General features: G+C 46.7%; 35 protein-coding genes across 51 annotated transcripts; 14 read left to right on the top strand and 21 right to left on the bottom strand.

The window, feature by feature from the left end:
- Positions 1 to 7,730: 7,730 nt before the first annotated feature.
- LOC6541193 (cocaine esterase) lies at positions 7,731 to 9,891 on the bottom strand. Its single transcript, XM_001968236.3, has 2 exons — positions 8,948 to 9,891; positions 7,731 to 8,887 (listed from the first exon to the last, which is right to left on the bottom strand). Exons 1-2 carry the CDS (start codon positions 9,848 to 9,850, stop codon positions 7,775 to 7,777), a joined length of 2,016 nt encoding a protein of 671 aa, XP_001968272.1. The 5' UTR covers positions 9,851 to 9,891; the 3' UTR covers positions 7,731 to 7,774.
- Positions 9,892 to 28,942: 19,051 nt separating this feature from the next.
- On the bottom strand, positions 28,943 to 31,770 carry LOC6541705 (nose resistant to fluoxetine protein 6). The gene is made up of 8 exons (XM_001968235.2): positions 31,479 to 31,770; positions 31,060 to 31,417; positions 30,762 to 30,823; positions 30,381 to 30,690; positions 30,110 to 30,326; positions 29,866 to 30,053; positions 29,331 to 29,802; positions 28,943 to 29,267 (listed from the first exon to the last, which is right to left on the bottom strand). The coding sequence occupies exons 1-8, from the start codon at positions 31,768 to 31,770 to the stop codon at positions 29,049 to 29,051; spliced, it is 2,118 nt and encodes a 705-aa protein (XP_001968271.1). The 3' UTR covers positions 28,943 to 29,048.
- Positions 31,771 to 45,493: 13,723 nt separating this feature from the next.
- On the bottom strand, positions 45,494 to 46,556 carry LOC6541250. Its single transcript, XM_001968234.3, has 4 exons — positions 46,273 to 46,556; positions 46,042 to 46,164; positions 45,907 to 45,985; positions 45,494 to 45,847 (listed from the first exon to the last, which is right to left on the bottom strand). The coding sequence occupies exons 1-4, from the start codon at positions 46,419 to 46,421 to the stop codon at positions 45,773 to 45,775; spliced, it is 426 nt and encodes a 141-aa protein (XP_001968270.1). The 5' UTR covers positions 46,422 to 46,556; the 3' UTR covers positions 45,494 to 45,772.
- Positions 46,557 to 50,743: 4,187 nt separating this feature from the next.
- LOC6542833 lies at positions 50,744 to 51,561 on the top strand. Its single transcript, XM_001968231.3, has one exon. The coding sequence runs from the start codon at positions 50,867 to 50,869 to the stop codon at positions 51,440 to 51,442; it is 576 nt and encodes a 191-aa protein (XP_001968267.1). The 5' UTR covers positions 50,744 to 50,866; the 3' UTR covers positions 51,443 to 51,561.
- A 1,730-nt stretch (positions 51,562 to 53,291) lies between these two features.
- LOC6543128 (dnaJ protein homolog 1) lies at positions 53,292 to 64,996 on the bottom strand. 3 transcript variants are annotated; one of them, XM_026978236.1, is made up of 6 exons: positions 64,584 to 64,996; positions 59,587 to 59,728; positions 59,226 to 59,524; positions 58,930 to 59,158; positions 58,501 to 58,870; positions 53,292 to 53,849 (listed from the first exon to the last, which is right to left on the bottom strand). In XM_026978236.1, exons 3-6 carry the CDS (start codon positions 59,449 to 59,451, stop codon positions 53,622 to 53,624), a joined length of 1,053 nt encoding a protein of 350 aa, XP_026834037.1. In that variant the 5' UTR covers positions 59,452 to 59,524; positions 59,587 to 59,728; positions 64,584 to 64,996; the 3' UTR covers positions 53,292 to 53,621. The 3 variants fall into 3 exon arrangements, with proteins under 3 accessions (XP_026834037.1, XP_026834039.1, XP_026834038.1); XM_026978238.1 differs by having other exon boundaries at positions 58,501 to 58,858; XM_026978237.1 differs by having other exon boundaries at positions 64,776 to 64,996.
- Positions 64,997 to 65,286: 290 nt separating this feature from the next.
- On the bottom strand, positions 65,287 to 66,962 carry LOC6541571 (queuine tRNA-ribosyltransferase catalytic subunit). Its single transcript, XM_001968229.3, has 2 exons — positions 66,746 to 66,962; positions 65,287 to 66,677 (listed from the first exon to the last, which is right to left on the bottom strand). Exons 1-2 carry the CDS (start codon positions 66,832 to 66,834, stop codon positions 65,480 to 65,482), a joined length of 1,287 nt encoding a protein of 428 aa, XP_001968265.1. The 5' UTR covers positions 66,835 to 66,962; the 3' UTR covers positions 65,287 to 65,479.
- A 14-nt stretch (positions 66,963 to 66,976) lies between these two features.
- On the top strand, positions 66,977 to 68,714 carry LOC6541865. Its single transcript, XM_001968228.3, has 2 exons — positions 66,977 to 67,465; positions 67,534 to 68,714. Exons 1-2 carry the CDS (start codon positions 67,075 to 67,077, stop codon positions 68,508 to 68,510), a joined length of 1,368 nt encoding a protein of 455 aa, XP_001968264.1. The 5' UTR covers positions 66,977 to 67,074; the 3' UTR covers positions 68,511 to 68,714.
- On the bottom strand, positions 68,548 to 73,357 carry LOC6543145 (RNA-binding protein 5-B). Of its 4 annotated transcripts, none has more exons than XM_026978234.1 (13): positions 73,175 to 73,357; positions 72,985 to 73,087; positions 72,521 to 72,919; positions 71,920 to 72,148; positions 71,793 to 71,862; positions 71,470 to 71,543; positions 71,050 to 71,127; positions 70,863 to 70,989; positions 70,536 to 70,772; positions 70,071 to 70,484; positions 69,212 to 70,007; positions 68,901 to 69,150; positions 68,548 to 68,834 (listed from the first exon to the last, which is right to left on the bottom strand). In XM_026978234.1, exons 2-13 carry the CDS (start codon positions 73,083 to 73,085, stop codon positions 68,718 to 68,720), a joined length of 2,892 nt encoding a protein of 963 aa, XP_026834035.1. In that variant the 5' UTR covers positions 73,086 to 73,087; positions 73,175 to 73,357; the 3' UTR covers positions 68,548 to 68,717. The 4 variants fall into 4 exon arrangements, with proteins under 4 accessions (XP_026834035.1, XP_026834034.1, XP_001968263.2 ...); XM_026978233.1 differs by having other exon boundaries at positions 73,183 to 73,357; XM_001968227.3 differs by having other exon boundaries at positions 72,985 to 73,357.
- Positions 73,358 to 73,417: 60 nt separating this feature from the next.
- Positions 73,418 to 78,013, bottom strand: LOC6542113 (RNA-binding protein 5-B). Its single transcript, XM_001968226.3, has 12 exons — positions 77,689 to 78,013; positions 77,184 to 77,627; positions 76,914 to 77,133; positions 76,784 to 76,853; positions 76,483 to 76,556; positions 76,079 to 76,156; positions 75,891 to 76,017; positions 75,541 to 75,777; positions 75,010 to 75,480; positions 74,163 to 74,952; positions 73,853 to 74,102; positions 73,418 to 73,791 (listed from the first exon to the last, which is right to left on the bottom strand). The coding sequence occupies exons 1-12, from the start codon at positions 77,805 to 77,807 to the stop codon at positions 73,675 to 73,677; spliced, it is 2,997 nt and encodes a 998-aa protein (XP_001968262.1). The 5' UTR covers positions 77,808 to 78,013; the 3' UTR covers positions 73,418 to 73,674.
- Positions 78,014 to 78,892: 879 nt separating this feature from the next.
- On the top strand, positions 78,893 to 81,155 carry LOC6542953. Its single transcript, XM_001968225.3, has 4 exons — positions 78,893 to 79,664; positions 79,875 to 80,128; positions 80,208 to 80,821; positions 80,962 to 81,155. The coding sequence occupies exons 1-4, from the start codon at positions 79,056 to 79,058 to the stop codon at positions 81,123 to 81,125; spliced, it is 1,641 nt and encodes a 546-aa protein (XP_001968261.2). The 5' UTR covers positions 78,893 to 79,055; the 3' UTR covers positions 81,126 to 81,155.
- Positions 81,119 to 81,766, bottom strand: LOC6541279 (zinc finger matrin-type protein 5). Its single transcript, XM_001968224.3, has 3 exons — positions 81,549 to 81,766; positions 81,357 to 81,491; positions 81,119 to 81,301 (listed from the first exon to the last, which is right to left on the bottom strand). The coding sequence occupies exons 1-3, from the start codon at positions 81,718 to 81,720 to the stop codon at positions 81,153 to 81,155; spliced, it is 456 nt and encodes a 151-aa protein (XP_001968260.2). The 5' UTR covers positions 81,721 to 81,766; the 3' UTR covers positions 81,119 to 81,152.
- A 228-nt stretch (positions 81,767 to 81,994) lies between these two features.
- Positions 81,995 to 84,795, top strand: LOC6541027 (phospholipase A-2-activating protein). The gene is made up of 4 exons (XM_001968223.3): positions 81,995 to 82,328; positions 82,387 to 83,253; positions 83,313 to 83,942; positions 84,001 to 84,795. The coding sequence occupies exons 1-4, from the start codon at positions 82,171 to 82,173 to the stop codon at positions 84,710 to 84,712; spliced, it is 2,367 nt and encodes a 788-aa protein (XP_001968259.1). The 5' UTR covers positions 81,995 to 82,170; the 3' UTR covers positions 84,713 to 84,795.
- Positions 84,729 to 85,489, bottom strand: LOC6540834. Its single transcript, XM_001968222.3, has 2 exons — positions 85,040 to 85,489; positions 84,729 to 84,975 (listed from the first exon to the last, which is right to left on the bottom strand). The coding sequence occupies exons 1-2, from the start codon at positions 85,400 to 85,402 to the stop codon at positions 84,796 to 84,798; spliced, it is 543 nt and encodes a 180-aa protein (XP_001968258.1). The 5' UTR covers positions 85,403 to 85,489; the 3' UTR covers positions 84,729 to 84,795.
- A 28-nt stretch (positions 85,490 to 85,517) lies between these two features.
- Positions 85,518 to 91,669, top strand: LOC6540852. 3 transcript variants are annotated; one of them, XM_026978245.1, is made up of 5 exons: positions 85,518 to 85,578; positions 88,777 to 88,905; positions 89,782 to 90,001; positions 90,096 to 90,675; positions 90,738 to 91,669. In XM_026978245.1, the coding sequence occupies exons 2-5, from the start codon at positions 88,814 to 88,816 to the stop codon at positions 91,511 to 91,513; spliced, it is 1,668 nt and encodes a 555-aa protein (XP_026834046.1). In that variant the 5' UTR covers positions 85,518 to 85,578; positions 88,777 to 88,813; the 3' UTR covers positions 91,514 to 91,669. The 3 variants fall into 3 exon arrangements, with proteins under 3 accessions (XP_026834046.1, XP_026834044.1, XP_001968256.1); XM_026978243.1 differs by lacking the exon at positions 85,518 to 85,578 and adding an exon at positions 87,918 to 88,161; XM_001968220.3 differs by lacking the exon at positions 85,518 to 85,578 and having other exon boundaries at positions 88,674 to 88,905.
- Positions 85,580 to 87,459, bottom strand: LOC6540942 (integrator complex subunit 14). The gene has a single exon (XM_001968221.3). The coding sequence runs from the start codon at positions 87,359 to 87,361 to the stop codon at positions 85,598 to 85,600; it is 1,764 nt and encodes a 587-aa protein (XP_001968257.1). The 5' UTR covers positions 87,362 to 87,459; the 3' UTR covers positions 85,580 to 85,597.
- A 54-nt stretch (positions 91,670 to 91,723) lies between the features above and the next one.
- LOC6543251 (dehydrodolichyl diphosphate synthase complex subunit NUS1) lies at positions 91,724 to 93,351 on the bottom strand. 2 transcript variants are annotated; one of them, XM_026978246.1, is made up of 3 exons: positions 93,196 to 93,351; positions 92,511 to 93,130; positions 91,724 to 92,189 (listed from the first exon to the last, which is right to left on the bottom strand). In XM_026978246.1, the coding sequence occupies exons 2-3, from the start codon at positions 93,000 to 93,002 to the stop codon at positions 91,845 to 91,847; spliced, it is 837 nt and encodes a 278-aa protein (XP_026834047.1). In that variant the 5' UTR covers positions 93,003 to 93,130; positions 93,196 to 93,351; the 3' UTR covers positions 91,724 to 91,844. The 2 variants fall into 2 exon arrangements, with proteins under 2 accessions (XP_026834047.1, XP_015015254.1); XM_015159768.2 differs by having other exon boundaries at positions 92,511 to 93,111.
- A 491-nt stretch (positions 93,352 to 93,842) lies between these two features.
- On the top strand, positions 93,843 to 100,438 carry LOC6541632 (adenylyl cyclase-associated protein 1). 3 transcript variants are annotated; one of them, XM_001968218.3, is made up of 7 exons: positions 95,465 to 96,257; positions 97,054 to 97,588; positions 97,742 to 97,866; positions 98,360 to 98,714; positions 98,783 to 99,330; positions 99,401 to 99,918; positions 99,979 to 100,438. In XM_001968218.3, exons 1-7 carry the CDS (start codon positions 96,029 to 96,031, stop codon positions 100,060 to 100,062), a joined length of 2,394 nt encoding a protein of 797 aa, XP_001968254.1. In that variant the 5' UTR covers positions 95,465 to 96,028; the 3' UTR covers positions 100,063 to 100,438. The 3 variants fall into 3 exon arrangements, with proteins under 3 accessions (XP_015015203.1, XP_001968254.1, XP_015015202.1); XM_015159717.2 differs by lacking the exons at positions 95,465 to 96,257; positions 97,054 to 97,588; positions 97,742 to 97,866 and adding an exon at positions 93,843 to 94,027; XM_015159716.2 differs by lacking the exons at positions 97,054 to 97,588; positions 97,742 to 97,866 and having other exon boundaries at positions 95,470 to 96,257.
- On the bottom strand, positions 100,439 to 101,379 carry LOC6542040 (vacuolar protein sorting-associated protein 29). The gene has a single exon (XM_001968217.3). The coding sequence runs from the start codon at positions 101,246 to 101,248 to the stop codon at positions 100,700 to 100,702; it is 549 nt and encodes a 182-aa protein (XP_001968253.1). The 5' UTR covers positions 101,249 to 101,379; the 3' UTR covers positions 100,439 to 100,699.
- An 18-nt stretch (positions 101,380 to 101,397) lies between these two features.
- On the top strand, positions 101,398 to 102,667 carry LOC6542510 (general transcription factor IIH subunit 3). The gene is made up of 5 exons (XM_001968216.3): positions 101,398 to 101,498; positions 101,556 to 101,736; positions 101,789 to 101,984; positions 102,048 to 102,466; positions 102,530 to 102,667. Exons 1-5 carry the CDS (start codon positions 101,468 to 101,470, stop codon positions 102,600 to 102,602), a joined length of 900 nt encoding a protein of 299 aa, XP_001968252.1. The 5' UTR covers positions 101,398 to 101,467; the 3' UTR covers positions 102,603 to 102,667.
- Positions 102,658 to 104,336, bottom strand: LOC6542999 (5-methylcytosine rRNA methyltransferase NSUN4). Its single transcript, XM_001968215.3, has one exon. The coding sequence runs from the start codon at positions 104,267 to 104,269 to the stop codon at positions 102,758 to 102,760; it is 1,512 nt and encodes a 503-aa protein (XP_001968251.1). The 5' UTR covers positions 104,270 to 104,336; the 3' UTR covers positions 102,658 to 102,757.
- A 431-nt stretch (positions 104,337 to 104,767) lies between these two features.
- LOC6543188 (sialin) lies at positions 104,768 to 109,220 on the bottom strand. Its single transcript, XM_001968214.3, has 4 exons — positions 108,737 to 109,220; positions 105,736 to 106,755; positions 105,383 to 105,669; positions 104,768 to 105,315 (listed from the first exon to the last, which is right to left on the bottom strand). Exons 1-4 carry the CDS (start codon positions 108,774 to 108,776, stop codon positions 105,133 to 105,135), a joined length of 1,530 nt encoding a protein of 509 aa, XP_001968250.1. The 5' UTR covers positions 108,777 to 109,220; the 3' UTR covers positions 104,768 to 105,132.
- Positions 109,221 to 111,195: 1,975 nt separating this feature from the next.
- On the bottom strand, positions 111,196 to 117,501 carry LOC6541533. Its single transcript, XM_026978383.1, has 6 exons — positions 117,409 to 117,501; positions 117,324 to 117,348; positions 113,317 to 113,772; positions 112,999 to 113,260; positions 112,629 to 112,909; positions 111,196 to 112,561 (listed from the first exon to the last, which is right to left on the bottom strand). Exons 1-6 carry the CDS (start codon positions 117,499 to 117,501, stop codon positions 112,437 to 112,439), a joined length of 1,242 nt encoding a protein of 413 aa, XP_026834184.1. The 3' UTR covers positions 111,196 to 112,436.
- A 777-nt stretch (positions 117,502 to 118,278) lies between these two features.
- Positions 118,279 to 119,820, top strand: LOC6541001. Its single transcript, XM_001968212.1, has one exon. It carries the CDS (start codon positions 118,279 to 118,281, stop codon positions 119,818 to 119,820), a length of 1,542 nt encoding a protein of 513 aa, XP_001968248.1.
- A 32-nt stretch (positions 119,821 to 119,852) lies between these two features.
- LOC6540964 (TBC1 domain family member 23) lies at positions 119,853 to 123,012 on the bottom strand. Its single transcript, XM_001968211.3, has 3 exons — positions 122,784 to 123,012; positions 121,074 to 122,436; positions 119,853 to 120,994 (listed from the first exon to the last, which is right to left on the bottom strand). The coding sequence occupies exons 1-3, from the start codon at positions 122,798 to 122,800 to the stop codon at positions 120,305 to 120,307; spliced, it is 2,070 nt and encodes a 689-aa protein (XP_001968247.1). The 5' UTR covers positions 122,801 to 123,012; the 3' UTR covers positions 119,853 to 120,304.
- A 382-nt stretch (positions 123,013 to 123,394) lies between these two features.
- LOC6541032 (protein pinocchio) lies at positions 123,395 to 136,693 on the top strand. 4 transcript variants are annotated; one of them, XM_026978567.1, is made up of 5 exons: positions 123,395 to 123,569; positions 124,044 to 124,260; positions 134,749 to 134,821; positions 135,592 to 135,841; positions 136,334 to 136,693. In XM_026978567.1, the coding sequence occupies exons 2-5, from the start codon at positions 124,044 to 124,046 to the stop codon at positions 136,541 to 136,543; spliced, it is 750 nt and encodes a 249-aa protein (XP_026834368.1). In that variant the 5' UTR covers positions 123,395 to 123,569; the 3' UTR covers positions 136,544 to 136,693. The 4 variants fall into 4 exon arrangements, with proteins under 4 accessions (XP_026834368.1, XP_026834370.1, XP_026834367.1 ...); XM_026978566.1 differs by lacking the exon at positions 123,395 to 123,569 and having other exon boundaries at positions 123,911 to 124,260; XM_026978568.1 differs by lacking the exons at positions 123,395 to 123,569; positions 124,044 to 124,260 and adding an exon at positions 133,252 to 133,744.
- A 1,659-nt stretch (positions 136,694 to 138,352) lies between these two features.
- On the bottom strand, positions 138,353 to 139,384 carry LOC6541028. Its single transcript, XM_001968209.3, has 4 exons — positions 139,179 to 139,384; positions 138,819 to 139,116; positions 138,555 to 138,761; positions 138,353 to 138,483 (listed from the first exon to the last, which is right to left on the bottom strand). The coding sequence occupies exons 1-4, from the start codon at positions 139,341 to 139,343 to the stop codon at positions 138,359 to 138,361; spliced, it is 795 nt and encodes a 264-aa protein (XP_001968245.2). The 5' UTR covers positions 139,344 to 139,384; the 3' UTR covers positions 138,353 to 138,358.
- Positions 139,385 to 139,624: 240 nt separating this feature from the next.
- LOC6542831 lies at positions 139,625 to 143,731 on the bottom strand. The gene is made up of 7 exons (XM_001968208.3): positions 142,377 to 143,731; positions 141,850 to 142,310; positions 141,596 to 141,790; positions 140,904 to 141,037; positions 140,336 to 140,849; positions 139,863 to 140,279; positions 139,625 to 139,813 (listed from the first exon to the last, which is right to left on the bottom strand). Exons 1-7 carry the CDS (start codon positions 143,722 to 143,724, stop codon positions 139,676 to 139,678), a joined length of 3,207 nt encoding a protein of 1,068 aa, XP_001968244.2. The 5' UTR covers positions 143,725 to 143,731; the 3' UTR covers positions 139,625 to 139,675.
- Positions 143,732 to 143,868: 137 nt separating this feature from the next.
- LOC6541025 (DNA-directed RNA polymerase, mitochondrial) lies at positions 143,869 to 148,761 on the top strand. Its single transcript, XM_026979178.1, has 8 exons — positions 143,869 to 144,255; positions 144,313 to 144,441; positions 144,499 to 144,883; positions 144,928 to 145,098; positions 145,156 to 145,906; positions 145,964 to 147,103; positions 147,161 to 148,383; positions 148,440 to 148,761. Exons 1-8 carry the CDS (start codon positions 144,072 to 144,074, stop codon positions 148,567 to 148,569), a joined length of 4,113 nt encoding a protein of 1,370 aa, XP_026834979.1. The 5' UTR covers positions 143,869 to 144,071; the 3' UTR covers positions 148,570 to 148,761.
- A 1,015-nt stretch (positions 148,762 to 149,776) lies between these two features.
- LOC6541024 (serine/threonine-protein kinase SIK3) lies at positions 149,777 to 174,161 on the top strand. The gene is made up of 8 exons (XM_001968206.3): positions 149,777 to 149,941; positions 169,905 to 170,326; positions 171,878 to 171,977; positions 172,042 to 172,159; positions 172,219 to 172,375; positions 172,574 to 172,682; positions 172,760 to 173,002; positions 173,056 to 174,161. The coding sequence occupies exons 4-8, from the start codon at positions 172,104 to 172,106 to the stop codon at positions 173,868 to 173,870; spliced, it is 1,380 nt and encodes a 459-aa protein (XP_001968242.2). The 5' UTR covers positions 149,777 to 149,941; positions 169,905 to 170,326; positions 171,878 to 171,977; positions 172,042 to 172,103; the 3' UTR covers positions 173,871 to 174,161.
- Positions 174,162 to 174,555: 394 nt separating this feature from the next.
- On the bottom strand, positions 174,556 to 177,019 carry LOC6541016 (cysteine protease ATG4B). Its single transcript, XM_001968205.3, has 5 exons — positions 176,502 to 177,019; positions 176,013 to 176,355; positions 175,871 to 175,950; positions 175,262 to 175,807; positions 174,556 to 175,148 (listed from the first exon to the last, which is right to left on the bottom strand). The coding sequence occupies exons 1-5, from the start codon at positions 176,683 to 176,685 to the stop codon at positions 175,066 to 175,068; spliced, it is 1,236 nt and encodes a 411-aa protein (XP_001968241.1). The 5' UTR covers positions 176,686 to 177,019; the 3' UTR covers positions 174,556 to 175,065.
- Positions 177,020 to 177,126: 107 nt separating this feature from the next.
- Positions 177,127 to 180,038, bottom strand: LOC6540976 (protein asteroid). The gene is made up of 3 exons (XM_001968204.3): positions 179,336 to 180,038; positions 178,839 to 179,279; positions 177,127 to 178,785 (listed from the first exon to the last, which is right to left on the bottom strand). The coding sequence occupies exons 1-3, from the start codon at positions 179,867 to 179,869 to the stop codon at positions 177,217 to 177,219; spliced, it is 2,544 nt and encodes an 847-aa protein (XP_001968240.1). The 5' UTR covers positions 179,870 to 180,038; the 3' UTR covers positions 177,127 to 177,216.
- A 36-nt stretch (positions 180,039 to 180,074) lies between these two features.
- Positions 180,075 to 207,941, top strand: LOC6542964 (protein Star). 2 transcript variants are annotated; one of them, XM_001968203.3, is made up of 5 exons: positions 180,075 to 181,070; positions 195,733 to 196,721; positions 204,933 to 205,420; positions 205,504 to 205,668; positions 205,737 to 207,941. In XM_001968203.3, the coding sequence occupies exons 2-5, from the start codon at positions 195,800 to 195,802 to the stop codon at positions 205,962 to 205,964; spliced, it is 1,803 nt and encodes a 600-aa protein (XP_001968239.1). In that variant the 5' UTR covers positions 180,075 to 181,070; positions 195,733 to 195,799; the 3' UTR covers positions 205,965 to 207,941. The 2 variants fall into 2 exon arrangements, with proteins under 2 accessions (XP_001968239.1, XP_026834033.1); XM_026978232.1 differs by lacking the exon at positions 180,075 to 181,070 and adding an exon at positions 195,395 to 195,603.
- A 1,796-nt stretch (positions 207,942 to 209,737) lies between these two features.
- LOC6541501 (receptor-type tyrosine-protein phosphatase N2) lies at positions 209,738 to 245,795 on the top strand. 3 transcript variants are annotated; one of them, XM_001968201.3, is made up of 12 exons: positions 209,738 to 210,009; positions 210,898 to 211,086; positions 223,314 to 223,811; positions 237,228 to 237,281; positions 238,503 to 238,560; positions 238,640 to 240,148; positions 240,215 to 240,298; positions 240,373 to 240,985; positions 241,043 to 241,264; positions 241,326 to 241,523; positions 241,581 to 241,747; positions 241,815 to 245,795. In XM_001968201.3, the coding sequence occupies exons 3-12, from the start codon at positions 223,328 to 223,330 to the stop codon at positions 242,335 to 242,337; spliced, it is 3,912 nt and encodes a 1,303-aa protein (XP_001968237.2). In that variant the 5' UTR covers positions 209,738 to 210,009; positions 210,898 to 211,086; positions 223,314 to 223,327; the 3' UTR covers positions 242,338 to 245,795. The 3 variants fall into 3 exon arrangements, with proteins under 3 accessions (XP_001968237.2, XP_026834131.1, XP_015015204.1); XM_026978330.1 differs by having other exon boundaries at positions 209,739 to 210,009; positions 210,892 to 211,086; XM_015159718.2 differs by lacking the exons at positions 209,738 to 210,009; positions 210,898 to 211,086 and adding an exon at positions 214,565 to 214,817.
- Positions 219,161 to 220,353, bottom strand: LOC6540972 (nascent polypeptide-associated complex subunit alpha). The gene has a single exon (XM_001968202.3). The coding sequence runs from the start codon at positions 220,218 to 220,220 to the stop codon at positions 219,198 to 219,200; it is 1,023 nt and encodes a 340-aa protein (XP_001968238.1). The 5' UTR covers positions 220,221 to 220,353; the 3' UTR covers positions 219,161 to 219,197.
- LOC26526545 (clumping factor B) lies at positions 230,193 to 230,990 on the top strand. Its single transcript, XM_015160040.2, has one exon. It carries the CDS (start codon positions 230,322 to 230,324, stop codon positions 230,853 to 230,855), a length of 534 nt encoding a protein of 177 aa, XP_015015526.1. The 5' UTR covers positions 230,193 to 230,321; the 3' UTR covers positions 230,856 to 230,990.
- Positions 245,796 to 267,601: the final 21,806 nt, after the last annotated feature.

Genomic DNA, 267,601 nt, shown 5'->3' with positions numbered 1-267,601 from the left:
TAAAATGTCGCTGCAAGTACTTAACTGCTTGATGTTGTCAATTTAAATTAAAACCACTGCCGCAAAGTTACGGATTCCGGGATGGGGGCCAGAGCATAGACAGCCCCAAACCGAATGCGCTCCACGAGGAGTTTGGGGCGCAAATGGATGTTGCACAGGGGCATGCGTGGCGTAGCAATAAGGCGGATGGCGGGGGCAGCAAAAGTTTTCTTTATGGCTGCACTCTCGCCGGGCCTCGAATCCAAGAATCCACTGTCTATATGCTAATGGTGGTCGGATGGGCAAACTGGGAAATTAAAAAGTTCCGTCTGAGTATCTGCGAACGTCTCGTCATTAAGGAAAGTGGCTTATTACGTACATTCGTCTAAAAGTGAGTTGGCTGACAATTTGCAGCACTTGCCGTAATTGTTTCCAAAAAGTTTGGAGTACTGCTGCATTGTGTAATTGAAAGGTTTTCCTGCGGGTGACAATACATTCCAAGCAAATTGCCGCTAATAAAATGGGTGCTTTGTATGGTTCATCATTTGTTCAGTGCCACTCTCGTGTCTGTTTATGCCCATCGATAAATATAAATTATCTGAGGATCCTAAATACAAAACGAATAATGTTGCATTCTAGATTATCTCTGCTGAAGCACAGATCGGAAACACGTGCTTTTCCAATTAACTAATCCAACAAATTGGCCGATAAAAATCGCAGGATACGCCCGAATAAAAATATATGTTTACGACCAGAAGCCGGGTTGGGAACACATAAAAATATGCCAGGCCGATCTGGAGCAGCTCCAGCTACCTTACCTTATAATACGAAAAGCAGCCTGTCAACAACTGGCTCGCGCCCCGTCCCGCTCCCACCAGCCTGCTATCTCTTTCGGCGGCGTAATAAGCGATTCGGCTCGAGGCATTTTAGTGCACACACACACCACACTCACACACACCACACACACACACGTAATCGCATAAAAGCAGAGCCAGGACGTGCTCTGATTTTGTAAATAATTGCAATGACGATGCCCCTCCCAGGAACAGGACCTCGTGCGAATTCCGCAAAAACAAGCTCCGGGCGCCAAGTCGAGCCCACGACCGAGCACATGATAATATTAATAATAGTGGTAATAATCATACGCACTGTGTGCCGAGTACACACACACACACACATAGTGCACACATAGGCGGAACAAAAGAAAATCCCGCCGTCGTCTGACGCCTGCCTCTGTTTAATATGATTAATGCCCATCCGAACAGACTTGGCAAAATATTTACACGTCCTCGCGGCGCTACAAGGATTCCTTGGTGAAGTTGGCTCTCCTTTCAGCGAGCTTAGCGGGTCTTAGTCCTGGCAGGATCCACCGTAAGTGGGCTTGAATGCATTTTCCCCAGCAATTCGGGAAAAGCTGCATTACGAAAGTGGAGTTGGCTTATCAGGGAAGGTAGAATATCAGTAATATCATTTCCAGTCAGTTGTATGTTTCATTTCCCCTTTTTGTGAGCCACCAAAAGTTTACTTTGCATTCAATGAACCAGGCGAAATTTGCCTGACAATTAAACAGCTTGAGATGCCAGAAAAAAGCCGGGAAAGTTGAGAGGAAAATATTCCATTCATTCCACGGCTGCAAAGCAGAAGTTTATGCATCAAAGTTAGTTGTGTGGCGCCCCAAACTTTGTGCCACGATTTCAGTAAGCGATGCGATCCGCAAAAATAGAGCGCAGAAAAGAAACGAGATGCAAAGGAGTAGAAAGCAATTGCAAAGTTTCTGGCCAGAAAGATGAGGAGAACTTTCAGAAGGTAAATCTGTCTCCATCCTTACCATTGTGAATTTATGCCTTTTGGCTGCCAGCGAGTCGGCTGCATCAAAGGTACCACCAAAAAGTGCAAAAACAGCAGAGGGAGGAATGCAATAGCGCAGAAATTAAAGAATAATATTTTCCCAGGGCGCCCACGAAATGCAAGCGACCGTTAACGGAAAAAACGAAAAGATAAACAAGATTTTCCAGGGGTTTCCACCCCGGCAGCAGGCTCTTTAAAAACGCATAAATTGTCATTGGTACACGGGGGTGGAATCCCAGAACCACCACCCACATCTTTAAGTGTTATTCTTTGGCAACTAACCCCTATGAAAATAGCTGTGGATGGGGTCGTAATACGATATGTTTACTTAAGATGGAAGTACGGTTGACCCGAAACAGGTAAAAGGCTCTTGTCAATCAAAACGCCGACTGACAGTTGACAGCGTTTTGTTTTTAAAGGCTGCATAAATAAGCCATAAATGGGCTGATCGCAGCATTAACGCCGAAAGAATGGCCAAAAGAACAAGTGTTCGGGGGCATAAAATAAGGGAATACTTAAATAAACTTGGCCGGGGCATAAATCTGCATGCAAACCGAATGACAACATGCGTGGCACAAACAACAATTGCATCATCAAGTCGTGACGTCTGACAAATGAGCCTTAACCTCCCCATTTGCAGAGTAAAATATTGCAGGCTCACACACACACACACACACATGCAGCACTCACACACAGGCAGCCACACAGACAGACACACACTCAGGCGAATTCAAGGTACCAAATGGGTGTAACAAGAGCAAAAATGCCAGCGGCGCAGTCAGACATAAATAGCATGGAACTTCGAGATGGGAATGATATGAAAACAGTTGACAATATATAAAAAATTGGGTTTAAGCATCAGTTTAAAAATTGGGAAAGAAGTAGAGGTGTAGTTCCCAAGTTCAAAGGGCAGTAAATCCAAACTCAAATCAGTGGATGTGATTACTTATCACTACAAATATATATATGTTTTGAGATGGAAAAGATATGAAAACAGTTGATAAGACAGATTGGGTTTAAGAATCAGTTAAATAATTTAGAAAGAAATATAGGTGTAGTTCCCAAGCTCAAAGGGCAGTAAATCCAAGCTCAAATCAGTGGATGTGATTACTTATCACTACAAATGGATATGTATATTTTTGTTCGATATTTTATTTCAATGTAAGCCCTCACGCAGCCATCTCTAGCCAGAATTTCCATTTGGAGTGCAAGTTTTTTGAGCGGAACGAGATGGGGAAAAGACGTATACGCCCCGTACTCCCACAAATAAGAGTCACTGTGGAGTCAGCAAAAATTCAGACAGCCTCGGCTGCCGTCGCTTTTTATGGCAAATTGTCAGCGCTGTCGTAATTTTTAAGTTAAAAAATTGTTAAAAATTTTCGTAGCATTCATTACCATGCCGCCTGCCAGTCACTCAGTTGCCAGGGTATGTACTTGGGCATTTGGGCACTTGTGCTTGTGTGCGGGTTTCGTTCGAGTTCAGTTCAGTTCAGCGGGAGTTGCCCCTCTGTGATGTCTGCGTGTTGCACAATAATTTATTGCCGCACAATTGCAGCTGCCACACATTCCAATGCACTTGGCGCCCGAGCAGCCGCACGGAGTACGGGTTGCGGGTTGCGGGTTGCGAGTTGGCATGGCACCGGATTGGGATTCCCAGCTGGGGAGGATGGGCAGGACGGGATGGCAGTGGCAGTGGAGGTGGAGGTGGCACCCGCGGCGCTTGTAAAAGCAACTCACATTTGGCGTTGATTTCCAGCGGAGGATGCCGGCTTGTCGTGCTGTCATGGCATCCTGGATCCAGGATCCCACTCCTGCGACCAGACGTAATGTAATTTTAAATTTATACTCCCGACTAGATTAAGGAATGCATACATAGGTTCTAATGAACTCCTTCGGGCAGATTCGCCAAGATAAACGCAGCCAGATGGCGTGAAAATGCAGGAACAGCATTTAAAAATTAACCAATGCATTATGTTTTAAGCCCATTTCACTGGTATACTTTCCATGTATTAAATATTAAGTATTCGCCTGATATGGCAAATTTATTTATCAGCTGCACATATCAAGTTGATAAATATTGCACGGCGTTCGCCGCAACGCAAACTATAATCAAATGCAAATGTAATTGGATATTTTGCAAACAGTATGCGCTCGTGCGCCTGCAACTAGAAACCCACTTGGCAGCCATTAGGGATGTCTTCGATGGGGCAGAATACGTTGATGGATCGCCGGATGGCAGGGGCTTCGAGAGATTGCGGTCTGACAGTGGCTTTTGCGGTCTGGTTGCGCCTCTGCGTCCATTAGAGAACCTTGCGAAAAGTGTCAATTACAACAGATGTCAGAAACACACATGTGACATCGAAGCCCCTGGCAGTCCCGGCAATCCACCACAACTCTCCTGGCCAGAAAACTTATGCCGAGGTAATCAATAAGCCTGGCCCCACCAATTGCGTGCGGCTAATTAATAGTTGGATGGGCGCCCCGGCAAAAGGTGTCGGATACAAAACAAAGACATCGCGGGTCAAAACTGTTAACAGCCGCCTGGGCGAGAGTGGCATGGTCATTGTGCGTGTTCGAGGCCAATCAATGGCCCAAATTATGGTAATCAATTTTAATTAGAGGCCCAAGAACGCGGCCCTTCAAGCAACTCACTCAATGCTGTCCAAGCGCATCTGAATGCGAGTGAGTCGAGCTTCTGAATTTGACTGGACTGCAAGTGACGTAGTCGCAGCGCTGCTCAAAATCCGAGCATTATGTTTAGGCTTGCACTGCGAGAAAAAACGGTAAGGAAATACTGCATGTGCGCCGCTTTTCCGCAGTATCGGTACCATCTCATTACGCCCATAAAAAAGCACATGCCTTGCAGTGCACATATCCAATGGGCGGAAAAGCTGGATGGGGGGATTTTTGCTTATGTCAAAATTCGAACAATGGCCAAGTGGCTGGCCCAAAATTGAGGCTGACAGCCCTCATGGTCGCCCCCACCCCCACCCTCATCCACATCCTCATCCTCATCCTGGTCCTCATTCAAATCGAAACTGATGGACAGCCAGCCGCATCCAGTGGAGGATGGCACTCGGAAATTGAAGCTGGCTCTGCCAGAAGCATCGGCTTCAAAATTCCATTATTTGGATTAGACCAATTGTTGCTCTGAATTCGGCCATTGGAGCTCATGCTGCTTACTGAAAGCCGAAATCGTAGTTTCAGCCCGCACATTCAGTCCACGTCAGCTGCGATCAATTAGGATTAACTGCATTGAACAGACAGATAGATAGATAGATAGGTAGACAACAAATAAATTCGAATTACCTGAACCTAAATATTTAATATCACTAGTAGCTTTAACCCATGACTCGAAATAGCCACTGAAAGGATAAGCCCAAATGGAAATTCTTTTCTTCTTAGCTGCGATCGATTAGGATTAACTGCATTGAATAGATGGATAGATAGATAGATAGATAGATAGATAGATAGATAGATAGATAGATAGATAGATAGATAGATAGATAGATAGATAGATAGATAGATAGATAGATAGATAGATAGATAGATAGATAGAAAATATTTCCTAATAAATTCGAATTACCTGAACTAAAATATTTAATATCACTAGTAGCTTGAACCCATGAGTCGAAATGGCCACTGAAAGGATAAGCCCAAATGGAAATTCTTTCCGTTTACAGCAAAGTGCCCAGCTAAAATGCTGGCTCAAAGCCGAAATCCGCAGAGCTGCCAATCCACTGGGGTCAAAGTTGGCAAACGCAAAGTAATTTGGAAAGTACACAACATTGGGCAACTGGAGCAGCTGCAACTGCTGCTGCCAACTGCTATTAACAGTAAATGACTGGCCTAATTTATGCACCTTCTCCGAGCCCCAAAACACACATGGTGGGGGGAATTACAATTGTATTGCAGTCAACATTTCCACTGCCATTTCCATTTTGGAGGAGGAAGAGCAGGAGCAGGAGCAGGAGCAGGAGGACAGAGAGGATGTGCCAGGACACGCCGCAATGCCGTAACTTGATGGAATAGCTAAGCCGAAAACCAGCCGCACAGACAGGACGAGAACTCACCGAAACTATGTATATGTATGTGGTGGGGAGTCCCCTGCTCACATACCACATCCAACATCCAACATCCATCTCGGCGACTTTTCGGGGGAAATTGCTTTACACAATCGAAACGCACGAAATGACAATATAAATCGAGGGGCGGAACTAATTTTGGCAAGAGACTCGAAATAGGCCGGCACGACCACAAAAACCGGGATGATGATCCTTGAAGGGGTGGCATTGTGCAGTTTCAGCTGGTGCTGCGTCTGAATTGGCCAAAATTAACGCAAGGAGTGGAAAACTTTTTGTATACGGAAATTGCGTAACTACGCATTAATGAAGAAAAATTGGCCCACCACCAACGCGCTGGTGGGGAAAACTAACGCACCGCCCCGCCCGGCAGTTTTCCAGTTTCCCAGGGCGAGCAGGGAAAACTTTCCGAAATTGGACGACACTTTAGCCATAAAAGGCCTCTGATTTATGCCAATTGACGCTCGTCCAGGTAAACTGGCTCGTAATGAAGTGAAGTCCTGAAATGAATCCGCTGCGGAGGGTGATTATGGCAGTTAAGCGGGTGGGAGACCCCAGCCACGGCTTTGATCTTCATCGTCGTCTAATCATTTGTTATTTGCAGAGCCGTGTGTTCTCCGGATTCCGGATGCCGCATCCGTAATGCCTTTATGGCCGCCATTAAATCCCTGACCAGACAAATGGAGACATCTTCCATTTACGACTGCCTCGCCAACTATAATCATCGCTCATCATCTGCTGCCTAATTAATTGTAAAGTTTTCCCGCTCCGCTGGAAGTCCAACGCGCCCATTAATATTGCCGCAGATGTCGTAATTGCCGGGACATCGGGTCGTATGATTAATATATCAAAGTTACGCAACTGCAACTGGCCAAGAAAATCGCTTTCTGGAACTCTCGGCCAAAACTCTCCCAGAAGTTGTGTGCTATTATTCTTATTCGCAGTCATTGAAACAGAATTTTACAAAATTCCTGAAGCGCTGCAGATTCATCATGTCTTTTATACCCATTGGCTTCAAAAGACAGCCAGCCCCAACTGCTCTTTCATCTGAGTGGGTAATGATTCAAATTCATGAAATTAGTTTTAATAATATTAATAATATCGTCACTTGGCAGCACAAAACCAACTTTGAAGTGGGGGGAGCACTGGAGCACTGGAGCACTGGAGAACCAGGCTGGAACTCCGACGCCATAAGCCGGCTTTGGTTTCGGCTTTCGACTTTGGCTCTGGCTTGGCTTTGGCATTTTTGGTCATAGTTCAACGCTTGCCGGGAATTTGCACAAAGGCGTCAAGGCAACCCGGCTCTCCTGCCCCACTCCTCATCATCGCCGGCTGGGGCTTATGCCCATTGTTTGCTCTGTTGCCAGTGCCAACCATCATCCACATTATGCAGAGGCTCCCGGGCTAAGATCTGGCCACAAGTTATAAAACTGCCTGCTGGCCCCAACTCCACCCAGCTCCTCCGCCCTCCACCCATCCATTCATCTAACAAATTTCTCTCTCTTTGTTTAAATTTTGCGCGCCGGAAATTTGCTTATCGCCGCTTTTCAGTTGTGGCTCTGGATGCCCTGGGTGGCGTTCCGGGGGCTCTGTGCCTCTGCCTTTGGAGCCCCCGCTCCCCACCAGAAGCCAAAGTCAATAGCCAGATTAGTGCGGCAGGCATTGAGCCGGCACAGAGCTCTGCTAATTGAGCGACCGGTCGTGGCCACGGCTTAAATCAATAGAACCAGCCCGGATTTGTCCAATATATTGTCCAGCCGAAATGAAAGGGAAACTTTCCGAGCGTTTATGCGGCAGTTAAATAAATGATTGGCCAAGTTGTCTGACTTATAGACTATGGATTATAATATTCCTGTTTATTATGCCTACAAAATGCCCAGACCAAGGCCACCGCCGGCAGGTTTTCCGCCGCGCTTGCCACCGCCCCCATTGCCAGCCAATCCCAAGGTGCTGCCCACTCCGCCCAGGGTGCCTCCCAAGCCGCCGCCCAGGCCACCGAGTTGTCCTAGTAAGCTGCCCAATCCCGCACAGCTGGTGGAGCTGAGCGGCGCCAGTGAAGCGCCCAGAACGGACAGTTCGCAGAAGCGGAAGTCGTTGGAGGTCTCCAGCTTTGTGTCTATCTTGATGAAAGGCGTGGCTTTGCCCGTGACACTCTGGAAGATGCTGCTCTTTCCGCCCTGCTCCTTGTCTCTGTTGGCAAACTTGACCAGCAGATCGATGAGGTTGTTGCGCACCTTGAGATCCTCGGCGCTGGTCAAACGAGTTTCCGCCATGGGATTGCCGAATATGTCGTTTGCATCGAACATGTAGCCAATCTCATCACCATGACTCACGGTTTCCGGCTTGTCGTGGGCTGTTTCCGAGACGATGGGCAGACCCTTCAGGAAGTTAATGCCCTTGGACTTGGTGCCATTGTACTCGAAGCTGTACATGAAGGCTGGAGCGAGCTTGGACCAAACCTGGGTGGTCAGAACAGCTGGCAGGTTGAAGAGCACGTCGGTCGTGGACTCCACCACCTTGGACAGCACTTGATCCACATTCAGGGCCTGCGGCACCTTCCAAACGTCCTGGAGCGTGGGGGTCAGGACGCTCGTGAGGCCCGGCAGTTCCGGCTTGGCGATCTGGCCAGTTAGCTTGTCGATCTTCAGGAAACCCGTCAGCTTGCTGAGGGAATCGCTGAGTGAGCCCAGGAACTGCTCCGCCGAACCGAACACCTTTTCTATAGTCTCCACAGTGACGGAGTTCGCGGTCTCGTGTTTGGTGACTCCAGTTAGCAGCGGAATCCCCGAGAAGTTACTGCTCCGCAGCTGCTGCTCCGGCTCGCCCACTATCAGGCTGGGCAGTGCCCTACCATCGTCCTCGCTTTCGATGTGCGGCTGGAAGCCCACATTGCCCGTCAGTCCTTTGACCAGGGCACGTCCTGCCAAGCGCTCCGTTTGGACTTTGTCGTCGTTCTTGATTATCTCCTCACCACTTTTCTAAACTCACAAGAAAGCCAATAATTAACATTCACATAGATTGTAATTTAATATACTTACACTCCTCAAGCAGTTGACGATTTCCAGCTCGTTGCCTGCGGGACAGCCATTGATCTTGGCCACTTCCTGGACGCTCTGAACGGGTTCCTTGTCCATGGCGTACTGAGAGAGCGCGGTGCCCGACATGGCCACCACTCCGTGAACATCGCCAGCGCTCCGCGACGTCGGGGACATCGACAGATACATCGCACTGGCTGCTCCGGATCCGTGGCCAATGGCCTGCACCTGCTTGGGATTGCCGCCGAAGTAGGAGATGTAATCGGTGACCCAGCGGAGAGCGGCGGCCAAGTCGAACATGGCCAGGTTTCCATCGAACTGCTTGGTGCCGTCGCCCATAATGCCGAGTGATCCCAGGCGGTACTGCGGAGCCACCACGATGGCGCCCCTCTGGGCCATGGGCGTGGCATCGTACTGGGCCGCCGATCCATACCGATAGCCACCCGGGTGGATCCAAACGAACACTGGCAGCCCCGTGCTCTCGTCCGGCATCTGCGGCGTGTAGATGTTCAGCAGCAGGCAATCCTCGTCGCCGATAATCCGCTTGGGAAACTGCGGATGCGGTTGTATGCAAGGGGAGCCATGTTTGGTGGCATTGAGGTCACCGCTTAACCTTTTGTACACCGGCCTGGAGTATCTCAGCGGCCCAACAGGTGGCTCCGCATAGTGCATACCCAGGAAGTTGTAGATGCCCGTGCTGGCACTCCGGAAGCCCTCCACTCGAACATCGCGGTCGAAGAGTCTCGCGAAGATCACGGGATCATCCACGGGCGGCGCCTTCGACTGCTTGCCACCCACTATGCGTTTCACCCGCACGTGCGCATCCCCGCCAGACTCGCCGCTGGCCAAGATCAGCAGCGATAGTAGCAGCAGCCACAAGGTGTTCCGCTTCAGCTGAGCTTGCATTTCGCTCCGCTCGATTGTCAACTGGGCACTGAGCTCTGGCTGGCACTAAAATCGGATCCCCTGCTCAACTGCGAGGCCGGCTACTTGCTCGGCTCGGCGATAAATAACAGCAGCCAGTGAAATAAAGCAGTCTCTGAAAAATAGCATCGCAAATGATAAAACACAATGCGAAAAAGCGCTGCTTGCGTGCCTCCAGTTGGATAACTTGGATAAGGCCATGTTTGGGGCAGCATTCTAATCACGTACTCCATGCCAGTTATAGTTCACTGAGTCACTTGGAATCTGGAATTAGCCGGGGGATTTGCACTTGAAAGCTGTGCGTATCCAGAAGTTCGGGTATTGAAGGTCTGCCCATGAAATTTAATCTTTGTTTAGCTACCTAGGCATCCGAAAAGATAGGATTTCTATCTTTTGCTCAACTGCACGTCAATCCGAAAACCAGTTTGCAACCAAGCTGTAACAATAATTCAACTTTGATTGATGCCTCTGCTCATTTCTCCATTTGCTTAGAGCCAATTAATCGGAGACAATTCGCTGAATTACTTTATTATTGTACTAGCAACGTGAGATTGCTTGACAGCATAGCCGCCCAGCTCCCCCCTCAAATTTCCCAATAACAAACTGGTCAGATTGGTTTTCCCATCGCATTGTTGATGCTTCCGATGTGCGCTGAAATTCCATTGCATGAGCGAAATAATAATGAGAGTTTAAAGCCGCCAGCGTTCACTGTCTGTAAATGCCACTTTTGGCAGATGGGCGAGCGGGGCTGTGGGGGCAGTTGGCCATATGAGTCCATAGTGCCGCATTATCTTTTGCCGGATGAATTATGTTCTTCGCCATATTTACAAGCAAACAGCGGAGAGTGGAAAGTGGGCCGGATGCCAACAAATATGGTGACGCAAACGCATGTTGAGACTTCTAGTTTCTGGACACAGTGCCAAGTGGGATTAGGCCGCAGAGCGGCGTTCCAAGGAGCGGCACGCACTGCCCCAACTGGAAGGACCTGCCACATGAATCTCAATGCTGCCGTCCAGCCAGGCGGCCACGTACGTCGCTTGATTTGTCCCAGTCTCGCTTCCAGACCGCTCTCCTGCTCCCCATTAGCTCCACTCATTTAGGCACTGAGAAAAATATCGAGCCATTTATCAACACTTTTAAAATAAGTCTTTTAATGAGTGGAGTAACTTTTTCTACGAAGAGCTAGCTAAACTCGCTGCACAAAGTGGGTGCTAGCCAAAAGCACTCCACTTTCTCGCAGTGCACTGCCAACGTGGCTCTTCATGTGTCGCAGACAATGGCCAAATGACATTTAAAGTTACGACAATATAATTAAGTATGCTTCTGGGAGTTGACGCCAGGCGAGGTCGAAGGAGCAGCAGAATAATTATATATGTATGAGGAGCGGCAGCTCCAGGACCTTCGGATCCCCGCCCGATTGCCTCGTGCGGCGTGCAACACTCTTGCAGCACGCAAACTTTGGCCAGATGCAAGAAGGGATGCCGGATGCAGAGATACTTTCCAGCACGCCTCAGCGTTTAACGAGATTAATCTTTTTGGCCGACTATCTAGGGCTATCGCAATCCCAGCTGTCCCTGGCAGATAGAAGTCCTTAAAAAGTTATTAATCTCCGGGCCATCGAGTAAATATTTTGCCTTTAATTGAGTTTGAATGCACCATCAAAGTGATTTGCATAAAAGCTGACGTTTTCGAGGGGCGAAGTGAAAGGGGTTTTGATTTACTGCTCACAATGTGAAGAGTAAACTTTTAGATTGCATTTCAGTTACTTCCAGATAGACACGCATAGTAATGGATTAGAAAAGACCATTTAGACTAGAAACTCAGCTTGGTGTTTCATATTTATTGCTATCAAGCATTTCATTTCATCATTACTCTTCAGCTCTCGAAGTATTAATTATGTTTCTTACCATTTACCCGGCCAACACGTTTCGCCAGCCTAATTTATCTTAATTTTTTTCGTTGCTTCACGTTGTGTGCCACACGCAACGCAACGAGGATTTTTCCAGATGCCCCGGTTTTTCCCAAGAACCTTTGCATGTGCGTGTGCCACGCCCATAAGTGCGTGGTGGGCGCTCGTGGAAATTAGCAGCAGCTTCCCAGCTGCTGCTGATGCGATTTTGATGTGCAAAATATTAATTATAAAACAATAATTGAATTGTGCTCTTGCTCTTGGCAGCTGAGTGCGCGTCGAAAGGTGAGCGATTTTCCTCGCCCCGGAAAATCCAACACACACAGACACACGCCAAAAGTTCATTATGATAGACCGATTTTTCTTTGGCAGCTGGCGGTGTTTGTCGGAGGAAAACAAATTAGTTTGCCCTGATTGCAGTTTAATAGGATACCACGGGCTTTCATAAGTGGAATTTATCAGGTGGCTAAGCTGGCTATTGTTCGCAGAAAAAGAAATTAATTGCTTTCATAATTATACCATAGCATTGGCCATAAAAAGCTGCCGAAGATTAATAGCTACACCTTCGTATCACGAGGAGTATGTAAACCAAATAGCTCGATCGAAAGTGTTCAGGCCTTTTAAAGAACCATTCCACTTAGCGCGCAGCGCTTTTCCCATTTGAATAAACATTTTTTGCCACTGCGTAAAATCTTTAAATTATTTCCCGAGCCGAACGCCGAGCGCCGCAACTCGCATGTTTCTGTCCCCAGTCAACTATAAAAAGGCACAGGAGCGTAAATAATACAACAAGAATATATGCACATAATAATAAATAAATATGAAAATATTGCATCAAATGGGCGACCCACTCTGCTGACAAAGAAAACAATGCGATGCGGAAGGCCATGGAAAAAAGGGAAGAATCGAAAACAAAACAAAGTTAAACCCAATACATTAATGGTATTTGCATTTGTACTGATTTTATTTGGTTTTTATTGAATTGATAAAATCACAACGGCCAGGCGAAGCCAGCGAGGACTCACTCCTGTTCTCGTCCTTGCGCTCGTCCTGTTTCCCCCCTCCAGCTGCCAATTTGATATTCCGATTGCAATTTATGTGCGCCCCCAGCACACACACACCCACACTCGCATACTCGCACAAGCGGCTTACATGTGGGAAGCTTCACTGTGATTCTTTCCCCCACCACGCTCCACATCAATTGAAGCTTTGTGTTTAAACATCTGCAATATGCTGCGTGTTCCGGGTAGCTGAAATCTCGGGATGGGTCGAAAATGTTCCGGGATCAGACTGCAGTCGGTGCTTGAATGGTTTGCTGGGGTTGTTTGGGGCTGGGGGCTGGAGGTCTGGGGATTCCTGGCTGGGATTGCTGGGGCGTTCGTGTGTGCTCAGCCTGACTTACAGTTGTGGGTCTCTGGGAGCTGCCATTCAAGCAGACCAACTTTAATGACATAATCGGAAATGTGCGGGGTAGTCTTTCCTAATTTTTTACTGCATAGTTAGGCACTTTAAATATCTTTGATACAATAAAACATTGTTGCCATATTCCAAAGGATTGCGCTCACGATTCCATCGCCAAGGACGCTTGTGCCACGCGCAACGCGTGTTTATTTGGCACCACAAATGCGTTTCCTCTGCTGCGGATGGGAGTGGGTCAGGGTGGTTGGCTTGGGTGGTGCAGCTCGGATCGGTTGGGTTTTTGGGTTGGTTTGGCTCGGTTTGGTTTGGTTTGGTTTGGACTGTGGCAGCAACGTCAGCAGCGCTGCGGTTGTCGCTTAATGGAATTCCGCTCTTGCATTAAATGTGACACACAGAGAAGCTGCCAATCGGAATGCCACCCACCCACAGGAGCAACCCAACCACCCACCCATCCACCCAATAGACAGTGACAGTTGCCGTTAGCAGTCGCAGTTAACTGTTGCGAGTTGTGCTGCGGTTTGGCTTGTTTAAGTGTTAAATTAACGTTTTAACAGTTTCGATTATTCCGCCAGTTAATTTTTAATGTTTTCCGCTCGCAACCGAACAAATTTGGCCTGCCGCCAGGCAATACATTTCCACTGATATCCCTGGGCCATGTACATTTTCATTAGTTTAATTAAAATTTTATTCATACTCGTGTGTGCGTGGCTGTGTGTCCTTGGAATTTCCTTTGCAGTTTCCTTTTCAAATTGAACCGCAAAACTTTTGGCCGAGCATCCGTGGCAGGACAAAGGATTATTCCATTGCTCGTGTCCTGCGAGCTGCACTCGAGTCTTGGCCGTCCTGCCCGCAAAACTTTTGCCGCACGCATTCATTTCAATTTGCCTTTGTTTTGTCCATCTTTGGCCAGCTTCCCTCTGCTCCTTGCCAGCATGTCCTTCCATGGCCATTGACAGGCTTCTAGCCACACATCACCCCCTTACATATCCTTTGTGGCTAGTTTTGTGAGGACGGCAGGGCCGGGGCAAAACTAAAAATAAATGTTGCTCGAACGCATGGCCACAGAAATTATTGTGGCTTCCATCGAACAGCCGAGGGCAAGTCCTTGCCAAAGGACATTAAACATTGATGCCAGCCTTGGCCAAATATGGCACTGAATGGGGAAAGCAAAGGGGAAATGGTGGACGGGGAGAGTTATCGCATTAGAACTTGTGTTTGCCGCCATTAAGCCGCTTAAAAGTTTTATAAATCAAAGGGGTGGGCTAAGTAACGCTGTTAAATACTAGAGAATTCAATTCGGAAATTACCAATTGCATTTATTTGTGTAACTCACGAATAATTTGATGTCAAGAAATATCCTGTCATAACGCTCGCATCACAATACCCATCTAACCTTATCCATCACCACAGGACATTATCGTTAAGGACACTGACCCTCGAGATAAATGGTGCCGATGATGGAACCCGAACGGACCCACCCTCCCGCATCACCAGCCTAATTTACTCATTAGACAATGTCAAAGAAAAGAAAAACCTCTGATCCTGAGGCAAAAAATCCGGGATTTGGGTGAAATGCTAAATGGGCGACACTTACACATTCGCTACCCAGGTCCGAGCCCAATTTGTTGACAAACAAATTACACGAAGGATTTGCAGCAAATTACGCGCAATTTTTCTAAACTTTCCATTCAAATCCGGACAAACAAAGCAGCCCTTCCAGTTGAACGTGTTTCGGGATGTGTACATATGTCCTGTGAAATCTAATTTAATCAAAGGCCAAACAAGGGCAGCCATCAAAGGGGTTCACGACCAGCACGAATCAATCTCTACGTTGCAGGCAAGAAATCCCCAAAAGGCAGATTCTTCTTCGGCCAGAAACCAAAAAAAAGGACTGAGGGCGTGCTCCAACAGGAATTGATTAAAGCGAAATGGGGGCTGCTGTGCGTTCGGCACAATGCAGGCCAGTGTCCTTCGTCCTTTTTTACGCTCCTGATTGTCTGACCGTAACTTGTTTGCTCGCCTTTAATTTCATTTGCGCGCGGCAACTCCCAAAGTCCTTTGCGTCTTCGATTCGCCGGCTTCATGCCCCTTTGTCCTGTGCCAGGACCTCCCCTTCGCTGTTCCAATCCTAGTCCGCCTTTCATTTACATGCTTGAATTGTCATTCTAGCGTTTAGCCATTTTATTGTCCTGCAGCGGGTGGCTTTCTGTCCGCTCCCCCTTTTGCCCAGTGATTTATGCGCATATGCTAAGCGTGGTCGGGGATTCTGCCGCCCCCACTGCCAGCGAACTTTGACCCTGGGAACCAAGGGTTGTCCCGCTAAGAAGGACTTTTCCTTTGATTTGGCAAGGGTTTGACGCGTTTGCCAAAAGAGAAATGGAACTTTAATTTGCCACAGCCGATTGAATTAGGCAGGGCTGGCACTCAACTTCGGGAAAGAAATCACAGAGTTAATGGCGAACCAGGGAATAGTAGCCCTACAACTTTAACTTTCCTTGAAAGTGTGTTTGGGCATCAGCAAATGCATCTACTTTGCACAAGTAATAAGTAAGATAGTTGTTCGGGTAGCATTTAAAAATATTTTTAAGAATTTATGGATTTAGGTAACGAGGGTCAAGAGGCCATGAATGTAATTGAACTCTATCATCGCCTTTTTATTGTGTGCCATACTTAAGGTCTCTGGATTGGGGGCTTCCACGCCAACTGCAGCAGATCCCCTGAATCTCGACTTTCTCAAACACTCCCCAGAGCAGGACAATCAAGCGGAACACGAAGAGGGCTCCCAATCGGAGTGGGAGTGGATTTGGGGCTGCGGATGCACATGCAGAGATAGCTTAGCTCCACACACATTAACCGTATCTATTAAAGTGGGAGGAGTGCGGCGTCTCCGGCGGCAGGCGACAATGGGCGACCCTTCAGACAGGGGATAATAAATGGCGTCGCGACAGTTTCCTTTCCGGGAAGCCACCAGAAAAAGTGTATGTATCGAGGAGTAGCTGTGGCCAAGAAAGGTTCGTGTCTGGAACTCGGGGGAGTGGCGGAAATAGCACCTGGGTCCACTCTCAGAAGGCGGGCACGCCACATAAATTCCAATGGTTCGCTTGCTTTCGGGCGCTTACAAGTTTGGCAAATTTGTGAAAATTACTTTTTGTTTATTGCGCTGAAAGCAGACGGGAAGGCGCTAAGCTGGGAGCTAAGGCCAAGGAAATGGAGAGTCCTGCTGGAGGACGACTGGCCCGGCCCCTTAATCTTGGCCATTAACATTGAGTTGTTCTCGCAGCTTTTTTGTGGCTACTTGCGTTGTTGTTTTAATAATTTGTTCCTTAAAGCTCCAGCTACACATGGCACGTAAGTATCGCTGTGCGTTGTCCTCGTCCTTTTTTTTTTGGAGCGGTGGTTGCGAACAATTGTTGTTTTCACACCATAATCATAAAAGGTACAAGCATAATTATTATTTTTATGTCCCTGCCACTTATTGTAAAGCAGCAAATTGCCTGACCACACATAAAACTCCGCCCGGAAGGGATCCTGCGTGGGAGTTGTCCTTTATGAAGAGCCAGACACTCGCAGGAAGGCATGGACTCCCGGTTTCCGTGGACTCCGAGTAGTACGTTGCTATAGGAATGGAGGGACTGGCAAGTTGACTGGCGAAAATTGTAATTTTGGCCCTGTCCTCACTGGCTAACTAATGTCCTCGCCCGGCGCTTCCTCCTCTCAGTTAGTGAATATTTATGATTGCCGGCCCGAGAGGAAGCGGAAGAACACAAGAGCATCCTCCGAACTCTTTCCTTTCCTTTGTTTCATAGTTCCCAGGCTTTATTTTCGGGCAGTTCTCGGTCCTCCTGAGAGGTTTATGGCTCAACTAAATCATACAAGATATGAATGAGGCAACTGTGCTGGGGAATTTATTTTTGCAAGAACGGCGAGGAAATTTTGAGGAAACTAATTTCGCCCATAATAAAGGCAGAGAAGGTGTATTGTAAAGGGGAATTAGTTTAAATATGTTTCGCATTTCACAATTTATTATACCTAAAACTAATATCCTTAAGAAGTGGAACGGTCTCATAAATTACTGCCCCAAGAAATGCCAATATCATTGCATCAAGTTGCTTTTCCACTCAAAGGATACACAAACTGCGCACTCCTTTCACCACCAAGGACATTTCTTCACCCCACTTGGGGCTTAGGAAATCATTCAATTGTGCAGGTAAATGGACTGCAAGCGACAGTCCAAGACCTCCGACCCCAGTCAGACCCATAAAAAAGGGTTAAGAGTCCTGAAATGTTTCACATACAATTGCACAAACATCGCAGCCAAAAAAATAAAGCCCCTCTATTGTAAGGAAAGAATAAAAAGTAGCAAAAAAAAGGCGAAAATATCGAGGGTACGCAAAAAGGGTGGCCACGTCGTGGTCAGACTTAATCACTTTTATCCGGACAGGCCTTCGATGAATCGTAATCCTTTTAAATGCCCCTCTCGGGCAGATTTATTAGCTGCACGTGATAGTGGTCGCCTTCGACAGAAAAAATGGCCACGAAAATCATCAAAATCCACGCCCCGAGCTCTTTTAATGCTAATTTATGGACGGGCTGAATTCGCATGAGGAGCACAACTTATTCATGAGCTGCCTGAAATATGGATCCATTTAAATCTGTGTATATAACTGTGTGTTTCCTTTGCTGCATTTTGGAAATCGTTGGGGAATCATATACTCCACTTTGCTGGCGTGTGCGGCCGCGTCAGCGGAAAAACCATTTTAATTAGTGAAAGCCCCCTGCCGCTAACGTTGCGTATACATAATATTTATTTTGAACTGGTCCTAATTTCGCTGCTAATTTGGACTAAATAAGTGTAGTTATGGAATTTAGAACTTTAGTCTTAATTTCTTAATTTTTTTTGGTTTCTACAACATCATACATCAGAAAAACGACAAAAAAAATTCAAAAAAAAAAATTTCTAAATTTGAATGCAGTTTTTTAGAGAATTGCGCCAGAAACATTTAGAGGTATGCCACTTTAAAATCCGATTCAGATAAGTTGAGTTATGGAGTTTTGAACTTCAGCCTTGGGGCATTTCTTAATAATCTTGGATTTCTACAACATCATACATCAGAAAAACAACAAAAAAATTTAAAAAAAAAAAATTTCTAAATTTGAATGCAGTTTTTTAGAGAATTGCGCCAGAAACATTTAGAGGTATGCCACTTTAAAATCCGATTCAGATAAGTTGAGTTATGGAGTTTTGAACTTCAGCCTTGGGGCATTTCTTAATAATCTTGGATTTCTACAACATCATACATCAGAAAAACGACAAAAAAATTAAAAAAAAAAAAAATTTCCAAATTTGAATGCAGTTTTTTAGAGAATTGCGCCAGAAACATTTAGAGGTATGCCACTTTAAAATCCGATTCAGATAAGTTGAGTTATGGAGTTTTGAACTTCAGCATTGGGGCATTTCTTAATAATCTTGGATTTCTACAACATCTTACATCAGAAAAACAACAAAAAAATTAAAAAAAAAAAAATTTCTAAATTTGAATGCAGTTTTTTAGAGAATTGCGCCAGAAACATTTAGAGGTATGCCACTTTAAAATCCGATTCAGATAAGTTGAGTTATGGAGTTTTGAACTTCAGCCTTGGGGCATTTCTTAATAATCTTGGATTTCTACAACATCTTACATCAGAAAAACCACAAAGAAATTCAAAAAAAAAAAATTTCTAAATTTGAATGCAGTTTGTTAGAGAATTGCGCCAGAAACATTTAGAGGTATGCCACTTTAAAATCGGATTCAGATAAGTTGAGTTATGGAGTTTTGAACTTCAGCCTTGGGGCATTTCTTAATAATCTTGGATTTCTACATCAGAAAAACGACAAAAAAAATTAAAAAAAAAAATTTCCAAATTTGAATGCAGTTTTTTAGAGAATTGCGCCAGAAACATTTAGAGGTATGCCACTTTAAAATCCGATTCAGATAAGTTGAGTTATGGAGTTTTGAACTTCAGCCTTGGGGCAATTCTTAATAATCTTGGATTTCTACATCAGAAAAACGACAAAAAAATTAAAAAAAAAAAATTTCCAAATTTGAATGCAGTTTTTTAGAGAATTGCGCCAGAAACATTTAGAGGTATGCCACTTTAAAATCCGATTCAGATAAGTTGAGTTATGGAGTTTTGAACTTCAGCCTTGGGGCATTTCTTAATAATCTTGGATTTCTACATCAGAAAAACAACAAAAGAATTAAAAAAAAAAAAATTTCTAAATTTGAATGCAGTTTTTTAGAGAATTGCGCAAGAAACATTTAGAGGTATGCCACTTTAAAATCGGATTCAGATAAGTTGAGTTATGGAGTTTTGAACTTCAGCCTTGGGGCATTTCTTAATAATCTTGGATTTCTACATCAGAAAAACGACAAAAAAATTAAAAAAAAAAAATTTCCAAATTTGAATGCAGTTTTTTAGAGAATTGCGCCAGAAACATTTAGAGGTATGCCACTTTAAAATCCGATTCAGATAAGTTGAGTTATGGAGTTTTGAACTTCAGCCTTGGGGCATTTCTTAATAATCTTGGATTTCTACAACATCATACATCAGAAAAACGACAAAAAAATTAAAAAAAAAAAATTTCTAAATTTGAATGCAGTTTTTTAGAGAATTGGGCCAGAAACATTTAGAGGTATGCCACTTTAAAATCCGATTCAGATAAGTTGAGTTATGGAGTTTTGAACTTCAGCCTTGGGGCATTTCTTAATAATCTTGGATTTCTACATCAGAAAAACGACAAAAAAATTAAAAAAAAAAATTTCCAAATTTGAATACAGTTTTTTAGAGAATTGCACCAGAAACATTTAGAGGTATGCCACTTTAAAATCCGATTCAGATAAGTTGAGTTATGGAGTTTTGAACTTCAGCCTTGGGGCATTTCTTAATAATCTTGGATTTCTACAACATCAGAAAAACGACAAAAAAATTAAAAAAAAAAAATTTCTAAATTTGAATGCAGTTTTTTAGAGAATTGCGCCAGAAACATTTAGAGGTATGCCACTTTAAAATCCGATTCAGATTAGTTGAGTTATGGAGTTTTGAACTTCAGCCTTGGGGCATTTCTTAATAATCTTGGATTTCTACATCAGAAAAACAACAAAAAAATTGAAAAAAAAAAATTTCTAAATTTGAATGCAGTTTTTTAGAGAATTGCGACAGAAACATTTAGAGGTACGCCACTTTAAAAACGGATTCAGATTAGTTGAGTTATGGAGTTTTGAACTTCAGCCTTGGGCCATTTCTTAATAATCTTGGATTTCTACAACATCATACATCAGAAAAACGACAAAAAAATTTAAAAAAAAAAATTTCTAAATTTGAATGCAGTTTTTTAGAGAATTGCGCCAGAAACATTTAGAGGTATGCCACTTTAAAATCCGATTCAGATTAGTTGAGTTATGGAGTTTTGAACTTCAGCCTTGGGGCATTTCTTAATAATATTGGATTTCTACATCAGAAAAACGACAAAAAAATTAAAAAAAAAAAAATTTCTAAATTTGAATGCAGTTTTTTAGAGAATTGCGCCAGAAACATTTAGAGGTATGCCACTTTAAAATCCGATTCAGATTAGTTGAGTTATGGAGTTTTGAACATCAGCCTTGGGGCATTTCTTAATAATCTTGGATTTCTACATCAGAAAAACAACAAAAAAATTTAAAAAAAAAAATTTCTAAATTTGAATGCAGTTTTTTAGAGAATTGCGCCAGAAACATTTAGAGGTACGCCACTTTAAAATCGGATTCAGATAAGTTGAGTTATGAAGTTTTGAACTTCAGCCTTGGGGCATTTCTTAATAATCTTGGATTTCTACATCAGAAAAACGACAAAAAAATTAAAAAAAAAAATTTCCAAATTTGAATGCAGTTTTTTAGAGAATTGCGCCAGAAACATTTAGAGGTATGCCACTTTAAAATCCGATTCAGATAAGTTGAGTTATGGAGTTTTGAACTTCAGCCTTGGGGCATTTCTTAATAATCTTGGATTTCTACAACATCATACATCAGAAAAACGACAAAAAAATTAAAAAAAAAAAAATTTCTAAATTTGAATGCAGTTTTTTAGAGAATTGCGCCAGAAACATTTAGAGGTATGCCACTTTAAAATCCGATTCAGATAAGTTGAGTTATGGAGTTTTGAACTTCAGCCTTGGGGCATTTCTTAATAATCTTGGATTTCTACAACATTATACATCAGAAAAACGACAAAAAAATTAAAAAAAAAAAAATTTCTAAATTTGAATGCAGTTTTTTAGAGAATTGCGCCAGAAACATTTAGAGGTATGCCACTTTAAAATCCGATTCAGATTAGTTGAGTTATGGAGTTTTGAACTTCAGCCTTGGGGCATTTCTTAATAATCTTGGATTTCTACATCAGAAAAACAACAAAAAAATTAAAAAAAAAAAAATTTCTAAATTTGAATGCAGTTTTTTAGAGAATTGCGCCAGAAACATTTAGAGGTACGCCACTTTAAAATCGGATTCAGATAAGTTGAGTTATGGAGTTTTGAACTTCAGCCTTGGGGCATTTCTTAATAATCTTGGATTTCTACAACATCATACATCAGAAAAACGACAAAAAAATTAAAAAAAAAAAAATTTCTAAATTTGAATGCAGTTTTTTAGAGAATTGCGCCAGAAACATTTAGAGGTATGCCACTTTAAAATCCGATTCAGATTAGTTGAGTTATGGAGTTTTGAACTTCAGCCTTGGGGCATTTCTTAATAATCTTGGATTTCTACATCAGAAAAACAACAAAAAAATTAAAAAAAAAATTTCTAAATTTGAATGCAGTTTTTTAGAGAATTGCGCCAGAAACATTTAGAGGTACGCCACTTTAAAATCGGATTCAGATAAGTTGAGTTATGGAGTTTTGAACTTCAGCCTTGGGCCATTTCTTAATAATCTTGGATTTCTACAACATCATACATCAGAAAAACGACAAAAAAATTAAAAAAAAAAAAATTTCTAAATTTGAATGCAGCTTGTTAGAGAATTGCGCCAGAAACATTTAGAGGTATGCCACTTTAAAATCGGATTCAGATAAGTTGAGTTATGGAGTTTTGAACTTCAGCCTTGGGGCATTTCTTAATAATCTTGGATTTCTACATCAGAAAAACGACAAAAAAATTAAAAAAAAAAAAATTTCTAAATTTGAATGCAGTTTTTTAGAGAATTGCGCCAGAAACATTTAGAGGTATGCCACTTTAAAATCCGATTCAGATAAGTTGAGTTATGGAGTTTTGAACTTCAGCCTTGGGGCATTTCTTAATAATCTTGGATTTCTACAACATCATACATCAGAAAAACAACAAAAAAATTAAAAAAAAAATTTCCAAATTTGAATGCAGTTTTTTAGAGAATTGCGCCAGAAGCATTTAGAGGTATGCCACTTTAAAATCCGATTCAGATAAGTTGAGTTATGGAGTTTTGAACTTCAGCCTTGGGGCATTTCTTAATAATCTTGGATTTCTACAACATCATACATCAGAAAAACGACAAAAAAATTAAAAAAAAAAAAATTTCTAAATTTGAATGCAGTTTTTCAGAGAATTGCGCCAGAAACATTTAGAGGTATGCCACTTTAAAATCCGATTCAGATTAGTTGAGTTATGGAGTTTTGAACTTCAGCCTTGGGGCATTTCTTAATAATCTTGGATTTCTACATCAGAAAAACAACAAAAAAATTAAAAAAAAAAAAATTTCTAAATTTGAATGCAGTTTTTTAGAGAATTGCGCCAGAAACATTTAGAGGTACGCCACTTTAAAATCGGATTCAGATAAGTTGAGTTATGGAGTTTTGAACTTCAGCCTTGGGGCATTTCTTAATAATCTTGGATTTCTACAACATCATACATCAGAAAAACGACAAAAAAATTAAAAAAAAAAAAATTTCTAAATTTGAATGCAGTTTTTCAGAGAATTGCGCCAGAAACATTTAGAGGTATGCCACTTTAAAATCCGATTCAGATTAGTTGAGTTATGGAGTTTTGAACTTCAGCCTTGGGGCATTTCTTAATAATCTTGGATTTCTACATCAGAAAAACAACAAAAAAATTTAAAAAAAAAAAATTTCTAAATTTGAATGCAGTTTTTTAGAGAATTGCGCCAGAAACATTTAGAGGTACGCCACTTTAAAATCGGATTCAGATAAGTTGAGTTATGGAGTTTTGAACTTCAGCCTTGGGGCATTTCTTAATAATCTTGGATTTCTACAACATCATACATCAGAAAAACGACAAAAAAATTAAAAAAAAAAAAATTTCTAAATTTGAATGCAGTTTTTCAGAGAATTGCGCCAGAAACATTTAGAGGTATGCCACTTTAAAATCCGATTCAGATTAGTTGAGTTATGGAGTTTTGAACTTCAGCCTTGGGGCATTTCTTAATAATCTTGGATTTCTACATCAGAAAAACAACAAAAAAATTAAAAAAAAAAAAAATTTCTAAATTTGAATGCAGTTTTTTAGAGAATTGCGCCAGAAACATTTAGAGGTACGCCACTTTAAAATCGGATTCAGATAAGTTGAGTTATGGAGTTTTGAACTTCAGCCTTGGGCCATTTCTTAATAATCTTGGATTTCTACAACATCATACATCAGAAAAACGACAAAAAAATTAAAAAAAAAAAAATTTCTAAATTTGAATGCAGTTTGTTAGAGAATTGCACCAGAAACATTTAGAGGTATGCCACTTTAAAATCGGATTCAGATAAGTTGATTTATGGAGTTTTGAACTTCAGCCTTGGGGCATTTCTTAATAATCTTGGATTTCTACATCAGAAAAACAACAAAAAAATTAAAAAAAAAAAAATTTCTAAATTTGAATGCAGTTTTTTAGAGAATTGCGACAGAAACATTTAGAGGTATGCCACTTTAAAATCGGATTCAGATTAGTTGAGTTATGGAGTTTCGAACTTCAGCCTTGGGGCATTTCTTAATAATCTTGGATTTCTACAACATCATACATCAGAAAAACGACAAAAAAATTAAAAAAAAAAAAATTCCAAATTTGAATGCAGTTTTTTAGAGAATTGCGCCAGAAACATTTAGAGGTATGCCACTTTAAAATCCGATTCAGATAAGTTGAGTTATGGAGTTTTGAACTTCAGCCTTGGGGCATTTCTTAATAATCTTGGATTTCTACATCAGAAAAACAACAAAAAAATTAAAAAAAAAAAAAATTTCTAAATTTGAATGCAGTTTTTTAGAGAATTGCGCCAGAAACATTTAGAGGTACGCCACTTTAAAATCGGATTCAGATAAGTTGAGTTATGGAGTTTTGAACTTCAGCCTTGGGCCATTTCTTAATAATCTTGGATTTCTACAACATCATACATCAGAAAAACGACAAAAAAATTAAAAAAAAAAAAATTTCTAAATTTGAATGCAGTTTGTTAGAGAATTGCACCAGAAACATTTAGAGGTATGCCACTTTAAAATCGGATTCAGATAAGTTGATTTATGGAGTTTTGAACTTCAGCCTTGGGGCATTTCTTAATAATCTTGGATTTCTACATCAGAAAAACAACAAAAAAATTAAAAAAAAAAAAATTTCTAAATTTGAATGCAGTTTTTTAGAGAATTGCGACAGAAACATTTAGAGGTATGCCACTTTAAAATCCGATTCAGATTAGTTGAGTTATAGAGTTTTGAACTTCAGCCTTGGGGCATTTCTTAATAATCTTGGATTTCTACATCAGAAAAACAACAAAGAAATTTAAAAAAAAAAATGTCTAAATTTGAATGCAGTTTTTTAGAGAATTGCGCCAGAAACATTTAGAGGTACGTCACTTTAAAATCGGATTCAGATAAGTTGAGTTATGGAGTATTGAACTTCAGCCTTGGGGCATTTCTTAATAATCTTGGATTTCTACAACATCATACATCAGAAAAACGACAAAAAAATTAAAAAAAAAAAAATTCCAAATTTGAATGCAGTTTTTTAGAGAATTGCGCCAGAAACATTTAGAGGTATGCCACTTTAAAATCCGATTCAGATTAGTTGAGTTATGGAGTTTTGAACTTCAGCCTTGGGGCATTTCTTAATAATCTTGGATTTCTACATCAGAAAAACAACAAAAAAATTAAAAAAAAAAAAATTTCTAAATTTGAATGCAGTTTTTTAGAGAATTGCGCCAGAAACATTTAGAGGTATGCCACTTTAAAATCCGATTCAGATAAGTTGAGTTATGGAGTTTTGAACTTCAGCCTTGGGGCATTTCTTAATAATCTTGGATTTCTACATCAGAAAAACGACAAAAAAATTAAAAAAAAAAAAATTTCTAAATTTGAATGCAGTTTTTTAGAGAAATGCGCCAGAAACATTTAGAGGCATGCCACTTTAAAATCCGATTCAGATAAGTTGAGTTATGGAGTTTTGAACTTCAGCCTTGGGGCATTTCTTAATAATCTTGGATTTCTACAACATCATACATCAGAAAAACGACAAAAAAATTAAAAAAAAAAAAATTTCTAAATTTGAATGCAGTTTTTTAGAGAATTGCGCCAGAAACATTTAGAGGTATGCCACTTTAAAATCCGATTCAGATTAGTTGAGTTATGGAGTTTTGAACTTCAGCCTTGGGGCATTTCTTAATCTTGGATTTCTACATCAGAAAAACAACAAAAAAATTAAAAAAAAAAAAATTTCTAAATTTGAATGCAGTTTTTTAGAGAATTGCGCCAGAAACATTTAGAGGTATGCCACTTTAAAATCCGATTCAGATAAGTTGAGTTATGGAGTTTTGAACTTCAGCCTTGGGGCATTTCTTAATAATCTTGGATTTCTACATCAGAAAACGACAAAAAAATTAAAAAAAAAAAAAATTTCCAAATTTGAATGCAGTTTTTTAGAGAATTGCGCCAGAAACATTTAGAGGTATGCCACTTTAAAATCCGATTCAGATAAGTTGAGTTATGGAGTTTTGAACTTCAGCCTTGGGGCATTTCTTAATAATCTTGGATTTCTACAACATCATACATCACAAAAACGACAAAAAAATTAAAAAAAAAAAAATTTCTAAATTTGAATGCAGTTTTTTAGAGAATTGCGCCAGAAACATTTAGAGGTATGCCACTTTAAAATCCGATTCAGATAAGTTGAGTTATGGAGTATAGAACTTCAGCCTTGGGGCATTTCTTAATAATCTTGGATTTCTACAACATCATACATCAGAAAAACAACAAAAAAACTAAAAAAAAAAAATTTCTAAATTTGAATGCAGTTTTTTAGAGAATTGCGCCAGAAACATTAAGAGGTATGCCACTTTAAAATCCGATTCAGATAAGTTGAGTTATGGAGTTTTGAACTTCAGCCTTGGGGCATTTCTTAATAATCTTGGATTTCTACATCATACATCAGAAAAACAACAAAAAAATTAAAAAAAAAAAATTTCCAAATTTGAATGCAGTTTTTTAGAGAATTGCGCCAGAAACATTTAGAGGTATGCCACTTTAAAATCCGATTCAGATAAGTTGAGTTATGGAGTTTTGAACTTCAGCCGTGGGACATTTTTTAATTGTTTTTAATTTCTACAACAGCATCAGAAAAATTAGAAAAAAAATACTTTTCCGAGTAACGGAAATATGATATTTTGAATAAAAAAATGTTTATTAATGATAAAACTCTACCCCAAAGCTTATATTATTACTAGAACCCTACGAATTTCGATAGATAAGAAGAGTATGATGCAAAAAATGTACCAAAATTATGGCAAAACTTTTCAACAGTTTTGGAACAATAAAAAGCAAATGGCGCAATGGATAGAACTTACCACCGATGTGCCACGCCCCCCGTTCCGTGCGCCCCCGATTGTGTGTGGCGGGAACCGCACATTAGTAGTTAGTGCAAGCAGGCGGTGTTCTAACTTTTGAATAAATACAATAAGAGGCGGGCTTCTCCCTGGGCGCCACTTTAGACAATGAAGCGTATAATGCTAAATATCGCTCTCCAACCGCATCCAGCTGTCGTCCTTCGTCCTTCGTCCTGCCCGCGTTTATGGTGTCTCTTGCTCGAACTATGCTGAATAATTTTGTGCGCTGCGCGGTTTGGCAACAATTGCTTTCATTACCGAGCATTTTTTGTTCGACTGGAGCTGGAGGAGATGGGCAATGGAACTGAATGGAGCTGGCGACTTGGGGGCAGGAGAGTGGTTGGCTCCACCTTGGGAAACCCCTTGATGTTGTTACATCTACTCCTGCTGCTGCGGTTTGCGCTGCGGCGTTGTTTGTGCTTGTGTACTTCGTATTTGGTATCCTGCGGCCGCAGATACATTATCCCAAATTTGCATAAAATAAATAAATTAAATATGCCAGACATGCGGTGCGCCGTTGGTCGCCTGGAACAGCCAGAGTTGCTGGCCGGATCGAGTGCACAGTGAGGAATTGGGGATTGATTCGTAACGCAATTAACTAATACTGCTTGCATTTAAGAAAGAAGTTGACAAACAAAGCTGTAAGAGAAATAAAATACATTTTGTATAACTTAATTTAGGCACAATTTTCTTTAGTGTAGTGGATACTGCTTCATTTCTTCACTTGGCCGTTCAAAGTTTTCATTTTATTATCACGCAGAACTAGAGAGCGGGTGGCAAAATGGGGAGTATTTTGAGTGGGAGGCGAGGCACTGGCCCATTGAGCAGCTGCAGCATTTTTGAAGTTGTCCAGGAGTCCGGGCCGCTGGAAACGCTGTGCCTGGGAAACGTGGCAAAAAGGCAGCCAGGATGCGCTACGTTGCGTTCGCTTGTCATGCTCCGTTGCGTGATTTTGCCCGCCCCTCGTCCTTGCGACAACCACCCACCCGCTGCTGTGTGCCCCACCCACTGGGGGGCTTCATGCACGAGTTGTTGTCCTGGCTGCTGCTTTTTGGCATCCGCTGTCTCGTGGAGCACATGGCCGTAGTCTGCGGCATTAACTTCATACCGCTTCATTTTGTTGGGCATCTTTTTTCGGACTTTTTTGGAGCTTTGGCTCCCTGAAATGGCCGCTTCAAAATTGGTTCGCTTGGTCGCCAGAGGCACTTAAATTTCCCTCCGGCGACATTTGTTTTTGCCGCTCATGTTGATGAGGATGGTGTTTTGGCGGTGGGTTTGTTGTAGTTCAATTTGTGCGCTGCGGTTTAATGAAATTTAGTTGTTAGTTGCTGCACGTTTAGCTTTGCATAGATGTCCGCCCCCAACACTTTTTTTTTGTGTGTAAATGCACGACGAGCGCCCGAAAAACCCAGCGGCCAATTTTCGAACGAATGGGCGGCCCACGGGGCGTATACGTGATGTGGAATTTGTGTATGTTAAAGGGTAATTGTTGTGGGAAATGGGTCTACTATGAAGATATGGCTTTGCCGGGGAAAATTGGTCAGAACTTGCTCTTTTTGGGCTGATTGAAAGGATTGTGATACATGAGTGGGGCACATTGCTCATACGTGCTGTGGGCCCAAAGTTAATAGCACAACATTTGCATTGCATTTACAAGGAACGTGAGCGGAAATATCTTGGCTCAGTTTTAAATGATATTTATTCATTTTAGTTAATTTTTGAGAGGTTTACAACGTTTACTCTTGCTCAGCCTGACATTTGCCGTTAATTTTGCATACTTTCGGGGGTTTTCTCTTCAGTTTTGTATATAAATATATAAGTACAAGTAGAGTGTATTCAATATGAATGTAAAAAATATTTTTGTAGAGACTTATATACTTTATGTTTTACTTAAATAGGTTAACAAAAACGGTAGGCTTATTGAAAAACACTGTTCACAGCTTAGACTTGCAATCTAACTTGCTTGACTTAAACCTAGATAACAATTGTAAAATCTGTGTTTACGGGTTGATTAAGTTCTGGCGCGAAATGCTAGTCGCTGGAATTTGGTCAGTAGGTTCAGTAGCTGTCTCTACCCTGGGACTTTCTGCATTGTCCGCTTTCCTTGGACGCCTTTGCAGCAGCTCCATCTCGAGGCGCCCCAATGGCACCTCAACAAAAAGGTGCATGAATAGGGATACGAACAAGGTGATGCCAAAGTCCGACCAAAAGCGGAGAAACTGGAAAGATATGCAGCATATAAATACTTCCAAAGTTTCTGCTAAAATGCAGGATGTACTTACAGCGTCGTAGTCAGAAAAGTGCAGACTCGTCTTGATTCGCGCTATGTGAACCGTTTCCACCAGAAGGTGCCATATATAGAGGCAGTAGGATAGCTTGGAAAGCGGCTGCCAAAAGGACCAGCTCAGGAACTCATTCACAATGGGTGCCAGTCCATTCTGGCACGCCCAGATGATCCAGCACAAGGCCAAAGGCCAGGCAATCCGACTGCAACACAGATAGAAGGCTCCAGCCAGCGCGGAAATGTCCCCTGTCCCACTCTGGGTATAAGGATATACGGCGAAGATCACAGTGGCCAGCATGGAAAGGCTCAGCATCCACAGCAGCAAAGCCAACCACTTGGGCAGGCGGCTCTTCCCTGCACTCTGGTGGTGCAGAAAGTAGCCAAAGAGCAGTCCAATCAACCAGGGAGTGGCTCTGGCATGGGTGGTGTAGTAGATGAGACGCATCTCGGTGCTGTCACCACCAAGGTTTCTATAACAGCAGTTATGTTTAGTACCCAGTATATCCGGAGTCCCCTTATCAGGCTTTACTTACCCGTATCGATCAAACACTTTCAGTTCCCGCAGCATAACTATACCAAAGACGCAGCCGGACAGCAGAAGGATTAGCAGGACAATACCCGCGACAGCCCTTCTTCTCCATTTGTAGAGGGCGATCAGAAGAAGCGGTGATACAATATACAGCTGCATATCCACCGCCAGATACCACGAATGACCCAAGCACTAAAATAAGTGGATAGCTTAACAGTCGCACAGGGAGTTTCCCGAGTAGTACGTACCATCCTACCAGGAGCTGCATAGTTTTGGACGTAGAGCAGCGTGGCCCACCAGGTATCGCGGCAGAGCTCCGAGGAGCTGGTAAACTGGTTCCACAGGGGACCACTGTCCAGTCGCGGGAAAAGAGTCATGAAGATGAGCACGGCCAGGGCCAGGACGGGAGTCAGGCGCACCAGACGGTGCAGATACATCAGTGGCACATGGAGATGCCCCTGCGATCTGAGTTCATTGGACATGAACATGAAACTCTCGATTACAGTGGTGGAAACTCACCGATCCATCTCCCGCAGGGCGCTCAGCACCAGGAGCAGTCCACTCAGCAGGAAGAAGGTGTCCACGGACGTAGAGCCGCTCTGGAGGACCATGGAGAAGGGCGTCTGGGCCCAGGCCACGATGTCGTAGGCATTAACGGTGGGCGCCAGTAGGAGGTACATGTAGCCGTGGCCAAGTATGATCCAGATGATGGTCAAGCAACGAATGCCATGCAGACATGGAATCACTCGGGGCGATGGTGCGTGCGAGGTCTTAAGCAACTGGGGTACATTTTTGCGCAGGGAAAAGGAACCCAGCAGATTGTTGGACACTTTTGGCAGAAACGCAGGAAAGAAAGTGAGAGTCTGAGTTAGGAGTAATATGAAAAGCATAGTTACTTACCTTCGCTGTAGTCCAAAACTGTAGCCAGCAGAACGACAGCGCACAATAAGACGAGAATCGCACTAAAAATAAGTTGAAAAACAATTGCATTAGTTGGAAAAACTCAACAAAGCAGTAAAAGTAGTCAGTTTTATAGTTTCATTCCAGCTGAGCTTTTGCTAAAACGCATTCTGACACTCAAAACAAGTCTAAGCGCACACAACCAGTATTTCCAGTGCTTATTGCATAAGATATGAGCAAACAAGGCTGGGAGATGCGATCTGTACTTGGAACACCCAAATTCCCGCCGTTTACTCACACGGCAGACCAGTCAAGTCCACTCATGGGCTCTCTGTGCGCCAAGCTGCAGTCCTTCTCCTGCACCGCAGTAGTGCCCGTCGAGTTCCGCCCAAACATATCCTTCAGATGGCCAGACATCCATCGACTGAGTTGGGCGGCACTGCAGGACGAGGGTATGCAGGTGCCTATGCTCAGGTTGATGGCATCTGCGCCGGCGGACTCCATGAGCAAGCTCTCGAACTGCAGACGACTCAGGCAATACTTGGCTCCGGCCAGACTCTGGCTGAGATCCAAGCTGAGGCAGGACTCGTAGTTGCCCATGTCCGTGAAGTGTCCGTAGAGCAGTCCTTGCGGAAACTTTCCCCAGGCGTCGAAAACTGCAAGATTTGGTTGGAATGGTCAGCATATAGGGCTCCACATATGTGACTTTCGACTAACCTCGAAGAGCTGGCAAGGATTTGGCCTCTGCTCCCTTGAGCAGGCGGCGCACCTCCGCCAGGCAAGACGCCTCAGAGGCACTGGAGGATTGGCTGTCTTGCAGGGCCTGCTGGAGCACCTGGTAGCCGAAGTTGCTGGACTGCATCCAAGTCAACAGCTCCTTGGAGCTGTACGCTTGGGCAGTGGCTAGGGCGGGTGCTCCCACCGCCATGATCCCGATCACGACCAGGATCTTGGGTGGGATGCGGATGAGGAGCGCCGAGCTCGCGCTGCTTAGTTGCCTGAATACCATTGCTGTGTGCGGCGGCCATGACGCTGCGACTGATATTTATACCGGGCTAGTAAGAGTCTTACTCCGGCCCACGATATGGCTCTGATATGGCTAGCACACCCACTTCTAATCACCTGGGCAGCTCTCTCGGCTGCAGTAGCTAGTCGGTCGTGCAGTGGGAACTTTCGATAGCCCCTCAGGCACCCTTTCGCAGGGTAGCAGCCAGCCCCAGCCATGCTTCTGCACCTCACTTTCGCGATATCTCAGCAGCGTGCAAAGCAACGATCATTGCGACGATCGCCGCAATCCGGTTCAATGACCGATATAGCAGCCGAATTAGATTCAATGCCACACATGGGGATGTCCGTTGCGCTCACGACGCTGATGACGCCGGGTTGAAACTACTGGCTCCAATGCAGCATCACGTAATCAGTGATGCCCCAGGTGTGCACCGGGTCACCAATGCCCATCGACGGGCCCCAATTACGTCAGTTTGTTATATATTCCAAATGGGTCAGCGACCGATAGTGATCACCTGGTGATACTCAGTAAATTCGTCACTAGCTCAATCGCTCGTGTGATTTGAAGTGGCTCACCTTGGCGAGCAGCAAGTATTTGCCACTTGTAATAGTTCGGCGGTTCACGGCTGGGTTATTGAACCCGCTGCCCTTGGAAAGGGCGATACTGCCAAGCTAACGCAGATTGTCGTTACTATTGCGCAACCATAGCCGCATTAATCAATATGCGATTCAAAACTTAATGTATTGCCAGTCAGAGCAAAAAGTGTGGGTATTCCCAAGCGTGAATTGTGAATCCGATAAATACACATATACGAGAAAAAACACCGGGAGTGGGGCGGAATACTTTCTCCGCTGGATCTCCGAATGCTCTTGTCACGCATTTTGCCAAAAATATGCTTCACCCAGCGTATGGAATGAGTGATACCCGTTAGGGCAATATAAAAAAAAAAAAAATCCTAAAATATAAAATATAAGTTTTAAAGTGTTTAAAAATATAAAATATATAATATATAAATATAAGTTCATATTGTCATGTAACCATACATTTTTGTTTTCAACTATTATCTGAGCTAACGAACCAGCTAGTTGATCAAATTTAGTGACTTCATCAAGTTTGCATTGGTTTCATTACTCATCAAATACAAACATAGAAAATAATCACTTTTTGTTGGTTTCTGAGATAATTAGAAGAGACTCTTGATAAGTATTTACAAACAATACTACAACTACAATACACCCGTTTGCTCAATGAGTTCCGTGTGTGAGCTACACAGCTGACATATTTATATAATTATTTCAAAAGTTGAGTGGAAGAGCTTTACTCATGCCGAAACATGTAGTACGTGAATTTTGACTGGTGTGTGAATGAAGATTAGGGTGGACCTTGTTCGTGCGAAAGTATTTAGGCCGCTTTCATCCAGGATACTAAGTACCTTGTTTCAATTTAACGTACCTATTTCGGATTTAAATACACTTTGTAACCTAATTCCAAAGCGCTCGCTCCATAAACTTTCGAATCATTTGAACTGGATTATCAGAACATTACGAATTTAATTAAATTTCCCTATCAGCGCGAGTAATCAAGGCAACTTCAGTTGTCAAAGTTGCGAGCTAAACCGCAAAACAGTTCTTCAACGGGCATAAACGTAATAGTAACTACGTTAATCCGACAGCTGAAAGCCCTGGAAATACATTTAACTCTTGCCTGCGCTAAGTACAATGTAAACCGTTTGCCACATTCCAAGCACACGGGAAAACCCAGAGACAAAACAGCAACTTTGGGGCGAAAGGGAGGTGAAAGTTGTTGGGGGTGGCAAGCCGAGTTTCGACACATGTTGCCGCAATAAAAATGTCAACACACACATAAAACATCTTCTAAAATGGCATTTGCAGCAGGCAGCGAATTGCGAAGGACCAACCGGGAAAATGCGAATATTTTTGAAGCATAATAAATGGAGCTCGGCGTGGGAAAGCGTCGTCTGAGAGGAAAACTGAGCCAGGGAAATCCCCAACCACACGTGCTTAAAGCCCAGACTCACTCACACACACTCGCACAATGCCGGCCATTAAGCACGCATTCTTTGGCCATAGAAATTTATAGACCAGAAAGGAAGGCGACGGAGAAAGTGAGAGAGCGAGTGGGGCAGGGAAAGTTGGGACGGGAAACGTGGGTAGTGCGAAATGTGTCGCGCACAGGGTCGCGCGCTTTACTTTCACTCTCGCCGGAACTTTCATTCAAGGACATGGAGCAGACAGGACCTCCTCGCAAACCGCTAATGGCGGAACCGAAAAGAAAAGGATACATGCATTTTATACTCTCCCAGCGGGCATTGTCGATATCTCAGATTTGGAAGCTATCATTTCCATATCTGAATATTATTATTTTCGCTATAGTACGGTGTAGTATTTTTGGGATAACTTTCCAAAAAAATTATCGGAAAAAATAATGGTATATCTGGTTGAACTCGTACTAAAATTTGCAATCAATCTGTATTTACACATAGTAATTTATTTTTTGACCATTTTACGCCCTTACCATAATTTGAAAAAAATTCAAAAAAAAATATTTTTCGGATTTTTTTAAAATAGTGATACCAGACCAGTCGTTAGTTCTGGTCATTAGCTGTTCAAAACAGTAGAACTTTTCAGTGTAGCAAACTATTTAGCCAAGCTTCGACAAAGGATTAAAAGGAGAAGTCGTACTGTTTCCAAAACTCCTTATCCGAGTTTTAAAATCAGTATTTTTTTCATAACTTCCCCAAAAATGGTCGAAAATAAAAATGTTATACCTCGTTGAAATCGTAATAAAATTCCCAACCGAACTGTATTCAAAGATAAATTTCCTAATTTTTTGTCAATTTTGGCAAAAAATCACGATGTAACCCCTTTCCAAAAATGGAAAAATGTACAAAAATTTTAATTTCTGAAAATCATCAGGAAAGTGGTTGGTGTGGTTAGTTCGGGCTATTTTCTGGCCAAAACAGTCGAAACGATGGCTGTGTGCCACATTACAGCCTTGTTTTGCGTTGTTACTTCAAAGAGCATCCGGATGGAATGACTTTATATTCTTGCCTTATCAATTCCCTGCTAGACTTGCCTGCCAGCTGAACAGATCTGTGACCCCAGCTCCTCCATCAATAAAACCCTGAGCTGAATTTAAAGAAGAGCCAAAAAAGCTAGGCTGCTGGGCGTGTCGCCTTTAATGAGATAATCTGCGCCACTCGTCGTAATTTTACGTAATTGAAGGTTCACTTGCAGACAGGCCCCCACTGCCGACTACCGAAAACGGGGGAGTCCGGAATTTTGGGCAGGAGATTGGGGGCGATGGCAACTGGCAACTGGCCGTAATGATAGTGGTGGGCCTGCAGCTGTACGTGCGTGTAACTTGGGGTATGTTCCTCTGATTCAGAGGCTTCCATCTTGTCTGCACTTTTGGCGGAGCTTCCTGGGATGGTAATCTGCAATAAATGAGGCATGTTGGAAGATTTATTTGATTGCTTTATTTAATATTTTAGAAAAGGCAGATGTTTCGCTGCCACTCAGCGGGATGGGGCTTCTTGGAGGGGTTGGCTCCGGCTTTACAGTCGGCGTTGAGTGGCTGACTATGAGTTATGACGGATATAATGAACAATATACGCATTTGGGGCCAGAATGGCAAAGGTAACCCGAGCAAAGTTGAAGAGCATTGCAGTGAAAGTGATATACGATGCATATGAAAATTGTAAAGACGATAAGTTATGCTGTGTGCATGTGAGCCATTGTGAAATGCTACAAGAAAATGGATGGAGTTGTTTAATTTATGGGTGACAACGGTGGCTGAATAAACAAATTAAAAGCTATCGCCTAGGATGGCAGATATTTAAAGGCATTTCACGAAATTCCTTTCAGCTTTAAACATTTCGAAGCGCACCTTGCATAAATTTCGCTTCATCAATTTCGATTAATCCCAAGTCCGGGCAGAAATCTCTGGTAGACCCAATTTGCAGGGCGGCCCCCGAAGGGCAATCCACAATTAAATGCTCCGCTCATTGCGACATCGTTTATCACTTCTGCCGGAGTCCTGGAGTCCTGGATTCTCCGATTCTCTAGGCTCTGCCCGCCATTATGGTTGCTTCATTACAAGCGATTAATTTTGATTGTTTCGACCAGAGCAGCAAGAAAAAGTGCCCAATGAAGCACTGCACAGTTCATCCTGAGAATATCCTTCTGCCTCGCCGAGAAAGCGCCATATTTCACCCAACAGGAGCCACAGTGCGGATATAAGGACTGGGAACTGTGACCGAAATTAAGCACACAGAGCACAACTACACGAAAACGTAATAAAATCATAATCGTCGGATCAACACAGTCATCAGCGGTGTCACAACAGGCTACCAGCGGATGATGAGGACGCAGACAGCCGAGGATGCCACTGGAGACCCAAGGAGCAGGCTGGAGCAGCCAGGAGCAGGCTGGAGCAGCCAGGAGCAGCGAAATTGCACAAGCAATTGCCAGGCGAAACTCAACGGTAATTACAGTAATAATTCAAAAGAGATTTGCCCCCACCTCGTCCAAAAAAAATAGAGCAAAAAACACACTCCAGCCAAGAGACAATGAAGGCGACGATGCAATCCGGGCCAAAAGTGGCAATTGCCACGGCCAGAGACAAAACTGCACAGTGGGGCAAGGTAAGTGGGAGAACGAAATAATTTTAAAGATTACTTTCGACCACATGGGGACTCCAGCACTCCTAGTTCTTGAAGTCACATAGGTATTTGACTTGAAATCCTGTTTTTAAATTGACATATAATGGATTTCGGAGCCAATCCCCTTCAAAATCTCCTAAAAATCCCTACTCGCTGATTTGGGTATTTAAGAGAATACATTTTAGCTGAAAACAAATGAAACGCAGCCCACTGTGCCGGGAAGACGGAACCAGGGTGGCTCTGCGTGCCACACGCCCACGCACACGGAGCGCTGATGTGCAGCTTCCGGTCCTAAGCGACGCACAGGTGCAGGCCAACGGCAAAAGCTATAGAAGCTATGGCCAAAGCCAGAAGCAGCGGCGGAGGACTGCGACTGGTGAAAAGCCGAGCCAGGAGCCGGGGAATCCCGGGGAATCCCAGGGAAGCCAGCCATAAAAACTTTGGCGGTAGTGCGGCTGGGGTGGCTGGAGGTGATGATGAAAAATGCGACAATGAAAGTAATGCCCGGCACACGCATCTCCAGCTCCAGCTCCGTCTCATGCAATCCGGAGTCCTCAGTCCGGATCCCAAATGAGGGCGTCCAGCGGAGCTATGGAAGCCATTCGAGGCACTTAAAGACTCGGCGGGTCGATGCCATTTTTGGTGTCTGGGTGTGAAAAAGTTTAAGTGGCAACAACGACGAAATCCCAGGATTTACTTTTATGCACTCCCATCCCATCCACACCCACTCGCCGTTTGGCATGAGTGCAATCTGAGAGGTGAATGCCGAACGGTGTAAGCCAAAAAGCAAGAAAAACTGGGAAAGCGGGAAAGTGGAAACTTTGACTTCAGCGCCACTCCCTTTATGACTTTTTGGCGGCGCTGAAAGTCGTTGAAAGTGTCAATATTGCGTTAAAGCATCACGTGGCGACCTCCTACACTGAAAACAATGTACACTGCAACACACAAGCCATCTCAGTTCTTCGAGGAATGAAGCGCCGCCTTGCTTACATTTCCACTTGACTGCATTTGGCATTAGCGAATTACAATTGCTTCCATGCCCTGAAGTACGTAGTTTTTGCCGCAGTGCACCTCCACCTGCAACACGTTAGCCAATCCCAGCTGGCTGCTGATGCCGCTGATGGCTGTTGGCTGTCTAGGATTAGCTATGCGTATGGCCCCACTTCCGAATGGAAGGGGCAGCCACTTTGGCTGCTTATGCCCGCCTTCTGCACTTTCCAAAAGCGCAACTCGAAACTTTTTTAGCCACGGCACCCGGGGGATGGCCCTCCCCCACCCCGCTGTTGCCAGAAAGTTTGGCCAAATGATACCAATAAACAAATCCCATTATACACGGTGTATCAGCTTTACGTTGCCTGCTCGTCCGCTACGTGAGATGACTTCCAACGAAAATGTAATACCAAGGATGCAACCCCCATTTTTCGAAAGCTTTTGTTTCGGTTTTGGGTTTGGTTTGGCTGCCAGGAGGCGTGAACATTTCAGGTTTCGGCAAGTGCAACTGGGATTCAGCTCAAGCATACACCCAAGTAAATGCCAAAAATCCATTTAACCATATTTAAATTTTGAGAAGAAATGCGTTTGCTTGCATTTCCCAATAAACTAAACCAAATAGTTTTCCTAATCTTCGCTTCTTGCCGTGAAAATCTGCAAGCCTTTGCTAAAAAAACTGGCCTGCGAAAACTACTTTGAGGAAAAGCAATTTTCGAGTCCATTATGGGCCAGCTTTCAGCTAATAACATAAGCCCCACACTTAAGCCACTTTGCATCTGGACTGCTCCGTAAATCTCCAGTTAAAAGCGATAAATGTTTTAAGATTCTGGCCGAAGCAAGCGAAAGTTGCCTTTTAATGAACTCGATGCATTAAAAATATGTGCACAACTAAGAGCATTCATTAAAAAGTTTTTGCTTTAAATAAAAAAAACTTAAGCCGAACTAGCAAAAGGAGGAGGCAGAGAAGTGGGCGTGGCTGCCACAGCCGGCACGGCAGTAAATCCCGAGAAAAGCTGCACAAACTTTGCGACTTTGGCCATTCATCTTACAACTAATTTCTGACTGGACTCACTGGACATCGGGAAGTCCATTCCTTCGGCACTTAAGTGCTTAAATATTTTTCTTTGTTCTTGGACCAGGAAAACGCTCCAGTTAGTGGTCATATCCGCTTTACGCTTGCCCAAATATTATTTAAGCTAAATATAAATTTGTGCCCTCTAATCACATTGCCATGAGGTCCAGGTTCTTGTTCTGGCCGACTTGGCCGACTTGGCCAACTCCGGCAACTTGGCCAACTTTCTGCTGATTAAATGTTGGCCAAAGTCCACTTCAAGCCGATAACACACACTTATTCCCACACACAAGTGGGAAAGACAGATTTTCTGGCCGAAACTTTAAACTCAGCCAAAGTCCTTATCTAATTGCTTTGAAAAAGTTTCCGATGCAAAAGTCACTTTTGGCTTGTGGCCTCAACTTTTCGGGGACCGAGTCAAGATGCCGGCCCAAAGTTAAGGCCACCTTCGCAGGTAAGATAATCCCGGAAAGTATCTTCGCACAACTCTGTGACGGAATGCATGAAATGATTCCCTGCATGTCATCATCCACCTGGAAGGCACCTTTACTTGGGCAAGTAAAGGGAAGGAAAGGAAAGGCTCGGAAAGGTTAAGGCTTAACCCGACCTCTGTCATGACAGACAAAATATAATTTCAATTAAAATGCTGGCCATGGAAACGAGAAGGCAGAAGTGTCAAAGGGCAGGCCAGTGCACTGCAAACATTTTCCCATCAATTTGGCAAGAATGGGGCAGATAAAGCTCAACGGGTGGCAGCCGAAAAATATACAACAATAATGCAGACACATGTGGTTGGCGAACTTGGGAAAAACATGGGAATCAGCTCCGGCCCTCCTGGCCCATCTTGGCCAAAAAGGGCTTCCCGCGGCTCTCATTGATTAAACTTGAAGTTCGGCCACCCGCCGTTGGCTCCTTGGTAACTTTCTTAATTTTGTTGTAATTTCGCCGACGCTGCTGGAATTTCTATCTGCGAATTTATGAGCAACAGCGTAAACTATTTTTATTAGATTAAAAACACACAATCCAAAGGGAAAGCGCAGAAAAATGCGCAGAATGGAGCTCTGCCCTTCCTGCGCCATAATTTGCTCTAACAATTTTAATCGCATTTGGGCGAGTTGAGAAGGGAAAATATTAACAACAATGTGGAAGCTTTTCATTACGGAATTGTTCGTGCGTAAGAATGTTGCAGGCGGCATTTTCAATTTTCCCCAGCCAGTGGTACATTTATTATGAATTTAGCAATTCGTGTGCAAAAATTACTTCATGCACAAAACAAACAAAAGAGCCACAAAAATTGGACACAAGGAAAACGTCAATTGAACCTTTGTTTTTGCTGCTCCTGGGGGTGAATGGAATTGAATGATTTATGTATCCATATTATGCAAATTTCGATAACTGCTGTTTGCAGGGTACTGCGGGGTACATGGCCCAGTTGGCTCATTCAGATTACTGCAGTGACATCTTACTATATTAACTATTGACCATTATTACTACCTAAAGTGTTCCGACTTGCAAATATACAAAAGTTTCCCCGCTTTATTCATAGGGTGTTTACTAAACTCCCTAACTTGTTTGCCAAGCATCCGTTTCCTGAGCTCCCCAAGTATATATATTTATTCGCGGAGGTGGGGAGCTATCAGTCATGGACAGATTTTGGGTTTGGGGCTGTCCGTGGCCGCCACTCGTGCTGAATTTTTATTGCTTGATTTAATTATTAATGCGACTTGCAGATGTCACGAACGCAAAAAGGACCCCAGTCCCATGCCACAGGTCCTTTCGAGTTTCTATTCCACCTCATGGCTAACCCTTTCGCGTCCCGACGCATTTTGATGCGTAAAACGAAAACAAAAAGTGAGCTGTATTCCTTCGGAAAAAGGTTTATTGGAGCGGCAGCGCATTGCATTTTTATTATTTATTTCGGCCAAAGTTCGCAGGCAGCTAGGCCAAATGACTTATAGATAGCATGTCCGTAGAAAAAATTCATAATGAAATATTTATGGCCATAAAGCAGTGCGGAAGGCAAATGGAACAGACTGCTCCAGCTCCAGCTCCAGCTCCAGCTCCATCATCATCATCGACAGAAAGGGTCGCTGGGATTGGACTGCCCATGGAGTGGGATTGGGATCTGACTGGCTACTCAGCCCCAACCAAATCACTGATGGACGATCTGAAGCGGAAGTCAACGCAGCTGCCTGGAAATGATTATGATAAGGACTCGTTGTCCTTTGTGGCCCGGGACTTTTGGCCCTGCACTTTTAGCCCTGGTTTATGGAGGTAGTTCTGCGGACGTTTTTATGGCAGATAAATTGCCTAGGTATCGGACTTTGGACAACTGGGATACCCATAAATGTTTATCGCTCGGAATATCACAAAAAATAATCACAAAATAGAATTGACAGTCATGGAATCTTTGAAAAATCGTTTTATAGCGCGTTTTAATGGCATAAATACAAGTTTTGAATATTGTGTTTGATCCATAACTTAATATTTATAATTCAAGGCTAACACCCAAGGCTCCTGGTCCTCAGCATACTAAGCCCCGCTGAACAATGAAAAGGAAAAGAACATAAATTAAGTACAGTTTACATAACGCATTAAAATGGCTGGCTGAAATGGCCGCAATAAATATGCAACTAAATCAAGCTTAAATGTGCTTAACAATTTTGAACAATAATGTCCAGACCACAAGTGCGAAGCCTGCCCCTAACGAGCACCTCAAAGAGTTCTCTCCCGGAACCGGAATGCGGACCCCATTCCTCACCATAACATCCCATACCATACCATCTATCCATACGTGTGCCGAGGGTCGAGAAATATTACGCAGCCGTAGAGCTCATTAGGCGGGGAGGACGGACGGATCCCAGGATGCTGGTTACGCAGTGGGCAAAGGAAAAGGTTTCCTGCAAATAAATTTGCACCTTAACGCCTTTAAATGCGCACACAGCACACAACACACAAAACACAACACACAAGTGAAAGCACCCACTGTTCTGGGGAACATGGTGTTGCCAATTACCCGGAAGTATGCGAAAAGCTTATGCGATAAATTCGGCAAAAGTGCCAAAAAGGTATGCAACGGCGAACTGAAAATAAACCGAGAGCATTTCCAGACGGAGGCAAAGCCAAAAAATGCCCAGGAACCCAGGATGCTCTCCGTCTGGTGCGGGTCTGGTTTTCTGATGGGTCTGGGTCGGAGTTTGCTTTTGTGGCTTCCAAGTCGGTTGGCGTCTTTGTTGCTTCACCTCGACCACGTAGCCAACACCTGCGTCCAGGCCAGCAGAGCTCCACCCGCCGGGGTCCGTGGCAGGAGCTGGAGTGGAGTGGGTGGCGCCACCGCATTGAAGGTTAAGTTGGGCTTTAATAAAATATCATGCGAACTCTCGCAGCTGTTCAAGGGGATTGGCCGAATCGCAGCGCACATGGGCGTACATATACATCACTATAAAGTTGTATTTACGAGCTGCCACTGCACTTCAAACATATTTCATTAAAATGTAGGCCCGATTCCGGTTGTTGGCTTTTTCGGCAGCGGGGCATTTTATATGTATGCCAGGTAATTCCCCGGGATTCGCGTTATGCTGGAGATATAAAATTTTATATGCCCGCGCTTTTTGCGTTGTCTTTTCGGATGAAGCAAAGCGTGAAATATGATTGTGCTGCGCTGCAAAAGTGGCGGTTGGGTGTTTTGGACTTAGTAGTCGGTTGGTAACATATTCGGGGAAAGGGAAATAACTAGGGAAACTTCATCTAACAAGTGAATGTAGCTCACCTGATTGCCTGTGCGAACCCACCAAATTCCCTGGCTTTATTGCGGCATCGTTTCACGCAACGTAAGCGCAAATTTTGTACCTAAGCCGCGGCCAGGATCCTCCCCCACAGAGGAAAGACTCCAGTTGGTAAACAAGTGAGCATCCAAAATGGGCAATCAACTTCAGAATGCGCCATCCACCCAGCGCCCCGGAAAAGTAGCATCTTCTCGTTACTTTTTAATACTTTTTATGATTATAACAATGTGTAAGTGTCTGCTTACTGGGGGCAGGTGAGCAGCCAGACTCTGTAAATACACAATAACTTCTGTTGCTCGGCAGGAACAACCCTGCTTAATGAAACCGAAATCCTTATCCCTTTTGCCACTTATGTTTTGCTGTTTTCTTAAGTTTACACTAAACAACCACCCAGCCAAAACAACCCACGCAAGGCAGCAGAAATCAACAGAAATCAACACAAACAAATATCACAACCACCCCTCGAAGGAAATTATTTATTTTATTAAGTATACGCAGCGTATTAACCCCACAAAGCCAGCAACTTGCTCTTTTCTGATAGTCTTTTCGTGTTACTTCGCTGTCGTTCCGCCGACTCCGTTTAATTGTTAACATTTCATTTAAGCCAGGCACACATAAGACCCAGGGGGTGGGGGGTGTGTTGGAGCTGGGGAAAATTCATTTATCAAAACGCTGCCCGCATTTCCGCGATGAAACCCCTCAGGATGAACTGACTGGCGCCAGCAGGAATGGCAGTCGAGGCTGAGCCCCAAATCTAAATCGTTGTATGCAGACGCACACATGCAAAGCGCGGGGGGTGGTGGGCGGCGAGGCGTGGGGCGTGGGGCGTGGCAAGGCCCCAAGGGCACAGTGGTGCCAGGGATGAGGGATAGTAAACTGCACCATACCTATTAAGCCAGCTCTGAATTTTACTACATTTTGATTGATTTTCAACATCAAAGCTTCAACTTTCGAGGCCAGTTTCATTGGTAATATTTGGAATGAGCATGGAATGCATACCACTGTGCAGCGCTGCTTCCTTTCCATGACGTTTGCGTATGTCAAAGTTATCTAAATGAAAAATTGACTTTCAGAGAGAGCATGGAAAGTGGGGAAATCATCAGCGCTCTCGTTGGCGCATCGCTTTCAGTTGGGTTTCCGTTCCGTAGGATTTCGCATTTACGCATTTCCTATTTTAGATGATATTTCATACTTTTTGCTGACAGCAGCAGCGCTTGTGGGGCGGAAAAGCGGCCAGGCTGAGGGAAAGCCTCTGCCGCCGTTGATGATGATGATGTGCGTTTATTATTGTTGCTTTATGGCTTTGCATAGATAGATGTCCGTGTGTTTGCATGTGTGTGCCACTGACATATCACTGCCCCGCCCCCCAACGAGTATTTGCCTTTGGGATTATCAACTCATTGTAGCAGGGCATGCATTCATTCATGTACTTATAGAGGCCCCCATTTGACCCTCCGATTGGATTCCGCTGGCTTCTGACATCTGCCCATTTGGCAGTTTTTCGGGCTATAATTGCGCTCCAATTGGGCTCAACGTGGAGAACTATATGCTGGCCAAAATGTTTTGCTTGAATTGCAGCATCTGCCAATCTTTGCCAGTACTGAATGTGTGCAAAATTTGTATTTGAATAACGCTCGAAAGTGATGGCCACCTTTTCCACCCCAACCATCTCAGATTCCATCGATAGGACATCCTTCTCATATCAATTGAGCACTCTGAGCCATTTAAACTTAACGGCTCCTACGTGTCTGCCTGCTATTGCATTATGTATTGGCCAGCCCGAAATTATGCTGCAAAATTGTTGCAACATCAATCATACCGCTCGGCTCTCATCTGGCCGTGGCCAAGACAAACAGCGAGGGAAAAGGGCCAAAAGCAGCCGAGCCACACGCAGGGCATGCCAATAAATTGCGGCGGAAAATAAAATAAATTGAAAAACACTTTGATGCCATCAATAAACGCTGACAAAGCCGAGCAGCCAAACAGCTGAGGCCAGGAAAAGTTCACGACATTACCGTGAACTAATGTTGATACTGGGCACGACCTCTCCAGTTCCACGACATCCTCGACATCCTCGACATCCTTGGCACAAGCAACTCAAACAGACATAGAGCATAAAAATCATTTTGGCCAACTGCAGTTTCAAACCGTACACTGAAATCTCCATTCTAAACTGAATGATTCATGGCGTATTTATATAAAATGCTATTCTGGAAAGAATTTTATTATAGCTAAGCAAACCTCCTAAATATTTTGAATTGTTAATTTTCCCAAGAGAGTACTTCTTTTTCTCGCAGTGTGGACATCCTCCTGCTTTGATTTCCTCCTGTTTCTTGGCAGCTGCTCCCTTTGTCTCTTCCATCAGTTGTTTTTCCGCCTCTGTTTGCTTTTCCATATATATGGCTTTAAATTAGAACACATTTCTGCGATTGCTATTATGGCAGGAGGCGGAGGAGCAGGAGGTCCTGGAAAAGGACGAAAAGGGCACTGCAGGCCCGTCATAAAGTGCGACAGGCGCCACTTTGTTCAATAGTTTCGTTGGCGATTTTTTGCTGTTTTTGCCGTCAAGTCGGCAATATGCCAAAGTGAAACAGCTGCGGCATTTCGAGCCTACGAGTCGAGTTTTCCTTCGGTTTTTCTGCTGGCCAAGCTTCTGCTTCTGCTGCTGTTTCCGTTGTTTGTTGTTTGCTGTTGGCAAGGATATTGGGTTGAGTCCTTTCTGCTGTTTGGCCTAGTATCGCAGGGATATGTGAGTGGGTTACGCTGGAAGCTGCCTTCGCTTTTGTCTCTCAGATTTTCGGGGATTTGGGAAAAGTTCACCGTACTCCCTCTACGCCGTTTTCCTCCCCCAACAAGTGTGTTTTATGGGGAATCCTTTCTCGGCACATGACACATTTACTTTGAAGAACTTGGCCCTAGGCAGCAGTTTTTAATAGGCTAAATCGATTGCCAACGAAAACATAATAAATCCAGAACCCTTGAAATATGGTGCACGTTCAAACTGGGTTAAAATAACAGATTTTTGTGATGCTAAGAAATAATAGTATTACTATACATTCAATTAAGTAGAATTGCCATTCAGGAAAGCTAGGTGAGTGTCAGCAATCATGGCAGCTGAAGTGCAGCAAGTTCTATAACCTTTTAATAATCCTGTAGTTCCCCTGCCAGAAAATTGATCTAGTCCCAACACAGTTTCGGTTTTAGCCAAAGTGAACTTTGCACTTTTACTGGTATTAAATATTTACGACAATGCTTGGGCCACTGACAGCGAAATTTCAAGAACAGAGCGAAGGAAATGTAAAAAACGAAGTCGGTGAAGGAAAATCAGGCTGCCTGAGAGAATGAAATCCAAGCTAAATGGAATTCACTTAGCCGTGGCAGCTGATGGTGATGCTGAGGATGTGTAGGGGATGAGCAAGGCTCGGAATCTGTATCTGAATCTGAATCCGAGTAGTGGCCTTGGATGTAGCTTTAGCGATGCGAGTGCCAGGACTCTCCCTGCTTGAGAATCTCCTGCAGGCGTCGTCTTTCCTTGGCGGTGAGCACCTGGATATGTACACCTTTCAGCGGTTTCGACTCTGAGATTTAACGGAAATGTAGCATACCTTTTCGAGGGTTTCCAGCGTGGAGTTGATTTCCCGCTTCGAATGCAAAGGCAGCCACAGTGTGGTGATGGCAAAGGTTCTGTCACCCAGTGAGTATTTGAAATGAGTACTTCAAGTGATTAGACCGTCCCTCACCTGTGGACCCGCATGGCGTCGATGGCGCATCGCTGCATCTCCTCGTGTTTGGCCATTTCCCGGCGGAAACACTCGTTGTATCGCCGGAACGATGCCGCATAGCGCTGGCGACAAATGTCGGCGCTTTTCCCGAGGCATGTGGAAATGGTGAAATGCATTAGCTCCGCGGGAAATTGCTATTTTCACACAATTTGATTTGAAACGGGGCCGCTGTGGCAGCGATTGACTTACTACGTTGGCTCCTTCTCATCGGGCGGAGGACGCTGCCCGAATCCCACACGGCGGGCCAGCAAAACGCGGTACCACTGCTTCTGGAGGGCATTCATCGGCCGCTTGAAGGGATTCTCGCCGGCCGCATTGTTGCCTCGCAGTTTATCCATCCTAACAAGTTTTCCGTTTTACGTCGGGCACTCAGCCAGATACCAGATACCAGATACCAGATCCAGATTCGCCCACTTGCTCACCGCCGGGCATTCGCCGTGGAACTGAACCCCATTGGAGCAGGAACTGGCTGCAGCTGGGATCCGGCTTGGGATTGGGAATGGGAGTGGTATTCTAAGTGGGCCTTGTTTGGTTGTTGGCAGGGAGTTTATCGAACCAACAAGCTAACAATTGCCAGAGAGCAGCAACTGTTGCACAGGGAAAAGTTTGCACTGCACTGCAAGAAATAGTTTGGGTAAGCATGTGGCCCTTAAAATATCAAATAAGTAATAGATATAACACAAATAACTCACTCAATACTCTATAGCATTACATTGCATTTCAAAGCACTTTTTGGCTTTAAATGATTTGCTTAAGTGTATTTTGTGTATCTATGCCTTCGCGTTTGGAATGAAGTCTGTCTTTGATTTGCCATCGAATGAGCTTCGAATGTGGGTTAAATAAGAGAAAAGATTGCTGGCAATCGCATTTGATGCGATTGTTTCCACTTACAACTCAATGGGGAAAGTGCCAGATGAAAGGTTCAGGAAGGAATGCCCATCGTATATGAGAAATTCGGGGCATCTACCATTAACCTTTAACAAATGAACCCATTACTCTGAAGAATGGAAACCAAGAAGTAATCATATGCAACAACGTGATGGCACAGCCAAGACAAATGTCTTGCGAATTTAAGCCCGTCTGCTGCTGTCTATGGCCTCATTATTAACCCACATTTTTGCACAACCACACCCACCAAATCCACCCAGGCCAAACCAGGCCATTTCTCATGCCCACCCAGATACGAAAATGTCTATACATCATAGAAGAACAGCCGCATCCGTGAAAATTCGACCCTCCCTGGGCGGCGGAAAGGGAAAACATCTTTCCGTGATGCGCGACGGCGCTGAGAAAGTAGTTTCCATTTCCCGACTCCGGGGAAGCAAAAAAATTGGATTATATTAATTTGAATTAATAACATATTTTCCGTTGCGAGCTTTCCTTTTTCCCCGCCGTGGAATGCTGTTGCCAGGATGAGTTTTCCCGGGGATGGTGGGCACCCAACCAAGGGTTTTGGCCACGGGCATTTGATCTTTAATGAGCTTTTAATATGGGCAAATTTGCAATGGAATTTTGTTTGCTTGTGAAGAGGCTCGCCGGCATTTCCAATCGGAATGCGGCTTTCAAATGCCTCTGGACATTATTTAATCAAGTGCGGCCCATCGAACGGAAATTGAGTTAACTTCGTGGAGGCGGGTCGCACTCAGCTCGCTGTGGGTCTGGGGTCAAAGTGCACTTGCAGTTTTCGTTGGAAGAAAACACTGCACAGCATCAATTCGATACTCCGTTACTCCCTCTTTTAGTTGACGAAAAGTGGGGGTCACATACTAGCAGCCGCGATATAAATCAAAGTTAAATATAGGTTAAGGTAAGAGGAAAGTGCTCTGTTTTCAAACCCTTTTTGAAACAACTATTTTGCCGCATACACACTACTGGTTTTGAGTCAATCAGCTGGAGCTAGTGATCGCACCGCCACTGTACCACCCGCTTACCCATTTTGGAGGCGGTCAAGTTGCCCGCTTCCAAGCAGCCGCAATTTATCGAGTGTATTGAGTCCGTCTACGTGCTGCACATAAACCGCACTTATCTGGCTGACTGACTAACTGACTGGCTGAAGGATGTGGGCTATGCACATCCCGTCCAGGATCCGCAAGCCACTCTCCTCCGGGCTGCGCTTCCTGCCATTGAAAGGCGATAGCCGGGGGAGCCACACAGCCAGCCAAGAAAAATTGCATGCGGTTAGGGAAGCGAGCAGCAAAATTAATGTGTCTGCCCCGGCCAAAGTTGCCTCCAGCTCCAGCTCCAGTTCCAGCTAAAGCTCCTGTTCCAGCTCTGGATGCTCCACATGGAAGCTCGGCCATGTCCATGTGCTGCCACCCGAAGGAGCCGCCATCCTTGAGCAAATAGACGGACGCAACGTGTCCGTGGCCATATCAAAATGATGTATGTGTGTTAGATTTGTTATAAATTTTATTTGCCGTTTGCTTGATTTTTCCCCGGCTCTATTCCACCGCCCACCCCGATTCGATGGGATTGAACCGCAGATGCAGTCAATTATTAAACGCCTGAGTGATTGCGGTCGCAAAGGGGCGGGTCTACTGCGAAACTCGGTAGTTATCCAGCCCAAAGGTCATAACCACACCAGCCAACACGGCGGATGAGTAATATTTATCTCTTAAAAAGCACTCCCCCTATGGGTTCTTAATATTTTGCACTACTAAAACACAAATTGGCGTGGCACAACTTGCCCTATTTAAGATACTTAATATATCATCCGCATTTGTATAAACCCCATTGTACTTTCCCTAAAAACCACCCTAATAATCTAAGTTGGTATGACTAATGTAAGCAAATGCGTATTTCCTATCGATAAGATTGCACTTATCTGCCGTTAGTCCAAACAACTCATTGATAAGGTTTACAACGGGCTTATAGGGGTAATTACTAATAGTTTGGCTTCAAAACAAAGACAAAAACATTTTTCTTGAGCAAATAGAATACTGGTTAATGTGACCTAGGGCCAATAAATCACGGATATGCTCAGTTAAGATTGCATGACATTCGACTGATACGATAAGCCCATTTATGAATAACCAGTGATGAATTGATTGCTTGCTTGGTGAAATATTATTAATGACGTGTTACCCTAAGAATTTTATAGTACCCGAAAATAGCTATTCCGGGGGATTGTCTTTATGGCGGTCTATTAGTTCCGATAAACCACCTTATCTTCTTAGCTGCATATACAGTCATGCCCGAAATGGTTTTGTTTATTGGCACAGAAGCTACAACCAATAGAATAAGTCCTTTCTGACCAAATTGGATTTGGGTAGTATCAAAACAATCACTTTTCGGGTGACTAACTGAAGTCAGTTGACATATTTAGTAAAAGTTTTGGTTTTAATCACATACAAGTGTACATTTATTGCTATCACATTATATTGACCGATCTCGATTACAGCTCAGTTCTCATCGCGGATGCATTGGAGGTCCTCGGGCCACGTAACCTGGCCCATGTGGATACGGACCATGCGGCGGCGGAGGATGGTAGCCGGAAATGTTTCCGTGAGGCGGCTCGTAATAAATCGGATGCACTGGCGTGTGGAACGGGGGATGTGGTGGACCATGGTGTGGAGGACCATGATGATGGTGGTGGTCGTGGTGCGGTGGTGGTGGCGGCATCTCGACTTTTCTCACTGCAGTTGAGTACTAAGCCAAACCCTATTCTGTCATTCCATTTATAGGAAAAAGATTCGAAAACGTTGAAATCTTATCTAAATGCCAGATAAGACAGTTCAGCTGATAAGTTCCTCAGACTTTCCCACAACAACACTACGCCCAGTAAAACAAATGTATGATATTTGAAATTAGTAACAACAAGAAAAGATTTGTTCAGTGATATGTCTATATAATTATTGAAGACTCCGCAGATAGTTTATGACTACAAGCACTGTGATATGGATATGCTCAAATTTGTCAAAAAAACATAAATTAATACAGGGATCAATAATTGTGTTAGAGAAGTATATTCACAAAGTATTTCGATTTTGCAGTGTTTAAAATCATACTTATTTAAGTCGACTATAGAGTTTCTCTTATTTAATAAGCAGTTGTTAGTGAAAAATATGGTAGCAAGCCATATCCGCATTTTCTTGAGGCAAGTCAAGGTAACAGAGTTAACTAAAATTTTCAAACGATATTTAACAATTTGATAGGTGACTTTAAAATAAATAAAAGCTAAGTAGGGTCATCATTATCGAAGACATAAAAAGTAGTAGCTATACGATTTACAACAGGCCTTTATTATTTTGATTTACATAGGTAAGAATCATTATTAGAAATGTCGCATCCATCAAGTTTGTTTTTTGTATAAAATTGAATCCAACTCATAGTCCTTGTCCACAGGCCTAGTGGTGTCCGTGGTGGTGCTTCGGATCTCCGTGGTGCGGAGGATGCGGTCCTGGATGGTGGTCGCCAGGATGCGCAGGACCCTTTGGTGGGTGTGGGTGGTGGGGCTGGTGAGGTGGTGGCGGCATGTTTCCAAAGCAAGGAGGGTTCAGAACTGAAGTAGTAACTTGATTTCCCCGCTATATATAGTGGCCAAAACCTGCTTGAGGTGCTGGTTTTCCCATCAAAACATTTTATCAGTCTGCTTTGCGATAAGCTAAGTTAGTAATTGCTGGTCATATCGGAATTTCCCAGTGACAACGCAGCGAGAAAAACAGACATCTAGCTGCCCTGATTTTTCAATCTGGCAGGGCTGTATATTCATGTGATTTTTTCGAAAGTGGAGTGTGCATTCTTATATTCAAATTATTGTATAAAATTTTCCCGTGCAGCAGTTATGAAAAACAATCTGTGGAATACGCTGCAGGAAGTCGAAGAAGTCAACGTTTCCTTTGAGCAGACCTTGAGAAACATAAACGATATCCAGAACCGCTACAACATGGTGTCGGCTTTGAAGAGCAAGGCCTCCAAGCGCCAGGAATCCTTCGAGGCGGAGATCCAAGCCGCTATAACAGCACCCAATCCTCCCAAGAAAAGTGGGCTCAAGAGGAGCAAGATCGGTATGGGAAAGAAGAGACGGCTCAGGAAGAACAAAGCGATTGTCAGGCTGAACCAGCGGACTCTGCTACCAATCCCAGCTCCCGTTCTCACGCTGGATGATTTCCTGCAGGTGGAGCAGGAGCCTTTTGTGTGTCTCGAAACCAATTGCGTCTACGAAATACACAAGACCACTACTCACCTGGTGACCCGGAAACCGTATGGAGCTCTCATCCGCAGACTGTATCGCTCGGCCAGGAGGAAGAGGATTTCCGATCAGGAACAGGATCAGGAACAGGATCAGGAACAGGAGATGTATCCAGACCTGGGAAGCTACCACTGCTCCTGCTCGGCGTGCTGCATAGAGTGCAGATAAATTATTTGCGTGTGATTGTGTCTAGCATATTTTTGGGCTTTCACAAGGCTTCAGTTTGTAGCCTGCATTTTGTGGGAACCCTTAAATTGGCGGTAATAAATTGTACTTGTCCAAATGAATTCGTTTAGGAGCAGCAACAGCTCTTTACTGGTTAGTAAAGCACCAAGTCGCAGGCACGCCTGGAATTTATTCGAGCTGTATCGCTTTTCTCGATAATTTTCCATAACTAGCCTGAGCATCGATTACCTCTGCCTCAACAATGAAAACAGGAGTGGCAGCCAAGACAAAGGAACGTTTGCTTATTTACGAGTCGCACTTTGTATGGGCAACTTAAACGCTAATGGCATAAACATCCGAGACGTGAGCGAAATGTTTAAAACCCGCCTTTGAAGCGCAGGATGCCAGGCTGCCAGGCTGCCAGGATGCCAGGACGACGGGACGGAAGCCGAGGTTTAGCGACTGTAATGTGGCCGCCGCCCAAATCAAATCTCAAATCATGCACGTTGCCATCCTGGCCAGCGGGTGAACCGGGGAAATGTGCCGCGCCGGGGAAAAGCGCCAGGAGCAGCAACCGAAACCAGGATAGCAATCCGATGACGAGCACTGCATTCTCCCTGCACGGGCCAAATTGTTTGAAAATTCAATTCACACATTTGCCAGTTGTCGATGATTTTCTGTGATTTCGACTCTCCTCCTGCTCCGCGTCCTGCCCTCCAATGCTAATGGCACAGCCGACTTCTTGCTGGCTCATCCGCAGCCTCGAATTCGGCCTACGAGGTTAGGGTTTATCCCAGAACTCTGTCAATTGGCACACTCAGCAAATATTCAGGTGCTTTCAAATGCTAAAACCCAAAAAAATAGGAAAATTCCAAAAGTGTAGGGTAATCATTTCACATCCATCTGCCTGCTTTATTTGTTGCATTTACCCATTTTCCTTGTGTATATATTGCTTTTCTCTCAGTGCTGGGCTCGTCCTTTTCTGGTTTTCCAGCAAATAAGTGGAAAATCGCAACGAATTGTTACAGAGTCAGCGGCAGAGGTCCTTGGAGTGGTCCTGGCACGTGCAGATCGAACACTCGGCCCTGCGTCCCATATCCATTGCACATCCTGGCCATCCTGCCCATCCTGCCCATCCTGATCCTTCCGCCCTGCTGCGGCGACTCCTCCTCGGTGGCATGTGTTTGAAATCTGAGCAAGCTCTCGAATCTTTTTGGCCAAGCTGAAGCGCCCTCCCCGGCGCTATTTTGTATGCAAAGAGTTGTTCAAAATTTAATTTATTTACTCTGCCCTCGAGTTGTTGTTGCTGCTGCTGCTGCTGCTGCTGCTGCTGCTGTTTATTGTCTGCAAATGAAATGCGTTCGTGGCGATGTGGATGTCTAAGTCCCGTCTGTCGCCGGCTTTCTTGCTAAACGAATTACCATTTGCCAGCTTTGAAGTTGCTTCTTCTGCCAACTTTCTAGCATTCTTTTATACCGTTTCATTTTTTCGGCTCGCCAGAATGTGCTCCTTTTTTTGGGCTAGTTGCTCGGCTTTGACGCAAACTTTGCAGACCATAAAGTTTTGACTTCATGCAATTTTAATGACTTAACGAGCAGCATTCCATTTGACATGGGCGTGTTTTTCTGTGGGGGGGCGACCGACTGGAAACGGCAGCTAATTAGCCAAACGCTTTGCGATTACCAAGAAGGCAACTCCACTTTTCCTTTCGCAGAAAACTTTACAATTGCAGAAACATGACTCCACCAAAGTGCAGTCTTGTCAAGAATTATATGTTTAAACAACTTGAAGACTGGCTCTGAAATATAAATACAACTACACCTTGAAACAGAAACTGGACTCGGGCATGTCGCTTGTTTTTTCTTCCACGTGTTTGTGTGTCATTTTATTAAATTTAGCTTTAATTTAGACAAATAAATTAAGAATTAATGATATAATAACTATGGTCAACATACATATTATGCAACACGTTCGTGGCGCAGATGAGCACAACCGATTGTTAAGAGGAGTTCCTGTAAAAAATGCGCAAATGTTTCACTGAACACAAAAACAAGCAAAATGGGAGCAAGATCTCGATGGGGTTGTGATTACGACGTATGAATGGGCCATTGATCGGCGATGGATCGGTTTGGTTTTAGTGCGTTAGAATGGATGACTAAGCGCCTGGACTCTCCCAAGGAGCTCATAACATGTCCCTGAGCACCTCCTTCTGGGCGGCGGTCAGCTTCTCCGGGAACTGGATGTCGAAGGCCACCAGGAGATCGCCCTTGCGCGTCGTGTCCTTGGGGAATGGCAGGCCGTATCCCTGGATGCGCTTCACCGTGTTCGGCTTGATGATCTCCTGCATGGTGCTGATGCGCAACTTATCGCCGGACATGGTAGGAACTTGGAAGACAACGCCGCACAGGGCCTGTAAGAATGAAATACAAGACACACTAGTTAGATGGTGTCTCCCACGAGGCGTAGCCCCACCTACTGTATTTACTTTCTATAATATTTACTTTGGTTCTCGGCTTATCAATCAATAAGGTCAGCAAATACCCCGGCCAATAACTCAATTCCCTGCTGCTTTCCCGCCCAAGCCCGAAATGGGCAAACACAACACATGGGTGCCGCTGTCGAGTGGAATCTATCAATCTTGCCCGGGTAATCCTGTTTAGGTGGCCGGCCATTGGAGCTCAAATGCTTGTTTGGCTTCGCATCGAACACAACATTTGTAAATCCTTTTCTATGTCGCCTAATTCGTGTTTAAACATCTTGTTGACACACTGCCATGTCCTTTTCCGACCACTTTCTCCTTCTTTTGGCCATGTTTTCCATTGATACTTCGGCTCGTTCGCTTGACAAGCGACTTGTTTAATTGGCCCACTAAAAGATGGGCATCAATCAGTTCTGCTTTCGGCCCAGACAGTTATGTGGCTTACTCAATTAATTGCCGTCCGAACTGGGAAACTGCCATTGATTGAACCTTTTCCCCGAGGAAATTCTGCGACGAACATCATTGAATTTAATACTTCGATATTTTCCGATTTAATTGGGATACTGATACTTAAGCGTGCGGCTTATCTTATCAATTCTGTGGGTTTTGGCCATGAACATTGCTTATTAAACAGGAAGTGTATGTCATGTGAGTCACTCAAGAAGACCAAGTTCTCGGAGCTATGATCATATATTCTGCCTCGTTAGTCTGCCATAAGGAACCCCAAGATGACACATTATCTATGGTAATCCTTTCGGGTCCGGACTGCTACATTTTACGTTTCAAACTTTGCGGCGCAACCCATAAACAACCCATAAATGGCATGTCAAACCCTACCTCAACTGTGATTTATGGTTAGCAGAACTGGAAAAAAGGTTTTTGATCTAAGCCCGCAATCGGAACAAGCCCTTTCGATGCCCATCGACAGATGATATAATATTTTGTGCCGTTCCATAACTTGTCACAAGTGATTTGTAACCAAAGAACTTGCCGGACACGTGTTAAATGGATGTCAATGTGCCCGAGCCTCACCCAATAAAGCACAAATAAGTTGTAAATTCAACAAGAAATCGCCTCGAATATAAATTCGATATAAATTGCGACAAAACCAAAGTGCACACCTTGTGAATATTTAAATATATACTCGTATGCGCGTACTTTTGTATCGCCGATCGGTATTGAGTATTCGCCGACTGGCGATTTTGAAGCGATGACAACATAAACTGATGACGACAGACCAGAAAACAGCAACAACAACCTGTTCCCGTGATGACGACGACCAGCATCAATATTTTTTAATGGAAATGTCGAAAATGTTGAAAATGTTGTCGCGGCCAAAAAGACAGAAAAACAGCTTAAATACTTTGCTGCCTTTTACGGCAGCTGGAGCATAAAAAGCAGAACAGCGCTATCCGAAAACAAAGGGCGTACAAATGATTTCGCGAGCACTTCCCATCGATAAAGATAAATCCGTATCTGAATCGGGAGTTTAGGAAAGGATATGGAAACCCGTTGCCCAGCCTGTGAGCTATAAGCTGAACTGCGAAAAAATCAGGTGATTTGCCAATTTCGCTGTGAGTTTCGCATACCAAGTGTGCAACTATCAACCCAAGTTCAGTAGTTACTTATAATACTTATGGGACCCACTTTTTCTCTGCGTGCATGGAGTCATCACTGGGCGATAAATCCGAATGTCAGGCTCAGCTTAACGGAGAGTGTCAGGCAGGGAACATAAATTCCGGCATATATTTTGCAGTTTATGGTCGCTTTTGGCCATTTTTTCCAAACTGCTCCAGACAATCACTCTCGCTGAACTGAGTGAAGGTTTAGCTGGAACTTTTCCGATTTTCGAGGGGAAAACGAATCAACAGCATTCAATCGCATGTCATAAGGCATTATTATTCCGCCTCTTTTTTTGCCCAAACTCTTTTCGCCCACCCAACCCAATTGACAACTGTCATCAAAATGCAAACGAAGTTCTCGACTACCAAAATGGTTTTGTATAGAACTTGGAATTTTTTCGTAAAAAGTGAAAAAAGAGGACACCAAATCATTTGGGCCACCAGTCGAATGACAATGCCATTGGGCAGACATCGAAAACAACAACGTCTGGCCATCAACTACACAGGACCAGGAGTTCTGGTTACACCCGCACATCCTTGAAATCCTTGAATTGTCCATCGGGTTAGTTTGGCGCAGGCACTCGAAAACAAAAGCATTGTTCAATTTGATTTCCATTTGGAAAGTGCGGAATCCAACCGGTGAGCAGAATTTAGAATTCAAACCGAAACTGCTCAGTCTATATATCATCAGCCATATGCATCCGAATGAAAACAACACAAGACCAAAAACGTAAAGCAAGAATTAATTCGAAACTCATTGACTTCAATATTATCGTAAACGATGATGTAATTTATGAGTCGCATTAAATTTACTGCCACAGAGAATATGACAGAAAAAATTGAAAACGCTGTTCGCAATTATGTGGATGGTCATATATGGAGCTCCAATTGCCTTATGGCTGCTTTATTGGGTCGAACGGAATCTTGAAGCGCAGATTTATTGGCTCTTGTTAACCAGATTGGCAAGTAAATCTAGATATGTTATAATTCATACACTTCTGGCCGAAATATATTTCAATTAGGCCCATTCACATTGTCCACTCATTGTCCACTCAGCGCCAAATAACCGTGTCAAATATTGCTATATAGAAGCAGCAACATGACACTTTTAGCTCAAAAGCACAGCCAAAACGGAATTCATAAATTCAATTCAAAACAGAGGCAGCGAAAATATTTGGCCAACTATGCCAAAAGTGGCTGGCAGCGAGCGAGCAGCCCAAAAATATTTACTAAATTTGTCGCACTAACAAGCAATAAAATGTTAAAAATCTGCGACGGAGCCAAGTCAACTATTTAATCTACTTAATGCAATTAACAATTTTAACATGACTGCCAACTCAGTGGCGTGTCACTTCAGCTTGTTCGCCGCTTGGTTTTGAGAATTTCAAAATTTTCGATATTTTTTTCCCAGCCTGACCATATTTTTGGCCCCAACTGCGAAGTTTTGCGCTTCGGCGACCGTGTAAAAATCTAACACCTCAGTGGGAGCCAATCTACGGAGCAGCCTGTTGGCCAAAACCCATTCTCCGGCTCCGTTAATTGAAACTTGACCATGTCGACCAATTTGGCGGCTGCTTTGCTGCTCGGCGCGTATATGGTAAATCTGGCCATAACCATTTTGTCTGCCCGATTTCATTACGATTTGATTTGGGCACTGGCTGCGCCTCTAATTGGGCGCCATTCTGTGAGAACCCAGCCGCAGCTCCCTCATGGAAACCGGGCTCTTAAGATGGCTGAGACTGAAGTGGAATTAGGCTAGGCGCCCTTGGAGAAACATGACGCGAATTCGCTGGCTGGGAGTGGCTCAGGACTATGAGCTATTGGTCAGTTCATTTCCCAATTGCCTTAGCATTCCTCTAGATACTTCTGATATACTTCTGAGATAGTTCTGAGATACTTCTGATAAACTTCTGATATACTTCTGAGATACTTCTGAGATACTTTTGAGATTCTTCTGATATACTTCTGAGATACTTCTGACATTCTTCTGATATACTTCTGAGATTCTTCTGATATACTTCTGAGATACTTCTGACATACTTCTAACATACTTCTGAGCTACTTCTGAGATTCAACTGATAAACTTCTGATATACTTCTGATATACTTTTGATATACTTCTGAGATACTTCTGACATACTTCTAATATACTTCTGAGATTCTTCTCATATACTTCTGAGATACTTCTGACATACTTCTGAGCTACTTCTGAGATTCTTCTGATATACTTCTGGCATTCTTCTGATATACTTCTGAGATTCTTCTGATATACTTCTGAGATACTTATGATATACTTCTGAGATACTATTGAGATTCTTCTGATATACTTCTGAGGTACTATTGAGATTCTTCTGATATACTTCTGAGATTCTTCTGAGATACTTCTGATATACTTCTGATATACTTCTGATAAACTTCTGATATACTTCTGATATACTTCTGAGATTCTTCTGAGATACTTCTGACATACTTCTGAGCTACTTCTGAGATTCTTCTGATATACTTCTGAGATACTTCTGATAAACTTCTGATATACTTCTGATATTCTTCTGAGATACTTCTGATATACTTCTGAGATACTTATGATATACTTCTGAGATACTATTGAGATTCTTCTGATATACTTCTGAGGTACTATTGAGATTCTTCTGATATACTTCTTATATACTTCTGAGATACTTCTGAGATACTTCTGAGATTCTTCTGATATACTTCTGAGATACTTCTGATAAACTTCTGATATACTTCTGATATTCTTCTGAGATACTTCTGATATACTTCTGAGCTACTTATGATATACTTCTGAGATACTTCTGAGATACTAATGATATACTTCTGAGATACTTCTGAGATACTTATGAGATACTTCGGATAAACTTCTGATATACTTCTGATATACTTCTGACATACTTCTGATATACTTCTGAGCTACTTCCGCATGCTATCCGATCAAGGACTCACCTGCTTGAGCGTCAGTCTCGCCGTGTAGCGCAGATCGCTGCCCTCGCGCTTGAACATGGCGTGCGGCTTGTCCCGGATGATGAACACAATGTCGGCGGGGATCTTGCCGGGCGCCTGGTCGCCCTCCTTCTGGAAGGTGACCTTGGTGCCGGACTTCCAGCCGGGCTTGATGGATATCGCGAGGAACTTCTCCTCCTTGCGGGAACTGCCGTCCGCCTGGACGATGCGCCGGGAGATTTTCATTTTCTTAACACAGCCGTGGTAGATCTCCTCCAGCGTCACATAGAGATCGTGTTCGACGGGCGGATCCTGCTTCTGCTCCTTCTTGAACGGCGTGTGCACGTTGAAGGAGTGTGATCTGAAAGAGGGCCTGCGAGAGATGAGCACGGAACTACAGGTAGCCGAAAACGGAACGGCGGTTGGACCCACCTGAAGCCACTGCCCAGACCATGCCGCGACCCAATGCCGCCGAAGGGCGAGGAGAAGAAGTCGGGCTCCGTGTCCAGGTCGAACACGTTCTTGTCGAACAGGTTGTCGCCCATGTCGAAGAACGAGGCGAACGGATTGCTGTTGCCAAAGAACTGGGCGAAGGTGGCCCGCGGATCCCCGTGGAACTGATATGTAAACGAGTTGCTCGATGGACCGCCATTGCGCGTGCCTGAAAGTAAGCAGTTCGAGTTTAGCAATAAGAAATCGAGTCCTGCAAGTCCTGCAAGCTGACATACCTCCGCTCTTCAGACCATCCTCGCCGTATTTGTCGTACACCTCCCGCTTGCTCTTGTCCGAAAGGACCTCGTAGGCCTCGGCGACCTCCTTGAATTTGTCCTCGGCGTTGGCGGCTTTGTTTTTGTCCGGATGATAGCGCAGGGCCAGTTTCCTGTAGGCCTTTTTGATCTCATCGTCGGTGGCAGTTTTGGGCAGCCCCAGTGTTTTGTAGTAGTCCTTACCCATTTCCGGTTACTTCTGTGTGGGCGAGCGGGTTCTATGTGCGGGTTCTCTCTTCAAGTTCGCTGTAGTCTAGTATCTGCAACCGAAGTGGGGTAGCATTAGAAGTAGATATATGGCTCAGCAGATTTAGCTACCTACAATAATATCAGTGGTCGGTTTCCATATATAACGAGGACCTCCTTAGTGGCTATGATCTGCTGTCCTTCCCTTCAACTTTATAATGGCACATGCATCTTGTCGTTCCCTCTGGCTGTTTCACTGCTCTGCTATCGGAGAGGATCTGCAAAAATCGGGCAATCGTATACATTTATTTAGCTGTGTATAGGTACTTCCATTCGGATCATAAGACGCGTCACAATTTTCAATGTTGAGCCGCCCACGCCTTTCACTAATTTTAGACCGGCCAGCTAGAAGTATTTGTTCTTCTTTCCGAAACATTGGAGCTTTTCCATGCGCACTTCTCACCCTTCCCAAATATACACACATCTTTTTGATGGACACTTCAGCCTGGGCAGACTTTGAGATGCAGGTTCAATTAATGCTCTATGTACCCAGCCATTTACTTAATATTCTTAAGCGTTCGCCAAACAGACATCTTTCTAATGCCCATACTTTTCACGAACACACTCGTGTGTTTCTAGTGATGAGAATTGCTCCCGAGCCAATTTGCATTGACCTTAACATCTTCGAGAATTTTGAGGCTCTGGGGTGTCCAATTGAGTTGAGCATGAGCCACTTGAATGGGAATTGACGATGACATTTATGAGTATTTCTGAGATCCCTGGGCTGGAATACCCCGTAGTACGACGGCTTGATTAGTTGACATGTCTATCAGGGGCGTGGAGACAGCTGTAACATAAAACTGTTCCTGCTTCGATCTGAACTGCGGTTTCCTAATAAGTCAATCTTCTGAAGATCACCATTACTTCTGACAGCGTTGTGTTTTCTCAACCACAACAATCAGGCCGCATATCTTATGAAAAGCAGAGGAAACTGTGTAAACACATGCTGATAAATGGGAATTAGATTTTTATTTGAACACTATTAGGAAAGCATATGTCTTTCCTCTAAAAATTGTCTATTTATCTCCTGCTTTTATGGCATCGCAGCATTCTATAATCCATGATAAGCCAGATGATCGTTGATACCTTAATTGCACTGAAGGCCTGTCATCGCTCAAGTTCAAGATCGCATCCCCAAAATTCATTAGCATGCGAAACGCTTTTCAGCCTTGTGCTTAACTGATTTCATCTTGGAATTTCGAATTTCATTGCGTAGATACAAAACTCGTTGCGTTGACAATTCTGACGCCACTTTGTGCGCCTTGAGTTGCGATTTCTTTGGGGGCACACAAGATTCGCTATTGGGGAGATTGACAGCGGACGATTGATGCGATCAGCGCCATTCCAATCCATTCCAATCCATTCCCATCCAGAAATTAGTCAGCTGCAGTCATTGTGCATAAAATTGCCAGCGGATCGCGGATCGTGAGATACATTCCGGATCGGTTCCAAATGTGTGCCATATTGAGCGAGCAGGGACAAGGTCGCACATATTTGCTATTTTTTCAGAACATTTTTCCCGACACATTGGCAACATTTTCTTTCATTCAAAGAACGTTTTTCTGTCACTTTTTGGCGATTCGGGCAAGTGAAATGTGTGAAATATATTACGCAACGCGATTATGTTATGCGTTTTATATGTTTTGCACACTCCAATGATTAAATTATATATTTTTCATCGCCAGAGATTTTTGCGCGCGCGTTTCAGTAATTCTCTTTATGGTTCTTTATTGAATTATAGGCATTGTTTCGTGCAAAATTACGGGCTTAAGGTGCAAATCAAATTCATGCCGGATCGAAATTACCGCCATGCCATATAAAGTCGCTTTTTATGGCAGTTACAACATGTTTCGGGTGGGCGGAACCTCCAGCCACCCACTTCCGCATGTATTATTCACCAGACTCTGGCGGCAGCTCAGCTCATTTATTGATTGCTGAATAACATTTGTTTAACAATTTATTGGCTGCTGCGTTATTAGCGAATTGCTTTTCCAACGTTTCCATTGTCATTTTGTTCGGATGCCGCGTTGTTTGTTGCAATCTGCAATCTGCATTTGCATTTGCATTTCTTTCCACTTCGCTGTGGCATTATAAATTGTCGTAGGTTATGAGAGCCCGCCGATGGGGGAAATGAAAACTGTTTGTGTCCCCGGATTGCACTAATTGAATTGAACTTGATTTATTAATGCCCAACTCGGCAGCTTTAATTCCCATTGGGTGCCTCGTATTTGCCAGTTTGCTCAACTAATGCTCACTTGTCCAAAGCCGGCAGAGAGGTGGAGAAATGGAATTAAAAGAAACTGAATTAAATAATAAACGAATTTCAAATTGGCAGAGTGATTTATGTGGGGCCATTCAGATCTGTTATTTATTGCCCCAAAGCGATCAGGCCAGAGATTTTTCAGATAAATCGCTCACTAATGCCACAGTCAACATTTGTCTCCTTGGATAAATAAGCCCGATACCAAGCATTTGAGCCAGAGCTAATTGATTGATAAACAAGTGCCAGCTTACTTCAACTATATATAGCAGTTATCTCTTATCGCCACTGATTAAATCAAGTTCAAAACGACGGGTAGCTGATTAAAAATGTATGTGTACCTGTGCGGAAAGTAGGTGCTGCCTATTTAAAAAGCCATCATCTTTGCCAGCTTGTAAGTAATCAGTAATTTTCCATGACCTAATGTCCAGTCATTTTGCACTCCATGCCTCAAATCTCAGCATTCAAGGTTGTCAAAACTCACATTCAAGTCCAGCCGTTTACTCTCGCTCTCAAAGATACGAAAACAACGCATGTTTTTTCCCTTTTTTTGTATTTCTCAAAGTCAGCAACAAAAGCCATTCATTGTCAACCAATGGCAATGTTTTTTGCCATCGAAACCATGAAGTTTATTCACCCACACTCGCCGAAATGTCGCAGAACAAAACTGGTGCGGCAAATCGTTTAGGCCAAGCAGCATTAGATGGCCAAAAAAGCGTCCAAAGACGTCGGCAACTAACAATTTCCAGGGTGGGTGTTTCCAAGCCGCAAATCCGATGCAAAAATAGGTCCAATGACTAAGCGGGTTTACCTCTGCACGCGGAGTGAGCCGCCCACGCAATCGGCAGCCAAACATTTTCGATTTTGGAGAAATGTTCGCCTGGACAAGTGAATCAGCACTCAGCCATTTGCATGGAATTGGTTACACTTTTTTCATCCTGCAGATGAACCGCTGTTTTCGCCGGAATTCTAGCTAATTGGCCAAGAGCATTGATTTCGGGGCGGCAGAACATGCAGGCAAGCATTCCATTTCTGTTTATTTATGCAAACAGCGATTTGCATAGAATAACTATTAGGCAAAGATTTTTGAATCCCATTTACTGCCGCACCAAATAAATGAAAAACTTGTTTCAGCTGTTTGGCATAAATGTTCCTTGTGCGGAAATTGGTGCTGACTTGGCGTGGCATTCTGATTAAAATGTAATCAGAGGGCTTTTAGTGAAATTGCAGAGTATTTGCTTATGGCACTAAAACTTAAGTCATTTGATGGCCTTAAGTTTGCTCGCCCCACTTGTGAATGTGCCTAATTGGCTGATAAGCTGTATTTTGATTTCCGCTCTTATAAACAGGGTTCATTAATTTATATAATTAAAGCGAGCTTTTTTTAGCCGGCGACTGCGGGCACGAAATTAATCAATTGCCACAAAAAAGCGGCGAAAGTGTATTTCCTTGTGTCTTTTCGCCATAATTACTTGCTTAATTGGCCAGCTCCTCCACATGTTCGCTCTCACTCTCGTTTTTTGTTTTTGAAGAAGAATTACGAACTTTGCATGTGGTCCGCGGCTCGAAGACCATCAAAACAATTCTCGACCACGCCCCCAGTCTTCCGCCCACGCAGCAGCTGTTCGAAGAGTGCCGCCCGAAGAATTCTTTTCTCTTCCACTCGCAAATGCAAATGCGAATGTGTCATAATTTATAAATACTGGGCAAAAACAAATGACCAGCGGTTCGAGCAGACAATTCTGGTGTGATTATGATTAGCGGCAATCATCATAGTTTTCCGTTTTCCCTTTATTTTTACCCGCTTCGCTGGTCATTTGTTGCCATTTGGTATTGGCCATTTGGCTGACTTTGAGCTTGGAGGCCGAAAGTCTCTTTGCCAAGTGCCTCAATCACAATCGGCTCCATTGGGTGTTTACTCTTTTCGATTACTTATGAATTGTGGCCAGCGAGTTTGGGTGCTTCAAAAATGAGGCAATAGTAGAGGCTTATAAGCAGTTTATCTATGGGATTACTCAGGAGGTAAACTCTATATACTTGGCATGTCCATGGTATGCGAATTTCATTGCCATTTCTCTATATTTTGCGTTTTGGAAGTGCGTTCTTCCCACGATTCTCTCTGATTTTTCCACAGTATTTCTGAGTATACTTGCATTCTCCGGTTTGTGGTCCACCCTATGGGCACCTTTAACTAAACCGAATTTCGAACACAAATCACTTCACACATCGTGTGCACACAGTAGAATTCAGAATGGAAGCCCCATACGAATATTCCAAAGAATCGGCGTGAAGATTTCGGAAAATAATCAGGCGAACTGGGCAGCAGCGAAATTGGTGAGAACAAATAAAAAAAAAAACATATACACAAAAATAACTAAAAGTGCTATAAATAAAACTTATTTAAAGAAATGAAACCATGAAATTCAAAAACACACAGGCCAAAGCCAAAAACGATGGCAAATACAAAAATATAAATAATAAAGCGAGCGGAAAAGTCGCTTTTGGATTTGGCAGACACACTTGGCGTATACTTTATATAAGGGTTTTCGGGCACTTTCCACTCCCGTGGATGCTCCAATCGAAATCCTGGGCTCAGTCGAAGGCGACAGCGCCATAAAAAGCACGATTGTTTGTCGACTCGAATGTGTTTTTTTATTTCATTCGCTTTTACCACATTTGGCAAACGAATCGAGGCAAAATCACACTCACACTCACACACACACTAGTCACTCCAGCACTCACACACACACACACGCACAGCAAGTCCGTGATTAATTGTCAGTGGAAAACCAATAAATTGGGGGGCTCCTTACAACTGATTGGCTGATGGGGCGTATGCTTGATATGGACTCGCAATCCTTTCGGCGGCTTTCAAAAAGTATTATTAGCGCGGGCTTCTCGCTGCCAATTTGCCGCCAGATGCGTGCAGCACTACCGTTAGTCAGTGGTTCGAATCCGCGACAGAAACCGCGACAAAGTGGACGCGACAACGCTTGGGGACTCACTGAACGATCCACCGCGCCAGAAGCAACAGCAGCACCAACAGCACCACTCCACTCCGCTCTCTGAGATCTCGAGTCTCGGTCTCGAGTCGCTGGGATCTCTTGTCCCCCAGAGAGTTCAGTCCACAGCAGATATGCGCCAGGCACAGAAGAGTGAGTGCTTCCCAGCGATCCGATCTTTGTTTTCCCTATTTACCGCACATCTGCTCTAGGAAGCCGTGGAAAAGGCGAAAATCAAGTAGAATATCACTAATTGGGCGGTCGTTCCGCGCGAGAACCACGATCGCCACCGATTTGCACTATGCGTCATACTATAGCTACAGGGAGCTTTTTCCCATAGGTAAAACCGAATCGAGAGCTTTACGCAAGAGCGGAAGATACGTGGGCAGAGCAGAACCGAAAACCAGTATTCTGCTACCCTGCGATGGGGTGTGATAGACTGCTAAGGCAACTTGAGGGAACCTTTAGTAAAATAAATAAAATAAATTCAATTAATTATAAGCACAAAGTGGGATATGAATTTATACCTCCGCACTATATTATTTCTTAAAATGTAGTTAATTTTTTCAATTTTTTGTATGTCTATTAGGTATTTGTGACGTATGTCACGTATAACATATAAAATGCCTTCAGGGTATTTAAATGTGCCAATGAACATTAAGCTTCTACATAAAAGTGTATCAAAACACAGAGCTTTCTCTGTGATGTTAGCTGGAGGCCACCTGGTCCTCTGCCAGGGTCGCAGTTTCGCGCCTCTTTTCGGTCTTTGCCTGGCTCTGTTTCTGGTCATCTGTCCGCTCCGGATCCGCCGGCAACTGGATGTTAACAGCTGACAGAGCTTCTCGTATCCAAGCCGGAACGGGCTCCGCCTCGAAGTGTCTGGCCATGAAGTCCGTGACGAACTGGGGGAACTCATCCCGCTGGATGGCCTCGCGCATGCTGCGCATCAGCCGGAGCTGATAGGCCAAATTGTGGATGCTCAACAGGGAGCAGGAGACACTCTCGTTGGTGGCGATGTGGTGCAGGTAGGAGCGGGTATAGCGCTTACACGTGCTGCACTCGCAGTCCTTGTCGATGGGCTCCATATCCATTTTGTACTTAGGCTGCTTGAGGTTCAGCTGCCCACTGTCCACCAGGGCGCAACCGAATCGAGCTGTCCGGGTGGGGAAGACGCAGTCGAACATGTCGATGCCCAGGGCCACGCAGACCACCAGATCCGCCGCAAAACCCACGCCCATCAGGTAGCGCGGCTTGTCCTTGGGCAGATAGCCAGTGCAGACATCCACCGTCCGCCAGAAGTCGTGCTTGCTCTCGCCACCACTTAGTCCGCCCACGGCGAAGCCTCGAACCTGGCGCTCCATCAGGGCGGAAACGCAACGTTGTCGCAGCGGCACGTCCAATCCTCCCTGGACGATGGGGAACAGCGACTGGTCATCGTCGCGGGCATGCGCCTCTATGCAGCGATCCACCCAGCGGATAGTTCTCTCCATGGCCTCCTCCACCCGGGGACCTGTGGTGGTGGTCTTGACCACATCATCCAGCTGCATCATAATATCCGCGCCAATGGCGTTCTGGATTTGGATGGAGTGCTCCGGCGTCAGCATGCACTGACTGTTGTCGAAGGGCGAGCGAAAGTTCACGCCGTGCTCATCGATCTCGGCCAGCTGCAGCAGGGAAACCATCTGGAAGCCACCGGAATCAGTCAGGATGGCCCTGGGCCAGCCCATGAACTTGTGCAGACCACCGGCCTTCTTGAGGGTCTCGATTCCAGGTCTCAAGCCCAGGTGATAGGTGTTTCCCAGCAGGATCTGGCAGTTCAGCTCGATGAGCTGGTCCGGCAGGATGCCCTTCAAGGTGCCCTGTGTGCCCACGGGCATGAAGACCGGCGTGTTTACCTCGCTGTGCCTGTTTGGAACAGTTGGTAATGCGGATTAGTCACAGTTTTCAGGAATCCATCATACGAAGAGGCTCACCTTAGGGTCATCAGTCCCGCCCGGGCCTTGGAGACGGAGCACTCCGCCACGACCTTGTAGGTCAGCGGAGGAATCTTGCTGGGACCCATTCAGGTGGCAATGACTAGATAAATCCCCGGGAAATGTGTTATGTTTACGCGCAATACGCCGGTGCACGTTTCAATCGCAGTTCTGTGTGACCACTTCGCAGAAACCGGGAATATACCAAATTCCCAAATTCCCTGCTCGTGGCTATCGATACCACTTTGATGATTTGCCCGGTCAAGTACACACGTACCTAGTACATTGCAAGTGAAGATTAGCCATTAAGATCCTGCGTGGAGGTCACGATGTCGACGCAACAGCAGCAGCTGGACTATATCGAGCGCCACCTGGTGTACGATATCTTCAAGGACTTTGGACCGAGTGCTTCGCTGGAATCGCACAGCGTAGAGTGCTCCAATGGACTGGACGGCTTCATGTCCGCCCTGTACACCGTTACGCTGGACGTGGTCATCGCCGAGCGCAAGCGAACGGAGGTCATCCTGGTGAAGTTCATGAAGGGAACGGAGGAGTTCCGGGAGAGCAGCAATTCGTACATCCAATTCTCCAACGAAATTTTCGCCTACGCCGAGATCCTGCCCGCCTATGAGAATGTCCTGCGGACGAGCCACCTGGAAAGCGATGTGGTGAAGAACTGGGTTCCTCGTTGCTACTTCGCCAGGTTTGGTCAGGTTGAAGGTGCGCTCCACGCTGAAATTGTTGCTTCCATGACCTCCCTTCTACCTTCACTGTTTACCTTTCTGCAGGTTTCGGGAATGGTAGGGAATCAGTGCTGGCTCTGAAACATCTCAAGGGCGATGGCTACCAGTTGGGTCCAAGGCTCACACTTCGTCGGGATCAACTGGAGGCCATGGTGGGGCTAGTGGGTCCGTTCCACGCCCTGGGCTATGCCACGAAAATCCTCCAGCCCAACGTTCATGCTCGCCTACGCGCGGGAGTGTTGGACATGCCCTTCGTTTCCGGCTCAGGAACGGGCATCTTTGATGTCCTGTATCGCGTGGCCTTCGACCGGTTCTACGAGTTCTACGACCGGCAGAAGGAGCAGCTCCTCCAGGGCGCAGATGCCGGATTCGAGGTCGCCATAGAGCGACTGCGGGAGAAGTACTTCCAGCAGCCGACACTCCTGCTGGAGAGAATTCGCACCAGCTCCTTTGGCGAAGATCAACCGGACAGCCACTTTGCCACCTTCCTGCACGGCGACTACAACAGGAACAATGTGCTGTTCCACTACGGAGACGGGGATAGGGTGGACGGTATCAAAGCCATCGATTTCCAGGAGCTCCGCTTCAGCACCACGGCCATTGACCTCAGCTTCTTCATGTACATGAACACGCCATCCGAAGGCAGGAACGAGATCTACGCAGACTTGTTGCGCAAGTACCATCGATACATGATCGAAATGCTGGAACTGGTTCTGCGCCGAAACCGGAACGAGTTGACCGATGATCGGGTGGATCAGTTGCTGCAGGACTACAGCTTTGAGCGCTTCAATGCCCACTTTAAACGATATGCCTTCTACGGACCAATGGTGTGCATGCACTTCCTGCCCTGGCTGCTCGGTGCTGAGAAGGATTGCGCCGAGTTGTCCCGCCTCTTCGAAACGGATATGCACGGCCCTGCCTTCCACCAGTTGTCCTTGGACATCGGAGGCGATGAGGCGAACCAGGAGATTTTCAAGACCGTGCGCCATGCCTATGAGCATGGCTACATGGACGAGATTTAGATGTCCCTGCAACATTCCACACTTGGAGCATTCAAAATTTAAGTCAAACCTAATTTGAGACTGTATTTACGAACTACTTATTTACAATGTTAACTTCGCAACTAATGCTAAATGAGCGCAATGTGGTGGGGAAGTGTAATCGAGGTAAACAATGCCTAAATGCCCCTATATTTAAGCGGAATAAAGTCATACACTTCAAGGAGAGTCTCATGCGTTCTCGTAACGCTGCTTCATCATCTTCTTGATGTAGGATTTGTAGTCGTTTCCAGGCGTCAAGTGGCCAGACTTGTTGCCCAGCCCCACATTGTTGGTACGACCATCAGCCTGTGGATAAAATTAACATTGCATTATGCATATTCCTTTATCCGTCCCCTCCTCTTCGACTCTTACCTCTATGATCTGGGTGCGTCCCTGGTTCTTCCTGCCCAATCCCTGGCCCTCCGACCAACCCATCTTCTGCATGAGGCGACTGCCCACGTTGCTCGAACTGATGGGCATGGCTGGAGTAGCCCCAGAAGAATCCTTCTGGCGCGACTGCAAAGTCTTTATCTCCTGCTCGAAACGCTCCCGACTCTTATTTGGGGGAGGAGGATCGCTTTCTCCGTACTTCAGCCTGCGTTCCTTAGCACGATCACGATAGCTAAACACGGGTAAATAAATCAGTTGGTTTATCAACTTTCTAGCAGCATATTGGCACTTACGATAGACCCTCATCCATCCCAGCCTCAACTGTGGAATTCTGCTTAAGCTTGGCCAGATTCTCCTTGTGTAGATTGGACATTTTTAAATGCTTCTGCAAGATTTCCAGCGATTGGAAAGCACGCTTGCAGAGCAGGCAAGTAAGCTTTTGGAAATCCACGTAGTCCGATTCATCGGCAACGCCTCGTCTAGACCCACCGCTTGCTTCAAGTGCTTTCTGATTGCCACCATTATCATCTTCCGAATCGGAAGGTCCTCCATACGCGCCCACCAATTTGCTGATCGCTGGAGGACCTGCCTGCGCCACATAGTCGTTGAGCTTGACGCGATCTTTTTTCTCAAGGATTGAGAAGCCCACATCAGCATATGCACCTTGAGAAGCACGCGAGGTGGTGGGCGCCTCAGTTTCCGACAGGATAGGCTGCGGTGTGGCCACTGCGGTGTAGTCTTTTCTCTGGTTCAGGTGCTTGGCCCACTTCTCCATGTCCTTGACGATCTTCTTGGCCACCTTCACTTTGTCGGGCTTGCCGGCTTCCTCCTTTTCTTTTTCCTTCTCCTTTGCCTTTTTTGCCTCCTCCTCCTTCTTCTCGGCATCAGCTAATACTTCCTGGAGGGCTGCCTGGGTGGAGGCGGGTGTGGCCAGCACATATGTGCTCCTCTTCTGGTCCCAGTACAGATACGCACCCGTCTCGTTGTTGTAGTAGTACTGCGAGTGAGCATCATAGTAGAGACCCGTGACGAGGTCGTAGTAGTAGCCAGAGGTCTCGTCGTACTGGTACTTGGAAACATCGGGAGTAGCTGACAATGAAGAATCGAATGTTTGACTTTACTGGACATTACTGTTCGACATCAGTCACTTACCGTATTTCTTTCCATCGTTACCCTTGGGAGCAGTTGCGCCCCTGGCAAGGAAGGCGGCCTTCGCCTCTGACACAGTGGTCATGGTCTCCATCTGGCTAACCTTCCTTTGCTTGCGCTGGATGGCCGAGAGAGCAACGGCAGCTCCGGAGTTGGCCTCCGTCACGTGAGGATCTCCGCTGTTCTTGCTTATTTCAGTCGTGTAATAATCCGTATAGTACTGCACGTAGTGAGCATGCTCCAGCGGATTCGAGGCATATACGGACGCACTGTACTCCGCTAGACGAGGCACATCCGCCAAAGTGTAGCCCACTGTAACGGCAGACGGAGGCATCACTGATTCAGCTGGTCTAAATAAGTTGCCATCGGCTGGCCCCATTTGACGAGTTTCGGAGTCAATGCAGTAGGTGACGATAACTGAAATAAATGGTTTTAACTATTTTTTAAAGGACTAATGATTTAATCTACCAGTTTTGTCGTCCAGAGTGAGTGGCGGATCCAACGCCGTCAGCCCATTAAACACGTTCATAGAATCAATGAGTGTGTCAAAATTGAGGTAGCAAATGCCCCGAGATGCCTGGGTTAAAGCGTCGCGACTGATCAGCACCTTGCTGACTGTTTTGGCCAGGTCGGGCAGGCTCTGCTGAAGGGCAGTGAGCACGCCCTCCTCGTTTGTCAGCGCGTCCAAGCCGCGAAGCATGATCTCTGCATGGGGAAAGCGTGGCAGGTTAGTGGAGTATTTAGCTGATTAGCTAGGGAAACGGCATTGAAAGATATTGCTCATGGTGGATATACTTTTTGTGAGGATGCGGCTGATCTCGTCGACGCCCTCGGCGTCTCCGGAAAGAGCATTCTCGCTCTCCGCCCGCGAGGAGCTGCACATGTAGCATAGAAAGCGGCGCTTAAAGTTGCTGGCACCACACTGATGAATAAAGAAAGCTAGTTATTGTTGCCAATCTGTAAATTTGCAGAACATATGTACCTTAATGCAAGTCCAATCCGAGATGCGAGTGTGACTGTACTGCATGGTGACACGATGATCGCCCAGCTGGAGGACACCCTGCGCGGAAAAATAGAAGAGGTAACAGTAGGATTAGTAACTGAAACTGCTGAGAAGCTAATCTTTCACAGACTACACAGTCACCAGGTTGCTTCTGTGTTTTTCGGCATCGCGCAGATGCCGCAGATGCTGATTGTTTCCTTTTCGCGAAATCCCGCCTTTGAGTTCAGTTCCCTGATATAAAGCAGAAGGAAAACAGGAAGGAAGGAAAACAGCCCACCAGCAGAATTGAACTCAAGGCATACATATCTCTACAGTGGGTGCCAAGCTTTTGGATCTTGCCGTCATTTATGTTTTGGCGGATTCGAGAATGTTCAAGATTCTTGTGGTTTGTAGGGATACCTGGGTTAACTCCATCCAATGTCTCGCCTCCTCAACGGTTTTAAACTCGACAAATGCAAAACAGCGTGAGGCACCTAAATTTTAGATAGAAGCAGATACGAAAATGTTTTTGTCAAAATATGTTGTTGGTTGTTTATAAGCATTGTATCATTTTTGGGGATTGTATTTTTGTTTGTGGAATTTTGCTGCTGATGTCGTAAGCCAAGTATAATTTAAATTGGTATAAGTCCTATATCGAACATATTGCTGGTCACGCAATACTCACGCTTTTTCTTTACTTTTTCACTTTTAAATCGAATATAACTCACAGAAATGTGACCCACCTGTTGGCTGTTTCCTCATTACGCGAATGGAACTGGGCTCCAGGTCCACCTTGATCAGCTCGCCCATGATCTGTGGGGGATTACTTTGTTAATTCTGAATTTTCTTAGCTTATTCTTGAAATATTACGTCTGCTTCCGTGGCGTGCTTCCTCAGACCAAAGATGATTATGTTGTTCAAGGGCTCCACGCTGTTACCACTGCTATGGCCACCTCTGTGCCTAAATTCGCTGGCCATGTCGCTGTCCTCATCCGAGGAATACTGTCTGTCGCGTTCGCGATCCCTCTCGCGATCTCTATTACTGCTGCTGGAGTTGCTATTTCCATTATTATTGAACTGCCGATGGTCATTGCTGCGGCTGAAAAGGAAGCGATTAGTTAAAGCTATACAAACTACGATTTGTTGAATATATTTCCCGTTCGGTTCGCTTGAAACAATGTATACAATCCAATGTAATTAAATACAGCGAGCATGAATGATTCATAAGATGATTTGAATGCATTTATGCCGACACTTATGTACAATACAAAGTGAATTCAAATTATTTTGACTTCCATTACAATTGGTTACCAGGTGAAAGACGATAGGTCTTAAGGCCTGATTGAAATTGAGACATTCCCTTCCTATAGAACCCTTGTAAATAAACAATTTAATCCAAACATACACAGACTATGAGCACTGAGAAAGCCGAGCATTATATGACTAACATGCAATCTAGATAAGTTCGTACCTGCTGCGCTCTGATCCCCGATCTAAGTCATCATGATTGGGCTCCTTCGAAACCCGATCGTAGTTTTTCCAGCGGTGCTCGCGGTCCTTATCGTATTTATCCTGGCCACGCTTATCGTAGTTGTTCTGTTCATGACGGTCGTGGTTGCTGTAGCTATCATGATCCCTGCGACCCTGACTATCAGAATCCCGACGATCGTAGTTATCCTCCTTGTGATGCTGGCGATGGTCAAAGCTGTGCCTCGACTTGTAGCTACCCTGATCCTCGTAATCCTCGTTGATCAGATCGCGGTAGAGATCGCGATCCGGACTGCGATCGTGTCTATAATGGGAGGAGCGCTCCCGACTGCGGGAACGGGAGTTGCGACGTCTGTACTCATTGCGGTCCCGACTTCGCTCCCTGAAATGGTATATTCGAGTAGTCCATTACACCTAGAGGTTCCAGCTGGACAAAGGACGACCTACCTGGATCGAGATCGGGAACGGGAGCGAGTGTAGCGCCTGTGTCCCGAGTCGCTACCGTTTCCATTGCCTCCCGAGAAGCTGCGACCATATCGAGAATCCATATCTAATGCGAATCGATGGTAATTATATTCAGAGTTTTCGATTTGGCCTTTTGCCATTTAGATGAACCGTCTTTGCAGGCACATCTTACTTGTTTACCACAATTCCAACAGGATGCGAAGCTGGTTTAACTTGTTCCCAGACTCGAAGTCTCTGTGCATTGAGACAGAAACAAATAGCTATCCGGTCCCAAAAAAAACACGAATAGAAAAAATTCTCGGCCTCCTTTGCCACCCCTAGTATTTGACAGCCAGTTATCGATAACTGTCTGTCGGGCAGTGCTGGGTAGCGCCGGCAAAGCGATGTTGCCCAACACGGAACCATTTAAACTTGCCAGCTTTAGATTTTATTTTGTACATTCGAATAAGGATTTGAATTCGCTTAATCATAACTCAAACAATAATATTACTAACTAGAAGGACAATTTCACATTTTCTCGTTGACTTCAAAAGAACGCCAAAGCCAATACTCAAGAAGCTTCATATATAATATGAATATAATTTCAGCTTTTCGCGCCACTGTTTCTCAAAAACCTGAATTAAAAGGCGATTTCAGTTCAAATGGAACGATTTCATGTGAAACGGCTTATTCTCAGGCATTCTCATAGCGCTGCTTCATCATCTTCTTTATGTAGGATTTGTAGTCGTTGCCCGGTATCATTTGCGCCGATTTGTTGCCCAAGCCCACATGGTTGGAGCGTCCGTCAGCCTGAGGGAACACACAAGTGTTTATTTGAATGCAATGCATAGCTAAAAGTCACCTCATTTACCTCTATGATCTGGGTGCGTCCCTGGTTCTTCCTGCCCAATCCCTGGCCCTCGGACCAACCCATCTTCTGCATGAGGCGACTGCCAACGTTGCTCGAACTGATGGGCATGGCTGGAGCAGCGCTAGTAGAATGCTTTTGCCGCGAGTGCAGTGTCTTTATCTCCTGCTCGAAACGCTCCCTGCTCTTGTTAGGTGGAGGAGGATCGCTCTCGCCGTACTTCAGCCTGCGCTCCTTGGCACGATCTCGATAGCTGAGAATGAAAATGAATTCAATGATAATATACCACACCACACAACGCGGTTTCACATACGCCAGTGCCTCTTCGATGCTGCTTCCAGTGCTGTGGTTGAGTTTGGCCAGGTTCTCCTTGTGCAGAGTGGACATCCTCAGGTGCTTCTGGAGAATTTCCAACGATTGGAAGGCACGTTTGCAGAGCAGGCACGTCAGCTTCTGGAAGTCCACGTAATCAGACTCTTCAGCGCCTGCTCGGCCGCTAACACCTGCTGAGGTCAGTGTGGTTTGCGAACTTGGAGCGCTGTCCTCTTCGGAGTCCGATGTTCCGCCATAGGCATTTACAAGCTTGTTCATTGGACCCACAGCCGGTGGTGCCGCATAGTCATTCAACTTGCTCCGCTCCTTCTTCTCGAGAATAGAGAATCCCACATCGGCATATCCGCCTTGATTGCCACGCGAAGTGGTGGGTACTTCGTTGGCCAATATTGGTTGCGGGGTGGCCACTGCGGTGTAGTCTTTTTTCTGGTTTAGCTGCTTGGCCCACTTCTCCATGTCTTTGACAATCTTCTTGGCCACCTTGACCTTGTCGTGCTTATTTCCGCCCTCCTTTTCCTTATCCTTCTCCTTTGCCTTTTTGGCCTCCTCCTCCTTTTGTTCGGCGTCGGCCAGGACTTCCTGGAGAGCCGCCTGAGTGGAGGCCGGCGTGGCCAGCACGTAGGTGCTCCTGCGCTGATCCCAATACAGATACGCACCCGTCTCGTTGTTGTAGTAGTACTGCGAGTGGGCATCGTAGTAGAGACCCGTGGTACTGTCGTAGTAGTAGCCCGATGTCTTATCAAACTGGTACTGCGTCACGTCGGGAGAGGCTGCAATATAATCAAATATAATGAAGTGCTAGCAAACAATAGTATGCCGTCACTTACGGTAGATCTTTCCATCGTTGCCCTTGGGCGCACTGACCACTTGAGCAGCCAATGTGGCCTTCACTTCCGCCGCTGCCTGTGCGGCAGCTGTGGCCGCCGCTGTGATTGTGGTCTCGATACTGTTCATCTTCTTCTGCTTGCGCTGGATGGCCGAGAGGGCAACCGCTGCTCCGGAATTGGCTTCAGTTAAGTGAGAATCCCTGTTCTTTTTGGTTATATCTGCCGTGTAATATTCCGTATAGTACTGGACATAATGAGCGTGCTCTGCGGGATTCGAAGCGTAAAGGGAAGCACTATATTCAGCGAGTCGTGGAACATCGGCCAGAGTATATTTTCCACCCACTCCTGAGGGAGGAACCGCTGATACGGCCCCGTTTTTATCAGTTGCATCGTTGGCCTTAACTGCTAATGCTTTAGAGTTCTTGGGCAATGCTTGGCGCTCCTCCATGTCGTTGCAATAGGTAATGGCCACTGGAAAAAGTATCAGTTATTTATAAGTTGTAAAAAGCATTTAGATGTAAAGCCGTTTACCAAGTCTGTCGTCTAGGGTAAGTGGAGGATCCAGCGAAGTCAATGCATTGTGCACATTCATCGAGTCGACGAGAGTGTCGAAGTGAAGGTAGCAAATTCCTCGAGAAGCCTGGGTCAGGGAATCCCGACTGATTAGCACCTTGCTCACCGTCTTGCTCAGATCCTTTAGGTGATTTTGGAGGGCGGTGAGCACAGCCTCTTCGTTGGTAAGGGCGTCCAGGTTGCGAAGCATGATCTCTGCGTGGATTGAGGAAGTGGTAGAGAAATCGTGGCGGTCAGTGGTCTGTTCGATTTCATTGCGATCAAATCTACAAAGCGAGATGGCAAGAGAGTGTATGTGGCTTGTATACTTTTGGTGAGGATGCTGCTGACTTCGTCCACGCCCTCGCTGCCGGAGGAGAAGGTGGTTTCGCTGTCCTCCCGGGATGTTTTGCACACAAAGCAATAGAACCTAAACTTGAAGTTGCAGACGCCGCACTGGAACAAGAAACACATTATTTATATATAGAACATGATCCTGGAACATCCTAGAACATACCTTGTTGCAATTCCAGTCCTGAATTCGCTTGTGGCTGTACCGCATGCTCACCCGCTCGTCATTTAACTTTAGAACGCCCTGGAGCGCCAGACATGGAAATAGGAGAAGGAAAGGTTGCGGATTAGTAACTCATCGAATGGATGCCTTCATTCACACTCTACACAGTCACCGGATTGCTCTGTGTTTCGTAACGCGAAGTTTAAGCTGATGACAATCTCCTCGAGTGGCTTTCTTGAGCAATTTTAATGAAACAATACTGTCGTGCTTAGTTTCCAAGTAACTTTTATCTTTGGTTGGACAAAGATAACTAAACAGAGAGGAATTCCTTATTATCATTGCCTGGGAAAGAACCTTGGCTGCTGATGATCAAAGATTCAAGGGGATCTGGTCGATTGCGCTGATACCTGTGTAATATCCATCCATTGCTTTGCCTCCTCAACGGTGTTAAACTCGACAAACGCTATACCGCGTGATGAATCTAAATTTTCGGATAGAAGCAGATACAAAATGGTTTCGTCAAAAAATGTTGAATGTTTCGATAGGTTTGTAACATTTTTGTGGAGTATTGTATTCTTTTCGATTCATGTGGCCGGGTAAATTCGATTGGTACTTGTACTTCGCCTCCATTAGCGCCAAGCCGCTCATACATTTAGAACCTACTTACGTCTGCGCTGTAAGAACAAACTTAGTGATTTCGTAACCCACCTGTTCCTTGTTTCCGGATAATGCGAATGCAGGCAGGCTCCATGTTCACCTTTATCAGCTCGCTCATAATCTAGAGAAGTTAATCTATAATTGGAGGATCTATCATTTGCTATTTTTCTTGGTAGCTTACATCTGCTCTGGTCATTTCCTTAGTTAGACCAAAGATTATAATAATATTTAGAGCTTCAGTGGTGGATCGGTATTTGCTCCTGCGCATGTGGCCTTCATCGCTGTCATAATCTGAAGAGCCCCTTCTCTCCCGATCACGATCCCGATCTTGCTCCCGATGCTCTCGATCGCGACTACGGGTTCTGCCACCTCCGTTGTACATGCGGTGTTCTCGGGGACGCCTGGATGATTAGGCTTATTATTAGGTATAGAACATAGCCTTTATACGCACGTGTTCCGCTCGTTGCTTCCGCTTCTTTCGTCGTGATTATGGTTTCTGTTCCATGGTCTGCTGTGTTCCCTGCTGCGACTTCTATTCTGAAACCTGTCCCTGTCCTTGGAGTTACGATCGCGGGAGTCCAAGTCGCGGGAGCGCTGTTCGTACTCATAGTCGTTTAGTTCTCGATCGCTCTCGCAATCTCTGTCCCGATTCCGACGGTCAAAGCTATCATGTCTCCGGAACTGGCGGTTATCGAAGTTGCTCCTGGAGTTGTAGTTGCGATCATCCTGATCCCTGTAGTCGTCGTTGATCAGCTTGTGGTACAGGTCGGGTTCACCGTTACTACCTCCTCCTCGACCACCGCGATGCTGATCGCTCCTAAACACGGGCGACCGATCCCGACTTCGGGAGCGAGAATTCCGGTGCCTGTATCCTCCATGGCCGCGGTTCCGCTCACTGAAAAGGTTTTTTCAGTTCTAATGCACACGAACGCATGAATCTAGTAAGTTTAACATACCGGGAACGCGACCTGGATCGACTGTAACGAGACCCCGGCCTAGACTTGTAGTAATCATTGCCCCGTCCTCCTTCGTTGCCACTTCCTCCAGAGTAACTGCGCCGACTACTTGAGTCCATTTCCGACTCTCAAAGGCTTTGACGATGGGCAGGCACGAGAGGAAAGAGAGCTCCGATGCGGAAGCTCTCCAATATCTGTTTGGCTACCGAGTTATAATCCTTTTATCCCGGTTTCCCTATGGAGGACTACCGGATCTTTTTTCTCAAGAATACTTCGATTTGCCATTCACAACGAAATATCGATAGGCTCGGTGAAGCTAGAGATGGCACTTGGGCCGCAAATGCGCGTATTTAGCGAATATGTTTGGCAACGAAATATGGGATTAAGAACTCTTGCTGCTATTTTGTAAAAAAAAAATATTTGTATTTTGTAAACTCAGTATTAAATGCTTCTTATCGATTAGCCTAAGTATGTATGTACGCTAATGTAAGCTATCACGCTGCATGCAGAATGTAGAAAATCACAGAATAGACGAAATATGTTCGTTGCTTGGGAATTTTAATATGTTTAATTTAAAAGTGTGTGCGTGAGAATTTTGTGCGGTTTTTCGGCGTTAGAGTGGGCAACATTTGAAAACGAACTTGCGCTGCGTCTATGTCTCTGGAAGCTGCATGCTTAATCTCAACATTCTAGCTTTCTTAGTTCCTGAGATCGAGATGTTCATGCGGACAGACGGACATGACCAGTTCCACTCGGCTATTGATCCTGATCAAGACTATATATACTCTACATGGTCGGAATCGCTTCTCTTTGCCTGTTACATACTTTTCAACGAATCTACTCTGCATTTTACTCTGCAAGTAACAGGTATATTGAAGTCGATTTCATTTATTTTTATTATATAAATTATTTATTTATTTATTTAAATTTATTTTATATAAATATACATTTTTTGCCATCAAAGTTATGCATTGAGTGTGTACGTATACTTTTTCTGGCAAGTGTATGTTCATAAATGTGTTGGTGCACGCAAAATAGATTCATGCGCTATTCGACGTTTAGGGATTTTTTTTATACTTTTTAAAGAAGTACGTATATTATTATTAAACGAAAACAACGCTCTCATTATAACGTACAATCATCACATTGGTTGTTCAAATTATTAGTAAGTTCAGAGTGCCCACCGAGCCTATCGCCCATCTCTAGGAAAAGTGTTGAGCAGCGGCCGAGTGCCAGCACTTGCCATCGTGCATCGTGGGGAAAAACCAAATTATTTTATTTCAGATCGTCCTAAACTTGGAAATCCCTCCAAATTCGATAACGAGCTGACGCTTATTATTTTATTAGTGTACCGAACAGCGCTCACGATGAAAAAAGTGCTATTGACGAAAACTCTGCACAACCGACCAGTCGTCGCAGGCGGATCGGATCTTTTGTTGGCCAAGCCAGTCGGTTCTCTGCGTTTAATATCAATACCAGCGCCACAGAACGCCAACACCTACATCCAGCGAAAGTCCTTCAAGTCTGTTTACGAGGAAATCTTCAAACTAGTCATGCGAATTCCCGATAAAGCCCTCACCCAACGCGTAATCGACGCGATAAACGGGGGCAATAATAGCGATACGATCACTATCTCGCATCAAGATAAACAATGTTCCTGTGGAGTACAAAAAGTCGACGCCTCCTCGCAAACAGAATGGGACACAGAAAACAGGACCTCGGGGTCGGATATCACGGTCATAAATGAGGAATCGTCCGAAGCCAATGGGAATACTAATAGCCACATGGCCAGTCCAAGTTCCACGCCTTTAGAACCAACTTTAGAACCGACCAAAGTTCCTAAAAAGCGCGGAAGAAAGCGAAACACCTGCGTGCCAAAGGTGGTCAAGCGATCAGCGGCTGAAATGGCGCTCCAGGAGCGCGAGGAGAAGCAGCTCACACCCGTCATCACAAAAAAGAAGAAAAAGGAGGTTAATGTAAGTACAATTACTATGATAAAATATAGAGGGTTAAAATCAAGTATGAAAGAGGAATAAAGTTATTACAGATATCTGTTCCTGGATAGAAGTATCTACAATTTCCAACAGTAAAGTTACTCAGAATTGTGACTGTTTAGCTCGAGCCCCTCGCATTCAAATCAGCCTTATCTAAATAACTAATGTGAATTATAAATAACCTTTTCACAGCATGCCCCAAATTATGAAGGAAATCGCTGCACAAAAGAAACCCCTCAGCGCAGAAACTCCAACATGTCGGATATATCGATCAGCTCGGTTCAGCTGAATCAGTACCTGGTAGAGGACTATATAAGCGGAAACTGCAACTCGGATCAGCTCAGCCTGGTGGATGACTATACAAACGAAGACAGCAAGAAGCGGATTCTACGCATAATGGCCAACGAATTCAAAAAGTCGAACATAATGTCCGCAGAAGGATTGCTGTAAGTATTCATTTACGCGAATGAGATCATCGTAGTGATATCATCTCTTTAATGCGTATGTATCTTGCACATATTTCAGACCCATCCACGAGAAATTACTGCACGGAGATATTTGCGGCGTAAAGCGTCAGATATTCGTGTGCTGCCACGCGAACTTGGACATCAATGACCTACTAACCACAGATGGCGAGGACTGTTTGGAACTTGCGCTGACGAACGACACGGACCCCGAAATTATATCGCTCATCCTGGACGCTCGCTTGTTGACACATCACATCTACGAGAACTCGAATACAGCTCTCCATCTGGCGGTGATAAACAATATAAATATCGAGTCCGTTAGACTACTGATGCGTAGAATCGATTTGAACAGTCTTCTGCTAACCAATGATGATGGTTACACTGTATTGCACCTGGCAGTGCGTAATAACCAGTTCCTCGTTGCCGAGGCTATCCTTGATGCTATAGACGACCGAGAGTTGGGGGAAACGGTGTACAGGCGAACCCAGGAGGCTGCTAATGCGAATGAGAGGGACGAAAAGGGCTTTGCCAAGTACTATGATCGTGCCTGTGAACGGCTGGAGCTGAGTAAGCAGTCGCTGAAGAACCGTACACATAAACGGAATGTTATCAATGCATCTGAGGCGAGGGGCGGAAACCCGCCGCTTTTCTACGCCGTGGAAGGGGAGCAGGGTAGGTTTATGTGAAAGCATTAGTCCAAGTACGCTCTAAAGGGAATACAATCAATCCATTGGAGAAGTCTGACTGAGGCCTAACCTTTCACGTTTGTACAGCTGCGTTATTAATGTGCAACGAATTCTCTTTTCTTGCAGAACACTTGTGCTATTTCCTGCTGGCGCATTTGGCCGATCCCGACGAAGAGAACTTAAGCGGGCATTCCCCGAAATCGTACCACTATGAGTACGCTCGCACATTGCGCATTAACCTGAAGGTGGCGCGCGTCATGGAGAAAGTAATTAGCATATTGAATTCTTGACATTAATTGTGTATTTTGTAAATATATTTAGCCCCAGCTGTGCTTAAAGTCCGTTTGTTTGAGCTTTGCTGGATTAATGGATTGTAAAGAAGGAGGTAAACCCTTTTGTAGATGCGTTTTCCATGGCCACTTCTTGCATTTATTTTTCTTTCGGGAATTCGTCCTCTTAGCGAGAACTGAAAGGTTCAAATTGAAAAATCTTTCGTTTTAGGTCGGCATTTTACCACGCACCTAACTTCTCCAGTTCCTGTAGCTCTTTTCCACTATAGTGGGTAAACTTGCAATACATTTCGAACTTGCAGTAGCCGCCGAAGTATCGTTTGCAAGGAGTTTTCTGGCGCTCTTCAGTCAAAATTTTTTTGGGACCTAAAATTTAAAAAAAAATTAAGGTTTTTGTAGCATATCTTGAACCAAATAGCTTACTCTCGTAACGCTTCATATAATTGGTCTTGGCGATTGTGTGTGAAATGCCATCATTGTGCAATTTCCTCACATTCAGATCGTTTTTCATAAAGCAGCAGCAGTAGTCGCAATAATAACTTTTTCCACCCATTACTTTTAAATGTAAACAAAACAATTCATTACTTTTAAGCATAGAGAAGGCAAATGGGATCAAGCCGTTCTCGATAGTTTTCTTGAATATCGATAAGTTTACCAACACTATCTGAATTATTATTTCTTGGTATATCGTAGATTAACAGAATATAAAAATATATTATAATGACTACATAATTTTCTTCATTTTACCTATTTAAAAAATGAATCTAAAATGAAGAAGAAAATTAAATATTCCGCATGCTGACATAAATAAATATACTTTTAAAACCCAGCAATACGTTGTATTTTTAAATGCAAGACAAAATATATAATAACATATTCAGAAACTATCGTTTATTGACCTCAAGCCGATAGGACCGGTTCACCACTATCTGAGTGTGCAGATTTTTTCGCACCGTATGGCAAAATCGCTGATAGCCGGCAAACAAAGTAACATTTTTGAGCAGAGCTGCTGGAACGCGATAACGGGAAGACCAGGACACCAAACATGGAGCCATCGTTGGACGACTACAAGCTGAGCTGCGAGCTCCTGGGCCACAGCATGGATGTGCGGGCGGTGGCTGTGGGACCTGCGACTCCGGAAGGTGGCCAGACTATTCTGTCCGGTTCGAGGGACAAGAGCACCAAAGTCTGGAAGCCCAGTGGGTGAGTTGGCTGGGCCTAGTCGCTATGAATACCCTAAAGCTGCCTTCGGTCCTCCTAGGAACGAGTACTTTGAGAGCCTTACTCTGCAGGACCACAAGAACTTCATCTCGTACATCTACTTCCTGGAGTCGGAGCAGTGGATCTGCACGGCCAGCAACGACGCCACCATCTGCATCTACAAGCAGGACGACTTTGTGCCCTTGCTTACCCTCAAGGGTCATGGGTCCACGGTGTGTGCTCTCTCGGAAGGATTGCAGCCACGGAGTCTCATCAGCGGCAGCTGGGACAAGACCGCTCGGGTATGGACCATCAGCGAGGCCGGTGATGTGTCCTTCATAGCTTTAGAGGGACACGAGGCGGCAGTTTGGGCGGTGGCCACCTTGAAGGAGCAGCACAAGTATGTGACCGGCGGTGCGGACAAGAACATCTACTACTGGAACGCTGAGGGCGAGAAGCTGCGCCTGCTCAAGGGGCACACGGATTGTGTGAGGGGTGTCATGGGACTAGATGCGAATACTCTGCTCTCCTGCGGAAATGACGCTGTTCTACGGTTTTGGAACGAGGATGGCGAGTGCGTCCGTGAAATGAGCGGGCACACCAACTACATCTACTCCATGGCCCAAAATCGGACTCTCGGCGACCAAGTGGTGGTTTCCTGCGGCGAAGACAGTACGTTGCGCATGTGGAATGTGATTACCGGCGACGAGCTTGGAGCACCCATCATACATCCCGGCATTTCAGTGTGGTCTGTAGCCTGCCTAAAAAACGGGGACATTGTCACCGGCTGTAGCGATGGTGTGGTGAGGGTATTCAGCCACGTTCCTGCTCGGCAAGCAAACGAAGGAATCCTTAAAGCCTTTGACTTGGGTGTGGCAACCAGGAAGTCCCAGATTAACGAGGAGATTGGAGGCGTCAAGAAAACTGAGTAAGCTACAAGTTAATCTTGGTAACAGAAATAACAAAAAAATGGTTATCCTTTTTCAGTCTTCCAGGTCCGGAGGCCCTCCTGTCCAATGGAACCCGCGAGGGTCAAACGAAGATGGTGCGTCATGCCGATGGTTCCGTAAAGTGCTACAGCTGGACGCTGGGTAACTGGAATCTTGTTGGCGATGTGATGGGCGCCTCTGGGGGCACGCAGTCGAGCTCCGGCAAGAAACTACACGAGGGCAAGGAGTACGACTTTGTGTTCAACGTGGATATCTCCGACACGGAGCCGCCCATCAAGTTGCCCTACAACCGCGGCGAGGATCCCTGGCAGGTGGCCCAGACCTTCATCCATCGCAATAACCTGCCACAGGCCTACCTCGACCAGGTGGCCAACTTTATTGTGAAGAACTCGAATAGTGGGTCTGTGCCTATGGAGCAGGCGCCAGCTGGCTATAGGGATCCATTTACTGGTGGCTCCCGCTACGTTCCTGGATCGAGCAACACCAATGTGAGGAGTGGCGGCAATGTGGATCCCTTCACTGGAGCGTCGAGTTACTCCACAGCAAGTAGCAATGCGCAGTCGCAGGTGGATGTGAACTTTGTGCGATCTGGAGACAAACACTTCCCCGTGAGAAGCTACCGCACCTTCGACACTTGTGATGCGAAGAAGGTGCTAGAGAAAATGATGTGCGTTGAGATATTCTCCTAAGCTTGAGGTGTACTAATCCCTCCTTCTTTTTGGCAGGGAGTTCAATAGCAAGCTAGGGCTCGTTGATGGTAGAGTGGGTGATGAAGTCCTGTTGGCCGTGATCAAATTCACTGATCAATCGCCAGAACTCGATCTGACTTCCCTTGAAGCCCTCAATCTGCTGCTGAAGTGGCCAGCGTCCTTTCAGTTCCCCGTGCTGGACATCCTTCGCCTGGCCGTGCGCAATGAACCTATTTTCGTTGTTCTGAACAACAGCCACAATTTCCTGGGGACCGTCATACCCCAATTGACCGGATCGGCAGCCAACCAGCTAATGGTGGTGCGCTGCCTGACAAACAGCCTGAGCCACGCGACCGGCCGGCAGCATGTGATGTCCCGTCTGCCGGAGATCATCGACCTCGTGGGAACCATCAAGGCGGGCACTGCCAATTTGCAAATTGCCGTGGCCACCTTCTATTTGAACCTCACGATCTCGCAGACATTGAATGTGGCGAAGTCTGAGGTGTGTCATATGGTTACCTCCGGTGTGGTGGAGCTGCTCAAGTGGGCCAAGGACTTGGAGGCGTGCTACCGTTCCATGCAGGCCATCGGCAACCTGACCACCACTTCGTGCGGCCAGGAGACCATTGCCCAGGTGGTGTCCGTGGACTATGTGATGGACAAGCTGAGGGAACTCACCAACACTCCGCAGGGCGAAAACTTCAGCAAGGTAAATTCTGTTGGCCAGGCCTTGCTGGCTGCGTTCTAGGATCTCCGTGAACCAATTTCTTATGATCATTCTAAATTATACATATATTGGAGAACTTTTTTTCTAAATATACACAACAAACGCTATTCTTTCTTGGAATGCTGATGGCTCTCGCGCGACGACGACGTTGAGGGTTCCGGAGGATGGTGTCGGTTGTTAATCCGCTCCAGCAGCTCGTGCTTCCAACGCTCCTCGGGCACTCCTCTCGCCCAATCCGGCACTGTGATGTTGGGCAACGTTATCGTGGACATGGCTTTGAGGATCTGGAGTGTCGGGATGGAAATTACAAGAATATCTCGGAATTGCAAATAGGAATGTGCGTCTTACCTGTTCTGTTCGTGCTTTATCAAGATCCATTTGGAGTTCCCTGGGTCTTGGCTCACTCCAGACTTGTCTTTCGATTTCCACGTCAGCGGGCTCAATGGGAGGCATGTTGGGGTCACCATGGGTGACTGGGGCAGTCATCAGGTCAATATCGTCGTCGTTATCCGCAGACGGGGTCTCCGGATCCCTGGAAACCTCCACAACATCCGCTGCGTCGTTCTCCTCGTCCAAGGCGAGTGGCTGGTAGCCATCGTAAGCATCCAAATCGTCGTCATCCTCGCTCTCCACTCCTCCTCGTGGATGCTCAACCGGTGGCGTTGGCAGCCCCTCTTGACCAGGATCTGAGGGTAATTCTGGACTTCCCATTGTTATTATTTTTACGGCCAAGAATATTTGGTTCTGTCATCGATAACGATAACGCAAAGCCGCTAGTGCTGTAAAGTGCAAAATCGTAGACACAGAAAACCGTTAGATTTAGTAGAAAACTGTATTTCCTAAAGATGTAAATGTAAATCTTAACACAAAACAAACACAGTCTTAAAGTAAGGTCATAATAAGTGTTTAATACATGTATGCAGGAGCAGGAGCCGTGCCAGCCGTGCTGCCCGCATCCGATGCACCCACTTTCTGCAGCGGCATAATCACGGACTTGATATCCCTGTTCGAGGTCTTTCGCAGCTCCGTGGCCGCGTGCTGCAGCTGCAGGGTGCACTCGTTGCTGGCTCCATTCAGGCTGAGATGGGCGCACTCCTTCTCCAGCAGCATGGCCAGTGCCTCGAGCAGCTCTACGAATCCCAGCGCCAAGGCAGCCCGGCGAATCCGATTGAGCTCCTTGTAGAAATGCTGCGTCTTGTCGGGCATCTTCTTGGCGTGCCGCAGCACCTTCTGGACATCGGACTGCAGGCTGGCCTGTCGTATCCACACCACACTGCTCTGGGAATAGGATCTCCGGTCGGCACGCACCGGAAAGCTGGCTGTCTCTCCGGGGGCCAGGTCCTCGGGGAATCCCAACAACTCCAGATCTCCCAGCCAGGGAATCACATTCGTGCCGGGTGGCAGTATGTTAAGCATCAGGTTTGACTTCTTCTTGCTGTCGGTGAATGCATATATGAATCCGTACCACTTATCGCCCACCCTAACCAGAGCGGCCATGTTCTCCATTTTGAGGGCACCGTGAAGGAGGACGCATAGGTTTTCTTTTTGCTGTTCAGTCTGTGGGCCTGGTTTCAAAACAATGGTCACATCGTCGTCGCCACTTTCTTCCGTGTCTTTTGAATCCTTGGCGTAAAACTCTTTGATATCGGCTTCCAGCTTCTCCAGCTCGTAGTTGGGATTGCTGGTATCCAGATTGAGTTTCGGTGGCTTGGCCGCTGCAATCAGACTTCCGGATCGTCGACTGCCGCCGCTCTTCTCCCGCTCCACTTTGGGAAGCACCCAGTGACGACTCAGGGTGGCTGGTGATCCAATGTCTGAAAGGCCCAGGAAGCCACACACGTCAATATGTTGGTCTGTGTGGCGAATTGTGGGTTCTCGGCCGAAGATGTGGGACTTTTGCTCATACGGAGCAGTCGGTGGCCAAAGCAAAACAGGTGCCTCCATGCGGAAGTAACTGCAGCACTTTAGGGTCACCTCTGAACTCTTGTAGCTGGCCTCGCAGAGACGTTCAATTAGTTCGAAGACCGTAGTGCGTCCCAGTTCGCTTTTGTGGCTGGGGTTCGGGTTGGGATTGGAATTTCCCTCGACTGCATCGCTGCTCTTGGCGGGCTTTGTCATGAAGAGCTGGCCCTTTAGGGAGACCTTGTCCAGCATCTGCTGGTACACCGCCAAACCCCTGGTGAAGTAGTGATCGCCGTGCAGGCCCAGGCAGATGAAGTTCAGGTTGTAGTTGGCCAGGGTCTTCAGGAAGCTGAACTCCGGCTCCGACTCCTTGCCAGTGTAGGCCTCCAGGAAGCCCGTGATCGAGGTGTTGCCAAAGCCGAGCCCGCAGTCCGTGAAGATCACCACCTGCAGGATGTTCTGGTTGCCCCACGGCGACATTATGGACACTGCCGCCTTGAGCATGCTCATCAGGCACGCCTTGTCCACGGGCTCCACCTTTTTAACCGCCTGCCGCACCTGGTCGTAGTCCCTGGTGAAGTCCACCTTCAGTTCCGCCGTTGTGGAGTAGGAAAGCAGAGCAACGTGCTCCATTTTGCCGGCCGCCGTGAAATTGTCCAGCAGATGCTGGATGCCCTTGGTGGCCAGCGACTGGTAGGTGTGCTCGTTTCTTCCCGGAACGGGACGCAGCATTGATAGCGATGCATCCAGCGCTATTAAAGTGGGCATTTTGTAGCTTAATTAAATTGATTTAGCGCGGTATTTATGTTTTCGCCAGTTTTAGTTATTTATGAATCTTCTTCTTCTGCTCCAGCTGAAATGCCATTCGCAGCGACGCGACTAACGGTTTCTTGTCCAGGTGAATGTTTTTGTCCATGATTTGGCGCCAAGCCGAAATTCAAATATTTAAAGGTTAAAGTCTGTCAAGTCTGTAACTGCCAACTCTTGATTAAAAACAATCTTGATGGTTATGAATCAAATTACTCATTGAGCGAACTTATACAACTGAATACTCTTCTGTGACCACAAGTAAACAAAATGCTCAATCGATTTATTTACTTTTTTAATAAAATTTCCCGGAATCGCCTCCCGCAGAATTAGATTATATTGGGACAAATAAGCATCTCAGCCAATCGATTTGGGATGCTATCTTTTAATTGCCTTGGATTTCGCCGCCCATATCATTTGTTTGCATTGTGCTCTATGCTTTTGTATTAGAATAAATTGAATTTTGATTCGTTGCCACCCCGACTTGACTCCATGCGGGAACTCATCTCATCATCTCCCAGTTTTAATTACTCATCGCAGTAGCAGCTGAGAGCAGAGAGAAGATCCACTATCGGGGAGCAGCACGGATCCACAGCTGCTCCGGAAAAGTCGGCAGACCCAGCATCATTCCTCGATCGCAACTCGAGCTGTTAGGACGTCCAGTGGTGGTGCTCCTCCAACTTCCGACCCAAGTGATCCAAGTGTGTGCACGACTGAGACTACTCTTCGAACTTGAGTTATTCGATTTGACCCAGCTTCTGGTGAGCTTCTGGTATTTCCTCGGCCTAATGTTTAATTTGCAAGCGAAATCACAATTCGTCAACCCCTAACCCAATCCTTATCGCCGCGAACATATTCAACCTACAACCTATTAATCTCGAGGGAAATTGCAATTCCTACCCATTCACGGTGGTCTTATTGTTATTTTAATTCGCCTCGTAAATTCACTCGCTTATAGCTGACCCCATTCCCTGAATGCACCACTTCCTCTCCCTTTGGAGGAGAATCTGGCACATGCAGTGTCCAGTGGTTATTTTCGCGTCATTTGTTTATCGCCACAAGAAGAATATCGCTCTATATGCATGCAAGTATGTACATATTTTTAGCGAGGTCTAGCCGGACAAGGAACCAATCCGCTTTGTTTGCCGTTGTTTCAGCTGCGAATCAGTGGCATTTCTTTATTATTTGTTTGCGCCCCCATAAATATTGCACATAAATTAGCCTACATTTGTTTACCCCATAGTCGCTAGCGATAAACATTCTCCGATGCAGTTCCACAGGAAGTATTCGCATCCACTATCCACAATGCACTTGTAGCGAACGGAGGCGCCATTGCGACCCATCCTCAATCTCCCATTTCCGTTCGATTTCCACAGGTCACGCAGTGGACTCGCATCCCAATCAACACCCACGATGGCCGCAGGAAGTCGCCCTCTCCAATTAGTGTTCCTAGCTCTAGTTGCGGTCACCCAATGGCAACCACCCATCGCCGCTGGACTGGTCTCGTGAGTAAATTGCAACTACTTTCTAATTAGAGCTTCTTATATACGCTTCCCGTGCAAAATCATAGTGGAACCCTTCCCCAAAACCACTTAATACCCATACTCCATCTGATCTTCATTACGGAAACTTCCACTGAAGCTCAGATCTCACTCAGATCTTCAGTTTATGGAATCCAATTATGCCACTTCAAGTGGTGAGCTCCTAAAAAGAATGCATCTGCGTTAGCATCTCTTAGCAGGGCGATCTGCATCCCCGCCCCCAAAACGGGGATTCAAGGAACCACAACTTCTGGCTCCCCGATTTTATGGTCTTGACACATGTCACACATTGCCTAGCACTTCGGTCCGGAGTGGTTCTGGTTCCCTAGCCATCCCATAATGCCCTCCACTGTGCCAGACTTCAAACTAAGAGCAGTTGTCGGCGCCTGGGGCCGCCGCATATGTGCATCGTAGTTGTGGGATGTGGGATGTGGAGTATGGGTGCAACCCCACTCCTTCAAAGGCTCCACTCTTCAAAGGGAGCCAAGATGTTGGCGCTGCGCCTATTTGTTTGTTTATTTTGGGACTCTGGCTGGCAAGTGCTGGGGGAGTGCTCAACGCAAATGGGCATGTGTTCCATGTTTGCCCTCCACTTGCGCACATAGCCATGCTATAACCATCGGCATCAATGCAGTTCAAGCAAACAGCTTGCGGAATGGAGGGTTCCTGACCCTGAGATCACTTATCCCACGCCCGAACGCAGCCCTCAATATTTATAGAAGCGCCATCATGGTGGTGGTCCCGCTTCCATCTGCTCTCCCCCACTCCGATGATCCGATGATTAATGGTCCGGAGCGAGGCTAATTTTAAGGCACTTCCCTAAACCCCACTCCTTTGCAGCAACGATATGCTGAGCGGAACCATACAGTCGCTGATCTACTCCTACAACCAGCTGGACAATAAGCTGGAGCGGCACGAGCATCGCGAGCGTGCCCTGGGCGAGCTGCTCAAGAAGGCGCTGCAGTCCATCCAGAAGGGCCAGAAGAGCCTGGAGCCCATCAATGGCATCTTCGGGCGCCTGGACGAGCGGGTCAGCCAGATAGAGACCATGCTGATCACGGTAAGCCAGCGATAAAGAGGGAATATACCATACATTACATATACTAGGATGCATGATCCATTGCACAATTCACTTAAACTGATCCGATCTCCAGCAAGAGGAGAAGTACAACACGCAGTCGGACCGCTTCAGCCAGGCCACGGAGCACATGTTCAAGTGGATGCGGGAGAACGACGAGTGCTTCAAGAGACCGCCGGTCAGTGCCAACCTGATCGCTCCTACGGCCGCGCCCGCCGCCCCCGCCATTCCCAAGGAGTTCCTAGAGGATCAGAAGCGCCTCAACGCAAAGCTGCTCGAAGAGATCCAGAAGCTGTCGGCCAGTGTGGCCTCCCTGAAGGAGAGCAGCCAGAAGGCAGCCGACCAGACCCAGAAGACCGTCGAGGCTCTGCCCAAGGCACCGGAGCTGCTGGCCCAGATCGACGCCAAGCTGCAGGAACACGCGGCCAGCGTGATCACCGCCGCTCCTCCAAAGAACGCTGAGTTCGAGGCCCAACTCTTGGAGCGTCTCACTGCGCTGGACGGCAAGGTGGCCGAGCTGGGCGAGACTGTGCAGCGTCCAGCTGCTCCGCTTGGCCTCAGCGAGAAGGATCGCGTCTACATCCAGGAACTGAACAACGATACCCTGAATGCCCTGGCGCAGCTGAAGAGCGAGTCCGCGGTCGTTCAGAAATCAGGTGGGTGCACAAGTCATCTTAATTGCGGGTCCACTTCCACTTGCTCTTTCCCTGTTCTATAGCTGCGACGGAGACCAAGGAGCGACTGCAGCAGGCGGAGGCCAGCATCCAGGCGGACGTTCGTCAGCTCTCCGCGGACGTGGGCATCCTCAACAAGCACTTCGCCGCGACGAACGAGAGCAATGCCAAGCTGAACGAGGGACTGGAGGCACTCGACAAGTTCAGCAACATAATGATGACCAACTCGGAACTCGTGCTGGACACACAGCGCAAGGTGGACTTCGGCACACTGAACGTGGTGCAGCGGGTGGGCAAGTTGCTGGCGGAGGAGATGGCCACGCTGAAGGAGCTGCTAAAGGAGCGCTTCTCATCGCTGGACGGAGCGGTGGTGGGCATCCAGCAGGAGGCGAACAAGAACATCAGCGGACTGCTGGAAACGGAACTGAACCAGGTGTGGCACCGCATTGAGATCATGGCCGGCGAGATCAGCCAGAGCAGGTTGATGCTCGGAGATATCCAGGTCGCCTCCGATGGATACAACAACAGCACGCTCATCACGATGATGGGACTCGGCAGCCGCGTGGAGGAGACCAAGAAGCACATGATCGACATGGACGAGAACCTCAACTTTTTGCTCGGCAAGCTGTCGCTCATGTCCACCGAGTTCGCCAACATCAAGAAGGGTCTGGCCGACTCCCTCGAGGATCTGCGCAACTCCTTCCACGGCCTCCACGAGCGGATGCCCACGGGTCCGGGGCCACACAACATCGACAAGAACAAGTATCTGACCGACGTCAATCTTCTGTCCAAGCGCCACGCTGAGCCCGGCAGGGAGTAGAGCGGGAGCGGCGGAGATGGAATTTGAACAGAAACCAATACAATACTTCTAACCTTAGCGCTTAAGTCTGCCCACTTACATATACTCATCTCGTTGCGCCTTACGCTGAAGCACTGCAAAACGTCGTTCAATAAAGATCGAATATTATGTACAAGATACGAAATGCTGTTTGCCCAAACGGCAAATCCTGCCCGAAAACACTGGCATGCGAACAATACACTTTGCGGTTTACTCTTACGAACTAAAAGGAATTCCTGGCGATAATTTACATAATGTTAAGGTAACTAGTTAATATAAGGGTGTCGTGGGTTTTCCCATTCGAATGATGCGCCTACGTGCCCCACCGCTGCTCGCATCGCGAGTACTTGCACAGGATGCTGGCGAACGTCTCCACGTCGAAGTGGCGTCCGCTGGGATGCGTGTGGAACTCGGTGAAGCGCGCGTGCCAGGGCAGCAGGCCGTAGGTGCACGTCTGCCGGGCGAACACGATGCCCAGCTCCGGCTCCGGGGCCTCGAACCCGAGTCGCTTGCTCAGCATGTCGCTGATCTGCTCCGTCAGCGCTTCGCGCTTTTGCTTGAGTAGACTCTGCACCAATTCCGTCTCCCTGCCTTCGTACAACTCCCGGCAGACGTCGGCGATCAGGGCATGTCCGTCGGAGGCGCTGATTTGATGTAGCTGAAAGACGGGGAAGCCGAAAAGTCAATTAGAACTTGATAAGACAACGACTAGTTCCGGGAATCGATTACGTTGATATACCCTTACAAAGTTGTCAATGGATACAAATGATGATTAAAAGTGGTTGTCAGCTCGAAAATGCTTTGTAATAAATGTTTGGCTTATGAAATATTCACGTCTATGATGAAACTAAAGTATATCTCGATGAAATATAACATTCAACAATTTACAATAAAAGCGTAGTAAGTAGTTTGTAAGGGTATATCGAACATAGTTCTAAAGTCCATTGATAATCACGGCTTATCAGACGCGGCCACTCACCTGCAGTTCAGGGGAATGTGAACCGTTCACATAACCATTTGACTTTTGTCCGTTTTTGGGCTGGTTCTCCAGTTTGCTGGGAATGGGACCGGGTGGCCACTTTAAGCAGCTGCGCGTGTCCCCGCTGGTGGACCGACAGAGATCGGCCATGTCCACATAGCCTCTGCCTTTCGTGCGCCTGTCGTACAGGCTGACGTGCTTGATGCCCACGTCCAGGGCAAAGTCGAAGATCCTGCTCAGGAGCACCGCATCCACGCCGGTATCCACGGGGGAGATAACCAGGACCAGATGCTGCGGCGTCTTGGTCAACTGGGAACGGCAGTCGGCGAGCACGCGCCTCTCGTGCACCTCACGTGCCGTTTTGCTGCGCCAAAGGTCATATGACCGGACGTACAGTGCATTCAGCCGCTCTCCGAGCCGCCACATCAGTTCGTAGCCGGTAACCAGGAGAAGCAGTATCCTGCCGAGCAGCAGGCACAGCACCTCGATCATGTTGCGCTTGTCAGGGCCGGTTCCTCGACCAGCGGTGGTGTCTTCTGTGAGGAATCCGCTCCTGTTGCTTCTTCGGTTCCCCGTCGCAGTGTACACAAGCGGACATAACCTGTAAATGGGTGGCGGACCTGCGATTAGGGCTTTCCAAAGGTGCCGGCTGCCCAGCCACGCTCATCCAGGGTCACTTCGCTACCTGTTCAGTCACTTGGGACGCTGGTGCATCTTGTTATCCAAGCGTAATCAAGTTTTAAGCGATGAACTTCGCAAGAATAATGCCAATACGTGTTCTTAAGTGTGACCAGGCGCCGGAGTCCGCCAAATACCAAGCGAACATGTGATAATTCTAAAGCAGCTATTAATTTATAAAATAAAAAATGCGCCTTAAATATCTGTAAACGAATTGGGAAGGAATCCACATTTAATTGGAAAACGTCTGCATCAAAGAATAAATATGAACAGTATTCAAAAAAATATTTTACAGAACTGGAAATAGCGCAAATTTCTTAAGATGCACTCTAGTAGATGTGAAGCCTTTGAAATCAAAATAAAATTTTTTGATATGCATATAAAAAATGCATAGTATATTATTTTGGATTTAGTTTTTTACTAAGCATATTATTTTATACACTCAAACAACAGCTTTTGTAAGTGTTAAGTTGTTCGTCCTAAATAAATAATAAATTGTAGTATTCTCGCCAGCGACAGGGCTAACTCTTCATGCATTGTAATTGTGGATTTTTTTTATATACTTAGCTCTGGCATTAACATATTATTTTACACATTCAAACAACAGCTCTTGTAAGTGTTAGGTTGCTTGTCTTAAATAGATAATAATTTTTAGTATTTTTGCCGGCGACATAAGGGTTAACTCGCTTGGCGTTTTCCGCGAATGCACGTCTGGTCACACCAAAAGCCACGCCAAGTTATTATTTTCGCCATTTCGCCGGTGTTCACCACTCAGCTTCTCATCAGTTCTACTTGGAATACAATTGCAGATCCTTGCGAATTAATCAGCCACATCAAAGGTGAGTAAGGCCTGCTTTTTGCTAAAAGCGTTCGTTTAAGAGGGGCTTTGTTTTTTATCGCAATTTATTTTCCCCCATTCGCCGGCTAAAAGTGTCTGTGGAATTAACGGTTAATGGGGAGGGGTGGGTGGTGCCAGCACGAATTTGCCTGTGTGTGTGTGTGTGAGTGTGTGCTTGCAGGCTGTGGGTGTTTGTACACACACACAACAACAACAATAGTAGTGAAGAGAGCCAAAAAGACAAGAGACAGCTGTGTGATGGCTATTTTTGTGTGATTCATGTTGTTTGTAAAATTATATCTACATGGTGTATTTATAACGATGATTTCACATCCGATTCCACGGCATAAAAACCAAACTAATTAATTGCCAGCAAGTGTATGCAAATTAACCCCTTGCAGCTGCCTTTGCGATTGTTAACCCCCGATAAGAAAAAGTAACTACTCAGCTGTTGTGGCCATTTTTTGTTTTTGTTTCGCTGACTCACAGACACATAGTTATTATATTTGTACATATGCATATGTATGTGCTTTACGCAAGAGCAAACCCGTTTGCTTGTGTTTGTGCGGGAATGAGTCAAAAAGTTGCCCAAAACGCTATTATCAGCGAATAGCGATTGAAAATCGCCAGAGATTACCACTCACCTCTTTTTCGGTGGAAAAAAATAAGACCTCGCCTTATAAGGTGGGCGATTTTCCTTTTACCATTTTCCCCCCACCGGTAACTCGAGCTCACACACACACACACTTGCAGTCGGAATAACGGTTCCTCAGCTGCAGACATTTAATCTTCTTGGTTTCTAGTTTTTTCCATTTCTCCTTTGCTTGCTGCACGCAACAAACGCATCTGCCGCAGAAAACGCATCAAGACCACAAGGAGAACTAGTATCGCCAGGCGAAAGTTGAATCTCGGCCTGCTTCCCCTCAGTTCCCCCAATCAACCGGCTGCTGATGCATTTCCCACTCTAATTGCCAGCCATTTGTTTTAAGCTACTTAAAGACAAAAACAACGTCGGTGTTGCCGGTGCAATAAACCCATTGCACTAAGGCCAAAACAAAAACTGGCAAGCAAACGATATGGGAGTCCGAGCAGAGTCGACGTTTTTATACCCTTTTTTCATTGCATCTCTCTACTGTCCAGCTCTCAAAGTTGTGTGCATGTTCAAATGGTATAATACTTCCATCATTTCCTTGGAAGCTTTTCAAATACTAGAGATGACTTGGGAACCCTGCCTTATAAGGCTGATAGAACTATGGGATCGGCTAGCTGTTCCCATTGCTAGGGTATCAAGAAATCAGAGTGCTGTCTGCGCAACTCTCTCAGAGAGTTTTCCATTTTCCGCCTCGACCGTAAGCTTTCTCTGCCGCAAAAGTGCAAGATATCGCCGCAGCTTGCAAGAAATCCTGCATGCCAGGCCAAAAGCGGTTATTAATGAAACACATTTTCATTGCCAGTCGGTGGCTGGCCCGAAATGGTCAAAAGCCAAGCAGCAACTCCACAGTTAACAGTTAACAGTCCGTGCTAACAGAGTCCTGTTGAGTCCTTCGAGTTCGAAAGGATACGAGACGAATCGAATCGAGACCGAACCCCAATCGAATCCGAGTGTGTGGGCGTGCGCTTCGTTTAGGGTGTGTTCTCCGTGTGTAATCGCATTTGTGTGTCATTTGGTTCTGTGCTCGGTCGGTAGTCACTTGACCCAGTTGGAGGTCCGGACAACTGTGAGGACCTTTTTAATGTGCCAATACATTTGGGCCATACACTGGATAGACACATCGCACACCCAACGAGCAAGGAGTGGCCACGTCCTTTGGAAACCCGTTGAGTGTCTTGTATGGCTGCTGCTTCTACTCACTTGATTTGGTTTGGTTTGGTGTGATGTCAGTGTTGTGACCGCCGCTTGAGCTTCACGGGCATCCGCAGACCAACACGGAACTTACATAATGTGCTTGATTCGTATCTAGAGTGTTGAGCACCGGAAAAGCCCAGCCAAACCGCCTGCAAAATGTTCTCCTGCTGCCGCTCGAACCCCAAGGCGGGCAAGAAGTTGAAGGATAAAGGGAACGCGGTGGAGGAGGAGGAGAACGGAGTACAGGCCACCGAAAAGGCGGAAGAAGCCCAGCTGAATGGCAAGCCAGGCACTCCGAAGGAGGAGCCACAACCTGTGAAACCAGAAAAGGAGCCCTTGGAAGCGGATAATCCCGAGGATGAAGCCAGCACCCAGCCAAACACTGGTACTGACGCTGCTGAACCCTAAGTATTTCCCCACCACCCCAACTACTCGTTCTCCGGCTTTCGAGCTCAACAGCTGTCTCGGCTTCTGTTTGCTCTCCGGAACGAAGGCCCGTATCCGGCCGATTCTCAGACAATGCTAATGCACTGCTAGTGCAGCTGACCACAACCTCTGATTCCTTTCATTTCAAGCCGAGTACTTCAAGCCGCCTCGAGTGGCCTTTTCTGTTTACTTTTGAGTTGTCTTCACTGTGCTTTCTCTTCGGTTTATTTCTGTGAATTTTATGTTTGTCGAATATCAAGGAATTGCGCCGATTCGCAGTTGATTAATGAGAAATAGCTAATGACATTGCATACATATTTTGTTTGATCGTGCTCATCCATCAAACTGAACTTGTTGTATGCAGTAGTGTTCTACAGCTTACGTGCCGAATATAGAAACTCAAATGAAGGTCACTTTTCTATCGATTTAGGAAATATTTAGAAAATATTTTCAATTAGGCAAAGCATATGTTATAGCCAAGAAAATCCGCGATTCTATAGATTTCTGTGCGCTTACGGTGATAAATCAAAGGTGAGCAATCAAAACTAACTACTTAATCTACCAGTGACCATGACATCATAGTAAATCATGGAAAATGCAGTCCTTTAAATGCGATAAATGAACGTAATGAACCCAGGAAGCAGGGTGAACAGAGAGTGAAGTAAAGTAATCAACTTAAGTATCGGCGCTTTCCTTGATGACCGTCTGTGTAATTCGAGCTTCATGTAGAGTAATCTTAAGCAACACTTCCACAGCCCAACCAACTCAGTCTGAAGCGGCTAGCAAATCACCACCAGCAAGTCCAGCACCAGCACCTGTACCAGTTGCAGACGCAAAAACAGTTCCCGCACCCAAAGAACCGGAGCCACTGGCCCGCTCCACGCACTCTTCCACATCCACGGCACCACCTGCTTCGATGACCAGCGGCGAGGCGGAGGAGGCGGATGAAGTGGTGGTGGCGGCAGTCACTCCAACCACACCGCCTCCACAGCCGCCGCCCACCAAGAGCTGCCTGTCCAGGCACAACTCCACACATCAGTCGATCAAGAAGAAGGTGAACATCAGCAACCGGGCGGAGATCATCGAGCCGGATCCACTGCCACTGCTCCTGCTGGCCAGCCAGAATCAGGGCTCCCTGCTGGACGACGACGAGGTGTTCTCCGACTCCCTGCCTCCGCCCAAACGGGAGAGCATGTGTGCGCCCTACATCGAGGGGGATGTCGTCTCGGAAACACTGTTCTTTGCCCACGGCTTGCCCTCCTGGTTCGACGACGAGCGCCTGAACGACATGTATGCTTACTCCAGACCCTGTTCTGGTTTCACTGCAACTGCGCCCAAGATATCCATCCAGTTTAGTTGAAACCAGAGCAGGCTGACCCTGCATTCCCTGCCACGCTTTGAACTGCTAGTATATCGTCTCCTCTGACCTCGTTCCATGTCCAGCGGCTGCATCGAGCCACCGGTCACGCCGGTGGGACGCGACGAGCTGGAGCTGAAGCGCCAGCGTCTCTACACGGAGCTCCTGCGGGCCGCCCATGCGGCTGTGGAGCATAGCGTGGCCGTGCGGGGTATGCGAGCTTCGATAGAGTCCGATTCTTTTGTATTTTTCGATCTCAGCAGTTCTTTAAACGGATGCTTGACTTTCACTTCATGTTTTCGCTGTAAAGAAGATTTTATGGCCAACAAGTTGGCAAGTCAAGTGTTTCTGTTTAAAGGTTCAACTTAGTCATTCTCTCTTTTGATTTTTCGTTGTCTTTTGCCGTTTTTGCATGTGGTTTGTTACTTTCACTCGTTGGAATTAGCTCTTTATAAGTATTAAGCGCACCAGTTCATCATCATCCACAAGCTCGCGATGAGAGATTCCTCTCGAGACGCCTTAGTTTATATCGCCTTTTTGTCAGATATTGTGAGTGCACGATTCACAGGGGTTTATCACGCTGACACATCATCTCACTAAATTACTTTCCTTATAAACTCAGTGTTTGAATAATTTGTATAATAGGAAATAATTGTCAAACGAACTCACCGTTTTCCGCTCTCTTTCGCGTCATTCTGGTTCAGATAACGAGCCGGAAGCCAAGCCCTCGGCCGCCGCAGACCACTTGGAGAGCATTTGCGAGCGACTGGAGACCCTCGTCGACCGATTGGAACGGACTCTAACAGCGCCACAGCCGATAGAACTGCCCACGCCCACACTCCCGCCCCCGCCAGCCGAAGAAGAAGAAGTTGAGGAAGCTCTTCCAGTTTTTGAGAAAGCAGAAACACCACCTCCACCGCTTTCGCCGCCCAGCAGCAACATGAGTGTCGCCGGATTCGAGGACATTGTGGCGGGTCCGCTGAGCCAATACCTAGCCCTCTCCGCCAAAATTGGCGGCGATGTGGCGCAGCATGCGGAGCTTGTAAAGAGCGCCTTTGGGTGAGTCAGCCTGAATGAGTCATCTATGGGAGAAGTGGAATAATGACATCGTTCAATCCCCCGAACAGTTCCCAACTGCAGTATGTGACGCTGGCCACTCAGATTGCCCAGCCGGCGCAGCCCAAGCAGGCGGAGCTCCTGAAGCCGACCTCGACGCAGATCAGCGCCATCCAGGACTTCCGCGAGAAGCACCGCTCCTCGCCCTTCTTCAACCACCTGTCGGCCATCAGCGAAAGCATTCCCGCCTTGGGCTGGGTGTGCGTGGAGAAGACCCCGGGTCCTTATGTCAAGGAGATGAACGACGCCGGCCAGTTCTACACGAACCGCGTGCTCAAGGAGTGGAAGGAGAAGGATGTCACGCATGTGGAGTGGGCCCGCAGCTGGGTACAGACGCTCACCGAACTGCAGGCCTACATCCGGCAGTACCACACCACGGGCTTGGTGTGGTCCGGCAAGGGAGCGGCCCCCGCCGGAGGTGCCCCGCCACCACCGCCACCCGGTGGTCTGCCCCCACCGCCACCCATGCTGGATCTGAGTGCCCTCAAGCTGGACAGCGCCGGAGATGATCGCAGCGCCCTATTCGCCCAGATCAACCAGGGTGCCGACATTACCAAGGGTGAGCAGCAGCTGCAAATATGGTTAAGTGCTCCCATGGTAACAAAATGTATATTTTGATAAACCCGCAGGCTTGAAGAAGGTCACTGGAGACATGCAGACCCACAAAAATCCATCTCTGCGCACTGGACCGGCTCCGTTCAAATCGCCAGCCCAATCGGGCGGCAGCAAGGCCGTTGCTGCTCCAGCGCAAGCCAAGGCGCCCGTTTTCGAGCGTGACGGAAAGAAGTGGATCATCGAGTACCAGAAGAACAACACCGGTCTGCTGGTGGAGAACGCCGAGATGAACAACGTGGTGTACGTGTTCAGGTGCGAGGGATCCACTCTGACCGTCAAGGGCAAGGTGAACAACATCGTCTTCGATTCCTGCAAGAAGTGCTCCCTGCTGTTCGACTCCGTGGTGGCCTCCGTGGAGTTCGTCAACTGCCAGAGCGTGCAGATGCAGGTGCTCGGCTCGGTGCCGACGGTTTCGATCGACAAGACCGACGGATGCCAGATGTATCTGTCCAAGGACTCGCTGGGCGTGGAGATCGTCAACTCCAAGTCCTCCGAGATGAACATCCTGTTGCCCGACGACAGCGGCGATTATGTGAGTTCACAAAGGCTTATCTTCTTTTCAGTTACCCATTTATATTCGTTTGGTTTCCAGACCGAGTTGGCTTTACCGGAGCAGTATAAGACCACGATTGCCGGCAAGACCCTCAAGACTGTGTGCGTGGACAGCCTCGGCTAATGCGGTTCGCCTCCTCGGGCATCCAATTCGTTGCTTTTCCAACTGTCATCTGCTGATGAGCAAGCATTAGCCAGTCAGCAATCATAATTGTATTTAATCTAAGTGCAAAGTTTTCGAAATTCAGAGATATTTAGATCGAACTCTTCGTATGATGATGTTGCCAAACTTTGCTGTCCACTGGCTTGTGGAAAGTATTTATATAATTTATTTCGATGGAAAAGCGATGGCCACAAAACCGAACCCAATGTATTTATATCGAGAGTGTGTAATGAGAAACTGAGCACGAAATTCGAACTTTTTGAGCGGACTCTACTCGATCATCAGATGTAACTCCTTTTTATATTCTATTTAATAAAATTTAAACTTTTTTATCAGATTACGGTGCGCGCAACCCATTGGGGATGTTACTAAAATGGGAATTACATTCTATTCGTTTATTCATACAATCTAAAACTTCACTTTCATTCGATCGTACTTTTATTCTCTATTTAAACAAGGTGCTAGCATTTTTTATCAGATAAAAAAATGAGAACTTGATTTATTGCTACGTACATTTACAATTTCTTTAATGAAGCCGAGCTCAGAATGAGGGGGTCAGGGATTGGTAGGGAATGGCTTGGTGGCTAATACTAGGACCCTAGATCTTCTTGTACTCGATGCGCTCCACCTTGACCTCGTCGCCGATCAGTTGGTACACGTACGTGACCACCGTGGTGCTCTGGATGTCCATCAGCACGAACGAGGGCACCACATTGGTGTCCAGTGGGTTGAAGGCGCCCGTGGCCGATCCCGGATTGATGTAGAACTTGTTCCCGTGCTCGTAGGCCTCGAACTTGTACGTGTGCCCCGTGATCAGGATGTCCACGTCCAGTTGCCGCTGGATGAGGGCCAGTGCCTCCGGGTCTCCCCGGGGAACCACCTGGTGGCCGTGGCACAGGCCGATCCGGAACTGGCCCACCGTGACCACCTTCTGCTCCGGATACGTCAGGTTCTCGTCGAAGTCGCCGCGCACTATGTGCACATCATTGGCCAGGGACTTCAGGTAGTCGTAGGACTCCTTGGTGCAGATGTTTCCGGTGGCCAGGATGTGATGGATGCGGCCCGGCACCAGCAGCTTCTTGAACTTGGCCGGTAGGCTGCTGCACCGGTGCGGAATGTGCAGGTCGCCGAGTACCAGAACGAGCATTGTGTCCTTTGTGGAGCTTTGTTGTGTTTCCCAAAAAAATTGTGAAACGCCCAGCGAATCAAACGATAGGTCGCAGCGATAACGATACCGCCTCTATCGAAGGCGGTTGGTGGTGACACCGTTTTGTTTTCACCGATCAAAAGGTTCGTATGCACTTGGAGGTACCCTAACGCGAATATCGATTGGCGCGCATCTCTAGCGATAACATTGCCGGCGAAAATGGAAGCGGATCAAGCAGCAAGCAAAGAAGGTATTTGTTTTGAGCTAGAATCGAAAGAAAACAGTGGTTTTTGAACGCACATTTCAGCCGAATCATGCATCGACCTCTTGGTGATCGTGCTGGACACTAACCCCTCGCAGCACATCGTGCGCCAGAACCCACAGAACCTCACCCAAATCCTGGAGGCGGTGATTGCCTTCGGGAATGCACACCTGATGCAGAAGGCCCAGAACAAACTGGCTGTGGTGTCCTGCTCCCATCATGCAACGTGAGTAGAGGCTGCCACGCATGACCGTCACCTAATGGCTCATCCATTACAGAAACTTCCTGTATCCGCTGCCCAGGCGGCAAGTGGAGCTGCGCCAAGTGGATGGACAGTACGAGGCCTTTAGTCTGGTGGAGAAGACTGTGAAACAGCAGCTGGGCAGCATACTGATGAACGCTCCACGGCTCAGTGCTCCTTGTGAGAGTCTCCTAGCGGGCAGCATGTCCATGGCGCTGTGCTACATATCCAGGGTAGAGAAAACTTAAGGAGTAACCTAGAAGCTAACAAATCTAACCCAAAATACTCGTGTACAGCTCCAGAGGAATGTGGCTCCTGGCGTTAAGATGCACTCCCGCATCCTGGTCCTCACCGGCAGCAACGAGTGCGCCTCCCAGTACATGACGTTCATGAACGTCTTCTTCACCGCCCAGAAACTGGGCATCACGATCGATACCTGCGCCCTGAACAAGACGCTCAGTTTGCTCCAGCAAGGCTGTGATATTACCTCCGGGCAGTTCCTCAAGGTCACCCAGTTGGACGGCCTGCTCCAGTACCTCTTGTGGGTCTTCCTGCCCGCCCCGCACATCCGACACAAGCTGGTCCTGCCGCCACCGCCCAAGGTGGACTACCGCGCCTCCTGCTTCTGCCATCGTGAGCTCATCGACATTGGCTACGTCTGCTCGGTTTGCCTGTCGGTCTTTTGCAAATACAGTCCAATATGCACCACTTGCCAGTGAGTATAATTTAAGGTTTAATCAACGAGATCTGTACTAACGGACGTTTTCTTTCTTTGCAGTACCATTTTCAAGAACCCCGGCCCTTTGCCCATTAAGGGTAAAAAGAAAAAGAAGACCGACAAGCAAATGTAATGGCAGCAGTAGCAAATACTGGTTACCAAAGGGAGCAGTATGTTAAATATAAAGGTACTTTTTAATTTACAACTCTATTTATTGGGGCAACAGGTGTATAGTCTCATTAATCCGACAAATCTCTAGACAACTTCCATGTTAAGTGTACCATTTAATCAGACATTTCTGGTTATTTTACTAAAGTACATGGGTCCAAAGTTGGCCGGCAAGTAGGGCACCACCATTTGTCCGTACTTGAGTCCCTTCGGGTGCTCGAACTTGAAGACATCGCTGAAGAGCGCCGTGTGCCGACTCAGATCCTTGATGGTGGCTGTGATGCCGTGTTCCGTGAAGACCTTTTGTAGGGCCATGTGCACAACGCCATCGTTCTGGATGGGCGACAGCGAGCAGGTGGAGTAAACCAAGCTGCCACCTGGTCGCAGGAGACGCAAGCAGTTGGCCAGGATGCCTGCCTGGAGCTCTGGGATCCGCAGGCGCTCCTTAACGCGCGTCGGCTTGAAGATATTGTTGTCCTGCTCGTTGAGCACATGGCGATCCGTGGTGCAGGGCACGTCGACCAGGATCTTGTCGAACTGCTCATACTGGTCCAGATTGCGGGCGTCACTCTGGCTGAAGATGAGGCGCTTGCCCGCCCAGCGCTCCTTGTAGTCGAACAGGTACTCCTGCATCACTTTGCGCAGCTTATTTAGGCGGGATTCTTGGATGTCATTGCAGACGAGGTGATCCAAGTGCAGCGTCTGCAGCATAAGCAGGGATTTGCCGCCTGGAGAGGCACAGGCATCGAGCACACGCTCGCCAGGCTTCACCTGCAGGAAAAGAGGCGGCAAAGTCGAGGCACCATCCATCATGAAGTGGGAGAGCACACCGGTTAAGCACTTCTTGGGTCCCTTGAAGTCCGAGCAGTTGCCCATTTCATATGTGTACAGTGCTAGATGCTCGGGATAGTGAAAGGAAGGCTCCGGCTCAATGGCGAGTGGGAAATCGGCGCTGGTTTGGTAGTACTTGTAGTGCTCCGACTCTGCCACCCAGTCCTCCATGCCCTTGATGCTGTGGGCAGGCATGTATTCGTACAGTCCGCCTGTGCCGAACTGGGGATCCACCAAGCGATGTTCGTCCAGCTTCACATCCTCCTCCAAAGCCTTCGTCAGGCTCTGTTTGAAGGGATTGGTCGCCTGCTCCGGCTGCGTTTCCTGTATGTTGTCAAACTTCAGCTCCAGCGGCAGTTGCGCGGATGCACCATCCTCCGGCGAGCTCGGGTATATAGAGGCCACCTCTCGTTCCTGCTGTTTCCGCAGCAGTGCATCCAGCTTGCCCTCGATTTCATGCCGGGATTCGCCCTGTTCCGGCAACGTCTCCGTGCTGTCCTTGAGGCGATCCTGTGCCAGGTTGATCAGGGACTTCATGTTGATGGCTCCATCTGACTCCAGCATGCCGCACGTCTGCTCCGTGTCCCCGAAATTGTTGACCATGGCGACGTACTTGTGCCTCGTGAGCAGCGCCGCTCGCATGTTCTTCCACCGGCTGCCGTACACACTCCCGTAGAAATCATCAAAGTTCTCCAGCGCCCGGTCGCAGTTGTTCTTCCTGTTCTGCAGCACATTCCATCGCTTCTTGGCGCCGCTCTTCCACCTCCTGGACAGCCAACAAATGCTCCGTACTTTCAACATTTTGCGCTATCCGCTGAAACCGGCAAAGGCGAACTGATTACATGAAATCATATGTTTCTGCGGGACTATCGATAGATGACTGTCTTTTGGCGCCTCAGGTAATCGAAGTTCGAATGGTGATAAGCGATAGCAAAGATAGGAATGTTGGTTCTTATATGTAATAATCACTTCACCTTGTCACCCAATCTCTGTAAAGTTTTTTCTACATAATCAGAATGAGATACGCCTAGAGCATACATTTTTCGCCTTTGACCTACATCATGTTCATCAGTGTTCATATATCCAGCAAATTCAGAACAGATCCCCTGTTTTTAGGTGTGTTATATACCTACGTGTCTGTAACTAAATGCTCTGAGATTCTGTGGAATGGCTTATTGCAAGCGCTAAAAATAAACAGTGGAAATTGGGTCATTCACCCAGTATTTCCATCGAAATCGAGGGTGAGCCCTCGACATTATTCTCCCTTCCCCGCCAGAATTTGTTTAAACACCAGCCATGCATCCACTAAGACGTCGCTTTATTTGTAGTAAACTTTTGAAATCAAGAGTGTTAAGTACATTAGGCGGGCTAAAGTGTTCATCCGTAATGGATACGGCTACTAACTATTGGTTACAGCGATCTAAAAACTACAGTGCACACCCCAAATAGAGAACGCATGTAAATAGCGCTCCAATCCGAACTTAAATCTTCTCGAAATTATCTTCCATAGCTTTCCCATTCCGGGTGGGCATTGTACAATTGTAATTGGTATTTACAGTCCAGCATTGACCATTCCACTTGGAACTGGCTACATCCAAAAGTTGTATGAATAAGCAGCAGTTCGTCGAGTAATTTAGGCAGAGAAATCGGGGCGAGATTGGGGCTTAGGGCTTAGTGGGGAGCTCCTTCAACGGAGTCTTTTCGTCCTTGGCCTCGGGATCCTTGGGGGTTCCGGCCTTGTTCCACGGCTGCTCGCTGCCGGAGCCCAAGAAGACGAATACCAGGAATTCCAGGGCGAACAGGACGATGGTCACTCCGAAGATGATGCGCCAGGCGCTAATGTTTTGCTGAAAATGTGAATCGAAGAAACCCATTGAAGATATTGGCGAGCACAACCAGATCCAGTTCGCTTACATTTCCCTTGGTGACGAATCCCACGAAGAGGGGCACAACAATACCTGGCAAAGTAGCCGCCGTGTTGGTCAGAGCCACCAGGGTGCCGGCGAAGTTCGGAGCGATGTCGATGTGGTTGGACAGGAAGCCGGAGAACATGGAGCCCATGGCCACTATTCCCACGGACATGACAGACACCGCCTCATAGTGACGGCAGCCGATGTAGCAGAGGACCAGCAGACAAACTCCGGGGATCAGGGTGCAAATGGAGGTGGCCGTCTTGCGGGCAAAGGTGGTGGTAATCTTGCCTAGAAAGCCAATGAAAGTACTTATAATATTTACCTTTAAGAGATTCAATAACGTCACCGACTTACCCTTGGCCTGCAGGCTGTCCAGGAGCTTTCCCAGGCAGATGCTGAAGATGATCATGGGGAAGTAGGGCAGAGCACTGAGGGCCGCATTGCTGGCCACGTTGAACTTGAGCACCTGCTTCATGTAGAAGGGAATCTCGATGAGGAACATGTACCAGCCGAAGTTGCTGCAGGTGTGGGCGATGAGGATGGCCCAGAAGGGCACGGAGGTGAACACCTTGCCCCATGGAACCGCTGGATGGTGCTCCGTCTTCTGTTCGTTGCCCAGCGAGCTGTTGATCATTTGCCGCTCCTCCAGGCTGATGAAGCGCTGCTTGTTGGGGTTGTCCTGGACCAGAATCACCCACAGCACTATCCAGATGCAGCTGAGGGCGCCCATTACATAGAACACCGACTCCCATTCCCATTGGGCGGAACACACTCCGGCAAGGAGGATGGAAAGAGCCGTACCCGCAGACGTGCCCACGTAGATGATGGTGGACATGACCATGCGCTCGCTGGGCGGGGCCCAGGAGGCGATCATCACGTGCATGGCCGGGAAGGAGGCTCCGCCGCCGACGCCCTCGAGCACTCGCATCAGAATCAGACCTCCGTAATGCAGTTTGGTAAACACGGGAGTTAGCAGTGTGCACACCACGTTGATGGCCACCGAGAAGAGCATCACCCACTTGGCGGAGAAGTTCTCGGCGACGTGGGCCAGCGGAATCTGCGAGACCAAGTAGCCCCAGAAGTAGCAGCTCAGCAGGGTTCCCTGCAGGGGCTCGCTCCATTCGAAGGGTCCGCCCTCCACCTTAGCCGTCACATTGGAGGCTCCGCCCGGCGGGCTGCACTCCTCCACCAGGGACACTTGGGAGGCGTTCGAGAGGGTAACGCTGCCATGTCCACCTCCGCCTCCGTGGGCCTTAATGGCTGTGTGGTTCAACATGGCCACCATGGCCACGCTGAGATTCACCTTCAGGCCGTAGACAATGGCCATGCCGATGGACCCCAGGAGGGCCAGCACATAGCGGGCGGGCACGAGTTCTGGAAAATAGATGGTGAGTTCCTTTTAAATCTTTTTTGCTACTTGATGCGGACATTTTGGTCGATGGATAGTGCAATGCAAAGTCATTCGGTTGGTTTGCTTGACAAGTCAATTTGATTAATGCCGATGATATTCATATCGTCCAATTTAATTCCTGCTCGACTAGTTTCCATTAGCAATGACATGGAACGCCAAATGACACCATTTGGCAAGTTAAGAAATTGGTTATACCCGTTACCTGCAGTGTTAAAGGGTATACCGGCTTAGCTGAAAAGTATCTGACGGGTAGAAGGAAGCAGTTTCGCTTGATCAGCACCACTAGCTGAGTCAAACTGACCATGTCCGTCCGTCCGCCTGTCCGTACCATTTGAGTAACGGGTATGTAATAGTCGCGACACTCGCGTTCGCTGTTGTTTATGCATTAAAAGGACGGAAGGGCACACATCTGAAGACAGTGGTGGTAATCCTGCCCCATAAAGGTATTTATAGGGGCATGACACCAACTGGCTGGTCAGACCCCCATCACCTGGTGACCCACGAGTTCCACATGGAGCAGTCGCTGATTGCCCGCAGTTGGGTAGGGTCAGTATAGGGAGCCGCCGCACGCGCATTGATATAAGCCACCCCCTTTGGAATCGGTGGGGGGGGGTCAATCACGTCCAGCAATTATGAGTGCGCGTTGCGATAACAAGGGGTATAAATTGGTCGCCAGTGTTTTCAATTTCACTTTCAGGGCCTTTCGAGCAACCGACAACTCGATTAGTTATATCTGCTAATTGTGCCATCGATACTGGGGAAATTCTCCCTCAATGTCTTAAGCTATACCCTTTCGTTTCGAGATTTTAAATTAATTTATGCATTTCATTAGCCGACGAGCTGGCTGGTAGAAGAAAGGCTGGGGTTTCTAAAGAAATATACCTCCTGATTGAGTTAGTTCTGTGAGAGTATCCTGTCTTCGTTGGCACTTTCTCTTCTAGGCTTTCTTAATCTTTATTTGTTTATAGTCAAATGCTGCATAAGTTCCCCCAGACTTCCAGACCCATTTGACTGTTTGATTAGGTGGTGCGTGGAGGTAAAGCTCAAGTGCTTGGAATAATCTATAGAGCGCTAAAATAAGATCGGTCCAAACAATGCTCCCATAAATGATTTCAATTCTGTGAAATATTGGTTGGAAAAACACATGTTAGAACCACATTTTAAATGTGTATGACTCCTAAGAGATTCTGGGTTTATCATACAATATTATTTTCAGAAGCACAATAAATAACTCATCAAATATCATATGTACAATATTTCACAAGTATGATGCAATATAACATTCTACAGTGAAAACATGTAGTTTGTAAATAGTTAACTTCGTGGAATTGTGTACTTTTTCTAACTTTAGATTGGAGCTTTGGGAATAAGATCAACTTTTAAAGTGAAACTTATTTTCAAACGCCGCATAAGATTTTCGCGTTCATTGCTTAAAGTAAACACTATTATTTACCCCATTCAAAAGCTTGGCGAACTTTCGCTTTTGTTGGGATAGGTAGACGAATTTCAAGAATGTCGCGTTTGTTTGGGATACGCATACAAATTGGCTATATATTCGACTGCCAATATTGTTTATATCTATGACTTCCATTTGACCTTGTCCGGACATTACTACACGGGCATAAAAACGCCAAAAACAAATCAAATATGCCGAGTGGCGTGGGCGGCAATCTAAAAAAAGCCACAGCAACCTAAAAACATAAAGGATGTGGCACACACACACACAGACACACAGAAACGCGGTGGGAACAAGGAAGATTTCTGGAACTCACGCACACGAACGACCTTTGGAGGTCAAATTTGTATCTTTTACCAGTGTCTTGGCCCAGAGAGGCTGCAGCCCACCCACTTGTTGCACAGCTGCACCAGCGCCGCATGATGCACGCTGCACTCCACTGGTGCAATCTCGAAACAGATGGTTCGGCTTTCCAAGCCACAACTTACTGCCCAGTATGCTGCCTTTGGCGGGCACTTCGTCCGTCATCTTGGGGCTTCCGGGGATATACAGGCCTTACTGCCGCTGGCGAATGCTAATATGTTCTTTAAACAGATTGAGATATATTCTCAGGCCTCGAAACCGAACCGAACCGTACCGAATCGAAGTCCACGTGCGATTGCCTCGAAAGTTGCTCACCAACTGAAGCGGCTAGCTGGAATACTCTTTGATTTTGTGCGTCGTCCCCAAAAAACGAAATTCTCGTTTCGAGGCGGTGTGCGTGTGTATCTGTGTTTCTGGGCTTCCGACCAAGTACTTGTGGTGGTGGGTCCCGAGTTTTGGGATCTTGTTCTCCGCCGCCGAGCCGCCGAGCAACTTGGCCTGCCTGTCGTTTGGCGCGTATCTTTGGGACTTCGTGTATTGGGGGTTCGGAAACGGTTTGTCATACCGAAACCCGATGACGATATTCCCCCTCCCAGACCCCAAACTCCACTGCCGCATTCAGAACGCGCCACACCCGTCGTTCAATTTCATGTGCCGCACATTCAATTGCATGGTTGCCATTAGATAGCCTGGGTTCGAGTCGCCGCTGGGTTGCTGTCCTGGGAAGTTGGCTTTTTCGAATGAGCCCACGCATTTAACTTGGCCAGCATGCCGCATACCAATGGTCCACAGCCGTGTTTGAGCCCATTTCGAAAGACTGCCGAATGAAGGGGAAATAACCATTCAAACGGCTTATTTATGCGCCATGTCGTCCGAATTTTAATTAAATGCTGATCAGCTTTTGGAGCTATTTGCTTTGAATTTATAAATGTATTAATAACAATCCCGCCATGAAGTTCTTTGGAAGTAAAGCTACTTTCTACCTGCAATTGATTTGAATGCATTGTATAATCTGACGGCCTTACTCAACAGAAAAACAAAACCGCCCAGATATAATTCTTCCACAGGTGGGCAAAATCCAGCCGTATATAAAGCGGTTATTAAGCATGCAAAACGCGTGCATGAAATTAGTATAAATTTGGGAGACGCTCCAGACCCAATGGCCCATGAAGATAGCCCCATCAAAAGCATCAATTATATTTTTATGAATAGTTCTTAGTATAGTTTCCATGAATCGAAGTGAATTTCCTATTTGGCTGGCTAATTAACGCCAATCTTAAGGCCTCTGCAGCAGATTAATCTCATGATAAGAGGTGCGAAATCGTGCTGCCCGTGGGGGCATCGCTAGAACAAGTGCTTCCCATTGGGGAAGAGTCGTGAGTAGTTAACTCTGGTTGTATTCATAGGGAAATTAACTTTAAGCGCATTTATTAAGGCTGCTGCTCGCCCCGTTGGCCAGCATGTTTTCCTTTCTGGTCATTTGCTGATGAGATATGCAAATGTCCCTCCACTTGCCATTCAAGCGCCCCAATCTTCAGGCTCCAATGCTCCTGCAATCGCTGGCCATCGCTTGCACACACTCCATACATATTAATGCCGCTTTTCGTGCCTATTTAGTTTGGCCCGCCATATGGTAACAATTGGGCATACAATCTGCTATACCAGTGAAACACTTTCCAACTAAGTTTGATTTGGTTGATGCTATAACTTGCATAAAGTACAATCTTGCATTTAGTGCAAGTTGGTGGAAGGGCATGCCGCAGTCATTGTGATAGTGAATCCCATAGATTCGCTCTTAAATAAATAAAAAGCAGAGCGCTCGTGTCAAACGCATTTGGGTATCTGCACCCCAGCTACGTAACTGCCCTGTTTTGTTTATTTGCTAGGTGTTTATGGCGGTTCCATTGTTTATGGCCATTTGGAGCGCTGTTTGCACAAAGTTGGACTCATCTGGCGTCCGGACCAGAGCTTTGTTTCCCATTCGCAGTGGCCACAATGGAGGCTTCACGGCCTTCTAGTTTTCTAGTTTTCCAGTTTTTTGCGGACATGCCGCACTTTAATGGGGACTCGCACGGAACATTGGAGAACCACAAAATACGGCGCGTTCCGATGATGAAACCCATCCGAATTGCGATGGATGTCAACGCGTGTGCGAAGGCCAATTGGTTTTTATTTAATTTTTGGCACACACTTCGTTTGAGAGAACCCAGAAGTCTAGTTGTTAATTGGTCTTCATTGAATTGCCTCCCAATTTCCCATTACTTAACTTTCCTTCCAAACTTTCGTCTTCGATTCGTTTGGTTGGCAACCAAACGTAGAAGTGGAAAATGATTTTTATGACTTTTTCATTGAGTGGCGGCTACTGCGCAGCTGAAAACACAAATTCCCCTAATTGTAACTGATGGCGATGGCTGTAAGCTTTGAATTGACACATTTCTTTGATTCGATATGGGTGGGAAAGTGCTCTAGCCGCCCAATTTGATTGAAATTTCTGGCATTGGGAATGGCCAATTGGTTTCCGGGTCAATGGACTGACGCCTCCCAACTCCCAACTCCAAACTGCAAACTCCAAACTGCCCATTCATCCCATTTCGGTTGGTTTTCAAACCAAAGACGTGTTTTATTTAATCGTAAATCAGTTGCTTGTAAATAAATGTATCTTCAAACTAAGCTCGCGCAAAGAACTTAAGGCGTAAATCAAAGGCCAAATATTCAGAGACCCAAAGGAGTGAGGAAAGTATATAATATTCAAGTTACTTGAGTGTTCATTATATTGGTGTATATATGTATTCTGGATTGTATTGGATTCTGTATTGTATACACACACACATATTCGCTATTTATGCATTTCAAGTACTCGTCGTCGAGTGTACCTCTGTATAATATAATTTATTTTACCATATTCATAGTACATATGTATGTATATTTGATTATTACCAAAAACAGTCAGACAATTTCGTTCAAATTAGAGATACGCCTCCTCCTACGTCGGCATAGAATATTTCAAATATTTATGCCCTGAGCCATTTTTTAATTTCGACAAATTGTTTAGCATATTGTATACGTATAGTTATATATATTTTACCAACATATTAGCTGCGGATATTCGCTATATACGATTAAAATTCTCATCAATTGTCAGATCGTTTGTCCCCAAGTCGGCGCGGGTTTATAAAAAGTGTAGTTCGAATGTGATGGCTTCAAACAACATCAAAAATATTTTGCTTGGCGTTGGCTTTATCTTCAGCTTGGATTAAATTAAAGCGGTTAGAGGAGCCTTGCAGCTTCTGAGCTCGATTAAGATTGATATATATATATATGTTCATATTTGACGTTCTCCTCTCGATTTTGTACTAGTCGGGAAGCCTCTAGTTCGATAAGTATTACACAAGTAGATACGGATAGTTGCGGTTCCGCTGGATTCCAGTAGTTGTACTTCAGTTGTACATTAGTTGCCATAGACACCGATTTCTTACAGGGATTAGGTGGCGTAGATATAGATTCGGTTTAGTTCGGTGCGGATTCCGCGGGACAAAATCCTAAGCACTGATTGATTATGTTCCTGACGCACCACTTTAGTGTCGACAATAGTTTAATTCTCGTTAGTTGGTTTAAAATTGAAGTTCTACACAAAAATTGCACACGAGTTGACCTTGACACTAGCTCATTACCATAATTGAATTACAAATTGAAATTTGGATTTTTTGTTTTGTTTTTGGTTTCTTGGATTATGCTCATATGTTGAATGCTCAAAAAAACGAGAAATACTCTTCGTGGGCCTGTGGCTATCGTTAAGTACAACTAGACTATCTGCGCGCGGTATCCTTAGAAGTACTTCTCGCCATTATAGCTGGATCCGCGGTCGGCCACCGGCTCGTTCATGAACTGGCTCTGGCTCACCGAGCGCTTCTTCTTGGCCACCATGTAGCGCTGCTTGGAGGAGCCGAATCCTGGGAAGATAATCGATCGTGTTAGCACACTACCAGCCATCCCGGTTCCCGCCCAATCCCAACTTACGGCTGTTGACTCCGCTGTACTTGTGCTGCCGCGGCACGTACTCGTACTTGGGCATCGCCTGGTTCTGGCTGTCCAGCGGCACTCCGGCGCCGTAGTAATCCGCCTGCACGGGCACATCGAACCAGCTGCCAGCGGGCACGTAGTCCAGGTCATCGGAGGCGATCATGGGCACTGGTCCGGCGCTCTCCACATCGCTCTCCTTGCGCGCCCGTTCTCCGGCCTCCACCAGGGCGACCAGGGCCAGCATGTCGGCGGGGTTCAGCTGGGTGTCGCGTTTCAGTCTGGGATTGCAGCAGAGAGCCAGGTTAAGGATAAGCAATAAGGTTGGATGTATACAATATTACGCATACGCCGCGTTGCCTTTACTCACCGCATGTCGTTAAATCGTCGGTATTTGCTGAGGCTCATGCCCTCGCCATTGTAGCCACTTGCGCTGCCCAGGCTGCTGGCGCCATTGCCGCCGGGAGTGGCCACGTCGTAGTAGACGCCGCGCTTGCTGCGGTCATCCAGGTTGTAGTTCCGGTTGGCATAGGTCAGCGGCACGGAGAGCGGAATGCTCTCCAGGTAGGCCTCGGCATTCAGGAGGTTCTGCAGATTGTCGTAGGCCTTGTTGCGCGCACTGGAGCCACCCACTGCGAATTCAGTTTCAAATAGTTAGTATTACTCGGTGGTAAAGGATGTGACGCACCTCTGCGCTCAGGCACGTAGTCGTCGATCTCCTGGAGATCCCGCTCGCCGTAGCTGACGGGCACGGCGGCCTCGTAGTCGTCGGACCAGACGCCACTGGGCACGTCGCTGCCGTAGTCGCTGGAGGCCACCGAGTACGGGTTGTACTCGTAGTTGATGCCCCGCTTGCGCATCGTGGAGCTGGCCACCGCCTCCTCCAGCGCGGAGGGCTCCTCCTGCAGCTGCTGCTGGCTGTTCTGGGCGGCGGCCGCCACGGCGGCCAGGATCTCCTCGTTGGAGGGCAGGGCGTAGACTCCGGACGGCGCCTGTTGCTGCTGCTGCTGTTGCTGCTGCTGGCTGGAGACCGGAACGGGGTTGTTCCGGGCCGACGGAGCGTTGCTGAAGGAAGCGGGCACAATTTCCGGACTCGACTTCTTGTCCGCCGTGGGCACGGCACTCGCCTCCTCGGAGCGTTTCGCTGTGCGGCGGAATAAGGAGCGCAGGGCATCGGGAGTGAGTAACGCAAATTGAAATTGAAATTGAAATTTTCCACGGCCCGCTGCCATTCTGGGCCACTCGAATTTTCCATTCCCATTTCCCACTGCCCATTTTCCCATTTGCCCGGGGGCTGATTCAATAAATTCGCATGCCGGTGGCCGCAGCCGAGAAGTGACCGCAAAACCAATTAGCCGCCGTCCGCAGAACGAGCACCATAATTGTTTTATACGCCCGAGCATATTTCTCGGTCTGGGCTAATTGCTTTTAGCGCCCTGACAGCCGGCTTTATGTGCGAGTATAGTTTATCCCCCGAGCTCTGACCTTATTAGTCCTAATCGTATTGCCGCCCCACTGCCATCCAATCCCATCCAATCCAAAATGGGGTTCTTTGCGCAACAGTTGGCCTGCTAATTGGCCGGGTTTTAATATCTCGGATCGCTTGATGGCCATAATCGAGCGCTGGCCGCCGCCCATTAGGATGCAGTTAGCACCTGACACGAGCCCTCCTCATGGCCGGCTACTCCAACTCCGATCGTGACAACAAACTCGTTAAACTCCCCTGCAGCGGATTTGGATGCGGCATATCTCTCGATTTCCCTATCTCTATCATTATGGGCAGTGAGATATCGCATATGTAGTGCAGTGGAGTGGAGCAGATACCCGAAAGCCATGATTTATACGACCCAGTGATTAATGTGTTATGGGATTGTGCCAATCGAAAGGGCAGGTGGTAAAGTATACGCCTATCTGGAAATGGATCCATAAAATGACTAGCGGTTTGGATAAAGTTACTCTGCAGATACCTGGAATATATTTTGGAAATTCAAAGCACTAGCCAACATTTTGTATCTGCTGCATACTTTTAGCCACCTGAATCGAAACTGAAAAGTAGCTCATGACGTATTTAACAGAAGCCCCGCATTTAGATACCCTTGAAAGCTATTTTGATACGCTTATTTTCAATGTGATGACTAATATATTGAGTTCCTTCCGGGAAACAGCGAAATTCTAGTCGAGCTCTTAAAATTCCACGTTCTTGAAGGCGACACACTTTATGGATTACGCGTAACCCAGTTCGCGAGAGTTCCCCAGAGTCCTTGGCCAGTGGACAATTCCTGAAACCCGCTGGCTAAACGCTTCCCAGTACTCGCAGTCATTTAATGCCCACAATGCTCGTGTTTCGCCTCCACGCCGCCCACGCCCGTGCCTCAAATATGTTTATGTGTGGCAAATGTCCTGCTCTCGGATGTCCATCACCCTGGGTGGTTGGGTGGTTCGGTGGTTCGGTGGTTGCATGGCAATGGGGCGCTGCTGGCCGGGTACTTGAATAAATAAATAAGTGAAAAGCTGGCAGCTCTGACGTTGGCTGACGTCGTCCTCGGTCTCCTGCCTCCGCTTCCAGGCTGTTCACTGAACTGCAAAAGTATCAACAAGTTGTTTGCTCCCCGCACACACACACATGCGCAGAGATTAGGGGGTGGTGGGTGGATAGCAGCTGTTGGAAAAGTCGAGCCACCACAGACAGCGCGACATGAACAAGAACATGAACATGAACATGGGCACAATTAACGCCACGGCCAAGTCCTTGGGCGTTTCTCTCAGCCCCGCACAGAAATAACTTAATAGCCACGGCATATGGACAAATTTGTCCAGCGCATGGAAATGCGCTGGGAGCCTGTGGCTTCGGGATGGGATTGGATGGGATTGGATGGGATTGGAGTGGGGTGCAGTGCCAACCGGGATGCCCCCACGAGTACAGCCACTGCTTTTATAAATATTTAATGCGCCCACTTGACTGCGCTGCGTGGATTAATCGCTGGGGTGGACCCTGTTTTCACTTTGCATTTTGAAGAGTGCCAGGAGTGCCGACAGCTGGACACTCGCAGGCAACAGCCTGTTTGCCCTGCTCATTAAGCTGCCATATGTGGCTCTGTAAACACGATTCCGCCCACATTGGGGCTTGATAAATCTATTTAGGGCGCACTGTGGTGGGGCGAAATCTGTTAGTGCTTTCCAGGAAGTGGGAAGTGCCTGCAAGTAGCTATGAAATAGCTCTCCATAAAGCTCCTTAAGAACTCGGAAGACTGAAGTCGTGTGTTTGAATCCCTAGAGATTTGCTTCACGCCCAAATTATATTTAGTAATTTATCTTATAGAAATCAGACCATAGCTGTGCAACTGTCTGAAAGTATGTCCGCTTTTAACCGACTTTCCTACATTTTAACTGGCTACCTTTTGAAGCCGGTAGAAGCTGTCCACCCCAATGGCTTCCCCCTTTCTGGGAAGCTGCCTTTTACATTTTGATGTGGCTGCCGTTGGCTTTTGGCGACTGACATCTGACCAAGCGCCGCTGCTTTTGGCCCTATGCTCTGCGGTTTGGGCCAACGAACGTGTTGCACACACGAACGCATATTCTACTCGGCATCGGAAAGGCTTAACAGCTTGAGCTGGCTGCCTACTTAAGGGCTCAGTGCTGCGGTGGCAGTGGGCGGCGATTGGGCGGAGTTGGGCGCCACTTTCTCCCAAGATGTGGTGAAAGGCGATGCTAGGCGAACGGCGCCAGGCGAGCAGAAGGAGCAGCAGCAGCAGAAGGGGCTGAAAACTTTCGCCTAACTCGCTTTCTAAAAATAGAAATGAAATCGCGCGCACGTACGCACACTTTAACAGCATGGAGGGCCCCCCCACCCACACACACACACACACACACACACACACGCACTCACTAACACACTCGCACAAAGGAGGCTGGCAGCCATTTTGTGTGGCGAACGCCTACGCGATGTTTAACTGCGCTGTAGGTTCCCATGTGCCTGTGTGGGTGAGCTCTGCGCTACATGTATGAACGATGTAATTGCACTGGGAGAAATCGGGGCACTGTATTCTGACTAGCATATGTTAGATGAGCATTTCCGCAGCAACGAAATCTTCTTTCAAGCTAACGAAAAGCAGGCAACATTACTTTTTGTAGATTATTTATGCAGCTGACTTTTTTAGGGCTTGTGTGAAAATTACAGGAGTTTATTTTTTACTCGTACCACTCATTTTATTTGGCTGTTTTCATTCTAGAGTGGGTCCAGCTAGCCACTTGCTCCAAGAAGGCAAACAATTAAGTAAGAATCGCTTCGCGCAGTGCAGGCACAGTAATGATTCACTAGCCAGTGCAAGAAAAACAACCGCAGGATGGAAATTTGTAAATCGCTCTAGAAGCGGGGCATTCAAAAGGACGACAGCTGTCGTCCTGGCGTAAAACACCTACGCAATTTCCTGGCAGAAACAGCGAACAGCGAACGACGAGCGGGAAATGGGAAATGGAAAATGGAAAATGCTAAATGAGATGAGCTCCAAGATGGAGCGGATCCACTCGAGCGGATGCCCGACCCCAGAAGCCAGCAGCCCACCCACGCAGACGACGAGCAGGTTGCGCCTCGGGCCGGGCATTTTTCAAAAACTCGCATTTTCCCAGTGACCTTTGGCATTAAGGGTGGGCGTGGGCGGAGCTGCTGCTCCACCTGGACTGAACTTTGGCACTCACCTGCGGCCGGCTGTTGCTGCTGCTGCTGCTGCTGGTGGAGCTTATGGCTGGCGCTGGTGGAGAGCTCCGTGTCCTGGGCGAGCACGGAGGCGGGCACCGCCCGGATTGAAGGACTGAGGCACAGGATCAGTGCCAGGAGTAGCAGCAGACTGCTGCCGGGCAACGAGATGCGTGGCATGTCGACGGCGAGCGGCACTTCACTTGCACCTGGTGGTGTCCCAAATAGGATACGGAATCGGATCTGGCTGGAGGTGGGAGGTCGACTTCGACTCCTGGCCTGGTTTCTCCCGGTGTTCTTTGGCTCCCAGTGGTCTGCGCACTTCGACTGTTCTGAATGAACTGACGTCCCAGCGACGCAGTGCAACAGTTTTTAACGTACTGCCCCGATTCCGTGCCGTCGGCCGTTGGCTTGCAGACCACATTCAAGTGCCACCCACCTCCGCCCGCCGACCGAATCCCTATCCGGTCTGCACACAACCTACGTCACTCTCATTGATAAAGACTGCGAGGCTCGGAGGAGCCTGCTTACGTAGTTCCCTGGCGCGGCAGCGAGCCAATCCTCCAGTGCGCCTGCGTCGGATCTGCACAGAGCTGCGTTACTGCCTGGTCGCATCGGTGGGCCTCTGTGGTGATGGCTATGCCGCTATGACACTGCTTGTTATGTAAATTGCTATACACTTATTAAGTTTATATTTCCTTTTTAACACCCAACTGCCAAAATCAGTCCGACATAATAGTTTGTTGTAAACAATGCAGTCTGAAACCCAGGCTAATGCACTTTTCTCGGTGCTGGACTTGCAAAAAGTTGCAATATGGATATTGTGCATATTAATCCGATCGTTTTGCCCCATCAGCAATTAAACATATGTGCTCCACCTTTCCCACCTTAGCTCTCAGGAACGTACTTTCAGTAGAGCGCGGAACCTTGGGCTACAAGCAGCTTTACAAGCGAAAGATGAAAGCGAAAAGTGTGGTGTTGCTGGTACTGATGGCGCTCGCCCATGGAACTCCAGTTGATCGGGACGAGATCGGAGGTCCAATGGCGATGAGGGGATTCAACAACAGCCTGGGCACCTTCGTGGAGCACACCGGTCAGGCATTCCTAGCAACTAGAGACTGGAAATTCTGTGCCAGCTTCAACTTGGAGTCGCTTTATCCGGCCGTAAAATTATTCAAAAAGTTATACAAGTCTCTTGTCGATATCTGCGAAAGGAACATGCATCTTTGTCCGGATATTCAGGATATAACAGAGTTTGCGGATAGTATTCTTGACACGAATAACCAGCTGGACTTTAAGGTCGGACGACTTTCTTTAGAGGAAGAGAACGTGGCTAGCAAGATTGGGAACTCATCCTCCTGCATTGACAGCTCCATTAACGTTATAAACGCAGGTCTTCAGGAACTCGATATTGACTTTCAAGTCGTAGACCAGAATAAGCATTATCTATACCTTCTGGGCAGCATACTAAAAAGTTCCCAGAATGCCATAACTGAAGCCCTATTCTCCGCCCACCAGCGGAAACTTAGTCCTCTTGTCCTTTCAATCAATCAGCTGCAAGCAATGATTTCACGGAGTGGACGGCTGTCCCTCGAGAAATTCTCAATCCGGGATATCTACCTCCTCGCCTCCGTAGTTCCGGTGCAGTGGGGCAACCACGTGGTGTTCCTAATCACAGTGCCCTTGATCGATGCGGAGATTTTTAATATCTACCGATTGACACCCATTCCACGGTTGAATAATGACGAAATCCAACTGGTGGACACGGAAACGCCCTATCTGGGTGTCAACGATCACCTGGACAGGTATTTCCCACTTCAGAACTTGGACGACTGCATCGAGTTGAGCGAAGAGAGGTTCGTCTGCATCGTCTACATTACCTACCGAACTGGGGATGACAGTTGTGCCTGCTCCCTGGCGGCCATACGGAACCAGTCTTCCGGAGCCTGCACCTTCCGTCCAGTGGCGGAGAAGAGTCTGTGGACACCCATGGTGGCACCGAACTCCTGGATGGTGGCCCTTACCAAGGAGCTAACCTTAACAGGAGTATGCTCTGGCGAGAGACAGGAGCTCAGAATAAACGGCAGTGGAATCCTGAGCATTCAAAGCGACTGTGTGGTGCGCAGTCCAACTGTCACCCTCCAAGGAGAAACCCAGAAGAGAATTCCTTCGAGAAAAGGTTATGCTTCGCTGCAGATGACCGCCAAATCCTCCCGGGAATTAGTGACCATGGAATCGTTTAATCGACTACTGGCGATTGTGGGCCAGCTGGAGTTGAATCAGAAAAAACTGGAAGCAGTCGGAGATTATCCAATGGTGGTCTTCGCTGTGTGCCCAGTCATATTGCTGATCGCCCTTCTCGTTTCGGCTACCTGGTTATATCGCACTCATCGGAGAAAACAGGCCCAACAGCCAGTCAACGAAGTCAATGGCCTCCAGGGTTCACAGAATGGCACCACAACCTGCAATCTTCCCCTGCTGGAAAAACAGGAAGTGTAGGCACACCGAAGAGGCGAAGCGACTGTAACAACTTGTTGTCTCGATCATAATACAGTTTTATTTGTTTGGTTTGATTGCAATAAATATTAGTTACTCTCTTCATGTACACGTTGTAAGTCTCAAGGCTTCGGTAAGAGTTCTTTCTTCGCACTTAGAAATTTAGAAAATCTGGGCCAAGGGCGTGGCATGCTGGGGATGTGATCTGGGACTACGATCCTCTATTTTCTTCAAATCCGGTCTCTGCACCGAGTGCACTATGTTACAGTTGTAGCCAGGCCTGCGTTTACAATAAGATCTACAATATTTCAGCTAATACAAGGAAAACAATGCCAATTACAAACTAATTACAGCGCCTGCAGCGGCGCATTGCACTTTGTGCCTCTGCCTTTTCATCAGTGGCCGTCAATGTGCGGCTGTGCATGAAATAAAGCTTGATGTGGGTAAGGGGAAACAAGAAAAGCATGTGGAGGTTGTCCGGTTTATTTTACTTGGCGTTGTCCAGCACCTTCATGATGAGCTTCGATATCAATGCCGTAACCTCGGCCGCATTTGGGATGAGGAAGCGGTCCATGTCCGTTATGAGCAGGCCGTCGCCATCTGGAAATCCGTACTTGAACGTGATCAGGTCGCGGTGTCGCTTCTTGGCCGTGATCTTCACGATGCTGGCCAGTGGGCGACGCACCATTATCTGCGCCTGGCCGCGTCCCAGTTCCCGCAGCACCACCAGCTGCCCGGGCGTGATGATCAAGTGACTGTCGTACATGTAGCCGCTCATGTGCACCTCCTGGCACTTGAAGGCGTTGGTTATGTCCGCCGTCTTGAAGTACTGGTTCAGATTCACGATCTCCTTGCCGTCGCCGGTCAGCGGTGGGTCATCGCGTTCCCCCGCCCCATCGAAGGCATCCTCGTTCTCGTCGTCGATGCTGAAAACAGGTGCCACGTTGCGGTAGCGCTTGCCGTTCCGCTCCTTCGCACTAACATGGCGTTCTTGTACCGGCGCCGATTGCACACCATTTGAGCCGCTTGCCGAGGCTCCGCCGTTTGCACTGGGATTCACGATGATGTCCAGTAGTTTGCCCTTGACCTCAGCAGACTTTGACTTCATGGCGGCGGAGAACTTGCTGAAAAGGTCTGTAGAGGATGGCGTCGAAGTCTTAAGCGGCGCTGATTTTGTCTGCGGGAGCGGAATGGAGAAATCATAAGTAAATGAATTCGATTCAGAGTCGAAAGTTGAAAGTGTTATCTGGTCTTACCTGCTGAACGTTGTACTGCTGGCAGACGAGGCACTTGCGCACATTGTGATCCTCCAGGCAATCAGCCATGTGATCGCCGAAGTAGTCGTGGATGGAGGCGTAGCCACCGGTCAGCAGCGACACGTAGTGGGTGTTCTTCTGCAGGAATGAGGCCACCACCATGTGTGTGTACTGGTCCTCCTCGACGCGACCGCTGCCCATAAAGCACAGATGCTCGCCGCCGGCGTTCGAGTTGGCCTCGATTGCCTGCCGCTGGGCTGTCAGGAGGCCCTGGACGGCGGTGGCAAAGGCGACAGGTTCCTGGAGCATGAGGTTGCAGTCCAGGTGGAATGCCGTGGACAGGTGGCCGGCATTGTATTGCTCGGCCGGGCGGCAGTCTACGAGAAAGAAACGCACTGCATCCGGCACAGGAAACTCCATGGCCGAGTTCTCTACCAGCTCGTAAACGGAGACGGGCAGGCACAGGGCCTGTGATACCTTGTTAGCCTCCTCCTGGCTGCGCGGTGTATCATTCTGCTTGCCGTACAGCGCCTTCAGATAGTCCGTCTTAAAGGAGGTCGGTGTCTTGAGCGCATAGTATTGGGCCAGGGAGCAAAAGTCGGGGACATCGTCGAACTCCAGAGCGCACGGCATAAGGCCCAGGAACTTGATGATCTCCTCCTTGGACGAGCTTCTCATCTGCAGGATCTGCTCCCTACCGTTGATCAAGATTATTAGCGCCAGGAAGAAGACCATGAAGGGATCGGCGTTCTGGAAGTACAGATCCCACATGGCAATGATCACCGACAGGCTGCTGCAGGAGGCGAATAGCGACTGGAACCAGGTCAGCGAATACAAATCGGGCGTTATCTTCTTGGTGTCCAGCAGGGTGCAAAGCTCCGGATCGTGGTAAAGCAAGAGCAATCGGAAGACATGAAAGACATTGCCCTTGGGCCGGCAACCCTTGGGTATGTAGGTATCCCGTATGGACTCGAACAGGTTGAATGTGTCGGAGCGATTCAGCTTCAGGGCGAACAGCGGGAGCAGCAGTTCAATCCATCCGTTGTCCGGTTCATACTGAAGGTTTCTGTTCTTGCAGTAGAAGGTGATGATGGACTCGAGGTCGGATACCACCGAGACCTTGTCCTCCTCATCGTTGCCCATGCGATCGACGTGCCTCTGGCAATCCTCGCGCAGTTGGCTCTGGAAGGGCAGGTCGTAGATCTCGTTGAAGAGCGACATTTGATCCGATTTGTGGCGCACATCCAGGCACACTTGCCAGACGTCCGGACGCAGTGCCTCCGGCAGAGCCTTGCCCTGGCATATGCCGTAGATGTCGTTGACATTGCAGTCGTCCAGCAGTGCCGACTCCAGCTCAATGATCCTGCATACAAGAGATGGATGTTTAGCAATCAGTTGCTTGTCTTGCTTGTTTTTCTCATGCTAACGGGTGAAGGGGACGTCAACGTGTCTAAATAACCAGCTGCTGATAAGGCGGGAGCACCCACACCCACACCCCCAGGTGCCCCGCGTCCCGCTAACCCAGCACATAGCTGCTGACTCAATCACCGAACCAAATGGTGGTCTGTTCGAGAAAAGCGAAGGCGATGGCTGCAGATGGAAAACAGGCCCCATAACTCATTCTGCAAATGAGATGCTGGAGCTGAAGGTCTAGATTCTCTGACTAATCTTAGTTGTTGACGTAGCCCCAACCCAATGTTTATTATTTACCACATATTCTCCTCCATGGCTTCGCTGTGGGCTAGTTCCTACGTTTCCGATTCGAAATGCTGCCCTAATGCACTCTATTCAGCTGCAGAAGGCCAGGCTGGTGCATTTTCTCTCCGTTTCAGGTGCGAATAATGATTTTTGTGATATTCCGAATTTATTTTGATCGAATTTTGGTTACGTTATGATGGTTACGTTTATAGCGATGGGAGGTGCTTACGGTTGCCACGGCGAACGTTAGAGATGGCAGTGTGCACGTGCCTACTTTGGTGATATTCTATTATAATTAATATGTGTGATACAAACTTACAATACAAATGTTTTAAGATATTTGTAATAAATTGTTCAAAATGATTACAAAGTTATAATAAATGCTACCCATCAGCAAGGTAAAATAGATTAGAACATATTTATAAACAAAATTAAGTTAAATTAACATTAAGAACAATTTAAGACAGGGATACTAATTATTATTATTAGTATTATATTATATAAGAGGATCCAAGCAAACTATTTTTAAATTACCATATTACTTTTAAAATATTAACAGAACACACATTTCACATTGCATATATTCATAATTTTTGAATGCATAACGTTTTTTGTCTATCGATTGGTGTTGCCAACTACAAAAATCGGCAGCTTACCACCTCTAGTTGCCAGCAATTTGCAAGCAAAGTTTTGTTTTGCAGAAATTTTATCCAAATTTAACTTAAAATTCGGCTGCGTGGGCTTAAATTTGGATATTTAACTTTAAGCTGGTCGACTGAACGTGCTGCAAGCAAAAAGGTGAGTGAATTTACTGGCCAACAGAAGTAGCACGGATTTCAGGTATTTCCATACAAACACACATGCATGGGGCCAAACAAAATTTGCAAGGCAAATGCAATAACAGCAACAAACACAAGCAGCGAATGCAATTGCACACTCATGCATACAAATACACACACATGTAGCCTTCACCCAAATAAAATGCAGCTTGCATCTATTGATTTGCATGTTGCACTTGTGCGAATAAATGTTGCAAGAAACGAGGGGAGCGCATCTGTGTGTGTGTGCAACAGCTGTGTGCCTGCACCCCTCCCCCCACTCCTCCTAACTGAGTTATCAACCCTTTTCCCTTTCCCCAGCTGCTTGGTCTATCTACACAAGCTGCGCTTTAAGCCACGTGTGTACTTTGCTGTTTGCATGCCAGCACGTATCCACATATGTATGTACATACCCGCCGAGTCCTCTAATTGCGTTTCTCTTTCCCTTTTGGAGATGAAAACGGGCAGCAACAACAACCACATCTCCGCCAGCAGCGGCAGCAGCAACAACAACAATAGCTCCATGGTGCAACAGCAGCAGCAGCAACGCGCCGCCACTTCCGTTTCCGTCTCCTCGTCGCATATTGTCACCGAGTGGGAGGATGGCATCATCTTCGATGTGGACGATCCCGACTTCTGCAATCTGGCCACCGACAAGCTGAACTTCATAGGTGAGTGCGCCGTAGCCAGTTCGTACATATAATTAGCCACCCGACTGTATTTATAGTCTAGACATCGGAGTAATCTCTGTTATTTACGATTAGCCGTAGCGAAGCTCACTAATTGAACAGGGGAAATCGCTATTCACACCTTTGTACCAGCTGCAGCGGCTTATCGGCCAGTGGTTTTCCCGACTTTTGGAGTCGCGGCTTTTGTCTGATCGAGCGGAAACTGCCGTATACTTTTATTAATGCCCATACACTTCGGCTTTATCTTCGAGTGGCGTTGATAGTAGATCGCCTATAAGCAAGGGCCATCAATTATACAATCCCGGAATAGCCAGCACTCTGTCTTCCCGAAAGAGTTCCATTTAAAATTAGTCCCATTGCGTGCTGTTTTTAGAACGTACCCGTGCACATCCCACGGAAATGTTGGCAACCCATCAATTACCATTCGAACCGAGTCGTGCGACTCGCCTATTCACACGTTTCGCTTGTCACCCAGAACTCAGCCGCCCAATTCACGCGTTTGTCATGTGACTGCGGATCGGATCGAAGCGGACAGGCCTCTCCGGCCGATCATGCCTCTCCTTCGATTCACCTGCTGAAAAATGGGTGCCAAAAGAGTGTGCAAACATTTCCAATGCCCCGGCGGTTCAAGTGGAATTTTTCCCCAATTTTGGTAAACAATAATATTGCCGGCTTATGCGTGCTAGCGTGAGCTGTTTTTCGCATGCATATTGCTCAACCCACTAGGCACGTGTCGCCCATAAAAGGCTTCTGCGGGAGTAGGGCTTATGGAGCCCATGTTGCGTGTAAGCCAGCCATGTGGGCTGGAAATGAAGTCCCTTGTAAAATGATAGTATCATACTATCTACGAACTTTCTTACTAACGTTTGAGTTATTAGGCTGATTGGCTTATGAAAATCTTCCTGCTCCAAGTCTCAGTACTTCAGACACCGCATTTTTCGTTACTTAACCCAAAAGGAAGCGAAAGTTGGCCAGTTGCAAACTATTGCGCTTAGCTCGCACATTTGCGAATGATTAGCATATTGCATCAGACGATTTGCAATCAGCTTCGTCTGCCAGAGCTACACAGTCTCAGTTCACGTTGATGTTGTAAGGTTTTAAATGAATCGGAGAATTCGCAGTCAATCAGTGCTGAAAGCGATTTATCCGACCTATTTATAGGACTGTAAGTCAGCTTGATCGCCGTGACTCAGACTCATTAGATTTGATCTTTCTCCTGAACTCATAGGCCGTACTTTACCACTTATCATGATGGATGTAGTGGAATTTTATTATCTGAACTGATCGTTCTTGCGCTTATCTCGTGTGGGTCTTGAGTCATCCTAGACCCAGCTAGACGTCTAGACCGGCTATTCCTTATACAACATTAATTATAATTGTTGGAGCGGTGGGAAGCGCATGTAGAATTCGCTGGCGAATCTCATACGCGGACACGGGAGCTTGCATAAGCGTTTTGCATGCATAAAATGCTTATTAAAATGACAAACGTAACGACAGTTTTAAAAATAAATACGTTTTCGGTTTCGCAATATCCCCCCAACCCACTGTCTGCGTTTTGCGTTCCCATGCTCATTATAGAACGGAACGCCACGCGCAGTCCGTTCACGGTTTGGTATAATTTGTCGGTTCGAGTGTCCGTGCATGATAAGTCCCATTGACTAGCACTGTCGCCTCTGGAATGGCGCAGCAGCCCCGAAGTCTCAGGTTCGCCAACCTCCGATCTCCGGCGAAAGGCGATAGCCCTCCGCCGCGCAGTGGAAGTGTGCTGGGCGGCACAGGTGCGGATGGAAAGTGCCCAGATGCAATCCGACCCGCCAGCTGCGACTTCTGGCGCCGGGCTTTGTGGTCTGGCCACCAGTTAGAGGCGGCTCCAGATGGCCCCAACCGACTCGCTTTGGTCTCAACCGGTTAGATGCTAAATGCCCCCCGTTTGGCGGATATAATCCAAGACACAGCGAGAAAAGATCACCAGAGTGTCAACCAATTCGCTATTACTTCCAGACAGCAATAATCGCTGTTGACATTGCCCGATACTGTGTGAAAGACAAAAGACCCTTGTTCGGCCCATTCATTCAGCTCCTCAGCTCGAGGAGTTTACATATGTATGTGCATTGTAATTTAGAACGGGGTGATGGGGCCAAAAGAATTTCTATATTTACTTGGCAACAGACAGCTAATCTGTAGTTACAAGTATTTTTGTGTTCTGTAAAGTTAAAGCCCCACTCGACTTGGAGAGGCCCGACCGAGGCGATTGCTGGGTGTGTCCGTGTGCTGCGGATTGATTTCAATTCGAATTGCGTTCATTCATTCATTTGCTCTTTTATTAATTTACAATTTTAGCACACACAAACGGGCATATAGATAGAGCCATAGCCGGCACTACACTACGGCGGTCGAAATCGGTTCAAACCGGCAACGGTTGTGTATATGTTTACACTGGACAAATGTTCCGTGCGACGCAAATCTAACAGAGGGAAAACCATGAAGTGGATGCATATAGTATTTCCTTGGCTCAACGAGATGCTGATATGCCGATGCCGATGCTGATGACGACGTTGTCACATCTGACGACGTCAGTTAGTCGCTCGCGCCACTTTATTGACTAAATATACCCCCTCGAACTTGTCGTGAATTCCCGCATTTGCATCACACACGGTAGTCGTCATAAAGATAGAGATCTAAAGGGCTGGGAGACGCCACCTGGGACAAAAGCTGTGAGATTCCACAATTCCATATCAAAACTGAAATTTGTGTTGCTTACTTCGTAATTGGCGAACTCCAAGTTGTGCGCAATTTATACATAACATAGCTTAAATAAGAAGCCAATTTTCTGAGAACATAAACCTCTAAGGCGCACAGAAAAGAGTCAGCCACAATCTTCCTGGGAAAATACTAATCTAGTGTTCTGTGGAATTGCGAGGCTGAGTTAGATACACAAGTAATCAAATCTGCAGTTACGAGAAAGCTATAAAGCAGATAAATCGTGAGCTACTACAGAAGTTCCTTATGCTCAGCAGGTCTCATCAATTGTTTGGTCATATAATGTAGCTCACATGAAACTAGTTTCTTTATTGACTGTTTATTAATTAGGTCCATTTCGAAATGAGTTGACTGGGAAAATTGAACAACCAAACCAGATTAAACTGAATTGTTCTCCGGTTGATTTGCAAGTTCGAGAAAATTGTCAGTTTAGGGAACCAGTTTGTTTGTTAGCCATGCACATGCTAAAAACTAATTAAATATTGTCCATGGGAAAGCCTAAAACTCGAACCGAATAAATTCATTGAACGAACCGAGAGTGAAACCAGATCGAACCGAACCCACCAATCTTCTCGCGCTGAAAATACCCGTTCGAACACCTTCCCCCGTGGCAATCAACCTGGCTCACGTGTAATTAAGAAACTGTTGCATTATGCAAATTGCTAATTAAGTGTTCTCCAGACTTCCACAAGTGTTAATTGTCGCACGCCAACCCATCCCCTTGTGGGTCGGTGGAGTGTTCTAGTTTCCGACTGGGGATTTCGCACTTTGCCCGAGGTTGGGAATTTAGCAAACCGCGAATTTGCGTTGCAAGTAGTACCTTGAACTAGTGTTCAATGTGCCGCCCTCTTTCCTCCGACAGTTTTAATTCAATTGCGTAGCAATCTGGGCATTGCTTTCCAATGAGCACAGCCATATAGGCCGCAAATCGAAATAGAAACACTAAAGTTTTTCTGGGCCGTTCCATTTTGTTCCTACTACTACTGACTAAGTCGAGTCCAATTTGTTGTTTTCGCGGGGAAAGATATATGTAATCCCGGATAATATAACATAAACCAATTGTTTTCAGTACGTTTATATCGCTTCGCAGTAATTTTGACTGACATAAACATATGTGATCTGTGGTTTGTGTGTTCAGTGGGCTGATGCATGTTTGGGTTTTTTCATAAAATAAACTTTGATGAGTATTAATTACAGGGAGATGGTTGACAAACTCTTTATAAAGAGTTCGAAATGCAAGTTAATCCTTCAAATCAGCCATTAGCTTCTTCAAGTTTCTGGGGTTACCCTATTTTCTTTCTTATTTCTCAACAACGAAGGCTGTAGGCAATTATTGTCATTATATTGCTTTATATGTTTTATTGCTCGATTCGGTGCTGTTTTATAAGCTTATACTAGATTAGAAGACCTTAGTTAGACTTTGTTCCTAGAACCTACCCTATTATTCTTTCCCTTGGATCTTATCTACGTTGCGGTTTTATCACCCATCTTGCAGTCAAGTTTAGCGAAGGTTACGTATGATATATTTACGTATATAATCGTGAGACGATCACACAAAATAAACGAGATCTATAAATATTGAAGAGGCGTCATTAAACCTGAATAGAACGCGTTCTATTTATAAGTTTGCTATAGGAAATAAGTTTACCCAATATAAATAACATTTATCGATTTATCCAATACATAACAACATACATACATAATAACATACATATTTCGAATTGGGCAACAGCCCTTACAATATTAGTATTTATCTAGTTATGAGTAAACATGCATGTTATTCAAGATAAAACCCCATTTTGCTCATGACATTCAGAAATAACAACCCTCTCATTTCTGCTTACTGATAATAGATGCGGTCTTTCAGCAACTCATCGCCAGATTCAGTGAGGAATGCAGCTCCAGTTCTTGGGCGAATCACACATTTCCAGGGCCAGGGTCACGTGAACCTGAGCGCTCGATGAGAGCCACCTTCTTGGGGTCTCCAGTCATGGACATGGTCGCGGCCAGTATCAGTCATCAGTCAGTTGGTCGATCTATATATATCCGTAAACATTCGTAGGCAATGGCGCCGTGAGATAACATGTCACAGACCTATTTATGGCAGCTTTTCCCATTTCCCATTGACGAGATCGCTTTATCGTCGCTGGCACGGCATGCAAATTAATTACGTGGAAGTCTTACAAAACCCGCGGAATTAGCATGTCCAAGGGGGCCAAGGGTCAGGGTCGTCCGTTGGCTTTCTAATTGCCCTTGTCAACGGTTTCGTCTGGCGATCGATCCGGTTGGGGCGAAGGGGAGGGGATGGGGTCCAGTACTAAGTGCACCTATGGGGCCTGTGATTATAGAACCAATAGCCACTTTCGTTGGATTGTTGCGCCCAGACGGAGTCACGCCCCGTTTTGGCAGTTTACCCAGAGATTCGTGGGTACTTTTCCCCCATTAATTAAGTAAACGGTTTCCATAGCACAGCCAGCCGCAGGTTGGAATTCTGATTTTCAGACTATCTGACTTCGGTTTGTTTACACTCGCATCTCGGGGCCAGGGAATCCCGTGGAACGGGTTTGTCGCATTCGAGCGAACTCATTAGCATCAGCATGTGATGATGGACACCCAAGCCCCAATCTAAGACCAGTTTTACGATCAAAGTGTGGCGCTGACTGGCCAAAATGTGGCGTAGATTCCCGCTCAGTCCAGTGAATCAGCCTCCCACGAATCGCAGGGGCCGCGCTTCTGCCCTGGATGGTTGTTGTCTTTCGGGGCTGGGTTCCTGATTTCCCATCCCATTTCGCCATTGACGTCAAGCCGTCGTTGTGGTCGCCTTTGTTTTTGCATTTGGCTGTGACGGATCCATCCGCATGTGAGCTGAGTATTTACACACCGGCCACACCAGCCACCCATAACAATAATTAACAGATACTTTCAGGAGCAGCTTTGTTTGCTTAGCTGCAGAGCAACTTGCTCGGAACAGCGCTCAAGGCGGAGCGAAGACTCCCGTGCTGGCCAAATCCGAAGAGGAAGCGCATGTCTTCGAGCAGCACTTGAACACCATGGTTATGCATGCTTCCACCGGGGCTATCGTGGCACACACAGTTTGCAGCTGTGTGTGGCATAGGCGAAATTGCAATACCCTGCGCCAGCTGGCCAAATAGTCTGTTTTGATGACGTTCGTATAGAGTTACTAGGGAAAAAGTCGAAGTATTGATCGATCGTAGATGAACTAATAATATTGCAAATATGATTTAAATGATTTATTCGTTTTTAAATCCACCAATAAGCTTCGCTAAACTGTGTACGTAATGAACGCCAAACTAATATAGACAATGATCTAAAAGATGATCAAAGATTTATTTCCGCAAGGTAGCTGAGCGGAAGCCAAGTGTGCAATTAAGTCGAGCTGCTGATTTATACATTCTAAATCAATTTTGCTAGCTGAAAATCGCCACGAGCCCTTGGAGAGCTGAAAAAACCTACTTAAACGTAAATCACTTAGATTGTAGTTTTCCCATTGAAAATCGCCGGCAATTCCATGCACACTTCGGAAAATGCTAACAGCTTTCCGTTTTGAAATGAACACGTGTATGCATTGAAAGGGTTTTTTCTCTGCACCGCAAAATAATATTCGTTTGAAAATGTCAAATAATAAGTAGTTCAATAGCAGCCCCCTATAAACACGTATTTATGATATTCAATCCATGATAACACCTTCCCGGCGTATAAATCAAGCGATAAGATTGAAATAAATATTTCTGTCCAACTGCGAGCCTAATTCATCCGGTGGCGAAATATATTTGTTATTATTTTCGAACGGGTTACTGAAAATTGGCTATACTAATCCGGAATTTGGAATTGGAAGAGTATAAATATACACACGCGTGACTGCGGAGGCACTTAATAGGTTTTTAAAAGGTTTGCGAAAATATTGTTTAAATATTGTTATTTTCGTACTAATATCCCCACGTTGTCTGACGCAATTTCCGCCGAGGTGAGGCTGTCGCTCTTTTGTGTGGGCATCTCGGGCAATTGCCGTGTGACCTTCTTCTTCTGCTTCTCCAACCCATTGCCATGGTGCCCCGCTTCCATCTCCACAGCGGAGAACTAAAGTGCCCCGAAATGATCGCGATCATTTACCCAGCAATTACCCTGAGCTGCTATGCGATTTAGTACGCCAAGCGAAAGTAATATGTTTTTAACGCATGAGGTGTGGACTGTCCACCTCCCATCGAAGTATTCTCCACCCAAATCCGCCGGAATGTATCCGATTCCGTTTCCCTCCGTGTAGTTCGAAACTGCGTCGCGACAAAAGTTGAATGCCTGTGAAAAGCGTGCTGGATCGCGAGGGTTCCGTTCTTGCTTTCTAAATAAACATTAATTGTTTATACTATGCATGCTGCCCGGGTACGAGTGTAGTTATGTATCTGGTTCTGTGTGTTCTGTGTGTAGTTGACCGTCGCCTGCGACGCTGAATTGCATTAATTTGGCGAGGGTCGCGGATCGGCTTTGGTTCGTCTCTGGTTTTGGGTTTTTGGCTGTGTCTGTGGCTGTGGCTTTGGCCGGGGTGCTCCCTTTTCGTTGGGCTGGCGTAATTCGAGACGCCTTTGGAGCGACGCGCGCCTTGGAACCCGGCTCATTTGCATAACTTAGGCCCGCCTAGCTGCAGTTTGGCTTTGCAGTTTTTGTCCATTAACATGCCTGCGCTGGCGAAAATTTCCATTCCGGCGGGATGACAGCCCCGGGAGTCACCTCGTCTTCATATTATACATACATACTCGTATATACCGTGTGGGTTTCACCATTACACTTTTTTTTTTACAATTTGCCGCAGAGACACGCGCACTGCAAAAAAAAGGGGGTGGGCGGCGGACTTTGCTGATAAGATTATGAGCAGATTGATAAGCGAAAAATGGTGGATGGCGTTTATGTATATTTATGGTTGGGAAATAACCGCAGAGAAAGAATAATACTATCAGCATGATATTGTCATCTTTGCCTGATTAAATACCATTTAGGCCAACTTTCTGGCCACCAAGGTCTGAAAATAACGCAGTTCTGCTTAGTTGTTTTGATGCATAATGATGCATAATTCGAAATCTCTTTTGAGTCCTACGTCCTTTTCCAAATAACATGTTATTGGACATAGTCGTTATATTGTGATTATGGGAAAACACCCCCTAATGAAATTTTCCGTTGATGCCTCTGCGAATCTAGTGATTAGGGATGCGCTCTACCTGCACCTTCCTGCTACCTCGCTCCGTCCTTCCTCTGGCTTTCCACCTGCCCTGTTGTCACGGACACGAACCCGAATTCGAACCCGTAACCGTCCCTGTCCTTGCCCGGCGCTCTACCTGTCATAGCGCGAACTGATTTGTTATTCAAATGAAGCAACGTCGTCCGTCGGTTCCTCTGACGGTTGCCAGGGGGCATCTCGATTGCCGTCTTCTTGGACATGCGTCAATAACCAGCGGGCGATTACACCTAGTCGATGTACTAGTGTCCGTCCGGTCAATGTGTCGTATACGTACCGTCCGGCCGATGGGGCGTATGGAGGAGATATCGGTGTGGCTATCTGGTTATCGGTATGGGTGTAAGGGTGCTCGCCTGCTGTGCTTGACCGTTAAATGTTCTCGCCCTCTCGCCATCAGTGCTGGTACCCGATTCTCGCGAATTAGAAAGGGTATGACGTGTCTGTGGAGAGATATGTAACATGTTTGATTTAAATGCCGTGTATGATTTAGCTTAGATCAAGTTCAAGGTGGCTATTTTACTAGCTGACAATTTAATACTTAACTAAGACTAAGACACTTTAATGACACCTCACATCACATAATTCGTACCACCAGCGAGTAACAGGTATTCTCGGGTCGGGACACTCGCTAGTTATCGCTTTGTTTTGGTTTCTTATCTCTGGCTCTCTTTAGCTCTCGCTGAGAGCCGCTCCTGTTGCCAACTACCGCTAATTTGGTCAGCATCAGACTTTGTTTTGGCATTTTGCTTGTGTTTTGATCTTTATTACGTGTTTTGCACGGCACTCGGGTGATTTTTTTAATTCGTGCGTGTGCTTGTGTTTTGGCAAGTTCAGTTCGTTAGCTTTGCTTTGTCATGCGATTCGAATTCGAGTTCGGGTCCGAGCAATATCACTCGCTCGTCTCTCGCATTCGCACTCGCTCTCTGCGCTGACGAACGGCTCTCCGCTCTCGCCAGTCAGATCGGCTATAAAAGCGAGGTGAGCTCAGCGAGCGCCGTTCATTTGAGTTTCGCGGTTCGAGGTGCTTGCCCACTTGGTCTTTCGGCTCTGGAGAAAACTACTTGCATCGAATCGAATTGAATCTGGGGAAAATCAGTCCGAGTCCCAGCTACACAGTTCAGTTTCGCTTCCCAGTCCAACTATAAAAGTGCGCTGCAGTCCCAGTCAAACAACTGCATTCAGATACAAACTATTGCCAATTGCATTTTCATGAGCTAACTGTCTCGCATCGCGTGTGAAAAGTTACAAACAATACAGCAATACAATAACAATTGCCAACGGTTAATGTTAATGTCCAGGCAATTATAAAAAGCAATTCGATTGTCTGGCTTACGCAAGGCCAACTACAATTACCAATAAATACGGCGAATAAAGCAGCACAGAAATCCCAATTTGGATTTATTAATAGCGCTGTCTAAAAAACATAAAACAACAACCGTTGCTGTAAATAACCCAACAAATGTAAGTATTTCCGTGCCAAAAATAACTCAAAAAACTGAAGCGCCCGTCGGTGTCTCCCCCATTTTTGTGCCATTGTGTGTGTGCCCTTCTATAAATAAATAAAATCAAATGAAATGCAACTAGTTGTGTGTGCGGCACACAATATGCTCGGATCGGATAAATTACAGCAATTTCGCTTTTGCGCCGTTGCCGTTTCAGCAACTGAAAATTGCCTCTCAGCAGAGGCTCAAACCGAACTGCAGCCAAGCAGGGGCGCCAACCAATGCCCAGACTATCCCATGTTGTTTGGTTTATTTCGGGCACGTCCCGTGATTATACATACTTTCTCGATTCGATCCAGCTAAATATAGAACGTCCAACGGATGGCCGCATAACAACGCAGAATACGTACTTATTTATTTATTTATTATGATGCCAGGCCAGCAGACGCCACGGCAGTCATGTGCCTCGGCTCGCCAGAAAGATTTTTGCAACTTTGCCAAAATCGTGTGGACAATGTAGACGGGCACACAGTATTGGCCATACCCTATAGACAGTATTCCCCCATTTGAGGCACAAGCGTGGGCCATTAACGTTCCCCTTCCAATTCCAAATAATTCGCACATTAAAGTTTCTTAATTACTCGAGCCCCAAACAATTGAAACTACACGAGATGACGCACTGATCAACGGCCTCGTAGTGTGCTTATGGTGCTTTCAACCGGATTTCAGCGGTTGTAGTCTTGGTCCGCACTCCACCTTCAGTTTCCCCACGAATAGTTGTTAATTTTAGCCAAGAATGTCGTCCGAGTTGCTGCGGAAAATGATACATATACCCATTTGAATGATCTGAAGCTCAGCTTGGTACAGTCTCGAGCTGTCCGACACTTGAGTCACGCACCTGTACAACAAGCTCGCTTACCTTCGCCGTCGATCGTTAACTACCTACATACCTGACCAGCATTGAACTCACCTTGTTACATTTGATGAACTTTAACTGACTTCTTCTGTTTTCCCTATTTGCAGTGCCATCAGCAGCCAACATGTCGATCGCCAGTGTTCACGGTCCCCAAATCGCCGACATCTGCAGTCCCCTGTCGTAAGTATTTCCATTTGGATGCCCATCTCCAGATCTATAGACATATGTATTCAGTACATTCATGATTCATTTAGCTGGAAGCAGCGATTCGATTTAATTCGCTTCCATTTCCGTTTTCGCATTTGCTAAATATCGCTGTAAACAATGTCAGGGCTAATTTGTGGGGGATACGAAGGGACGTGGACTGGTGGTGACTGGTGGCTGGTGGCTCATTCATGATTTAAGCAATCTAATCGTGCGGGGAATGGCGACTGGGCCAGGGTGCAGAGTACACCGCCACAATACCACTCAATACAATACAATACAGTATCGTAGAAACCACACCTGCGATTTGGCCACGACTTTGGCCCATTAATGAAGGGGGCCAGCACCTTCAGCGCTCAACAGTTCGGCGTCCGTCTGTGTTTGTATACAGCCATAAACATATATACGTCTACCTATGTTTATATGTACAACATATATATTCGCAGTCGTATCATTATCATTTCGCATTTTGGGGCCGCACAAAAGCAACAAAAGCCCGTCGCCATCGCTCACATGATCAGGCGAAAGTCGCGCCGCAGAGTCGGGTACAGTTGCCAATCATTGCCCTCGTCCGCATCCCCACATCCCATCCCACTTAGGCCATCACAGTTCCCACTCCGCTCATTATCATAATCACGCCAGCACACGCCGCCACCCACTTGGCAAGGTCACGGTTGCCCGACGCCAGCCGCAATTTGTCACGATTACTAAACAAGAATTCCCCGCTTCGGCCTAATCTCTTCCAGGCATCACCATCTCGGCCTGTCTGCCTCGCTGCCAGATCTGGTGGGCAGTCCCCTGGAGATCAGCATGGACAACGTGCTGACCATCGAGGAGCTGCGCCAGCACATGGGCTCCTGCTTCACCTGCGGCGTCTCCTGGACGGACGACCATGTGTCCCTCGACTGCAGCGAGTGCGGTGGCTACAGCCTGGAGCGTCCCTGTCCCCTGTGCGACGGCCAGTGCGGTGTCCAGTGGAAACGTGATTTCGCCATGGTGAGTTGAAGTCAATGAGTGGAATCTCCCAGTGTCGAATTTCACGTAGCTCGAACCAAAGTTAAATTTCCTGGATTTACTGCTCGTCATAACTGAAATTTCTTTATCTCAAGTCATTTGTTTGCTGTGTTGAGCCTTTCTGCTAGTCCCATTTTGATGGATACTAATTATTTGGGAGTACAGAAAATGAAACCGATAATAATTGAGAAAACTTTGCTTGACACCTCCACATTTTTTCGATAAGTCAACACCAAAAAGCATTGTAAGCCGGGAATTAACATTGAGGTTTTCTAGATTGTACGTGCATACACTACTTTTGGTAGATTGTTTAAACAAATGTTCCAAGCTTCTAGTTTGTGCACAATCATCAAAATATTGCGCCTCAAGTTACTTTTGAAAATAAACCATATTCGAGTTATAGAAATTCAACTGAACTTGTTTGTGTGTTGCTTACCAAACTAACCTAACCATTACCTCTTCTCTTCCTTGCAGTCCCATGCCTGCAGTCAAGCTCGCTGGGTGGGCGTGTGCATCAGCTACCCGGAAGTCGTGGCCGGAGTCCAGTTGCCCGTTGGAGCAGCCGCTGGAGCCGCCACCTCGTGTGCCGCCGCCGCAGCGAATCAACTGCGCCTGGCCCAGGAGCTGTGCTCCCGCCTGGAACAGCTGTCCACGTCGACGGCGAGCAAAAGCGGTCGCATCTAGAGCGGAGTCCCCCGCCCAGTTCCTCGACAGCCAGACTGCAAACACGCCTCCACATCAGCCACACCCCCGCACACAGCCATTCATCCAGATATATAGCAGATAGCAGAAGCAAAAGCAAAAGCAGAAAGCTGGAGCAGAATCAGCCCCACATGCACACCCAAACACACAGTCTCTCACCCGTAATTTAGGGCCTAATTACTAAGCTTTTTAGCTGTTAATTATTATTGTTGTGCAGCGTTGAGTCTTTAGTTCTTTGTTTTGCACACATTTTCTTTTGTTTTATGATTTCGCCTCACCTCACCGGTTTCGTTTTCGTTGTGTGACTATGCAACTGTTTAGCAACTAAGCTAGCTCCTTTGCTTACCTTCTAATGGCACCATTTTGTTTGCACACATTACCTGTTCTATCCAGGAGAAGACTTCCTTCTGCTTAGACTTAAGCCGAGTTTAGGCATTGCAGTGATAATGGTGATATTAGCCAGAAAGAATCGTGAGCAAATAGTGAATTTACAATGATGTAGCAAATGTCTAACGATAGCTATAGCGATATGAGATGATGATTTTTGTATAACCCACACACACACACCAAACAGCCCGTGTAATCGTGTAATCGTGTAGAGATTGTTGTTAACAATTAGTTAGTTGTTGCTTTTTGCCTTGTGTCAAAGCTTGTTCGAAGCGAGGAGCTCCGCGGGCACAGATCAAAGCCAGCTGCGATGGTGCCGGCGGAGGGCTCAGTGAGCGAAAGAAAGAATCTTCCAAATTGCATAATGCTCAACAAAGTAACTACAGGATTGAACAGTCTCTCCAAGGGGGAAAGTGAAAGCACGAAAAATGAGAAAAAATAAGGAATTAAGGATGTGAGAACACGCACAAGGAAACAATTGAAAAGCATTACTCAAAAGTTGAAGATTTTCTGTGAAAATCCATATGACATGTAGAAGTTTATACCTAATATATACACCTATATATTATATACCACATAAATCTGCATACAATATACATAAATATATATTTTTAATGTAGAGATATGTTTTGTAAAAGACAGGCATATTTTTAAAATTAAATACCTAAACTATGCAAAAATCAAACCAGCAAATTCTAATTATTCTAATTAATGCGCGATCTCTGTTGCCAAGCATCTCTATCAGCAAAGTCACGGCATCGCGATCCGCTCAACCTGGTTGCCATTGTCCAATGACGAGAGGCACGCGGTGTAAGCCGGAATCTAATCTAATTTATGGTTGCCAGGTGGGCGACGCCTGCCCAAATCCGACAGCACCTGCTCCACAAAGTAGTCTGTAAACATTTGAGCGCTTCTGGGATTCTCGCCCATAAATGTGACATCTTTCTGGGGATCGTAAAGCGGGATTAAACCAGCTCTTGGTGAATTTATGCCCCTTTGTCCGCGTGATGGCCGCAGATTTCGGATTTCATCATTCTGCTGGAGCTTCCCCGAATCGAGAAAACAGCAATACTCGGCTTGTATTTCTTTTAATCGCTTTCGGAACGATTATTGCCTTGGGTCTCTTTGAGGTGTTGCTTTGCCGGCATAACTGGCATTTATTATCATTTCTGGGAACACGTTTTATCGCTTCCAAAATTGGTGTGATATCATTGAACAGTGCTATTGTTACAGATTTATTGACTTATTAATGGGTGAAAATCGCTAGATTCCAGTTGATAGATGTGTGCTATCTTCGACAGGCTTTCATTTCCTTTACATGAAGCTTAATATTTAGTTTCTAGGAAACTATCACTAACTATTTGTGTACCTTGTTTCTAATTCCCTTACCAACTTGAATGACACCTCTTTCTAAAAGGTTCTGGCTGGGTTCTTGGCCAGGCAGCAGCAAAGACCACGGCTCCGGCTCTTGCAACTCCTCCTGCGCTGCCGGGCATACCATTCCGGAGTGTTGAGGGAAACAAGACTGCTTTCAGCTAGATTGATAAAAATTGATTGAGCAATTAACGATAAAAACCGGGGGTATAAGAACCGTAAGCTGACTCACATTTCTGTGCTGGATCCAGGTCGGATTCCGGAGATGCCTCCGTCAAGGGCATGTGGGCCTGCAGCTCCTCCAAAAGCTCGCTGAGCTCCTGCGAGTCCTTTACAATGCTGCACAGCTCCTCCTGCTGGAAGTCGGGGCTTATTTGCTTGCACAGCAGGAATTGGCTGATGACATTGCCCAGATTGGATGGAGCTGTGCGGGAAGGAGCTAAAGGGAGCATAGATGCTTTAGCAAACAACTCGACCAGTGTATCTGATGCCTAACCATAGTACTCCGTCATGTCCAGGGGCACCAGTTGGATCAAACGATGGCTCTTGATTAACTCGTGCTGAAACTGCAGCGTGAGGTGGTAGAGCAGGGTCAAGTGCATCCTTTCACTGGGACTGCCCAGGCAGTGGCGCGGCTGGGGAGTGATTAAGTGGGCGGTGTGCTTGCAGGCATCCACACAGCTGCGCCTCAGCTTCCTGATCTTCTCGCGCAGCTCTGGGGAATCGCGCGCCTGGCCAATAAAGATGAGCAGCTCCCGAAACTGGGCCACGTAGCAGTTGATTTCGGTGATGAGCTGGAAGGTAAGCAAGTATAAGTTAAGTTTTTGGTATTGCTGTGGAGCAGGGAATGCACTGCCTTCTGGGGATCCCGAGAGGGCAGCAGCAGCTGGGGCAGGTAAATGGACAGCCGATGGGCGATTATGGTCGAGTTCCTAATGGCCAAGGCCGTGCTGCTGGCCACACAGGCCGCTGGCTTCTCCTCCAGCCCGGCCATCGAGCTAATGCCTCCTCCGTGGGCCATGTTTGGATGCAGACTGCAGCAGCGGGGCCCAAGCCTCGAATGGGTTCTATAAAAAGCCAGGATACTCGTATATACAGTATGTACACATATATGTGGGCAGGGTGGACTGTCTTATGCAAGCAAATTGCTGCCGCCCCGTCTCATTACCTTGTGTCAACAAGTCACGCCAGCTAAACAGCAACAAATGAGCCTCGTGGAAAAAAGTAAGCCACCACAAACCCCCTCCGTTTACCTCCATGGGATGCAGGCCCAGATGAAGCCATTATGAACATAGCCATTTTAGCAGAGCAGCCAGAATGTTGGTCTTTATGGGTTCACACAAAATATACAAGTTATGAGTCCGATTGGGAGTCCCTGAATATGTCGTCGACCACTTGATGGGGACCATCGATGTATAGGTCAACGGTGTCATAGTCGATGGCGTCCAGTTCCTCATAGATCATCATGTCGTCAATGGGATAGTTGGGCTCCTGCGGAAAGCATATAGCACATAGCATAAAAAGAAATAGCTCAACTTACTATTTTGGCGTACTTCCAGCACTCGATGGCCTTGTAGTTCTCGCCCAGCCTCAGGTTAATTAGCGCCAGGAAACCCCAAACGTTGGGCACATGGGTGTCCAGGTGGGTGGCACTAATGAAGGCCTCAAGCGCCATCTCCAAGAGGTCCAGCTTGTAGTAGGACTTGCCTATCATATAGCTGGCCGCAATGCAGAGCAGTTGGCCAGCGAATGGAAAGTTCAATGCTTCGATGCACTTGTGGTAGTTGCCCAGCTCGTAGGATATGTAACCCAGGCGCAGTCTACTGACCACGAAGAAATCGCGTTCGTTCTCCTCGGGAGGCGGCATGATCAGGGCGCTCTCGTAGTACAAGGCCGCCTCCTCCAGATTTCCTCGATAGAACTCCACATTGCCATTGATCTGGGCATTCATGGCGCCCTGTGAGATTAAGTTTGAGGGTCAGATCTGTGATGTCTAAAGTGTGAATTACCCACCAAGTAATCACCTTCCGGGCCCTCCTCAAACTCAAAGGTGTGGGGCACAAAGTCCTCGTCCAGTTTGTTGAGCATCATGTCCAGCTGGGTCTCGAGCATATACCGATCCGCATCGGTGGCCAGATGCTCCACGGCAGCAAAAACCACCTCGGAAAACTCATAGAGGCCCAGCCGCGCGAAGGTCCTGAAGACCTCCAGGAACATGGTGCCCCGGCTCGTTGGGATGGTGATGTTTCGATTCACAAGAAGACCCCACAGGCTGTACGGTGCATTGGAGGAGGAGTTGAGCCGGCAGTGCCCATGGTGATCCTCGAATCGCCAGTGGGCGAAGGCGCAGCCCGGCTCGTAGTTGAACCGTTTGTAGTAGCAGTAGAGCAGGATCCATGCGTCCTGCTGCCGCGGATTCCGCTCGGCGTAGTTGGTGATGCTCCTCAAGAGACACTCGATGCAGTCGGGCGCGGTTTCCGGGTTGTTGCGCGTGTCCACGTAGTTGATGTACAACTTAATCCAGCCCCTATGATATCATATCGCAATGGCATTTCATTTTGTCGGATATCGAAAGGCTTACGCGAAATAGTCGTGGGTGTCCGCCAGGTGATTCGTTTTGAAGTACTCTTTCGCCTTTTCCAGATCGCCACGTTCCATGTACGCAATTACCATGTAGAACAGAAAGCGCTCGCTACTTGGATACTCCGTGATGGCCTGTAAATGGAGAATGGTTATATGGTTATCTATTCCACACTCATTCAATTACATTTAAACCTATGGCATATATAACTATATCTGATTGTTGACAAATTTGGCCAGTAGATATCTGTACCTAAGCACCTTAATGATTAATTGTTTACTTCCGAATTTCGTTCATTCATACCTGATACACTACGGTTATTCATTATACAGGTATACAATCTAATCAAATTAGCGTACAATATTCGTGAATCACTTACAGGTTTTGATGAAGTCTTTTTCATTTCCGGTTATATTATATTGGAAAGTTATTTAGAATTTTAAATTAGCTGCTAATTTAATCTTACATGACTCAGTTTAATCCTAATGCAATACTATTCAAGTAATTAAATTGCTCACAAACAAACATTAAAAATTTCTAAATGACTGTTTTAGAATAAGTTTAACTTATTCACTAAGCTTCGATTCTTATAAAGAAAGTTTTTAATGGCGGGATTGGTCACTCCAAGCACCCAAAACTAATCCATGATTCACATTTCCAGCGATTGCCACCGAGTGAATCAATCAACTGACCTTATCCAACAACAGGTTAGCAAGGTTCTCATCATTCACCATGAGGAGCAGCTTGACGGTGTTCATGTAGTCGATGATACGCTCCATCTGGATCTGCTTGTTGATCGTGTAACTTTCAAAGCCCTCGTTCTCTATCTGCTCCACCACGGTGTGAACCCTGGCCTCCAACTCATTGTACGCAAATGCACAGAGATTCTGGGGATTAGATGGAATGGAATGGAGTTTATTATTCAACATTCCAGAGGACTACGCACCGCAAACTCCACGCTTGTATGCGTGAGAGTCCTCGTATTGTAGACACTGCCCACCAATTTCATGAGGATGTTGGTCAGGTTTTGAACAGCACAGCAGAAGTGCTGCTTCCTGTCCTCCAGCTTCATCACCTTCTTGTCGATGATGAAGGATATGCAGTCCCGGATGAACTTGTCGAAGCGAGCGTAGGATTCCATTTGGATTTCGCCCAGGGTCATCACATTTATGGTACCATAAGGACGATCGCAGAAGAGCAGCCGGTTCTGCCGGATGAAGCTGTCCCGGAACACCTTCAGCTCCTTGTAGATCTCTCCAATCGGAGCCAGGAGGCACAGTTTGATGATGGCAAATGTGGGGAGGGTTTTCGGACGCTCGACACTCTTCATACTGACCATGCTCATTATCTTCTTGGGCTTAAGTTTTCCGAGGTAGTCCAGCTGGACCGCGAACCTCATGTTCTGCACTGCTCAGAATAGAATTGAAATGATAAAGACTCGGATTCTTCAGATAGCATGAGTAGTATATTCACCCCCTGGAAAAGCCATGATGGACGGATCCAGAACCCCTTGGAAAACCTTCTGTGGCTTCGCGGCCCCGAACGTTTGGAAGACCTCCACGGCGAGGACATACTGCTGGCAGGTTATGGCGAAGGAGAGAATATCGGCCATACTCTGCGTTAGGATGAACCGGTGAAAGGAGTTGCAGACGAGGGCCTCATCCATTACCGGGTCGATCTCCCCGAAGTCCGGCGCCATGGACTCGGGGTAAAAGAGCTCTGTGAAGAGCCGATGCATCTGAACCTCCATGGCGGACTTCAGTCCGGTCACATTCCAGGGGTTCACGCTGCGCCGAAAGGACTCGAACACATGGTGGTTGTCCTGCATGCAGATGACCTTCCGCCTCAGGTTCCCGAACTCGCAGAGCGGAACGAAGGTGTAATCGTTCCTGTCGCCGGGTAGCCGGGAGCGGAAGCTCACTCGCACCCACAGGGTCTCCAGGTCCAGCACGTACTCATCCTTTAGGCAGTAGATGCTCTCAAAGGTCACGAACGCCATGTTGGTGAAGGTCAGCTTCTTGGCGATGGGCAGCAGGGTGTAGAGGTGCCACTCCGTGTGGACGGTGGAGCGCATCTCGTTGGGCACATCCGGCATGGGATAGAGGTAGAGCTCCTCGCAGATCATGCTGCGCCGGTGGCCGAACAACTTGATCACGTCCAGATAGCCCACGCAAAGCAGCACCAGCTTGACCGTCTCCCTGGCCTCGAACAAGTCATCGATTAGGTCATCCTGCGTTGTAGCCGTCGATACAGTCAATACCGAGTCGGAATCCGACTCCAGATCGTGCCGCTCTTCCTCTTCGCCAAGCACCTCGTACTCCACTTGAATGTCCCTTTTCGGCGGAAAGATGCGCATATACAGCTGAATGAGGAGCGGATTGTCCGCCGCATGGTTGATCCGGTCCACGTTGTCCTGCTGGAAGATGAGCGTGAACGTGGGCTTGGAGTGGAACTCCTGCTGGACAATGATTCCATCGGTGTTGTAGTGCTCATCGCACTTGACCAGCAAACTGCCACCCTGGCTGATGTGAATCTCCAGCGGATGCTGCGACTGGGGCATGTTGGCGATGGCCGCCAGCTGGATGTACAGGAACACATTCGGCGGCTGTGGTTGGTTCTCCAGTTCCTCCTCCTTCTTCTTCGACCCCGCCCCCTTCTTTGCCTTCTTGGGCGGCATTTTGGCGTCAAACTTTCGAATATTGTGTTTGTTTTTAACGGAAAAGTCGTTGACAACGGTACTTTGCTGGTCGGGCAAATAATACCAAGAAAATACTAAAACGGGTTGCTCTTTCGCAATGCTTAAAAGGGTTCTAGGCAACATGAAATTTGATTTTATATTCGCTGTTATTAATGTTTTACATGTGCAAGGGTGGCCCTATAAATACGGATTTTCACAGTAACTGGCCAGTTAAATAGCCCTATTGTAAGTCGCAGTAAGTTTATCGGTATTTTTCACTCGCCAGCCCTGGCATAGCAGTCAGCTGTTCGCCGAGCAAGCAGTGCTCGCCAACTGCTTGCGGCCGCCACACGTGAAGTGCGGGAATAAACAACCAATTGGTCGGAATCGGTGTGTAATTATGCAACAAATGCTGTGTGAAAACTGCCAGAAACTGCGTTAATTTGCCCTCACTTGCGTGTAACGTGTGCGTCTAGCTGCAGCTCATCGAAATGTACCGCCTGTTGGGTGCAAATCGGGCGGCAGCCGTGCAAAAAGCACTGCGAGGCCCACCCACCGCTCACCCAGCAACTACAACTACAACAACAACAGTGTGCTGTGCCTGCGGAATTTCGCCTCCAAATTTCGTGCATTATCAGCAGTATTATCAAATGCTGTACCGCCGAATGCCGGCAGGTGAGTAGCGCTCATGGGCAAAGTGGCCGAGATCTAATGCAACATGTGCTTCTGCAGCGCCAGCTACAACAACCACAACCACTCGCACACAGACAACAACACCCACACAAACAGACGCAGTGGCCCAGGCCAAAAAGAAGCGATTGCGCAAGCCCCGCTACGCCAAATACGTGGAGCTCCTGGAGGGTAAGTGCCGCCTGGTCGCAAAAGTTGGGTCCAGAGTAACCCGACCCTCCTTTGCAGTCACCGAACAAGCCATCAGCGAGCGAAGATCGCGGGTCAAGCGGCTGAAGTCTAAAAAGCTGGCCGACTTCATACAGAAGGCCCAGCAGCAAATACTGGAGCGTCGGGCCCGCGAGGATCGCAAGGATAAGAAAAGCAAAGGCGTACTGGACCTGGCGCAGCGTCAGCCTGTGGAGTATCAGAAAATCAACATGGAGGCCTTGGATGGATCTGTGCTGGAGTCCGGAATATACGACGATCGGCCAATGCTCTTCTTTGGCAAGGATGAGTACACCAAGCAGGTGATAGCGAATCCCGAAGAGGTGCAAAACATCCTGAAAAGCTTTCACAACTTTCGGGACATCATGGAGAGCATGGAAAATGATCAGCACGAGGCGGATTATGGGTAAGGGTAACAACAGCAGAGATTAAGCTATATGTCACTATTAGTCTGAGTTCTTCTAGTCTGAGTTCCGCAAAAGTGTTTCCTGAAGAGCACGAAGGCCTGGATCCGTTCGAAGCCATCGAGCCGTACATCAATCCACTGGACAAAAGCAATCCTTCAGTACCAGCTGTGGCCATGCCCAACGCCAACGCAGTCACAAAAAAATCGAAGAAACGGTGAGCAGTTTTGTCGAGCTTTCATCATAAAGTTCGCTAAACAAGTCTTTATTCCAGTTTTAAGTCAAAGGTTCACCTGAACGAGGAGCAAGAACGTCTGGCCAAGCAGAGGGCACTGCACATCAACCTGAACACATATCTGAATGTGTGTGTCTCGGCCAACATGCTGAATCGGGCCCTGTCCACCATCATTGCCTATCGCGGCAAGGTGAGGAAGAGTACTTTGCCGCACTTCTCCGAAGGCCTCATCACCATCGATCTGTACAACATCCTGCTGCACGGCTATGCGGGCAAGGGATCCTTCGATCGATCCCAGGAGGTCTTCAAGCTCATCGAAGAGGACGGACTGTCGTTCAATGAGCAAACCTACGCAGCCATCTTCGAGTGCTTGGGTCGCCTGGAGCCGGATGAAAAGAACCAGCAGCTCATATCCAAATACGTTTCCCAAGCCGAAAAGGAAGGACTCAGTTTGAGTCAAATTATGGATAAGTCGAAGTTTGTGGCTGATCAGCGGGACATTGCCTTGGATGCGATAAGACGGCTTCGACCGGATTTTAAGCCGGTCTATGTGCCACCGCAACTTGGGTACAACAATGAACTGCTGGACCACCTCAACGAGCATGTTCTACCTGCTGGAGCTAAGGAAGAACCGGGAAAAGCCGACTACGCCATAATGAACTCCAAGCGAGGCTATACGACAGCTCAATTGGAACAGCTAGCTCGCGAGCAACTTAAAATTGAGTTGGACGGCAGCATTACCATCAAGTCTATCGAGAAATCCAAGGAGTTCGCCAACTACGAGAAATTTGTATGCTACAACTTAATCAAATATAATATTCCTTTATCTAAACATGACTATTTCCAGCGCGAACGCCTGAGTGACCTGGAGGACACGTGGCGGAAGCAAATTTCGGCAGCCATTATACGCGATCTCAACACGCTGCGTGCCCAAGTGCGCTTCAAGCCACACGGCTTCATGAACTACTACACATATCTGAAGACCCTCGACGCCTCGCACTTTGCAGACATCCTGATTAAGGAGGTGTACAAGCTGGCTGAGGGCTCAGAGACCTTCAGTCCGACAGTCGGTCAGCTGTACAAAGAACTCGGGCAGAAGGTGCAGCAACGGTACCAAATCGAGCAGAAGAAACACAACGGCACGCTGGAGAAGATTGGCGAGATATACAGCTCGTATTGTGAACTGTGGGACAGTGGAATGTCGCAGGATAACTCGCGACAGGCTTGGCAGCGTCTCGTGTACGAGCAGCGGGAGAGTGGACCGAGTATGGATCTGGCGGAGGTGCCGTGGCCGTCTACAGTCCTGATCGGCGTCGGTCGATTTTTGTACAACATTCTGATGCGGGACATCAAGATCGACGCGCATATTATGAGGCAGAAGAGCAAAGCCAAAGCGGCAACTCAGCCACAAAATATGTTGCCTGCCTTTTACACTCTATTCCGAAATCAGGGACGCTTTGTTAAAGAGGAAGTCAAGCCGCATCCGGTGCTCTCAAGATTATTTCGCGCTTCCCGCAAACAGACGCTCACGTTTGACTCGAACTTGGTGCCCATGCTGTGTCCCCCGCAACCGTGGAGTACTCCTCACAATGGTGGCTACCTACTGAACAAGTCTGAGCTCATTCGCCTGCCTCACCAAGCCATCCAGCAGTGGGACCGCATTATGACTTCCAACCCGCAGAACCTTTATCCTGCCCTAGATTCTCTGAATCAGTTGGCCAGTGTGCCTTGGCGCGTGAACACCCAGTTGTTGGATGTGATTGTGCATGTGTTCCAGAATGGTGGCGATGCCAAGCTGGACGTCCCACAGCCGCCCAGTTCCCTGCCCCCGCTTCCCATGCTGCCAGCTAAGGATGCCGAAGGCAATGCCGCCTCCAGTGCGGAACGAGCTAAGGAATTCCGGGACAAGCTCGGATATCGAAGGAAGCAGGCCGAAATGTACAGCTTGTGGTGTGATGCTCTCTATAGGTTGTCGCTGGCACAGCATGTAAGTTTTCTCTAGGGAATCTCTAATTAACTTCCATTAAAACTTTTTCGTTTTTAGTACCGTGATAAAGTCTTCTGGCTGCCACACAACATGGACTTTCGTGGACGCGTCTATCCCGTGCCACCGCATCTCAATCACCTGGGCTCGGACCTGGCTCGTTCTATGCTCATCTTCGATCAGGCGCAGCCTCTGGGAGTTGATGGATTCAGTTGGCTTAAGCTGCACTGCATCAATCTGACTGGCCTCAAGAAGCGGGACTCGGTGAGGGAACGTCTACTGTACGCGGAAGAGATCATGCCGGATATCCTGGACTCTGCCGACAATCCACTCACAGGGCGGATGTGGTGGGCCAAATCGGATGAACCGTGGCAAACGCTGGCGTGTTGCATGGAAATAGCCAATGTGCATCGCTGTCCCGATCCGACTGCCTATCTGAGTCGCTTCCCCATTCATCAGGACGGATCTTGCAATGGACTGCAGCATTACGCGGCTTTGGGAAGAGACGAAGCTGGTGCTCGTAGTGTTAACCTGGCACCATCGGCCATTCCGCAGGACGTTTACAGTGCAGTGGCCGCTTTGGTGGAGAAGAGTAGGAAAACGGATGCCCAGAACGGTCTCCATGTGGCGGAAGCACTGGCCGGATTCGTTCGCCGCAAGGTGATCAAGCAAACAGTGATGACTACGGTCTACGGAGTGACACGTTACGGAGCCCGACTGCAGATAGCACGCCAACTCAAAGACATCGACGATTTCCCCAAGGACTGGGTGTGGCCTGCGTCCACGTACTTGACCACCAAGACGTTCGAAAGCCTGCGGGAAATGTTCACATCCACGCGAGAAATTCAGGATTGGTTTACGGAGTGCGCCCGTTTGATTTCCGGCGTGTGCAGCCAGAACGTGGAGTGGGTCACGCCACTCGGCCTGCCGGTGGTGCAGCCCTACAATCGCCAGGAGATCAAGCACTCGCCTCGCAGCGGCTTCCGGATCTCTGCCAACATGCCCATGGACATGTACGAGCGACCAAACATCCTCAAGCAAAAGAACGCCTTCCCGCCGAACTTCATCCATTCGCTGGACTCATCGCACATGATGCTCACCTCGCTGCACTGCGAGCGGCAGGGCATCACGTTCGTTTCGGTGCACGACTGCTTCTGGACCCACGCCAACACCGTGCCGGAGCTCAATCGGATGTGCCGGGAGCAGTTCGTGGCCCTGCACTCGCAGCCCATTCTGGAGCAGCTCTCCGCGTTCATGCGGCAGACCTACAGCTTCAGGGTCAAGTGAGTAATACAACATCGAACTTTGGCGCAAAAGCTATTTAAATGATTCCCCCCAGCGACTTTACCAACGATGGCTCCGTGGAGGACCTGTCCAAGCGCCAGCTGAACCGCACTCTGAAGCAGCTGCCCCAGAAGGGAAACTTTGACCTGCGCAACGTACTCGACTCAGTCTACTTCTTCAGCTAGATGCAACATACAGCACAGTGCCTAGGCTTAACCGTAGTCATTAGTTTTAGTTAGCATACCAGTTAAATTTGTTGAACAATTCGGCTTTGGATACCAAAAACACGATGCAATGCAGAAGCTACACGGGGCGCAGAGTGGATCGACGCCTAATGTGATTTTGTAACGATACTTGATTAAAACACGCTTTTAAAGGACATTCTGCAATCATTTTCCAAACTGAGTTGGATAAATGGGCCAGATATAAGAAAGCCATCCTGTTTATATAATGCAACACTCGTACGTTTCCGGAAAACGACTGCCTTCATGCAATGATCGATTCTGTTTTCCATTTGATTCCAATTTTATTTAATTGCCACCTCAAGGTTTTTCATTGCGGTTCAGAGCTACTTGAACGTGTGGATCTGCGCCACAAAAGATTGTTTAGTTCAGTTTGGCCACTACATTGTGGATTCCACCTGCTTTCTGTGTGTATGAATAAGCGAGTTTATCTTGTGCTCATTGCTATTTAAGTTGAAATATTTTTGAGTGGCTCACTTTGTTTATAAATATTGCATTTAAATGTACCCTTAACTCTTTTTGCGGCTTGTGTGAATTGTGCTTAACATTGTATGTTTCTTTTCTTTTGAACTTCAATTAACTTGTGGCAATTCCATTCGATTGCTTTTAATTTTTAGACATTCGGTTCTGCATGGCGGGCAGGGAGTCCATTGATTTGTGGCCACATCTCGATTTTTTCAGTTCCCACCGCTTTTGGCTGCTGTTTATCAAACTTGGGAAAGTTGAAATACTTGCTTAGTGATTGCCTATACTTATATTTGGAGGAATATTCTATATTCTATTCTATTAGTTCTATAATATTCTCTTGGTGGACATCGAAAGTGGTTTTCGAGACTATGACTTTCGACCTCATCCCGATTTGGCCAGTGGCGACCGCCTTGCTCCGCTTTCGTTTTCACTCACTCACTCGGATTCCGAATCCGTATCCGAGTCCGATTCCGAGTGGATGCTCATCGGAGCACGCCCTCGCTCGGCTCACCCCCTTTCTTACATGTGCCCACTTGGGCTGGCTACTGGTACTATCTCTGCTGCTGCTGCTGCCTCTGCCACCGGCGACCGGCGGCGTTGGCGTCGGCGTCGACTTTCTTCGGCCGCTCCGCTCTCATTTGCTTTTTTCGGCTCGGCTGGCCGCTCGCTTCCGAGTTGCCGCTCAGTCTGAAAAGTTCATGTGACGCGTCGAGAACGTTGCGATTCGAGTCCGCTGCCCGACTTCTGATTGCCGAGGCAACAGCGAGGGAATTCCGCATCTGGCATCTGCACTCGCATCCGCACTCGCATCTGCTGCACCTGCTCCGCGCCCAGGTGGATCGCCCAGGTAACGGGAGCAGCGCGGCGGCTGATTAGCTTTTTATCACCGCATGTCACTGAAATCCATGGGATTGCGTGGGGGATGAGCTGCTGAGCTGATCCGCGGTAACCGCAGAGTGCAGTGCAAATTAATTTCAGCAAAGTGAATGTGTGCTTAAAGACACTAGGCGGCCACCAAACAAATACACTGAGAAAGGTTCTTGCAGCCGTAGGAATACGTTGTGTGCTAGAAAATAAATGGTGTCATCTCCTAAATTCAGTGCGTATTATATTTAGAACATTGAAACATAACAAGTGTAATCTAAATGACAGTATGTGGAAGTCAGGGAACTTACAATCTTGAAACGTACATACGAGCATGTACATATGTATATAGGGAAATGCTCTTAAGTAATCTGGCGACAAATGAACTTGTCTTTTCTACGCGTAGTTTGTGTGACCCACTGGTGTTCTTGATTTCTCGTTTTCGCAGCGCTAAATCTTTCGGCTTTTCGCGTGCTTTATTGTGCCTCTTGCTGGTTTGTTTGGCTAAATGCAAACGAATTGTGCGAGTTGCAGTTGATAAATGGCCGCTCATAAGCGAATAAAAGGCTATCTGGGTGTCGGCCTTATCGCGCTGAATATCGCATTAAAACTAATTCAATTACGGGTCATGTGAGCAGGGGCATGCAAATTGCACGGAAGGCTCCCAATAACATCAGTAGCATATATGCGCACATGTGGATAAAACCCTCTTGTAATTGGGACAATGGCTCGCAGCTTGGAACTTAGTTCTCTGATTGTGATAATGTCATAATTGACGGCCTGTGGACGGGTTGGATTGAATTTCCAGGGGAAACTGAGTTGCAAATGAGTTTGACGGCACCGCGTTGGATAAAAAACTGATGGAGCCTCGACACGATTGCAATTGAAAACATTTAAATGGAAAGTAACACGCTGCAGCTCGTAAAACAAGTGCTTTTCAATGGGTATCAATGATGTGTGCATATGCACACGGAGCGTATACGTAACATGCACATCAGCTGCAGAAGGAGAAGCTCTCATGAAGGATTTGCTGGACATGACGAACAATGTTTCAATTAAAAAGGACTTAGAAACAGCTATCCAAACTTCATAGTTTCCCAAATAGTTTTCGTTTCAGGCGCCACTGGGCGTATACGTAATAAAAGCGGAAACCCATTAGCAGAGGAGCACAAGAACGGGTAACACGCTTCCTAGAGAGCCGACACGATTTCAATTAAAAACAGTTAACAATCGCCATGAATAGTGAAATGATTTTGATGGGCCAATCGTGCGTATGCGTAATATGTGTGTGCCCACTGTGTGTTCCGCCCACTCGCAACGCCTTTCAGGCCATATTTTGCGGTGTGCGAGCATCGCTGTGTATTTGGCTTTAATGGAAAAAGTGTGTCCGTACATCAAATGGGTTATTATCCATTTTGCCGCGCTGGAAATGGCCATTTAAATTTATGGTCCTGGCCTGCCATGTGGCGTGCGGCACGATGTTGCAGGATAAAGTACCCAAATCATCGTGATGGCGCTGGCGATGGTGATGCACATTGGGTGCCAACTGGTGGGGCTGGGCTCCATTTTATTTGCTTGGAGTTATTGCTTTGTTACCGCACCCGAAGTGGTAAAATCAGAAAGTAGTGAGATAGATGCGATGCGTGTTTGGCCCTCAAGTGCTGACGCAAGCAGCAGCATCTTGAAATTCCGGCAAAATAGTTGGTGGAATATTTTCGAGAGATGTGCCCCTCTAAACCGAGCTATTGAGCAATATTTTTGCCCCTGTCAGCGCTGTCAATATCACTTTCCATGCGCTTTTCTGCGCCGCCAAAAGGTTGAGTCACTCTTAATGCGTTCCCGGACAACTGAATTAATGCCGTGACTCGGCACGGCGTATTTATTGCATATCTAAGTTAAAATAATGTCCATTCAATGCCAGCGATGGCAGCAAGGGATGAGGGCCTCCCGAGCAAACCCAGCAGCCGCGGGTCGCCAGATAAGAAGTCAGTCACTTCCAGGCAGCTGTCAACCTAACCACTCGCCACCGCTTACCGCCTGTCACTGCCCCAATCCCACTGCCCACCCACCACGCTCCACCGTGCTCCACCCACTCCCCATCCAACCTCGCGTGAGCTGGAGCCATTATGGGGCAGGGTAGGGGGCAAATCAAGTCAAGTGCGAGTGCAGGCAGAGATTAGGCTTTTTGGCAGCTCACTTTTCGGCCGCCGGCGGCACCGACAGAAATATGGCGACAAAAGCGGTAATTTATGGGTTCGCTATTGGAAAAATATTAGAAAGTGGCGTTGAATGTGAAAATATGCAAGGGCATTGAAATGCTTAAAGAAAATTGATTGAACTATAGCAATCCCCAAATTTATTAAGGCATTCATTTTCCTATTAAGTGGAAAATCCGTCTACCTGCGTGCGTTTAAGTGTCCATTATGTTTCCTTGACTTTGGTTTCCCTGCTCTGCTGCCATTTGTCATCTGGTCGCCTGGCGTGAGCAATTAGACCACCTCTAAGAACCCAAATCAGACAATCTGACCCATCGGGTTCGGCTGCGCCAGTTGGACTGCATTGATTTGCACTTTGGGAAAGCCAGGCGAGCGGCTTCCTTTCGCTTTCGTTGCTGTTATTTATGGATGCGAATTAATGTACCGCTGGCATGCACAACAACACTTTGGCCAAAGGCGAAGGGACTTGGCCAATGCCAAGGCGGCAGCACTTCACTTTGTTTGCCTAAATGCGGTGTTGTCGTCCATTTCGGGTGCCATTATTACGAGCGTTTCCGTTCGGAGATTTCCGGTGATTACTTCGCTGCTGGCTGGGAACAGTCATGGTTCTGGCTGTGGGGAGCATTGGGAGCTCCAAGTCGAAGCCCTCGGTCCTGATTGAATTGAGCCAAACGATCCTGGCCGGCACTGCATAATGACACGCAGCTTAATTATGCCCCGCTCACCTGGCCCACTTACCCTAATTGAAATTGATTGCGCGGGCTCCCAGCTAGAGATGCAGATACTAGATACTAGATACCAGATACCAGATACAATTTGTAACCGTTCGAGACTCAGTCGTACCTCCGCTGATGTTCCGTATCGATTAAAACTGCCACACACATTGCGCCAAAATGTATTTGGTGGCACACTCGTCGCTGTTTATCGTTTTCTGAAATATTAAAGTCATGTCAAACAATGCGCCAAAGGCGGCTCAATACACGATTCTCGTTTGTTGTGTTTCACTGATATACAAGTGGATTGTTGGGAAGTAGGTTCGGCCCGCACGAGTGAACTACATACCTACATATACCTATGAGATACCTATGTACCTATGAGATACTCAAAGGCAGAAGCTAATGCAAAAGCCACAGAAAAGCCAAGTGGCGGAAGTGCTAGTAGAAAACAAATAGAAGAACAGGAAAGCGACGAATTAGATTCGGGCAATGCGAACAAGCTATACACTTGTCACGAAAATGATTAGGCTGCTTTGTCTTGAAAGTGATGTAATGCAAGGGAAATCTTCTGATTGCATTAGCACATCTGCAAGTTGTGAATGGGTCTCAAATTGTCACACTGATAATCACACCTAGCTGAAGGTGTCATCTCACATTTAGCACAGTTTTCGACTTTTCCCATGGCCAATTGGAAAACGCGGCGGCTTTACACATGCTTACGGCCAAGTTGACATGCGAGCCAAGGTCATCCAGAGGTTGGCACACACGAATATGCAAGTGCGACAGAAATAACCCTTCGATATCAATCTGCAACTGCATCTTTAATCGCCGAGCCAAGCAACTTTTTCAGAGTATGAACAGAGTATGGTAGGAATAAAATTGTGGCAAGTTGAACGTGCTGCTGAGCTGGGCATTAATAGGTTTTTGACTTGCCATAAAACTGGCCGGGCAGCAGAAGCCAAAACAGAAGCTACTGCGAAAGATAGTTGTCCATGCTGTCGGCGGTGGAGTGACATGGCCCAGATGGCCAAGAAAATCCCCTCCTGAGCTCGTTGGCCTTTAAAAGATGATTTTGGCCAAAATCAAAAGGGGCAGCGATGCTCACGTAACTCGCTTCAGTTCGAGCTGAACATTTTGGCAGGTCTTTTCGGGCCTTGATTAGGTTCGCCCATTCGAGTTGCCCTCGTAATTGGCCAGTTGCGGGTCTGTGGCTAATAGCATTTGACCGGTAATTGGCCACGTTGGGTTGGGAAATTAATGCGATTCTCCTGCACCGAGTGGACGTCGCCATGGCACTTAATAATCATCATGGGATTCCGTCAAAAATTGACAAAAAACGAGAGAATTGTCGCAATTAGGCTGGTTCACATCATTTTCTGGCCATCGGCCATCGGCCAACTCACAATATTTGAGACACTTTTCGGTGGAAGTTGCCAAGAGGTGAAACCCGCATAACGAACTCTTTTCTTGTGTCCCCTTCCGCTCGGTTTTCAATTTGTCAACGGTTTTGTGTTACGTGTCTCCAAGTCTAGACGACAACTTAATCAGTGAAAAAGCTGTGGGCCCGTGAATTGAATTGCCAGCCAGTAAATAAATGCCACCACGACTGCCATTCTCATTGGATTGGTGAGAAACACGAACTGGCTGTGAAATATTACCACCAAATCAATCTATACAACATCGAATGGTATCGAAGGGGTTACATGAATGAATTCAACACTTTCCCTTTCTAGTCTTGCATGAACCTAATGTGGAGTTTCCTGCAGCTGATTAAAATCCAGATATGGATTTGTGTTCTCTCAGGGTCGCCAGTCCTTTCATCTACTAGTAGCAATCAGCCTTGAACTCGGCGGGTAAACAAATTTGTTATCAGTTTAGTTGCATTTTTCCATTTCGCTCGATTCGAATCCATTATATTCATGTCTATTCATTCGTTCTCCTTCGCTTCGTACATACACAAATGTGTACACAAGTTCGCATTGTGTTTTCCAATAGAGAAGCCCATCAGTTTTCAGTGCCTCAGCTTTTCCGTCCCCCATTTATCTATTCAATCAGAAAGTCAACCCCGTCGGAAAAGCAGAGCTCCTTGCCAAAAAAGAAAAGAAATTGAACATTTTAAGACGGTCGAGCACGCGGCTCAACTTGTTCAAAAATTCATTTTGCCCAGCGCTTTTCTGTTTACTCACTTGCACTGCGGCTGCATTTCTGCCTTGCTGCTTCCATCTCCGCGTTTTCCGCTCCGCTTTCCCGGAATTTTCCTGTTGCTCCCCCACTTCCCACTCAGTCACCTATCTCCGCTCCATCTCACTCCCACACGCCGTCCGCCTGCTGTTTTGTTTGCTGATTTAATCGCGTCTTGAAGCTTCCTTCCTGCGAGTACTTGTGCGGAGGGAGCGTGGGGAAATGGCTGGGAAATGAGCGGGAAAATGGGCAGAGGGCAGTGGCATTTGCCGACACGCCGACACACAGGCTCATAATCAAACGTAATGTGCTGTGGGGCAATCTATGACCACCGGCCATGCAACAGCTGGCTGCAACATCGGTGGCAAGGGGTTAAGTCGGAAAGGGGGTTAGTAAGGGGGGCGAAAGATGAGAAAAAGATTGCGAAACTCTGGAGGCGGAAAAGTGGCCTAGCAAGTCTTCGCTCCATTTGAGTTTTGAGAACTTTATACGCCCGTTATTAAATCCGATGAGAGCCACTGGATTCCGGGAACTTTGAATCCACTTCGAACTTGAGGAGGCTCAGTATGCTAAATTCGCCGCCTGGCATGCATACACTGCCCCGTCGAATAATTACATAATTAATTACTACGCTGTTCCATCACTTAGCGGAATGCGCTAATCATTGGATCACTTGTCCAGCCGGCAAAGTTTGCTTCGTGTGTTTGTTTTATGGCCCACCTTTCACCCAATTATCCGTTGCAAGTCTCTGTGGCATTTCCTTGAGTAAAGCGGCTATTAATTGAATTAAGCAGATCGATGGCATGGAATCGAGCTTGCGAGCTGACAGGCTTAAGGAAGCAATGTCCAAGTTGGAACATCCTAATCTCGGCCCGCAAGTGGCAGACAGTAGAGTGTTTGCGACTCCTACTTGTTTGCTCGCTTGTTTGTTTTCGCTTTTCACGCTTTCCACTCAGCCTGCCACTGTGTTTGCTCAATAAGTCAGCCGCGGGGGCGGCCACGGGGCCAGCCGAGCTAGATGTGCACATCGCTGACGTAGTTGCTCCACACGCTCCATCCCCAAGTCAGCCGAATGTGTCAAACGGCAATAATCAGTCCCAAGGCGAAACCAGTTGACAATGCCGGCACATCCCGCCAACGGGCAAGTGAAGCCATTAGAGCTGGCGGATCTGAGGCACTGAGGGAATGTAGCCTGTGTGTCTTTGGCACCCACGTCCCACGCGGCGTCAGCCACCAGAGCCGTCGGCAGACACGCACTTCGCGCCCGCTCCGGCTGACATGGGTTAAGGGTTCGACGCTGAGCCCCAAGGAGATGAGCATGACCTCGGGACCCGTCCGAGCGTTAGCATAGCGTCAGACCCCGCTGTCGCTGGGATCGTCTTATCAGGCGAATGGAGCGCTCAGTCGCACAGAGGAGAAAAAGTGGGCAGGGGCAGAAGCCGCCCTGGAAAATACCCTAGGAAGTGGGCACTTTCATGTAGTGTGCCAAATCAAAGTTGTAGCTGCTGCCTAATTCATGTCGTTTGTTCGAGCTGCCACTTACGCTGGGTCCACTAATCGGTCAGAGGTCACAGGTTGCTGCGGGGCAGGACACTCGCAAGGACACGTGGCCACTTGACAGGATCATGCATCTGTAAGTAGGGGGACACCGAATGAAGCACTCGGGAGATTGATTGAGTTTCTGGCTGAGGGAAGCTGCAGGAGGCTGAACCTAGTGGGGCAGGGCAAGGAGTGCGAAACGGCCCATGTAAACATGGAGGGGCTGCCTGCCACATAGGCTCCCAGAAGTAGGCAGGGTAGCAGAGCGAGTCGCGTTTGACTGCACTTGATGAAGTCGACTAAATTGACTTTATTGTTGTGCAAATAGGCACTCGCTCTGCCCGTCAAGTAGGTATTATAATAATATATTTACATGGGCGGAGGCGGCGGGTGCTGGGGCAAACAGTGCGTGCCTCCGCTCGTCGCACTTAAATGTTGTAAATAAATAAAACATGGGCATGCTGCGACGCCCTGCCGCGCTATAAATATTTCATGGGCCCCGAACGCACAAAGGCGCTGTGTCATTTGAATAAATAATTTCAATAAGGCTTAAACAAATTAAGTGTAAATTGAATTAAATGCCGCCTGCAGTTTCGCGACATGCGAAACACATTTCCTTTCCCCTCTTTTAAACGGAAGGACTTTAAGTGCAAACCACCGCAGTTGCACTTTCAATTTAAAGTATAAATATTGTGTTGCGAAACAACAGCGCTACCTAGAAACAATCACGAAAACATAACGCAAGGAAAAGCATATTCGATATGCCAAGTAAGTTTTAATTACACCTGTCAGAAAATATACTATATATGCAATGAAATTCGTTGCATAAATTATGCAAATATTGTATAGTTAGTCTCAGCGAAAAACAGCGCATTTACAGCATATAAATAAATGAATTTACATAGTGACCAGCGAAAAAAACCCATGTAGCAATAAAGGGATAATATTTTTTCTGGGAATTCTATAAATATTTTCCGCACTTATCAGCCATGAAACGCTAATCATTCGCACCAGATTCAGCTCATCCGTTGGCACTGACACACGTTTATGATTGCTGAAATGTGTTTTGCCGACTCCGTTTGCATCTTTTTTTGGCCACTCATTTCAGAGATAGCTTATCTAGTCATAACAAGCCGCCTGGAACGGCGCTTCATGAATGAACATCTTTGTTCCCAGAGGCGTGATTACTCGTTCGTTACTCTGGAAATTGTCAATAAAACTAACAATTGGCAATCCAGTCTATTTGCGCAATATTGGCTAGCATACAGCCAGCTTTTTTGGGTGAATGGATGTGTGTGCGAATTTAATTCAGTGAAATGAATCTTTTGCTCATAACAAAGTGTGCTGCAGATAATGTTATAATACTCGGATTTGCCCTGTGTATGCTTCCACATGATTAATTTCGAGCAAACCGGGCAGCAGTTTGAAATGTTTGATTAAACGGCCACGCGTAAATTTCATTTTACGAGCATTACAATGAATTTGTAAACGGGTATCCGTATCCGCATCCCAGAAGGTTACCCTGGTCGGTCATTAATCTTCGGCGTTTCAGCTGAGTTTTCACGCATTTGCACCCAGACATCAGACCCACATCAGCCACATAATCCAGCCACTGCCAAAACACCAAAACACCAAAATAACCAAACACCCAGTATTCCATACCCCGCCCGCTGGAAACAGTTTCCACTGAGCGGGTGCGTTTAATTAATATTCATTTGCATTCCATGGCTCTGAAACTGAAGCTGTGTCGACGTGTGATTCGCGGGGTCTGGAAAGCGGGGGCGGGGAGGTGGCCAACCCATTTGGGGGCCAACAAAGTGATCAATGGACCCAATCAATGGCAGTGGCACGCCAGAAAAGCGTGGAAAATACGTAACCTTAAACCATTTTGGCCAAGTCGTATAACTTGTAAAGGAACATTATTTATAGTTCATTATAGAAAGCAAAGTACATAACCTTCCCCACCCAGGGTATCTGCTAGTCGGCACACCACATACATCCATATCTTCACGCTCGCCTTGCGGCTCTGCGCAATTTTTGATTGCTTTCAATGGCGCTTAAGCTGCCGCTCCCCGGCGACTGTATCTGAACCTATATATGTATCTCTATCTGTATCTGTATCTGTATCTGTATCTGTATCTGTATCTGTGTACGTATGCGTGTGTGCTTTGGGCTTACTCGGGCAGTTCGGTGTGGGTGTGCGCCGTTTAATCGCCTCAATAGATTTGACATTCAGTTAACAGCACACTTTATTTCGCTCACTGTCTGGGGGGCAACCAAAGTTTTTCCAGCACTTTGGGCTTTTGGCGGCGCTTAGCGGTGCGTGGCTCATAATTTAACTTCTCAGCGGAAATTCCCACAAGGTGCTCCCCCGCCTCAGTTCTAGTTCTAGTTGGCCCCAACTCGATCCGCAGCACCTACAAATTATATGCACATGGGAGAAGACAGCGCCCGAAAAAGTACAAAATAAAACCGCGGAAAGCAATTTGAAAATTTACGACATTCTACGCTCATTACACCTTATGGGTTTTCACGTTTTTCTATATCAGTTTTTCTTGGTTTTTGGCCGAAACGGCGCTCTGCTGCTGCCACGCCCCCTGCGTCCAGGTGCGCCCATGCGAAATTCGCGTACAACTTCCGCGCGACTTTTGGGTTTTTGTATGCAAATTTCCATTTCTCGTCCGACTCTTTTCTTTTTGCTCATCTGTTTTTGGCCCTTCTGCTGGGAAAATTTGCTGTTGTCGTCGTCGCTGTTTATTCCTGACTTCAGTTGACTTGGGCTTGGCTTAGAGCTGTCCGAGGAGAAAAACATATAACAGCACAGTGGCGGAAATTTTCCAGTCTTATCGGCAGTTGCTGTGCGAAGAGTGGTGCCACCCCCTGGGTTTTCCACCCAAGTCCAAGTATTTGCATTATTGCTGGCTCTTTTCTGCTCCGGCATCGGGGATTTCCCTGTACTCGGAATGACGGTCAGTTGGTCGGTCACTTGGTGGCTTTCGCCTGCTGATGGATGGCTTCCTCTCGGTGGAAATTTCGCGATCATTAGGCACCGAAGTTCTGCCTAAATGGGAAAATTAAAACTGACGTTACCAGGGAATTAGCAGGTGGTTGCTACATTTGATGCAGCTGGGGAAAATGTACTCCCCAAGTTTGCATTTTCACACAGAATATCGAAACAAAATTAGAATAATAAAATAAGTTGGAATTCTGTGTTTAACTTCGGCTGTATATGCATTCCTTTGTCCGCCACTTTTGCTTCTTTGATTCCCATTATTTGCTTATTCAACTTTTTTATTACACTCGGCGAAAGTTGGTCCACAAAGCAACTTTTATAACTTATTCAGTCTATTGTTATTGCTTCCTTTGCGGAATCGCTGTGCCATTTGTCCAGATTTGGTACATGATTGGTTTCGAAATTGGTACAAATCTGCCCCCCTTTTCGCCCTGTGCACTCATCCATCCACTTTAGTGCCTTCGAGTCTTGTTCTCATTGTCGTCGTTGTTTGTTGTTGGACTTGTAAGTAGCTCAAATGGGGAAAGTGGGCGAAAGTGGGCCGGGCATAACGACATCGTTCAAGTTGAAGGACATGACTGAATTTCGGTCGCTGTAGTTTTTGCTCCTGCTTTATGAAATTCAAATTGCAAATGGAAATGGAGAGGCGAATGGTGAATGGCGAATGGCGAATGGCGAACGACGTACAAGAATCAGTAATGAATTCTCTGCTTTACGGAGCGTAAAAACTAATTAATTACATGTGCAGATTGTGATAAATTCCACTTACCGTACTCCTTTCACTCAAATTATTCATTTTTATTGCATTTGACGCTTCATAATACCATTTGCATATTTCGCCATAGGTTGTGGTGCGATCGATTTCTTGGCAGGGTTTGGATGACACACTGGTGACCACAACAAGTGTCCTTGCGCCACTTTAACCCACCCACAGTCGACTGAAGACAGCCTCTGCACTGCACAGCTGCACATCGCATTTTGGAGCATTTTCTATTTATATTCATCGGCCCCCAGGGGTCGTCCACCCCCCCTTCCACCGCAGCATGCACTCTATAAACAAATAGAATTATGCGCTGTTTGTTATTTTTAATCACATGACATTCACGCACTTTTCTGACGCCAAGTGCTGCATGAATTATCCAGGGGAGCTTGCCACATATGCTAGAAGGCTACGAACGGATAATATGTTTAAATAAATAATACTACATAGTTGGTAATCCGTTGCCAAACACCCACAGCTAGGGAAGGATGAAGGCATCGCGGCACTCACTTTGATGCAAGTTGAGTTCATTTGAACTCGAGTGGCGAACGAGAGAGTGCCAAGTCCTTATAATTAATGCCTGCAATTGAACTTGACCCAAAAATGTGTGCAAATTATTTTCAGAGGAACATTTCTGTGGGGGAGGCTGCTAGGGGGTCTTCACGGGAAATTGCTGGGAGCTGACAAGTCTTAAATTGCGAAACTCCAAGCCGCTTGTCTGCGGGATTTATGGGATGGGCAGGAGCGTCTAAGTGGGTCAATTGGTATTTCTTTTGAATACTACAAGAATTTACAAGCTTTAGAAATTAACAGTGCGTTGCCATTTGCAGAGGTAAATCTGCAGGCTTACTATGCTGGGATTTATTGCTGACTTAAATAGTTATGAATTATGACGTATGGGGTTATGAATTTCTACATCAGAAAAACGACAAAAAAATTTAAAAAAAATAAATTTCTAAATTTGAATGCAGTTTTTTGGAGAATTTCGCCAGAAACATTTAGAAGTATGCCACTTCAAAATCCGATTCAGATAAGTTGAGTTATGGAGTTTTGAACTTCAGCCTTGGGGCATTTCTTAATAATCTTGGATTTCTACAACATCATACATCAGAAAAACGACAAAAAATTTCAAAAAAAAAAAATTTCTAAATTTGAATGCAGTTTTTTAGAGAATTGCGTCAGAAACATTTAGAGGTATGCCACTTCAAAATCCGATTCAGATAAGTTGAGTTATAGAGTTTTGAACTTCTGCCTTGGGGCATTTCTTAATAATCTTGGATTTCTACATCAGAAAAACGTCAAAAAAATTAAAAAAAAAAAAATTTCTAAATTTGAATGCAGTTTGTTAGAGAATTGCGTCAGAAACATTTAGAGGTATGCCACTTCAGAATCCGATTCAGATAAGTTGAGTTATAGAGTTTTGAACTTCAGCCTTGGGGCATTTCTTAATAATCTTGGATTTCTTGAACATCATACATCGAAAAATTAAAAAAAAAAAAATTTCTAAATTTGAATGCAGTTTTTTAGAGAATTGCGCCAGAAACATTTAGAGGTATGCCACTTTAAAATCCGATTCAGATAAGTTGAGTTATAGAGTTTTGAACTTCAGCCTTGGGGCGTTTCTTAATAATCTTGGATTTCTACAACATCATACATCAGAAAAACGACAAAAAAATTAAAAAAAAATAAATTTCTAAATTTGAATGCAGTTTTTTGGAGAATTTCGCCAGAAACATTTAGAGGTATGCCACTTCAAAATCCGATTCAGATAAGTTGAGTTATGGAGTTTTGAACTTCAGCCTTGGGGCATTTCTTAATAATCTTGGATTTCTACAACATCATACATCAGAAAAACGACAAAAAAATTAAAAAAAAATAAATTTATTTATTTATTTATTTATTTTTTAGAGAATTGCGCCAGAAACATTTAGAGGTATGCCACTTTAAAATCCGATTCAGATAAGTTGAGTTATAGAGTTTTGAACTTCAGCCTTGGGGCGTTTCTTAATAATCTTGGATTTCTACAACATCATACATCAGAAAAAAGGACAAAAAAATTAAAAAAAACAATTTCTAAATTTGAATGCAGTTTTTTAGAGAATTGCGCCAGAAACATTTAGAGGTATGCCACTTCAAATTCCGATTCAGATAAGTTGAGCTATGGAGTTTTGAACTTCAGCCTTGGGGCATTTCTTAATAATCTTGGATTTCTACAACATCATACATCAGAAAAACGACAAAAAAATTTAAAAAAAAATACATTTCTAAATTTGAATGCAGTTTGTTAGAGAATTGCGCCAGAAACATTTAGAGGTATGCCACTTCAAAATCCGATCAAGATAAGTTGAGTTATGGAGTATAAAACTTCTGCCTTGGGGCATTTCTTAATAATCTTGGATTTCTAGAACATCATACATCAGAAAAACGACAAAAAAATTAATAAAAAAAAAATTTCTAAATTTGAATGCAGTTTTTTAGAGAATTGCGCCAGAAACATTTAGAGGTATGCCACTTCAAAATCCGATCAAGATAAGTTGAGTTATGGAGTTTTGAACTTCAGCCTTGGGGCATTTCTTAATAATCTTGGATTTCTAGAACATCATGCATCAGAAAAACGACAAAAAAATTAAAAAAAAAAAAATTTCTAAATTTGAATGCAGTTTTTTAGAGAATTGCGTCAGAAACATTTAGAGGTATGCCACTTCAAAATCCGATTCAGATAAGTTGAGTTATAGAGTTTTGAACTTCTGCCTTGGGGCATTTCTTAATAATCTTGGATTTCTAGAACATCATACATCAGAAAAACGACAAAAAAATTAATAAAAAAAAAATTTCTAAATTTGAATGCAGTTTGTTAGAGAATTGCGCCAGAAACATTTAGAGGTATGCCACTTCAAAATCCGATTCAGATAAGTTGAGTTATAGAGTTTTGAACTTCAGCCTTGGGGCATTTCTTAATAATCTTGGATTTCTACAACATCATACATCAGAAAAACGACAAAAAAATTCAAAAAAAAAAAATTTCTAAATTTGAATGCAGTTTTTTAGAGAATTGCGTCAGAAACATTTAGAGGTATGCCACTTCAAAATCCGATTCAGATAAGTTGAGTTATGGAGTTTTGAACTTCAGCCTTGGGGCATTTCTTAATAATCTTGGATTTCTAGAACATCATGCATCAGAAAAACGACAAAAAAATTAAAAAAAAAAAAATTTCTAAATTTGAATGCAGTTTTTTAGAGAATTGCGCCAGAAACATTTAGAGGTATGCCACTTCAAAATCCGATCAAGATAAGTTGAGTTATAGAGTTTTGAACTTCAGCCTTGGGGCGTTTCTTAATAATCTTGGATTTCTACAACATCATACATCAGAAAAACGACAAAAAAATGTAAAAAAAATAAATTTCTAAATTTGAATGCAGTTTTTTAGAGAATTACGCCAGAAACATTTAGAGGTATGCCACTTCAAAATCCGATTCAGATAAGTTGAGTTATGGAGTTTTGAACTTCAGCCTTGGGGCATTTCTTAATAATCTTGGATTTCTACAACATCATACATCAGAAAAACGACAAAAAAATTAAAAAAAAATAAATTTATTTATTTATTTATTTATTTTTTAGAGAATTGCGCCAGAAACATTTAGAGGTATGCCACTTTAAAATCCGATTCAGATAAGTTGAGTTATAGAGTTTTGAACTTCAGCCTTGGGGCGTTTCTTAATAATCTTGGATTTCTACAACATCATACATCAGAAAAAAGGACAAAAAAATTAAAAAAAACAATTTCTAAATTTGAATGCAGTTTTTAAATTTGAATGCAGTTTGTTAGAGAATTGCGCCAGAAACATTTAGAGGTATGCCACTTCAAAATCCGATTCAGATAAGTTGAGTTATAGAGTTTTGAACTTCATTTCTTAATAATCTTGGATTTCTACAACATCATACATCAGAAAAACGACAAAAAAATTCAAAAAAAAAAAATTTCTAAATTTGAATGCAGTTTTTTAGAGAATTGCGTCAGAAACATTTAGAGGTATTCCACTTCAAAATCCGATTCAGATAAGTTGAGTTATGGAGTTTTGAACTTCAGCCTTGGGGCATTTCTTAATAATCTTGGATTTCTAGAACATCATGCATCAGAAAAACGACAAAAAAATTAAAAAAAAAAAAATTTCTAAATTTGAATGCAGTTTTTTAGAGAATTGCGTCAGAAACATTTAGAGGTATGCCACTTCAAAATCCGATCAAGATAAGTTGAGTTATGGAGTATAGAACTTCTGCCTTGGGGCATTTCTTAATAATCTTGGATTTCTACAACATCATACATCAGAAAAACGACAAAAAAATGTAAAAAAAATAAATTTCTAAATTTGAATGCAGTTTTTTAGAGAATTACGCCAGAAACATTTAGAGGTATGCCACTTTAAAATCCGATTCAGATAAGTTGAGTTATAGAGTTTTGAACTTCAGCCTTGGGGCGTTTCTTAATAATCTTGGATTTCTACAACATCATACATCAGAAAAACGACAAAAAAATTAAAAAAAAATAAATTTCTAAATTTGAATGCAGTTTTTTGGAGAATTTCGCCAGAAACATTTAGAGGTATGCCACTTCAAAATCCGATTCAGATAAGTTGAGTTATGGAGTTTTGAACTTCAGCCTTAGGGCATTTCTTAATAATCTTGGATTTCTACAACATCATACATCAGAAAAACGACAAAAAAATTAAAAAAAAATTAATTTATTTATTTATTTATTTATTTTTTAGAGAATTGCGCCAGAAACATTTAGAGGTATGCCACTTTAAAATCCGATTCAGATAAGTTGAGTTATAGAGTTTTGAACTTCAGCCTTGGGGCGTTTCTTAATAATCTTGGATTTCTACAACATCATACATCAGAAAAAAGGACAAAAAAATTAAAAAAAACAATTTCTAAATTTGAATGCAGTTTTTTAGAGAATTGCGCCAGAAACATTTAGAGGTATGCCACTTCAAATTCCGATTCAGATAAGTTGAGTTATGGAGTTTTGAACTTCAGCCTTGGGGCATTTCTTAATAATCTTGGATTTCTACAACATCATACATCAGAAAAACGACAAAAAAATTTAAAAAAAAATAAATTTCTAAATTTGAATGCAGTTTGTTAGAGAATTGCGCCAGAAACATTTAGAGGTATGCCACTTCAAAATCCGATCAAGATAAGTTGAGTTATGGAGTATAAAACTTCTGCCTTGGGGCATTTCTTAATAATCTTGGATTTCTAGAACATCATACATCAGAAAAACGACAAAAAAATTAATAAAAAAAAAATTTCTAAATTTGAATGCAGTTTTTTAGAGAATTGCGCCAGAAACATTTAGAGGTATGCCACTTCAAAATCCGATCAAGATAAGTTGAGTTATGGAGTTTTGAACTTCAGCCTTGGGGCATTTCTTAATAATCTTGGATTTCTAGAACATCATGCATCAGAAAAACGACAAAAAAATTAAAAAAAAAAAAATTTCTAAATTTGAATGCAGTTTTTTAGAGAATTGCGTCAGAAACATTTAGAGGTATGCCACTTCAAAATCCGATTCAGATAAGTTGAGTTATAGAGTTTTGAACTTCTGCCTTGGGGCATTTCTTAATAATCTTGGATTTCTAGAACATCATACATCAGAAAAACGACAAAAAAATTAATAAAAAAAAAATTTCTAAATTTGAATGCAGTTTGTTAGAGAATTGCGCCAGAAACATTTAGAGGTATGCCACTTCAAAATCCGATTCAGATAAGTTGAGTTATAGAGTTTTGAACTTCAGCCTTGGGGCATTTCTTAATAATCTTGGATTTCTACAACATCATACATCAGAAAAACGACAAAAAAATTCAAAAAAAAAAATTTCTAAATTTGAATGCAGTTTTTTAGAGAATTGCGTCAGAAACATTTAGAGGTATGCCACTTCAAAATCCGATTCAGATAAGTTGAGTTATGGAGTTTTGAACTTCAGCCTTGGGGCATTTCTTAATAATCTTGGATTTCTAGAACATCATGCATCAGAAAAACGACAAAAAAATTAAAAAAAAAAAAATTTCTAAATTTGAATGCAGTTTTTTAGAGAATTGCGTCAGAAACATTTAGAGGTATGCCACTTCAAAATCCGATTCAGATAAGTTGAGTTATAGAGTTTTGAACTTCTGCCTTGGGGCATTTCTTAATAATCTTGGATTTCTAGAACATCATACATCAGAAAAACGACAAAAAAATTAATAAAAAAAAAATTTCTAAATTTGAATGCAGTTTGTTAGAGAATTGCGCCAGAAACATTTAGAGGTATGCCACTTCAAAATCCGATTCAGATAAGTTGAGTTATAGAGTTTTGAACTTCAGCCTTGGGGCATTTCTTAATAATCTTGGATTTCTACAACATCATACATCAGAAAAACGACAAAAAAATTCAAAAAAAAAAATTTCTAAATTTGAATGCAGTTTTTTAGAGAATTGCGTCAGAAACATTTAGAGGTATGCCACTTCAAAATCCGATTCAGATAAGTTGAGTTATGGAGTTTTGAACTTCAGCCTTGGGGCATTTCTTAATAATCTTGGATTTCTAGAACATCATGCATCAGAAAAACGACAAAAAAATTAAAAAAAAAAAAATTTCTAAATTTGAATGCAGTTTTTTAGAGAATTGCGTCAGAAACATTTAGAGGTATGCCACTTCAAAATCCGATCAAGATAAGTTGAGTTATGGAGTATAGAACTTCTGCCTTGGGGCATTTCTTAATAATCTTGGATTTCTAGAACATCATACATCAGAAAAACGACAAAAAAATTAATAAAAAAAAAATTTCTAAATTTGAATGCAGTTTTTTAGAGAATTGCGCCAGAAACATTTAGAGGTATGCCACTTCAAAATCCGATCAAGATAAGTTGAGTTATGGAGTATAGAACTTCAGCCGTGGGAAATTTTTTTGAATTTCTACAACATACATCAGAAAAATTACAAAAAAACTTAAAAAAATAAATTTCTAAATTTGAATGCAGATTTAAATTTAAAAAAACAACATAGAATGCTACAGTCAGTATAGAATGTTATAGTTCCAGTCGGGTAGTGGAAGTGCAAACGAGAAATTTTTAAATTTTCTGAAATACTCTACGGTATAAAGAGGTTGAATCAAACACAACTGTAAACTCAATTTTCCCCTGATCAATCAATACAATTGGATTTCTCAAGAGTTCTTGGAAACGTACTTCCATTTTCTATCACTTGCAAATAAATTTGATTGCTTTTCAGCTTACCTGGAAATTGGCATTGTAATTTCGATGTTTTTATTTCGTATCAACAACAGCATTCGTATTTCTACAATTTTAAACAAAGAGCAGCCAAAGACTTGTACTTCGAAATGGATGCAGAATACCCTTCCGGCAGAAGTTGTGTGATTTCAATGTCCCACAGGAGCTCACCCGTTTCGCATCTCAATGTGCTTATTCTCATTAATGCAAACACTTTTGACCCAGTTACGCGAATTTCTTCACTTTCGCCTGCTGAAAATTCCATCTGGCTGAAATAAACTATCTTTCCATCTCCATCCATTTCCGTACCCATCACTCATTTTGCGACTGCTCTAAGTTTTTGAGCTGCGAGTCGCTTCTGTTTTGCTTTGATATCAAATGCATTCACGCTTAGTTTTGTAATTAAAACTGTAATTCCGCACAGATACTCGTTGGCGGGCTGCGGGCGGGGGGTGTCATTAGCATGTAAATGTATGCGTGACGGGCGGAAAACCCATTCAAGGTGGCCCAACTCCCCCTAAGCCCCCACCACCCCACACACCATCGCAAAAATGGAGCCTGCTTCTGTTTGATAAGTGGGAAAAGTGTAAAAATTTCGTTGCATACTTACGAGCGTCGAAATGAAATTGCGGCTGCGACAGCTGGCACGAAAATGAAAATGAAACCGAAACCGAAACTCTGCGCTTGTGTGCGTGCGTGCGAGTGTAGATGTGTATTTAATTGTGACACCCACACCATCGCACGCACACAGGACCTATAAACGTGGCCATGGTAACAGTGGTTTTAAGCATCACTCTACTAACAAGAGGAACATTCGACTGTGAAGAATAGCTAACATATCAGTTATGCATTTGAAAATCATCTTCTCATATCAATCTTTTCATATCATTGAAAAGAACTGACTGCTAGAATTGATTGTTTAAAAAGGAGAAATGGATTGTGAGAGCAAGACGAGATCCCCCATGGCGTGCTAATACACTTATTTTAATTTGTATTTTTCTGTAGCGTTGCATGAGCATCACTCATCGTAGTGAAATTAAACAATTCCTTGTTCTAACTGCAACGGGTAGTTGTAATACTATTATTTGGTCCTTCGCTGTGCTTTCACGCACATCCTGGCCGTCCTGGTGGCCGTCAGTCAATCAGGAGATGCCATCGCCCGTCGCCAACTTGGCAAGAAAGTTGGCCAGTCCTGCGGCTTTTATAATAATTTCAAGTGCCTACGGTTGAAATGTATGTACAAGGGCTGGCACTGGCAGTGGCATACACATCTGTATAAAAATCGTTATCCTTGTAACGCCTTGTCGCCTGCCGCTCGAGTTTCGCATTCGGCTTCCTTCCTGGCCGACTTCCTGTCAAGCTTGAAGGGGGTGGTACTGGGATTGGCCCTGCCGATTGCTGTATAAACATTAAGGCCCGATCCCTCGATCCCGGCACAGTGTTTGCCATTTCTGTACTTTATTCGAGACGACGTGCAGGAAATTTGAGCAGAAAATGAAAAAGGAAAGAAAATCCATTTACGTAATTACTTCCAGTTAACTTTTGCCCGCTGCTCCTGCTGCAAAAGGATGCGCGCTCAGTTCCTTATTGAATTATTGAAGAATTGCTTACCCGCTTATTGGAAATCTGTTTTCCTCCGCCGCACTGCCACCAGTTGAGTTGAACCCCCAGCCGATATCGATTACACTACAGCCAAAAGTTTACCACCTACCATTTACCATAGCCCTCCGACAAACGTTAATTATATTTGGCCAGCCACATTTTTTACGAGGGTTTCATAAGCGCTAAGCGAACTGAACGTGTTCGGACCACGTTGCACTTAATTATTCTAATTTATGGTTCACGGCATATCCATCATCGAAGTCGGTTGTTACTAGGAACCCGAATCTGCGTTCATAAACAATCTTTCCGCTGATGGTGGAAATGGGAAATTAATGGCCCACAGGCGTTTCCTCTGAGCGAAACTCATTAAGGCCACCTATAAATACATGATATGCTCTTGTAAATACCCAAACAATATTGCCATATTTGAGGTTAGTTAGCTGTTTTATTTGAAATGAAATGGATTAAATATTGCCTACTGTTATGCAACTCCACCCAAGTCAGCTCCCCATCCCCATATATTGGGGATAAGTTCTTGACACACTTGTAGTTGAAAAGAGCCAAACTATCAAGTAGAATAAGACGCTTACCGAGCAACAGAAATCAACTTGGCTTAACTCTTCTCCTTCACTTACCAACTTTCAGTGGCCCCCTGCAAAAGTGTTTGCAGACACAGCATTTAATAATGTAAGACTGCCCTAAGACCTGCCGTTCTGTAATTACACGCGAGTTGGCCAAGAAGCGAGGGAGGCACGCCACTCGACCGCGCCAGGACCAAGAAAAGGACAAAAGGACGAAAGGACGAGAGGACGAGGAGGACCAACAAGTTGCCAGCCCAATCAGGAACTCGATTCCCAGGAAGCGAAAGCAGCAAAACGGCAGCCGTGGATACCAAGGCGCTGCGCAGCTCAGCCACTGCGAAGGTGACGTCGAAGGCGCCCCCGCTGACGACGCTGCCCCCACCGACGACGACCACGCCCCTGACTATTTGTCAGCCGCCCCCGCCCACTCCGCCCTACCAGCGGCTCACCAAGGCGCTGCAATGCGATCCGCGCTGCGGCCACGAGGTGAGTGCAAATTGAAGTGCCTGTGGCGGCGATTCCAAATCAAGGGGTCCGTCTCCAACTGGGCGGCCCACTCCCTGCGCATTTGTAGGTGTTCCTGCTACCCGCGTGGCCGCGTGGCTCGGTTAATGTCAATTACCCCCGCCATTAGTCATGACACTCCGCGGCGGACCAACTTTTTAAATAAATTTCGAGTGAATTGGGTACAGAGGTGCAGAATGCTGGAGATACATATATAAGATTCATAGCCAAGCAGGCACTACGCGTCGTATATGTGATATGGTTCGTACTGTTAGGTTGTATATATCTTAAATCAGCAAGATACACAGTGTCCGTAGTTAAGTAAATTCTTGTTAAGCTGATGAGCGTTTTTATGTGATAGCCCCATCAAAATGACTGCCAATAAATGCAGGAGTTGGGCAATTTTTCACACCCAACCTGAAGGGGCGCTTGATAATTTTGCCATCCCAGCAGCCGGGCCGTAAAGTGGCAAGTATCCTTCGCATCCGTGAGAGCTGCAAATTGTTATGGCTGAATTTATCATCGCATTGTGTCGCGAACTTACGAGTATTGTGCCAGATTCGCGTGTCCTTGTGCACGATGAATTGCATTTCATAAACAAGTGGCTTTTCAATGCAACCTGTTTAGCGGCGCAGAAAAGCGGGGTTACCCCAGCACTCTGACGTCACGGCGAAAGCCAGGTTATTGTCGCTTGTTGTTTTTGGGCCATGCGCGTGTGTGGGTGCGTTAGCTAATACACGAACCCTCTGCTGCAGCGCTGCAATTATGCATGGGTTCAAGGCTAATTTGCTCGGCGATGTGGAGCTACACTTGAAGAAATGCGCATAGCCTGGGTATTTGGAAACCATTGTAAAATGCGCTCATAACACAAAAGTTAAGGCTGTTAATTATTGCTTCAAGTATTTTTTTTAGAAACATTTTCGTGAGGTTTTCAACAAGAACTTGCTTAGATTTCTGGGCAGTGCCCTTGCGGATTTGCTGTCTTTGTGTGAGCTCGTTCGCCGCCCATTTGGGGCTGGCGATGCAGAATGCGCGTGTGACCGAACGCCAGCTATCCGCATTACGTATACGCCGCGTTGCGTTCCTTAATTAGCGCCCGCCCGCCCCTCTCGATGGCCCAAAGGTGGATTAACAAGAGGTGAAGGGAGCGGCCAGCAACAAGCCAAAAGCAGCAGCGCCAACGTCAAGTGCAGCGCACAGTTCAAATTACATTAACAAAAAGAGTACCGCACTTGACCTTGGCTAATTGCAATACCAAGAATGCTTGCACGGAAGACTTCGGGGGCGCGAGTGCATAAATTAGAGGAGCGGTCAATGTTAATTGCTGGAACATGTGTACTTTGGAGTATCAAATAATCGCTGCCTCGGATTACTTAACCTTAGGAAGAGCCTTGTCCCTGACGAGCGTGCTCCGGAAATGCCGCGGCTTTTGACATAAGTTTGATGAAAGCGCAGCTAGAATTTGCATTAGTTTCTCGAGTGGATTGCAAGGACCAAGCAGGCACTGAAACTATATTAACTATTCCGAAATAGGTAACCATCGGCCGTCGCATTGGCCTCTACAGATTCTGTGGCGACATCGGACGCGGCAACTTCTCCAAAGTGAAACTCGCTGTCCACCAACTGACGCGTGGTAAGGCACTCGCCTAAAGGCCCTATCCGGATTAGAAACTAACCCAAATCCTACCGACTTGCAGACAAAGTGGCCATTAAGGTGGTGGACCTGGATCGGGCCGGACTCGATGCCAAGGCGCTGCGTATGCTGTCCAGCGAGATAGCCACTCTCGAGTGTGTCCACCATCCAAATATACTGAGGTGCGAACGAATGCCAGCGCTGCTCTATGTGGGTTCTATATTTTCCGCATGTATTGCAGGCTTTTCGAGGTGGTTGAAACTCTGGGCCGGGTCTACCTGGTCACCGAGTGGATTCGCGGTGGCGAGCTGTACAACCACATCACCCAAGGCGGTCCGCTGAGGGAGATTCATGCGGCTCCCTTGCTGAAGCAGCTCCTCCTGGCAGTCAAACACATGGTAAGCTGACATGGCTAGTGTAATTTAATTGTATCCCAATCAAAAATCAATGCCGCCCACTGGGCATAATTCATTTTAAACCTTTCACAAAGGGATTTATGGGCCATTTAATATTAATTTCCGTGCGTGCTTTTAATATTCAATTACTTATTGATATTTCCCTTCTGCGAAATTAATTGAATTGAATCGCACTTGCAGCACAGTCTGGGCTACGTGCATCGGGACATCAAGGCGGAAAACGTCCTGCTCCTCTCCGAGGATCGCCTCAAGCTGGCCGACTTCGGTTTCAGCACCCAACTCATCAATGGTACGGTCGAGCAAGCAGCTCGCCCCGAATCTGAATCAATCTAATGGCAATCTAATCAATTTCATTCGCCCTGACAGGTGCCAATCAAAAGCTCGACACGTTCTGCGGATCCCCGCCGTACGCGGCGCCCGAGCTCTTCTCCGATGACCACTACATAGGAGCCCCCGTGGATGTGTGGGCCCTGGGCATCCTGCTCTACTTTATGGTCGTCGGAAACATGCCCTTCCGGGCACCCACGATTCCCGGCCTGAAAGCAGCCATCCTGAAGGGCGACTATCTGCTGCCCGGCCAGCTCAGCTTGCCCTGCATAAGACTTATACGTAGGTGGTTAACCAATGAATAAAACTAAGGCTGAACCAAATATCCCTTTCAGAACGCATCTTGATCCACATACCCGCCCAGCGGCCAACCATCGACGACATGCTGAACAGCCAGTTTGTGACCTGTCCCAAGCTCAGTGCAGACCTGATGCAGTGGGAGATCAACCAGCACAGCAAGCCGGTCAAGCGGTCCATCTTCTGGGTGCGCAGCAAGTCCCATCGGCTGCGGAAATCCGCCTCACTAAGGGATCGCTATGCGGAGGTGGTCAAGAAGCCGGCCATTAGCATGAACACCAGGCAGCAGGACGAGATGTTTGTGCAGAACTTCCTGCAACCGATCGAGATGGGCCACGAGCTGCTGGTCCCGGCATCAAGTCAGCTGAAGGAACCACAGTCCACCGAGCAGGCGAAGCGTCCAACCAGGAGGTACATGTTCTGTGGCAGCCTCAAGAAGAAGGTCACGCCCATGGAAGCGGAGCCGGAGAAGCAGCTGGCCAACGGCGGACAGTGCGGTTCGGCCAAGATCAATCCGTGGAACGTGGAGGTGGCCGACGATTGCCCCCTGTTCAAGAACTACGATGCGGAGACGGGCAGCTGCGTCATGCTGCCCACCAACACCGAGGATCTGAGCCAGCTAGGAGCCCTGGAGTTCGAGGCGCGGCAGATCCTGGCCGAGCTGGGCCTGACCACTGAGATGCTGATCAACGCCAGGCAGAGTGGCCCCCGCTCCGACATCATTGGCGCCTACAGGATCGTGGTCAATCGGTTGCAGAAGCAGTCCTGGCTGGCACGGAAGCACGTGGAGATGGCCCTGCACAGCGAGCCCAAGACGGAGAAGCGGATTGAGAGATCGTGCTGCATACTCTAAGACATCCGAAAATAGTTGTTGAATGTTCATATTACTCTCCTGGTTCTGCTGGCTCCTTGGGTTTCCCGAGAGGAAAGGCAAACTGGGGGTGTCTCAGCCACTGTGCGCTTTTGAGAGGAAACTGCGGTTCAAAGAACTCCCTGATGGATTAACAAAAAGTAGCTCAAAATCCTCCCGTTCCAGAGGCTAGTCCATTTTAATCAGCTTTCCATATCCAAGATTATTCTGTGAACTCCCAGTGCTTGATTTTGAACCATCAAATTGAGATTATAAAACCTTATAGTCAATGCAGTATAGAATTTACCTGAACATACAGGAAAGGAATGGGTGAAGTGCTAATTTAAATGCATTTGAAGAACAGGTAACACAGACGGTTCAAAGCCCACTAATCATTGAAGCCAACAACAGAAAGAACTGTCTCCTGGTTTGGTCAGAACCAACTCTGATCTGCAAATCCCAGTTTGCCTTTCTGCGGGAACTAGCCCGGAAGACCAGAGGTCAAGCCCAATTAGTGTCAATTTGCCAGCTGCGTAGCCGCGCGTTTGTTGTTAACGTAGTTTCCTACATCCTCATCTTGGTTACTCAGTCGAGAAAGTTCCTTGGTTCGTGTAGCTTCAGTTTGTCCAGCCGTTGAGTCCAGAGGCGGACAGCAAAGTTGATATATACATATATATAGATATATACATATAGTCCAAGTATTATGTATTTAGTTGTTGGTCCATTTTGAGCATATACAGACGAATATACGAAAGGTAAATGAATATTACGAATACAAACATGCAAATACACACTGGGCTAAGGCGATTGCCTCGATCTCATCGAGTCTTCAATGTACAACGTTGCATAAAAATGTTTAATTGATCATCAAAAAGCGGTGTGTGTTTGTAAGTGTCGCTCTGTGTGTGTGTTTTTGCCAAATTGTCTCCCGTGGAGTCAATCGCGTACAATAAAGCAGCATTATGAATCGCTAAGAACCGCATTCGTACAAATCGTAAACATACTAAAATCTAAATCTCAACCACTCGTCTAATTATGCACTCTAGCCTTAGTTTATTGCATTCGCAGCATCCGCAGGGGCGCGACCTCCCGCCCCACTTGCATCTTCTCCTCGTCCACCTTCTCTTCGGGTGCTCCACTTTCGCCTGGCTGGGCTTTATCTTCTCTGGTGCGGCGCAGGCGCTCCGCCGGCGTCCTCTCAAATGGCGGCGCTCTCACTGGGCTTTTTGCCGCTGCCACTGGCGCCGCTACAGCCGGCGTCGCTGTCCCTACCGCTCTCTTCTGAAAAATGGAGTGAATTAGTTGAGTGACATCAGAGTGGAATGTGGGACTGTTGATTCAGACTGCGAGCTGTGAAGGTGTACATGGTTTTAGGCACTTTCAGCAGAACTTACCAACTATGGCAAAGGAGTCCGAGTCCGAGGTGCCCGCGGGCCAATCGATATCCGGCATGGTGGGCCAGTCGATGTCCTCCGTGGTGTCCCAATCGACCGCACGTGTTTGACTAATCTCGAAGAGAGCCGGCGAGCAGAGGCTGAGCACCTCCTCCTTCAGCTTGGTTAACAGGGACTCGAAACTATCACTGGTTTTGCAGAGGAAACAAACCGCCAGCGAGGGATCCATGGCGGAGAAGCTCAGGCGAGCAGCATGCTTTTGATGGTAGGTCTCGTCGTAGTCCTGTTCTGCCACAGCGGTTTTCTGCCCCACGACGCCTGTTCTTTGCGTGGTATGGGGATCCAGGTAGAGCACCTCATCATCCACATAGCCCAGGAAGTACAGAGCCTGGTTTGGTCGACCTCCTATCATGCCACAGCTGCTGTCTAGTTCAAGGCAGCGCTTTAAGGCAGGCACGTAAAGCGGGTTAATGTCTGTGATGCCCAGGCGCAGGGGGATTATGAGAAGCAGTGGCTTCCATGAACCTCCTTCGCGACACGACGAATCTACAAGGTGTCCAATGTTGTTAGGGCAATTGTCGAGAAATTCAGACCACTTATCACACTTACACACGTCATCCAATACCACTGTGCTATCCATCGCCACGTGAATCGCCAGAGAGCTCCAGTCATCGAAGCGCACTAGTTTTCTGTAATGACCAATTGATTAGCCCAGTTATCCAGCGTATAAAGCACAATGTCTTGGTCTTACTTGAGAATCTGGGCTACTGTATTCGGTCCCAGCCACTCGCCGACCGCTTTGTTCTGTGACTCTCCCATCTGGGCGATCTGGTGTATGGAGTAGAAGCTATTCCTCACGTCTTCAAAACGGTTCACAATCTTGAGGTAGGTGGCATCACGGCAGTCGGCCGTCCAGAACCAATCGCGTCCCAAATGTAAGTCGATCAGGGCCTGGGCGAGAACCATCTGACCACAGCGCAGCATGCAGCCCCAGCCCTTGTCCGTGGTGAGCTGCACTTCTCCCAGCGGCGAAAACCCATGGCGATATGTGCACCACAGCCGGGACTGAATGTCGCGTCGGATGAGCTCGAGCTCTGAAAAGGAAAAGGGTGTTTTTATTTCATGTTGAAATGTTTTCATGGCAAAGTGCTTTCCGTGTTGGGAAACCCCTTATGACTCATCCTGACCAATATGCTAGATCGGTTCCCTTATGACCCCAACCCAGAAGGCCTCGTCTTACCCTGTATGGCGTTGTACTTCTTTCCCAGGACCCAGACATCGGTGTTTCTCCGGGGAATGTCCTCCGGCTCTCCGCTGCCCACCGCCTGGCCAACGGCGCTGGCAAGGACGCTGTCTGGGCCCAAGTACGCCTCGAAGACACTCTCCATGATCCGCGCTAGCTGGTCGCTGAGCCCAACCAGCATCTACTGCCCGGTGCGCTGGCAGAAGGAGAAGGGTGTGGACACCAGGGCCTCCGCTACTCGTCTACGGACTAATTGCCTTCCAATGACGTTCTGTTTTTCGGCTGGCCTTTGTTGTGGCCTTTGTTTGCGCTGGCAGCAACGGCAATGCTCCTGCTTCTGGCCCGGGGTCACAGGTGCTTCATTTGTTGTTGGCAGTGACGGGCGCTGATTTCAAACTATGCGATAACCAGCATTTGATCAGTCTGCGGCTCGTTTAGTTTGGTTTATTTTCCTTTTTTGTTGATTACAACGCAGTGACGTAGCTCTTAGTATGACCGCATCTGATAAGGCATTTTACGGCGCAAAAATACCGAACGTTCCACTTAACATGGCAATAACATAGGAAATAACAGTACTTTCCATGAAATGCTTAATGTTTTTGAAAAAAAAACTATGTAAATATTTCATTATTATTTATTTAATATTTTAAACAAGTATAGTTCAGTAACATTGTAAAAACTGTGAAATTGCACTTGCAAGACTTCAAATTAGCTACGCTACCTTAAGCGCGCAGAATTTGTTGTTCAAGTCGAAGAAGTCGTCTTCGGGATCTGCATCCTTGACCATTTCCGCATTGGGATCCGCGTTGGACTCCTTTAACGCCACTTTCCTGGCCGCCTGGCGCTGCTTCTTCAATCGCTTCTTTTCCAGGGCCTTCACCGCCGTCGGATCCACCTCCAGTCGCTTCCAAGATGGTATAAACTCCGCGCACCAGTCGTACAAATAGCAATAGAAATCGAACATCATCTTGGAGTCGGGCAGCAGAAAGTTCTCAATATGGAAGCGGACATCGGCACGATTCCTTAGTACATCGTACATATTGTAGAGAAAAGCGCCGCAATAAAGCTGGTTCATCCTTGGGCTCAGAAGCGGAAAATCCAAAAGTGAATTGAGCCCATTGAGTTGATAAACCACAGCCTGAAACTCGGCAAATGCGTGGATAACCGTGGTGGAGTACAAATCGAACTTTTTCTTGAAGATCTCCTGCATATGGAAATGCGGCAGCAGGCGTTCCTGTGTTAAATAGCAGTCCGATTTCGGTACATGAGCCATCCGATCTGGAACAGAAAGCTCTAGCAGAGCGGGTTTGATGCCGCGCTTGATTCCCTCGGCAGCTTCCTTATCTCTCACCGCTCGCTCTGCCTTCAATGTCTTGCCAAATCTCTTGAGAAAGGATTTCACCTCTCTTTCAGCAGGGATTTTAACGTCTATGGTTCGTAAAACAACCAAACTGAGGATCAGCGAGTGCAGATGCAGCAAGTCGCAGTGCTCAGAGCGATGCAGCCAGTAGATTATAGCCAGAAAGTACAGCCGCAGATCCTCCGGCAACTGATCGAGCTTACTGAACAACTTCTCCGTGTCCGCATGAGGAGCATTGTCTTCGAATACAGCTCGTAGATGCCTGGCATCCGGTGAAAGAGGATCAAACGCATAGGCAGGCTTCTTTTCAATGGGCATCTGGAAATACCGCACGTTGGTTATGCGAAGAGCTCTGGTGAGGTAGGTGAGATAGGGCATAGGCGAACCCTCCGTATCCAATTGTGGCTCAGTTTTCTCGCCCTCTACGTGATGGAGAAGAGCGAAGACGTAGTTCAGGATTGGTAGGGCCAGTTCATTGGAGTCGTGAAAGGGAAAGTGCTCGATCTGTGGGTTGTTGATGTATTTGCGCAGGTGCATAAGGTCCACGAAGCAGCGCGGCAGGTGAGCGGGGTATAGCTTGTCCAGAAACCATTGTGGGAAGAGCAGGGTTTTGTCTTCCACTTCCAACTCAAGACCTTCATCCGCCTCCTCTTCTTCCTCCGCATCATCACCTGAATTTTCGTCTTGTTCTTCTTCCTGCTGCCCCTCATCTTGGTTCTCAGCTTCCTCCAGATCCTCGCCTTCTTCAACTTCTGATATGCTTTCATCGAGGCTGTCCGAATTTTCATCGTCACTGACGGGCTCTATATACGGAAAAGCATTCTCGTAGTGCTCTTCGAAGTAATCATAGGCGTGGCATAACTCATTGGAGTAACCAGAAATGGCTGCATTCACTTGGGACACCAGCGAATCTCGCTGGTTCTGCAAAAATTCAAATCAATATGAATCGTACATAGATATCTCAAGCAACGAACCTTTTTCAGTCTCGACAGCACTTTAGCCAAAGCAGACTCCGCCGTTTCCTCCTTCAGCCAGGTTAGGATAACCTGTATGCGCTTCTGCTGGAGCTTTAGTTTGCGGCTTCGTCCTGCCTTGCCCATTCCCGCGGCGAAAAAGTTCTTGAAGGCGCTGCGGGCAATATAGTCATTGCCCAGGAGGGCGGCAAAAAGGGGCAGCTTTTCGGGACTCAGAGTTCCGCGTCCGCAGAGATGGGACACCCGGTAGATGCAGCAGTCGAGGTACTTGTAGGTCTTTGAATTTCCTTTTGAGGTTGCTGTCTGATCTGAGGTTTGTATACCAGCCACAATCTTGTTGGCCCTGGTGCGCTTCTCCACGTGCTTGGCCTCGCAGCGTCGAAGATCCCGACTGTCCTTCTGGTTGCTGTTGCTCTTGTCCTTCACCTGTTTGGTTAGCACCTGCAGCACACGGAATCGTTTACAATGTGTTGGGATCCAAATAATTTATGCTTTACCTTGACAGTCAGCGTGATCAGCGGGATGTACTTGACGTTGTGGATGTAGAAATCCGAGTCGTAGGAGAGCACTGGGCAGTTGAGTTTCCTGGCCAGAGCAGCCAACTCGTCGTCCGCCTCAAAGACGCACCTCATCACCGGGACGCCGCAATCGCGCACAGCATCCACGAACACCTCCTTGAGGTGCAGGGGAAACAGCGTGATGGAGGCATTGGGGTTTATCTTCTTGATCACGGAAATCTTGTTCCGCAGCCGGGTGCTCACTGTCCTCAGCTTGCGCTCCTCGTACCCGCCGTCCATGAGGACATACGGCCGGATGTTGCACTCGGCCAACACCTGGAAGAACTGCAGCACGGCGCGGTAGAAGTCGTCGTAGTCCCCGCCGAAGGCGGAGTAGCTCCCGGTGACATCCTTGTACAGATTGCAGGACAGGTTGTCGCCATCGATGACCAGCGCCGTGGAGTGCAGCTCGTGGGGCTTCAGGTAGATCTCCGCGCGCTGTGCTATGTAACTGGTTAGGCCGCGGACTCCCATTTTCGCGGCCCTTGCTGATTCGCTGCGTTTTCCCGCTTTCCGTTTTTTCTATTTTCCAATTTTCCTATTTTCCGCAAACTTCAAACGCGTGCTAATAGTGATTTCACTACCGTGCGATACTATCGGTGTAAACATCGATTTTTCAGTAAGACCGTTTGCTGGCGTTTGGTATATCTGAGCCAGTAAGTTGGTATCTATGGCATTTGCCGCAGCCGGACGGTATAACTCGGCGATGGCGCTGCGGTCACACTCTGTCCCAACTATTTCAACCCGACGCTTGTCTGCTCTCCGCCCGCGCATCAAACGTCGAAAAATCGTAACGTCGCGAGTGCTACGGAGGCCAAAAGGAAAATTCGCCAGCAATTAGCAACACTTGGACTGCCAAACAAGAGGAAACTGGGAAATATAGGAGCACAAACACACCGAGTGCAGTCGAAACCGACATCGCCATTGAATCAAAGAGCGCGTGCATATATACGGGTTCCGTTGGTTCCGTTCCGTTTCTTGTCGCTTTTTCTTGCACACACTTTACCACTTTACCTTTGCGTCTCTCGTTTCGTGCGTGCGTGAGTGTGTGTGTGCGCGGAGTGTGGTGTGCGTGCGTGTGTGTTGTTTTTGTGTGTTCGTTTAACTAAAGCACAGGTAGAAGGAAAAGCAACGGAGAAAAGAAAACCATGGTCGAAATATGAATATGAAATTAAGTAAATACAAGGCGACAGCAGCAGAAAACATCCAGTAGCAACGAAAAACAACAACACACGTTAATAACTTAACTTTGTGCGTCTTTCGTCTGCGCTTCACATAGTATTATTTTTCTCTTGGATTTTCAACACAAAAACACCATGAGTGAGCGAGCGAGAGCGAAGATCGTGATCACCGTATCGTGAATGAATTTTTGTCAGTGTGTGCGAGGCGTGCTCTACGCACACACACACGTACGTAAACAACACAACCACACACGGCCAATCGATCACCTGTGTGTGTGTGCGGCATTTAATAAATAATTGTGTGCAAATAAATGTTCCAAAAGGAAATTGTTAAACCAAACCAACGAGAAACGTAAATCAACAGTGCGAAAATTCGTCCTCGACTTCAAAACAGACGGTTCAATAGCCAGCGCGTGTGTGTAGAATTCTTCTGGAGGCTTGGAGCGTCGTTTTACGGATACGAAACATCTATACTTGCCTCTTTGCCGAAAAAGGTGAGTTCAAATCAAGGGAAAATCGCTTTCCCATTGGCCAAGGCCGTTCCGGGAAATCTGCCAGTGGTCTCGGCCCACGGGCCACGTTTCCTGTCTTCCGCACATTTTCACACGTCCTGCAATTGCAATTTTCCCGATTTCCCAACTCTGCACCTCGTGTATGTTCGGCGATTCCCACGCCTCTTTTTCGGGGCAGGTATTCGCAGGTAGCCGACGAGGAAAAACCCTCGGGAAACCCGATAAACTACAGAAAACCTCTGTTGGTGGCCCGAGAAAACCAGAAAAAATGAAAGAATTGAAATGTTTTCCCTGGCTGCTGAAACAGAGAAAATCGGGCGAAATTAGCCACCCGCTGATTCCAGAAAATTGCTCGAGTAATAGGAACATCTCACTGGGGGAGAACTAAATCATTTTTATTATCATCTGCAGTTGCAATTTGGCACAATTTCGATATGACTGCTTCCATTTGCCCGTCGATTATGTAATTTTCGCCGCTGTGCCGGCGAATCAGGTTGATTTTCCATACAAAAAGGGTGCAGATATACATATTCATATGCCGACGATCTGGCGACCGCCGACAGTTGCCAGCAATTTCCGGCGCTTTTTGGCAACTGGAAATCGAGCACAAAAGTTCATCCCAGGGCTTAGAGGGCCGCAAAAGGCGTTGCCATATTCACCCCATCCCAAACGCATTTCCCAAAGTGGTTTATAGTTTTCCTACAGCTGTTGCGACTGCGATTTTAACGATTTTTACTGGTAATCCGGGGAGGAAATGAAGTTACTGCTGGTTCGACAAGTTGATACCACTTAGGGAACTGGTTTGGTTGTTCAAGCAAAAAGCAAATATTACAGAGCGTGATTTTGTTAGTTTCTCAAACCCCGTCCTTTCTATCCTTCCCGCTCTTACTTAAGTGCATCATACCCTCGTGTACCCTGTAATCAGTGGGCACCATAAAAAGAGTTTGAATTTCAAATAAAATCCACTCTCCGGCACACACACAAGTCCACTGGGGAGCAGCTGCTGTTTGTCTCTTTGTGTGTTGGGTCTCAAATGACACTTGCCAGCGCTGCTGCTGCACATAATTCCGAGTTCTGGGGAATTTCCTAGTAGGAAGTGCAGGGGCCACAGCGAAAACAGCAGCAAGAGTCGCACTTGACGACTGTCTTTCCATGCCTGGCTATTGCCATCCCACTCTGGAAACGTAAATAGAGAGCCCCGATAAAGAGCGGTCTCTAACTGCCCCCAGTTGAGTTGCCTGTGACCCAAGTAGAACTTACAGTCGGAGTTAAGTTTGACAATTGTTAAGACTGTTTCTAATGTCACATGTGCTAAGCGTAGGTGTCCCATCCTCTGCTATCTTGATTTCGCACTTGTTCCGTTGCCATTTCCTGGCTCGTACTCCAGTTACTGGCCGCAATTGACCAATTAAACAATTGCCTTTGATTAAATGTGCAAATTTGTCTAATGTTCTGCACTGCGCGTCTGTGCAAAGCGGATGTGCCCGCTTAAAGCTGCGCTCAAATTGCGCGCGTAATTTGTCACTGATCTCACTTTCTCAATTGGCGATCTCTGATTTCTGTGATTTCAGTGATTTCAGCGATTCTGATCTCCGTCTGGCCAATTAGGCGTCATTATGCGGCAGGGAGGCACCGTTAGATGGAGCCATTGCAACAGTGGCCAGAATAATAGCAACGACTAGGAAATAATGGCCCATACCTTTGCCCAACTAATGCTTCTTGACCTACAAGCCGCAACAGGCCTCTCGCGTTTTCTGCCCGTTTTCATTTACTGTTAATTATTGTTTAGAAAAAGCAGCATTGGCCAATAAAAGCTTGCAAACAATTTCGAATTTCCAAATTGTTTGAAATGCAGCCCAGCTGGCAACAGAGAAAAAGAGGCAGCCAAATCAACCGAAAGCCAACACGGCCATAACAGCAATCTTGCTCACACATTCATAATAGGCGAAACAGAGGCGGCCAAAAAAGTAGGGGTGTTCCGAAAAATATATTCGCATATTTAGTTTATGTTTAGTACGATCTTGATGAAATTTAGATATCATGTATTTATTTGGATCTGAAAAATTCAACATTTCGGTATCTATTATATGTTTCAATAATAACAATATTTGCTACTCCCTTATTATTCCGAGCCCTACTGTACGCATACACACAGAATCAACAAATAAAGTAATTATTTCCTTTCACATGGCGAGCTACCTCCAAAATCGGAAAGACATAAAGAAGAATATAAAAGCGGAGAAGCCCCAAGACCCAAAAATAAAATCCAACAAAATCCGCTGTCGGCGTCGATTCTTTTGTTGTTGTTTCTGCTGCAGCGGCCCCAACACGTGCAATTGGGAGCGAGCGAGAGGGTGAGAGTGGGAGCGAGACGAAGCCAATAGAGAAGTAGTACGATTCGCCGAGGAGTGAGGAGTGCGGTGGCAATTTTGCATCGATCTCCCACTCAACGGGCAAAAACGGAGCACAAAGTGAGTGACATGTGTGAGTAAGGCCCAAAGTGAATGAATGGCACAATCGGTGATTGATTCGTGCAGAAATATCGTAGATGACTAAATTCGCTTTCGTCCCATTCTCACATCCGTTAGGTGGCCACTCCTTTTGTCCAAGTTTGGTCAACCAAGTTGGCTCGTTCTTTTGCCATTTAATTGATTCATCTACACCAGCAGATATCTGAAATCTGAATCGATCCCAAAACGACACCCAATTTCATTGCTCTGTGAATGAATACGGTTTTTTCTTCTATATCACGTGTATGTGGGTGCGAATACGCCATCGGCTTACGTTGTAATTCGCGACTCTATGTCCGTCCTTGTCTGCTGCTAATAAATCAAGACCCATGTTAATTTTGCACGGCTTTGGATACCCTACAATGTCTTGTGAATCCCAACAATCGTGCCAAAAGGCTTTCAGTGGTTATTTGTATTTTGCATTATGACATTCATCACAATCAACGCCATTAACCACATTAAAGGTCTTAAAAGTAATAGCCACAGTTATGTGGAAAACTTGAATGATATATATTTCAAGTACCCAGCTCGAAGTCTTTGATCGCACGCACTTGGTCATATTCATTGTATCGTCATTTGGAAACATCAGTCTTTGGAAACACATCAGTCATATCAGTGGCGAGGGTAATCCGTATTCGATGCAGCGCTTTGCCTCTTGTGCTCGCTAGTTTTTGCCATTTATGCAGCTACCGTGGGGCGCTTACGTCATGGGCCGGCTTGGTACATATTTGGCCATGTTTTACTGTTGTCAATTGGTTGCTATTTGTGGGCTAAATTTCTCGCTGGCGTCAACACAAAATATTGAAAGTAGGCAGTGTAGCGGCGCAGCAGCTCGGATTGAGTTGAGTCATTATCTTTTCTTTTCTCGAGTTGTGAAATTTGCTCCCGAATACCTCGGATGCGCAAGTACATACATATGTGCTGACTGCTCTACACATTTTCTCAATTAATAATTTCGAGCAAGCAGATGGAGGGAGAGATGGCCATACATACATGTATGTATAGCCCATATATCATTGCCAAGATCATCTATTGGCCTCTCTATAGCTGCGTCGCTATAGCGACACAATGTGTCTGAGCGAAATCCGTTTGGCATTTATTTACTTGTCTGTCTGGGCCAATTTCATTGGAAAATTCACTTTTCGCTAAACAATTTCCATAATGCAATAAATGGTTACTTATTGCCCTGTTAATGGATCGCATCGATCTGATTTACAGTGGTATTCGGACAATTGTTTTTGTTTGCTTACGCCAATGCAGTGCTCGGAATAAATCGAGCTACATTCATGAATGAAATAATGAATGGGAATGGTGTTATGAACTTAAGATCGAATGCGGTCTTCTTTTTCGCCTTTTTGCGGTTGGTTTTGTGGTCTGTGACGTCAGGTGATAATGGAGCGATAATCAGTGAATATTTTGGAAGGGTTGTTAACGCATTAAATATTATAGGCAAAATTGATTTATGGCTTTATGATTCTTAGTACAATTAACGGTTCATAATGCTGTTCTCCAGAACTTTGGAATCTCTGAGATCTCTTAAATGGAAAATGATTAATGCTGAAACACTTTACAAACCTTACGCATTCTATAAAATATTTATAAAATTTCCCCCTGAAGGCACTGAGTAGTCAATATTAACCTGCGAAATCCATTCACCGGAATGGATCCCACTCATCATATCGTTATCCAGAGCAAACAGCTGACTAACCATCCGATCGCAGAGGGAGCCCAACTACATGGACGCGGTTCTCGAGCGAATGCCTGTGGGTGGTGCAGCTTTTCATAGCCACCTACACTAACTCACTGCGCCAATATTTACACAACATTGATGGACATATACAGCGTGTTTACCTACTTTGTAGGTGCTTCGGTTTCGGTGCCCCTTGTTATGCGTACAAACATACCCCTATGTGCCATAGATCGGGCTATTTACTTATGTATTATTCTGCCGCTATTTATAACTGGCGTACTAATTTATAATTTGTTTAATGATTCACTTAGCGAACTTTATGAGGTGTGGGAACTGGAGTTGTAAGCCCTATCGACGGGCACTGCAATCTATTGCTGGCATTGGCTTGTTGGCTGATTGGCTTGTTGGCTTGTTGACCCAACTCGTTAGTCGCGATAAGGTTGTTTCCGAGAAGTCCATAAAGAATATTAGCTTTGATTTGTGTTTAGCAGTGCCCCGATCAATCAGCGTTACCTGTTGTGGGGGCACATAACACAAACCATTTCCATCTATTTTGGCTCTTCATCCTCCGCGAGGTGTAAACAATTTCTGGCCGGGATCTTCGCCGCCTTAAGTAAACAACTAATTTCAATGGGCTATACACAAATTAATTCGCAATTTGCTGATGAGCATCTCTGCTCGACTTCTGGAATTGTCTCGGCATTTTCGGGGAAAACGATAAAAAGCAGACTATAGTGCAGCTTTAGGATTCCCAGACACTTTTCTTATCGATTACATCAAAATGCTGGTTCTTCTTCTCTGGGCCTTAAAACCAGTTCTCAGTTCCCTCTTTGAAAAAGGTAAAGCCGAGTGAAAACCACAATAATAATTCCCATAATTATAACAATGAACCGCACAGATACAGAAATCCGACCAAAAAAGAGATATCCAAGTGTCGCCGTCCCCAAAACAACAACAAACAAAGCGGCCAAGAGGCAGAAAAAGAGTAAGAGGTGGAAGAGCCACAGAAGAATCACAGTGTGGTTGCTTTGAAATACAAACTTTTGTGGTTACAAGTTTTTTCTAGACCACAGCAAAGTCTGTTTCTTCTGTCTTTCGCTCAATGGCAAAGCCAAAGAAGTTGTGGCTGCCAAAACAAAAACAGAAAACGGAAAAAATAACCAAGAAGAACCAGAGATGGATGGTATATGGATGGCTGGATGGTTGGAAGGTTGGATGGTTGGATGGCTGGATGGCGAAGGTGTGTTGTGTAGGAAATGATACGGATAGCAGGCGAAATAAAGTCGGAAGAAGTCTTCAGCACAACGAAAATAAAAGCTGGAAACAGTGGCGTAGGCAGTGGGCATTTTCAGGGGTAAAATAATCAAAATGCCCTGTGTTTTCCAAATAAACGCAGCTATTAAGTTCTATATCGAGGTTTAGGAACACCCCCCGATCGAAATGTACACAAGGCACTGTTCGCGAAGACAGTTTCAAAGTTTTCTCAGTTTTGTCATGGTTGTTATTACTCTTCCTTTCCCCATTTTTGTCGGTTTGCGGTGGTAAAACTTTAACAACTTCTTAAGAGTTGGGGAGGGGCCCCCAAAATCAAGTTCCAGCCGAGATAACCGAACAGAACTCGCCTCCAATCATATAAATACGACAATGACGGGGCACAAACGACATTTAAATGTACTCAAAGTTAGTTGGAAAATGGTTTTAGGCTGGGAAATGTGCCGTTAGTACAGTTTAAGTTCAATTAAAAGCGTCGTCGCCATTTTGCTGCCTCAACTTCAATTTCAATTATGCACCACGGCAGTCAGTCAGTTGCGCTCCAGAAAGGCCCGTAAAAATGTGTCATGGCTGGCAGTTGAACTAAATTACCGCCAAGCGAAGCTAACTCGTCTCTTAGTTTTGTTCTACTCGCTGTGCACTGAGATTAATCTCGAGCGATTTGTAAAGTAATAAATTCGATGTTGCGAGCAAAGACCTCATCTCAGGTGGCCATATAAAGCGCTTAATCTGAAAAGTCCAGCCTAAGTAAATTCATATTTTTAAATAACTCTCAGTGTTATCTTAAAATATCTCAATTCTTGCACATTCTTTTTTTTCTGTGCACTCAATCACTCGACGTGTCGCACCACCTGATGATGAGTGGCCCGGCCGTAATTTGTTGGCTTCCTGCTGCCGCCTGCAACAAGCCGCTGCACATGCACCGCTTGGCTACACTCCGCTCCAGTGCCCTTTCCCTACCCCTCCCCCTTCCCCGGAACCCAGTTCCTCCCTTTTTTCCACGCCCCATCGTCTGGGTTCAATGCGCCACATCACTCGCAGCCACATCAACTCAGGAACCATTATCCTGCTCCGTCTCACACACGAGCCAAGCATTGATAAGCGAAATCCATCGTTTTTGGCGAATTAAGGTGCCACCCGGTGGCAGACACCGCCCGAGGCACCTGTCATTAGCTCCACTAATTACCGCCGACCCACTCCGTCGCTTGACCAGAGTTGAACGCCTTGAAGGCCTCGAACGCACGTGCCCCTGCAGATTTCCCACTACACAGCTACATATAGTGGCTGTATATGGATTACAGGCGGGTTGCGAAAATGGAGTTTTGTTTTATTTGATTTTGCCCGGTTTATTTTGCTTCGCTTCCCTTCCCTTCCCCTCCCGTCCGCCCAGCCATCGCTCTTTTGTAATCCGCACGTAAACCGTTTTACTTTTCCCAGACTTTTATGCGAATTTCATAGTCGCTGTGTTGTTGCTGCTTTTACTTAATGCTTCGCACACGTCAACCTAAAAAAACTGAAAACGACGAAGAAAAGCTGAGTTACAGCAACGCCAAATGCGCGGAAAAAGGTCACACACCTCGTTTTCGGCGGCACAGCGGTGGTGCCGAATATGAATTTCTGCTCAAAATTATAATTTGAATAGAACTTCCTGTGATATTTGCCAGATATATCAACGGTCTTATTAACATTTAAGCGATTAATTGATAAATACTAAAGGCAGTGCAGCAGGAATCAGTGTCCCATCGCCTTTAACTCGTTTCCCCCTCGAGCTGTTTTGATTTTCGCTCAGCCAGGGAAGAGGATGAACCCGTCCAAAGTCCAGAGTCCAGAACCAGGACAAGGACCAGGAGCAGGAGCAGGACATCATGCGCAGGTGCGCCGCTCCCTGTCGGAATCGCATTGCGTTTAACCCTCTGCGTGCGGCCCGCTTCAATTTCAATTTTGTAAATTGAGTTTACATTTCGATTTATTGACACGAACCGACTTCGATTGCGACTTCTTTGTGCTGCTCCCTGATCCTTGGGCTCGGCTCTCCTCTGGCCCATTCCCTGCACTTTGACTGACATTTATTACCATTTGTGTGCCGGCTTCGGTTTCCTGGCGCTTTTGCGATTTATGCAATCGATGGAAGGAACTTTCATTGCGAAGAAAAAATGGCGTCTGAAAAGTTAAGGGAGGTTTTATGTAAAGGAGGATTGAATCAGTGGATATAGCCATGCGACTTTTGTAAGTATGAATGGAAAATCTTCAAAATTGTATATTCAATAGTGTGTTTCCCTGTTTTGTATACTTGTTCATATACTTCAGCAGCTGCCTTTTTTTCCCCTCAGTCTTGCTCATTTTAAAAAGATGCCCCTTATTATTTTACGGGCGCTATTTCCTGGTAAATCCCTGCATTATCCATTATTTTTTGGGCCAAGCTTAGTCTGCAATTTGAGCGATTCCATTTAAAATCGGAATCCGTCCAGAAATGTGAAATGTCATGCCATTTGAATGTGAAGTCAGGCAACGTGGCATGCAGTGAACGTGTTGCAAACAAAAACAGAAACCGAAATGCACATGCAAACACACAAAACCCTGCCTTTCGGATCGCTCTCATCTCTCGACCACGCATCCTAGTGAAAATTTTCCACTTGAGTTTTCTTGCTTTTCCTATGTCTTCAATTCTCTTGTTTTTCTGCCCATTCATGCATGCCAAAGACTTCTTCCGTTTTGCCCAAAAGGAAAATAGGAGCGACATGTGTTTGAGATGGAGTGTACTTTTCCTGGTTCCCGGTGGTTGGGAAACTCATGGAGTGAGGGCGAGGATTTCTCTTAAACATAATCTCAATTTCCATTTTTCACCTGCCTAAACGGGCCCGCATCCACTTAGCCATCTTCCCTTGATTTTTCACCGATTTTCCTGTTGCCTGCTGCTGCCGCTTATCAGCAGCAATTTGTCTACTATCTGCTGGTCTGGTCTGGCCAATTTTGCTGCCTTCTTTTCGGCATTTTTCGTGTCTTTTACCGTGATAAATGTGCCGAGTTGGTAAATCCGCTCAAGCCTGATTAAGTGAATTATTATGCCAGGCTCTCTGTTTCGATCGCCGTTCTCCGGGGTTCTTCGCATTCGTCATGCATGTGTAGATACACAAGAAGCAGCCACCACCGTCGACGCATCATCATCATCATCATCATCATTGTGGGCACAGTCACTATTGTAGTCGGAAAAGTCGGAGCGCAGCCATCAAATATTGTTTATGTTTCCAACAAATAGTGCCCGCTCTTTCTAATCAGCCGAGCGAACGCTTGTTGCATTTGTACCTGCTTGACCTGTATGGTGTATCTGTATCTGCATCTGCATCTGCATCTGCCGCTCCTCCATGTGCAGTGTATCTGCTGCTCTTGATCCATTTCCATTTCTATGCATTTTGTGCGTGCTGCTCATTACACGATGCTTGCCCCTTTTGCCTTTTGAGTACAGTGAAGCTTCAAAAACGAAATGTGTTCGGTAAAAGTTCGAAGCAGATCATTCTCAGCAAGATCCTAGGTACTATTTCCGAATTTCGGTTTTGATATTTGGGCTTTATGCCAAACTGGAAGTGAGTTTATGTTTTTCGGAGCCCACTGTACCTTTCGGCGTTTACTGCACTTTCGAGCTGCTGCTTCATTGAGCTTTGGTTGGATGCAGTCACGTCAGCAACTGCGGCGGCATAAACATTAAACAACTCGTGGATGCGAGGGGTTCAAATTAATATAACGTTCTGATTCCCTGGAAATGTGAGTACGCGCTGGCAATTGACTGCGATGATGTGGGATAGATTATGGACTTCAATTTAATTGCGAAATTATGCCGAGATGAACATTGCATAATTCTGCAGCTGACCGCGGGCCAGTGTAATTCGCAGTTAAGTTAGTTAATTGAGGAAATTTAATCACACATGGGAAGTGCGTTCCTAACTAAAAATAGACCAGCGATTAGATAGTTATGTCATGCCTGTAAGATCCAGACATCCGTTGCCCGTAAATTGGGAGCTTCATGGAAATTCTATCGAAATTTTCACTCTAAACAAATGTCATGGGATATCAACAAACCATAGCCAGCGAAAAATATTGTTATAGTTGAAGTCAACAAATGAAACTCTCATCATCAATGGGTGCAATTTATGGCCTCCGCCCAGGGAGAGCAACTAAAGTAAACAATCAATGGCCCAAGTTATGGTGTAATTGGCCAAGTAACTCCCACAAGTTTATTGAGGCGCATAAATATTATTTTTTGGGCATCTGCCGGCACATTAAGGCAATTTTCATGCCCCAACCGAGTTGGTATTGTGGCATGCAGGCACGTCAACTTCTCATTAAGATAAGCGCTTTTGGCTTCCTGGCTTCGTGGCTTCCTGGGCCTTCAGACTGCTCCTGTCGTGGGCCACCTTCGCCTGATGGATCTGCTTAAGGGGGCGAAATCAAAGTGTCCCGCCAATTCTCGCATGCAATGCCATGAATTGCATATGCATGGAGTCCTGCAGGGCACCTCCTTAGCCCTGGCACACGCCAGCTGTCCGGGAACCGAAGCAACTGCCAAGGAGCCCGGCTTCTGGCCCCCTGCTGCCTTTTTGGTAATAAATTCCCGACATGCAAAGGCGAGTGCAATAAAATAGCAGCGGCTGCAATGGAACCCATTTGCCATTCCCGACTTACCCTAGATTCCTCAACTGCGACTGCCGCATTTTATTTGGCAACTTTCCAGCCGCATTTTTATGTGCTAATTTACTAGAACGACTTGCTGAATAACCGTTGTAGCTGCTGTCGGCCAACTTTTCGGGCTGGCCAACTCCTACAAACCGACGCCTCGGGCACAAACAATTAAAACGACGACGCCGACGACGCTGGCCGATAAACAAGCCAAGATAAGTCAACGCCGCCTCGACGACCACACAGGTCCGAGATGCAAGTGGCAAGTCCCTGTGGCCAGTTGCCTCAGACCAAGTGTGCAGCATATGCCACACATTTCGTATTTTTTCACGTTTCTGTGTGCTACCAATAAATTTCCGAAATACCTTCTTGCCTTACCTGGCGAGAGCAATTTTTTCATTAGCGCGTTCAGCCTGGCGGAGCTGAGCTCTTGTCCAGCGGGGTAGCTCGTTTCTAAGTAGTCATCAGAGAAAAAACTAAGTGAGGGGAGGATCCTGCTAAGGGCGAGTACTCGAAACAATTGCAGCAATTGGAGAATTTCAACAACTTTTTAGGGAACCGCCTGGCGAATCTTGAGGGTCGGTCACTTGAGGCGATTGTGTGTTTATCTGACAGGAATGGTGCAGTTATTTATGTGGCTCCTTACGGAAACAATTGGGAGTGTGCCTTTTTAGGATGTACATATTTAGGAAAATTAAGGGCATAGGTTATCTAGCACTGCAGCGATATAAAGTGATAAGCAAAAAAGTTGTTTATCTGAATAACATTGCCAGAGCTCGCCCGCCTTTCTCCTTGCATAACCTCTTGTTTTTCGAAAGGAATTCCGCCTCGATTGACTTTCGTATCCACCAGATCGCTTGGCCAGCTCGTTTGCCTGGGACTTCCCAGTGCCAAGTGTATAAGACGAGGAATTCCTATGTGCAACGAACGCCAAGCTGTTGTTATTGCTGGCCTTTTAGAATTGCATTTTTATTGTCTGCCACTTTGTTGTTACCAATGTTGGCGAGTGGCCTGGACGCCTTCCATTTCTTGATCTTGTTCCTCCGGTGCGGCGCTGTTGCTGTTTTTGTATAAATAAACCATATGGTTAAAAGCGTAGCAGAATAATTCTACGAGCTGCCTGCCTTTTTCTTACTTGGCTGCCCATCGTCAACGCTTCTTGTCTCTCCTGTTCTGGGTTTTTTTTGTAGAACTCGGCCTGGTGGCTATACCTTCCTCTAACTGTGTTGGCCGGGATGATGGAGTTCTGCTTGAGTGCGTTTGTAAATGTTTTATCAAAATGTCTTGTGCCGTTCGCCCTCTCTTTCTGGCTTTGTGTTACATTTATACGAACCTCGCATCGCACGATCATTAACCGCAAAACATTATTGTGGCATGTTCGCTCGCTGGTTCTTTCTCTGCTGCTGCTCCTTCGTACACACAGAAAAATAAATCAGCGGTCCGACCGGGTCATATTAAAAAAGATTTGTGGGTCACGATTCATCCAACTACACATTTAACGCTGAGGATGGGCGAACAAAGAAACTGTTCATAAGTAGGCTCTGGTTTCGCTCCGTGTTTATGCCACCTTGTCCCACCTTGGCTCACCTTTCCTTTCCATTTCCCCTCCTGATTTTGTTGTTTGTTCAGCTTGGCTTGGCGATTCTCGGAACTGGGGCCGCAAAATATGTTGCACCATGCCAAACGCAGAAATTGCAGGGTCTAAATCGCCTTGCTCGCCCAAATCTCTTGCCCCCATTTCACGTAAATCTTGTGGTGACCCCTCCAGTGGCGCCAACTGGGAGGTGGCTGTGTCACAGAATATATAGACGGCTATATAGATGTTGTTGCCAAGTCCACGATTTCCCAGACAGCCAGCAGACACAAAAAAGGGCAGCATCAATGAAAGCGACGCCGGCAAAAGCGCGCACACAGCTATTGATAGCTGTTCGGATACAGATACATCCATAGATACATACATAGCTATAGATGCATAGATATATCCGTGTGCTGTCGGCTCCCTCTGATTTCCCATTTTGTTGTTTTTCTCCAAGCGCTCTCTCAAATCGATCGATTTCATGCGCTGCGACATGCCGTAAATCACACGCCACACCGACCGCCTGCAGATACAAATACTATGTATCTGAGGGCCCTCTTCCATTCGACTTCAAAGTTTTTCGCTTCGTTTCAATTCGATTTCAGGGCGCTTTATTTACGCACTGCAAATCAAAGACGGGGCCAGCTAATTACTGAATTAAAAGCCCATTAAACGCGTCCATAAACTTGAAGTTTCTTTCAGAGCTGTGAAAATGCATCTTAATTGTTCGAAATCATGAAAATCGTTTGGCAGAAAGTGTGTAGAATAGGATTTAAAAGCCGACAGGTGTGGGAAAAACTCAAGTAATCAAGCACTACAACGAAAAATCGAATTAATTTGTAATAATGGTAATGGAATTATTTGAAACAACTTTAAGTGGCTAATAACACGCTTCGTATCGATTAAATGGACTGCTCTCTTAGAGATTTAATGGCTTCCATTCTGCCCACTTGCAATTGCAACCTGCAGACGCCCGACCTATCTCCCAGATGGACCCATTTAAGCCTGGCGCATTCCAGGAACTATATCGTTTAACGAACGACGGCTGGGAAGAGTATCATTAAATGCGAGCATCCAACCAGCATCCAGGCCATTTAATCACGGGCCCCGAAGACCCGGCTTCGCTGGGATATGTTTCAATAAATTCCAGCAAATCAAAACACACAAAACATATTCCGCTCTCCAGGGAGAATCGCGGGGCAGTCGGGTTAAGAATGGGGATCCCAAGAACCGAGAGCCGGGCGCACGCGTAATGGATAATGAATGCGCGAATGCCTCGCGGCGGCATCCACATAAGTCACTGCAACCTCGACTCTGCTCCTGCTGGTCAGCAAGTCGATCCGATCCGATTCATACTCTGATTCTTATTCCGACTCTGCTGTGGATGGATGGCAGCCTTGCCCTTAGCACAAGGGAGCTTTACGAGCCAGATAAAAAATACTACAACGTCCGAAGCAGGAGACGTTATGCTTTATACAGCAAAAACTCAGAGGAGGCATTACATGAATGGAATCAGGTCTGAAGAGGTGATCAAATACTCTATGTTGGATCATATGGGACATGTAGTGATTAATAATACCAAAAGCTATTTTCTGGTTTGAAGATTATGTGATGGAGAGCAAAGATAGATGGATGTTCTAATAGCCAGCATTGAACTACACTGCAATCCCTGCCTGTTGCCTGTTCCATTACAAATCTCTCGTTAATTTGTGCATACCTTTTTTTGGTTTTTGGGGGCAGGGCAAGGATGAAATGAATAAGAGCCGGAGCAGCAACAGCCGCCGAGCATTGGAAAAACATCTGCTGTTTCCACTGCCAGTTGATGAACTCGATTCCACTCGCACAGCTTGCCCTTTCACTCGCTCCCGCTTGAGCCGAGCATGGCTTCTCTCGTTCGCGCGTCTGTTGCGCAGGCGCACAAGTACACGGCAGTACGCCCATACAGCAGAGGTCACACTTTTAGGAGCGACCGTGACAAGTTGGGAAATATCGGTTCTTGATAATGGCGTATTATAGTTTGAAAGTTAAGAGCTCAATAACTTGGACTTATGCCATTGCATTAGGGAGTAGTATTCGGAGTATCGAAAACGGTTTTTGATCTTTTCCACGACTGATGAACTGATTGATTTCGGGTTAGCCATTGTAAGGAGAAGAAAGCCTAGAACGCACAATTGTGCCGAACATGCTGTAGGTACCCACTGCGGTTCACAAAACGGCTGGCATTGCCACTGAGGCCCTCCGCCTCCTTGGAGGCCCTCCTGCTCCGCTCGACCGCCTCCCTTTCCCTCGGCCGTCTTCGTCTTCAATGCTTTTCCATTTATAATTCTCATGCCTCGCTGCAATGCATTTTCACCCCTCCGCAGCCAGCTCGCCAGTTCGACTGCTCTCGTTCTGTGTCTTTTTTAATTTGGTTCACAAAATACCTCGCGTTGTTGTTGAAATTCTTTGGCAATCAACCGCTCCCGCTCCCTCTCGCTCGCTCTGCGCCCGGCCGTCCCTTTCGCACCCGGCTTTGTCTGGCAGTCGCTCGATTTTTGACAGGTGGTGGAGTTTTGTATTCAATTTCTTCGGGCCTCCGTCTTGGAGCGACTTTTGCTCTTGGGTTCGGTCTGGGTTCGGGTTCGGGTTCGGGTCTGGGTTTGAATTTGAGTTCGAGTCTGGGTCTGGCTGGGTTCGTCTTAGTTTTTGGTTTTTTCGGACTGTATTTTTGCCTATTCATAAAAATGGGAATAAGTTCAGACGGCAGCAGGAGCAAAGGAGCAGACAAAAGATTGCCAGACATATGGAGAGCTGGCTGTAAGGATGCTGGGATGGGGATGATGAAGATGATGATTATGATGATGATGCCTAAGTTCAATGCACCTTATGAAATTAGTTTTCGATTTGGCACTAATTGGATTCTTCTCTTTGGCTCTTCTCTTCCAGGATGCGGCTGTAGAAGAGGACTCTCAACCAGGAGGCACACGAGACTGAAGGAACCCACACAGGAGTCATGTCGCAGCAAAAGTTCTCGCCGCATCCAGCGCTGGCGGTGGAGCAGCTGCATCAGGCGGAGCAGGAGGAGCACAACACCAGTAGTAATCATCACCAGCAGCGATCGACGACACAGAGCCGCCGGCATCCCAAGGCCGCGCCCAAGAAGTTCACGCTGAGCAGAAGCTGCGCCGGCGGAGGATCGGGAACCCTGAGCGGAGTCCACCAGCAAGTCACGCCCAGTCCCTCAAGCCCCGCCATCAGTCCGGAGTCCAGGAAAACGCTGCCCGTGCGAACGAACTACGCGGCGGTGGACGACGACGATGACATCGAGTGCGACGATGTGGACGAGGTGAACTTTGGCCAGCAGGAGAAGCAGAAGGAGACGGAGCGGGAGACCCGGCAACCAACCAAAGACTGTGGCACCGATGAGACGGATCATGTGCAGCAGCGCCACAAAAACACATCGACGACCTCGGCGACGGCGGCGAGCAGGCACCACCACCAAGACGGAGGAGGAGGTGACCAGAGCGATCTGAGCAGCGTGATCAGCTCGCCGTCGGTCAGCACAGTGTCCTCGCCCCTCTCCACGCCCACCAGGCTGCCACAGGCGCTGCAGCAGCAGCTGCACTGCTGCCAGAAGTCCACTGGCATGGAGTCCCGGGCGAGAACATCTCCGCAACAGATCCAGCATCCGCACAGACAGCACCACCAGCACCAGCAGCAGCACCATCACCACCACCACCATCACCACCTCACGGCAGCGGGTTGTGCGGGCGGCGGAGGAGGTGGCGGCTCTGGCGGATCGGGATCCTGCAAGGCGAAGAAGCTAGATCCACGACTGAATCCCTCGCCCTATCGCCAGCTATTGCCCATCGCCCTGTGCCTGCTCTCCTTCGCGACAGTATTCGCCACTTTAATAGTTTACATGGACACGACAGGTGAGTCCTCTTCTATAGCCTCTATATCCTCTATCCTGTCCAGTGTTTACTTATTAACATTTGATATCTCTGGCATATGTCATCTGTTTTTTGCGCTCGTTCGGCTCCTTGCCCGAAACACAAACACAATTTTTTCCACCGGATGTAGGCTGTGTTTGCCTTTGCTGCAGATCCGTTTCCTTTTTTTTCTTTTTTTTTATTTTGTATTTCGTTCCTGAAAGGTTGTCCTTTCCCGGTAATGGGCACACTTTCGAGATTAGTTTACGCGTCATCTAAACTGGCCAGTGGCGCATCTTTTGTCATAGATCGCTGGCTCCTTCCCCCGGAGTTCACATATACTCGTCATATGAAGGTCTGCATTTTTTCGTTTGCCAATATCTTTTTGGCGTGGGCGTGTTTGCTGCGTTGGCTGGCGCAGTGGCGCTTCCTGTCAGCAATCGCTTGGCAACAGGCAACATCGCAGCTGTCGCTGCTGTTTCTGTTTGTGTTGCGTTGTGCTGCGCTGTGTTGTCATTGCCCCAAAACGTTGCCATCGATGAGGCAGCCCAGACACGTGCTGGAAGCACCGATGGCTCCACCGTTTCAAAGGCAGCCGCTCCAACGTCGGCGGAATATCTAATACTCTTGTGTGGCAGCAATGCGGAGCCATTGTGGCTGGTTGACCAACTAGAAGAGTTTAAATAGCTGTTTAGCAGCAAGAGAATTATGGCGTGCTCTCTCTTAGAATTACAATGAAATTCGTTATGAAAACTGTGTAGTTACTCCCAAAACTGAAAAGAAAGTATTGTAACGAAGAAATCTCCACGCTAGAACGCTAATCTTATCGAGTTTCTTGGAATGTGGCTACGCCTAACCGTACGGAAATGCACATTCCTCGGCAGTTAATCAACTTTTTAGAAGCATTCGATAAGGGCATGGTGTTGCAAATATTTGGTTTCGATAAGACAGCAGTTGAATGCAAGAAGCACAGGGTTGTGAGCTCAATCGCTTCCACGAAGCCTTCCCTTGAATGATCCGCATCGTAAACCTTGTGACCTATCTAGATCCGGAGATGACGCATCCTCAACTAGCTTAGTTGGCTTGGCCATCCATCTATCTGCATTATAGTCCGGACAGCAGTCGGATGGGGCAATTTCTTTTAATTCGCTGAAATATTTTGTTGTCGCCGAGACCGAATTACAGCCCGTCGAGCGGAGAGGGCCTGTGTAAATTTTCGTCGCGATCTGGTCTCCAGACTAGTACGAAAGTGCAGAATAAATTTGCTTAATTTGGGTTGCCATTTGGCTGGCCAGCGACTGGCGCTCAATGAAAGCGGAAAGCATTCTACAAGCGAAATTGTTTTGCATATGATGTGAGCTTGCCGTCGATGGATCGTCAGCTCTGGCGCCGGAGTATTATTGAGTGATTCATGTGGCCCGCGAGTGACTAAGGGCCACTAAGTGTAAACACCCAGACCAGACCCAAAAAATCAATGTCAGTCCATTGTTGTGGCAGCTGGGGAGGTGAACATCCACACTTCTTGAGAGGCATTTTAAAATTCCACTCGGGTGTTGGCAATTTTCGCTTTGACGTTGACGTTCGATTCGCTTCCTTTGGGCCAAAGACTTCTTCCGTAGCGCCAACTTCTTGCCATCTTCCGCTTATTCGGTTTAAGTGTGCAAATGTTATGCAAATTCTTCGGGAATTTAGTTATTTCCAGCTGATCGCTAGTGGAAGTGGAATAACCAAAGTTCTTGGGATTAGTCACTTTTGCTTGCCAGCTTTAATCGCTGATGGATACTGCAGATTTAGATAAATACACTTTTTTGAAGAGTTGCTGGAAGTTGGTGAATCTTTAAATGATACTGCAAGTTTATTAAATGTGAAAATTATTATGGGTTCCATGGCTTGACTTGTTTACTTTTTTCCTTGTGGTTTATGGCCAATAAAAACTGTATAAATCGAAACGATGATTGCAGCTGATTTTTTGCTATAAATTTGTAGTTTCATGCACTCAGTTAAGTGCTCAAGGGGTTATAATTCAACAACTTATTGACTGTAATATCCGACTCTTTTGTTTTTCGTCGCCACGTCGACTAGACTGAATGGGCCTCTCTGGGGTCTCATTTGATTGGATGCCACTGGGATTGGATGACCAAGTCTCCACTTGGGCGTGTCACTTGTCGACTGACTTTGCTGCTGGACAGACCCATTTTTATGGCTCATTGATGGCTCTATTAGGTTTATACGAGCGAACGGATTCATAAACAGAAATAAACATAAATTAGGCATTCCATTCTGCCTCCCGAACCTCTTCTGATTCCCCTTACAAAAGCGGAGTGGTTATAAACTGAACACGTTCCGTGCGGAGCGACAAAGGTTGAGGTTGAGGTTGAAAAGTGGAAGCTTTGTGCCGCTCGAATCGAAATTTCTTCAAATCATGCACTTGACAGACCAAAGCGAACCGAAATGCGCTTATTAAAGTGACAAATTTTGGAATGGAATGCGTGCGCCCCTACTCACCGAAATTCCCGAGCTGCTAAACCTCTGACCATGACTTTACAGAACCAACCCACCCAGCTACCAAGCTACCAAATACCAAATGCCAACTCTCACAATCATTTTTTCTGCTTGCCTACGCTCTTCTTGTTACAAATTCAGCCTCGGCCGCATTTTGTTGCCACTTCTTCAGTTCAGTTCAGTTCAGTTCGGTTCGGTTCTTCCGTACTTCCCATGACCACAATATAATGGTGGCCAATCCAATCCCTAGACTCGTTGTAGCAGTCACGTTCCCGTCTTGATTGTTGCAATGACCGAAGCACTTCTCGGTTTTCTCTGGGGAGAGATTTGGAATCGGAAAGAGCATTTGAAGTTTGGCGGCATTTTGAAATCGGCGTGTGGTGAGCCTTCCCTGGGAAAGCATCGTTCTGAAAGGGTAATCAAGCCTTCTCGAGAAGGGAATGTATAGAAAACTATTACTAACTATAATTAGCCGGGCATTGGAACTAGATTGTTTATCCACTCGGAAAGTTGGTCAATAAAACCAAGCCATTAGTTATATGGTAAATGAATCAAAGCACTTGCAATCAGCATAGCTATTATTTAAAAGCTCTGTTAATTAGGGGTTTATATGATGACGAACTATTAATTATTGCCATATTTATAGAGCGAGGTTAGCGAACTGCCATTTCTCTGCTGGTTATGCCACTCGAATGTTTTTCGATACTTTGCCACTGCCGAATCGGTTGTAATAGCTGCTTCGATTTCAGAACTTGTTCCACTAAATTACGGGTGTAAGCAACTTGTTACCATTGCTATTCACTGCCAAACACATGGCTAAGTCCCATAATGTCTGAGTTCCTCCAATATCCGGCACCCAATTCCATTTGCTTCATCCTAGGATCGCATTGACTTGCGCCATAATCCGAGCATAGCCTACTTATCGACGCCGTGTGATTACTCAGCCATCGATTAGCTGGCTTTCACTGATTGGCAACTGGTGACTACTGAAGCCATCTTCACACGCCATGCCGCGCCTCCGCGACGTTGCCGCTCTTCTCTTGCTTTTGACATGGCTCGTGACTCCCAAAGGGGCACAAGGGGCTCGAAGGGGGAGTGCGCAGGTGGCCAGGTGCAGTGTCATTAGCCTCACCTTTGACAGCAGACGGTGGCCGAAAAAGGAGGACGACCCTAACAAGCACCTCAAAGCGTATTAGCCCATTTTGGAAACTATGTTTATGGCTCGATAACGAGGAAGTAGAATTGTGAATTGGGTAATAACTCATTGTGCCATCGCAATACCTATCCACACCAGTTATTTCTTGCCGTGTATTCCGAGCGTTTAATAACACGCCCCCAAAGGTCGGAGCATTAATCATGTTAGGAAGGCATTATCTTCGCACTTCGCGGTGATTACACGATGTCGTCGTCACTGTCGTCTGGCCTTCGCTGGTGACAATTTGCAAATTGCAACTTTAATTGAAATTTACAACTTGAACTCCATTGCACACACACAACCATACACAACCACACAATCCACTAATGACTTAATTCCAGTTAGGCACGCAGCGGGTTTGTTGGGGGGTTCAGAAAAGGAGGGGTCTCGACAGTCTGGCTGCTCCTAACCAGTCTTTGCAGACTATTAATCCTACGGACTTTGATCCTACATCTGAAATAAAATCGGATTCCGTTGCTAGCTTGCATGATTTACCCTATTAATATGACGTCGTATTAGATATGATAGATCATGACAAAGGGACCCATTATCAGTTGATTACCGCCCACTATCAACTAGATTTCCGCCCCGGTTTCTTCGAGTGTACCAGCAACCTCCCCTGCCAGCCACCGGATGTCCTCCCCCCACCGTCTCAGTTCGCCTTGTGATTCATATTTTCGTGTGCAACTGCCAACATTGTTGCATGGCTCCCAGCCCGGGAAAAGCCACCCCCGCAGAGGCGTCGTCCAGAGTCGTCTGGACTGCGTGGCATGGTCGGCGGTTCGTCGCCGTGGTGCAAGTGGCGCGGCGGAGATGATCAGCTGCGTCAAAAGCGCAGCGAGTGCTCAATTTGAAAAGCAAAGCTCAAATGGCATTATCACAGCATGCGCCACGGCGACTCACGATGACTATGCGAACCACTTCTTATGTGGCACTTCTTCCTCCCTTCCCGCATTCCAAAGAGCCACCACCCGCATGTGGGTCTCGGGTTCTGGGTTTTGCAACCCTCCTTGTGGCATTGCAATTGCGCCGTTTCTTAGGCGTCGTGTGGGTTCTGCTTGGGAAAGTGCCCACTGCGATAAGGTTAATAAGAAAAACAACAGCAGCGGGGGCTGAACAACTGGCCTCGTGTCTGCTTTATCGGGATTTCGCCGAGAGACATTTCAATCAGGGTTGATTAATGGCTAAAGGGAACGTTTAACGCATAAAACGGGGTCATTCACTATGCCAAAAGGTTTCTCGACACGTCTCAATGGGGTCATATATCATATCGAGTGCCACGCCGCCATATATCAGCCTGAATTGCTAGTCAACACCTATTTGGCAATGCCTAATAAAATATTTCATTGTATTTGAGCTGGTGCTCTTTTCAACTAAAGCCTTTATATCGAATTTTCCCTCTGTTTTTCCACCCACTTAATGCATTTCACACCTGATCACGTGATGTGCAAGTTTGCCCTGCATTGGCCTTTTCCATTGCGCCACAGTTAAATGCGCTTTGCAGCGGTGATTAAGATCCGACCCACATAGATTAGGCCCACTTGGACCTATTTGCTAAATAAATCAGCGCTTGCGTTGCCTGTTCTGTTACCACATGCAAGACGTGTACATGGGAACCTTTCACGAGCAGAGAACATGGAAACAGGCCATTTTGAATAGCGGCCAACGAGCAATTACAGGCCAGACAAGAACCAGAAATCGCTGCACAAATCAATAGCTCAGCCCAACCGAACTATACTAGGAACAATACTAGGCAATGGCAATAGGACATGCGGATCCCAGGGCTAATGGCGGGCACGCCATTCCAGATCCCGGACTCGGGCCGTGGATTTATTACACAACAAGGGTAACGTTGCCCGACGACAGCCGCGTCGCAGTGCCCTAAAAAAAAAAGAAGCGAACCGAACTATGAAACTACAACGATCAAGTTTTTGGTCCTCTATGGACATACACTTTGAACAAAGTTGGAGGCGTTTTTGGGCATTCAAAGTGGAATAGTAATGAGCAAATACCCCATGTTTAAACTTTACCCGATAGCGTTAACTGCTTGCTGCTCAAATTATCAGCGAGCTATAAACTATATTCCTCCGATGAGTGTATACGGCTGTGTAGTAAACTTTTACCCGCAATTGAAAATGCACAAAAAGTTGTGGGTTTCACCTGGGCCTTTCTCCCCGCCTTTATTTGCCTTCCCCGGCCGCCTTTGTTGAATTATTGAATAGGGCGTGCACTACTGGCAGCGCAAGTCCGTCTTGCACTACCCCCGAATCCGAATCCGAATGAGTTGAGTGGCGAGTGGCCCTGTGTGTGAACCCCTGAGTAATCTGAATAAGCCGCCGCCCGAGGACGGCCAGGGAACTTCAAGTTTGCCGCCGCTTAACCGCAATTAAACGTTGCTCCTCCAGACGGAGTCCTGGACTGGACTGCTTTTGGGTAATGTTGTCCCATCCGCCGCCATTGAATATAATTTTCGGTACCACCGGCGGCCTGCCCCGTCATTTGTCTTGCCCCTGCCACCGACAACGACATCGCCACTGCCACCGCCACCCTTGTGCAAATTAGAAATGTCAGCTTTTGACACCGAAATTGCTGCGCCCGAGGGCAGATTTCATTCCATTCCTTCGGTCGCCTTAATTTGCGGCCTTATACATCGGATTTACATGTGTTCGCATTTAACGGTTCCAGCGGTTCCAGCCGCTCCAGTTTATCGCACATCTGTCGGAGGGATAGGATCATTATGGGATGAGTGCTGTATGCTGGTAGACAGACGATCGGCTAATTCATTCGACTTCTAATCGTTTTGGGTAACGCGAGACCGGGCCGCACATCAAATCGCTATCAGATTTCCACGACTAATGGCCGCATAAATCCCCCCACCTCCCCCACTAAGCCGGGCACTTTCCCTACCAAGATCGGCTTTTGGTGTTAATTAGTGCAGGTTTTCACTTGGTCTTCGGGCCCTCGTGTGGGAAATTACAGAGAAATGTCGCCGCCGTTTGGCCAAATTATAGTGGCTTGTCCAAATGGCAACTGGCCGGCCGGCAACTGTTTTTGCCTCACTTTTGCTGGCCGCCTATCTGCTGGTATATGCATTATAATAAACTTTATGGCCATTTTGTGACCGAAACATAAAAGTTTTAGCCTCAAAATTTGCATGGCACATTTGCGCTGAGCGCTGAGCGCTGAACGACCAAAAAAATAGATATAAAAATATATATTTGTTAACGACTTGGTTTTGGGCGAGGCGGCTATAACGATGCGAATTCGTCTGACCAACCGGAGCGAGAAACAATGACGTACAAGTAGCCGAAATCTGAAATCCGAAAACTGAAATCAGAAATCTGAAATCCGAAATGGAAGATCGATTGACAAGATGTTTGCCACGCTTTCCGCCCACGGCGCATTTCTCTTTGCCGGATTTATTTAAATCAACTGGCTCATAATTTCAATTTGTAAAGGTTCTGGGAAATTTATTCGGAGCAAGAGTGGCATGATTTTCATGTTGACTTGGCACATGCACACTTCATTCCACTTAAATTAATTGCTATTTCTCTGTGTATCTGTTTGTAGTTAGTACTTGTACTGCACTCACTTTGGACATTTGGCATTAGGAATAATAGCTAATTTCCTTAAATCTCAGGCCTTGGCCTTTGGGAACCTTTCCGTTCATGTGGGAGGGCTTAAAGCACTCTTAAGCTGCCACAAAATGCCGCAAGCACACTTGATATATATTAATTCCTTTGGCTTTTACGATTTGTTTCGCCGGAGGCCAGTTAAAACGAAACAAAAAGTGGAAATTGGCACAAGGAAAGTGTGAAAAGCAAATAAAAGCCAAGTGAGTACCTCGTACATATGGCTGTGCGGAGTGTGGCAACTAAAGCCAAAGTACGCCAATCGCTGGCTTTTTGCTGCTAAGGTTTATGGACAGGTTGGGCCGCTCTGACATGAGTCAAATGGACGGCGCTGCCGGGGGAAAATCAGTTGGGGGCGGGGATGATGGGGTCATGTGCTAAATATCAGAGGCCGTGCGCTCATTATACTTTATGGGCCGGCCAAAAGCCGATGGCGAGTCGAGCCGCTTTCAAGGCGAGGTCATCGGCGCTGCCAAGTGGCTGTTTCCTTCTCTCGACCTTCAATGGGGTCTCCTGCTCCGCCATATTCCACCTCTGCGAACACAATTTATGCCAAACTAACATGGCATTTCACCAAAAATTCTTTCCATTTAAAGTACCAAGTTCATTTCGCAATCTAGGGTTCTTCTAACTTAATTAGGTTTGTAGCCGAATAGTGTATATGGAAGAATTGTGGCTACCTGAGCTGCGCTGCCCTTCTTTTGCAGCGCACCCATTTGCCAATGCAAATGTGGTCAATGCGCTCCAATTGGCAGCGAAGCGTGGCAGAGTTTGAGCCACACACGCCATGCGTCCAGTGGTGCAACAACTTTTAATTAAATCCAATTACCGCCACTGCTCCAAACCAACTCGAACTGATCTTTGGATTCGATTTTCCTCCTGCAGAGATTCGCCATCAGCAGTTTCGGCTGAACATGTCGCGCGACTACGAGCTGAATGGCGTTGCGCAAGACGATCCCGCACTAATTGATTTCCTGCGCCAGATCCACATGGGCAAGTATCTCGGCAAGGCGTCGCCCAAGGTCGCGGCCGCGGCAGCAGTGGGCGTGGGTCCGCCGCCCAACTCGCCGCGCCTCGCCGCCACCAGCTCGACATTCGGTAGTGGCAACAGCAGCGGCAGTGGAGCCGATCAACTGGCCCACTACGTGGCCGATCTGGTGGGCGGTAAGATGAACGGAGCGGTGATCCAGTCGCTGAGCGGTCCGCTCGCCCATCTCATCACGGCGCCCTGGCTGAGCGAGCAGCTCAACTGGATGGGCGTGCTGGTGGAGCCGGAGCCGCGCTGGTACTTCACGTTGCGCAAGCAGAATGCCCAGCGGGCGCGCATGCAGGTGGTGCACGCCTGTGTTTCGCCCAATACCTATCCCAAAGAGGTGAGTAGTGAGTAGTGGCTTGAGATGCGGATCTCTCGCAGATCGGTGACTAATGCTCCCCGCTTTCCCGCTTTTGCTCGCAGATTACCATACACAACGAGGATGTGCGCATCAATAGTCTGCACGACGAGGAGACCTCGTGGTTCAACTCGCGTGTCAAATGCTTTCCGCTCTACACAATCATGCTGGCATGTGAGCGCACCGAATACGATCTGCTCAGCCTGGGCGTACAGGGGCATGAGCTGGAGGTGAGTGACCCAATAGCTTAACTCGCTCGCTTGACACTTTCGCTAAACGATTCACTTTTCGCTTGCAGATCTTGCAGACGCTGCCCTTCGACAAAGTCAAAATCGATGTGATATCGATACATTTGCTCGAGGATCACGAGGACGTGGCCGATTACGTGCTGGACATCACCAGGTTCCTGGCGGGCAAGTCCTACAAGCTGCAGCGCAAGATCGGGCGCAACTACTTCTACCAGCGACTCAATGCCAGCGCCAGTCGCACGCGCAAGAAAGATATCCTGCTGCTGAAGACGCCCTAGGCTCGACCACCGCAACGAACGATCCGATCGAGGGATCAAACTGGGATCGATCGAAGGATCAAACCAGACGACATCGAAGTGAAGACAAGCGTTGAAAAGCGAACAATGAAAGTAGTTACTGAAAGAAATCAAGCAAACACTTGGTAGCGAAGTAGCGAGAGACCAGTATAGCTCTCAAACTGAAACACTATGTTATAATGATAATTATTACTATACGTACGCTACACTAACGATATCGTTTAATATACTGTATACCGATTATGATATATTGTACGAGTAGAATCTTAGTTTTTGTAAAACTCAAATCCCCTTCCCTCTCAAAAACATATTATATCAACTTTATGTTATTATTTCCACTTATTTTTTGTCGAAATTGTTTTTTGTGCGCGTGTACGAGCAGAGTACACAGAACAATTGTGTTGAATGAGAACACAACATTACTATATACATATATGCATATAACGTATTATGATTTGCTATAAGCTATGCTAATGAATGTTAATCTAAGAGTGCGCACGCCCGCCCCTTTTCGATGTATAAATTAAATTGCAACTGGCGCGGCGAGTTCGGATTATGAACGAGAAATTATTGTAACTGCTCTGCTACTAGGCTTAGGTCGGCTAGGCTATCTACTACAAACTATCCAAGTATCTATCTATGCAAGTTTATGTTATATCGAATGCTTTATCTAGTAATCAATAAGTAAACAAAGCTAACGTAAATTATTGTTTAAACGGGCGCCAAACGTAGGAACGAAGGAACGCAAGCAGCGCAAAACTAAATACAAAAATATTTAAATTATATTAAATTATTGAACCAAACAAAGCACATCCATACACATAAACACCACCATTGTACACACATACACACACTAGCGCAAGCGAATAAATATGTAGTAAACTCATTTGCAAAATCTGCTTTCAACTCATCTCATACTCATAGTTACAACATAAGCGAACCATTAAATTAATGCAAGCAAAAATGAAGATCGAAGTAATAAACTACTAAACGAGGCAGCGAGAAAATTACAAAGAAATTACGAAATAGAGCAAAGATCGAATAGAAAACACCCAAAAACACTCACACTACACTCATGCACATTTTTGTACTAAATGTACTAGCGGATAAACAAAGTAAATAAATGTAAATGTAACGCAAAGAAATTAAATGTAAACCACTCTTATTTCTATTACATTTAGTAATCATGATGTATTATTTTTTTATGTGCACACTAGGACGCAGCTGAGATCGGTGACAGTTGTTGCAAGTGCCGCGAACTCGTTGCACCTCGCCCGCCCAGAAAAGAAGAAAACAGAAGCACTTAGCACACAGACTAAGCCAGACACAGATATTAAATTGAGAGCCGAGTAGAGAATCAGTGCCTTCGACTTAGACTTGAAACAAAACCAAAATCTAAGCATTACTCATATTCAAATCGTTGTACATAGAGAGAGAGCATTGAGCAGCAACCGTCACTAGCCGAACATTTGTTGTTACCAATTGCCGTCTGTTAAACTTGCCTTACCGCTGATGAGGGGCCACAGTCTTCACTCAGTTACTCAGTTACCACACTCGAATCCGTCACAACCAGAACTACAGAACTATAGAACTACAAACGCGACTAAATCACAAACATCACTTAGTCTAAGTACAGTTACAGTGCTAATGTCTGTTTTTTTAAGCCTAATTCTAACTACTTAGTTGTATCTTGTGTAAATTAGCGTTTAACCAAATTTTAAGTAGGCTATTCGATACCGATTACCATCCGATTCGGCCTTGTCCATAGCACCCATCCCACATCAACCCACAGCATCCGCCCCACGAAACAAGAAAAGCCCTCACCATACACCACACACTAGCAAAGGCTAACTCATGCTAAGCTCGACATCGAACTAGAAATTGTATTTACAGCGAGCGTAAAACTAAGAAACAAAATTTATAGTTAATATAAAAAATAAAGAATCAAAAACTTATGAAGCTGCATTGCCTTTTGTTTGTCCACACACCACTGCCTTTGGTTCACTCAATTGAAATCATAACAAGACTATATCTATGGCATAAATGCAAGTTGTGTATCTTATGAAATTGACTTGAAAACTGTTGAGTAACACAGTGACACGATTACATATTCTAAACTATCCCCAAAAACAGAACTGCAAACTGAAACACTTTTGGAGATTTCGAATGTAACTTTGCCGCCACTTATTATAGTTAGATACATGCTAAAGAATTGAAAAGAAAGCCTGCAACTATGACAAAATAACAACTATGAATAACAACAAAATTTACACGAGTTCAATGAATGACATTAATAAAGATTTACATTAAATGTAATGGTACAAATGCTTTTAATGGCCTTGGAGTGGGATTTTCTGTTCAAAGCTTGTGTTCTGCTTCATTTCAAACTTACTTCTTTGTTGCGCAGATCCGAAGTTTATGTAATAACACTTCGTTCAGTGCGCTTCGTAACTACTGAATGGATTCCTCCCTTAACCTTCGCAGCCGAGAAGTATGCAACCCTTCATGTGGGCCCTTTTCATTGCCTACATTCCTGCTTGCCATGCAAAATGGCCTCCGTCCCCTGAGTAATAATGGCCGCCGCCGGATGCCATTGGCAACCTGTTGCAAGGCAGCACCAGCACTAGCCACCAGCACTGGGATCCACAACGGCAAAGCCCAACGTTAAACGACCCTTTTTGCCAGGAGCAGCAGTCATAATCCTCCGTTGAGGCGGAAACAGAACTCATTAAGGCGGCATTAGCATGCAGCTCGCCTTTCAGCCAAGTGATCAAATTAATTGCCGAGCCAACTGCGACGCCTTGGCATGTGGACGGCCATTGTCTAGGTTTCTGGGCGGGATTGCGGGGTACTGGGAGCGCTTCCAGTGCATCGGCGCCACCTGGAAGCGGCTGCCATGGCTGGAGTTCTGGGGGCTGCATCTAGCTGGCTGTTCTCCGGATGTTGCCTACGTCGGCAACAGGCTGTTGCGGCGGAGCTTTCCTCGGAAAAAACCAGCGCAGGCGCCGCTCTGACACACTAACACAGAGGCAACGGACAGGCGCAGTGGGTGGTGGCCACCACCACTCGGTTCTCGGGCCGCGAAAGTGAAAGCTGCGACTTTCAAACTGTTGCGTCCTCAGAACTCGGAGCTCGGAGCTCGGAGCAAAATCAATAGCCATAAAGTTTGGCCAGCGCAAACAGCTGTCAACCTACGTCAAATGGCTAAGCGAAGTTGGTGGGCGGTGACTTTCATTGTTGTTGCTCTAGGGCAGCTTTCGCAGGACTTAGCCCACTGTTTCAAAGCTGCTGAGGTACCCTGTAAATTGCGGGTGCCTAATGCAAGTTGTTGTTCTCTGCCCGTTTTATAATCGAGTTTGTACAGGGTACTCTTCACTTAGTAGCCAGTGGGTGGCATCTCTGACAATTGACGTTGGATACTCGCAGTGGCACTCGCAAAATATGTGTCAGATTACAGTCGCGGACATGTCGATAGGCTTCAGAAGTGCACTTGCCATAGTCAAGTATTTTAATTTGTTTCCTTATTATAAATATAGTTTAATATATAACTAATTAAGGGTGCTAGGATCGTGGGAAAATATATTCAAGTGTATGTCGTGCAGACCACAGCTTTAAAAACATATTAATAGGAGCACCTTTCTGAGGATTGCACCCGAAAATAATTCCAGTCAAGTGCTTCAATTCCGGCCGCAGCTGTGGGCCAATAAAAGCATGGCCAAAAGCTTGAGTGGAGCTTTATCTTAATGGTGCGTGTGCCTAACCTACAGCGAAGTGCGTAGGAATTTGGACTGCTTTCGGGCGCGTGTGTGTGTGGGTGAGGGCACACTGTACAGTACGTACGCTGGCAGGCGGAACGCCGAGCAGCGAGTCCACGAGAGCGACTACGAGGCAGGGCTGCCGAGGAACGGCGCTTCAGTAGGACAGGCAGTCCTTCGGCTGACGGTCAACGCGAGCGAAAAGCCAGAAAAGAGCAGCAGCAGCAAGGACTTGGGCAGCACGAAAAACAGTAAAAATTAGGAAAAGCACTGTAAGGATGCCTTAGTTGCTGTTATTATATTAAATAACACTTTTCACCGACTAAAAGCCAGCCAAGTCTGTGGAATATGGCGCCCGGAAAGCTCGTGTGTGTTTTATTTTTGTGGCTGAAAGCGAAGCGAAAAATTTGACACTGAACTTCATCAAGCGCTTGCTGGTGTGCGTGTGACAGTGCGGCAGTGTGTGTGTGCGTGTGTGTGTGAAAGAACATTTTAAGTGACAGCCCAGAAGTATGCTACACAAAATGTCAGCCAGCCATATGCCAACAGAGCCACTTCCCTTGGCCTTTCTGGCTATTTCTGTTCTGCGTGTTTTTCATGCCAAAACAAGGCGACTTGGGTGCGGAAAGCCAAAACCAGAGGACTCTGCGCCTATTTTTGGGAGCCTGTGTCGCAGCCTACTGCGTAGTTAAATGGCCAGTATGCTGCCCGCTTTTCGCTTTTTTATGGCCAAGAAATTGAAACATGTGGGCCCATATCAACAGCGAGGCGGCAATTAGACGCCAGTACCCACAAATAATCGCACGTCATCCGTGCGCCTGCGAACACCTGCAAGCTAGCCACCCACACACACGTACACACGCACACACTACACTCACACCCACACAGACACATACACCCACACAGCCACAATACAGCCGGTGCTCTTGGAAGCTCGCTCTCTTTGGGCCAAACTCTCTTCAGCGTCTTCGAATCGCCTGGCTTCTGGCTTCTGGTTAATGGCTTTCGGCTTCAGGCTGCTGTCGTCAGTCGCTGACGTTGTTTGCGTCAAAAAGAAGTGCTGCCAACGAAACCCACTATATACACATAGAACACACATATATGTACGCGTTATGTACACACGGGCGAAATTAATCGAAATTTATACGATCTAGGAGCAGCGGCACAAGCGACAGCAACTGGAGAACCACTGGGGAGCGGCACAGGACTTGGCAGACACGGGAAGGACACCACTAATATCTGGATCTATTATCACCGCACATCAGCACATCAATTTGCATGTCTTCGTTCGTTTGCGCTGAATATGAAGTAAACAAATACATGAGCCACGCCATAAATGTCAAACTGAGGTAAGTCACAGTCATTTATAGTCGGGCTGGTGGCTGATATAGAGTGCGATGTGGGGTTGCCAGCTAAGTGATGTGACCTTTTCGCAACAGGTGCGTGCACCCATTAGCCCTGCCCCTGCCACCTGCTAAACTTGCCCCGCAATGCAGGCAACGGGAGTGCAACGGAAAGCAATTAAAGGCGCGTGCTTCTTGATTGCGAAATTCCTTAGTGGGGGTCGCGCTAAATATTTCATTAAGGAAACCGCTCGGCGTATTGATAAAACGTCAAGCAGCCAATCGATTTATAGGGCAATCCAACTAATGAACGCCGTATTAATATTGCAATGTCCTTAAGTGATTCTACGTGGGCTACGTCAACAAACAAATTGTATTATTCTCTCGCCCAATACGTATACGCGATATTTCAGTGCTGATACTCTGCATCTGATACAAGCAGCCAAATAGATTAAATGACCATATTTTCGGCCATTTCTCCACTCAATTCACCTAATTGGGCAATTGCGAGCATGAGATATTTGACCGCAGATACACATATCTTGCCAACTGAATTATAATTCGAGGCACCTCGTTTACCTGGGACCAAAGCTTGAATGGTAATTTCACACCCACAATCAGACCAGCGAAAAGCTGGGAGATATGGTGACCCACTACCGATGTGCTGTACCCTGTGATCCCCGTGCAATCCCTTTATGATTTTGTTTGCTCGGCCATTCAGTGCACGGCCACCACTTGTTGTTGTCCTCCTCAGGCGGCAGGACATGTGACTCGCGTTGCCACGGCCCTCGTCCTGGGACTGGAACAGGACTCGCCGGATCCACTGACTCATTCATCAAGCACGGGGCCCTGCTGGGCGTGGGCTTTGTGTCGACTTCGTGGCGATTGATTGAATGGCGTTGCCTTGCCTTTGCCGTTGCCGTTGACATGGCCGCTGGCAAGCGCGAGCTGCAAAAGGAGAAACATGGAGGATGAGGTCGTGGTCCAGGGGCCACGAGCCACAAGTGCCAAGTGCCAAGTGCGTTAAATATAGCCCTGGCTCACCATGGACATGGGACATGGGACATTGGACATCGGGCATTGGATATCGGACCTCGGACTTGGACAATACGCAAGTGTCGCACAAAGCCCGTTGTTTGATTAAGGGCTGCGTCAACAACCGGAAGCGGGGGCGTGGCAGCTGTGGAGCCGCACTAAAAATGAAACGAAAATATTTTCGCGTAAACATAAACAAGTCGGCGTATGAAATGGGCATTCATAACGGCTCACATAAAAGCGCGCTCATCCGCCAGCGAAACCGAAATTCGGTGGCCATCCTGAAAGGACAACTTACGACGCACTTTAGTTTTAATGCTAAGCCAACAGAGATACAGATACGAGTTCCCATGGGTAGAAGTCGCGGCAGTTAAACATGCGTGAATACGACATTATATTTGATGGCCCCTAAAAGAAAGTCTAGCAATTGCACAAATATTTTCACGCTGGGCTCGCCGAACAAATAAGCAAACAAGTTTCCTTCGGTGGGCATAACAAAGATTGATGGAGGCTGAAAGTGAATTAAATTGGCTTTAACTTGGCCCAGAATATTAAATTTTCCCCTTACCTTTGGCAGGCGGCTCTGGGGGATATATTTAAAATTAAAATTGACTCTGAACCTTTCACAATATTGACAATCATGGGATTTCGAGAAATTAAACTTTACCTAGGGATGCAAGTACAGAATGAATGCATACTGTATGGTAGAAGAATATATTTCAAGTGACTTTAAGCCACATTGCGTCACAATAGCATAAGGCTATCCTGGACAAGTTTCCTTTAATTTGCCCACATAAGCATCTCTTTATAATCGAATTCCAGCCCCATCAGCCTTGTGAGTTATGTACATAATTATATGAAGTAATGCGACAAAGTATATCAGCACCGGGTATCTATACATATCCCTTTTAACTGCAAACGAGCTCCATCTGCGCCTGGGGAGAAGCATCAAAGGAATCGTAGATTAGCTCCACCTTTTTATATAACTACATTACCGTACGCTGTTTAATTAGATGGCCGACCTTGCCCCATGTAATCATTCACGGAAACACCGTGCAATCGCAGCCAGGTCCTAGTTAGCTTCACGATAACCTGACCTCAGGCACTCTGCTCCATGGGATTACAAATGGCTGAAAAAGTGGCAAGATTAGAGTGGCGTTCGGGTTGGTAACGGCTGTCAGGGCAATCGCTGAACGCAATTAATTTTAAACTGAGCAAATATTAATCATAATTCCATGCGCCAGCTGAGCAGAGCGCCCCAGTTAAACAATATCCTTGCCGAGCACACGCACACACACACGTACCAATCCATGACATCAGGCTAAGGCTACCAGATACAAGATACAAGATACAGCCAGGACACAATGGCGTCATATGGACAAATGTCTCTATTGCAGAACCTCGACTATGTCGTCTGCGACAAGGCAATCCATTTACTTGATGAGATTGCAGCAGTTTGGTGACATTGAAAGCGCGTACATTAGGGTTGCCCCTGATGCCCCCGCCCACCGGGGGTGCAACGCCCCTTTCTTTTTTGCGGGCCGGAGTTATAACAAATGCTTATGTGCGGCAAGTTCATTCATAAAGGCGCTGCGTCAGGCAACAGCCGAAAAAGCCCGGAAAACAGGCAGCGGGGGCGGGAGCGGGAAATCCAAAAACAGTGAGAAAAATCAATGGTGGCAGTGGCAACCCTGGCTACCCCAAACCCACACCCAGTGCTAAAAATAGCCCAAGCCATTACATTTTCGACACAATTCCGCGGGGCAGTTGCGGCTGGTCGTGAGCGGAGCTCCAGAAACTGACTTGGCTCTTTGCTTGGCAGTCGGCAAGTAGAAAGTGGAAAGCAGCCCACACACTGGCAAAGGAAAATGAAAGGAAATTCGGCAGGCACAGTGGAAGTTCGCTAGAGTGGAAGAGTTTCATTTACTTCCCAAACGAAGCTTCTTTTCAAATTTCACATCTACGTGTATGAATGGTTTTCCGAAATGTGCAGCAGGCTTTTCCTCTCCAGAGGAGCCTTCATCCTAGCGAGACTGCACTGTAGTGCTCAGGCGGGCAGGAGAGGCCTTTGGAACTTTCGCGCTGTTGCTATTTTTGGCTGCCCAGCTTGTAGGCCGTCCAGGGGAGGCAGAAGGATTGGCGACCGAAGGAGCCATCCCCAGTTCCTTGAAACGTAGGCGCCGCCTTCGGAAAAGCTCATCGCGGCTGGCGCGGAAAAGCTCCTTGCGTGGGCGTCGCGCTGCCAGCGGAGCAACAGGGGCTGCCGTGGGAGGGCGGAAAAGCGGGAAAAGCAGGGCGGGAAATCGGAAAAGCAGCAGCTGGCGAAGCAACAGCAAAAGCTCCGACGAGCTTTCCGCCACTTCCCCAGGCAGCTGGAAGGCAGCTGGAAAGCGGCTTCGGGTGGCCCAGTCGGCTCCGCTCGGGCGCTACCTGATGCTCAGTGCTCCACGGACGGCTGGATCCACCGACGCCGTTCAGTTCAACCTGGGGAGCGGAGCAACCAAGTGTTGAGCGGTTAAATAAGAAGGCGCCCGCCTACCTCACGTAGGCGGCGGAGTCCCAGCCAGTGTTCTGCGCCAGCTACTTCAGCGCCCGAGGACGAGTGCCAGTGCCAGTGGCCCCAGTTCTGCTCCTGGTGCGATAAGCGCCTAAGCCTAACATATGGCACCCAGCATCGATGCCAGCCGTCGGCACTTCCTGCGGTGAGTTTTTCGGGGATGGGCATGGGCATGGGCATGGCCAGGAGGTTGGGGCCTCTTTGGAGGCACCACACACTCGCTGGCCAAATGCAGGTCTGGCACTAACTGGCGTGATATTCATACTGGTACTTGACATGACTTCTTGTACAAAAGTGTAGCACTTAAAATATTTAAATAATGAAGAAAGTTGCGCCGAGTTTAGCAGCTTGTGGAACTCGAACTGGGGATCAATTTAAAGTTGCTTTCCAAGATATATGCTGGTATGAAAGCATTTTATTAAATGTTTACAGGGTTTAATTAAATAAAACTGCCAAATAAATTGCACATGTTAATACACTCACTTTTTTATCAACATATACATCTCACATCTCTTTCACCAATTATTTGGGAAATGGAATTCCTCTGTGAGCGAGATTAACTGTACGCCATGTTTGATTTTCGCAACTGACACAATCCAATATTTCAACATGGCGGACCTCAATTAAATTGACGTTTTGTTTTCGCTGAGCGAGTAAACACTACTTGAAATGGCGCAGGTCGTGGGCTTTCAGTTAAATGCATTTGAGTAAATCCGACAGGTAGCGAGCAAGAAAATAAGTAATTTGATCCGAAAAGTGGGCGATCCACTCGAGCTCAATGCAGCGTGATTAAATTCGTGGGAAGACAGGCATATGGGTTACATAAATTCAATTATGAAATGCAAATGAATCCATGCGGATTGCGCACTTTCATTTCACATTTTATTTCACAAATTATTGTGAAATGGCGCGGCGAAAGGGAAGTGAGCTCACGTATCAGGTGTCGGGAAACGTGATAAGAAGTCAATTATGAAGCAGTACTTATCGCGAGTGGAGGAGCTGCTGCTATCAGTTGCCCATTAACGATAGTTTCCCGCTAAAAGGGCAGATAAGCGGGCAGTCGGAAAAGTGAAAAGTGTACCTCCTGCGGGCGGAAACTGCAGCAGTATTATTTTCGCCGAGCTTTCAGTACAAGCTGCGCAATTTGTTTTCCCCGAAATTGATTTCCCAGCCCCCTCAACTCGCCCACACTCATGATGCATGTATGTGTGCACTCTAACAACATTATCAGTTCAGTTCGCTGGAAATTCTCTACCCTGAGCTGACTGGCGTTCATTATCCGTGGCCTTTGCCCTCCTTTCAGCAGCTGCATTTGTGAAGCGCAATCTGAATAAAATATGGCACATAAAATCCAGCAAACGGAAATGCTTATTAACTGCGAGCGTTTTCAGGGGAGAATCCGGGCTTCGTCCTGCAACATAAGAAGCTTTCCATAACGAGTTCTGCACTTTGCACTCTGCACTCCATCGAATTCCTTGAAAATTCCTGGGCAGCTTATAATTGCTGCCGTGCTCAAAGGGCCAGGAGGTAAACTGCAAAATGCCAAAACTTTTCGGCTCGAAATGTAAAACAATTTGGCAAAGGAAAGCAGTTTTCCCACATGGAGAAGAAGGTCCCGAGATTGTATCTTATCTGATGCTCTGCCACCTGAAACGCAAGGAAACAACGGGTTTGGTGGTTGCAACAAATAAGCCCCACAAAGCAGCTTAAACAATAAAGATGCATGTGAGACATGTGGAAACAAACTCAATTTAGAAGAGCCAATTTAAGTGAGATTGGTCCACGTTTGGGAAAAAGATACTTTTTGCGGATGGCAATCGAGCAGTAGCACTGGAATTGGAAATAAATTCCAGTTCTAATCATTTGAGTAATCTAATGTATAAACGTTTGAGCCATTCGGCAGAAAGCAGAGGACGTAGCAATAATTTATTCGCTTAAGAACTAAGTCATAATTCATGGCACTTAGGAGAATAATTCCACGCTGGTTCCCCTAACCCGACCAAATTGCTGAATTATCCGAACCTTCGCTCTCATAATTGTCCTGCCACTCCCAGCTGGTCCGCCATTTTCCACCCAATTTTCCACGCCCACTTTCAACTGCCGAATCCAGCTGGCAAGTTTATCTAATTGCTTTTGGCTTTCTGGACGGAGAGGTCCTTTTTCGCTGAAGAGGCGCCGGAAATCCCTTTCACGCTGGGCTGGCCAAAAAAGGAATTATGGATTGCGTATTTGCAGACGGCGGATTGTACACATTGTGCTCGCCCGGAAGCGGCTTCAGGATGAAAGCGATTTGTTATCCTTTAGCTGCTGCCGTGCATCAATTACACAAAGGCGGGAAATGTGAGCCTGTCGAGCCTTAAATCACCTGCCAGGAAGTCGCTTTCCACCACTCGCTCGATACTTTAGGCGCCCAGGTGCTCGATACTCACAATAATAGAACCCCAAGGAGCCCGAAGAGCACACACCTGGCAGCCTCTTGAAGCCAAACCCACTTAGCCCAGGCTAAAGCAAACAGTGGCGTCAAATCAAATGGCAAAAAGCTTGCCAACACTTCGAGCCAAGTCGGGGGATCTGGGCGGGACTTACCCCATCCTAGTGAAATGGAGATGAATATGGAGCCCGAAGCCTGAAGCGTCATGATTAGCTCAGCAGTAAATGCGGCCCAATGTGATGAACTGCGCCAGAGGGGCCCCCAAACGAGTCCTTCGGCAGGCTAGCATGGCTAACATGGCGGATGCGGACAGGCGGAAGGACACAGGAAGACGGCGAAGGCAAATCCTGCAGATTTTGGTCAAGAAATGCGCACCGAAATGCGAAACCCAAATCAAGTTGAAAGTGAATGAATAACCACGAAAAGGAAAACTTCTCAAGCGAACGGGCAGTGGGCCAAACGTTGGCCGCAAAACCAAAAGGGAAAGTTTATAAGCGGCCAGGAAAAGCCAGTGAAAACCCCGAGCATTTCATGCCCAAGCAAATTCTTGTAAAACAGGAGCACAAGGTGGCAGTCAGATAAAGAAAGCCTTGAGCCTACACAAAAGGAAATATGTTAAATTCTTAAGACCAAGTGGATACAACGGCTTAGAACAGGACGATTTAATTGGTATACAAAAAGTATATGGCTACCTAATATACGAGTATATTGCAAATTTAACTTTGTATTCTAATAGTTCATTTCAAGAAGGTGCTAGACCGAATGATGTCATTGGGCATTTAACAACTTTCGAAGTTGCTGCCGCTTTTTCTGGGATTCGGTCAGCAAGGAGTGGAAATTGTCGACGTGGAAAGTACTTCAAAGTACCATTTGGACTGGGATTGGGCAGTAAATTGCGCAATACGGCTGCCGACTGTCAACTGATTTGTATTTCGGCAGCATCTTCAATTCCGCTGATTAAAGGCAGCCAACTTAATCAATTTCCGGCGGAGAAAGTTCCAGGCAATGCGAATAGAGCCCAAGCCCCAAAAACTTTCCATTCGAAGCCGACACGCGCGGCACTTTCCACTCGCACTACAAGAGCATGAGTGTACAGAGCGAAGGAGGCGGCGCACCCACCTACAAAGTTTCCATTTCCACTTTTCCGGCGGAAAAGCGGGCACGTGCCCAGCCATACGTCCTGCTGAGCGCCCACAATGCAAAACTAAAGCCTTTTTTACTGCTTCACAGCTGCTGACGAAAGCTGAAAATTAAATAGAGTTCAGTTAGAGCCGGAGCTATTCATTAGGTGGCTTTTGGGGCCAGAAAAGCTAGGGAGTCGAGCCATTTAAGTGAAGCAGGACTTGCCTAGCCACGTCACCTGTCTCACCTGGGAATCCCCGCCTGAAATGGCTGAAGCGCCATCACAGCGTCGTCAAAAATTCGCCAGCAAAAAACGCAAAAGTCGAGTGCCGAGGGACCTTGCCAAATGGCTGAAACTAAGTGCAGAGTAAACAAGAGTGCAGCGTCAGCGGCACAAAGAAAGAAGCGATTAGGTTTCCGCCACAGAGAAAATGTCCAGGGATGAGGGCACCTGAAAGGAAAATTGCCAAAGTCTAGCGCTGGCTGTGATGGCAGAGCAAATATAATGAAAATGGCTCGGCTTCGCATACGCGAATTTAATGCGTTTTTTGCCCTTCGCAAGAAGCTTTCAATCTGCCAAGTTGGCAACGGGAAATCGTCTATTCATTACAAAATTGAAATGCGCTAGCAGTTCCTCGAACCGTACTCAATTTCAAGAAACAGGAAATATGTCGCATCTTTTTAAGAGCGGATTAAATTGGCACCGGAAGCTGCCATTCTTGGAACACAAGTCTTCGTTTCTTCCGGAAATCGAATAGGTTACATTTCATAGGAAAAGGAATAAATGTCTGATTACAGGAAATTATATACTATATAAAACATGAAAGTTTACGATTTGAATGTAACCATTTAATTACAATGAACATGGAAATTATTTCAAAAAACGCTTTCTTGCTTGGAAACCAAGCGAACTAAGAATGTAATGAAATTCCCCATACTTCATGAACTTCAATCAAAAGGAGCCAGAGCGACTTAGCCCATAGTTAGGGCCATGATGGCGTTGACCACATCGTTGTCGTTCTTCAGCAGCGCCTGGACGGCCTTCTTGCGCGAGCACGCGGCCTGCATCTGGACCAGCTCGATGTCCTTCACGTCCAAGTCCTTGTCGTCCAGGTTCACGTCGTCGCCATCGTCCTCGTCCTCTTCGTCGAGCAGCGACTGGCCGCCAGGAGCTTTCACATCCGAATTGTGGGCCTGACCTCCGACAGGCGAGGGACCACGGAATCGCTTTGCCGCATTGGCGGCTGCCTGGGAGGCGGTGGCCGAGCTGCTGGTGTCCTCCACGCGGATCTCCCCGAAGAAGATGTACGTCTGCGAGTGCGCCACTATGAAGACGTCCGGATGTTCCATGTACAACATGATGTTCTTGTTCTTCTTTATGGTCACTCGGGTCACGTTCTCGACGGGCTTTAGGTCGAGCTTCATGAGAATTCGGCGTGCCTTCTTCTCGCCCCGGGAACGCCTTGGTCCGTCTCCGGATCGCAGGGTCAGCGTGCCCAGCGAACCGAGTTGGCCCAGATCGTCCGGCTTGGCCGCCTTTCGATCCGCTTCCACCAGATCCGGGGCGTCATCGGAGTCCGTGCTCCGGTCATCGGCATCTACGATGCTGTCCGCGGCGGAGGCGCGCTCCTCCTTCGGCGGATTTTGCAGATTGAACAGATTGGGCGCCAGATTTTGGGCCAGGTTCAACAGCTTATTGATCTTGCTGCGGTAGGCCGGGTCCATTTGACCCATGACCTGGGGCTTCTTCTTTGCGCCACTGAAGCCTGGAGGAGACTTCTTGGCATCCACGGCGTCTTCCAGCATCGCGAGCTCCTTCTGCACTCCATGCGTTTCCTTGGGCTTCCCCTTCTTTCCACTGCAACATGGTGCCGGAGTGGCTTCTTCGACGGACTTCTCTTTGGTGGCCACCGCGTTCGCGATCATCTCCTTCTGGAATTTCGCGGCGGCGGCCGCCAGCTGGGCAGCCTTCTTCATTTTCTGTTTCTTACCCATCTCGAGGAATAAAATACAACCGAGGGATTTGCGAGCACAAGTTGGCAGAAGATTTCCAGGTGGCGCACGTGACGCGGCTTTTTGCTGATGAGACAGGAAATACCAGAGGTGAAACTTCCAATCGATTGACAGCTGGGGCTGTCTACACGCAAGGATAACATCTTCGAAAAAGGCTGCTTCGAACGTTTGAAACGCTGGTATAGCGAAATTTCGAAAAGTATTTCGAAAATTGTTTTTATGTCTAAAGCTTCACCTTTCCACCTACAACGCCAAATAAATAACGTAAATTGCATCTTTGCGAAAGTTTATAAGTTAATGCACTGCGCACCCAGAAATTCGAACGTGCGAGCATGCCCTAACCTATCGATATCGATATGCCCCAGTGCAACCGTGAACTGATTGGAAGTTAGCAGCGCTTTTCTGAAAAATTGGTGTATTTTCAAAGGAGAATGCCAGCTTCGAAATTTGCACTTTACTTGACGGCTATAAAAGTTTCGCTGCAGCGCACGCAAATTCAATTGAAATTGATGATTGCAAATCAATCCTTGGCACAGACGTGCCAGTGGCAGGAATATTTTTGGCTGACAAAGCCGATTGAAAAGTGGCGCGGAAATGGAAAGCGCAGCGGTTTTTCCTGGAAAGTCGAACGCAAGATGATGCCCAAGGACCCATCTGAAGCCGCTTCCTCCGCTTAATCCCCGTCGTGGTCGCGGTTTGTTTGCCTCCAAAGCGGAGCAGCCCCACAAACACGACGCGGTGGAGCAAACGCGGTTACACATGCGGTTCCGCCTGCGGCTTTCCGGCATCCGATTTGCCCAGATCAGGTGGTTCATCCGTTTCGTGTCCTGTGGTGAGGATGGAACACTCTGTTGCTGCATTAAAAAGGCGCCGGAAATTACATTACATCACAGTCCGAGTGAAGCATGTAAGAAGAATTTTGTGTACTTATATTATGTTAATACAATTTCGAAGCGGAAAAAATGTACTTCACCTTCACTGAGACCTCTCCTGTTTGCAATACCTTGAGTGAAATAAGAGGTATGCGGTAGTCGGGAATATGTAGTGCATTTTTTCCGCCAGTCGCCGCGCTCAGTCTGATGATGCGTTTTTAATTGCTCGGTTCTTTTAATTAAAGTGCGAGCGAAAAGGGCGGCCACCACCTGCAATTATTAAACTTTATCATGGGGTCAACGCCTAATTGAGTTGCATAAATTATTCCGGAGTGGCGAGTGAAGCAGCAGCGGAGGAGGAGAAGGAAGTGGAGGGCAGGAGACCGAGGATGCATCCGGCTGCCGCAAAGTCTGCCCTGTCACCATAATTAAATTCGAGAGGCCAACTAATCAGATATTCCCTCTGGCCAGCATTGGCTTCATAAAGAGCCTGGCTCTGAACTTCTCGGTCGATTCGATTCAGTGTGCCTCGGTTAAGTTGAGTTTGGCCCGGACTTGGAGCTTGGAGGCGAGGAGAAGGGCTGAAAAGTTTTTGGCCGTCCCGGCACGTTCGTCCCATGATTAATTATCCGCCCCATATGCTGTGGTGTCATCTGGACCCATCCAACTTATTGGGGCTTAGTCTTAGCCTCGAAGTTTAGTTTCTGCTGCCACGGGCCGTGCATGAAAAATGAACCCAATTCTGAGGCCCACCAGGCCAGGGTCTTCATTCTCCTCCAAGGCGAGGAGGTCCCCAAGAAGCTGCTTTCCGGGGCCAGAAATCTGTAACGCATTAATCATGCCAGCTTCGAGAAATGATTGAAATCATATTACCATGTCGCAGACATGTTATAACCAACGATGTTTCCGTAATTGAGATCTTGGCCAAGACATTTATATTGTGTCTGCTGAAGGGTCCCCTTTCCTGCTAATGAATTTCATCGCTGATTGATGCCTCTTTGGCTTAATTCTATTGTTGTCAGTGAGTCAGCAAACTTTACTCGGGCAACTATTTATGAAAAGTAGCTTGTGCTTGCTACCGCTGTTTTTAGTGAGTCTGCAAATTAGTTTCGAACAGTACAAAGTTCTTACATCTTGACGAGGCAACCGAATTGTGGATATAATCTTTGATGCAGCGTGCTGTGGCAGCACTACGGACTTCAGTGGCACTGCCAATAAAGTAGGAACCCAATTGGCTTGCTGTTGACAAGGTCGTTTCATTTGGTACCTAGTTCGCTGGATAATTTGACATTTCTTTGTTCGGGGCCCAATCCGGAATGCCACATCTTTGAGCTGCTGCTGCTGCTGCTGAGCTGGAATCCTATTCAGAAGGAAGTAAACTCTGCCGTCATCCTCTTTCAAAATATGTCAGCCTTAAGCGAGGCTGACGCGCTTATCGCCAAATGACCCAGACGATATCCAGAACCAAGAATCCCCGAGCCCCAACCACCTGCCCATCACATTGGAGCCGCTGGAGCGGCAAGGAAAATCAATTTCCCCTGCCGACTGCCAAGGGCTAAGCGAAGTCTGACATTTATTACCATATAAAGAGCAAGAAATACTCGCTAAGCATTCGGCAGCCGGAGCAAGGATCACCGGAGGCCACACCGAGCCCGCACAAAGAGGGAGCAACTAAAAACCCGGAAACTGCAGCGCGACAAATGTGCCCAGCCAGCAGAGATTCCTGCCAGCCCCACTTCACCCGGAATCGCCGCCCCGCCAGCTCCTCCAAGGTTCGCCTTTGTGCGCATTGTGTGAAAATATGAAATATGGAAATGCCGGAAAAGCGAAAAGTTGTCCCTGGCACAATAAAATGCAATTTCCCCGAAGAGGCAGCTGAGGCAGCGCCGCCGAATATACATTGCTAATTTCCGGTAACAACAATAAGGAGCGCCCGAATCAGGGGGCTGTACTTTGGAGCAGCCCCCACTTTGCGGAGCAGCACCAGGTCATTAGTGCAAATTCCTGCATACATTTGTATGGGGATTTACGAGCTGGGGGATAGCTTTTATGTCCCTAAAAACTAATTGAAAATGGAAGCAGTGTTTATGGGATTGAAGCTGGCCTTGGGGCTCAAAATACTTGAATTAACATAGTAATTTTAGATTAAAAGTAAACAACTCTTATTGTACCTTGAGTGCTAATTGATTGGTTTCCCTTGCAGGTGTGCCGATTATCATGGCAAGCAATGTACAACAACGGCAGCACCATCCATGCACCACAACTGAAGAGCCGAAGCACCAGAGAGCACGCGGAGCAGCCGGGCAGCAGGAGTCGGCGAGCGGGGAGTGCCAGCAGTCCTGGTCTAGTCAGCAGCGAGAACCCATCGACCAGCAACAGCATCGGCAGGAGGACCAGGATCCGGAGCAGCACCACTCGGCGCCGCCGGAGCCAGTGCATCACCACCGAAGTCCGCGCCAGCACGAGCTACTGCACCACCAGCGCAAGGTGCCGCCGACGCTGCCCGCCCGCGGTCGTCTGCTGATCAGCGAGGGCGCCCGCCGGCGCGAGGTGCGTGGCTGCGGGGCGGGGGGCGGCGGTCTGCTCTGCTGCAGCCTGGACGCGCTGAGTCGTCCGGCCAAGCTAGTGCAATTCGGAGTCTTCCTGCTGATTCTGCTGCTCGCCACGCATGGAGATCTTGCTCAAGCGGAGGGCAATGTTGGTGAGTGTCCCCTTCGAACTAAGATATGTATCTAACGTGGCAAGTGGAAAGCAGGTGATGCAGTCGCGAATTGATGAGTTTTGCAGTTATTTTGCTGCAGTCATCCCATAATCTAATTTACCAGCAACAGAGGAGTCGATGAGCGGCGGCACAAACGCAATTAGTCCCTGTTGTCCCCGATCTCCCATAGGACTGAACTCGCATCGTGTGTTAACTTTTTGTGCGCTGCGGCCAAAACATAAACCCGTTTAATTAAAACTTTGGCGCACGGAACCGCACACGCAGCAGCAGCACAACATGGCATTTAGCCCGCTCCCCGGACGACAAGATGGCCCATGTCCATGTCGGCAGGTCCTGGTGCAAAGTGGCTGTGCAAATATGTTTTTAACTAGTTTAGCCCGCACCACGCATAATCCAATTGGCCAACTGCTGTTGCTGCCGTTATAAAGCAGGCCAGGAAATGCGCTCCATGGCCGGAACCGACGCAGAGCTGGCCAACTGGCATGTGCAACAGGCCTCCAAGTGCTGGCAACATCGTTTGGGCCACTTACGGGTGGAGGTGATACCACCACTAGAGTGGATTCTTGGTTGTCGCACTCACTGGCACTGATTTTGGGCCCGGAACTGCTGGCTCCGTGCCATTGGGTATAGTTTTGCTGCAAATAGTGCATATTTATTGATGGTTAGAAATCACTTGCCTATAAAAGTGGCACTTGGTTCACACCCCACTGGCTTTCGTTGCCCATGAAACATTCAGTACGTATTCGCACATTCGATCAAACACACAATTATGGCTTATGAATATTCAAAATGCATTTATTTTCTATTTCAACATGCATATTTGCACAGCATTTGTTTACTGCCACTGCTAGTTTATTAAAATAAACCCATAAACGCAGCTTCCTTGCCGGGATTTGCTGTCTTAATCTGATTGACGTTATGCTTTCCATTTAGCCAATCCCGCTGGCATTGGAGAGAACTTAATTCCCATAACGATAGCAGCCAAGCACAAATTATCCACCACAAGCTGTCAGTTTCGTTTTCCGAAACTTAGCTCCTGCTTTGAGCCAACTATTTTGCAGCTCCCCCAGTTCCTTTCGCATTCATGGCCTCGCCAAGTGGAGGCATCAGCCTCCCTGGATAGTGTGGCTGCAGGACTCACAGCTCGTATCCTGTCGAGCATCTCGGCTGCCGCTGCTGCTGCTGCCACTGTTGCCATGACAACTAGTTGCTGCTGTGTGGGGCATGCAAATTTGCAGCTCCTGGCGTTGCATCCACGCCAGCCCACATGCAAAGTTAACCAGGAGCTCCGCCCATGCATTTATGCACGGCATTGCGCAAGAATCAACAGGATCTGGGCTGGGTCCTGGGATTTATTGATTGCTGCTGCTGCTGCTGCTGCTGCTGCTGCTGCTGCAGGTGCACATGTGTACACACCCGTGTCCAACATACATGCATGCACATAGATACACAAACAGATAAATGTCCTGGCTGTGCAGCTGACTGCTCCTCCACATTGTTGGCGGCCGTGTCGGGAATCTGGGGTGTGTATAAATTAGCAACTGGCAACGAGCAACATCATCATTAGCTCCTGCTGCTCCTGCTGCTCCTTGCAGCCATATTTCACGGTGGCCCTGCCACTCCACCGCTCCCCTTGTGGCGTGCAACTTTTGATGGCTGCACAATAAAATTTAATTAACAGCAGCTGCTCCTCCTCCTGCAACGGGAGTAGCTGGGGCACTCGCACATGTCGCCTGCCCCTCGAGGACTCCCTGTTGCATGCAACAGTGTCTAACACATTGACCTTAGCCAGCCAGGCAGCGGAGCAGGCAAACGGCAGACTGGCAAAAACAACTTCATTTAACTGGCAACAAACGGCGGTGGAGGCGGCAACTTTTCTGCATTTATTCATTTCATTTGAAAAACAAATATTTGCACTCCTTGCGAAGAGCTTTCTGCAGCGCCAGATAGTTTTCATATCTGCTCGTCATTCTCTGCAGCTAATGAAATGCAGTTCAATCTGCGCGCAGAAAGCGGAGCCAAATCCAGGCCAACTTGCCCCTTTTTGCATTGCATCGAAATTGGATTTTACATTCGCGCATTTCGCGCATTTTCACATTTTCAAATCAGTTGCGAATGCATTATTAATTAGCTGGCCGCCGCTTCATAGAAACTTTTCAAACAAATGCACTGCTAATGCAATTTCCATGTAGAACCTGCAACAGACTGGCTTCACATTGCGTATACGCCACGTTGACTCGTTTAAATTCTATTTTCGGCCAAATGGAATGCGGTGGACCTCTGGCTGCCGCTTTACATCATGCTCTGCGGTTGATCTGCCACACGAACCGCAATTGTTCGGAGTTATATATTCGTCGATTTCGGCGCTATATAGCACATATAGCACACAGTATTTGGCTGGCGGTAATCCCGGCTGTAAGTTCGATTTTTCCTGCATTGAATTAGTGCAGCAATTTGAGAAGAGCCGTGCAAATTGCATTTTCTATCCCCTGAACGAGGAATTATCGGGCTGGAAATTGATGGGGCAGCTTCTAAACTTTAAGCCTGGTCTTAAATTCAACATTGACGCTTGCTTCTCACCTTTCTGCTTTTCGAGCAATTTTTCTTGCTGAAAGCTGCTGGCCCGCAGTCTATGAAACAAAAACATGACTGTGGACTTTTCCGACAGGTCCGACAGGTGGGAGTGCTCATGCATTCTGCCCCCTCGGTTCAAACCGAAAAATCCGCCTTCATACCCATCCCAGAAAGCATTTGTATATCCCTTCCAGCTTAAAGTGGAGCAAGGTTCGCCTGGTCCTGTTTTTTGCTGCCAAATAACTTTGCACATGGGCGAAATTCATAAAGGTTGGCTGGCTGCGTCCAGTGCTTCCGATGATGATGATTACGGTGATGATGACGATGCTGGGGCTGGAGCTGTCCAGTGGATAGTTGGATGGTTCCCCTTCGGGCGAACGCGAGAGCGAGCTGGAAAAATAATTGCTGTGGAGCAGTTGGGGCGCCTCCGATTGCAACTCCTTGACTCTGCAACGGCAATTTAATTTCTCAAATGGCAAACAACTTGCAACTAATGAAAATGCACTTAATTTGCGCCTCGCCAAGTCATTTGGAACAAATTGCTGTCTGCTGCAAGGATATTCTCGGGGTGGGGCTTTGTTAACGTAAACATATTGCCGACATAATCGAGTACGAGTGCGAGTATCAGTGTACAGTGAAGCGAAAGGAATGCCTCGAGTCGAAGAAAGGCGCTCTCTGGAGGAGATATCCTTGCGCCTCGGAGGATGCACAAGTTTTTAAAAGCTGGCACGCTCAATTTGGGGGGAAATGGAGGGAAACATTGGAGGGCAGCAGAAAGCGCTGGAAAATGCCGCTGAAAACGCAGTTGCATCTGCAGCTAATCCCTGAATGTCCGTCCTTCTAAGCGCCGCAATTACTGCCGACAGGCTCACAACGCACTTTGCACCATGCACCGTGCACCATGCGGCGTACATAGTGTGTGCCACACGAGGGGGGCACCCTCCCCTCAGTTGCCATTGTCCTCGCAGGACTGCAGGCGCTTATCCCAGTTTTCAGTTTGAGTTTCCGTTCAGGGGATTAAGTTGTGCTAAGTGGAAAGCAGTTAGTTGCGAGGGATTTGCCTATGAATTGGCTGAAAATTGGTCAGAAATTGAAAGTGAAATGCCTGCTCCAAGCGTGGCTTAAATATTTTCAGAATAACCAAGTTGGTTGGATCCATGATTTCATTACTATTCCATGCAAATAAAGCTATTTGCTTAGTTACGCAAGATGCGAGACGCGTCCTTATTGAAAATGAAGTGAAATTCAATAAGTGCAGAACTTTCCCGAAAAATAGAAAGCAAGTTTGCAGCATTGCAGTTGAATGATGCAAATGGAAACCCAATTTATTGATTATTTCGCAAGTGGCAAGCCGCAGAAATAATATGTCTTTTGTGGCCGCAACATCATGTGGCACGTTTGATAGCCTTATCTGTTGCACTCTCGGAACATTCCTGAAACTAATGAATTTGCGGCCAAGGCCTGCGCACTCGACTCTGTCATATTTAGCCGATTTTAGTGGCCATTCAATTATGAGGCACACAAAACTGCGCTTAGTATCGGTTCGATACTGGCAACTGACACACTCGCCACTCAAACTGGCCAACAAGAGCACTGCCGAGTTAATTAAACTTTCCGAGCCGAAGGCTTTCAATGGCCAGATGGAGATGTAATTAAGAGATAAAACGAAACAATGGGCACACACACACACGTCGTCCGGGCATGGCCGCCACGGTTACGCCCCTTACGCCTTCTCAAGATGCCGCCCACCTGGACACACAATCAGGGGGTCGGAGGTCAGGCCAGGAGGTCAGGCCAGGAGACCAGCAATGGAGCGGAAAAAAGATATTGAATGGCCAATGAAGCGTGGCAGACACTCCTCCGTCTCTGCCACTCTACCCAATTGGCAGGAAAAATCGCAGATAATCAAGAGCAGCCTGGGAAACTCCAGATGGAAACTGACAAAGGCGGCTAATGAATAATAACCGCAATCATCGTTTGCATGCAGGCATGTAAGTGTGCTATGAAACAAAGGATGGCAATAGAATTGCTGCTCAGCAGATCCTCTGAAAGCCGAGGAATTCAAGGCAGGCATTTAAATTCAGCTAGGATGAATCCGAATTCATGGGCTTAGGATCTGCAAATCGATCATAACTTGGGCACATGTGCTCCTTAATCAAGGACCACAAAATATTTAATGGTCATACGAGTAAAATGTACAGGTTTTTAAGGCTGCTCTCAGGCATTTATCACCCAACTTAATAGGTTTATTAGCCCGTGTCGCTGGGCCCTTCGAGATACATATCCGTTCGTAAACCCGGCATAATGCGCATCGGAATCGCTGTCTGGCCGCCACTTTGAGGGGCATCCGGGCTGCCAGTTGCGAGTGGCGAGGAAATGTCATAAAAATTAACGTGCCATCGTAAATATCGCGCGTTACGGCTCGACCCAGTCACATATACTCGTTCGCATGCCAGGAGATGTAATATTTAAGTGCAAATATGCGTAAAATTGCTCAAAGGACAGCCCGTGCACACCAGTTACAGTTACACATTTTGGCATATTCAAAAAAAAGAAAGCGGCCGAACAAAACGAGAAAATGGCGCGGCAACTGGTTGCCACTTCCTCATCCCAGCGCCGCGGAAACCGCCTCTCTGGCGCACAAACATATATGGCAGGAAAATGGGAAATGGAAAATGGGAAACGGTCTAGGCAAAACCCCTCCCCCCATTGGAGGTGGCCGCAAGGCAAATCCCTGCAATTACTTTGTTGGCACTTTGTTTTGGCTTGGCTTTTGAAGTTCCTATATTTGGGGCTCGCAAACGCAAACCCATTTTTGTGCCTTTTCAAAGGCACAGCTCGCCCTTGGCAGCGTACTATTAGTGTGTTTTAATGGCAACTAGGGAGAGTGGGGAAAACTACGGAAAGCCCTCGTGTGCTGCGTAATGTATGTAAATGTATTTATTTGCCACAAGGCGGGCCAAACAGGGAAACCTTTGGCGAACGCAAATAAATGTTAATATAATGTTAATATTGTTTACTCCGCCCTCGCCCTCTTCCTCCCCCTTGGAGGTGTAACAAAGAAGTGCCTCCTCCCAGGGGCCAGCAAATGGGAAACCGAAGTCGTGGAAGTGCTGCTCCGCCTGCGGCAAGTGTTGGGATAAAAAACATGCGTGGCTGGATGGGCCGACAAAAACATGCAAAATTCATTGAGCCCAATGCCAGGGAGCAAGCCAACAGCTGCTCCCAATTGCCAGTCTAGGATGGGATTGTTTGGGATGATATGGGATGGGATATTCCACCCCGAGATCGGGGAGTCAGGAGCAGGACATGTGCAGGCGTGCGGAAATTTAATAAGAACTGGATTTTTATGCGCCACGCATAGGCAAACAAGCGTTTTGCCCCCCAACCCCCGGATAATGTGTATTTATGTGTTCCCATTGCGATGTTTGGCCTGCTGCAATCACGCTCCATTGGGCGTCTCTAATTTGGCATTAACACACCCGCCCTTTGACTTCGCCAGGTCCCCACTTCACCGCCCACTCAGTGACCTCTGAACTAATGATTTGATTTATCTCCCGGAGACCGCGCAATTAAATTGCCCCACCTGGTGGCGCACTTTGTGGCGCCGCCGTAATTGATTTAGCTGGTGGGCCAAACAAATTACGGTCAAAAATCAAATATTTCTTCATTAATGGCTTTACTGGAATACACTATTCAGAAAGTTATACCAGTTTTACAGAGGGGTATCTAACATATAATCACAGCAGGCAGCTGCTAGACAAGCTAAAATTTGTATAAAGATCAAACCCATTACTTCCCTGCCACTCGAGCGATACGAAACTGGTTTTTGAAAACTAACAAAAATTCTCCGTGCACACAAAATTCTAAGTGAAACAATCTAAATCTAGTTCTAAGCAGCTGTAGAATTCAAAGATGACTAGCAAGAAGGCCAAGGATCTGAGTCCTGCATCCCTGGAGGATTTGGTCAGCCAGGTGTTCGACAAGTCCAAACAGCTCAGCATGTCGATGAAGGAGCAGCGCAAACTAGTGCAGGAGTATCTGAATGCCAAAGTCGCTGGCAGTGATGCAAGCGATGGAGAACATGAAAGTGATTCCGATTCAGATTCAGATTCCGACTCAGATTCCGATTCCGACTTTGATTCCGATTTCGAGGAGGATTCCTGTACCGATTCCGACGAGCAAACAAAGGAGAGCAGCGAAGAGTCGGAATCGGAACTCAGCGACGTCGAGGAGGGTTCATCCCCAGGAGATGAGGGTCCTAAGAATCGGAAAACGCAAATCTCCAGAGACGAGCCTGAACTATCGCGGCTCGTGGCCTTTGTGCCTCCACCCAAATCCCCTGCCCAGCCTGCGTCCCGCATCCAGCGGCGACTGACTATGGCTGGTGGCATGGTTGCTCCTCCAAGTCGCAAAAGTGCTGCTCCGCAGTCGGGAAAAGCCAAGTAGATGTGAATGAGGTTTAGTCGGGAGCAGGAGGTTTCTTCATATGGTTTTATTTACATAATTTTGTAGTACTTTGTAGTTGTGCAACTCCCCATTTTAAATTAATAAGCTGGAAAAAGTAGGTCGTACTGAAATTGACATTTTCGGAACAACTTTAATTGGTCGCTGGGGGCTTGTTAGGTGGAAACTTTTGGGGCGTCAGATATTTGACCTAAGTTTGCTTTCACTTCGGCGATAAATTGGTCGATTTTGTCAGCCAAATGTTTTGGGCGAAAGTTTGCGGAATAATTTGCAGTTGTTTTTAGAGGCCTTGCCTATCTGGGTTGAACTTTGGGCGGCCGTAATTTATGCAAAACATCTAATGAATTTTTCATGCCCCACCGTGCAACAGAAAAACAGCCGCAGTGGCGGGGCAACACTGCGCAAATTAATGAAATTCATAAGCGAGTTCCCGGTGCCATCAGCCGCTCCTTTCTTCGATTTTCCCCTGCCCATTAATGAGCGCAAATTAAAAGCTGCCTAAACATTAATGAAAACCAAAGAAGCGAGAAAGAACAAGGGCCGTGAAAAGTGGGCAAAATGAAGGGCACGTCACGTCGCCCGGAAAATGGTGAAAAATGGGCCCCCGTAATAAGCAATCAAGATTTGTGTGTATTCTTTTATGGCAAATTGGAAAAGTAATTGCACATTAAATCCATTGGAGCGCAAACTTGTTTGCATTTAATTAAATCAATTGCAACGCATCGTACATCGGCTAAATCAACTGATTGTTGGCGTTGCGATAGATGCATTGCATTATAAATTCGAGTATCTTTTTGGTTCGGTGGGAGCCAGCAAACCTGGCATAAATCCACGCAAAGTGTGGGCAGTTGCCTTCGGGGGCTTGCCCCAAATGCATTTGCTGACTTGCAACGAGCAGTGGGCCGCAGGATGCGAGGCACCGGATGGCACAGGATGCCCATCAACCTGGCCTGTATGCCGGAGGCCAGCAATCAGTCATCGTATTTGAAATTTCAATTTCAATCCCAGTCCAAATGCGTTGTCGATTGAGGACCAAACCGCGATAGTCCCATTTCGGCTTGGCAAGGGCAGACTGCAGGTCCTTTCAGGTCACTTTGGAAAGGGAATTTCTAATAAATCGTCCACAAAGTGCAGCAGACTCAAAGGACTTCATGAATGAAATGACAAATTGATGTACGGATCCTGTTTGCCAGGCAAAAATCATGTTTGGCATGCAAAGATGAAGCTGAAAGCGCTGCCACTGCCTCGAGTTTTCCACTTTAAATTGAAACCGCTTTTCCGGCTCATCCCTCGCCTCTTCTGCTGTAATTTAAAGTTGACCATGCAAATGAGACAAGCGAGTTTGTTAGGAATTTCATTGGGAATTTGTCATTCGCACTGACAGCGAATAATGAACGAGAAAAGCAGCAGTGTTTGTGAGCTTAGACAACTTTCTGAATCAGAGAGAACTTGTTTAAAAGCATTAATTGCTCCAGCCATGGAATTTATTAGCCCTCAAGCTTTCAGGCTTCTTATCTGCTTGCCACATGTATCTTTCTCGCCCTTCAACCGAAAACACTCGTATTGACTATCCTTAAACTTCAAGCCCGGACAGTCACTTTTCGTTGCATACTTCGAGGCGCCTCCGAAAATGTCCACTTGAGCGTCCCAATTCCTGGCAGTATTTGGATATTTGGATGGTTATATTTCAAATGCGTCTCAGAGTCACAGACAGCTTGCTTATGGGAAAAGCAAACAGTTTTCGGACAGGTACTCGACACATATTTGCACAGTGTTGACATCGAGCAGTCCTTGTTTGATGAACCGAAAGCAAATAAACATTTTCCCAGCCCCGCAGAGCAGAATTTGAGCTGCATGCCGCTCAAGCACTTTATTTTGCCTGTCTACTGGTCTCGGCCTGGTCAGAAGTGGCACTCAATTTATTACTGCCAGGACCTGGGATGACGAAATGGAGGAGGTCAGAGTGGCTACCCTAGGAAGCGTTTGCTATGCTGGACGTCGCAAAAAATACAAACCAAGGCGCCAAATTTGCTTGGGTCACTGGCGTCGCTCGCCCGGAAGGACCTGGAATATTTGTTTAGAAATGTGGCCAGATAAATCAAGGACCCGCTGCCAGGAAAAGCCAGAGACAGTTGGCATACCGGGGGGAAAAGCGCCCGATTTCCATAGCCCCAGCCCAACGACGTCAAACGTGTTTAAAATTTATGAATAAAATGAGTTCGCATAAATCAAGAAGCCGCCGGCGTCGGGGAGAAAATGAAAAACAGCTTTGTGGCAGCAACATGTGGGAGGGGAAAGCACCGAAAGAAATTCCAGCTGGAATCCTTTCAAATCCGCACACTCATTCAAAAGTAATAAGCTGCAATTGTGAGTCAAAAGTCTTAGCACAAAGGACAAATCTGCTCTCTGAAAGTACTGACTCGTCTCGGCATTTTGCAACTCAATCTTTAAACTTTAAACCCTTCTAAGCTATTTATTTTTTAGCAGCTGCGGTAAAACACCTTGCACCAGTGCGCTGAGTGACCAGCTTAGTGCTTCTTTTGCTTTTTTGCTGCGGTGGAATGCCCCACTCAAAGGAATGCGGCTGCAGCACCCGAAGCTGCTGTGAAATGCGCCGCTTATTTACACTTAATAAAGCTCCAAGGCAGCGACAACTTTCCAGCTGCAGCTGAGCCGCGGCAAGCGGGAAAGCCGTGGAGGCAGTGCATCCGCCGTGCCTTTCATTTGTTTGCTATTCTGTTTGCTTGGCGCGGCGCGGCGCGAGTGGCGCATGTGTGCGATGGCATTAAACGCTTAGCAAGTCAAGTAGGCGGGAGCAGGACTTTAATGCATAAGCAGGTCCTGTGCGCTGCGAGTGTGTGTGTGTGCGAGTGTGTGTGTGTGTGCTTGTTATGCTGCCCTTTAACGAGCTGTGTGGAACACTTGCATCATGTTTGCTTTGCCATTGGCACTGCCACCCTGCCACCCTGCCAACCAGTCCCCATCCCGTGCTCCTGCGAGGCAGGGGAAGTCCTTTGCCTTGTCGTTGTCATGATTAATGTCCTTTGTTATTATTTATTTTCTTTGTGCGCCTGCCTCCCTGACAGTTGTTCCCAGCATTGTTCGCCCAGCATTGACACGTCCTGTCAACGCAAAGCATAAAGTATTGTGGCCGCGGGGCGACTTTAAGGCGTCTCTTCCCTTCACGCGGCCAAGGGGAAATGCGCCTTGTTTTCGTGTTTTTATGGCCAGCAACATCCTTGTAATTGTAATTGTGTTTCAAGCACCAGTTAGCTTTCGGTTACTCTGCCAGGCAGAGCATTTCAACTGGCATTTCGGCGAGCACTTAATCCTTTGAGACTACATCAATTTCAAGTCGCAGGGCATTGGAAATTATTAAGCCTTGTGTGTAGTAATTGGTAATATGTAATATATGAAGGCAAACACCAAGGCAACTTTTGTGCAAGGCTCAATTTTACGGCCCTTTTGTGTCCTGGGCGCTTACGATTTTAATCAGCTTTGCTGCTTGGTGAAGATAAATGCTCCTTTGTGCATAGAGCAGTAATGTCTCTATCCAAAACTCAAATCCTTGCATTCTTTCAAACTCCATTATATTTTACATGTGTTACATTGTGCCAAATGCAGAGCTCATTCGCGACTATTTATTCATTCTTTTACCAAAACTTCAGCTTTGTTGTACCTTTTGCCCCGTATTCCGTGCGTAAAAGCTCTAGAAGGTCCTGATAGCACCACTTTTGAGTGCCCCATGAAATGTTTTTTGCTGCTTCGGCTTGGGGCAAGTGCGGCACGTAATCAGAGTGCGGACATTCGTTATTGTCATTAAAGACGTCGCCGGGGCTCCCAGCGCTCGCCTCCGCATATTACACATGCCACACGTTGTCCGGGACACACGTGTCCTGTTCGTGAGTATGTGTACCAGATGACAGGGGGAAAAGTGGAAAAATGGAAAAATGTCGTTATGAAATGAAAATCTCTCTTTTTAAATGGCCTGACCCAAAAGCAAACAGGACCTGGGTAGCTCGCCGAGGCGCCAGGCGAGTCTCGTAAGTAAACAGCCCTGGCCAGGCGGAAAATTCCGAAGGAGCTTCCCTAACTATGTGCGGTGTGCCGTTGGACATCAATCAAAACGAGGGGGGATTGGGAGTGGTGGTGATGGGCATCCTGTTGAGGCGGCTGCCACAGCAACCGCAGCAAGAAGAAGGGGCATGCGCTCGGAATTTTCAATTTCGCCCGGGGGCGGCGCATTTATTAAATTGTTGCGTCTCCAGTGTTTGCCCAGCAACAAACGTGGGCCTGTGGTGCAATTTGGGCTGGCCAAGATTTCCCTACTGGGAGCCAGCAATCAAGTGGCGGACTTATCAATCAATTCAGGGCCAGCACAAAACGCTGGCAGGACGATTGCACCCCATCGACGTCCCAGATTTTGATTTGTTGATTGGCAATCCGCTTCCTCCCTGCGCTCCAGGTCTTGGCCTTTCACTCCCACTCCCATTGCCACTCCCATTGTCATCCCAACCCATAGTCCTCCTGCCCCTGCGGCTGGAAATCGAACTGGCCATAAATAATAGTTGCATCACCATCACGGCGGACAGCGAAGAGCATGACGGGCAGATAGTTGCAGTCCGCTGGGGATTTTGTTGCCGTAAAAGCTTTAAGCCCCTGGCTACGCAGGATGCCTCTTGCTTTTATGGCCAGGACGCATTTGCATGGCGTTAAAATGGCCCATGGAAGCGGCGCATTCGCCGCGTGGGCTTATCAGTGGGTGGAAAATGGAAAGGCATGGCAGCTAATGGGAAAACAATACACCTGGACAGCGACCATGAGTTTGCGAATTTATGAGTGTGCGAGTGTGGATCCCTTGGGTCGATTGGTCGCTTCAAGTTTTCAACGCAGACCAGGCGGAGCAATTAGTCCGCTCACTTGCTTCGAAATGGCCGACCATCTCTCATTTAATTAGTTTCTATTTTCGCGCCGGGGCTTTCAATATTGCCTTTCCGTCCGCCATTCAGGTCACGTCTCTGTTGGCCTATTGACAAATAGACAAATGGACAAATAGACGGACGGCCTGTGTCGCCACATTTATTGACTGTTGTCCCAGCGGCCCAGGACCTTCGCCCTGCAAAGGAGTCAAGTGGGCGCTTTTGGTCCTTGGCTCTGGATGCGGAGTGCACTTCAGTCTGTGGACTCGACGATGCAGAAGGATGGCCAGGACTCCATATGGCCAAACAATGTAGCCGCTCGACCGACCTACACAGAGAATAAAAATCAAGTTTATCGCACTTGAGCAAAGAGTCATTAGGAACTTTATAGCTCGACTGGGATAGCAGGTACTTGGCGAAAAGTGTCGGAGGACTTGGTGCAGTTTCTAATCGCCTTGCCATGATGACTCGAGATAGAAGTGCTTAGTTTGCCACAATAAATTCCAGCTTTACGTGGAGCAGTTTGAATTTAAAGTGGGAAAAGTGAAGTGATCCGGGCTACTGTTTCCGACTGACTGATGGATTCATCTGTGAGGCTTGGAGCATCTTAATTACATGGACCCACAGAAGGGCGAGATTAATATATGCTGCCCGTATTGCTCCTGCTGCAATTATTCAGCAATTAAAAACAAAACAGCCAGAAATGCGGCATTGGGCAAGCGGAGCTTGTGGCAGCCAAATGAAATTACTTTGGCTTAATTAATGGCCAACAAATGTCGAAGCGTCGTCGCCTTTTTGGCTGTCGCAGGCCAGAAGTTAAAGCTGGGCAAAGACCACGAAAACTGTTGACAACAAAGTTCCAAAGTGACGCCGCTTGTTTCTGGGCGTGGGCGCAGCTCCCAGGACGTGGAGGACGTGCTCTGCACATGACCAGGAGGAGGACGGCGGAGGAGGCAACATTTTTCACTGGCAAATTCCCGAACGATGCGGGCGTGCTCGTTGACGTCACACAGAAGACATTTGACTAACGGCCAAGAGGAGGATATATTCGGGCCAGGAATTTGTAGTTGTCCTCGCCTGTCGCTCCTGTCAGTGTGTTGGTGTGTTGGCGTGTGCGTGAGCGGATGGCTGTGTGTGTGGGCCATGTGCGACAAGCTCGTAAAAGGCGTTTATTTAGCCGAGAGTCAAGCAAGCGACACATGACACCAGCAGCAGGAAGGGGGAAGCGATGGGGCATGGGGATGATATGGGGGTTCCTGGGGGCCGGGAGCCTGCTTAGCGTGGTAATGCTGATTTGGCTCTTGCCACATCATTATGTCTCAACTGAAAGACTGCTCTGCGCCCCGCTTTCCACTCAGCCGCTCATAATGGCGACTAAACAACTCTTTCGTGTACTCCATGCTAACCAAACCTTCTTCCACCCGCTTCTTTGCAGGCTGCCAGTTTGTTAGGACGCTGTGCATACCGCACTCCGAGGTCTGCTACGATGGTGAGTATGGGACAGGACACCCAGCTAAGATGGACTTAAGACCCAGATTGCGGTTATCAGTGAGTCGGCGAACAAAAGGACGCCAAGTTCGGGGAAATTGAATTCGCCCGCCAAGAAAAGGGATTAGCAGGATGGTTGGGCGGCGGAGGAGCTTAAATCTGGGGCCTTAGCTATGCTAAGTTACAACTAATGCTCGGTTCATTAGTTTCCATTCGGAAAACAGGGAATTTAATATGCCACTTTAATAGGCACAAAGTAGTGAGAGTTTTCGGCCATGATTTTCTAATGGTTGCTCCGAGAAGGGCTTTCACTGCCGATTTCCGCTGCCATCACCCACAAATGTTGCCCAAATGCAAGGAGTTGGTGCAACTGCGGGAAAACTCAGCTGGAGAAGGCGAACTTCGTTCGCATATTATTCGTATTTGCAGAGCGCTTCAATGAGGGGTCAGAGTTCACACAAAGCGACACCGAAACAAAGTGTGCGCGCTGGCGAGGATTGGGGCATCCAGAGGCAGGGAAGTCGGGATGTGAGGACTGCCACTGCATTATCGAGAACACACTCAATTACTTATGTAAGCACAACGAGGGGCGGAGGAGGAACAATTGGAAAGCAGCTGCAGCAGGAAAAACGCTGCGAGAAATGGCGAAAATTGCTGAGAAAATGGTTGACCTCAAAAGGGGCGGTGCAGGGCGAGGAGCAGGGGCGTGGCCCACACATGCAGTGGCAGTGGCAGTGGCTTCGGTTTCAGTTTCGGTCGCCGCAGTCACGGTTCCGTCCGCATGAGAGAAGCATTTACATTATGCAAATTACGCCAAAGACAAGCCGCAAGGATATGCATTTAAATGGTCGTAAATCACAATGGAAACAAAAGGTGCTGATGGCAGGGTTCCGGGGAGGAGGGAACCATTGTCAGACGAGCGCCTTAATGCAGTTGCATGCCCCATTAATATATGATTGCGGGAATTGAGTTCAGGATCGGATAAGGACACCACGTAGGCATGGGAATCCGCGGCAAGTTCCCTCTTCAAAGTAAAATCCTCAAGTTTTAACTTCATTTGTAAGTCCAGGGAGTAAGTGTTCCAGTTGTGCGGCAGGATCATCTGCTGCAAAGTTTCAGAAAGGCATAAAAAGTTAGGAGCAAATTGGGGAAGCAGTAGATGGCGTACCTTAAGTTCCGTGAGATTACTCTACTAACCCCTCGACTGGCCTCCGAATTGCAGACAACATCTTCGGCAAGTGCATTCCAACCACCGGTGTGGACGTTGAGGACATTGAGAGGTAAGAGTCCTGATTAGTCCCATGAAATTCAAAGAACGCCTTCTCACACATTCCGCATTCCACATTCCACACTCCGCAGGACACCACTCACTGAGGACCAGTCCCGTGTGCTGGCCACCATGCTGGAGGAACTCCAGGGCGCCGGCCTAGGATGGGACCATCCGTACGTGCAGTGCCGCATCCAGGGGTCACTATTCTCGCTCCAGCGACAACAGCAACTTCCGCCGAATCTGTGCGCGAACCTGGCGCCGACTCCTCCGGAGTTCGGGGATCCGGCGAGTGCGTTGGCCTACGTGCGCTTCACGCCGCCGGAACCGGAAGCCGAACTGGACTACTACGAGCAGCCCGGCGGTCCGGCGCAGTTCTATCCGGCATTGCGGAAGAAGCAGGAGCGGGAAAGCGATGCGGACGATCTGTACCTCAACAGGATGCTGCAGGATCGCCGGCGGCTGAGGCACGATCCCTCGGAGCTGGAGCACTTCGGCAAGATGGACGCGCACGGGCAGAGTACCCAGCTGGACGCGCCGAGCATCATGGACGCCTTCCTGGACACCGAGCGCCAGAGGATCGAGCGCGAGCAGCAGTTGGCGGCGGCGGAGCAGGATGCCGATCGGCGCGCGGAGCAGAACCGGCTGGAACTGTACCAGATTCTGGCCGCCTCCGAGCCTGATCCGCAGCCGTACCAGCGGAAGCCGGCGGCGCAGCCGAATGCCATGGACCAACTGGAGGCCATTGTGGAGCAGCAGCAGCAGCGCGAGCTGAAGGAGCAGCAGGAGCAGGCCAAGGCACCGGTCTACGTGCCACCCGATGAGGTCAACGAGTCCAGCGAGCTGTACTTCCCGGACAACTTTGCCCCCTTCAAGAGAGCAAGGGGTCACTCCAGAGGGGGCTTGGCCGAGGAAGTGGCGGTGCGGGACGACCAGCCGAAGCGCTCCTTCTTCCGCGAACTGGCCGACGAGCAGGGATTGGTGCAGGAGCCGCCTTTGAGCTTCAGGCATGCGGAAACCGAAGTGGACGCCAATCCCGAGCTGGCCAAACGCCGTCCCGCGACCTTCAAGCAGCTGGATCCCTACGATGTGAGCCTGCAGCAGCAGGAAATGGCCTTCGAGTCGGGTCTGTTGAGGAACTCGCTGACGCCTCTCGAAGAAGAGGCCATGCTGGCCTCCAACAGTTTCCCCCGGCAGACGAAGAGCCAGCGGGTCTACACCGAAGGTGGGCTGCTCCTGATGCCGCAGGACGAACCGGAAACCGACGGCATGCAGGCCGATGAGCCGGAGAACGTGAAGCAGTCGCTGCTGGCCAACATGCTGGGATTCGCCCGCCACGAACGCCTGGATGTGAAGAAACCCGGACCGCTGCTAGGACCCCCGTCCTTGGGCTCCGCGGAGCTCACCAACCAGCTGGAGACGGAGAAGGCGCGCAAGCAGGAGGGCCATGGCAACAAGGAGGTCCTGCCCGCCCACATCAAGGGCAATGCCGAGGACGATGCCCACAAGAAGAAGAAGGTCATGAAGCAGCAGCACTCGGCCGAGGATCATGCGCCGCACACCGTAGACACTGAATATGTGCATGTGTTCGTCAAGAACCCGTGAGTCCCGCTGGACATCTAATCCCTATCCATAAATTACTAATCAGCCTTTCACTCAACTTGCAGAATCGACAGTTGGAACGATGGGCAGCGCATCATGAAGGAGCTGGAGCAAATACTACACATGCAGGGATACTTTTCTTATTTAACGTGAGTACCCAAGACACCTAACACCAGTTGCATCAGTTGCACCAGTGACCCATACCCCACCGAATCCCCATCAGCGTTCAACAACACGAAGTCAGCTTCCGGGTGAACTCAAACAACCCCGAGCGCAAAACCGCCGGCGATGTGGCACGGACCATCAACGAGAACCGCGGCGTGAAGAACAACATCCAGCGACGCGTCGGGTTCTATGTGCTGCACGCCGGGGTGGGTGACGTGATCAAGGACCTGCAGGACCCCAGTGTCTCGTCCTCTCGGATCGAGCTGGCCGAGCAGGGGCCCGACGTCACCCACATCATGGCCTACATGTTCGCTGGCGCCGGAGCGGCCGCCGTGATCGTGATCTTCGTCACCCTGATCCTGATCAAGCGGCACGACCGCAAGCGGGACAAGCTGGGCGGTCTGCAGTCCGGCATTGCGGGAGCGGAGACCTGCAGCAAGGACTACCAGGAACTGTGCCGGGCCAGGATGGCTGGCAAGGCGGGCGGCGGTGGCAATTCGACCGGCGGAGCTGCCGGCGGTGGGTCAAACGAACCGGCGCCGAGCGGGCGGATTACATCGCTGAGCAAGGAGAACGAAGGTCGCCCGCCATCCTCGCGGTCCAGCACATCCTCCTGGAGCGAAGAGCCAGCACTGACGAACATGGACATCTCTACCGGGCACATGGTGCTGGTGAGTCACCCAATCCTCCTCATGAGTTGAGCTATTGCTTCATTCGCATCTCCCTAGTCTTACATGGAGGACCACTTGCGCAACAAGGGACGATTGCAGCGGGAATGGGAGGCCCTGTGCCGCTACGAGGCGGAGCCCAGTGCTCGGGAGGCTGCCTCCCAGCCGCAATGTGCGGGTCTCAACAGGCCCGGAGCTCCCCTGCCGTATGACCACTCGCGCGTAGTGCTCAACCACCTGGCCAACGCCGAAGGACTCGACTATGTGAACGCATCGACGATTGTAAGTGGCGTTGACTTACCCAAGACACTCAACCCATGACACTCCTACCACTCCTACACAGACCGATCACGATCCACGTGCGCCCGCCTATGTGGCCGCCCAGGGTCCACTTCCATCGACCCTGGCCCACTTTTGGCAGATGATCTGGGAGCAGGGAGCCGTCGTCATCGTGGCCCTCTGCCGCCTGCAGGAGAACGGGGAGGTGGCCTGTGCGCGCTACTGGCCGGAAGAAGGTGCCGAGGTGTATCACATCTATGAGGTAGAATATTTCATGATTTGGTTGCTTAAATGGGTAGGATAAAGTATTGTTTTGCAGGTTCACCTTGTTAGTGAGCACATTTGGTGTGACGACTACCTCGTACGTTCTTTCTACCTGAAGAACCTGCGCACCAGCGAGACCAGAACGGTCACCCAGTTCCACTTCCTCTCCTGGCCGCACATGGGTGTGCCCGCCCAGGCGAAGGCGCTGCTGGACTTCAGGAGGTAGGGCCGCTCTTAAAAATGTGAATGAAATGATAAGATATACATTGCCCATTTGTGTAACCTCCAGGAAAGTGAACAAGTCCTACCGGGGACGTCGCTCCTGTCCCATTGTGGTGCACGGAAGCGCCGGAGCCGGCAGGACGGGCGCCTACATCCTGCTGGACCTGGTGCTCGAGCGGATGAACAAGGGAGCGCGGGAGATCGACATCGCCGCCACCTTGGAGCACCTGCGTGACCAGCGGGCCGGCGTGGTGGCCACGCGACAGCAGTTCGAGTTCGTGCTGATGGCTGTGGCGGAGGAGGTGCACGCCATCCTGAAGGCCCTGCCGGCGAACACCTCCGGCGAGAAGCGGGAGCTGGACAAGGATCCTGTGGTGGGCGGCGGCTCCGGCGGCTCCAGCAGCAGCACCACCAAGGAGCCTCTGAAGGAGGACAAGGCGCAGGAGGCAGCCGAGGAGGAGGCGCCCACCAGCAGTTCCAAGGCGGCCGCCGCGGCCAAGAGGGAGAAGGAGAAGGATAAGGAGGAGCGGCAGGCGAAGGTCGCCGAGCCGAGGACGCCAGCGAAACCGGCGAAGCAGGCGAAGAAGTAAGCCAATCCGATCCAGGATCGGGTTGAAGGTTAAGCCTCAGGTTAATGATTGTTGCAGCGTTTCGGGGGTCTTTTCAGTTCGTTATAGTTAGTAATGAGTTGAGTTCGCGTTTGATTTTGATTTGGCGTGAGCACTGGGAAGGTTCCAGGTGCACGCCGCGAAGGCTTCACGAGATTGTCAGCAGGAGGACATTACATCTTCGGTTATCTACACCGCGCCGAGGAGCACAACAACTGCCGGAAAGGGCATCCCCGGACGTGCCACGCCGCCCCGGTCTGCACCAGCCCGTGAGACCCGGGGTGCGTCCATGTGGGCGGATTCCCGAGCGGCGGAGTTGTGCGGCGCAAGCAACTATAGAAGCGCACGATATATATACATATAGCATATTTGAGTGTTAAAGGATATACAAGAATATTTACAACCATGCCATAACTTATATTATATACATGTCTAGCTGTTAAGCATTGGATTCAATTATGAGGCATTTTACTTACTCGTACATTACTCGATATCGATGTTGGCATTAAACTTAAACTCTAATCGATGTGCTTGAAAACCAGCAAACGAACGACAACAATCGCTGAACGGTATACATATGCCAAGCCAGACAGAACTAGAACACGAATACACTGAGAAAAACACTCTACACTGTACCACTCACATGCCACATACCCACATACCCACATACATATACAAGACAGACATATACAAGAATGAAGATTGCAAAATTTGTACCTAACAAACAAAGTTCTATTTACAACATGAAACGAGAGAGTTTGAGGAGGAGCAACTATTGATGTGTATGACAATTAATTATACAAGGATATAATCACACTTAACAGATATATTTGTATACAACATATATTATTCATATACAATATGGTGAACGTCATTATCTATCCAACCAGCATGGGTGTTTTACCAGACCATATGTATGTGTGCGAAGTCAAGAAATTGTTCAGTTATCAATCGCTCCTAGACGTAAGCCACACTTGATTGTATCACAACTACTATGTGTACTACATTACTATATGCGTATATTATCGAAGTAAGTACATAAATGTCAGAGGAACGGCACCGAAGCTCCAGCAACTGCCGGCCAGTCCGCTCCTCGGCCTTGGATCCACGATCTACTTCACCACCTGAGGCAGCTAAACACATGGGTCGGGGGGCGGAGGGGGTTACTGGGGGAGGTTGGAGCTTCGCGTGCCGTTAGAAGTATGTGCCACAAACTGCAGAATATCACCGGGGAAACGAAATTGAAAAATCAAAAAAAAAGAAAAGCCAAAAAAAAAATAAGACAAGGAGATGCAATACACTGAATTGCAGCCTTGGAAAGCTGGATAGAACATCTCCAGCCCAATACCTATACCCCACATCCAGTGACGACCCGGAACGAACCCGGACAAACAGGAAACGCACCACGGAATATATCTAGATAGCCACAGGAACCAAACGACACACCACACTGCACACACCACACGAAAGATACAAAGATACAGCGACCAGGCACAGTTACCGATTCCGGCATCCGACGAGAAAAAAACGCGAAAAACCCAAAAATACAAATGAAATAAGCTCAGATTGAGGAGGACGTAAGTGCAAGTGCTGCAAATTAGCAAAGAAATATTCAAAAAAATTATCAAATAAATAATACCATACTTAGCAGTTTACGTAGCAGTTGAACTTAAGCATAATGAAAATGAGTTATCGTAGTTCGAATTATTCCATGACGACAAAGATAGAATACATTTCAGCTAAACGTAAGCAAAACGCAAAAAAGAAAAACGAATATGAAAAATTATAATCTCGACGCAAAACTGTTAATTTCTTAGCATTTTTCCTTCGTTGAACACCCAGAACACTACTTACACTACACTACAAGTAAAAGCAAATGAGAAAACAATATTACAATAACTGTGGCAAGTCCGAACAACAACTTGGGGCTTGCGAAAGAAAAAATGAGAAAATTATTAACGTGGTAGAAAAAGAAAAAGAAATAAGAAATATGAGCATAGTTAAACTTAATTGTTTTAGAGCAAAATATTTAGTAGTGAGTTTTTCGATTGATTTTCGAGTACTTGAAGCAACGTTTTTCAAAGTTATTAAGATACATACGAATACAACTACGACAATTTCAATTCAAATGTTCTTCGACGAAAAAATACAAATTAAATAAGTGTACTAACAAGCAACGTAAATGTATCGTATTATAGTCAATCGCATATAAAGGCAATTATTGATGTATATTTCGACATAACCATAAACATAACGTGTTAATGATAAACGAGGAGGAAACAACAACCATGCGTAGAAAATTGAAGGAACTTACATATAAAACCACTTATTATATGATGATGCATATATGTCTAACGGACTTTCCATTCAAGAATAAACAACATACATACTCGTATATGTAAAATCGTACCTATTGCGTGTAGTACCCAGTATGCGAAAGGGTAGCTACGCACAACCGAAGCATTCATCATTTCCCCAATCTATTTTCATTGATGGTGTAACATAGATATACAAAACCAACTAGCGAAACCTAATTTATTATTTGTAAGGCAAGCATATTAAAGGGAAGCAGAAGAAGATTAAATCGAAGCCAGAGCAGCAAGAGCTGCAGATCCAAACTGGAAACTGGCCAATGGAGACCACTGCCATCTGGCCAGTGCTCGACCTTCGACCTTCAACGGGCAGCCCGGGATGTTGCCGCGGCACTCGGATCGGAGCAGATCAGATCATCAGGCGATCAGGCGCTGATGAGCTGGTGGAGAAGACGACCTACCAAGGACCGACCGACTGACGCCACGAACCCAGAACGAGGATACAAAATGGTTTGAGTTCCTAAAGAAACATAACCCGACCACCAACAACCGGACGGACACCGATCCCCGAGATCCCAGAGACCCGGGAACTGGCTGTATATACGCACATCTCACTCCGGACTAGCAGCTACTCCCGACCAGATACAGATACATACAGCACAGATACTGAAACTGACTCTGATACTGATACGGAAAACCGGGACTGACCGATCGGACCGAATTAGCATTAGGCCTACACAATGAGATTCACGTTGAGACGAGAGATCGGAGTGCGGCAACTTCGGGAGCTGTTCCACCAAGGTGAAGGGTCAGGCGGCTGGGCCAGATGGGCAGCTGGACAGAGGAGGACATGTGACTCCACGTCATGTGACTGGAGAAACGCGTAAAAGTTATCAGAGGGGCAACCAAACTTGGTCTGAGGTTCTCACTGTTTTATTTCGGAGGATTGAGTTTGGTAACCGCGGAGATAATATACAAATACAAATAAATACAAAACGCAATTCAGGCACAAAAAGTGGGGAATATTCGAGGCATTGATTAGCAGGAGCAGCAGAGTGAAAGTTAATTCTGCTGCTGTTAATTCAATTGGCTGTCGAGTAGCAAACCAATAAAAAACGAGCAGGCTTTCATACATTTTTGGAAAACCAAAGCAAATATGAGATCTGATTGAACGAGGCATTTAGCGATAAGTGAAACATTTAACAATATCGATGTGTAAACATATGCTGCATTCAAAATATATATATCTATTTAGCCACTTGGCAAGATTTGTGTTACTAAGCAAGATGAAAAAGATGAAAAAACGAATGAGAAATCCAAAAAAAAGGTAAAAACCAGCAAAAAATTATGCTGGCTGAGGCCACTAATATCTAAATGTACTAAACTGATAAATCAAAGAACTTAATGATTATTGAAGATAAATCAAGCAAGTAAAATACACAGAACACCGACACTCGAAGAAAACAATAAAAGAATTAAAGAACATGGAGCATACCTATTAAAGGTTTTTTGTGCAAAATAATTAACTATGCAATTTAAGTGTTTTAAACATACGAGTAACTAAACATGCTACAATTATTTATGAGAATTACATAGCAACGTGTATACCTACATATATATAAATGTTATTAATCCATATGAATTTATTGAGAATTTATTGAGAACAAAGAGGATATGCATACCTATATCTTAATGTATCGCGCCATTGTGTAATATGCGCTACAAATTCAAGTTTAAATCACAAACATATTATATTCTGCTGCATGTGTAAATTATATAAATGTAAATTAAACGATACCAAAACGAGAAATGCGAACCATTTTCGATGATAAACAGCAAGCAGAGCAGAATAAGGAGATAACGATGTAGAACCGGTAACAAACGACTACTATTATAACACAAATCAAAAATAATAAAGAGACCCTTAAACAAACGAAGCCACCCACAGTACCAACCGATATCCAGTAGCCATGTCGAGCGTAGCACCCACACCCAACGAGCCCATCGAAGGCACACAGAACCCTAGCTTTCGTCCGGTGCCCTTACCCAGTGTTTACTGTATCTAGGGTGCGAGTTTCTGTCAATAGAACCCATCTTGAGCCGCAAGCGGGCTCTGAACATCACTGTAATGAAACACCAATCACAAATAACTACCACACAGTCTGGTACAGTCAGAAGGTACTGTAACTTACCATAATCTGTAGAGTTGCTTATCGCATATAAGTAGAAGCTATCTAACCATAGAACACCTAGAACACCTAGAACTTGGCACGCTTTCCATTCGAATCCCACTCAATTAACACGCATGTTTTAATCCACACTTCCTCGCTTCCTATTTAGTTAACATTTTTTATAGTTGCATGGCGCCCTGCACTCCAACAAACCCACAAGTAAGGCAGAGTTTACTTTCAGCAAATGTTTGTTTATAGATCATAGCTCCAGGAAATAAGCCCCATAGGCAGTGAAATGAACTAGTGCAAGCGGTTTTTCATTTGTAATTTTAGGTAAGCATTTTCCAATGCAACAAGAGCCACAAAAGCCACACAAAGTAAGTAGTTTGGTCACGAAAACATTCGCCAATCAATCGGTTTTGGCACTGTTCCCTCGTTTAGACCTAAAATAAGTGCACTGGGAGATGGATTGTTAGACGCAGCGAACCAAGCTAATGCAAAGCTGGTTGGCGTTTCTAGTTAAGTAAACACAAGCAGATTACAGCAAACACACTGATTGTTACACGAACCGAAATACATGAAGCTTGTTGAAACCCCAGAGACAATTGAACATGCACAAATTTAAAGTGTGCTCAACGCAATTTTGATCCTTTTGGGATTTGCCCAAAAGCACATTACAGTGTCTATGAAATAATCACAATTGAATCACACCTAATATAGAATATACTCAGAAAGCAAGTAAAAGTAATCGTGCTGATTGTTTTTTCAGTGAATTTGCTCAATCGCAGCTTACAGCACTCGAAAAAAATACATGTTCCGTCCCACTAGGGACTTGGCTTATAGCAGCTGCACTATCCACTTTTCCAACTCACCAGAGACAGCGTTTATAATCGGAATCACACTTGTTTCGTCTCAGCGCAGAGACCTGGCTCCAAGCCCTTAGCCAAATATCTATGGAAATAACCACAGTTAAGCCACATTGAAATGTGCAATATTATATACTACTCAAATGTTTATTCTATGTGTGTAAAGCAACATTAAAAACGAACAAAAAAATTAGAAGCGACGCCACGATGGTTTTATTGGTGTGCTGTGTGGTTGCAGTTCCTAGGCGCCGGAACCGAGGATCCCCCCTAGACCCACGTCCATGTAGCCAGTCATTAGAAGCACGATTTCGCACTATTGTATCTCTTGCCCGAATTCCACCCTTCGCAGCGACTCTCCCCCTGCAGCGACGACGACCCGGACCGCCGCGACCCAGAAGTGCCACGACAATGGCCAGCGAATAGAACTTATACCGGCATATATAATCGGGTCACAGCCAATTTCATACGCCGCCGCCAGCAGCGGCAGAGGAGCGGCAGAGCAGCGACGCCTCGAAAAAAGGTGGTTCGGTTTGGTGGTGCGTGTACGGATGGTGTGGCATGGTATGGTATGGCATGGTATGGCATGGTATACATGGCGGCTCTTGCGCCGAGTTTTCGGTTTCATTCACTTTTTGGCACAGCACATCATCGCCGGCTGTCGACGTTTCTGTTCGCCTGGTAGAAATGTCGGAACGTTTCTTTGAAATGCCGCACTGAAAGGGAAAAAATGAAAAGAGGCCGCCGTGGCAGCGCTTTGATGATTTCCCGCCTGGTACCACTGGTACCACTTCCACTGCCACTGCCACCACTTCCACTGCCACTTCCTCCGCTCCGATGATGATGATGTTTGCCGGTGTTTGGCCATCGCGGGCATATCAATTTAGGGGAGTGGCATGCGTGACGCTTAAGCGAACGAGATTATAGACTCCTATCCTCGGCCGATCCCGATCCCGATCCCGATCGCGACCACTTGGACCACTGCCCAAACCACTTCCCTACCGTTTTTGTTGTTTGCCGTTTGTTGTTTGGCCGGCCGGCCCGCTCAAAGGCGGCGTCTCCTTTGTTGTCGCTCCCAGCGCAATGGGCGTTACCTAACAGTACCAGGAGCAGGAGCAGCAGCAGCAGCAGCAGGCGCAGCAGCAGGAGTCGGGGTCACCACCACCGCAGAGGGTGACCGCAGAGGAGGAATCGCCGGCTGTGTGGCTGGCAGCCGTTGGTTTTAATGAAAACCACAATCTAAGAGCCATTACGTGGACCGCCCTGTCCTGGCCCCAGGGAAATAAGCCGTCTTAACCCATGGCACACCATCGGTATATGGCAATCGGTATATGATGGTAATGAAGATATTGGATTTGAATCAAAACTTCGCTCGAAATAGTGCCACTTCAGGGTTAATTTAACTAAGCGTTGCAATGCGTGTAGCTTATTAATTCATATCACACTCCTCACTACTCAATTGGCATTCGGTGGTAATGGGTTAAAGCCATCAAAGTTGGCCATTTATCACCCACCGACTTTTACGCCAGCCCAAGCTTAAGGAAAAGAGGTGATGGTCTACGCGTAGCGCACTAAATTTTTAATATGTGTAATTTCATGCAACAATAAATCATTTATACAAAAACATATTTTATATGTTTGTTGTGTGTTCATCGAGACTTGAAAACAAAATGAAGCAGGTCAGTGTAAATGGGGCAACGTAAATTACACATGTAGATATCAGTGGTTCGTGTATCGGCTACGCCAACGCGACACCTATTGGGAAATTTTGTTGCGCTTTGCTACTTTTACTACACATCCTTAGAAAGCAGGATGGCAGCGCCCGAGGTCCTTAGAAAGCAGGACGGCAGCCCCGAGGTCCTTGGAATTACGAAAAGTACACACGTTTGCCGCAAAAACGTTATTTTCAAAATGGGATCGCTTTAGATATTCATTTAAAGAAGGTAATGCATTAACAATGCAACTTTCAGAAAGCTGAAATCCGAATTATATTTAATTAATCGTAATCATGCAGTTAATATGCAAAGAGTTTGTAAGCCAAATTGAAACATTAGGTGTTGTGCGGCCACCGTGATATTTCTAGGATAAAATGGCGCCGGCACTTGACATTCGTTCGCTGGGCGGGGGCATGCCGCAAATCAGCCTCCATTTCGAAGTGAGGGGTAAAATGTCAGATTGGCAGATTGGAATGGGAAAGTGGAAGGGCAGTCGCAATGTCACCGGTCAAACGGAGTGATTTTTATTGGCTTGTTGCCTTTCGATCCACTGATAAATTGTTAATGTCCCCGCACAGAGAGCCAAATTCGGATGCAGGTTGCATGCCATGGAAACACACACAAGGGCTGGTGAAATGCAAACGCTGCAAATTTATTATTTATGTGCCGCTAAGCTTTGTGCGCATAGGAGTGTGGTGGGGGGTGGAGGGGGAAGCGGCACAGGACCAACAATTTCGGCGCTGCAGATGCGCCAGAACAGAAAAAAGCTACAAGCACGCCGAAAAACTAGGAGCTCCAACCTGAAATCCACAAAATATTCTGCACAAATTTTTGAAAACTGCAATAACCAATATAACTGCATAAATACAATGCTGTTTTTCCAGTGCAGTCCTGCAGGAAAATGATGTTATTTTGGGACAGGAGCCTCGCCGCGCCGCATAAAATTGCATTTTAGTGTGTGCATAGAAAATTTGTCCCGCTTTGGGGGGCGGGGCAGGGGCGCTGATCCGGCGGAAGTTGCAATAAATCAAACAAATCACCTGGCTGTATTTCGGGGGGCGGGGGGGCTGAAGGACGAATGCCAATTAATGCCCGCCGCCAAATCGAGGAGCCCAACAATGGGCAAAGTGCAGTTCGCACTTTAATTAATTAGACATTCATTTCAGCATTCCCCGAGGCATCCATATCTGGCTCCCCCCCTCCCCACCCCTCTCGTTTCAGTCCTGGCCGCGTGTCTCTGTTTCCCGATTTGTAATGTGGCAGCGGCATGCGCTTCCCTTCGGCGCCGAATTGCAGGGGCGCAGAGGTGGCAGGTGGCAGGCATTATGCTTCGCAGGCGTAATAAATTAGCACAAACATGTCACCAAAATGGCGCCACGCCCACCAGCTGCCCGGAGGCGCTGGCGAGTGACCCGCTCCAAAGTGCCGTCACTGCAGTTCGCATGCCAATGCAAAGGGCACACTGGAAGAAACTAGACTGAACTAGACTGGGATCACAATGGAGTTTAGCCTTATATCTGAGTTGCCAGGATATATGTACATGGCTTACCTGTGAGACAGATTATTGGTGCTTTTCTGGCGGTGCAGTCCACTCCACGCCGCTGCCGCCCAACAGGCGGAATAGCACGTCTGGGATTTGGCCTGGGATTTGCGCACAACGTGTTTAGTGGCAGCAACACCAGTGCTCCGATGCTCGATTCACCGATTCCAGTGTGCCGCACCTGGAGGAGGAGCCACTCCATCGCCGTCGAGGACATCTAAATCAAATGAATCGTATGCAATGCATATCCAAGCAATGGACAGATGCTTCTGCTGCTCGGGGACCAGTGTATTAATTGCAAATGCAACTTTAAGCATGGCTTGGTTCGTAGTTTATGTACGCCCTTAAAATGTAATGATACACAAATACTGAATGAGCTTCACCGCATCACAGTTAGCCATCTGCAAAGGCTTTGTAAGTTTCCCCATTACCAAAACTTCGACCAAGCAGCTCGGCTGTTCTGGATGCTCGGGAGCGCTTCTTCCTGGAACACCCGGATGATCGGCGCTGGGAAATGTTTGTTCGTTTCTTCGCTCTGCCCGCAGTTTGTGCCCCTGCCACCATCACAGCGACTTGCCGCTGCACTCGGGATTTATGGGTTTATTGTGTGATTTATGCAGCGTTCGCCGAAAGTCCGAGTTGCGGAATGGCCATTCGACTCCGCAGCACGCCACTTGGAAAGGAGATTTTTACGCCGGAAATGCGCCCATCGACTGCGTGTTAAGTCTCGCACACTCGCACGCACATCCTGCCAGGATGGGTGCTTTTGCTGGGGGGTAAGGGGGAGCAAGTTTTTTATGGCCGTCAGCTTTTATTGCCGGCCAGCGCAGCGAGCAGACCGCTTGTACTCTACTTATTTAATTTCTCAGCTCCGACCACGTCCGTGTCCATGTCGCGCGCTGTTTGGCCAGGACGCAGGACGAAGGACCCAGCCCGGTAATTGACAGCGGAAGGAGCACGTGTGAGGTCATTGATATGGCGCTCTGGCCCGCTAATGTGGCCCGAGTCCGCCGAAAGCACAATGGCCATGCCAGGCAGATGGGAACGTGCCATAAATCCCAATCAGCAGGAGGCACCCACTGCCCCTCAGCCCGCCAACGGGCGCATTACGCATACGCCCCGTTTGCGGGCCAAGGATCACAGATCACAGCTCTCGGAGTGGGCAGCTTGAATCCATCATTGCTATGTGGAAAAAAGTATCAAATTGTGCGAGAAAGCGCCTGAAATCGAGGCAGTTGCCGCCAACTTTGAGTTTAGAGCCAGAAATAAGCGGAATTTATTGCGCTTTTGCAATTATTGCAGGCCAAGGCAATAACCGCAGTCCCATGTGCTTGACATTGCCGCCGGGCAGCGTTTCACGCCTCGCTAACTGGTGGGCCCGCCTCCTGGAACTCCGCTTTTATTGTGCTCGACACTTAACTTTATTAATTTTGCAGCCCATGACGATTGCGGGGTGCGTACGGAATATGGCGTACGGAATACGGCGGAGTTCTGCTTGGTAATCCATTACCGCAGGTGCCGTAAAAATGCTTAGTTTACGATTTGCGATTAACGCGAAACAAGTGCGCCATAAAACACGGAGTCGCAGTCACAGAACTCCCTCCTTGCTGCTGGCATCTGGCCATTATTCGATTAATTTCAATGGAACGAATCGAATTTTGTATTTCCACAGCCAGACACACACAGTTGACAGTCTGCCGGCGGCATAAGGACATAAAAGTCCTTGTAGCAGCCAGCGATTCCCGCTCCAAAAGTGCCACTAAATCCCGTGGATGCCGTCGCTAATTAAAACTTGCGACTCGTGAGTCAACTTTTACGAGTGCGCTCCGCCAGGTGGGGTGGAGCCTCCTGGGAATCCTCCACGTTGCCGCCCAGAATTAGGCTGACAAATTTTGCAAAAAGCATAAGTGCAAAAAGCGGCCCACTTAATCACTCAACTTCCGCTTCCTGGGCCATCTTTGGCCAGCGAGGAGGCGTCAGCCAAAAGAAATTAAAGTGAAGTATGCCCCAAAACTTTGGCTGCCTTTCAAATGGCGCTCGCCGTCTCCACTCCAGTTGCTCCACCGGATGGCGGCCAAGAACTAGACGACATCCTTGAACGGCTGCTTCGAAAGCACATAAATTTTAATAATTTATCCCATATTATTCCACTTAAGTCGTTTAGATTTTCATAATAAATTAATAACGACAAGCGCTGTGACCTTGCCGCAACCCAAATCTTCTTGCCGAGTTATCCTACAGGCGGAGAAATGCGGCTCGCGAGGATCCGGCTTCAAGTGGGCACTTTTTGAGTGTATCCACATATTTCTCAGTGCACTCGGGGGTCCATTCCTGGACCCATTTGATTGCCAAGGCCCAAAGTTCCTATCAAAATGCCTTGGCAACGGCGGAGGCCAGACAGCAGAAATGATGCCGCGCCTTGTCGCAGGACATCCTGGAATCGGGATGTGGCAACCACCGGATGTGCGTCTCCCCCATGACCACGTGCGTTGGGCGATGTTCGTGGCTTATTTATACGCTTAATTTGCGCCACAATTTTATTTACAAACTGTTGTTGTGCCGCAGCCAGCGAGCGGCAAGGCCAAAAGTGGTCTTGTGGTCCTGGTCTTGGTCTCTTGGTTGGCTAGGCTGAGATTTGCGGCCTGTCGGTTTATGAGACAAAGGCGGAAATTTATTGTTGCGGGGGCGGGCTCCGCAATTTATGGGAGTCCTCCTCCGACCAGGACAGTCGGCTGGAGTGGCTCCAGTTTGAAGGTGCAACGCCTCGTTGATTAGCCTCCAGATTGCCTTCAAATGGCAGAGTCTTGGATATCCATTAACCAATATCTTGACAAACTCATTTGCTAGAAATTGAATCTTCTAATTATTCAGGCAGACATTTCATCATATTTGCTGGATACACTTGCACTCCTCCGTTTTCTCCTGTCCATCAAACTCCGCCTGTTGCACTGCAGTTGAATTGAGATTTGAGGGACTAGGAAAACACACACGGCAATCACGAAACGTTTTATTGTAAAAGATGTGTGGCCCACTTGGCTGGGATCGATGATCGCCCCTCCCCCGCACACTTGCAACATTTATCCGGCTGCCTTCAGCTCGGAGGCGACTCAAGCGGTCAACTGGCTGCTTGACATGCCTCCCAGCTCCCACCTCCCATCCGCCTGCCTCTGTTTTTCCAGGTAAAGCCATCGAAGCTGTCATTATAGATTTGCGATGATGGAAGGCAGAACAAAAGTTGTTGATGTGCGTCGGCCTGGTTTTCTCCGTTCGGATGCTTGGATGCTCTGATGGCTGGGAATACAATTTACCTTCTGCCAGGTGGACACAGGATCAGGTATGCATGTGTGTGGCCGCTCCATGGGGCACTGAATATTGTGGTTGCCAGTGTCTTCCCCTTTTCATTACGTGCTCCTCTCGTGTGTGTTCATTTGGCCCCTCTTAAATTTGAAAGGCTGCAGTTGCTCCGTGTGTCCCCCTATCTCGGCATCTGTATCTGTAGCTGCAGCTGTATCTTCGGCCACGCATCCGCATGTGCGAGCGTCTGTGTGCCTGGCCAAGTACCATTGAATTGATTGATGTTTGATGCACTCAACCGCAACGATATGCAGCAAACCGCATCGCTGCTGCGGCAGCTCCTTGCAGCCCCTTGCAGCCCCTTGTCACTGCGCATTTGAGTTGCATACTTTTTGGAGTGCCGCTGGCAGCCGGCGTACAGATGAAGAAATCGGGCATACCCGTGCATCCAGCAGGAGCTGCTAGGAGCACTAGTTTCTTTCACTGTGCAGCTGCCAAATGAATTTGCAAGTCGTCCAAGTGGCCGCCGTCGAAGATGAGCACATGAGTTACACAACCACAGTGCCCTCCCGATATTCCGAGTGCAGTAATCTGACCGCACATAAATTGCCGCTCAGCTTCCTGTACCCATTCGCACATAATTCTTTATATTGCAGAGGGCAGAGGAGAGTGGGGATCGCATAATAAATGTGCAAAAACGTTTTGATTTACACCACGAGCGCGCTTTTTTAATCATATTTAAATAAATTAAACATTTATTATAGAAATGCAGCCATAAATAAATTGAGCAAACACACGGAATGCCGAGGAAAACAAAACCAGGGAGCAGCAGTGGAGCCCGGCCATTCCGGGCAAGTTGCTGGCCATGGATGTGGATGTGGATGCCCAATTGGCCATCAGTGGCCGCTTAGCCGCAGATGCCATGAAATTGAATAGGCGGCAAACAAAACTGCAAGCCGCCACATGCAGAATGCTCTGCCACTGGCCAATTTATCATGGCATGTGCGAAGGATTTTTAAGCGGGAGTAGTGTCCTTTAGAGTATTCAAATGTATCACTATGCCGCTGAACTGCGCCTTTTTTTCGGGCAGCTCGGTTTATTTAAATTGCATTTGGTTAAGCATTAAATTGATTTTCATGACTTGTTTACTCAAGGCTTAATCAGCGGACTCCGAGCTCCGCGGCATTTGCATAAATGCCACCATGGTCAAATTAACCGCATTTATCACAAATCGCGAGGAGCGTGCCACAAAAAAGCTGAGCACTCGGCGTTGCAACTACCAAGTTGCTGCAACTTTTTGCCGCCCTTGTGCCCGTGCAATGTGCAATGTGCACAACTATTTTCGCATTTTGCACTTCCGCTATAAATTCAGGAATTTATGGTGCGTATCACTCGCCCGAATGTTTTACATGCGATTCTTGGCCTGCCCCGCAACAACTCAACTTGCAACGCCAGCCGGCAAGAAGAAGACGAGGCGGACGTGGCACACCCTGAAAAAATGGCAGCAGCTTGAGAGGCTTAAGCAGAAACACGTGGCATCAGCATAATCGGTAATATATTGTTGCCACATCCTTGCCGAAACTTAAGAATGCGCACACCTACTGGCCTCTTGTTTCAAATATCTGACAGCATTTATCCAATCGCACTCTTCCCCAAGTTGTAAGCCCCAGATCGCGGATAGGGCAGCTCAAGAGTTATGCGTCTCCGGGTGAAGCCGAAAAACTTCTGGAGTCCTCTGCAGTTTCTGGCCGCGGGAGGAGGCAAAACCGTCGGAAGTGGCGGGCACGGATGGGGGAACCAGAACCGTCTGCTTTTCGTTGGCCGGGTGAAATATGAAGGCCTGACTGGCGGGCTGGCTCCGTTTAATGAGCTCAGCCAGGACACCAGCTCACCAGCTCAGCAGCTCAGCAGTATGCCAGCATCCGAGTTGGACAAGTTTAAGCCACAGATGGCTGGGCGACGCGTCGCTGCAGCTGACTGCTCCTCGATTCGCAGCCGCATTGCGATTTGCGCTAATTCACGTGTTTCCGCTTGCCCAAGTTCGGGTTGCACTGCCCTTCAAAGTTTCCGGCCACTCCTTGTTGCCACAACAGTGCACGGCGAGAATTAGAGGGCGTCCCACAAGCCGGAGGAAGATGCTCGTTGCCACCTACCTTTTCCCACAGTGCGGAGGTCCTCCTCTCGCAGCTTTGTGGCTGGTCAAGGACTCACTTGCAGAGCTGCTGCGGCATTTGCTGCAACTGAAGCAGCGGTCGCGGCTTAGCGCCCAGCAACTCGCCTCCGGAACGAGAAGCTCCTGCTCCTCCAGCTCCAATGCGGCAGGTGGAGCAGTTCAGTGCTGTTGCCACGGTTGTGATTTCAGCCTGACTCGGACTTGCCTGCGGAGTGGACGCAATGCAGCAGATGGCGGTGAAGTCGTGGCTGAATCCCAATTAATTGCTCCCAACATTTCAAACACAATTACAAAACTTTGTGCACTGGCACTGGCTTTATTCGCAGGACATTTAACGAGCTGTCTCTCGATTCTGAGTAGCCTATCAATGGCTGTCCGAGTTGCAAACTTTCCGAGCAGATCGAATCTCCTTCAGCTGCTTGGTTCGAAGCGAAGCCCAGGGCCCGGAAATCCCATTCAGCCGTCTTCTACATCATTTCCAACTGCAGCTCCATTTGCTCCTCCGCTCACCCAGCATCATTATTTATCCGAAATTTGCTTACAAGGTGCTTACAATTTTTCCAAATATGCCAGCCGAGCAGACAGAAATAGCCGCACTGAGAGTGTTATTGGTTGGCCGGATGGGAAGCTGGGGGCACCACGGCACCACTGACAGCCAATGCATCGATAGCCACTCGGATGCACTGAAAACAATGGCACTGCAGTGCAGAAAGAGCTGTATATGCCAAAACTGAGCTCCATAAGGCGCTTAGGTACACATTTGCTTTTGCAGTGCAGCCAAGCGAGAGCATTTGCATGGCAGCATTTGAGTCATATAAAAGGAGAAATAGGAAAACATGAATTGCCATCGCCTTTGGCGGACGGAGCCGTATCCATTTGATTTCATTTGCTTGTGGCCTGGCACCTGGACGGCACCTGGACGGCACCTGGATGGCACCTAGAGCGATGCGAGGCGGGTGCCGCTCCCCCGGCATCTCGCCAAGTGGCCGCCAATGGACGCCGCTTTAACGTGGCTTAAAGTCTGCGAGGCATTGGCAATCAGCTCCCGACGAATGCGGGAAATGGCGACACAGCTGCAGCTGCAGCTGCAGCGAATACAGATGCGCCATCGGATGTCGATGCAGCGATATATTGAAATTCCGTCGAACTCTGCGGTCCGGCAGCTGAAGGATGCGCACATCCGTTTGCCGAAAAAAGGAAAGGAAAATAAACAAAATTAACGGCGCTTGCCGCTGCTCCTTTTCCGGCGCCATCGCGCTTTGGGTCCTCGTCCTGGCCGCATTTGGTCATTAGAAGTGACAGTGCCGCAAAGCCACGCACCACGCACCAGGCACCAGGCACTAGGATCTCGGCTCCAGGACCACCAGCTCCACCCCCTGCGACAGTGAATGGTCAGCGGCCCGTCCTCCGCCGTCCCCCGCCGGTCATTTGTCGTGCCTCAGCTTGGGCCTGAGTTCAATTTTCTGGTCATGCACATGGCAGCCGCTGCTGCAGCCCGTCGAATTTTGTTCATTAGGCACGCACACACTTCGCTGCGCCCTTCAGCCCGCTCCTTCAGCCACGCCCCCTGCAGGACGACCTGGCCATGTGGATGGGCATGGCGACTGGAATTGTTCCGCAGAGAGGCGCACAGCCGGGATCCGCAATGTAATCAACGAAATCGCTCGAATCGCCAGAAATCGGCGTTTTGTCTAGGAGGCAGCGGCAACAATAGAAAAACAACGAGGAGGCAGCAGATCCGGATCCGGATCCGGGTCCGAAAACCCGGCCCGGCCTGAATCCGCATCCGCCTGCAGCAGCACGAGTGCAAAAACATTGGTGGCTAGCTGCGGAGTTGCCTCGACACTGGTGATACCGATTGTTGCAGACAAATTACACTTAATAACCAACCTGAGCACGGAATGTATCTCAATCTTCTAATGCCTCGCTTAAAACGGAGTTAGCACTGCACATCCAAGTGCTCCTGTAGGAACAAATAACACGTAGTTTGTAGATATGGATATTGTGAAAATCATAATCCTCCCACCTTTGCAGGGTAGCAACAATCAGGGGCACTGCTGCTCCTGCAACTGCAACTGCAACTGCGGCCATTAACGGTAATTCCGGCAGCGCTTTTAATTGCGCATACAAAAGGGCAATAGCATGGAAAATGAGTTGTGTTCCCGGATTTTGAGCCATCGATTCCAACTGCAGCGAAGCCAGCAGATTACCAGTGCAGATTCTTCAAGTGTTGCAGCGGAAAATGAATGTTTTTAGCGATGACAGCTCATAGAAGCCATGATCAGTTATTTATGTAACTGCTATTTAAAATAAATCAAATTAATTAGTGCGCCGCTTGAGCGTTGATTTAGTGATGCATCTGAATAGCACGGCTTTTGAACAAATTAGTGCGAAAAGCGAGCCAGTGCTTAGTGCTCCAGAGCCATGAAAATGCATTTGTTCTCTGAAAGCGGGAATACATTAATTAGCTGTGTAATTTCCATTAAGGCTAATCACGTTGCCCATACATCATCAGCGGTTTTAACAACCATATTTATGCCATATTTATAACATATTTATATTTCCCCCTGTGCACCCCAAAGTGCAACAGCTCGCTCCCAGTTAGTCAGCCAGCTCATCAGCCAATAGACTGCCGGCTAATTCGAGCCATTACGATTTGGTGGCCTGCCAAGGGACCAGGACTAAACAAATGTCGCATAAAAGCAGGGAGATTGGTGCGGACTCGGGTGGAGGCCACCCAAGGCCGTGTAATGAAAAACTCATAACCTGTGGCTTTTTGTCATGCGGTCACACGCACAGACAGACAGACGGACAGACAGACAGAGAGAAATCCCTGGCAGGACACGCAATCCTGCCAAGGATGTGGATAAGAAGCCCGGCACGCGGAGAACTTCTCCTTTGGCCTTTTGCCTCCGGCTTCGGTTCACTTTTCCCGCCCCACTGCGTGCTTCTACTGCTTCTGTGTCTGTGTCTGTGTCGGTTTCTGTTTCACATTTCATTGCCAACTTTGAGGTCCCCAACGAGTTCGGGCCAAATTGAAACCCAAGCCCCGCTTCGCTCCACTTTGACATACTGAAAACGCAACGAAAACTTCTGTGCCACGCTGACAACTAAATTCGATATCGATTTGATTTAGTTAAGCGCTGAAACGTCTATTCAACGACCGTCGATGGGCACAGGACTCCGACTCCGACTCCGACTCCAACTCCGACTGCGAATCCGACTGCGATTCCAATCCGCCCTGGGCCCTGGAATTCCGCATGATTGTCGCCTTATGCTGTGAAAATAAACAAACAAACCGACGCGGCCCAAAGCAAATAGAAGGACACTCAGATAAGCGACTGCGATTGAAATTGGAACGGGGATTCGGTTTGGTGGGGACACTGTGGGGAAAACAATTCAGAATTTTAAACGTCAAAACCCGCGCTATGGATAGTTGCCAGCCTGAGCAGGAAGATGTTCCTTTCGAGACACAGAGCGCCAAGTTCCAGGAATTGTGGCGAGTGTGGCTTCGATAGCTGAGATTGGCTTTGGACATCAGTGGACCATCAGCTTGGGCGCGCGAAAATGGCTGGAGGGTCGCACGGAGCGCAGTGGATGGCTGCCCAGGATGGGTGAAGGAGCTGCTCCGATGACCCGGCCGATGGCCGCTGGAGGGACACTCCGAGTGCATCTGTGTGGTCGTATGCAAATTAGTGCAGCTCCTGCCTGTGGCCACAGGCATTACCCGGTGGCTTATGTGAATTTCAAATGGGCGCTTCTTCTGCTCCTTGTGCTTTACTTGTGCGGCAGAATGGATTAAGTTGCCGGCCTGGGCCACTCCTGGACAGCAGGGAGAGGGATCACTTTATCTGGCATTCTTATCTACATTTCTTTCGCATTTCCACCGACTGCATCATAAACAACGACGAGTGTGTGGCAACAAAGCGAGCATGAACAGAGCCAAAAATTAACATAGAACACATGGGCACCGTTCCCAGTCCCAGCTCCGCAGGACGGGCTTGTGGCCACAGACGCCTCGCCCAGGGAAACCAAACGAATGGGGAGATGGGGAGGCCAACAGACGCCATCAAGCGAATTAAAACCAAATCACTTACAAGCGGCCGAAAGTGTTAACGTGTAAATTTCCATTTACCAAGATCGAAGCGCTCCGATAGCAGCAGACACCATAAACATGCAGTGGGCGGGCCAGGTGGCGAAAGGGGCGGTGCCGCCGTCCTGGTGGGAGTTAAAAATAAAACTAGTGGCCGGGCCCAAAGGGCCTGGACAGAATGCTATTTAGAGCTGGATGTAACATAGAGGTGTTCTGCACATAAAAAAACGCTGATGGGCCTAGATATACAGTGTTGGAAAAAATAATAGAAACAAGTTGGTTGAATCATGGACTTTAAATTTTGTGCTCAGAACGAAAGTAATGTTTTTAAACTAAAAATAATTACCTTCATTTTTGGCGCTTGGAAAAAATAATAGAAACAAGCTACGTTTCTGCGATTTGTTTGAGTTTTCCCCTGTTCATTTTGTAGGAAAATCAATATATTAAATACTTTCAGGTATGTTTAGCTCATTTTATATTCAGAATATATATATGGTCCTAAATATATGTCCCTTAAATTAAGGGCTGAATCATATTCTCTACGTTTCGCTTTGTGCCAACTGCGTAGGTCGTGCCAGTGTAACAATATCACTGGGTATGCCACAATCGGATCCATTTCTCGAGGTGTACGTGTGCTGCTTCGTGGGAAAAGGAAAACAGTTGAGGAAAACACACACACACATCTACATGCATAAGTGAGCGGGGAGTCCTGGACTTCTTAACTCAATGATTTCTCCTGCAATTTCGTAAATTAACACTTGGCACGTGGGCGGAGGGTTCGGGTTGTGGGGCGGGGTTGCCCCAAAGGGTGGAGTGGGAATGTATCGCACTTACTTCCGAGTCATTGAAGCCATCTCGCTCCCACTCCTCCCACGTTCAGTTGGCAGTGCCAAAAAGTCTACAACAGCGGAAACAATCTGTTCTGTGCGCGTCGAGGCAGCCAGCCCCTAAACAGCCAGCCACCCAATTCTGCTCTGAATTTGCATTTTGGGTGAAATTGATATTTTTATGCTATAGCTTTCATGGCGCGATATATCGGGTATCCCAAAAGAGGCATTCTCGAATAAAGTGTAAGTTATGGCGGTCTAGAAAATTCAACGCTTTTATGGGAGTTTATAGGAACAGCTTTCTGATATAGTTCTATCTATTGTTCTTTCCTGTGGGTTACTGCATGTAGAAACCTACAACAAGCTGTCAGGTAAGCACTGCTATCTGTGCCCCACGTTGGACGGCGTGGCTTTCTTAACTTCGCTTAAATTGTAACTTCCCCCACAAAGAGGCGGCTTCACAACCTCGTTTAAAAGTGACGAATCGCGCTCATATTGGCACTTCATTGCCGAACCACTGCCCCCTTCACCACGTCAAGGACTCGCAGCGGAGCGCATCAATGTCCTGGCCCAGAAACAACTCCTCTGCTCGCTTTTCGCCTGATATCGAAATCTGTTTTATCGGCACGGCGTTATTGCTTTTGTTGCTGTGCGACTGCATGCACCGCAGGGGCATGCCACTCCCCCGCTTTCGCTTCCACTCGTACATAAATTTATTCGCGATTTTGTAATTCCCTTTTTGGTTATAAATTTCGCTACTGTTTCGGCTTCGGTTGAATGCACCACCCTGCACCACTGCCACTTGCATCCCCACCCTTGCACCCCTCTGATGTCACATCCCCGTGCGGTTGCAATCAGTTTATCAGTTTATTTGTACGCTGGTGTGGGTGAATGAGTGAGTGTGTCTGCGTGTGTGTTTATTTGTTATATGCAAATAGGGGCGCGTGAAAGGGGTGGTGACTGCATATCCTCGCACCTATGAATCTGAATCTGAATGGCTTGCCCAAAGGAAGGGCATTCCTACCATTGTGTGCGCTAAAAATTACGCCACTTCAAGTCTATTTCGATTGCAGATAAAAGTTTTTTAAAAATGGATTGATTACAGAAATTGCAGAAGGTGACCAACGATCTTTGGTTTTCGGTAGCAACCTGCTACTGATTAAGATCGCCTGGTAATTAAAACCGAAATATCTACAATTTGCCATAAAACTTTACATTTTGTAGGCAAAATTGTGAGGTTTTTCGGTTTGAATTACCAGGCGAACAGGAATTCCAGAAGGTGACCAACTATCTTTTGGTTTTCGGTAGCAACCTGCTACTGATTATGATCACCTGGGAATTCAAACCGAAAAATCTACAATTTGCCATAAAACTTTACATTTTGTAGGCAAAATTGTGAGGTTTTTCGGTTTGAATTACCAGGCGAACAGGAATTCCAGAAGGTGACCAACTATCTTTTGGTTTTCGGTAGCAACCTGCTACTGATTATGATCACCTGGGAATTCAAACCGAAAAATCTATTATTTGCCATACAAATTTACATTTTGTAGGCAAAATTGTGAGATTTTTCGGTTTGAAGTACCAGGCGAACAGGAATTCCAGAAGGTGACCAACGATCTTTTGGTTTTCGGTAGCAACCTGGTACTGATTATGATCGCCTGGTAATTGAAACCGAAAAATTTATATTTTGTAGGCAAAATTGAGAGATTTTTCGGTTTGAATTACCAGGCGAACAGGAACTCCAGAAGGTGACCAACGATCTTTTGGTTTTCGGTAGCAGCCTGCTGCTGATTATGATCGCCTGGTAATTAAAAACGAAAAATCTACAATTTGCCATAAAACTTTATATTTTGTAGGCAAAATTGAGAGATTTTTCGGTTTGAATTACCAGGCGAACAGGAACTCCAGAAGGTGACCAACGATCTTTTGGTTTTCGGTAGCAGCCTGCTGCTGATTATGATCGCCTGGTAATTAAAAACGAAAAATCTACTATTTGCCATAAAAATTTACATTTTGTAGGCAAAATTGAGAGATTTTTCGGTTTGAATTACCAGGCGAACAGGAACTCCAGAAGGTGACCAACGATCTTTTGGTTTTCGGTAGCAGCCTGCTGCTGATTATGATCGCCTGGTAATTAAAACCGAAAAATCTACTATTTGCCATAAAAATTTACATTTTGTAGGCAAAATTGAGAGATTTTTCGGTTTGAATTACCAGGCGAACAGGAACTCCAGAAGGTGACCAACGATCTTTTGGTTTTCGGTAGCAGCCTGCTGCTGATTATGATCGCCTGGTAATTCAAACCGAAAAATCTACCATTTGCCATAAAAATTTACATTTTGTAGGCAAAATTGTGGGATTTTTCGGTTTGAATTACCAGGCGAACAGGAACTCCAGAGGTGACCAACGATCTTTTGGTTTTCGGTAGCAGCCTGCTGCTGATTATGATCGCCTGGTAATTAAAAACGAAAAATCTACTATTTGCCATAAAAATTTACATTTTGTAGGCAAAATTGAGAGATTTTTCGGTTTGAATTACCAGGCGAACAGGAACTCCAGAAGGTGACCAACGATCTTTTGGTTTTCGGTAGCAGCCTGCTGCTGATTATGATCGCCTGGTAATTAAAACCGAAAAATCTACTATTTGCCATAAAAATTTACATTTTGTAGGCAAAATTGAGAGATTTTTCGGTTTGAATTACCAGGCGAACAGGAACTCCGGAAGGTGACCACGATCGTTTGGTTTTCGGTAGCAGCCTGCTGCTGATTATGATCGCCTGGTAATTCAAACCAAAAAATCTACAATTTGCCATAAAAATTTACATTTTGTAGGCAAAATTGAGAGATTTTTCGGTTTGAATTACCAGGCGAACAGGAACTCCAGGAGGTGACCAACGATCTTTTGGTTTTCGGTAGCAACCTGCTGCTGATTATGATCGCCTGGTAATTAAAAACGAAAAATCTACTATTTGCCATAAAAATTTACATTTTGTAGGCAAAATTGAGAGATTTTTCGGTTTGAATTACCAGGCGAACAGGAACTCCGGAAGGTGACCACGATCGTTTGGTTTTCGGTAGCAACCTGCTACTGATTATGATCGCCTGGTAATTAAAACCGAAAAATTTATATTTTGTAGGCAAAATTGAGAGATTTTTCGGTTTGCATTACCAGGAGAACAGGAACTCCAGAAGGTGACCAACGATCTTTTGGTTTTCGGTAGCAGCCTGCTGCTGATTATGATCGCCTGGTAATTAAAAACGAAAAATCTACAATTTGCCATAAAACTTTACATTTCGTAGGCAAAATTGTGAGATTTTCCGGTTTGAATTACCAGGCGAACAGGAACTCCAGAAGGTGACCAACTATCTTTTGGTTTTCGGTAGCAACCTGCTACTGATTATGATCACCTGGGAATTCAAACCGAAAAATCTATTATTTGCCATACAAATTTACATTTTTTAGGCAAAATTGTGAGATTTTTCGGTTTGAAGTACCAGGCGAACAGGAATTCCAGAAGGTGACCAACGATCTTTTGGTTTTCGGTAGCAACCTGCTACTGATTATGATCGCCTGGTAATTAAAACCGAAAAATCTACTATTTGCCATAAAAATTTACATTTTGTAGGCAAAATTGAGAGATTTTTCGGTTTGAATTACCAGGCGAACAGGAACTCCGGAAGGTGACCACGATCGTTTGGTTTTCGGTAGCAGCCTGCTGCTGATTATGATCGCCTGGTAATTCAAACCGAAAAATCTACAATTTGCCATACAAATTTACATTTTGTAGGCAAAATTGAGAGATTTTTCGGTTTGAATTACCAGGCGAACAGGAACTCCGGAAGGTGACCACGATCGTTTGGTTTTCGGTAGCAGCCTGCTGCTGATTATGATCGCCTGGTAATTAAAAACGAAAAATCTACAATTTGCCATAAAACTTTACATTTCGTAGGCAAAATTGTGAGATTTTCCGGTTTGAATTACCAGGCGAACAGGAACTCCAGAAGGTGACCAACTATCTTTTGGTTTTCGGTAGCAACCTGCTACTGATTATGATCACCTGGGAATTCAAACCGAAAAATCTATTATTTGCCATACAAATTTACATTTTTTAGGCAAAATTGTGAGATTTTTCGGTTTGAAGTACCAGGCGAACAGGAATTCCAGAAGGTGACCAACGATCTTTTGGTTTTCGGTAGCAACCTGCTACTGATTATGATCGCCTGGTAATTAAAACCGAAAAATTTATATTTTGTAGGCAAAATTGAGAGATTTTTCGGTTTGAATTACCAGGCGAACAGGAACTCCGGAAGGTGACCACGATCGTTTGGTTTTCGGTAGCAGCCTGCTGCTGATTATGATCGCCTGGTAATTAAAACCGAAATATCTACAATTTGCCATAAAACTTTACATTTTGTAGGCAAAATTGTGAGGTTTTTCGGTTTGAATTACCAGGCGAACAGGAATTCCAGAAGGTGACCAACTATCTTTTGGTTTTCGGTAGCAACCTGCTACTGATTATGATCACCTGGGAATTCAAACCGAAAAATCTACTATTTGCCATACAAATTTACATTTTGTAGGCAAAATTGTGAGATTTTTCGGTTTGAAGTACCAGGCGAACAGGAATTCCAGAAGGTGACCAACGATCTTTTGGTTTTCGGTAGCAACCTGGTACTGATTATGATCGCCTGGTAATTAAAACCGAAAAATTTATATTTTGTAGGCAAAATTGAGAGATTTTTCGGTTTGAATTACCAGGCGAACAGGAACTCCGGAAGGTGACCACGATCGTTTGGTTTTCGGTAGCAGCCTGCTGCTGATTATGATCGCCTGGTAATTCAAACCGAAAAATCTACAATTTGCCATACAAATTTACATTTTGTAGGCAAAATTGAAAGATTTTTCGGTTTGAATTACCAGGCGAACAGGAACTCCAGAAGGTGACCACGATCGTTTGGTTTTCGGTAGCAGCCTGCTGCTGATTATGATCGCCTGGTAATTAAAACCGAAATATCTACAATTTGCCATAAAACTTTACATTTTGTAGGCAAAATTGTGAGGTTTTTCGGTTTGAATTACCAGGCGAACAGGAATTCCAGAAGGTGACCAACTATCTTTTGGTTTTCGGTAGCAACCTGCTACTGATTATGATCACCTGGGAATTCAAACCGAAAAATCTACTATTTGCCATACAAATTTACATTTTGTAGGCAAAATTGTGAGATTTTTCGGTTTGAAGTACCAGGCGAACAGGAATTCCAGAAGGTGACCAACGATCTTTTGGTTTTCGGTAGCAACCTGGTACTGATTATGATCGCCTGGTAATTAAAACCGAAAAATTTATATTTTGTAGGCAAAATTGAGAGATTTTTCGGTTTGAATTACCAGGCGAACAGGAACTCCAGAAGGTGACCAACGATCTTTTGGTTTTCGGTAGCAGCCTGCTGCTGATTATGATCGCCTGGTAATTAAAAACGAAAAATCTACAATTTGCCATAAAACTTAATATTTTGTAGGCAAAATTGAGAGATTTTTCGGTTTGAATTACCAGGCGAACAGGAACTCCAGAAGGTGACCAACGATCTTTTGGTTTTCGGTAGCAGCCTGCTGCTGATTATGATCGCCTGGTAATTAAAAACGAAAAATCTACTATTTGCCATAAAAATTTACATTTTGTAGGCAAAATTGAGAGATTTTTCGGTTTGAATTACCAGGCGAACAGGAACTCCAGAAGGTGACCAACGATCTTTTGGTTTTCGGTAGCAGCCTGCTGCTGATTATGATCGCCTGGTAATTAAAACCGAAAAATCTACTATTTGCCATAAAAATTTACATTTTGTAGGCAAAATTGAGAGATTTTTCGGTTTGAATTACCAGGCGAACAGGAACTCCGGAAGGTGACCACGATCGTTTGGTTTTCGGTAGCAGCCTGCTGCTGATTATGATCGCCTGGTAATTCAAACCAAAAAATCTACAATTTGCCATAAAAATTTACATTTTGTAGGCAAAATTGTGAGATTATTTGATTTGGAGTACCAGGCGAACAGGCATTCCAGAAGGTTACCAACTATCTTTTGGTTTTCGGTAGCAACCTGCTACTGATTATGATCGCCTGGTAATTAAAACCGAAAAATCTACTATTTGCCATAAAAATTTATATTTTGTAGGCAAAATTGTGAGATTTTCCGGTTTGAATTACCAGGCGAACAGGAATTCCAGAAGGTGACCAACGATCTTTTGGTTTTCGGTAGCAACCT

Source organism: Drosophila erecta, unplaced genomic scaffold (genome assembly GCF_003286155.1).
Source record: "Drosophila erecta strain 14021-0224.00,06,07 unplaced genomic scaffold, DereRS2 tig00000055-arrow-pilon, whole genome shotgun sequence".
Taxonomy (NCBI): Eukaryota; Metazoa; Arthropoda; class Insecta; order Diptera; family Drosophilidae; genus Drosophila; species Drosophila erecta.
This window is presented reverse-complemented; position numbering and strand designations above follow the sequence as displayed.

Bases quoted from the DNA above. Each gene is read 5' to 3' on its own strand.
- LOC6541193 (XM_001968236.3), bottom strand. From the start codon at position 9,850: ATGCAAGCTCAGCTGAAGCGGAACACCTTGTGGCTGCTGCTACTATCG. The intron at 8,888-8,947 runs GTAAGTATATTA...TTGTGAGTTTAG, and splicing joins TCGTCAACTGCTTGAGGAGT to AAAAGTGGTGAGGAGATAAT.
- LOC6541705 (XM_001968235.2), bottom strand. From the start codon at position 31,770: ATGGTATTCAGGCAACTAAGCAGCGCGAGCTCGGCGCTCCTCATCCGC. The intron at 30,824-31,059 runs GTGAGTAAACGG...ACTTATTTTTAG, and splicing joins GGACTTGACTGGTCTGCCGT to TGCGATTCTCGTCTTATTGT. The intron at 29,803-29,865 runs GTAAGTAAAGCC...CTGCTGTTATAG, and splicing joins AAAGTGTTTGATCGATACGG to AAACCTTGGTGGTGACAGCA.
- LOC6541250 (XM_001968234.3), bottom strand. From the start codon at position 46,421: ATGGATAAACTGCGAGGCAACAATGCGGCCGGCGAGAATCCCTTCAAG. The intron at 46,165-46,272 runs GTAAGTCAATCG...CCTCGGGAAAAG, and splicing joins GATGAGAAGGAGCCAACGTA to CGCCGACATTTGTCGCCAGC. The intron at 45,848-45,906 runs GTATGCTACATT...GTACATATCCAG, and splicing joins CGCTGGAAACCCTCGAAAAG to GTGCTCACCGCCAAGGAAAG.
- LOC6542833 (XM_001968231.3), top strand. From the start codon at position 50,867: ATGAAAAACAATCTGTGGAATACGCTGCAGGAAGTCGAAGAAGTCAAC.
- LOC6543128 (XM_026978236.1), bottom strand. From the start codon at position 59,451: ATGGGTAAGGACTACTACAAAACACTGGGGCTGCCCAAAACTGCCACC. The intron at 58,871-58,929 runs GTGGGTCCAACC...CATCTCTCGCAG, and splicing joins GGTCTGGGCAGTGGCTTCAG to GCCCTCTTTCAGATCACACT. The intron at 53,850-58,500 runs GTGAGTCCTTGA...TCATTCTTACAG, and splicing joins CGAGACTGACGCTCAAGCAG to GCCCTGTGCGGCGTTGTCTT.
- LOC6541571 (XM_001968229.3), bottom strand. From the start codon at position 66,834: ATGGGTCCCAGCAAGATTCCTCCGCTGACCTACAAGGTCGTGGCGGAG. The intron at 66,678-66,745 runs GTGAGCCTCTTC...TGTTCCAAACAG, and splicing joins GCGGGACTGATGACCCTAAG to GCACAGCGAGGTAAACACGC.
- LOC6541865 (XM_001968228.3), top strand. From the start codon at position 67,075: ATGTCGACGCAACAGCAGCAGCTGGACTATATCGAGCGCCACCTGGTG. The intron at 67,466-67,533 runs GTGCGCTCCACG...ACCTTTCTGCAG, and splicing joins CAGGTTTGGTCAGGTTGAAG to GTTTCGGGAATGGTAGGGAA.
- LOC6543145 (XM_001968227.3), bottom strand. From the start codon at position 73,142: ATGGCAAAAGGCCAAATCGAAAACTCTGAATATAATTACCATCGATTC. The intron at 70,008-70,070 runs GTAAGTGACTGA...CTTCATTGTCAG, and splicing joins TAACGATGGAAAGAAATACG to CTACTCCCGATGTTTCCAAG. The intron at 68,835-68,900 runs GTAAGAGTCGAA...TTTTATCCACAG, and splicing joins GACGCACCCAGATCATAGAG to GCTGATGGTCGTACCAACAA.
- LOC6542113 (XM_001968226.3), bottom strand. From the start codon at position 77,807: ATGGACTCAAGTAGTCGGCGCAGTTACTCTGGAGGAAGTGGCAACGAA. The intron at 75,778-75,890 runs GTATACAAGCCA...CAATCCACGCAG, and splicing joins CAGCAGCATCCTCACCAAAA to AGATCATGCTTCGCAACCTG. The intron at 73,792-73,852 runs GTAAATGAGGTG...GTGTTCCCTCAG, and splicing joins GACGCACCCAGATCATAGAG to GCTGACGGACGCTCCAACCA.
- LOC6542953 (XM_001968225.3), top strand. From the start codon at position 79,056: ATGAAAAAAGTGCTATTGACGAAAACTCTGCACAACCGACCAGTCGTC. The intron at 79,665-79,874 runs GTAAGTACAATT...ACCTTTTCACAG, and splicing joins AGAAGAAAAAGGAGGTTAAT to CATGCCCCAAATTATGAAGG. The intron at 80,822-80,961 runs GTAGGTTTATGT...CTTTTCTTGCAG, and splicing joins CGCCGTGGAAGGGGAGCAGG to AACACTTGTGCTATTTCCTG.
- LOC6541279 (XM_001968224.3), bottom strand. From the start codon at position 81,720: ATGCTTAAAAGTAATGAATTGTTTTGTTTACATTTAAAAGTAATGGGT. The intron at 81,492-81,548 runs GTAAGCTATTTG...TTTAAATTTTAG, and splicing joins TTATATGAAGCGTTACGAGA to GTCCCAAAAAAATTTTGACT. The intron at 81,302-81,356 runs GTGCGTGGTAAA...TGAACCTTTCAG, and splicing joins ACAGGAACTGGAGAAGTTAG to TTCTCGCTAAGAGGACGAAT.
- LOC6541027 (XM_001968223.3), top strand. From the start codon at position 82,171: ATGGAGCCATCGTTGGACGACTACAAGCTGAGCTGCGAGCTCCTGGGC. The intron at 82,329-82,386 runs GTGAGTTGGCTG...CGGTCCTCCTAG, and splicing joins AAAGTCTGGAAGCCCAGTGG to GAACGAGTACTTTGAGAGCC. The intron at 83,943-84,000 runs GTGCGTTGAGAT...TCTTTTTGGCAG, and splicing joins AAGGTGCTAGAGAAAATGAT to GGAGTTCAATAGCAAGCTAG.
- LOC6540834 (XM_001968222.3), bottom strand. From the start codon at position 85,402: ATGGGAAGTCCAGAATTACCCTCAGATCCTGGTCAAGAGGGGCTGCCA. The intron at 84,976-85,039 runs GTAAGACGCACA...CCGACACTCCAG, and splicing joins ATAAAGCACGAACAGAACAG to ATCCTCAAAGCCATGTCCAC.
- LOC6540942 (XM_001968221.3), bottom strand. From the start codon at position 87,361: ATGCCCACTTTAATAGCGCTGGATGCATCGCTATCAATGCTGCGTCCC.
- LOC6540852 (XM_026978245.1), top strand. From the start codon at position 88,814: ATGGCCGCAGGAAGTCGCCCTCTCCAATTAGTGTTCCTAGCTCTAGTT. The intron at 88,906-89,781 runs GTGAGTAAATTG...ACTCCTTTGCAG, and splicing joins ATCGCCGCTGGACTGGTCTC to CAACGATATGCTGAGCGGAA. The intron at 90,002-90,095 runs GTAAGCCAGCGA...TCCGATCTCCAG, and splicing joins TAGAGACCATGCTGATCACG to CAAGAGGAGAAGTACAACAC.
- LOC6543251 (XM_026978246.1), bottom strand. From the start codon at position 93,002: ATGATCGAGGTGCTGTGCCTGCTGCTCGGCAGGATACTGCTTCTCCTG. The intron at 92,190-92,510 runs GTGAGTGGCCGC...CCCGTCTTTCAG, and splicing joins CACATTCCCCTGAACTGCAG to CTACATCAAATCAGCGCCTC.
- LOC6541632 (XM_001968218.3), top strand. From the start codon at position 96,029: ATGTTCTCCTGCTGCCGCTCGAACCCCAAGGCGGGCAAGAAGTTGAAG. The intron at 97,867-98,359 runs GTATGCGAGCTT...ATTCTGGTTCAG, and splicing joins GCATAGCGTGGCCGTGCGGG to ATAACGAGCCGGAAGCCAAG. The intron at 98,715-98,782 runs GTGAGTCAGCCT...TCCCCCGAACAG, and splicing joins CTTGTAAAGAGCGCCTTTGG to TTCCCAACTGCAGTATGTGA.
- LOC6542040 (XM_001968217.3), bottom strand. From the start codon at position 101,248: ATGCTCGTTCTGGTACTCGGCGACCTGCACATTCCGCACCGGTGCAGC.
- LOC6542510 (XM_001968216.3), top strand. From the start codon at position 101,468: ATGGAAGCGGATCAAGCAGCAAGCAAAGAAG. The intron at 101,985-102,047 runs GTAGAGAAAACT...ACTCGTGTACAG, and splicing joins CGCTGTGCTACATATCCAGG to CTCCAGAGGAATGTGGCTCC. The intron at 102,467-102,529 runs GTGAGTATAATT...CTTTCTTTGCAG, and splicing joins CCAATATGCACCACTTGCCA to TACCATTTTCAAGAACCCCG.
- LOC6542999 (XM_001968215.3), bottom strand. From the start codon at position 104,269: ATGTTGAAAGTACGGAGCATTTGTTGGCTGTCCAGGAGGTGGAAGAGC.
- LOC6543188 (XM_001968214.3), bottom strand. From the start codon at position 108,776: ATGACGGACGAAGTGCCCGCCAAAGGCAGCATACTGGGCA. The intron at 106,756-108,736 runs GTAAGTTGTGGC...TCTATTTTCCAG, and splicing joins CAAAGGCAGCATACTGGGCA to AACTCGTGCCCGCCCGCTAT. The intron at 105,670-105,735 runs GTAAGTCGGTGA...TTGGCTTTCTAG, and splicing joins GGACAGCCTGCAGGCCAAGG to GCAAGATTACCACCACCTTT.
- LOC6541533 (XM_026978383.1), bottom strand. From the start codon at position 117,501: ATGCCACGCATCTCGTTGCCCGGCAGCAGTCTGCTGCTACTCCTGGCA. The intron at 113,773-117,323 runs GTGAGTGCCAAA...TCCGCCGCACAG, and splicing joins GCAGCAACAGCCGGCCGCAG to CGAAACGCTCCGAGGAGGCG. The intron at 112,910-112,998 runs GTGAGTAAAGGC...CTGCAATCCCAG, and splicing joins CGACGATTTAACGACATGCG to ACTGAAACGCGACACCCAGC.
- LOC6541001 (XM_001968212.1), top strand. From the start codon at position 118,279: ATGAAAGCGAAAAGTGTGGTGTTGCTGGTACTGATGGCGCTCGCCCAT.
- LOC6540964 (XM_001968211.3), bottom strand. The intron at 120,995-121,073 runs GTAAGACCAGAT...CCGCTCCCGCAG, and splicing joins AGCAGTACAACGTTCAGCAG to ACAAAATCAGCGCCGCTTAA.
- LOC6541032 (XM_026978566.1), top strand. From the start codon at position 123,969: ATGCCAGCACGTATCCACATATGTATGTACATACCCGCCGAGTCCTCT. The intron at 134,822-135,591 runs GTAAGTATTTCC...AATCTCTTCCAG, and splicing joins GACATCTGCAGTCCCCTGTC to GCATCACCATCTCGGCCTGT. The intron at 135,842-136,333 runs GTGAGTTGAAGT...TCTTCCTTGCAG, and splicing joins GGAAACGTGATTTCGCCATG to TCCCATGCCTGCAGTCAAGC.
- LOC6541028 (XM_001968209.3), bottom strand. From the start codon at position 139,343: ATGGCCCACGGAGGAGGCATTAGCTCGATGGCCGGGCTGGAGGAGAAG. The intron at 139,117-139,178 runs GCAGTGCATTCC...CTTACCTTCCAG, and splicing joins CCTCTCGGGATCCCCAGAAG to CTCATCACCGAAATCAACTG. The intron at 138,484-138,554 runs GTGAGTCAGCTT...TTATCAATCTAG, and splicing joins CCTGGATCCAGCACAGAAAT to CTGAAAGCAGTCTTGTTTCC.
- LOC6542831 (XM_001968208.3), bottom strand. From the start codon at position 143,724: ATGTTGCCTAGAACCCTTTTAAGCATTGCGAAAGAGCAACCCGTTTTA. The intron at 141,791-141,849 runs GTGCGTAGTCCT...TCTAATCCCCAG, and splicing joins ATACAAGCGTGGAGTTTGCG to AATCTCTGTGCATTTGCGTA. The intron at 139,814-139,862 runs GTAAGTTGAGCT...TGCTTTCCGCAG, and splicing joins GCTGGAAGTACGCCAAAATA to GAGCCCAACTATCCCATTGA.
- LOC6541025 (XM_026979178.1), top strand. From the start codon at position 144,072: ATGTACCGCCTGTTGGGTGCAAATCGGGCGGCAGCCGTGCAAAAAGCA. The intron at 144,884-144,927 runs GTAAGGGTAACA...TGTCACTATTAG, and splicing joins CAGCACGAGGCGGATTATGG to TCTGAGTTCTTCTAGTCTGA. The intron at 147,104-147,160 runs GTAAGTTTTCTC...TTTCGTTTTTAG, and splicing joins GGTTGTCGCTGGCACAGCAT to TACCGTGATAAAGTCTTCTG.
- LOC6541024 (XM_001968206.3), top strand. From the start codon at position 172,104: ATGCTGTCCAGCGAGATAGCCACTCTCGAGTGTGTCCACCATCCAAAT. The intron at 172,160-172,218 runs GTGCGAACGAAT...CATGTATTGCAG, and splicing joins CACCATCCAAATATACTGAG to GCTTTTCGAGGTGGTTGAAA. The intron at 173,003-173,055 runs GTAGGTGGTTAA...TATCCCTTTCAG, and splicing joins GCCCTGCATAAGACTTATAC to AACGCATCTTGATCCACATA.
- LOC6541016 (XM_001968205.3), bottom strand. From the start codon at position 176,685: ATGCTGGTTGGGCTCAGCGACCAGCTAGCGCGGATCATGGAGAGTGTC. The intron at 175,951-176,012 runs GTAAGACCAAGA...TGGTCATTACAG, and splicing joins ACAGTAGCCCAGATTCTCAA to AAAACTAGTGCGCTTCGATG. The intron at 175,808-175,870 runs GTAAGTGTGATA...GACACCTTGTAG, and splicing joins AGTGGTATTGGATGACGTGT to ATTCGTCGTGTCGCGAAGGA.
- LOC6540976 (XM_001968204.3), bottom strand. From the start codon at position 179,869: ATGGGAGTCCGCGGCCTAACCAGTTACATAGCACAGCGCGCGGAGATC. The intron at 179,280-179,335 runs GTAAAGCATAAA...CGTGTGCTGCAG, and splicing joins TGATCACGCTGACTGTCAAG to GTGCTAACCAAACAGGTGAA. The intron at 178,786-178,838 runs GTTCGTTGCTTG...GAATTTTTGCAG, and splicing joins TGCTGTCGAGACTGAAAAAG to AACCAGCGAGATTCGCTGGT.
- LOC6542964 (XM_001968203.3), top strand. From the start codon at position 195,800: ATGTCGCAGCAAAAGTTCTCGCCGCATCCAGCGCTGGCGGTGGAGCAG. The intron at 205,421-205,503 runs GTGAGTAGTGAG...TTTTGCTCGCAG, and splicing joins CCAATACCTATCCCAAAGAG to ATTACCATACACAACGAGGA. The intron at 205,669-205,736 runs GTGAGTGACCCA...TTTCGCTTGCAG, and splicing joins TACAGGGGCATGAGCTGGAG to ATCTTGCAGACGCTGCCCTT.
- LOC6541501 (XM_015159718.2), top strand. From the start codon at position 214,793: ATGCCAGCCGTCGGCACTTCCTGCG. The intron at 214,818-223,313 runs GTGAGTTTTTCG...TTTCCCTTGCAG, and splicing joins AGCCGTCGGCACTTCCTGCG to GTGTGCCGATTATCATGGCA. The intron at 223,812-237,227 runs GTGAGTGTCCCC...GCTTCTTTGCAG, and splicing joins TCAAGCGGAGGGCAATGTTG to GCTGCCAGTTTGTTAGGACG.
- LOC6540972 (XM_001968202.3), bottom strand. From the start codon at position 220,220: ATGGGTAAGAAACAGAAAATGAAGAAGGCTGCCCAGCTGGCGGCCGCC.
- LOC26526545 (XM_015160040.2), top strand. From the start codon at position 230,322: ATGACTAGCAAGAAGGCCAAGGATCTGAGTCCTGCATCCCTGGAGGAT.